This window comes from Muntiacus reevesi, chromosome 6 (genome assembly GCF_963930625.1).
Source record: "Muntiacus reevesi chromosome 6, mMunRee1.1, whole genome shotgun sequence".
NCBI lineage: Eukaryota > Metazoa > Chordata > Mammalia > Artiodactyla > Cervidae > Muntiacus > Muntiacus reevesi.
The window spans coordinates 5,932,362-6,220,719 of NC_089254.1; the positions used below are offsets into that span (position 1 = coordinate 5,932,362).

The window sequence follows — 288,358 nt, forward strand, 5'->3', positions numbered from 1 at the left end:
GTGGTCACAATTAATTTGTACTTAGTGGATGCTTAATTTAATTTCTGGAATAAATGTATGGGACAAAAAGCTTTAAAGATGTCAAAGAGTGACCATAATTCTGCCTTTTCTCCATAAACTTATTAATCTCTGACTACGTTTCTCATCAATGTGCCAAGTGTTGATGGGCTCAATAAGGGCAGAAGTATTCTCTATCACACACTGATCAGATCAGCGGGGACTGGCAGTGGCTTCTTTTAGCCACATGAAGAGAAGTGGAGTCAATTTGGAAGGACATGTAACTCCAGGAACATTGCACGTGACCGTCAGTGCTATTTTAGCATATTCAACTGCTTTCTCACTTGGCTCTTGCGGAGTCATGAACACAGGGCTCTCACTGAGGACTGGATGGTGCCAATCGTGGAGGAGAAAGGATCAGTCCCAAGAGACCCACGAGTCCATGGACAGCTGGGTTGTCTGTACTGCATGTAGATAGAAGGCATAGACTTGTTCCGGGGCTCGGTTTCCCTTACTGCTCCTCCGAGAAACAAGGGTCCCCCTATTTGCTTTCTTCAGCATGAGGCACCAATAACGCAAACTGTCCTATTCTGTTCCTCAGTTTATGGCATTATGTAAAGTCATGCTTAGAAGAAAAGTAAGTTATGTGAACGGACATATTTGTGTGCATCTACCCATGGCCCACGGTGTGAGAGCTTTGAATGAACAGAAAAATGTTGTATTAGTTACCTTTGTACCTGCATCTCCCAAATGACTGAGCATGGAGATAATAAAAGCAGAAAGTTACAAGAAGGAAGCATTACAATTTGTGTGAATTAGACCAGATCCTTTCCCTGATGGCTCAAGAGGTAAAACCTCTGCCTGCAATTTGGGAGACCCGGATTTGATCTCTGGGGCAGGAAGATCCCCTGGAGAAGATAATGGCAACCCACTCCAGTACTCTTGCCTGGAAAATTCCGTGGCTGCAATCCATGGGGTCACAGAGTCAGACACAACTGAGCGACTTCACTTTCACTTTCTAAGGATCAACACTACATACCTCTCTGTAATGAAACAGAATTTGGACAGTATTCCACCTGAAACCATCACGACATTGTTAATCAGCTATACTGATTACAGTGTAAAATATACAGTGTTAAATATATACAGTGTAAAATAAAAAGTTAAATAATTTGGACAGGATCTTAGAAAAAATCCATCCTCTTATCTCATGATCCATTCATGGGTGCGCTATTCTCAAGATTCGAAGGAGAATCAGTGACCACAAATAACCTCGCATGATGGAATCAAGACTGAAATAAAAAAGCAGGTACACAGCTCGGACAGTTGACAACACAGCATTTTTAATCTGTATCTATAGAAAACATGTATAGAAGCTCTCTAATAGAGGGATTATAGAAATACATTTCATATATAATAGTGGACTTCAGTGTACTTACTGTGAAAATAGCACATTTATTTAGAGACGGGTTTTTTTTTTTTTTTTTTGCCCTAAGTTCTTGTGGATGTTTTGAAATACGTCCAGTTCTTTCTCTTGCAGTCTTTGTGACCCAGAAAAGCAAAAGGACCGACGGTTTCTCACGGTTCCTCGTGGAAAGTGTCGCCCATTCGGCGGGCGTTTCTGAGTGGCGCAGCAGGTCCAGGCTGGGCAAGGCGTCTAGCAGACGCGAGGCGTGCGGGCCCTACATCTGGCGGCATTCGTGTCTGGTGCACATGGCCTGGCGCTCGATCCTCCAGGTGCCCTCCTCGTAGGTGCAGTGACAGATGGTACACTCGTCCGTCTTCACCTCTCTCCCAGCAGGGATGACCGCCGTCTCCGCAAAGCAATTCGGGCCTGCAAGGAAGAAACAGGCTGTACTGGTGTATGACACGTGTGCACAAGTGCACCACAGATTTAACTCGGGACTTGGCTCTCCCCCACAACTTGTACCCACTCTCTTTCAGGATGGACAGTGAAAAAGTTTACCGTTTCAGCCTGGGAACTGCTCCCACTTTTTTCCTGAAATGCAAGCCATGTTGTTGAAAAGTTTTATGAGTGACAATCCTGTGATTTTCATCGATAGACTGTTCTGTTCTGGGGCCAAATCTGCAATCGCTTGATTGAATTAATTCCAAGTCATCAAAGAAAAACTTGATTAATTGGGACTTTAAGAGAACCAGGCTTATTAGCAGAGAGTAGAAACAAGCAAATTGCTCAAAGCAAACTAAACTCAGTGTTACCCACCACACCTCTTAGAGCAGGTTTCAAAGGTCAGTGGATGGAACAGCCACCTGGAGGACTCCAGAAATCCTGATTGCCCGTCCCAACCCCAGGACTTCTGACTCCCAGGTTTGGGCTGGGGCCATGGAACCCGCTTGGATAACAAGTCCCAGGTGATGCTGTTGCTGGTCTGGGGCCACATTTTGAGAAGCCCCAGCTTTGCCGGGACCGAGGGTCCATTGTCAGTAGCCTTTCTTGAGAACCAAGGACCCTTCAATTCTCAGTCCAAGCCCCGTACCAGCTTCTCTACCAACAGAGGTGCCACGTGCATTTTACTCCATGTAAAATCCAGGACACAAAGAGATGGGTACTGGGGAGATTTCCAGTGTGAATTATTTCCAGTGGAGCAAATGGTTTCTATGTTACGGTTCACACCCCCAGCTCAGAGAGGAACAACTGTGCAGGCTCCAGACCCTCCTAAATGAAGACTCGGGCCCTCAGTGCAGCCTGAAGAGACGCCCCGACCCTGAATTTCAGGCCAGGCTCTCATGCTCATCCTCCCGTCCTTTGCTTCTAAAGTCTCTGACGTGTGCTCACACCAAAGCACGTTCAATGCCACTTTTCAAGTCATCAAAAAAACACTGCAAAATTAAAAAAGATAAACTACTCCACTAAACTCCAGGATAAAAACTGACCTTTTTATAATTCTGGTCAGAATAATTCTAAGCAGAATAACTCATGCTTCAGTGGCTGCGGTCACTGTAGGACTCTGGATCTTTCTTTGTCAATGATTTGCAACCACTGCCGTCTTTATATTCAATTGTCCCAAATTCAGCTGGTGAGAGAGGCCAGAACGTCAGGTTGCTCTGCTCCCATGTTCTTTGACTAACCCCATCAGCGGCTCTCAGCCTCCTCCATGTCTGCACCGACATGTTTCAGCTCACCTCAGCTCATCTGGAATCAGCCTCTTGTCTGAGGGGCCTGGAGTCCTTTGGTAGAAAGGAATATTGAGGATCCGAGACCTGGTTATTGCAAGCGCCTGATATTACTGTGGTGACACAGCTCCCAGCCCCTCTCAGTGGGCACAGGGGGGAAGGATCTCACACACACACACACACACACACAGGTTTTAAATTGTGAGTTTACATTGTTAGAGTTCAAAATCCTTTCTTCTTAGATTTTATATATGTATATCTTTTCTCTTACAATGAAACACTTCAAATTTAACATGTTTATTTGAGTGATTCCATTAACTCTTTGCTTAATTGTACTTAGATTTTAAATTATCTACCATCTCTTGCACTGAGACTCTTGTTTATTAAAACCATAAACATGTTGGGACTTCCCTGGCAGTCCAGTGGTTAAGACTCCCCACTTCCACTGCAGGGGACGCCGGTTCAATCGTTCAATCGTTCGATCGGTTCAATGGTCAGGGAACTAAGATCTCACACGCCGCATGGCCAAAATAATAATAATAATTATACATATTCATCTATTTTCTCTCACAGTTACATAAAAGTTTTAAAATGACACCATAAGTGTTATTCCTAGTAAACAAAAAAAATTTTTTATAGTTCTTACAGTCAATGTATTTTATTCAGAAGTTGCTCAGTCTTCGCTCTGTGTGGTCCCAGGGACAGTGATGTGTGGAGTGAGGTTCATCAGTTTCACTGTATCCTCCCTCCAATCCTCCTTCCTCCTCGGCCATCTGCCGCCCTGGCCACTGCAGTAACCACTTTTACTGGTTCTAATTTATCCCCTAGCGTAACTTGTTTTTTAAAAGAGTAAACAAATCATTCATCTTTCTTTCACAAAAGATAACATTCTCCTAACTACGTATTTGGCTTTTTCACTTCTAATTTGTCTCAGGGGGGTCACTGCGTCTGTACACAGAGCTCATGTGAAGCAGCGGCCCCGTGTCCCCCACACACATGGTCAGTGGGGACTTGGAAACTGCCCCCCACCCCGTCAAGTATAGAAAATGCTTCAATGTGGAGTGTGTTTGTTATTTGTTTCAGGCAAGGAAGAGATATGGTAAAGCCAGACTCACAAGAAACTGCCGATAGCCTCCTAGTAAAATCTGTATTCATGAGGAAAAGCAAAATCCCACATAAATAACCAAGTGTTCAAAAAGGAAGATTAGGGGAATTCCCTGGCAGTCTAGTGGTTAAGAGCCAGCTCTTTCACTGCCGTGCGCCTGAGTTCAATCCCTGGTCAGGGAACTGAGATCCCGTAAGCAAAACGGCGAGGCCAAAAAGCAGTACTTGAAACACATAATCTGAGAAGTGGGGTATAGCAGCTCACACTGTCTCACATAGGAAAGTCTTTGCTTGGAAGCTTTCAAAATACTTAAATATAAAGTCATCTCCCCACTGTTGATTGATGAATAGTGAGAAGAAACCCAGATTTTCAGCCGCACTGAGACTCAACTCTGGATAAAGTTCAGGGCAAAGGTGCTACAAGCATCTGAACCATCAGAGGCTTATCTCCCAGGCCTGCAATTAAAAAAGAGTAATTATTCCTGGTAAAATTTTATTATGACACAATTCATACATTTTTGACCATTGTTTCATGTGGATTATGTCCTATAACCCCTTCCCAACACCTTGCAGAACCATCCGTGTTGGTATGGACACCACGAGGGGATGGTTTTGTCCAACACGGCAAGATTGACAGGAGGGGAGAGGGATTTGTGTTCCAACTTGGTGCATTTTGTTCAAAAGTCACTTAACTCTTGTCTCTGTGTGGTCGTATCAGTGACACAGAGTTAGGCTGTATATATGTTGACCCCTGAAGAATTTACAAAATAAACTTTATATAATATATATATATATAATTTATTCTATATATAATTTATATACATATATTTTATATAGGTGTATATATATATATATTTTATGGGCTTCCCAGGTGGCTCAGATAGATTTATATAGATATATAAATATAGATTTATATAGAGAGCTATATAGATAGATTTATATATGTATATTTTTCTGTATATATCTCTATACGTCTATATAAAATATATATGTTTATATATGTATGTATGCATATATGGTGGCGCTTTAGTCAGTAACTCTTGCCCGACTCTTGCAGCCCTTGTTCTGTACCTGGCCAGACTCCTCTGTCCATGGGATTTCCCTGGTAGGAATACTGGAGTGGGTTTCCATTTCCTTCTCCAGGGAACTTCCAGACCAGAAGTTGGAATCCAGGTCTCCTGCACTGCCGGTAGATTCTTAACTGACTGAGCTATGAGGGGAGTCCCATATATGTATAGATAGATAGATGTACTCACACATATACCAAAGGAACGGACAAGTACAACGGGTGTGTACACATCTGTGTCATTTTATCACAGGTGTAGTTCTGTGTGACTACCACCAGAACCAAGACAGAACTGTTTCATCACCTTAAACTCAGAGTCGAAAACCCAGGTTAGGTTTTCATCAAATACACGTTTCGTTTTCCTACTGGGCACTGATTCCCACGGAGGTCTCTGCTCCGCTGAGTTGTGACATTGCATATCTGTCTCTATATGTCTGCAATTTTAGGGGGATTCAGTTTGCTTTGTGATCTTACTTTTCTGATGGATCTAAAAAATATTACTGATGTTTCAGTTTGTTGAGCTTCTCACTTGTGTTTAGGAAGAAAAGGTGACTGGAAATCCTATAGATTGATTTTTGAGCCCACTTTGCATTCCTGGAAAAAACAATCTCACGTGGTCATAGCATAAAATTCATTTTATATATTGTTGCATCTGACTGGCTAATATTTTGTTGAGAAATTGTGTTAGCACATATTTATTAAAGATACTGCTTTGTACTTTTTAAAAATATTGTTTGTGTTGAGTTTTGGTATCAGGATAATACTGACTTCATAGAATGAGATGGGATGTATTTCCTCCTCTTCTATTGATGGAAGGCATGATGGAAGTAATATTAATTCTTTAAATGTTTGGTATTTTTCTCCAGTGAAAACAGTAGGACCTGGAGTTTTGAGGGGAGTTTTAAAATTATGAATTCAATTTAATAGCTTTACACAGATTTAAAATATTAATTGCTCAATAGTGTTGCTCTTTGCAACCCCATGGACTGTAGCCCGCCAGGCTCCTCTGTCCATGGAATTCTCCAGGCAAGAAAGTGGAGTGGGTAGCCATTCCCTTCTCCAGGGGATCTTCCCGACCCAGAGATTGAATCTGGGTCTCCTGTGTTGCAGGCAGGTTCTTTACCGTCTGAGCCACCAGAGAATCACCCTTCATAGAGATTATCTGTGTCATATTCAGTATGTTGAGGGAGCTCATATTTTCCAAGGAGTTGGCTCATAACTTCTAAATTGTTAAATGTATGTGTGCAGAACTGTTGTCAGTGTTCCTTTATTATCCTTTTAATTTCTGTGAGAAACAGCTCCTGTTTTATTCCTAATCTTAGTCATTTGCATCTTCTCTAATTTTTTTCCCTATGTCTTGCTAGGTGTTTATCAGTTTTATTGATCTTAGAAAACCAGCTTTTTATTTCATTAATTTTCAAAACTGATGTTCGGTTTTGCTATTTTTTTGTTCTTATCTTTACTGTTTTATTCTTTCTATTACTTTTAGTTAGTTTACTTTTCTTTTTCTAGTTTCTTGAGTTGGTGGCTTATATTATCAATTTGAGAATTTTCCTCTTTTCAAGTGTAAGTTTTACTTCCATAAATTTCCCTTTCAATTCTACTATAGCTGTGGTCTCATAAGTTTTGATGTGTAGTTGTTGTCTTTTCATCTTCATGGAACACTTACTTTAATATTATAGACTTGTAGCCCGAGAACCACTAAGAGACTTGAGAAAAAATGCCACATATGAGAATTTGATGAACTAAAATATGAGTCACTGAAGAGAACCGTGACATACAAAAGCAGATTCTGGTCACCACAGTTATTCAGCGTCAAATAAACCTTCATTAGAAAGTAGGGAATAGAGAAAAATAGTTTTTAATCTTGACTAACTAATCTAACTATAATATCTAACTTTCTTATTTATATGGTACTTTAGAAGAAATATGAAGCATGCAGAGTTTTATAAATATGGAAATGAGATTTAGACCATTAGTCCAAGTCACATGACTCATAACTAATTACTAATACATTAAATTCTGTTGATCTGGCCTGGCTAGTATTCAAGGACCCTCAGGCTAAAAATGCCTAATGTCAGAATGAACACATCATATAATGTTTTCTTGCTGAAGAACAGTTGTGCAAGTAGGTAGCTGATGGGCACTGCTGATCTGAACTTTTCTGTGTCCTTCTGACTTCAGAGCAGGGAGGTCATGGTGGGGGGGCGGCTGTTGTTGACATCACTGGGACCCCGTTAATACGGGCACCCCTTCGCTGTGACTGACACACAGTGTCAGGGCCAGCGGAGGACTCGTCAGGTGCCAGTGGAGCACTGAAAGACAAGGCGGTCTCTCCCCCGTCATGGGCCCAAATCAGATCTCCCGCAAAGGAGTCTGTGTTGAGCCCCCAGCTCTGTCCTGGTTACCAGTGTGAGTAAAAAGGTGTGGCCCAATATCATTACACAAAGGATGCTGCAGCCATCCAGCCATCACATTACAACCACCCATACGTGAGCCCTGAGGGCGCCCAGCACGGACACAGCAAGCCCACCATCTAGCCCTCATCCAGGGCTAACCCGCAAGATGGACCCCGAGGAGACTCAGGCTGAGAAAGCCCAGGACACTGGCCCCAGGGAGCTCAGGTGTAGATCAAAGGAATGACTTCAGTGAGCCCAAACCCTGCATCTTCCCACAAACAGAAAAGTGCTGAATCCCTTAACTTGAGATGTCTGGTTTTCCTTAATTAACAGTAATCTTTTGATGTTCTGACCACCTTGTCTCTGTTGCAAAAATTCCTATATATTCTGGTTCCTCTCTTACTTCTGAGCAGTCCCTCAGATTACCCTGAGAGACGGATTCCTGGGCTTAAGTCTTCAGTTTTGTTCATGAAACAAAACATCATTCTCAACTTCTAGGTTGTCTTTTTTTTTTTTTTTCCAGTAAACACCAGTACAACCCAGCCCAAGATAGGTGCATTCACTGAACTAACAATAAACTAGGCTGAGATTCATGCATTTCAAACCCAGCCTGGGCGGCTGACACCTGTAATTAAGCGCTCCTCCTGGCTGCTCCTGTGTCTCCTGCAGAGCTGCCTGTCACATGCCCCCGCTCCCCATGCACCCCTTGCTCTCCCTGGTGGGGAGCTCCTGGGAGCCAGAGCCACGATCACCTTCGAGTTGCATCCCAGGGTCCAGCACGGCACCTACACAGAATCAGAGCTCGGGACAGGTACACCCGAGTGACAGCTTTAGAGTTAAATAATGACTTGACACAAGAAAAATAAAATTCCTGTGGCTATTGATGGCTAAGCTGCCAACATGGTGTAGATTTTACAAGGAGTGGAGAGTCACGGGAAGACAGGATGTTAATGAAGAAGGGCCCAAATGGGTACCTGGGGGCATCTCCTCCTCCTCAGAGACTGAACACTGAGGAAGAGAGACCCAGGCAGCTGGCCTTGTGTATATCTCAGGTGACTTTAGATATGTCAACTAAAACAACGCACAGTCTAAAAGTTGCAATTATGTTTCATCTGGCACCGCTTTGAGGACTGTAGCCCTGGAAGCAGCCTCTGAGTGAACTCCAACAGTCTGTTCTGAAGAGGTAAAGGAGCAGCCAGGAGACATGGGAATTTTTGCTGAAAAAAAATATATAGTTGGACATCAAAATATTATGCTAATCATAAAATCCAAACATCACAAGTTAGTGATTTTAGCACTTTTATGTGTATTGGAAGATGCAAGAGTCTGGGCTCATTGAAAGCATCCCTTTGATGTGCATCTTCGCTATCTAGGGCCATCATCCTGGTTTGCTCCATCCTGAATCCACCCAGAGGGCACATGTCAGGGGTTGGGGGGGCAGCTACAGTGGCCGATGCGTTGGTGGCCCCAAATTTGTTGTTTACTGGAATGGCAGGTGACTATTTTTTGTCCACAGATATGTTAATAGTATTTGGAAAAGGACTGGAGTTGCCATTTCTTCCATTCTTCATGATGCTACTGAGGCTTCTATTTTGAAGGTTAAACTTGATGATGTGCCATCGTATTGAATAAAGCTGGGCCTAACTACCAGAGTAAGATAATGAATCAATTAAACAGCCTGGCCACAGCACCTGTGTTTCCTCAAGTAGGTGAATGTTTGCACCTTGTGTGTGGGATCCAAGGGAAGCAAGAAAAGGCAAAGGATTCTGTCAGAATCTGGGACCTCAGCCAGTAGACTGGCCCTTGAAGGAGGAGGTCCCAGGACCTGGGGACCCAGAGCCATCACAGGAGAGGCAACCAGGAGGCAGCTGCAGGCTGGTGGCCTAGATGGAATCTGAGGATGCTCACGGGCATCCCTTTGGATCCTGCTTGCACCCCAAGAGTGGATAGTGAACCCCAGGAGCTCAAGGCCCCACTTGTCAGCTTTCCACAGTGACCACTAAAACTGTATTGGAAGAAATGGTGTAAATTGGAAATAAATGAAAACAATTAGCATAACCTCTAAATATTCTATCTGAAGTCAGTAAGTCTTAGAAGGCCTTTGGCAATGGCAAATGGGCATCTTGTGGTCATCACTCACATGTAGGATTCTGAACTAGGAGGGCCAGCTGGCATATTAGGTTATACCAGAAACTTTGCAGAGAAAGAGATGTTTTGCAAAAGAAAGTCAGATATGCAATCTGAATTCAAATCTCTTGATTTCTCTAAGTTTCAACTTTCCCATCTGTGTGTTGAGGGAGTCTGAACAAAAGATCTCCAGAATCTAATATTTATAGTGTGAACATTCTTCACCTCAATTTTTCCACCTTGCAGTTAATACTCAGGCATCTCTTGTAGAAAAAACAGAGAGTAAACAAATAAGAAATGGAATATTTCCTGTCATATCAGTAAACAAAGATGTCACAGTCACCAGGAATTCCAGCCACCACAGACGGTGGCTGGTGAGCCCTAAGGAAACTCAGGAAGGAAGGGATTCCTGCCCTCTAGCCACCAGCATAGGGAGACCGCAGCCACTCCCTATGGTGAGCCCTGAGGAAACTCAGTCTGTGGAAACACAGGATACTGGCCCCAGATAGCTGAGGTGCATACCAAGGGAATGATTTCAGTGAGCCCGGACTCTTGCATCTTCCCATACGTAGAAAAGTGCTAAATTCCTTTACTTGGGGTATCTGATTTTCTTTAATTCATAATAATCTTTTGATGTTCACACTACCTGTCCTTTGCTGCAAAACTTCTATATAACCTTGCTTCTCCCCTTGCCTCCTCAGAACAGTTCTCTCAGGGTCACTTGAGATGCTATCTCCCAGGCTTAAAGTCCTAAAAATTCTCACTGGATAGAACATCACTCAACTTTTAGGCTGTGTGTGCTTTTTCAGTCAACACTATCTTACAGAGCTCCTTATCGTCTTTTCCTTACTCATTTGGGAATTGTTAGTGTTGAATGAAAAAAAATGCACAACCTAAAAGTTGAGAATTATGTTGTATTTGGTGGACAACACTGAGGACGTCAGCCTAGGACACAGGCTCTCAGGTGACTGAGGCTCAGAAGAGGCAACGGGTGGTGGGGCAGGATATACAGGGGGTTTTGCAACAAGACCAGGGAGTTGGAACATCAAAAGATTACTATTAATTAAAGAAAACTGGATATCCCAGGTTAAGGAGTTCAGTGCTTTTCTGCCAAGGGAAAGATGCAAGAGTCTGGGCTTGCTGAAACCATCCCTTTGATCTGCACCTCAGCTCTCTGGGGCTGGCGTCCTGTGCTCTCTCATCCTGAGTCCCCACAGGATGCACCGAGGTGGGGGAGCAGCAGTGGCTGAGGGCTTGCCAGCAGGCAGGCAGCCTGTTTGTCTCCATCCCGAGTGCCCTCAGGCCTCACCTTCGGGGAGCTGGAATGTGATGATGGCTTGATGACTGCAGCATCCTTTGCTTGGCAGCGACATTTTTCATTCACACCATGACACAGTCTATGAAAAACTCTCCCACTGAGATCAACTCTAAGGTTTGGATAAAATATACATGCATTAAAAAAAAATGGTTTGAAGATATCAGACAGCAAAGGACTTGGAGGTCTAGCCATCAGAGAAAAGGCAGGTTCACTGAACTGAACTCCACACTCACAGCCCCAGTGCTCAGGGTGTTTACAGGATCTGGAGCAGAGACGCATGTCTGCTGAAAACGGAGCTCAAGCCTTCTGACTGAGCTGGGAGATGGGAGTTAGCATTGGAGCTGCCAGGACAGCTGGGATCTGAGAGGGAGGCTGTATCTGAGAAGGGGGAATCACAAAAAGTGAGGAATTTTCTTCCAGGCATTTACAGACTGCAGAGCTGCGATGTGCCAGGCAAGACAAGCAGAACCCAAGCAGAAAGCAGTGGCTGGGTGCCTGGAGCCTGTAGAGACCCACCAGGACTGCAGTGCTCAGGAGGGAGGGTGGAGGAGCCCTGACGAACAGCAGGGGTTTTCAACCAGGACTTCAGAAAGGCTGTGCCCTAGGATGGGGAGGGGGAGGTGCTGGGAAAGACATGCCTGCACAAAGCCTCACATCCAGCCACAGCCAGATCACTGCGCCCTCCTGTATCCTGAAGCCCAGAGGCTTCATGCAGAGCCTGTACAATGTCACTTTCACAGTATCTGTCATTTAATTAAAAATAGCCAGGTAAGCCAAGAAATAACCCCAAGCCAAGAGACACGCAAAATAGGAAATGAGACAGGTGACTATTACACAAGGTTTTTTTGAAGGCGGGGATTTTTGAGAGCTGCCATCATTTTTAAGTAATAGATTAACGTGATCCAGAAAACAGAAGAAAAGTTGGAGAATTTCACTGAGAACTGACTATACTGAAAAAGTTGAAACTGCAAGTTCAGTTCAGTTCAATCACTCAGTTGTGTCCAACCCTTTGTGACCCCATGAACCACAGCATACCAGGCCTCCCTGTCCATCACCAACTCCCAGAGTCCACCAAAACCCATGTCCATTGAGTTGGTGATGCCATCCAACCATCTCATCCTCTGTCTTCCCCTTCTCCTCCTGCCCCCAATCCCTCCCAGCATCAGGGTCTTTTCCAATGAGTCAGCTCTTTGCATCAGGTGGCCAATGTATTGAAGTTTCAGCTTCAACATCAGTCCTTCCAATGAACACCCAGGACTGATTTCCTTTAGGATGGACTGGTTGGATCTCCCTGCAGTCCAAGGGACTCTCAAGAGTCTTCTCCAACACCACAGTTCAAAAACATCAATCCTTCTGCTTTCTTTATAGTCTAAATCTCACATCCATACATGACCACTGGAAAAACCATAGCCTTAACCAGATGGACCTTTGCTGGCAAAGTAATGTCTTTGCTTTTTAATATGCTGTCTAGGTGCAATAACTAAGAATTCAGTAGAGGGTTTGCTAAAAAGATGAGGCAGAGCAGAAAAGTGTATCATTGACCTAGAAGACTGGGCTCCCAGCAATACCTATGAAGTGAATGTGGTGAGATCAGAAATGTGAGGACAGCCCCCTGGGATGCACCAGCAGCCACAAAAGATACCTGTACTGTGAAGGCCTGGTCTTGCAGTTCCACATGTGGACAGCAGTAGAGTTGGCTGGTCCATGCAGCCCATCCATCCAGGCATGATGAGATTCTGAGCCACCCCCAAGGTGGTTCCTGCATTGGGTGGACCCCCACCACCATCACCATATTGGGCTTCTCCAAAGGCCTGGAGGATCTCGATTTTGAATGGTAAGCTATGCAATCAGTAATAATGTTATGAATTAGAAAAAAATCTATACTCATAATGGTATAAAGTGTATTGGAACCAGAGTTTTCCTCACCCTGTTTTACACATAAATTGATATCTGAAAAAGAACTGGATTTCGGAAACCATTGAGCAGCTGAACAACAGCCACAGAACTAACTACATAGATCAAGACTAAGTTATTATGAACAAGGAAGGAAAAGGAAACCAAGGGCTGTCTCTGTGTCACATGAGCCAGGATTCAACCTAAGGAAGAAAAAGCTGAAAGCAGATCTAGTGATGGTCTCAAAGATATTTAGCAGGTGGCTCTCAGATACAAAAGGAGAAGGAAAGAAGACCCGGGAAATAGAAGCACCATTTATTTATATGTTCACCACGGCCACCCTGGAGCTGCAAACATGTGACTGTGGATGGAGCTGCAGACTTGGACACAGATGTGACTGACCATGTGGGCACAAAACCCAGGCTGTTCCGGTCAGAGAACAGTGCCATTAACATGACAAGTATTTGATAATTCTAGTCAGTTCTATGGAAAGACAGATCTTATGGCACACAGAACAGAAAATTACGAGACATTTTTAGGAAACCCAGACATATTCTACTTCATTGAGAGTTTAGTAAAAGTTACAGTTGTATAAAGCATTCTCCTATAACTTTAAATTCAGCCCTACAACTATTATATCCTCCTATATTCCCTAATTTTATCAAATTGTGTGCATGCATGACTATGTGTGTGCTCAGTTGTGTCAGGCTCTTTGCGACCCCGTGGACTGTAGCCCGCCAGGCTCCTCCGTCCACGGGATTCTCCAGGCAAGAATACTGGAGTGGGTTGCTGTACTTTCCTCCATGGATATTCCCTACCCAGGGATCGAAACCTGGTCTCCTGTATCTTTTGCATTGCAGGCAGATTCTTTACCACTGCTGCTGCTGCTGGCAAGTCCTAATTTTATCAAATTAATGTTTTTCATCTTTTTTAATTTGACATGTTACCAGTTATAATTTTATTTTTTGGTCACAAAGATAGTTCTTTTATCATTTCTATTTTTAAAAATTTTCTAATTCACTATTTTTCTATTTGTTTTATAAACTACTAACTTCTCTGTTATTTTTAGACTTTCTGTTTTTCCTCTCTGTTGGAAACTTTGCTTGATTTATTTTTATCCTTGTTTAGAAATGGAAATATTTAAGACAGTGAATTCCTTGAGGAATGGTACACATTCACAGCTGACTAGCTTGAGGGTCTGCTGTGTAGAATCTCTTCCTTCATTCTGCTCTGTTCTCTCTGTCCCTTCACTTCAAACTGGCCGTGTTCCTGCTGCTATAACCCGTCTCTATTCCTGGCTTTCACTGGGGTGGCTGGTTAAGTCCAAGAGTCACCAGCATCACTTTATCAAATGGTTTCAACTGCATCCTTAGTCTTCTCTTCAGAACTAGCTTTCTCATTTTTTGAAACAGGGATACACTGAGACTGTTACAAATTCCCAAGTTCTAACTCCCTTCTGCTTAACAGTTGTTGGACTCTTTCTTTCGTAATTCCAGAAATTCAAACATTAACTAGTTTATGTCTACATATTGGACTCTTTTCAGTGCTTCTCACTGATGCTCGGTGAGCCATTTCCATGAACAAACTCAAACATCTCTTCAACAGGAACCTTTTTGGGGTTAATTTGTGTTCATGAGTTCACTGTTCTAATGCCTCCTTTAGGAAGTGAGATTACATGTTCTTCCTGACTTTCCTGTCATCATGTCCCTTTTCATCTTTACACCATTTGCCCATCCACACCTCTGAGCTAGCTCACTTCACCAATCCTATGTGTTCACCACTGCAATTTTTAAACATTAGCAAATAAGATTTCAATTTTCTAATGGGTTTCCTAACCTCCCTGAGTTATTGTAAATCTAATTTCATAGATAGGTCATTCTTTTCATTTATTTTGAAAACTCAAATTACCTCTATTCCATTTTTTTTCCTGTTTTGTTTAGTACATTTATTTTATTTTACATTTACTTTTGCATGTGAGTTTCTGCTTTTGGATCCACAGGGCACCTGGCCACAAGTCCATCAGCCTGAGCTGCTTCTCCATGGCAGGGCCTTGCTCTAATGTCCAGTCACTGATCTGGGAGGAGTCTCCGTAGATCAGGTTTCTGCTTGCCAATTCAGGTGACCTCATCTCCTTTCTTCCCTCTATCCTCAAGGTCAGACGGCTCCAGGGCCTCCCTCTTCACTTCCTCAAAGATGATTCTTTCTGAAAATCTCCAGTCTGTCTAATCCTGTCTCGGTGTCTGCCTCAGTGGGTCCGGAGCAGCACAATGAGGAAGACAAAGTCCAGGTAACAAGGTTAGGGGTGGGATGGGCAGAGAGCAGGGGCATAAAACACTTTTAGACATGCTGAGAGGACAGAGTGGGAGTGGACTGCTGCTTCAGGGCAGGTGAGGGGCAGGAAAATGCAAACAAAAAAGAGATGTAGATGGAGCTTATGAATCATCTCAATTCCCTTTAAGAAAGTAAAGAATCTGATTCCTTTTAGTAATTTTTCGCTTGTGCTTCTGGAATGAGACTATTCTGATCTCACGGCTTTAAGAGACCCACATTAGTCTTCAATTCCAGTCTGGGGGCGGGGACACTACACGCTTTCAGGAATCTGGACACGGGGCTTGGTTCCTAAACCTTTTCTGTCTCTCCTTCCTCATCTACCTCTCCCTCCCTCTTCTCCCTCCTCTCTTCCCCTACAAAACTTGCAGAGTTGAATCCAAACTATTATATTGACACTCTAAATTACGGAGACCTATGGGGAAGAGACTGGAAGAGAACACAAAAATGAAAACAGCGGATGGTTTACAGACATGAAATAGTAGCATCTTATACTCTTTTTAAACTTGTGTTTTATTGCCATCATATACATGCCAATGGTTAATGCAAGAGGGGCAGGAGGATGGGGGTGGGGGAGGGAGCCAGGCTCTACAGAACAGAGAGAACATTCCAGGGATCTGTCCTCCTATTTCTCTTTGCAAAGTTTGGACAACTTCCCTGTAAGGGAAAAGTACTTCCCATTAGTTTTGTTTTCTGTTCAATTAATAAAAGAACAGAACAAATATTGATTGCATCACCAGTTTGTTCTTCAATTTTTTTTGGCATATGTAAATCTAGTCTTAAATATTTATATACATTCATTCTCCATGTTAAATAATTTCTAAAACAGAAAAAAAAAAAATCCGCGAGCAGCAGTTAAGCAGGCAGATGGTGCTTCAATGTTGATCTAGGGGCTGTTTTCTTTTTCTCTTGGGCACATAAAGTGATGTGAAAATAAATTTATTTTCAAGATAAATTTCAACAAGGAATAGAAAATCTTAATTGGAGAGTATACCAAATAATAAACTTTTAATTTTAGAAATTTTAGTATTTATTCTTCATTTCTAAATATATCTATAAACTCAACTCTGGATATAGATCTCTTTAATAGTACAAAAATAAATTTATAGTTATTTCAGTTAAAATTATTATTATGTCAAAATAATTTCAGTCATCATTAAAGAAAGAGAAACTTCCCTTCACAGCTTATTTATGGTTATGCTAATATAAATCTAACGGAATGAAAGACGTTTAGGGGAAATTGATACATCCTAGAACGTATCATGGTGGTATGTTTCATGGACACAAGCAAAGCGTTCTAGATGGAAACAGTAGGAATGTCTCAAGGAGACTGTTGGGAGACTCCCCTGGTGGTCCAGTGGCTAAGACTCCTGCCTCCCAGTGCAAGGGCCCAGGGTTGAATCCCTGGTTGGGGAACTAGATCCCACATGCTGCCACTCTGTCTAGTGAAACTATATAAATAAATTAAATATTTTAAAAACTGAAAAACAAACTGCTGGGAAGAACAATTTGTCCCCCTAAATGTGTTTCGTTGGCATGAGAGTTAATTTAGGCTGATTACTTTGAAGAAATAGAAGACTCAGAGGGTTTATATTTACCTCCTCTTTAGCTGCCTAAAGAATTGAGATAAAGGGGCTAGATCAGAGCATCACCAGGGAGGGATAAGTCTGCAAAGAACTGGGGTGAGGTGTGGGAGTGGGGTTAAACAGGCAGGGCTCAGACATCAGAGTTCACTGTGTCGCTCTGACCCAGCAGACACTTGTTCATCAGCATTTTCTTTCACCAGGCTTCCCCAGTGACTCAGTGGTAAAGATTCCACCTATAAGGTAGGAGGTGCACCTGGACACAGATTTGCTCCCTGGGTCAGGAAGATCCCCTGGAGGAGGGCATGGCAACCCACTCCAGTATTCTTGCCTGGAGAGTCCCTTGGACAGAGGAGCCTGGCGGGCTACCATCCATGGGGTCACAAAGAGTCGGACACGACTGAGCGCTCACTAGTTTTCTCTCCCTCTTTACGTGAACTGCCTTCTTCCACTGTGAAGTCCTAAATCACTACCCCCGACATCCCCTTCTGTCCTTACTTGAAGATGGTATTTAAGGTGCGGGACTTGACCATTTTAGTGAGTGACTCAGCCTTCCTGGGTCTCTCACATGTATGCAGGCTATTAGACTTTGTTTATTTCTTCCTGTTAATCTGTCTCATGCCTGTTTAACTCTTAGACCAGCCAGAAGAACTTAAGGAAACTTTCTTCCTCTGCAATAAAACTATGGCATACACTTTGTGGGTCTAGTAACACCTATCTTGAGTCTCCTAATTATTTCAAGACAACCCAAACAACTAAAGTCATGACAGAAGACAAGTGGACATCTTGCCCAAGGTTAGAGGTGGGATAGAGGTTTGGTCTAATGAGCTTTTATTTTTTAAACAAATAGTTCACTGTTATTCCAGGTTTCCTCTTACCCCCAAAACAATTTCTCCTCTGGTCTTACGCATTTCTCAAGTTGGGCAAACTGTATTGTCAGGTTAAGTGGAGTTGCTAGGTGGGCAACACTCTAAAGCTGTGAACTAGTAAAACAAAAAGAGAAAAAGACTTGGAGACTGGGGCCAAAGCTATTCTCGCATCCTCAAGCTCATGCATCTTCACTTCTTGAACCAGTAGCTTGTAAAGCCTGAGGACAACTGCATGCAAGTAAAACAAAACTGGCTCCCTTGGTCCAGAAGAACCAGGGTCAGGAATGAATACTTCCAGCAAGACCAAGGCACCCAGGCAATTGAAAATGAACCAAGAAAGGGTGAAACATTTGAATGGATCAATTACCAAAGAAAAGATGGATGAAAAGACTGCTATTCAAAAAAGATACCAAGGCTTGGTAAACTAACAGTTGATTTTAAAGTAACCTTTAACCATTCAGTTCAGTTCAGTCGTTCAGTCGTGTCCGACTCTTTGCGATACCATGAATCACAGCACGCCATGTCTTCCTGTCCATCACAAACTCCTGGAGTTTACTCAAACTCATGCCCATCGATTAGGTGATGCCATCCAGCCATCTCATCCTCTGTCATCCCCTTCTCCTCCTGCCCCCAATCCCTCCCAGCATCAGGGTCTTTTCCAGTGAGTCAACTCTTCGCATGAGGTAGTGTTGGAGTTTTAGCTTCAGCACCACTATTGGAGTTTTAGCTTCAGCACTAGTCCTTCCAATGAACACCCAGGACTGATCTCCTTTAGGATGGACTGGTTGGATCTCCTTGCAGTCCAAGGGACTCTCAAGAGTCTTCTCCAACACCCAAGTTCAAAAGCATCAATTTGTTTGGCACTCAGCTTTCTTCACAGTCCAACTATCACATCCATACATGACCACTGGAAAAACCATAACCTTGACCAGACGGACCTTTGTTGACAAAGTAATGTCTCTGCTTTTTAATATGCTGTCTAGGTTGGTCATAACTTTCCTTCCAAGGAGTAAGCGTCTTTTAATTTCATGGTTGCAGTCACCATCTGCAGTGATTTTGGAGCCCCCCAAAATAAAGTCTGACACTGTTTCCACTGTCTCCCCATCTATTTCCCATGAGGTGGTGGAACCAGATGCCATGATCTTAGTTTTCTGAGTGTTAAGCTTTAAGTCAACTTTTTCACTCTCCTCTTTCACTTTCATCAAGAGGCTTTTTAGTTCCTCTTCACTTTCTGCCATAAGGGTGGTGTCATCTGCATATCTGAGGTTATTGATATTTCTCCCGGCAATCTTGTGCTTCATCCAGCCCAGCATTTCTCATGATATACTCTGCATATAAGTTAAATAAGTAGGGTGACAATATACAGCCTTGACGTACTCCTTTTCCTATTTGGAACCAGTCTGTTTTTCCATGTCCAGTTCTAACTGTTGCTTCCTGACCTGCATACAGGTTTCTCAAGAGGCAGGTCAGGTGGTCTGGTATTCCCATCTCCTTCAGAATTTTCCACAGTTTATTGTGATCCACACAGTCGAAGGCCTTGGCGTAGTCAATAAAGCAGAAATAGATGTTTTTCTGGAACTCTCTTGCTTTTTCGATGATCCAGCGGATATTGGCAATTTGATCTCTTGTTCCTCTGCCTTTTCTAAAACCAGCTTGAACATCTGGAAGTTCTTGGTTCATGTATTCCTGAAGCTTGGCTTGGAGAATTTTGAGCATTACCTTACTATCGTGTGAGATGAGTGCAATTGTGTGGTAGTTTGAGCATTCTTTGGGATTGCCTTTCTTAGGGATGGGAATGAAAATTGACCATTTCCAGTCCTGTGGCCACTGCTGAGTTTTCCAAATTTGCTGGCATATTGAGTGCAGCACTTTCACAGCATCATCTTTCTGGATTTGAAACAGCTCAACTGGAATTCCATCTCATCCACTAGCTTTCTTCGTAGTGATGCTTTCTAAGGCCCACTTGACTCACATTCCAGGATGTCTGGCTCTAGGTGAGTGATCACACCATTGTGATTATCTGGGTTGTGAAGATCTTTTTTGTATAGTTCTTCTGTGTATTCTTGCCACTTCTTCTTAATATCTAATGCTTCTGTTAGGTCCATACCGTTTCTGTCCTATACTGAGCCCATTTTTGCATGAAATGTTCCCTCGGCATCTCTAATTTTTTTGAAGAGATCTCTGGTCTTTTCCATTCTGTTGTTTTCCTCTATTTGTTTGCATTGATTGCTGAGGAAGGCTTTCTTATCTCTCCTGGCTATTCTTTGGAACTCTGCATCCAAATGGGAATATCTTTCCTTTTCTCCTTTGCTTTTCGCTTCTCTTCATTTCACAGCTATTTGTAAGGCCTCCTCAGACAACCATTTTGCCTTTTTGCATTTCTTTTCCATGGGGATTGTCTTGATCCCTGTCTCCTGTACAATGTCACAAACCTCCGTCCATAGTTCATCAGGTTCTCTGTCTATCAGATCTAGTCCCTTAAATCTATTTCTCACTTCCACTGTATAGTCAGAAGGGATTTGATTTAGGTCATTCCTGAATGGTCTGGTGGTTTTCCCTACTTTTTTCAGTTTAAGTCTGAATTTGGCAATAAGGAGTTCATGATCTGAGCCACAATCAGCTCCCAGTCTTGTTTTTGCTGACTGTATAGAGCTTCTCCATCTTTGGCTGCAAAGAATATAATCAATCTGATTTCAGTGTTGACCATCTGGTGATGTCCATGTGTAGAGTCTTCTCTTGTGTTGTTGGAAGAGGGTGTTTGCTCTGACCAGTGCGTTCTCCTTGCAAAACTCTATTAGCCTTTGCCCTGCTTCATTCTGTACTCCAAGGCCAAATTGCCTGTTACTCCAGGTGTTTCTTGACTTCCTACTTTTGCATTCCAGCCCCCTATCATGAAAAGGACATTTTTTTGGGTGTTAGTTCTAAAAGGTCTTGTAGGTCTTCTTCATAGAACTGTTCAACTTCAGGTTCTTCAGCGTTACTGGTTGGGGCATAGGCTTGGATTACCATGATATTGAATGGTTTGCGTTGGAAACGACAGAGATCATTCTGTTGTTTTTGAGATTGCATCCAAGTACTGCATATCGGACTCTCTTGTTGACCATGATGGCTACTCCATTTCTTCTAAGGGATTCCTGCCCACAGTAATAGATATAATGGTCATCTGAGTTAAGTTCACCCATTCCAGTCCATTTTAGTTTGCTGATTCCTAGAATGTCGACATTCACTCTTGCCATCTCCTGTTTGACCACTTCCAATTTGCCCTGATTCATGGACCTAACAGTCCAGGTTTCTATGCAATATTGCTCTTTACAGCACCAGTCCTTGCTTCTATCACCAGTCCCATCCACAACTGGGTATTGTTTTTGCTTTGGCTCCATCCCTTCATTCTTTCTGGAGTTATTTCTCCACTGATCTCCAGTAGCATATTGGGCTCCTACCGACCTGGGGAGTTCCTCTCTCAGTATCCTATCATTTTGCCTTCTCATACTGTTCATGGGGTTCTCAAGGCAAGGATACTGAAGTGGTTTGCCATTCCCTTCTCCAGTGGACCACATTCTCTCAGACCTCTTTACTATGACCAGACCGTGTTGGGTGGCCCCAAATGGCATGGCTTAATTTCATTGAGTTAGAAACGACTGTGGTCTTGTGATCAGTTTGGCTAGTTTTCTGTAGTGTGTGTGTCTGCTTTAGTGTGTCTGCCCTCTGATGTCCTCTCGCAACACCTACCATCTTACTTGAGTTTCTCTTACCTCAGACGTGGGGTATGTCTTCACGGTTGCTCCAGCAAAGCGCAGCCACTGCTCCTTACCTTGGACGAGGGGTATCTTCTCACGTCTGCCCCTCCTGACCTGGAACATGGAGTGGTTCCTCTCGGCCCTCCTGCACCCACGCAGCAGCCGCTCCTTAGCGGTGGGGTAGCTCTTCTCGGGCCCCTGACCTCCGGGGTGGGGTAGCTCTTCTCGGCCGCCACCCCTGACTTGGGGCGTGGGGAAGCTCCTCTCGGCTGCCTCCACTTACCTGGACGCGGGGAAGCTCCTCTCTGCCACTGCTCCTGCGCTGTCGCAGTCTGGCGCTCTCCATTGCTATCCCTGACCTTGGGCGAGGGGTAACTCCTCACAGCCACGCTTCTGCACGGTCCGTCGCAGTAGGGCTATTTAAATTATCCCGTCACAGGAAAAATTGAATACCAGCTCCCAGTAATATCAGGAAGTCAGGAAAATTTACTACCGAAGCCTAATAAAGACAATACGATGTACTGAGAAATGCAAGTGTGGATCAAATTAGAAAATATATTAATATGTTTTATATTAATACCTCTAAATTTTATCATGAGATAATTTGATAAAATTTAGCAGATATACTTAGTAAAACATTGCAAAAGCAGAAAAGTTCTTAAATTAAAAAAAAAACAATTTCTACTAAAAATATCTAATTAGAATTATCTTCTTAAATGATGGGGCACGAAAATCATTTTGGTTTAAATCAAGGACTAAAACAAAGCCAAAAACAAGGACTAGAAAAGCATGTCCCCTCTCATAACTGTTTTATTTATACTTGAAGACTGTGGAAAATGAAAAGGGACAAAGAATGACATCACTCAACAAATACTGGGAAACCACCGAGGAGTCTAACATCCTGCTGCTGGTTAAGATGAGACACACAGAAAACCAACTAACTCCTTTTGAAAAAGGAAGTAAGGAAACTATTCCATTGACAACGGGATCACAGCGAAAGATTCTAAGAAATAATATTAACAAAGACAGGAAAAGCCTACTGAAAAAATAACTGTTGGAAGAAATGACAGAAGAACCACAGGAAGCACCCACTGTACCATGGCTCAGGGCCTGCCCACTGCGGCTGCCGCAGAGTTGTTTGCAAAGGCCACCATCTCTGATTCAGGGCGCTGACAGCTACCCCTGGGTAGTGAAAGTGAAACAGGAGTAGCTGGGCCCTCGTAGGACAGAAGCTCTCCTTGGTCAGCTCGATCACAGTATAGCAAGCTGGAATGTGCAAACAGAAACCCTCCCTAGGTAAGAAAACATCATCTTTAGTCTCAAATGATTTCTGCAATTTTGCCAAAAGTATGTAGCAAATAATAAAAATGAATAAACACATAAGGAGATCAGTCAACAAGAATAAAACACACAGAATAGAAACATAATTGCTTCAGATATTGGAATTACCTGACACAGAATTTTTTTTATACTCAAGTTTAAGGTACTATTAAGTAAAAGGGTAAGGTTACTATTATTGCGTTTTATAAAAGACTGCAGTTGAATCTGTATGGAGACAGAAAATACCATCTACTTTTCTATCTGTAGTCCCAGATCATGTTAGAGTGTTTCTGGAACATAATTGGCTATAGTTAGGTAACTGTACTTCCATCTTTCCATGTCCTGAGAGAGAAATTCTGCAAGACCAGAAAGGAATGAATGTAAACTCAATGCATTAGTATAGCCCCCCCCCCCCACATACACACAAAATGTCAATCATAAAGGAAACTGATCATCCATATCAGCAATGAATAAAACAGTCACAAAGATAAATGTCCAAGGAAGTCACAATAATTTGAATCTTATAAATAATCCCCCTGGTTCTAAGTCCAGGCTCACTATGCAGACATTTTTGATTAATGTTATACCATTCAGTTGTTTATGCATTATAAAAGTGACACAGAATTTAAATGCAGTTTGCTCATTATACTAAAGAAGGGAAAGAACAAAAATTGAGAATTTTGGCAGAGACTAGAAACTATACAGAAAAAATAAAATGAAAATCCTAGCACTATAAAAAGTAGTATTTGATATTATCGTGGCAGTGGAAAAAATAACACAGTAAGCATATCTGAAGACAGAGTGAATGAACTGGAAGATAGTTCAGAAGAAAATATGCAGAATGAATCACAAATAGACAAAAGATGAAAACCTATGGAGAGTATGTGACAGACAGAAAGGATATCGAGAGAAGATGAAATAAAACCAGGGGTCCACGGACCCTTTCTTAAAGGGCCACAAAGAGCAAATGTTCTTTGCATGTGAACCAAACAGTCTCCAGCAAACTCAGCTCTGCCGCTGGTAGCATGAAAGCAGCCAAGCACAACACAGGGATGAGTAAGTACAGCTGTGTTCCAATAAATGTTATTCACAGAAACAGGCAAAGGGTCAAATTCAGGCAGTCAGCCACACTGCTGAGTCCTGGTCTAACTGACCAGAAGTTAAAATACCAGCAGTCAAGGAGAAAAATATGCATGAGCAATTTTTGAAAGATTATGGCATAGAGACATGGGCAGACACAGAGAACTGACGTTGGGCACAGTGGGTGGGGGAAGGGTGGGAGGAATTGAGAGAGTACTGAAGCATACACATTCAGTTCAGTTCAGTTCAGTTCAGTCCAGTCGCTCAGGCGTGTCCGACTCTTTGTGACCCCATGGACTGCAGCACGCGAGGCCTCCCCGTCCATCACCAACTCCTGGAGTACTCAAACTCATGTCCATTGAGTCAGTGATGCCTCTGTCATCCCCTTCTCCCCCAACCTTCAATCTTTCCCAGCATCAGGGTCTTTTCAAATGAGTCAGCTCTTCGCATCAAGTGCCCCAAGTATTAGAGCTTCAGCTTCAGCATCAGTCCTTCCAATGAATCTTCAGGACTGATCTCCTTTAGGATGGACTGGTTCTATCTCCTTGCAGTCCAAGGGACTCTCAAGAGCCTTCTCCAACACCACAGTTCAAAAGTATCAATTCTTCCATGCTCAGCTTTGTTTATGGTCCAACTCTCACATCCATACATGACCACTGGAAAAACCATAGTCTTGACTAGATAGACCCTTGTTGGCAAAGTAATGTCTCTGCTTTTGAACATGCTGTCTAGGTTGGTCATAACTTTTCTTCCAAGGAGCAAGCATCTTTTAATTTCATGGCTCCAGTCACTATCTGCAGTTATTTTGGAGCCCAGAAAAATAAACTCTGTCACTATTTCCACTGTTTCCCCATCTATTTGCCATGAAGTGATGGGACCAGATGCCATGATCTTAGTTTTCTGAATATTGAGTTTTAAGCCAACTTTTCCACTCTCCTCTTTCACTTTCATCAAGAGGCTCTTTCTTAAGTTCTTCTTCACTCTCTGCCATAAGGGTGGTATCATCTGCATATCTGAGGTTATTGCTATTTCTCCTGGCAATCTTGATTCCAGCTTGTGCTTCATCCAGCCCAGCATTTCTCATGATGTACTCTGCATATAAATTAAATAAGCAGGGTGACAATATACAGCCTTGACGTACTCCTTTCCCAATTTGGAACCAGTCTGTTGTTCCATGTCCAGTTCTAACTGTTGCTTCCTGACCTGCATACAGATTTCTCAAGAGTCAAGTCAGGTGGTCTGGCATTCCCATCTCTTTCAGAATTTTCCAGAGTTTGTTGTGGTCCACATAGTCAAAGGTTTTGACATAGTCATAAAGCAGAAGTAGATGTTTTTCTGTAATTCTTTTGGTTTTTTGATAATCCAACAGATGTTGGCAATTTTATCTCTTGTTCCTCTGCCTTTTCTAAAACCAGCTTGAACATCTGGAAGTTCATGGTTCACATACTGTTGAAACCTGACTTGGAGAATTTTGAGCATTACTTTCTAGCATGTGACATGAGTGTAATTGTGCTGTAGTTTGAGCATTCTTTGGCATTGTCTTTCTTTGGGATTGGAATGAAAACTGACCTTTTCCAGTCCTGTGGCCAGTGCTGAGTTTTCCAAATTTGCTGGCATATTGAGTGCAGCACTTTCACAGCATCATCTTTTAGGATGTGAAATAACTCAACTTGAATTCCATCACTTCCACTAGCTTTGTTCATAGTGATGCTTCCTAAGGTCCACTTGACTTCACATTCCAGGATGTCTGGCTCTAGGTTGGTGATCTTACCATCATGATTACCTGAGTTGTGAAGATCTTATTTGTATAGTTCTGTGTATTCTTGCCACCTCTTCTGGATATCTTCTGCATCTGTTAGGTCTATATCATTTCTGTCCTTTATTGTGCCCATCTTTGCATGAAATTTGCCTTGGTATCTCTAATTTTCTTTAAGTGATCTCTAGACTTTCCCATTCAATTGTTTTCCTCTATTTCTTTGCACTGATCACTGAGGAAGGCTTTCTTATCTCTCCTGGCTATTCTCTGGAACTCTGCATTCAAATGGGTATATCTTTCCTTTTATCCTTTGCCTTTTGCTTCTCTTCTATTCACAGCTATTTGTAAGGACTCCTCAGACAGGTATGTTGCCTTTTTCCATTTCTTTCCCTTGGGAATGGTCTTGATCACTGCCTCCTGTACAATGTCACAAACCTCTGTCCATAGTTCTTCAGGCACTGAATCAGACCTCATCCTTTGAATCTATTTGCCACTTCCACTGTATAATTGTAAGCAATTTGATTTAGGTCATACATGAATGTTGTAGTGGTTTTCGCTACTTTCTTCAATTTACATCTGAGTTTTCCAATAACAAGTTCATGGTCTGAGCCACAGTCAGCTCCTGGTCTTCTTTTTGCTGACTTTATAGAGCTTCTCCATCTTTGGCTGCAAAGAATATAATCAATCTGGTTTTGGTGTTGACCATCTGGTTGATGTCCATGTGTAGAGTCTTCTCTTGTGTTGTTGGAAGAGGGTGTTTGCTATGACCAGAGCGTTCTGTTGGCAAAACTCTATTAGCCTTTGCCCTGCTTCATTCTGTACTCCAAGGCCAAATTTGTCTGTTACTCAGGTATTTCTGACTTCCTACTTTTGCATTCCAGCCCCCTATAATGAAAAGGACATCTTTTTTGGGTATTAGTTCCAATAGGTCTTGTAGATCTTTATAGAGCCGGTCAACTTCAGCCTCTTCAGCGTTACACATTACCATCTGTAAAATGGATAGCTAATAGGAGGTTGCTGTGTGACACAGGGAGCTCACCTGATGCTCTGAGACAACCTGAGTGTGTGGGGGGATCTAGAGGGAGGGACAGATGTATACTCACGGCTGACTCCCGTTGTTGTACGCAGAAACCAGTCCAACATTGTAAAGCAATTATCCTCCAATTAAAAAAAAAGATTACAGCAGAAAACCTCCAAAATTTATGAAAGACATGATGTCACTGATCAAAGGACTCTTATAAAACAAAGAGTATAAGCTTTAAGAAGTTAATAAACAGCTTGGAATAGCATTATAAAAATGCTCAGAAAAAACAAAAACAAACATGCAAAAAAAAAAAAAAATCAAATACAGCAACCAGAGAAAAACAGCAAAGAGCAGCCTGAATGTAAAGCTGAATGTTGGGAATTACATGATCGAAAACAATGAAAAAGATACGTTCAGAGTTTTGGGAGAAAATGACAGTTAAACTAGAGGACACATTGAGCAAACATTATTAAAAATTCTTTACATAAATTCCAGGAGACTTTTCGAGGTGTCACATTTGGGTGGGTTTCAAATGAACAAGTACCGAGGAAATTCATGACTACCACGACTTACTAGCGGGCAATCTTCAAGCAAGACAATTACTTTCCCAGAAGGAACTCAGATTGGCAGACACTCAAAAGAGCAGCAAAATCATAAATATGTGAGTGGATACAAATGAACATCGTCTGAGAAAATGACAGTATTAATGTATTGCTATATATATAACAAAGCTGGAGGCAGGTTACCTGATTTCAAATTATATTACAAAGTTATAGTAATAAAAACATAATGGTATTAGCATTAAAGAAGCAATGGAACAGATGAAGGAGCCCAGAAATAAACCCACACAAATAAACTCAACTACTCTTCCCAAGAAGCTCAAGAATATACAATGAAGAAGGGACAATTTCTTCAAAAATGACATTGGAAAAACTGGATTTACACATGCAAATGGATAAAACTGGACCTCTAACTTATACCATACAGAAAAATCAACACAAAATGAATTAAAGGCTTAAAAATAAGACTTAAACCCATAAAACTGCTAGAATAAAACTTAGGTAAAAACTCCTTTGACAGTGGTCTTGGCACTGATTTCTTGGATATGACACCAAAAGCACAGGGGAAAAGAGTAAGAATAAATAAATGAGACTATGTCAAATTGAAAAAAAAACAGCAAAAAACTTCTGTACAGTAAAGGCAACAATTAACAAAGTGAGAAGGCAACCTACAGAATGGAAGAAAATATCTGCAAGATTATATTTTCGATAGGGGTTAATATCCAAAATACATAAGGAATTTATATCACTCAATTACAAAATCAAATAAAAAACCCAATGAAAAAAATTGGCAGAGGACCAAACAGACACTTTTCTAAAGAGGGATGCAAATGACTGTGAAAAGATGCTCAACATCAGTAATCATCAGGGAATTGCAAACCAAAACCACAATGAAATATCATGTCACATCTGATAGAATAGCTATTCTTAAAAAAAAAAAAAAAAGTTAAGTCTTTGCAAAGATGTGGAAAAAAAGGAACCCTTGTGCACTGTTGGTGGGGATGTAAGTTAGTGCAACTACTGGGAAGACAGTATAGAGGTTCCCCTGATTTTTAAAACAGTAGTACCATAACTCCAGTAATCCCACTTCTGGGCACATATCCAAAGGAAATAAAATCACTATTGTAAAGAGATATCTGAGCTCTCACGTTCATATTCACAATATGCAAGATAAGAATCAACCTAAACAGTCATTGCTGGATAAAGAAAATGTCGTATATATACAATGGATTACTATTTAGCCTTAAAAGGAAATCCTACCATTTTACAACAGCATGGGAATAACTGGATGGCATTATGCGAAATCGAATAACCAGACATAGAAAGACAAATACAGCGTGATCTCATATGTGAAATTTCAAAACGTAGAAACTCATTGAAACAAAGAGAAGAACTGTGGTTCCCAGGGGTTGGGTGTGGGGAGATGTTGGTCAAAAAGTACAAACTCTCAGTTATAAGATAAGTAAGTTCTGGAGACCTAGTGGACAGCATGGTGACTACAATTAATCTTGCATGTTTGTGATATACCTCAACACAAGGTCACCATGTGAAGTGATAGACAGCTTGAGCTAATGGAGGGTGAAAGCAGTAAAAGACCCCCAAACAGACGAAATAAATCAAGGAAGGAGAAGCAAACTTAAGCCAAATGACACAGGATGCAGGAGGCTGACCCCTGTAACGCAGGAATACACACTCTCCAACAACATTCACAAAACTCAGCGCACCCTCCAGGGCAGGGAGAAGCAGACAGGGCAGCCACAGGTGCCCAGCAGGGGTGGTGGGGAATGGTGGCATCAGGAGACCACTCCCTGCTTCAAACAGTACTAATCAAGGCTTCCATACAAGCAGCCTTTGCCTGAAAAGTGACCATGACTCTCCAGAACAGGAGGTTCTCTGTGTCACAGCTACAGACTAGTATTTGTCCATCCACGAGTCTGGGCTTTGTTCACGGTAGGGTCCTAACGGAGGAAGGCAAAGGGTGGATGGATGAACGAGTGAGCTGGGGAGCATCTCTGAGCATCAGCTGTGCGCCAGGAAAGCACCGTGTTCTTTCTTCCAGTGTGTTCTCATTGGGTTTTCACACCACAGCGATGGATGCTAGCAGCGACATCTTTCCTCCCGCTTCCCTCTGGCAGCACCTCTCGTTCTGGCAGAGACTGACATTCAGATAGAAAGTTCTGCAGCTCCAGGGTGTTGTGAGGAATAAATGTGGCTAAATGCACTTGATCCCCCCCAAACCTGTCAGAAGGGATTGGGCAAAACTACCATGAAACGAGCACATCAAAAGCATCTTGCTGATAAATTTAGACTTTGTGTTTTAAGTTGACTTGGCAGGTCGTGTCATATTCCTTAGATATGAAGGCTGAGCAAATAAAGGAACTCTGCCACAGTAATTAAGAGAATAGTTTTCTAGCTAATTAAGTCGTATTTATGCATACCTAATGAAGCTGTGTTGACAGGTAATGATTGAATACAGATACAGGCTGTCAAGAGAAAGGCGGGGGAAGTGGGATCTGAAAATAGGATAAAATGTCAAGGATTATGAAAAGGAAACTCTTCCCCTGACCCTCACCCTGGAGCTGCTCTCCGTTAATGCTCATTTACTTTCTTCAAATAGGTATTTAATTGAAGTACTAAATTAAATATGAATTATATAAAAAGCATGGGCTTCCCAGGTGGCTCAGTGGTAAAGAATCTGTCTGCTAATAAAGGAGCTGCAGGAGATGAAAGTTTGATCCCTGGGTCAGGTAGATCCCCTGGAGGAGGGCATGGCAACCCACTCCAGTATTCTTACCTAGAGAATTCCATGGACAGAGGATCCTGGAGGGCTGCAGTCCATGGGGTCGCAAAGTCAGACATGACTGAGCATGTACATAATGATACATAAAAAGCAGATCTCCGAATACATCTTGAGAACTACCTTATATTTATCTATGAGTTTGTGGTCTTCAAAAGACTTGTACATATGTTTGATTATTTTTAGAACTCCATGAGGCAGGTGCTACTTTCACATTTTACAGATGTGAAAACCAAGACTCGAAGCTGTTAAGCTACTTGCCAATGTGTCAATCACAGGGTGACAAGGAGAAAAATAAAAATCAGAACTCTTAAATAAGAAGCATGTATATTTTCCATTGCAGCAACCATAACCGCTCCCCATGTGGCAGAGTCCCCTGTTTTGTCTGACTCTCTCAGACACTGCATCTTAGTGTCCTTCCATATGGATGTGACTTAGCCACTGACCCTGGACCCACTGGTCCTGGAGTCCGGGTGCTCAAGAGTGACTCCCACTCCTGAAACAGCTTCTGTGCAAGTCATGGCCTATGAAGCGGGTTATTTCCTGAGAATGAACTTACAGAAGTAGAATCCCTGGGTCACCCATTCTGAAAGTTTTTAATACTTTTTATATGTGATCAAGTCGCATTTCAGAAATGCTGTGTGATTTCACATTCCTGGTATAGAAGATGAGGCCTTGAGTGCAATACAGTATGGGGCCTTCTGCTCCTTCTTAGAGCTACTTGTTAGCTGTGGCAGCAAATGCCAAGGAGACAGTGGTGGAAACCATGGGCATGATTTCCATCCTGGTGCAACTGAGTCTGGGGTCCGGGCGGGGCAGACAGATGCTACGGACCGTGTAGAAACAGGACTACTGTCTGGGTGTACTGACTGTGGCCAGTTGTGTTCCAGGCACTAAATACATAGTAAGTGATGCCACCCTCATCCGACCTCATCAGACCACTAGTACACTCCCTCACTGTACAGAGGAGAAAAGTGGGTACCAGGGGTGAGGTGGTGACCCTGAGCCTCAGAGCTGAGAAGGAGAGGAGTGTGCTCCCCTGCCCTCTGACCCTCCTTCCATTAAGGGAGTACAGTAAGTCCTCTACATAAGAATGAGTTCTGTTCTAAGAGCACATTTGTAAGCCCAGTTTGTTCCTAAGTCCAACAAAGTGAGCTGAGGAACCCAACTAACAATCGGCTCTGTAGTACAGTACTGTAATAGGTGTATAGTACTTTGCACGCAAATAAGACTTTAAAAGAACACAAAAAATAAAGCATGTTTAATCTTACAGTACAGCACCTTGAAAAGCACAGCCTACAGTACAGCCGCTGGCCTACAGGGGCTGGCACGGACCAGAGGAGGTGGGATACGGCAGAGCCGAATGGTCGTCAGCAACAGGAGATGGAGGGCCGGCTGCAGTCTCACGCATGCCTGTGTTGACGGAATGCATGTTTGCATCTTTGAAAGTTCACAGCTTGAAGCTTTCTATGCAGGGGACTTACTGTAATCACTCAGACGGAGGCTCCCCCTTGCAGCATGCTCCCCAAGGACACAGCTTTCCTAGACCATTGCTAGCTCAGCACTGGGGCCCCACATGGTAAGTGTATTGGATCCAAATGCTTGTATTTTTCCACTGTATAAGTCCATTAAAAATTTATTCCCATAGAAACAATATCATAAACAGTTTCTAGCCTTGTCCCCCAAACTTATTTTACTCATTTGAAATGATATTAGAATGCTAAAATTATTTTAACTACATTTTTGTGCAATTTTAAAACTCATTTACAGAGAAGTTGGGAATTCCAGGAATCCGGTCCCTCCTACAAAGAGGGGCAGGTGGAGGGCAGGTTGGAAAAGAGGCCTCAGAAGACATAAAAGCCAGGACGGACTCATCACCCCACATCCCTTAGAAGGAAGGTGGCCTGCCTAGGGCTGCCAAGGGGGTGTACAGTGAATTTCAAATCCCAGGAAAGACAGCAGAGTAAGATAAATGCCCTAGGTCCTCTCACCCAGACTTGGCAACTCTAACTGTTTTATATGTTTGTGTGGTGTGTGCCGATCCTTGATTTTGCAAACTGTGGCTACAACACCTCAGGTGAGGGTCTCTTCTCCCCACTAATTCCAGTCCCATTCTTCCTCACCCCCAGAGAAAGCCTGTATCAATCTCTGCTGTGTGTGCTCTGGCTTCATCAATGAAACTCCACACATCACACAAACACACACACACACACACACACACTCCAATCATAATAAGCCACCAATTTTAATTTGTTCGGTTTTTACATTTTAACAAGCATATTATAAAATATGGGCTTCCTGGGAGGCTCAGTGGTAAAGAATCTGCCTGTAATGCAGGAGACACAGGAGATGCAAATTCAGTGTCTGGCTCTGGAAGATTGCTTGGAGGAGGGCATGGCAACCCACTCCAGTATCCTTGCCTGGAAATCCCATGGACAGAGGAGCCTGGTGGGCTACAGTCTATGGGGTCACAAAGAGTTGGATATGACTGGAGCCACTGACCATGACACAGCATGGCATAGCACGTTATAATATATAATATTAACATATCTTGCTTTTTAACTGCTTTGCTTGGTTATGCCTCTGACATTTCTCCATGTTGACATAAATTCAAATTCTGTAAAGCAGTACATTTCGTGTTTGTCCTGTATGGTAATGTACTGTTTGGTAATGAATGTACCATAATGAGCTCATCCACTCTTCTACTGATGAACACTCTGTAGACTGTTCCCATTTTCTGTATCAAAAACAATGATTCAACAAACATACATGTTCAAGTCTCCTTGTATTAACATGAATCCATGGGGGCTCTCTCTGTGTTCCCAGAATCAGAAATCCACGATCACTGCACATTGCCTTGCTCTGTGTGTGCTCAGCTGCTTCAGGTGTGTCCGACTCTGTGACCCCATGGACTGTAGCCCGCCAGGCTCCTCTGTCCACGGGATCCTCCAGGCAAGAATACCGGAGTGGGTTGCTATGCCCTCCTCTAGGGGATCTTCCCAACCCTGGGATCGAACCTGTGTCTCTTATGTCTCCTGCACTAGCAGGCAGGTTCTTTACCACTACCGCCACCTGAGAAGCCCGTTGCCTTGCCATACATACTTAAAATTTAAAAATCTTCTGCGGAGCTTTCCCCAAAGCAGCCCCTCCCTGCATGCTCGCCCCAGCTATGTGCAGCATCATTTCTCTACGGTGAGCCAAGAGCTGTTACTCTAATTTTCCAAAATACTGGATGAGAACTGGCTTTCTTCTGTATGGTTTGTAGTTCCCCCCAAAAACTACGAAGGCTGAATATTGTTCTGTATAATTTTTATTTCTAATATCTCCTTTCACCTCCTGCTCTTTTCCCAAATATTTCTTCTTATTAATTTATGATTTAATTCATTCGAGGTACCAAATCCTTATTCCCAGGGTATTTTTGTATTTTATTATAGAAAAATATTACATGCAGATGTATAGTTTTTAACTTTGAGAAAAATTTCACCATCCCATATGCTATAGATTCTTACAGGGTCAATGCCTGTTTTTCACAGATGGAATCCTAAACCATCTGGGTCTAGTGTTTTCATCCAGAGTGAGGCTCTGTGAGCACCAGAGATCAACTTGTCGGCCACTGACTCACAGGCCTTTCTTCTCGGGGTTCCAGTAGGAACACTACCCCTTCTCCAGGCTGGGATAGGCTGAACCAGGGTGTTTCTACATATACTGGGATATCCCGGCTGTTGAAAATCATGTTTTTCTTTTAAAAAATATTTACTTATTTATTTGGCTGTTCTAGGTCTTAATTGCAGCCTGCAGGGTCTGCAGGGTCTGCAACTCTGTTGCTGGATGTGACCAGGGATGGAGCCCGGTTCCCCTGCATTGGGAACATGGAGTCTTAGCCACTGGACCATCAGGGAAACCCTGTAAAACTTTTTCTTTTGGGACATTCTTGCAAATCCTTCCTGCAAGAGCTATGTTTTTCTGACTGAAGTACGTCTTCCCTACATTTTCCCACCACAATCCAAGGGGATCACCTGGACTTGGTTCTTGTAAATGAAAAAAATGCCTTCACTTCACCCTTATTCTCGAATGCGAGTTTTAATCACTACTGAATTCTAATTTACAATTCTTTCCTCTCCACACCTTCAAAAACTTAAAATGCGTGTTGCCTGTTCACATGCATTGTTGTTGAGGGATGAACTGATGTCACTTTGACCTCTGGTGTTTTATAGGAAGCTGCCTTTTCTCTCTGGGACCTTGCAGGAAACTCTCCTGCAGCAGGATTCCTGGGACACGGCTGGTGGTGAGCCCTTGTTCCCAGGCCATCCAACCAGAGACTTGGTGGACACATTAAAGTCAAGACCTGGCACCCATCAGCTTTTCTCAAGAGACACTAAACTGACATCTATAAGCTTTTCTGAAAGCGCCTTCCTCAGCTGCCTGTCTGCTGCTCCCCCTACCCATCCTCCCTGCACTAACTTGCTCTGTATGTGTGACTAATCAGCTGGAGTTTTTTTAAAAAAGAAAGTGGTTTTTATTTAATTTTATTTATTTTTAATTAAAGTATAGTTGATTTACAATGTTGCATTAGTTTTAGGTGTATGGCAAAGTTAATCAGTTATACATGCACTCTTTTTTAGACTCTTTTCCATTATACGTTACCACAAGATATTGAATATGGTTCCCCATGCTATAAAGTAAAGCCTTGCTGACTATCTATTTTATATACAATAGTGTATCTATGTGATTCCAAACGACTCCTTTTCATCCTCCCTACCCTCCTTTCCGCTTTGGTAACCGTATGTTTATTTTTTATGCCTGTAACTCTGTTTCTGTTTTATAAATAAGTTCATTTGGAAGGAAAAAGGTAAAATTGGCATTATATTCCAATGACATGCTGCTACATAAGAAAACCCTAACGACTCCACACAAAAACAACTAGAATTGATAAACAAATTAAATAAGGTAGCAGGATACAAGATTTAACATACAGATATCTGTTGCATTTCTCCACACTAGCAATGATACATCAGAAAGAGAAAGTTAAAAAAAAATCCCTTTTAAAAGTGCATCAAAAAATAAATAAATACTTAGGAATAAGCCTGACCAAGGAGGTGAAATACTTATATATTAAGAACTATAAAACATTGATGAAGGAAACTGAAGGTGATTCAAAGAAACGGAAAGATATCCCATGCTCTTGGATCAGAAGAATTGATATTGTTAAAATGGCCATACTACCCAAAACAATCAGATTTAATGCAATCCTTATCAAATTACCAATGACATTTTTCACAGAACTAGAACAATAATCCTAAGATTTATATGGATTTTTAGTTTCAATGACCATATATTTCACTTGTAGGATTTTTTTTTACTTCTTTCTATATCTTAACTACCTTTTTTTGTTTCATAATTTGCTGTTGTTTAAATGTTTTATTCTTCCATTAGTTTTAATTTTGTTTAGTTTTTAAAATTTGTTGTCCTCTTACTCTTTCTTTCTCTGCTCTTTTCCCTCTCTCTCTGTCTCTCTCTATGTATATGTGTGTGTATACACACACACACACACTCACACACACGCACACAGACTCATGTGTATATGTATGTGTTGAGGGGTGTAATTTCCCATAGCTTGATTATAAAATGTGTTCTGCTTTCTGTGGTCACTACTCTCTTTGAAGAAACCGTTTGCTTGTTTTAAGTTGTCTCCTACACCTCATCCAATCTCTTGCCCCACATCTGCACAAACCCAGGCACCACCCTGTGCTTCCTTCCACAACACTCCATTATCACATCATATGGTAACAAAATGAATGAAAGCACATAGAGGTTTTTGTTTTGTTTTCTGCAATGCTTCTCTTAGGAGAAACTACTTTTCTCTCTCTTATTTTTCTACCTAAGAACATATTATGGAACCTCCACCAAGCAGCTCATCTATAACAGAGTCCCCCTTCTAATTACTCTGTATCAGCTCATGCATGCACACACTGTATTTCCTTTGGTCTTTCCATTAACTGATGAATGTTCACCATAACTCTTTATTTTTTCTGATTATACCAAAACATATGAAAAAGAAACCCATGTCATGTCTGGAGGTTTCACTGCATGGTTGTCTCAGGGGTTAAACTGTTGGGTTGAAAGGCACACGAGATTTCACTTCTAGGTAATCACACTCTCCTTTTTACCCAGGAGGCAGTAAAAGTCTCATAAAGATACGAATGATTGGAACTTCTCTGGTAGCCCAGTGGTTAAGAATCTACCTTCCAATGCAGGGGATGTGGGTTTGATCCCAGGTTGGGGTACTAAGATTCTACATGCCATGGGGAAAGCCCATGTGCCAAAACTAAGACCTAACATAGCTAAATAAATAAAAACAATATTTTTCAAAAAGATATAAGTGATAGGTATCAGCACTCATTTTTATTTTCACTTCTCAAATCCTGCTATAAACTGATACTGTATTTCTTGATCACTTTATTTTAAAAATACTTTCTTCAAGTCCATTTGGGAATATTCCACTCTCTTGACATCCTTAGGGACAAATCTCCAGTTTGTTGGTTCTGTGGGATATTTTTCATGGCTTTGTATTTTTTTTTACTATGTTTTACTATTTTTGATAAAAACTCATATTCTAAAGCAGTTGGAGAGCCTAAGAGAGCCCAGCCCATACCCTGGAGCAGTTTCATAGTCACTTTGCCTGGGTGCTAAAGAGTTCACCTGCTATTAATCAGCTTTTTGATGGTTTCTTGAATTAAGGTTGCCCCACCAAAATCATTATGAAAGAAGTGGTGGATCTAACTCTCCCTCTTGAGGGTGACTCTGTTCCGGTCATGACTTACTATGCATACTGCATCTTCAGCTGTCTAGATGGATGCAGGACAGGGGGGAATTTCTGTTACTTACTCATAATACTGCCATGGTTTCCCAGCTCTTACTTTAAAAGGAGAGCCTTCTCTGACCTTCTTGATGCACATGGGCTTCAAGAGCCTCAGCTCACCTGTGCAGGTGTGAAGATTTCAACCTGCAAGGTACACCCCATCCTTTATTACCCAAGTAACTGTCAGCACTACCGTCTACTTATCGTTTAAAACGTTTAGTTATGTATATGCATGCATGCATGCTAAATTGCTTCAGTCATGTCTGACTCTTTGTGACCCCATGGACTGTAGCCTGCCAGGCTCTTCTGTCCATGGGATTCTCCAGGCAAGAATGCTGAAGTGGGTTGCCATGCCCTCCTCCAGGGGATCTTCCCCACCCAGGGATCAAGCTTGTGTCTCTTACATCTCCTGCATTGGCAGGTGAGTTCTTTACCATTAGCACCACCTGGGAAGCCCCAGTTTTCTGTATAGTAGAAGATATAAATGCTGCAGGTTGAAGAATGTTTACACATGTACATGCTTGTGAAGCTACCACCCTGATCATAAACTATGACGTCTTTATGTCCCCAGCAAAGTCCCCCTCGTGCCCCTCACACTGTGGCGTTCTTCTCTCACCACCCACTACTTATCTTGTTCTTGAACTTCAAATAAATAGAATCATAGGCTATGTCCTCTTTTTTAAGGCCTCTTTTATTCAGTGTAATATTTTTGAAACCCAACCCTGTCCTGCATGTAAGAAGCAGTTCATTCCTTATGACAGCCGAGTGGTTCTCTGCTGTAGGAATTTGTCATAGCTTGTTAATCCACTCGCCTCTTGATGGGCACCTAGGCTGTTTCTGGTTTGGGGCTGTTCTGACTGGAGCAGACATGTACATTTCTATAAACCTCCTTCAGTGGACCCGTGCACTGTTCTTGGGCACGTGTCTAGGAGGAGAACTGTGTGCATTGGGAGGCTTGGGGTTAAGTCTGCAGCATCACGTTAAGAGAAGAGCAGGTGCTTTTCCACAGCAATCAGGATGGTGTGGTATTGGCACAAAAACAGATGCATGGATCAATGGAACAGGAGAGAAAGCCCAGAAATAAACCCGAACCTGTGGTCAATTAATCTGTGCCAAAGGAGGCAAGAATATACAATGGGGAAAAGACATTCTCTTCAGAAAGTGGTGTTGGGAAAGCTGGCCAGCTGCATGTAAATCAGTGAAATCAGAACATTTCCTCATGCCACACACAAAAATAAACTAAAAATTTATTAAAGATTTAAACATAAGACACAATGCCATAAAACTCCTAGAAAAGAACATAGGCAACATATTCTCTGATATAAATTTTAGCAATGTTTTCTTAGGTCAATCTCCCAAGGCAATAAAAATAAAGCCAAAAATAAACAAATGGCATCTCATCAATCTTATAAACTTTTGCATAGCAAAGGAAACCATGAACAGATTGAAAAGACATCAAACCTATAGACTGGGAGAAAATACTTGCAAGTGATGTGACTGACAATGGCTTACTCTCCAAAATATACAAACAGCTCAGACAACAACAAAAAATGACAGACAATTCAATCAAAAAATGGACAGAAGAACTAAATATATATTTCTCCAAAGAAGACATACAGATGGCCAATAGGCACATGAAAAGATGCTCAACATTGCTAATTAAGAGAGAAATACAAATCAAAACCACAGTGAGGTACCACCTCATACCAGTCAGAATGGCCAGCATAAAAACGTTTACAAAGAATAAATGCTGGAGAGGGTGTGGAGAAAAGGGAAATCCGTTACACTCTTAGTGAGAGTATAAGTTGGTGTACCTACTATGGAGAACAGTACAGAGGTTCCTCAAAAAGCTAAAAATAGAACTGCCATCTGTAGCCGTCCAGCAATCTCATTCTTGGGCGTATTTCCAGACAGAAGTATAATTAAAAAGACACTTCACCCCAATGTTCACAGTAGCAATAGTCACAACAGTCAAGACATGGAAACAACCTACATGTCCATCTCAGAGGAATAAATAAAGAAGATGTGATCTATATGCAAGATGGAATACTACTTGGCCACCAAAAAGAAGGAAGTAATGCCATCTGCAACAACACAGATGACCCTCAAGACTGTCGTACTGAGCTAAGTAAATCCGAAAAAGAAGACAATCATCTGATATCACGTATATGTGGAGTCTGCAGACAGAGGAAACAGACTCACAGACAGAGAGGAGACTGTGGCTGCCAGTGGGGGTGGGCAGGGCAGGAGACGGAAGGGCTGGGAGTCTGGGCTTAGCAGATGTAAACTACTGTATACAGGATGGGTAAGCAACAAGGTTTATTGTATAGCACCGGAAGCCCTATTCAATATCCTGTGATAAGTCATAATGGAAAACAATATATAAAAATGTACATATGTGTGTAACTGAGTCACTTTGCTGCCCAGCAGAAATAAATACAACACTGTAATCAGCTACACGTCAATAAAAAAGATTTTTTTTAAGAACCAGCTGCTTTACATCCTTGAGATCACTTTCTATTGGCAGGCTTTTTAAAATTTTAACAATTATGGGGGAAAACATATCCTTTTTAAAGACTATCTTTTAACTCCTTTGATCAAAAGACAGCAAAATAAGGTTTTAAAATTTTGCAAAGGGATCAGTATAAAAATCTAAGCAATTTAAAACTCAGAAATAATCATGAGACAGAGGTTGCAACACCTATTTTGCAGTATCTGAAAGTCTCTCAGTTGTGTCTGAGTCTTCGCAACCTCATGGACTATATAGTCCGTGGAATTCTCCAGGCCAGAATACTGAAGTGGACAGCCTTTCCCTTCTCCAGGGGATCTTTCCAAGCCAGGGATCGAATCCAAGTCTTCCACATCGCAGGCAGATTCTTAACCAGCTGAGCCAAAAGGGAAGCCCAAGAATACTGGAGTGGGTAGCCTATCCCTTCTCGACCCAGGAATTGAACTGGGGTCTCCTGCATTGCCAGAAGATTCTCACCAAATTTGAAGTATCTGAGACCATTCTGTTTTCCTATCTGGAATCTTCCTACCCTACTGGAGGCTTTGATTTTCAGTCTTCCATCTATCTGAGTCGTCCTTCCCCCCTTCTCCACCTAGACAGGTTGACAGCCTTTCAGATGACTTGACCGTACCTCCCTGGGGTCCTGGGTGGCATGACTCCTCCACCCACTGTGTTATCTGAAAATGCCTAATGTAATTATCACATGGGATTACGGTCAATGTTGCCTCTTCTTCTAAACTTTTGGATGACATGTGTTACTTATATTTATAGCCACAACCTACTGCAGCATTTAAGCACCTACTGTTCCATGAATTTCATGGAAAAAATGAATGAAAAAGTAAATGATCCCTCACTTGTAGGGTTTTCAAAAATTCCTTGTCATTCAGAAAGATAAAAACTGATATTTTTCTAAGTTGTAGTTTATTCTTCTGAAAATTACATGCTAGGAAACCCTATATAAATTTGTGACCAAAAAATCCTTCCATATAACACGTTTCTTACCTCCCTACATGAGCCTGTTTAAATGATGCCTGTGAATGCTTATAAAAACCGGTCATAGGTGTATGGTCATCCATGCATAGGAATGTCTGTAGCCACTTTCTCTACTAGGTGATTCCGATGTTTTATAAAATATAAACATAATCTCTGTGAAATAAGTCAGAAAGAGAAAGACAAATACCATATGATGTAATTTGTATATGGAATCTAAAATATGACACAAATGAACAGAAACAGAATCATGGACATAGAGAGCAGACTGGTGTTTGCCAAGGTGGGGAGGAGGTGGAGGAGGGATGGGGTGGGACTTGAGCATGTAGATGCAAACTATTATGCAGAGAATGGATAAACAACAAGGTCCTATTGTATAGAACAGGGAGCTATATTCAGTATCTTGTGATAAACCATAATGGAAAAGAACATAAAAAAGAATGCATGTAGGTGTATAACTGAATCACTTTGCTCTACAGCAATAATTAACACAACACCTAATCAGCTACACTTCAATAAAAAATAAAAGCACACTATGTCCATGTAGACATGGTGGCCCTAAATTACATGTACATCATCTCACAATCACTAAGTGTCATCCTCAGCTGAATTGTGGTCAAGGAAATAAATCACCAATGGATATTTTGAAATGTATACAAAATTAATTTGGCAAAAGAGGCTGATGTCTGCTTTAAAACAAAGCATGCATGTCTCTTACTAATTAAACCGAATCGCTCCTTAAGCTCTAGAGAATTTATGTGCATTACTGCAAAAGATAAGAACACAGTTATTGTAAGGAAAATGGATTATTACCTGAGTCTTTATCCCTTTGATGGAATTTTCCTGACATAAAATCCATGCTGCTGTAGGCAGTGGGCAGCTGAATCTGTCTGGGCAGATCTTCTCGCTCCCTGCTTCTGTACATGGGGCCTTGGGAGCAGCCCCATGCCCTCAAGTTCATGTTTGACTGACAGGTGTACCTTAAGACCCGTCTCCTGTGTCCTCAGCCCAGAGCCCAGAGGAGCCGGTGCCTTAGGCTTTCCGGCCCTCAGGCATAGCCCAGGACCTGGATGTCTCTGTGAGCTTTCCATTCATTTTTTAAAATTTATTTTATTGAAGTATCGTTGATTTACAACATTGTGTTAATTTCTGCCGTAAGCAAAGGGACTCAGTTATACATGTATATTAATATATTCTTTTTCATATTCTTTCCCATTATGGTTTATCAAAGGATATTGAATAGAGTTCCCGCATGCTTTACATCCTTATTTTTAACAGCAAGTAGTAGGCGTCAGTGCATGGGGCATGTTTCATTTAGTGTGGAGCATCACTTCACTAACGTTTTTCTCAAAGTGGGCGTGCAACCCCACCCCTCCTGGTCCTGACATCTGGGCCATTACCACGCTCCCCCACCCCTCCAGTCTGTGCTGAGCAGAAAATTTTGACACGAAATAAATAAATGAGAACACAGCCTGTCTCGTTTTCTCCCAACTCTCCCTTCCCAGTGATCTCCAGGAGTGAAAAATCTTTGAACATGTATTTTAGTGAGATCTTGGTCAATATCACTTCCCTGTGGAATTGTTCAAGGATACGGACAAATACAGTCTTGATCTCCTTGCAGGAAGTTGCTACAATGAAAAGGCTTTCTTCCCCGCTCTTCTGTACCCAGTGGGCCCTGGAGAGACAGCCAGGGAGGTTTGCAGGACCCCTGGGTGTTGCCATTTAAATTTCATGAGCCATCTGCTCTCCGCTGTGAGTTACGAGGATAATGATGTCTTCAGTTCTGGATGATCCCCGCTCTGGGCTAACGTCTCAGTTGGGAATCTCTCAGAAAGAGGAGGACACAGACAGCTTCCAGATCTCTCTGTCCTGGGAGGAAAGGGGGCTCTGCCTCCCCACCCCTGCTCACTCTGGGCACGTTCCTGCCTCAGGATGTCCAGACTAAAAGGAAGCAAATGCAGAGCCAATCCAGCAACAGAGGAACCCACAGGTCCTAAAGCGGAGCTGGACACTGCCCAGAACCTCAGCCCCCAAGGTGGTGTTCACAACCATCCTGTGAAGCAGCATCTCATTTTATCCCCTCCTTCTAACAAATGAGGAAACACCAGCATCCCTGACATTGGCAGCGACTCGTAGGAACAAACCTACCTCTGCCTAAGAGTCCTTGGTCCCCCTGATGGGAGAGAGGTGAGCCAAAGAAGGAACCATTTAGCTTAAGGCAGAATTTAGAGCAAAACTGGAGCAGCTAGAACCTTCTGGATTGAAAAATAGTTTCACATTTCTAATATCACCAACTGGCAGAAAAGTCTCAAAGGAAGAAATGGCCTTGGAGAAAAACATAAAATCAAGGCATGGCCTGAAGGTCATCTTTCATAAGAAAGATTTCTGGTGGTGCCTTGCAGAGTTCCTGCTGGACAATGGGTGCTGAGAATCACAAGGACCTTGTGTCACAGTTGAGATGCTGCCACAGTAGGGGGATTCCTGTGTGCGGAGACCTATGTGGTCCAGGAGAACTGGGGGGAGCTGAGATGCAGCTCTTCACTTGAGTGTTTGAGATGGAGGGGGTGGATCGTTGGTGTTGAGGGTGGTTGGCGCTCGGCTGCTGCCATGACTGCCCCCTTGTGGACACTTCTCCGAACTGCACCCTGACATGAAAGTGAAAGTGTTAATCGCTCAGCTGTGTCCCACTCTGTGCGACCCCATGGACTGTAGCCCACCAGGCTCCTCTGTCCACGGGATTCTCTAGACAAGAATACTGGAGTGGGTTGCCATTTCCTTCTCCAATGCATGCTAAGTCGCTTCAGTCGTGCCCGTCTCTGTGCGACCCTATGGACAGCAGCCCACCAGGCTCCTCTGTCCACGGGGTTCTCCAGGCAAGAGTACTGGAGTGGGTTGCCATTTCCTTCCCCATATATACACTACTATGTATAAAATGGGCTTCCCTGGTGGCACAGTGATAAAGAATCCGCCTGGCAATGCAGGAGACGCATGTTCGATCCCCGGGTTGAGAAGATCCCCTGGAGAAGAAAATGGCAACCCACTTCAGTATTGCTGCCTGGGAAATCCCATGGGGGAGGGGCCTGGCGAGCTAGGCTAGACCACGGGGTCACAAAGAGCTGGACATGATTTAGTGACCGAACAAAAAGTGTATAAAATGGTAACTAGCGAGAACCGACTGTCCGGCACAGGGGGCTCTACTCAGCTCTACTCAGTATAAACTCTACTATATGCGTACGCATAGCTGATTCACGTTAGTGGGCAGTAGGACACCAACACGACTTCCTAAAGCAGCTCTACTCCGATAAAGAGTAATTAAAAAGAACAGAGAAGGGCGTCAGCGAGAAAGCAGAGGAGGCGGCTTTACACACCCACCCGCACAGAGATCAGGTCTGCTGGCCTCCTGGGCAGCTCCCAAAGGTTTTCAGGGGCCAGTGAAGCAGGGAAGAGGCAAGTACTGGCTGAAGAATAGCCCCGCGGGGCTTTCACTCGCGGGCTCGGGTTCAGCCCGGTGTGGAAGCCTGCCGCCTGCCTCCCCACCCTGCCCCCGCCTCCCCCGGTGGGAACGCAGCCCTTGGTTTCCGGGGCAGCAGAGCCGACTGCATCTGCAGTGTGGTGTGTGTCTGTTTGAAGCTGTCTGGGGCGCCCCGAAGGAGCCGCACGGGGTCCCGGCTTCTGCTCCCTCGTAACTCACTAGCGCAGAAGAGCAGCAGGCGCCGTAAAAGACAAGCAGCCTGCAGCCACGGAGGCGGCACGTGACTGCTGGCGCGGTTCCGCGGGATCAAAGGGCGACAGGCACCAGGCCACCGGAGGCGGGAGGACGGCCTGCCAAGATCTACGGGGTGTAGGTCACTGAAAAGCGCCCATGCTTAGGGGAGTTCTGGAAAACCATGCAGAAGCCCAGAGCAAGGCACATGGTCGGAAATTCCTAAAAGGGCTCTCAGCTTTCATTGCAGGCTGACCCCTATGCTTGCAGAAGCCTCACTAAGGACTGAGGTAGGGCCCAGCACAGACTGAGCCAGTCTGCAGAGGCTGTTTGTTTTTTTTTTTTCCTACCTCTGTTCTGACCCTGATGCTGGGAAAGACTGAAGGCGGGAGGAGAAGGGGACGACAGAGGATGACACGGTTGGATGGCATCACCGACTCAATGGACCTGGGTTTGAGTCAACTCCAGGAGATGGTGAAGGACACGGAGGCCTGGCGTGGTGCAGTCCATGGGGTCGCAAAGGGTCAGACACAACTGAGCGAAAGAACTCCAACAGCAACAAATTCTCATATAACAGGAAATCCTGGAGAATCCACAAGAAAACTGCTACAGTTAGTGACTGAACTCGGCAAAGCTGCAGGTTACAGGATGGACATGCAAAAATCATTTGTATTTCTATATACCAGCAAACAATCCAAAAGAAATGCAAGTTATCAATTCTCTTTAAAATAGCATCTAAAAGGAGAAAATATCTAGGAACACATTCAATGATGAGGTGAAAAACCTGTTGACTGAAAGCTATAAAACATTGCTGAAAGAAATTCAGGAGGATACAAATCAACAGAAAAAATCCCATGTTCATGGTTTGGAACACAAAATTGCTAAGGTAGCAATATTCTTCAAAATAACCCACAGATTCTATACCATCCCTTCAAAATTCCAACAACTTTTATATAAAAAAAGATAGAAATACAGAGCCAAACCTTAAATTCCTATTGAATTGTAAGAGGTCTCAGCTAGCCACAATAATCTTAAAAAAAAAAAAAAAAGTTATAGATCCACACTTCCCAATTTCAGAACTTAATACAAAGCTATAGTAGTCAAAACAGTGCAGAGAATGAAAAACAATGAAACAAAATTGAGAGTCCAAAAAGAAACTCAGACATCTATGGCTACTGATTTTTGAAAAAGTGAAAAGTGTTAGTCTCTTTGCATCCCCACAGACTGTAGCCCACCAGGCTCCTCTGTCCATGGAATTCTCCAGACAAGTATACTGGAGTGGGTAGCCATTCCCTTTTCCAGGGGATCTTCCCAACCCAGGGATCAAACCTGAATCTCTCGCATTGCCGGCAGAATCTTTTTCAGAAATCCACAATTCCCGCATTGTAGCAGATCTGAGCCACCAGGGAAATCCCTGATTTTTGACAAGGATGCCAAGTCTATTCAATAACATGAACAGTCTCTTCAACAAATAGCACTGGGAAAAGCAGGCAACCATATGCAAAAGAATGAAGTTGGAATCCTACCTCACACAATATACAAAAATGAACTGTAAATGGACTTTGACGTAAATATAACAGCAAAACCATAAAACTCATAGAAGAAAGCAAGTACATCTTCATGGCCCCAAATTTGGAAATGGATTCTGAGCTAGACCACAAAAACAAGAGCAACAACAACAACAAACAGATAAGCTGGATTTCATCAGAAGTAAGAACTTTCTGCATCAAAGGACATTTTATCAAGACAATGCAAAGTCAACCCACAGAATGGGAGAAAATATTTGAAAATTATATATCTGATAATGGCTTAATATCCAGAATATAAATAACTCCTATAATTCAGCTATAAAAGACAAATAGCCTAATTTTTAAAAATAGACATAGGACTTGAATGGCTTCACTGTGACTTATTTACTTGTTTATCAATCTCCCATCTCCTTTCTGCCTTCGCATCCTATCAAACACACTTCTCTGAATAGAAGCCCCAGGAGAGCAGGGAGCTCGTCTGCCTGGAAGTCATCATTGATCAATCTACCCCTGTGTCTAGACTGGGAGGCTTGGAAAAAATATTTGTTGAATGAACTGTATGAATGCATAAATAAAGTCTCCTTTTGTTCCCCAAAAACAACCACAACAAAAAAACCCTGCAAGTAAAACAAACAAACAAAAAAAAGCAAATCACACTATTTGGGCCAGATAGTTTTATTGATGGGGAAGGGCAGAATGTCTGTTGGTAATCAATTTCACTCTCATAAAAGAAATCAAGACCATGAACAGCAGCTGTCCCAGGCATGGACTGATCTGAGATAACAGGAGGACGATCTAGAAAGTTCTGAGAAGGGTGTTTGTGGGCATGCAAGGGGCGCCAGCCCCAAAAGGCAGCCTTACACACCTGTGCAAAGCAGAGGCCGGTTACCCGGTAGGGCCTGGCTCCTCACTGGCTTGAGTCTCCCCTTGCCCCGGCTCTGGCCCTCCCACCAGACCCCCGGCTCCAGCTGCACCCTGCCTGCCTGTGGGGAAGGCGGACCTGTCCGGGAGGCAGGGAGCCTGGAAGCCGAGGACTGAGCTGGCCCTAGGGGATGATTCTGGCTGAGTGACTGCTGACATCTGCTACCACAAGGCCCCCAGAAATGGTTCTGGGGAACTGCCCTGCCCTCCAGCTCAAGCACCAATCAATCCTGTCCTGACTTAAAGGAGCAGGATCTCCCTAAAGCCTACAGTTCCAGCTTTTCCCTCACACCATCCTGACAGACCCCCCATCGTCACCTCTCCTGGACCCCTACACCCTTTCATTCCTGGACCAATCACACCGACACCCTCATCCCATGAAAGGTGAACTCCCATTCAGACGCAGTAGCCGGGTTCCTGTCAAGTCAGGGTACCCCACACTAGCGATGCGATATCTAATTAACCTAAGCTGTCAGGGATGATGAGAAGGATCCTGATCTTAGGATCTCCTCAGAGAGAAAATGGACTGTCAGAAGACTGTTACCCAACCACTTTAACCAGTGATTGTGAAAAACCCCAACTTCAAAGACAGTAACATGCCAAAAAGAAAGCAGTGCCTTTTGGAACTATGAGAGACACTCTTTATTCTAGTAAGAACCAGATGTGAGCAAGCTTTTCACACCATCATCTCATTGATTTGTTTTCCCAGCTTTGCTGAGGACCACAGTCATTTCTGTTTTAAAATATGAAAGCTGACAACTCCTCATCTCTCCCAAACAGATAGAATATCGTACCTGGTCTTGCATCTCTACAATATTTCCTATTTCTCTTAAGACAATGAGTAATACTTCCTTCCCTGACCCTGAACCAGGCAGTCACCAAGGCCAGTCATTGGACAAACAAGCTTTCTGAGCTTCAGCTTCCTCATCTAAACGCGTGCGGATGACAACAGCTGTCTCATTCAGCGTTGTGACAAATGTGACCTAGTTAAAGCATTGGGCACACGCTTGGCTCATGCTAGAGATATAGTAAGCAGCGGGTAGAAAAGTAAACGTACTAAATGCCCTTTATGCCAGTCCTCTCATTGAGCCTTATCCTGAGGATCGGGTGCTACCGCCATCAGGAAATGTTCGCACCTGCTTTATCCCACTGCATCCTTGGAACGGCGGACACAAGACTCAAGAGTCTGGAGCCGCAACCTTCTCCCAACAGGCAGAGCAGGTCAGCCCCGGGCATCCACCCAGGCCAAGGCCCCTTCACGCAGATCCCCAGGGGCCCTGGGAAGGACAAGGTGGACACCTTCATGGTGGGGCTGGCGATCAGCCACTATCCTGCAGCCACCTGGGAGACTGCTCGTCAGAGCCTGGGCCCCCACCCAGCAGAGGGGCCCCGGTTTTCTGGGCTTGCTCCCTGCTTCTACGGGGATCCAGAGCATACAGACCAGCCAGTCCTGGTGACTGTCCTCACTCAGAGACTCCCCCCGCACCCCGCTTTGAATTCCTGTGGCTTTTGCTTTGGTCCTTTGTACTGCGGTTGTTTTCAGTGTGAAGAGGAATGGGAAGCGTGTTGGGTTGGAGGTGTGTGGTAATGTGGACTTGTATGGAAGTCGAATGGCCCCCTCTCGCCCACGGCCAGCTTGTTCACTGTCACCGGAGTCATCAGAGGGCCACCCTCTGCAGGCGGTTGTCTGCGCGTGCAGTTCAAGGATGCCGCCACCAGATGGCGTCGCTGTCCAGGTCGTCCCCTAGTGCTGGGTCTGTTTGGGCTCTGTTGACCGGCTCCTTGGGGCACGCCCTTGGGTGACCCTCCGGGACGGGTCCGGGTCGTGGATGGGTGGCCGTGCCATGCCCGCTGCATCCCCAAGAGGCTCGCACCACACGTAAGAGTATGGTGCACCACTGCAGGACCCTTTCACTTTCCGGCTTCCTCAGCCAACATGGTCCAAGGTGATGCAGGGCATACAGCATCGCAAACAGATGCCTGTGGGATTTCTCCCTAGAGGCTGGCCCAGGCTGGTACCCGCTCCGAGAAGAGGGCTGTGGAAAGGTCTGTTCCATCAGCCTGTCTTTATCTCTTGTGTTCTGAGGCTTTGACTTCTGGTTGCTGTTGTTCAGCTGCTAAGTCGTATCCCACTGTTTGTGACCCCATGGACTGCAGTGCACCAGGCTTCCCTGTCCTTCACCCTCTCCCAGAGCTTGCTCAAACTCCTGTCCATTGAGTCAGTGATGCCATCCAACCATCTCATCCTGTCGTCCCATTCTCCTCCTGCCTTCAATCTTTCCCAGCATCAGTTTTTGACATCTGACATGTGTGTGTGTGTGTGTGTGTGTGTGTATCAGTTTCCCTGGTTACTTACTCAGATACTCAGCTGGTAAAGAATCCACCTGCAACTGCAGGAGACATGAGTTTAATCCCTGGGTTAAGAAGATCCCTTGGATGAGGGCATGGCAACCCATTCCGGTAGCCTTGCCTGGAGAATCTCATGGACAGAGGAGCCCGTCCATAGAGTTGCTAAGAGTCAGACACGACTGAAGTGACTGAGCACGCAGGGATGTCCACACATACACAGACACCCGTTCGGAGCCCCGGTCCGCACCGCCTGCTCTGCGGGTCACCACTCAGGACAACCGGCCCCCTGCCCTAACTCCCCCAGGACTGGGCACCAGACAACCAGGGCCGCCCTGTGCCCCAGCTCTGAAATGGTTCGGAGGGTCAGTCCTCAGCCCCACGCCTCCCCGGGGAGCAGACAGGAGAGTCCGGCCCCCGGCCCACAGCTCCTGTCCCCTCGGGCCCCTGCGTGGTCCCGGCACCTCCCCTGTGGCGCGCATGCGCCTTCCTCCTGGGAATCTATGTTTCGGGCTCTCTTGTGACTACAGTCATCGGCTGATCTGCTGGCCTCACCATTCCAATAATCATGAAACCCCATGCTCCATGGGGTCACGGGTCTGGCACAGGGCTGGCATACATGGAACACCACCCAGGTCTCACTCACTGTGTGAACCTCTAAAACGCTACCACACAGGCAACGTTGTGATGCCAAGTTCAATAGGACGAACCAGGTCTGACAGTTACACTGTCAAAGCTCACGTCACTGATACTAATCAGAGATGGAACTTAGAGCCTAATCAGTCATTATGTTAGAAAATACTCTAACTTTTTTTTCTTTCTTAACACTACATCCCACAGAAGACTCTTATTTCCTGGCGGTGACTTCTACAATTCATCTACTCTTTTAACAAGGCCATCTCTACATCTTCCATTGTTTTGAAGCACTTTGTGAATAATAAGCCAACATTTTCAAAGACATCCAAGGTTTGTAACACAGACCTTCCGCTCCCTGAAAGCTAGAGACTTAAATTCTGCATGTAGGAAATTCACAGCCTCACACTGAATAATTCACGTATGCAATCTGTCAAACTGCTAATTATTCCTTCAAAGAAAAACAATCAGATATTTGTATCATAATATTTTACCTCATCTAGGCAAAACTGCCAAGGTGTCAGCATGATTAAGAAACCTACTTTCCTGCCTGTCAGGTGATGCTCAGGGAAATTTACATATGCGAGAAGGGGAAACATGCTCCTTCTTATGTTATGAAATTGTGGGTTCATTCGACACATGTGGTGGTGGAGGCTAATGTGTCAGGACCTCGGGGCTCCGTGGATACAAGACACAAGTCTGTCTGGCGCTCAGGGCCCAGTGTAGGACGTGAGTGAGGCAGTACTAGTAACAAGCCTGATCAGGATACAAGGAAAGGGTGCTCTATCATAGACTCCCAGGCCTTCTGCATTCTGCAGGACCACATCCAAATTAGGAAGGTGGGGGATGGCAGGTGCAGAGACAGAGGCAAGGGAGAATCTAGCTGTTTTCCAGATGTCAGAATATTCCCTGGGGAACAGGGGGCAGAGCTTGAGCACAGAAGCGAGAAGCCCCCATGTGTGACTGTCCATCCGAGGCTGCCCAAAGTAGGAAGGGCTTGTAATGGGCAGGGATGAGGTCACATCTCATCTTACGTGACGGCTAAGCTGTGGGTCTTGTGGCAAGTGAATGGGAAAAGGTGATAGAAGGTCAGAGTAATAGGGTTTGATGGTGGAGAAGAGAGGGGAGATGCAGAGACACGGAGGAGGCAGAAAATTCAACAGATGGGACTGACTGGATGAGAGGCAGCTGTGGGTACCAGAGAGAAAAGGGAGAGAGTCCATGAAGATTTCTGGGTTTGGGCCAGAGGAAGAGAGAGTTCCTGGTGCTCCCAGGGAAGCCCTGGCTGCGGAGGAGGATGGAGTGAGAGTCCTCTGAGGGCAGTCGTGCTGATCGCTCCACCTTTAAAGCAACTCAGAACCCCCAGTGTTCCATCTGGGGAGTCTTGCTTCATTCCTAAGGCCCAGTTCTCTCTGCACCAGGGAAGAAGCCCATTGGGTTGGTGGGCTTTGCTACAGTGGAGTCAGCAGACTCAGACATGCTTCTGAAACCTTCCTGTAAATCCTTCCCTGGGCCATCTCTATAGCACATGATTCAATGAATTGTATGCTCATTAATGAATATGAATGGCTAAAAGTATGTGCCTGGAATGCAGGAGACGCAGGTTTGATCCCTGGGTTGGGAAGATCCCCTGGAGAAGGAAATGGCAACCCACTCCAGCATTCTTGCCTGGAGAATCCCATGGACAGAGGAGCCTGGCGGGCTGCAGTCTATGGAGGTCACAAAGAGTTGGACATAACTTAGTGACTGAACAGCAACAGCAGGACTAAAACCCCTCAATAAATGGAAGATGTCAGCATTCCTCATTCCTGAGAAGATCAGAGTTCCATAACCTTGGGGAGCCAGGTTAAGGAGTGCGGGCCCTGCACACACCTTGATCCATATAAGCAACCCTGCCCTTGAACCATTGCTACCAAACTCCTCACCAAATCTCCCTGGGTTGGGACACACAGTTTATGAGGCAGGAGCCTGCTCTGTCCCCCTTTGTTTGGCAAAGCAACAAAGCTACTCTTTTCTATTTCACCCAAAACTCTAAGATTTGATTCGGCACCAGTGTCAAAGAAAAGGCTGAGATTTAGGCATCACTGCTACATGATTATTGGGTTATCTGTTTAAGGAAGGACCCTACAGGCAAGACTCACTGTCATGACATGGAGGTGGCCTTTTCCAACGTTAGTATCCTAACCCCTATTTTGTTCTCACATCAGCTCTAAATTTTTAGGGTTTTCCTTATATTGTTTAAACTACTGTATAGTTTAAATGGTCACACCTAGCAGGCATCCACTTAAAAATGAAAGTTACAGCATATTTGTTTTCTTTCTTATTCTAAGTGAGCTAGAGTGGATGGGTCATATATTTTTTGATATTTTTTGTTTCCTGAATGATCTATTCTCATATAAGCTGTGGTGTTGCAACAGCCACTTTTTTTCCATTCATGTCTGTACACTAAACTTTAGCATGCTTTTATTGAGTATAATGCTAACAACAGCACTTAAAAGTGGTTAAAAGTTTCTCCTCATGAGAGCTGCACATTGTCTATAAAGCACGTGACATAAAATTCATATTTTATAGCAAGACAAGAAAAATGTAAATACAAAAGCTTTTCTCCGCCCTTTGGCCCCTTGTGTCCCCAGCACTGTGCGCTGTGTGTCTGTCTGCACTCACGCATCCACCAAAGTTCCCCACCGGCAGGAACACCTGCGGGAATGACCACAGCAGCATTCTCCAAGTGTCGACGGGACAATTGCTTAGCATAACACTGCTTCTTGACCTTGTAAGGGGTCACGTGACCCGCCATGATGATGCTTAGATCTGGATCATGTAAACTGTCAATAATATGTAACTAGATGTTGAGCCCTCTGTCTCTGAAAGTTATATAACCGTGCCTTAACTTCTAGTTGGATGGAACAGCTCTCAGAACTTTCTGAGATGCTCTTCCTGGGTTATAATCCTCAAATTTGTCTCAAGTAAAATTTTGCATGTCTTAGATCAACTAATATATTTTCCTCGACAAGTAGAATGTGAAGTTTGTTTGGTGACCGCTCAGAACCGATGAGAGAAAAGGCCCTGCACACAGGCTCTCCCAGCTCAGAAACAGTAACAGGCGAACATGATTTCCTAAGGGGGCTCTATGAAACGTGTCTCCATAGACTGACACATCGTCAGACATATGGACAAAGACGGTGAATGGGAAGAGGGATTACAAGAAAAACAGACCTTTCCGAGTCAGTCTGCGCCACAGCCTTGTTAGGGAACCATCGACTAAAACTGCCCATCTTGGCCAGGCACAATGATAACAACTTGGCTGAGTGGTCTCACAACAGGAAGTCCCGACACAGGACACAGTGCTGATGGTAAGAACTAACTGGAAGTATTCGGGAGGGGCAGAAGGCAGGGAGGAGACACTCGCCCATAACGTGCCCTGCCAACCTCCCAGAATCCTTTGCACTGGAAGCCATCTTGGCTGAGAGAGGCAGGCCGCCAGCTACCAGGAAGAACCCTGAGTCGGACTAAATATGGGCCCAGGAAGACGACTGTCCGGAGACAGCCTGGAAACGAACCCCATCACCATATCACCTGAGACTGTTCTCCTGGGCTCCTTCGCCCTCCTACTCTCCACCCGGGCGCCCCTTCCCAATCAAGTCTGTCGTTTCTCATCACGCGTGTCTCCTCAGACAGTTCATTTATGCGTTAGACAGCGCCCACACTCGGGTCCTGGAGGGGATCCCCTTTCCTGTGGGCCCATAAACCCTCTCTCACCAGAACGTCTGAGGGAACCAGTCCCATATCCAAATCTGTTCCCAAAGTTGTGACCCGTTCTGCGGGCTCCAGTCACTGACTGGGCGCAGGCGTGAGCTTCCGAGGTAAAGACACCTGCAGCTGTGTCAAGGGCGGGCTTCACATCCGGATGTGAACAGTGAGCCCTTCCTTAAACTCACCAGCACGTTTAATTTCTGCTCCCCACTCTGAAACCTTTTACTTTTGCTCGCCTAGAGTTCTGTGCACTCTCAGTTCTGCTTCCTGCTTTTGCCAGATTCTCTTACTTAACAAAAATGATGTGTAAACATCTCAGACTGCCTCAACAAACACTAGTGTCCACCAGAAAGCCTCAGCCGTGGTTGTGTTCTCGGCCCAGTAGGGAGCTGCCCCTGCTCTTGCGCCCTGAGGCTGCCACGCAAAGGCCACTCTCTCTGGAACCCCTCCTGGGCCAGACAGACAGCTTTGCTCCTGTGTCTTATGTCTCATCACCGGGACAGAAAAACCAACCCACCCTCCTCCAGGCCCCCAAATCAAACCAAGTACCTCAACTCTCCTCTTTACAGGGGCTCCAATCAGGAAGAAAGTATTTCTTCTCCTTCTGCTGATGCCCTTTCTGTCTGCCCTTCCCCCCCTCTGGTGACATCAGCTCCATCCCAGTGATCAGGGGCACTCCTGCTTGGACTGGGTTACCACTGACTCAGGGTTAGAGAAAGGACAAGAGAAACCAACCCAGTATGAAAGGGGCTTGACTCACCATGAACTTGAGGGCCCCTGAAGCTGGAAATTCACGACAGTTTTCCAGAATGGCTCCCCAGTGTTCACCGCAGCACTGCTTATAGCAGCCAAGCCTTGGAAGCAGCCTCAGTTCACCGATAGGAGATGGATAAAGATGTGGTGCACTTATACAGTGGGTTATTACTCTGTCATTAAAAAGAATGGAACGATGCCTTTTTCAGCAACATGCATGGGCCTAGAGACTGTCATACAGAGTGAAGTCAGACAGACAGGGAAGGGGAAATAACATATGACATCCCTTACATGTGCAATCTATAAAGAAATGATACAGATGAACTTGCAGAACAGGAGGAGACTTACAGACTTACAGAACAAACTTATGGCTGCTGGGGAAAAGATGGGGTGAAGGGGTAGTTAGGGAGTTTGGGATGGACATGTACACACTGCTATAGTTAAAGTGGATAACCAACAGGACCTACTGTACAGCACATGGAATTCTGCTCAATGTTATCTGGCACCTTGGAAGAGAGTTTGAGGCAGAATGGATACATGTGTATTTATGGCTAAGTCCCTTTGCTGTTAATCTGAAACTATCACACTGTTAATTGGCTATACCTCATAGAAAATAAAAAAGTTTGAAAAAGAAAAGAAAAAAAAACAATGAAACAGTGAATAAGCAGCTTATTGTACGTAAACGTCTCAAACCGTCACTGAAGCAAGTTTCTTAGATATTTGGGAAGAAAAAATAATAATTTTGAAAGCAGGCAGACCCCGTGGTGCCCTCCTGGGTAAAAAAGCTCCTTTGTTCCCTTTGCTTGTTGGTTGAAAAAGGCTTCAGTCTCTGAGGCCTGCCCTGAGTTCCAAAGAGGAGATTCAAACAGTTGCTAATTAGGGAAGTTAGGGGATGTGGAAACAGGAAAAGCAGTCAAGCAAGCAAAGAAATGACAATAGTCCAACATAACAATATCTCTGAGTTCTTCTGCAGGAACCAAGGCCCCTGCCCCAGTGGAGGACGGTGACTTCAGGCTGAGGTCCCATACCCGGAGCACTGCCCTCTGACCTCACCCCCAACCCATCTGAAGAAAGTCACACTCCTTGCAGCCCTCACCTCAATCTGCCTTTAAAAGTTCTTCCCTGAGACTTCTGAGCGTGAGCCACCCACTTTTCTTGCTCAGCCTTGCATAAACCTTTCTTTGCTCCAAACTGATGTTTCCATTTGTTTAGCTTCATCGTGTGTCAGACACATGAACTTATGTTCCACAATGTTATCAATATACCTTCTCTTCCCAAAATAAATAAAAGCAGAGGAATTCCCCAAGCAATTATTTATTTGGGCGCCTGACATCACCCCTCCCATGCTGAACTGCATCATACAGCCAGGGACCTTGACTAAAGCAGCAGAACAGCCTGGGAAGAAATGGGTGGACACAGAGTCTGGTCCTGACAATATGACGTGTAGTCCCCACCAAGCAGAGGCTCCATGAGAGCTGTAACTTTGATGCCGCTGGTGTGTGTCCTCTACCTCGGTTAGGACATTGTGCTGGCTACCCCCTCACCATGTTCTCCAAAGCTCTAGAACATGATGAGGATTCTAACGGTTGGCATTTGGCATACAAAGAAATGTGTATTTATTTACATGCTGGCTTAGGAAATATGATAGCTTTCAAGATTGACTCTGCCTCAAACCAAGGACCCTGGCTCTTCTCAGGCAGCCTGTCCTCATGGGGAGAGGAAAGTGGCAGGAAGGAGGGACCAGACTTCAGGGCAAGCCCCGTGGGGTGAGTGGTCCCTTACCGTGAGAGAGAAACACCCTGGTGTCCGTCTCCCAAAGAAAAGCATGACGCCCACTCCAGGGGACTCACCACAGCCTTGACCTTAGGAAGACACAACTTGGAATCACGCATGTAGGAAAATCATCAGTAAAATCTTAGTTCAGAAGCCACTACACTACATCTGTTTTGAATACTTCTAATGTTAGGTTTTTGAAACATGGGCTCTCACAATCAGCAATGTGGTTCCAACCCCAGCATTCAACTTGGGGACCTGTCAGAAGACGCTTCCTTTGTCAAATGACTTCCTCTCTCTCTGTAGGCAGCTCTCCCAGCCTAAAGCAGCAGGGAAGGGGGCAGGGCACAGCCATCGAGGACACGACAGAAATTGGTTAGAACCAACTAGGTCCCACAATGACAGGAGTTTCGACTCTAGGGGGCCTGGAGCCTGCTGATGTGTCTGTTGTGATGCATCCACGGAATGCCACACCCATAGGCCCCGTGGCAGCTCCAGGGCCAACCGTAAAAGGTGGTGCCCAGCTCCTGAAAGTCTCTGCCCTTCTCCAAACCAGCTCATTAGCCAATGAAATTGCCAGATCATAAAAATGAATCACTCCATATTTCGGGGCCTCTCGCCTTCGGCAATGGCCCACACTCTGTCCGTGGAGTGGGTTTCTCTGTAAATAATTTCAGTTTTTACTTATCACTTTGTGTCTCACTGAATTTTTTCTGCAATGACACATTGAGAGCCTGAACTTTGTTAAGACCTGAGACCAGGTGTGTGATCTCAACAAAAAGACAGTGGGTTTAAGTCCCAGTCTGGGTTGTGTGGCTTGAACCTTAAAGTATTTTCAACCATTTTGGGGCTCCCGGCTGCACTGGTCCAACATACCTGGTCCTGAACCTTTCAGGCCTGAACATGGGGACTTTGATCTCAGGAAAGGAAAGCAGACTGAGTTTCCACACCCCAGCCCTGCCTTTACTGAAGGCGCCAGCCTCCCCAGTTCTCCTCTGTGATAAGCCCCAGGCTTCTTTTCACTCCAGTCAACAAGAATGTGAAACACAGTTCAGTGCAGGCAAGAATTCTGGAGGGACTCCAGACATTTTGGAACAAGCGAAGCCTGGATGCCCCTCAGTGCTGAAGGTATTAGACTGTGTGGGACAGAGCCTTGCAGGTGGCAGGGTGCTGCTGGGAGCAAGTGGTCACCACTGCCAAGCGGGATGCCAGCAGCAATGAGGATCTCAGGACACACACAGACTGCATCCATGTTCTGCCTTTGCATCCTGCCTCACTCAGCTCACGGGGCCATAACAAAACAACACAGGCTGGAAGCTTTAAACAACAGAAGGGTGTTCCTCAGAGTTCCAAGAGGTAAGAGGTCAGGGGCTGGTGATTCTGCTTCTGAAGGTGCCCTGGGCTGCAGGCACCCCCTCCTCCTTGTGTCCGCATGCGACACAAAGTGGGTGTTGGTATCCCTTCCTTTTCTGATAAGGACCCTGATTTGATTAGGGTCCTCTGCACGACCTATTTAAGCCTCACCACCCCTCACAGGCCATCTTCAACCAGTCATATTGGGGGTGAGGGCTTCAACACAGCATTGCAAAGGGAAATTGTTCAGTCCCTAGCAATCCTTAATAGTTGTGTGACATGGGGCACCTTATACATCACTGCTGAGCCTTGTTTTTTGATTTGTGAAATGTACATTATATTTATTTCGTAGACTCACTGTGAGGCTTAAAGGATAGATTAAAAACTCACAGACAATCCTGGAAAATTTTGGGTCTTGAAACATACATTACAGTTATTTTTATGACCATCCTAACTTGACGAGGATGTTGGCTATGTTGGTTAATCCCTCCTGCAGGACTTTGATCTCATCCTGCTGCCCTGTCCTCCAAAAGCAGACAGAAACCACAGGCAATTTCTAGGAGGAAGCCCCCGAGGGCTCTCCACTGCCACATGAATGGTAAGCGTCCCTGCTCCCCCAGCCTCTGCAAGGATCCCAGCTAGGAACATCTGCTTCTCCACGGATAAGACCTGGAGAGACAGGAGTCTGCTCAAATCCTGTCCTGGCTCACAAGCCTCTGCCAAGAGCCAGACCCCCTGAAAAGCCCAAGTAATCCTAGGAGTTGAAACCGAGGACTCATCTGCCAAAAGACATTCTTTAAAGAAGAGATGATAGGTAAATTTGATTGCAAGTCCCTTCAGGAGTCCTGGATGAAAATGTCTCACATCCATAGAGCAGTTCACCACTCCTGGTTCTGTGTTCCTGGCATCAGCCGGAGACACAGCCCCTGACTGCCTCCCAGCGCCCATCACCAGGCTTGTCCGCATGGAAGAGTGCTTTTGGGACCCCTGGCTGCAGCCCACCGCTACTGTAAAGTAATACTAGGATTGACCAGACCATCTGAGACTTGCTTATCTGCCTGGAGAGCCAGCTTCTCCTGGATCTGCTTCCACTGAGCTGTTCGGCACCTTCCCATCACAGACACAGAAGGTGAAAAGCAGATTTTCAAACTTTATGGTTGCATTTCCTGTAAGGAGTTCCAAGATGTTTTTTTATTATGTTATATCCCAAGAACTTAATGGGAAAATTTCTATAGGGTCTCAAAAAAAAAAAAAAAAAAAGAAATTGATATGACCCTCTTCCAGCAATGCATTTTATTTATATTATTAACACCATGAATCATGGAAGGTATTAGATTTCTCCCCGTTGGCTACTAGTGAATGCAAAACAAAATGTGTATTCTGTCTCCAATAAGTGTATATGACCTTCAGAAAGCATTGGGGGGGGGGGGTCCTGACTTTGTTATTGGATTTATTTTTTTTTCCTCCTTTCTTTCAAATTGCATCAGTTTTTAAATCTTAAACCGCTTCATGTTCTGTATCTTCCATGAGCCTTGGCAAGTACTTTTTCAAATGAAGTGGAATGAAGCAGATAAAACTCCTTTTTCCTGCAAGCTTCCCGACTTTGACCGAAGAACACACACAAGCCAGTGATTCCCCCACGGCTGGGCCAGGGCAGGTGGCCTATTCTGATGGGGTGTCAGGATCCACACCCTAAACTCCCGACTTCCACGCCCAGCCTTCAGGGTTCCAAGGCAACAGCTCACGTGAAGGATGACTCTTCCCTCTAAGCCAGTGAGAGGCTCCTCCAGGTCCTGCCTGCGCCCTGGGAATATCCATCATCCCCCTGGTATGGCGAGTCAAGACTGAGGTTATCTGTCATTGCTGGCCTCTTTGTATCTAACACTAGATTTTTTTTGTGTGTCTATCTTTCTGATAGAGATAATTTTCAACAATTATTCTAAGATGTCTGAGCTTAATTAAGTGTGATTACATAAGGTGGTATGAGAAACATTTGCACGGCTCATTGAGTTTCACAGAGCTCTGGTTATTTAAATATCCCTCATTGAACATTGCAGTTGTGATTCTTAATTTAAAGTCCTCACATCTCTATGGAATATGTTTAAAATATATTTGAAAAGAACTGGGTCATTTTTTTAAGGTTCTCCATTCACTTCAATAGCTGTCACATATTTTCATCTATAAAGCCAAATTTTTAATGTCACACAAACCAAGTAACTGAGACTTCAAAGACTAAAGTTTCAAGTTACTAGTGACTACATTCTTTAGCAACTAATTGTGCACCCATTCTTATGTCTTCTGAAATTTTGTTCACAGGCAGAACAAAGGTAGTGTGAACTTCTAACCTCGCTTCTGAGAAAGTTGATCTACAGATAGTTATATCTATAACTAAACAATGGCTTGTTTTCTTTTTCAGAATACACACATAGATAAAATTATTTTTTGTCACCCAAAATTCTGAAAAATGTTGCCTGACTCCAAGAAAAAAATTTATGCATTCTGTGCATGCCTCAGCACAGATTTTAAATATGGTTGGAAATAAAGCTATAGACAAGACATTACTTTCAGTGTAGAAGTATTAATGAATGCCATCAACCTACACATTTCCCTCTTAATTTATTTTTATTAAAAATTTTTTACCAGTTGAAAAGTCCTCCTTTAGCTACTGGGCTAAAATTGTCTGTCTAAATTAAATTTGATGACTTGATGCTATATTGGATAAATATGGGAACAGAATCCCAGACTTTGGTTAAACCCAGAAAGAATACGAAATACCTAATAGGTCCCTTTCTCTGGCTTCTATTCACGATTGTCTTCATGTTATCACTGAATGTCCAAGAATGGATAACCAAAGAGTTGTATTTTCTCCTTAACTATCTTCTATTGTCTTGTATAATGAACTTCATCATGACGTTATTTTAGAGGCTTTGTTTTTGTAAAAAAAAAAAAAGAAAAAGTAAACAGAAACCCCAAATAAATAGAGTTGGGAGGCCAGCAGGGGGAGCTCGCACACCCAGAGCCCACAGCCTGAAGCACAGAAAGACAGACCCCTCCTTTTTCCTGGCAAAGACTCAGCCAATGAGAAGCCAAGGATTCTGTTTACTAATCCCACCCACCTTCCTTTATCCTCTATTAAAAGCATCCTCCTCCCCATGAGGGAGCTTGCACTTGGCTCCCCAGGGTTGCAGACTCTTGTTTTGCAAGTCTCTGCTGATCCCAAATAAACCCACAGTCTATTTATTTCCGGTTAACAATTTCTTTTGGTTTAAAATACAATGGTCATTATAACAAATTGAAAGAAATCTGTAAATAAAAAACCAAAAGGTTTAATAACTTTCAGACAAATAGCCAATACCATTAGCTTGTATATGTCCTTTTGGTGAGAATAAACAAATCTCTAGTCTATTTTGTTACACTTTCTGATTAGTTGTTTTGGTTTACAGGAATACTACTGACTTATTTGTATCAACAATTTAGTGAACTCCTTTATTAGTTGCAATGGCTTATCAATAGATTCTTTGGATTTTCTACATTTTGTCTTCTGTGAATGAAATCTTTCTCTTCCCCTTGAAATTCTTACTCCCTTTATGTTTACTTGTTTCATTATATTTATTAGAATTCTCAATAAGGTTTTGAATTTTTTAAAAATGATGAGCGTGGTTATCCTTTTCTTTTCCTTGAAAATAATGCTTATGCACCTTTAAATATATTTGCTTTAGGATGCTTCACTACATCCAGATTGTTAAACTTTGTTCTTGAGATGATTTTTATTCTTAACACATGAATGGGGACAGAATTTTGTCATATTTTTCTATTGAATCTTTTGAAGCAGTCACACATTTTCTCACTTAATGTTTGAATGTGACTGATACCTCACTGACTTTCTTATGTTGACTATTTGTAAATCAGGAAACTCTACCAGATCATAATTTGGTTTTTTTTTTTTCATATTAATGGATTTGGTTGGACGGTATTTTATATAGTAATTGTTTTATATTTGTAAATAAGATTGAGTTACAGATACTGTCTTTTATCAAGGTTTTCTGGGCTCTCAATTCTTTATGAACAGGGAGAATTTCCTATCCCTTAGTCAAAGAAACACAAGGTCTGCCTCTTTCTGGGAAATTTGATGAAGCCTTCCTGTGAAACAAATGAGACCTTATTTTTGTGAACAGATTTTTAAAAACTAAATCACCAGTTCTATTCTTTTAAAGTTTACACTGCTATTTAGGGCGTTACATTTTTTCTTCAGCCACTTTTGGAAACTTATGTTTCTCAAAAATTCTTTTTTTACTTAAGTTTCAATATTTTCACATAAACTATTTACTGTATTCTTTTTCTAAAAGAAAAAGAACACTGTATTCTTTTTTTATTAAAAAAAGAATGTGTTGTAGTCTCTTTTATAACCTTAATTACAGTTGTAATTGAATCTCAGATCTTTTCTCCTAAATATCACCTGTCTTTTCTCTGTTTTCTGCTCAAGCTTGTGAGTATATTATTGTTTTGAATTGCAGTCTCACCTTCAGTGGAGTTTAATAATTTCTGGGATTGATTTCTTTATTTCTGACTTGTGAAAATGCCATCACATGGTCTGAGCTCTCTCCTGCCAGAATGCATCTCAGTGCTCATCTGAGATCTGGGAACAGCCAGGTAGCGCGCTGGACCAGCGAGCACTGTGCTGAGACTGACCCATCTGCAGCCCCGGGCCACCTGTACTGCTCAGGCCACCCCAAGCCCCTGAGTCTATGAGTCTTTGCTCAGGAAAATGCCGAGTTGCTAAAGGGCCCCTGGCCAGCCCCAGAGCCCAGGCACACAGAGCAGCTCCCCACCTCCCACCTTCTATCACCTTCCATTTCTCCAGGGTCCACATCCCCTTTCTGCTCTCTCTTCTCCCCTTAGAAATCTCCCTCCCCTCCTTCTCAACTGGACTTGAGCTCCTCTACATTGGTGTCTCCCCCACTGCCCTGGTCTGAAGATCAGTCTTGCTGTTTTTAATCGGTGCCTAGTGTTTTGCTCATGGACAATCTTCAACCCTGTTTTTTTCTGCTCCCCCGGCTCCTCACAGCAACATTTGCACCCCTGACCCATGTGTGTGAAGCGGAGCAGAACAGGCCTCTTTGGAATAAAGATTGTTGGGGACTGATTATTTTGACTAGCTGCCAACCCAGGAGAGCCTCAAAAAAGCACAAATTATGCTTTTGTGAAGGAAATGTATATTTATATGGGAAACCTACATTTTAGGGGTGTTTCCCTCTAGGTATCAGAAAGAGAAGGATAACTAATCAGAAGAAACTCTCTTCCACAGAGAAAGCTCTCAACTTAAAGTCTGCAGGACAACCTAACCCTTGTTTTCTGTGCTTTTCCTGGTCATGTTCTCACTGGACCCCTACTCATCACCCTCAACCTCATTTGCCTTAATAAATTTCTGCTTTTCTCTTGTTAATCTGTTACTATAGGGGGTCTCAGGCAAGAACTACAAGAGGTGGTGGAAAAATTTTTCCTTCCCTACACGTGTCACCTGTTGGTATATCTCCACCGTCTACTCACCACTGAACACAGTCTACATTAGAAAACTTTATCGAAAGGGTGTGTTCTAGGTCTTCTGAGTCACAACATCTGCAGCCAAATTTCCTGTCCACACAGGAGGTCACAAGCCAATCCTTGGTTCTCCACAGTGGCGTCACTCAGCTGGGTCCAACTCTGTGATCCCATGAACTGCAGCCCGCCAGGCTCCTCTGTTCATGGGATTTCCCAGGCAAGAATACTGGTGTGGATCACCATTTCCTACGCCAGGGGATCTTCCCAATCCAAGGATTGCACCAGCGTCTCTCATGCCTCCTGCCTTGGCAGGTGGAGTCTTTACCACTAGCACCACCTGGGAAGCCCCCAGCCAGTTTCAGACTGCCAGAGTCACTGTGGCATTGGTTGTCTGATATTCCTCTAGAGTTTTCTTCTTTCTTCACTTGTAACCCTTGTGGGATTTTACTTACATGTTTCCTTTCAAATGAAATTGTATTTTTCAAAAAGAAACAAAAAAAAATCTATATTTATTCAGCATTTTGAATCTGCAGTAGGAGAGGTTCCACCTGCTGTGTTGCCATAAATGCCTGCATTTTCCATGGATTTTTCAGCATATTTTACAGACACTTAGTGGGACTAACAAATCCGCTGAATAATCAGTTTGCTCATTAACTTGTTCCAGGCATTTCTATTCATATAATTGGACTCTGGAAGCTCTGAATCTTGTTGCCAGCCTGGGCTTCTTAATGTGTGAAGAAAGCTCTCTGCCCAGATTCATCCTCCATATAATAGAACTATTGGATTCCCACAGAGTCCCTCATGGAAATGAATTAACCTCTGGGGATAATGAATAGAGGACAAAGAACATACAAATGAACCACAAGTCAACCTTGAAGTCTGCCCCAAGGCCTGCATAACCCACAAAATGTTATTCAGTGGATCAGAGCAGTCCCGCTGCAGAATGAGGGAAGAGCTGAAAACTACAAGTGGACATCACTCCCAAATCCTGTGCACCAGCCTAGGACCTCTGCTGGTCTCGCCCTACCAAGGTACCAGCCCCCATGTACAGGTCAACCTTATAGACCCTGGCTGTGATGATCCAAAGGCCACGTCCACAGATACTCTCTGGCCTGAACTCCTCCTTTGAGCTCCAGAATAGAAATTCCTACTTGATAAAACCACTTGGATTTCTAAAAGGCTTATCAAACTTAACTCATCCAAAAGTGAACTCCTAGCCTACCCCAACCGCCACCTTGCTGTGCACACATCCTTCTCAGAATCAGCGCGACATCAATCTCGTTCATCTTGTTGCTCAGGCTCACGTCCCTTCAGTGAACCTGGACCTCTTCCTGTCTTGAATGTCCAGATTCAACTCATCAGCAAAGATGACTGGTCTGATCTTTGATCTCCAGCCCTCTCTCTGCTCATCCTAATTTCCTGGATTTTGCACATTTCCAACTCAAGATGTACAGGGTCCATAGTTGTGATTCTAGAAAACTTCTTCTCCCTGGGACATGTGTAGAGTGTGTCTCCTTGAGGACCACACTTCAACCCTGGGGCCTGATGAAGCCCCTGAGGGAAGCAAAATAACCCCTGGGAACAGTTCATTGTCAAGAAGTGAATAGAATCTGAGAAAGCCTTGCTAATGTTGAATGCCATCTGCAAGTCAAGAAACTCCCCCATTCTCTTGCGTTCTGGTAAACAGTGAACTGTAAAGCATCCCTCTTCCCCAAGAGACAGATGAAACTCACAGAGGACCCCTTGGTTACCCAGGAAAAGGTCATATCTAGACCGTCCCATTCTTGCCTCATAAATGATTAGCTCAACTGCTTTATTCCCAGGGATCAAGCAGAATGAAATGCATGTTAACCTTTCTCTCAGGTCTTGACATCATATTACATATTCTAATTTGATTTGCAAATGGTGAGAAAATGACCCATAAATAAATAGTGAATAAAATGAAAATTTTCATATTAACTGAAAACCCTAAGACTAGACTGACTACAAAGAATCTGGATGCATAAATGGAATCAAGCATTTATATTTTGTTGTGAGGAAAATGATCAATTAAAAATCATGGTTATGAGATCTTTAGTCAAATTATTAAAACACACACATTCATACAAATGTGGGCTAATAAAATAAAAAGGAATCCTTTCCAAAAATACTTTTTCTTACTCCCAAACTGTCTCTTAGTTCCTGATGGAGTGTGATAATTCATTATCTTTCAGCCTGAGTAGCAGATAGCCCCCTGGAGGAGAGCCTGGCCTCAGGGAGAATGTTCTCTGACCTTCTGTCCAATCATCCTCCTTTCACTGCCCCCCATATCCACACCCAGCTCCACTGTGATCACTCCTCTCCTCTCTATCAGAGCAAACCTACTTGGCTGGGCTGCAGACACTTGCAGGTGTGATGGTGTGATATTGCAAAGGTCCCTTTTCCCCCTTGCAATAATTTTTTCTGAATAAATGTCTCTTCTTCACTTGAAAGCTTACTGGTAGTCTGTTGCCTTGTTGATAGAACAAGATGGTATCATCGTTACCCTAGTTGGGACTTGCGCTCACTGTCACAAAGGCACGGCCACCCAGTCTTCACCCACCCCTTCAGTGCGGGAGGTCGTGGCCTCCCCAGTGTCTGTCTCAATGGGGAACAGCCCCCATTCCTAGGAGCATCTCTTTACACCGAGTCAAAATCTGCCACCTGTTTATTCCACACACGTAGGCCCTCAGAAGCTAAGCAAACAGATTTAGTCCCTTTCCCAGGAAATAAGTACTCAATTACCTCATTTCTTCCTTGAAACCTCAGCAGATTCTCTTCTCCAGGTTAAAAAATTAAGCTAAAGATGTACACTATTTGTCATACTGTTCCTAAATCCGGGTGCTGCAGCATGGCCTGATTCTCTTTAGGACTGCCACTGAAAAAAATTTTTAAATTAAGCTATCAATAATCTGAAGCACAGGAAATTATTTCACAGGCAGAACATCCACATCAAAATAAATTAGAATGGCTCTGAAGAGTGAGAAGAGATGAAAATCCAAACCACCCATGACGAACCAGTTTGATGGGATCAGAGGGGCAGAGTGGGCAGCAGGACAAGGACGCTCCACTCAGGACCCAGGAGAAGCTCCCAAAGCCAAAGAATGGCTGTTCCATGGAAAAAGCAGACAAGCAGATGCTATTGCTCTAGCCACGCTAAAGCAGTGAATTCCAGGGTACTCGGCAATTAATAAACCTTCCATGAGGTGAAAAATACTGAAAAGTGAAAAATAACGAAGGAGTGACGTCAAATAAACAGCAGCCCAGGAAAACTGTATCAGCAAATAGACGTGCGTGCACTTGGTCACTCGCTCATGTCCCACTCTGTGCAACCACATGGACTGTGACCCCCCAGGCTCCTCTATCCATAGAATTCTCCAAGAATACTGCAGTGGGTTGTTGTTTCCTTTTCCAGCAGATCTTCCTGACCCAGGGATCGAACTCATGTCTACTGCATTGCAGGCAGATTCTTTACCATCTGAGCCAACAGGGAAGCCCCCCAAATAGACACGAATCAAAGCAATAACAAGGTGGGCTTGCACGTTTGAAATTGCTTCCAGGAAACCCCACGTGGGTGAAATCAGAACATCAGCACAGTACCTAGCACCCTGAGGAGTGACTCTGAAAGAAACTGCTTCTCTCCTGTTCCAGGACTCATCAACTTGGAATATTTTTTTAAACTTTAAAGAAAGAAATGAAGATCCAACAACTTTCCAGGACAGAAAGAAGAAGGCCTCAGGTTTCTTCCTGGAGACTTTGAAGAAGGGGATGTGATGAGCATAGTGAGAAGAAAGGGAGTCCCCCTGCAAATACTCATCCCATGATGCTGACTCCTGCTTTGAAGACAGAAGAAAAATGTCTCAGTCGCTGGAGGACATGAGAAAAATCTGTAAACACAGTCCTGAGACTGTAAAAAAAATCACTGCACACAGCAATAGAGATCCAAGAGCAGATTAACCAGAGAAAAATAACACTAACTCAAAGGACAATGGATGAGATTCAAAGGAATCGCTATGAAGCTCTGCCTTCAGTTCAGTATAATATGTCTCAAGAGAGGACCATTCCCAGCCCATGAAGAAGTAGCTGGGGAAACTATAAAACCTAAGCTGGTTTTGTGTGGTTGTCATTTGTCTAATGTGTTAAGCATTAGAGAGCTGCATCTGCAGAAAGACCCAAGTGAACTCAATCCAGAAAGGGAGAGCCTTGTATGAGACAAGAGATGCCTTTACAGTGGCAGAGTGAGGAGGAGGCAGTCAATGTGGTCACCAACTTGAACGATCATGAGATCAAGGACCAGCCTGATACTCAGACCCCAGGAGAACACCTGCCTTGGAGGTGCGTGCCCACCGAGGCCTGCAGAGCAGAGAAGCTGCAGAAGATAAGGAAGCCAGCATCTCAGCTGGGGAGCAACATCCAGAGACCCAAAAAGTCAGTGACCAGATTGTAAATGGAGAGGGACTCAACATTTCAGAAAGTTGGTTGTTGGACTTTAACACTCAGCAAAACACAAACAAGAAACCTCCAGGCAAACTGTGTTCAAATCCCAAGCCTTGCGAAAGGGCAAGTACTGACCCCACCCTGAAAACATCCAGAGCCCTAGATGGCTTGAACCCACCTGGAGGACCACCACCTGCCAGTTGGAAGGGCTGCGTTTACAAAGATCAAGTGCTAGTGAAGGGCGGGTTGACAGAGGGAAACACGGCATAAACTCTCCTGTAACTTAAATACAAACCTAACCCACAGCCCACTTGATATATACCTGAGTCACGGAGGGCATGTGTATGTTTAGGACAAGACCAGCACGAAGTCCGTGGTACTGCGCTCAGCACAGCCCAGACTGGAGGGGCCCAGAGGTCCATCAGATTGTAGGATGTTTATACAATAGGTATTATTCTGCAAGAAAAAGAAGCTGAAAGACAAATAGCACCGTGAATGAAACTAAAAATGTTAGCCTGAGTAGAAGAAACCAGATACAAAACTTCTCTTCACTAATACGAAGTCTAGAAACACACAGAAATTATTGATAGAGATAGAAACAGGAAAATATGTCCCTCTGGTGAGTGGGGCAGTGTGGGGATTAAAACATAATGAACATGAAGAAATTTTCTTGAGTGAGGGTTGGGTGGATGGACATAATTATCAAAACTAAGACTGGGTGATTAAGACTGTGCATTGTATTATACCAAAACTGTGTCTCACTAATCAGAATAGAGAAGCAGACAAAATTCATTCTGAAAACATATGCACAGAAGAGCTTGGGCAAAGTGCTGCATTTCATGGTGGAAAACCACAGGACCACGAAGTGAAGAGCTGCCCAAGGGGCCCGTCCCCACACAGAAGTCTCGCAGTAGGACGGTGGGGCACCTGGGCCATTACGTGCCAAGACCTTAAGATAGTTCCTTGTACAAAGCAGACTTCCTAAGTGTGATTACTCTTAAAAATAGGATGCAGGAACTTCCCTGGTAGTCCACTGGTTAAGACTGCATTTCTACTTCAGGAGGCATGGATTCCATCCCTGGTTGGGAACTAAAGTCTTGTATGCTGTGAAGTGCAACTGAAAAAAAATTTTTAAATAAAAAGTAAAAACAGGATGTAATGGTAAGAATGGCAATTATGAAAGCAGCTTTTTCGAATGCAGTAAAATACAGCAGGTACATTTGGCACAACGTGCGTGTTCAGTTGTGTCTGACTTTTTTGAGACCCTAAGGACTGCAGCCCACCAGGCCCCTCTGTCCATAGGATTTCCCAGGCAAGGACACTGGAGTGGGTTGCCATTTCCTCCTCCAGGGGTTCTTTTCAGCCCAGGGATCGAACTCGTGTCTCCTGTGTCTCCTGCATGTCAGGGGCTTCCCCAGGTGGCACTAGTGTGAAGAACCTGCCCGCCAGTGCAGGAGGGCACGCCAGTTCACTCCCGTGTTCTTGGCTGGAGAAGCCTACAGACAGCGGAGCCTGGTGGGTACGGGCCACAGGGCCACACGGAGTCAGACACGGCTGAAGTGACTTAGCACCATCCCGTCACACGATAACCTCTGGTCTCTTACAAAGGAAGGAGGGCTACTGTTCCAATGATTAATAAATACAGAAACAAAAACAGACTACAAAGGCTGGCAACAAAGTTGAACACATCCGAAAATGGGTTCAGTGTTAGTAAAACACTCAAATGAGCTGGACTCTTCCACAAAAAGGAAGATACCGCTGCATTCAGATGAATAAAGCAAATTAAAGCTGGTCAAAACAACTTCACTGAGAATAAACACAAAATCAAAATAAATATTCTAAAGTTGTGGAATGGGCAAAGCTTCACTCTATTTGCATAAGTATAAAAGCTTCTGAATTGACTATCAAACTCCAAGATTATTAAAAACTACATAAAACCTAAATATAAAAAATTCAAGCCCTACTCAAAAATACAACTGCAAGCTGAGATATCTAATTGGGTTATCAGAATATGAAACACCAGGCTAAGCAAAGATAATAAAAAATATTTGAAAATTTAATAAACATATGAAAACATGTAAAAGTAATAAGGAGGAGATGCCATTGATGTGCAAGTGAATATAAGACAAGGAAAAAATAATTGTGCATAAATAGTTTTTCCTGAGTGACTAAGGATGAACGTTTTACCTAAGAAAATATATCAAATTCACATAATATTAGGTTTACCATAAATCAAATAATATTTACTACTTTCTGTGAAAAACCACACATCTTTATTTATATAATACACCTATTAAGTGTCAGCCTTCATTAAAGAACTTATGTCATCTTTTTTGATGTTTTCCAAAATTTTAAGCAAGTACTTTAAACAATCGATTCAGAGACCTAAGAAATCTGTTAAAGACTTTTTAAATGTAACTGCTGAAAACCTCACACCAGATCTGCAGTGTATAAAAACATTAATAATAAAAATATCACTGGTTTTGACATGTAATATTTCCATTCATTTCTAAACAGTGTACAATTTCAGTATGATTTCTTCTTTAAGCTAAAAATAAGTGAGAGAAGGATTTTTCTGTTTTTCATCTCAGACACAGCCTCCAGCCTGTGGATCTGCGGACTATACCCTTAGAATCACACCTGGGTTATCATGAGTCTTCAAATGAAGCTCGTTGAATCACTAACTATAAATTTCACACTTTAAAATCAGTGAATAATTCATTTGTACCCAGTATGTGATTTAAGTGTTCTAAGTTGTTTAGCCATTGATTTTCTTTTTTGACTATTAGATTTTTCTTTTTTTGTGTGTGAGAACATAGACTATAGCTTGTTAAAGAACCTTCTGAAAACTCAAAGTAGAAGATTTCGATAACGGTGGTGGTACAGTTGAAAAATCCTCTTACAGGTGGAAACTGGATGAAATACTAACAATTAGGAGGCACTGGAAAACAAAAGCAGGAAAAAGTCTGAGAGACTTTACTCTGAACAAATGCTGAGAACAAAGGGTGAGATACAAAGTCAGGACTTTGTATCTTTCTGCTGAGGGTGAGCCTAACACCCACCTTCTACTCCACTCATAGGAAAACCAGTGTCACTGCCTTCAGGAGACAGTCAGGGGCAGCTGGAAATTAGCAGGGAGGTCCCTGCAGTGCCAGAGTCATGCAAAGGTGCAAAATCTGAGCCCTGAACCTGCCTCCCTGATGACCAAGAAGGAGGGATCTGCAGGCGGGATCCGAGGAGCTGGCCTGAGGGAGGTGTGTGAGAAGGGCGTCCGTCCTGAAGGACAGAGCACCCTGAAACACCCTCCTGCAGCGTGTGGCTGGTGCAGGAAGAAGCTGAAGGCTTGCTGGCTGGAAGTATCTGAGGACGCAGTTGTGATGGGCCGGGGAGTGGGAACGTGTGGGGAGAAACCGGGAAGCAGGAAACAGAGACAGGCTGGGCGGAAACACGGGCGGGGACAGCACAGGTGCCTGGCCCCCGCTGGCACAGGCAGGCCCCGGTGTGGTGCTGGGGAGCAGGAGCGGAGGCGTGAAGGCCTGGGCAGAGCCCCTGCAGTGCGGGAGACACACACGTGAGGTGTGAGTCCAGGGAAGCCAGGGCCCGCTGGGGCAGGCAGCAGCAGTCCTCAGACACACAACAGACCTGGAGGCTTGAAGCATCCACCTACACTTTACAGTTTAAAACTTTTTAAATTGAAGTATTTATTTACAAAGTTAATTTCTGCTGTCCAGCAAAGTGGTTCACTCACACACATATACACACTCTTTTAATATCCTTTTCCACTCTAGTTTATCACAAGATCCTGAATATAGTTCCCTGTGCTATACAGGAGAATCCGGTTGTTTATCCATTTTTAAACAAAAGTAAGTAGCCATAAAAAGAAACAACCACAAATACATCTACCCGCCTGATGCTGGAGGAAAAAGGCTGTAGGAATCAACTCTGACAGGGTCTAAATGTTGGCTATGCAAAGACAATAAAGCAGCTGTTAAAATAAGCAGGAAGAATCTTTTTAAACATGGTCTTAATGAGTCAATGAGTGAACATACAAACTCAAACCGGAAAAATGAGAACTGTAAAAAATTTCTGTAGAATTTCCAGAGCTGAAAGGATAATAACTGAAATGAAAAACTCACTAGATGAACTCAATAGCAGATTGGAGGGAGAAGAAGAAAGAACCAGTGAACTTGAAGGTGCACCAGTAGAAATAATCTAAGCAAAAAGCAGAAAAGAAAAAGGTAAACGACTAATGAACAGGTTCGCAAAGCCCTATGAGACTGTTAAGACGTTTTCACATGTGTACTAGGAATCCAAGAAGGACAGAGGAGAGAAAAAGAAGCACAATAAATAACTCAATAAAAATTCTTACAAATTTGTGAACTTAGTAAGTTCATAATGTAAGACAATGATTAATAAACAGAAATAAAATGTATTTATATCTTGAAGCAGCAAGCACATGGAAAATGAAATATAATAGCATTTGCATTTAATATTAGGAAAAATAATGTAAGAAACTGAATGAACAAAAGTAATGCAAGACTTACACACAAAAAAAAACTATAAAACTCACTGAAAGAAATTAAAGACCTAAATAAATGGAGAGAGATGCTATATTGGTGAATGGGAAGACTAAATCAGGTCACAGTATCTATTCTCCACTATAACCTATAAACTCAATGCAATCTTATAAAAATCCAAATAGGTTTCTTGTAGAAACTAAAGTTGATTTAAATTTTTTATGACAATGCAAAGTCCAAAGCAATCTAAAACACAAGACTTATAATAATTCCATAGGAATGCAGAGTCCAACACTAGCAGAAATATCAATGGAACAGAATAGATGATCCAAAAATAGGCTGAACTTATATGGTGAATCGATTTTTGACAAAAATGTCAAGGTAATTTAATGGAAATAAGATAATCTTTTCACAAATGATTCTGGGACAACTTGGTATTAATATGGGGGGGAAAAATATTACCCCTTACCTCCCACCGTCTACACCAAGTATGAACTTCAGATGATGTGTCTGACACATGAAATAACAAACATTCTGAAATGCAAAACAAGAGAAACTTTAGCAATTTGAGTTAGTCAAGTGCGCCATCTATAAGATACAAAAAATAAAAACCACAGAAGGAAAACTGATAGTCCGTCAGTTCAGTCTCTCAGTAGTCAGACTCTGAACCACATGGGCTGTAGCACGCCAGGCCTCCCTGTCCATCACCAACTCCTGGAGTTTGTTCAAACTCATGTCCATCAAGTTGGTGATGCCATCCAACCATCTCATCCTCTGTTGTCCCCTTCTCCTCCTGCCTTCAATCTTTCCCAGCACCAGGGTCTTTTCCAATGAGTCAGTTCTTCGCATCAGGTAGCCAAAGTATTGAAGTTTCAGCTTCAGTATCAGTCCTTCCAATGAATATTCAGCTCTGATTTCCTTTAGATTGACTGGTTGGAGTCTCTTGCTGTCTAAGGCCACTCAAGAGTCTTTTCCAACACCACAGTGCAAAAGCATCAAATTTTTGGCTCTCAGCTTTCTTTATAGTCCAACTCTCACATCTGTACATGACTACTGGAAAAACCATAGATTTGACTAGATGGGTCTTTGTTGGCAAAGTAATATCTCTGCTTTTAAATATGCTGCCTCGGTTTGTCATAGATTTTCTTCCAAGGAGCAAGCATCTTTTAATTTCTTGACTGCAGTCACCATCTGCAGTGATTTTGGAGCCCAAAAAAATAAAGTCTGTCTCTGTTTTCATTGTCTCCCCATCTATTTGCCAAGAAGTGGTGGGACCGGATGCTATGATCTAGTTTTTTGAATGTTGAGTTTTAAGACAGTTTTTTCACATTCCTCTTTCACTTTCTTCAGTAGTCTCTTTAGATCCTCTTCACTCCCTGCCATAAGGGTGGTGTCATCTGCATATCTGAGGTTATTGATATTTCTCCAGGCAATCTTGATTCCAGCTTGTGCTTCTTCCAGCCCAGTGTTTCTCATGATGTACTCTGCATATAAGTTAAATAAGCAGGGTGACAATATAAACTCTTGATGTACTTCTTTCCCCACTTGGAACTAGTCCATTGTTCCAGGTCCAGTTCTAATTGTTGCTTCTTAACCTTCATACAGATTTCTCAGGAGGCAGGGCAGATGGTCTTGTATTCCCATCTCTTCAAGAATATTCCATAGTTGTTGTGATCCACACAGTCAAAGGCTTTGGCGTTACCAATAAAGAAGAAGTAGATGTTTTTCTGAAATTCTCTTGCTTTTTCTATGATGCAACAGATGCTGGCAATTTGATCTCTGATTCCTCTGCCTTTTCTAAATCCCGGTTTAAACATCTGGAAGTTCTTGGTTCATGTACTATTGAAACCTTGCTTGGAGAATTTTAAGCATTAATTTGCTAGTCTGTGAGATGAGTGCAATTGTGCGGTAGTTTGAATATTCTCTGACATTGCCTTTCTTTGGGATTGGGATGAAAATTGACCTTTTCCAGTCCTGTTGCCACTGGTGAACTTTCTAAATTTGCTGGTGTATTGAGTGCAGCACTTTAACAGCATCATCTTTTAGGATTTGAAATTTCTCAGCTGGAATTCCATCACTTGCACTAACTTTGTTCGTAGTGATGCTTCCTAAGGCCCACTTGACTTCACATTCCAGGATGCCTAGCTCTAGGTGAGTGATCACACCACTGTAGTTATCTGGGTCATTAAGATCTTTTTTGTAGTTCTTCTATGTTTTCTTGCCCCTCTTCTTAATATCCTCTGCTTCTGTTAGGTCCCTACCATTTCTGTCCTTTATTGAGCCCATCTTTGTATGAAATGTTCCCTTGGTATCTCTAATTTTCTTGAAGAGATCTCTAGTCTTTCCCATTCTATTGTTTTCCTCAATTTTTTTTTTTGCACTGATCATTGAGGAAGTTTTTCTTATCTCTCCTTGCTATTCTTTGGAACTCTGCATTCAGATGCATATATCTTTCCTTTTTTCCTTTGCCTTTCACTTCTCTTCTTTTCTCAGCTATTTAAAGATCTCCTCAGACAGCCAGTTTGAGTTTGACTTTTTCCATTTCTTTTTCCTGGGGATGGTTTTGATCACTGCCTCCTGCACCATGTCACAAGCCTCTGTCCATAGAGGATCTGAAGAACAGGTACTCTGTCTATCAGATCTAATCCCTTGAATCCATTTGTCACTTCCACTGTGTAATTGTAAGAGATGTGATTTAGGTCATAACTGAATGGCCTAGTGGTTTTGCCTACCTCCTTCAATTTAAGTCTGAGTTTTGCAATAAGGAGTTCATGATCTGAGCCACAGTCATCTCCTGGTCTTGTTTTTGCTGACTATATAGAGCTTCTCCATCTTAGGCTGCAAGGAAATCAATCTGATTTCTGTATTGCCATCTGGTGAAGTCCAAGTCTAGAGTCATCTCCTGTGCTGTTCGAACTGGGCATTTGCTATAACCAGTGCATTCTCTTGGCAAAACTCTGTTAGCCTTTGCCCTGCTTCATTTTGTTCAAGGCCAAACTTGCCTGTTACTCCAGGTATCTTTTGACTTCCTACTTTTGCATTCCCATCCTCTAAGATGAAAAGGACATCTTCTTTGTGTGTTAGTTCTAGAAGGTCTCGTAGGTCGTCATAGAACTGTTAGGTAGTTAGAATAGGGAAAAGGAGTCCAGAATGGTGGCGACTAACAGACCTGGCAGGGAAAAGCCCGTGAAAATAGAACAAAGGAAGGTCCGAGAACCGGAGTGAGAACCTCAGGTAAAACAAACAGCACTCCTGGCTGGCCCAATTTACATCGGACAGGCCCAGGGAGAGAGAAACATATAAAGAGAGGAGCCAAAGCTATCTCTCTCTCTCTCTCTCTCTCTCTCCCCCACGTGCTGGGGCACTCTTCTCTTGGCGTCTTTGGGTCGACATGCCCTCACACCTCGAAGATGGATTTTCCTGCTCTTACCTAAATAAAATAGAGCTGTAACACTGCGCTGTAACACTGATCTGTCTAAGAGCTATAACACGGTCCATTCGAGACCTGAGAGCTATAACACGGTCTGTCCAAGACCCAAGAGCTGTGACCCGCCGAGGGGGCTTTAATGTCCGTCACTCCAAACCTTTGTTGTGACAAGACAAAAACCGAGGAGCATATACTTGCCTGACAGAACCATTTGACTTCAGTTTTTTCAGCATTAGTGGTTGGACATAGACTTGAATTACTGTGATATTGAATGGTTTGCCTTGGAAATGAACAGAGATCATTCTGTCATTTTTGCAATTGCATCCAACGCATTTCAGACTCTTTTGTTGACTGTGAGGGCTACTCCATTTCTTCTGAGGGATTCTTGCCCACAGTAGTAGATATAATAGTCATCTGAATTATATTTGCCCATTCTGTCCATTTTAGTTCACTAATCCCTCAAATAGAAAAGGGAGTACATCAAGACTGTATATTGTCACCCTGCTTATTTAACTTATATGCAGAGTACATCATGAGAAACCCTGGGCTGGAAGAAGCACAAGCTGGAATCAAGATTGCTGGGAGAAATATCAATAACCTCAGATATTCAGATGACACTACCCTTATGGCAGAAAGTGAAGAGGAACTAAGAAGCCTCTTGATGAAAGTGAAAGAGGAGAGTGAAAAAGTTGGCTTAAAGCTTAACATTCAGAAAACTAAGATATGGCATCTGTTCCCATCACTTCATGGGAAATAGCTGGGGAAACAGTGGAAACAGTGTCAGACTTTATTTTTTTGGGCTCCAAAATCACGGCAGATGGTGATTGCAGCCATGAAATTAAAAGACACTTACTCCTTGGAAGGAAAGTTATGACCAACTTAGACAGCATATTAAAAAGCAGAGACATTACTTTGCCAACAAAAGTCCATCCAGTCAAGGCTATGGTTTTTCCAGTGGTTATGTATGGATGTGAGAGTTGGACTGTGAAGAAAGTTGAGCACCAAAGAATTGATGCTTTTGAACTGAGGTGTTGGAGAAGACTCTTGAGAGTCCCTTGGACTGCAAGGAGATCCAACCAGTTCATCCTAAAGGAGATCAGTCCTGGGTGTTCATTGGAAGGACTGATGCTGAAGCTGAAACTTCAATACTTCGGCCACCTGATGCGAAGAACTGACTCATTGGAACAGACCCTGATGCTGGCAGGGATTCGGGGCAGGAGAAGAGGGGAACAATAGAGGATGAGATGGCTGGATGGCATTACTGACTCGGTGGACATGAGTTTAAGTAAACTCTGGGAGTTGGTGATGGACAGGGAGGCCTGGTGTGCTGTGATTCATGGGGTCGCAAAGAGTTGGATATGACTGAGCGACTGAATTGAACTGAACTGAATCCCCCAAATGTCAATGTTTGCTCTTACCAGTTCCTGTTTGGCCACTTCCAATTTACCTTGATTCATGTAATGTTGTTTTTTACAGCATTTGACTTTACTTCCATCACCGGTCACATCTACAACTGGGCCTTGTTTTTGTTTTGGCTCAGCCTCTTCATTCTTTCTGGAGCTATTTCTCCACTCTTCTCCAGTAGCATATTGGGCACTTATCAATGTGGGGAGTTCATCTTTCACTGTCATCTCTTTTTGCCTTTTCATATTGTTCATTGGGTTCTCAAGGCAAGAACACTGAAGTGGTTTGCCATTCCCTTCTCCAGTGCACCATGTTTTTTCAGAGCTCTCCACCATATCCATCTGTCTTGGGTGGCCCTACATGGCATGGCTCATAGTTTCATTGAGTTAGAGAAGGCTGTGATTCATGTGATCAGTTTGGTTAGTTTTCTGTGATTGTGGTTTTTCAATCTGTCTGCCCTCTGATGGATAAGGATAAGAGGCTTGTGGAAGCTTCCTGATGGGAGGGACTGGCTGTGGCAGAATCTGGGTCTTGCTCTGATGAGTGGGGACATGTCCAGTAAAATTTTAACCCCATTTTCTGTTGTTGGGTGGGGCTGTGTTCCCTCCCTGATTCAGTAGATGCCACTAAAATTAAACTGCCACCAAAATTAAGTACCTCTGCTCTTTGAAAGATGCCATTAAGAAAATGAAAATGTAATCTACTGACTGAGAGAAATATTCACTGTATATCAAAAGATTTGTATTAATCTTTTAAAGTCAATAATAAGGATCAAATAACTCTATAAAAATTGGGCTAAAGGTTTGAAAAGGCTCTTCACAAAATGAGCTGTACAAATGATAATTGGCTACATGAAAAGATGCTCAGTAGTCAAAAGGAAAAAGCAAATTTACCTCTACTAGAACTACCAGAATTTCTAAAAGTAAACACTGCCAGACCAAATGCTGGTAAGTCTGTGGAGGTAATGGTGTAATACAGTGTGCGACAGGATTGTGTTGACCCTGTTGTGAAGTTGGGGCTGAAATCTCTCAAGTACCCTCCTTGTGCAGTAACTAAGCTCCCATCCTAACTTCTTCCCTTCTCAGGCTCTGACACTCCTAAGTCAGAATACACATGCTCCACCTGCCCCAACACTTCACACTCAGGAATGGCCTCTTCTTGTGGAGACCATGGAATTATTCAAAATCCCCAACTGCTAGGAAGCCAATTAGCTCACCTGCAGGCGAGCTCAGTTCAGTCGCTCAGTTGTGTCTGATTCTTTGCGACCCCACGGACTGCAGCACGCCAGGCCTCCCTGTCCATCACCACCTCCTAGAGCTTACTCAAACTCATGTCCACTGAGTCAGTGATGCCATCCAACCATCTCATCCTCTGTTGTCCCCTTCTCCTCCTTCCCTCAATTTTTCTCAGCATCAAGCAGGGTCTTTTCAAATGAGTCAGTTCTTTGCATCAGGCGGCCAAAGTATTGGAGTTTCATCTTCAACATCAGTCCTTCCAATGAATATTCAGGACTGATTTCCTTTAGGATGGACTGGTTGGATCTCCTTGCAGTCCAAGGGACTCTCAAGAGTCTTCTCCAACACCACTATTCAAGAGAAGCAATTCTTTGGTGCTCAGCTTTCTTTATAGTCCAACTCTCACATCCATACATGACTACTGGAAAAACCATAGCTTTGTTGGCAAAGTAATGTCTCTGCTTTTTAATATGCTGTCTAGGTTGGTCATAACTTTTCTTCCAAGGAGCAAGTATCTTTTAATTTCATGGCTGCAGTCACCATCTGCAGTGATTTTGGAGCCCAAGAAAATAAAGTCTCTCACTGTTTCTATTGTTTTCCCATCTAGTTCCCATGAAGAGATGGGACCAGATGCCATGATCTTAGTTTTCTGAATGTTGAGTTTTAAGCCAATTTTTTCACTCTTTTCTTTCATTTTCATCAAAGAGGCTCTCTAGTTCTTCTTTACTTTCTGCCATAAGGGTGGTGTCATCTGCTTTATCTGAGGTTATTGATATTTCTCCTGGCAATCTTGATTCTAGCTTGTGCTTCATCCAGCCTGGCATTTTGCATGATGTACTCAGCATATAAGTTAAATAAGCAGGGTGACAATATACAACCTTGATGTACTCTCTTCCCGATCTGGAACCAGTCTGTCGTTCCATGTCCAGTTCTAACTGTTGCTTCCTGACCTGCACACAGATTTCTCAGGAGGCAGGTCAGGTGGTTTGGTATTCCCATCCCTTTAAGAATTTTCCACAGTTTGTTGTGATTCACACAGTCAAAGGCTTTGGTGTAATCAATAAAGCAGAAGTAGATGTTTTTCTGGAACTCTCTTGCTTTTTGGATAATCCATCAGATGTTGGCAATTTGATCTCTGGTTCCTCTGCCTTTTCTAAGTCCAGCTTGAACATGTGGCCATCCAGAACGTGCTGGTCATCTCCATGTATAAGTTTCCCCAGGTTCCTGTCACCCTGCCCCTGGAGGCAGCCGCTCTGGAGTGGTAAGTGACAAAGAGTTCTGCCTTTCACCATTCCAATGTCTTTCTGCTGTGTTCTTCCATACCCCCTGAATGGGGTATCATTTAATTATGAAACAGAATGGAACATTCATATTTACTGAAGAGAAAGCAAAATGGAAAAGTCACTTTGGAAAACTGTTGGGCAGTTTCTGACAAAGTTAAACATGTGTATACATTCACACTTAGAAGTTTCAATTCCTAGGACTCAACCCAAGTTATCACATTTCTGCATAAAGGCTTATATGCCAATGTTCGTATCAACATTATTGGTATTTGTCAGAGACGGAAAACAACTCAAAAGTCCATCAAGTGGTAAATGGATAAATTGTGGTATCATAAATGGGATGTAACAGATATGTGGTTTATCCATACAATGGAATATAAAAACAATGTGGTGTATTTGCACAGTGTAATACAGTAAGATCTAGTTTATGCATACAACAGAGTATAATAAAATGTGGTATATCCCTACAAAGGAGTATAATAAAATGTGGTGAGCCCCTATAATGGAATATAATAAGATGTGGCATATCCATCCAATGAAATACAATAAGATATGGTGTGTTTATGTAGTGGAATGATATCCAACATGAAAAAGAATGTGACTGATACTGCAACAATAGTGTAGATGCATCTCAAAACATGATAGATGAAAGAAACCTGACAGAGATCCATCTCCGACTGCAGGCACATGAAATTCTACAAAAGGCAACTTAAAAACAGCATCACAACAGAAAGCAGGTCGGCAGTTGCTTGGGAACAGAGTGTATGGGTTGGGGGTTAGGGAGGAGAGCTGAGAATGGAACTGCAGAGCCAAAAAGAGGCCTCTTCTTACATGCAACTTAAAAATGCTAAACGAAACAAAAAACAAAAAACCACACATTAAAACTAAAGTAAAAACACCACATAATATATATGATGAAGCAAAGCTGACTGACCCATGAAGAAAAATCTATACAAACAAACTTGTTAAAGCCACCTTTATCTTTGTAGTTAATTTATCATCTATTACCCTTAGCCCCAAACTCTGTTTTGTCAGCTCTTCAAAAATGTATGGTTTATTTGTCCAAAAGTAGAAAAGCCTCCTCCTTGATCATTTCATCAGATCCTTAACTCTCTGGTGAAGGCTCCCATATATGTGTAAATTTTAATACAGTCTGTGTAATTTTCTCCTTTTAATCTGTCTTTGTCAGTTTTCTTTTCAGACACAGCCATGAACCATTAGAGGATCAAGAAAATTTTTTCCTCCCCTATACTAAGAGTAATTATTTTTGGTATAGTTAAAAAAAATCTATTCAATTTCTTAACTATATAATCTCAATTTGAGAGCTCTTTTTAAGTTGCCTATTATATTTTCACAGGTAACATCTTTACAACACTGTATAGGAACTTTCCTTAATAAATAGGTTTGAAGACAAAAATCATCAAGTAATTCATCTCTGTTTATGATTTTTTTTTTTTTTTTTGAGTGCTCACTGAATTCAAATGTTAGAAAAGTCATGGGCTTTCTCAGTACAGAATATCTAGAGATCCAACAAAACATATAAGCTCAATCAAAGCATTCTACCCACAAACTGATATAGCCAAACACACACTAAGAAAATTTGAAAATTAAACCTTAAACATACATGGGGGTCCCACTGTATGCTCAGCTCAGTTGCTCTGGAGACATCTCAGTATGGTCTGGTTCACAGGTTTCGTTGCAACAATGGTAATTTTTTCAGACTTCAAAAGCAGATTCTTTTCTACCTGTTGAATACTGATTATGGTTCTCCAGTTGATTTTGAAAGAAACATGCAGCCAAAATACAGAGAATTCATCTACAAAAATAAGTCAAAAATTGTTTTCAAGCACTTAGCTTGACTTCACAGTGGTTCTTCCCAGGTTCAAAAATTTCTAAAGAAAAAAATCCAGCTGGCAAAGAAGCACTACTTCCAAGCTGAGTTTTTATTCACAAATACATGCTTAGAAAATTATTTAATAATTTTGACAATTATAGCTTCTGTAGTTATTTCTAGCATATCAATTTGTTGGGACACAGTTATGAATAATATATGCACCACAATTAACTTCAAATCTACCCAACTGATTCCTTAAGTTAGGTAGGTCATGTTTTTATAATGATGCTCTTTTCTGCAAAATTGAATTCATAGTAGCAGTTAAAAATAATTTTACTTTCAACATCGAACTTCTCAAAATGCACCTAAAATAGAATCAGCAATCGCTCTAGATGTTTTGTCTTTGATGAAATTATTTTCCAAAAGCTTGGCTTTGATTCCTGAAACTGAATCGTAAAAAAACTCAACTGACTTTGTTTTTGAAAATAGCTGAATTGATCTGTCTGAAACACATGAAAAACTGATATAACACTGACATTATTTAATTTTTTTTTTTACTGTTTCTCTGTTTCTATTGGAGACAACTTATTGACAGTTGTTTTACTTTCTGTACAAATACATGCAACTCTGCAGTTGAAAAGGAGTAAAGTTAATCCCTATTAAGTGACTCTCAATGAGAACTCACAGTTCAGAGAATGATAGCTTTGTCATGCCTTCTACTGTCATGCCTGTTAAATCACTGTCTTTAGATGGTCTTCTTAAAATGACTGCCAACTAATGAACTAGAAGCTGATGCTTCTTAAATAGATGGATGTCTTCTAGTTTATTCCTATGTGTTCAGTGAGTTTACTAAAACCCTCCAAAATGACTAGACAAAGTTTGTGTGAATTGCAAGTTCATCACCCATAGCTTTGAGAAACAGAAAATCAACACTGAAGATTTTTTAAATGTTCACTTTCTTCCTAATTTCATTCCTTTAAAAAAAATTTGTTTAAGCCTGATGCTAAGAAAATCATTATTTACCGGCTGAGCCACAAGGGAAGACCAAGAATATTAGAGTGGGTAGCCTATTAGTTCTCCAGGGGATCTTCCCCACCCAGGAATCAAACCAGGGTCTCCTGCATTGCAAGCAAATTCTTTACCAGCCGAGTGATCAGGGAAGCCCTATTCGCTAAACTGTGAAGCGTTATTCAGACTTGCATGGCAGGGGTGGAGGAGTCAGGAGAGTAGGGGGCAAGGCTCAGCTGCTCATTCCCGTCCAATCAGCTGCTCAGGGAGTCCTGTCCTGCCAGACCACTATTCCCTTGTGCTAAGTCGCTTCAGTCATGTCCGACTTTGCGACCTCATGGACTGTAACCCACTAGGCTCCTCTGCTTGGAGAATCCCTTGAGCTGGCTTTTTTCATCTTTTTAGCAATTTTGAAAAATGTATTTGAAATTTTGGTTTTGCCCATTTAGTGAGGTGTTGTAAACCACTGGAAGTTTAAAGGATGGGGAAGAAGAGCCAATTTCAGCTTTTCTTTGCATTCCCAGTATATGAACATGCTATCAGAACACAGAACGAAAATTAGATTCTTGTCTGTTTGATTAGAATTTGTGAAGAAAATGTTACTAGTTAAGCATTTCCCCCACAGGTAAAAGACCACTTGGTGGGCACTAGATTTCATTTTTCTTTCTTTTTTTTTTAAAATAAATTTACATTCTTTCCAAATTTCCTCTAAAGTAAGACCAGACTGGATGAAAATAGCTTTCCTTAAAACAAATATCCTTTTATTCCCACCCCCCACCCCACCCCAGCTTATAAAATCTTAATGAATGAGCCCTTCCTGGAGGCTTTTCATTACTCAGGGGCCAGAGGGAACAGTCTTACATCTTCATTATTTCGATGCTGTATCTTACATAATGAACAGCAGGAGGCCTTGGTGATCATGATTTCCTGGAGCCTGGGGTTTGAAGCAGTTGGTGTGAGATGTTCCTGGCACTCAAGATGGGTCAGTGCCCGGAGAGACAGTGGGGCTGAGGGTCAGGAAGGTATTTACCAGAGCTGAAAAGACAAAATTTCCTTCCAGGGTTTCGGGAGCTTGGTATGGTCACTCTTTCAAGTCAGGGCAGGGAGACTTGTCTTATTTAGGAGGAAATAAGATCCTGGAAACATATAAAAAATACTGTAATTGACATTTTATTCTCAGCAGCTAAGAATGGACAATAAAACAAGCAATTCCCTGGCCTCAGGGCCGTTCACGGCTGCAGAGGCAGAAACCAGCCAACGAGGCCTCACTCCTGGGGGAGCCAATGTCCGGGGGTCGCAGGGTTTTCTGTGAAGGAAGGTGAGAAGCGTGTGTAATACAGGACACAGACGTTGGCACTGGCCCTGGAAAGCAGGTCTGTTCCAGATTTTCTGACGCATTCCAGGTGGACGGAGCAACTGCAGCAGAGCAGGTGAGTGATCTGGCCGACGCTCTGGGCAGGGTCAGCCCAAGCAGGCAGGGCCTGCGGGAAAGCCAGGGGCTGTGTGCTGGGCCTCTCCAGGGGTGGCGAGGGGCCTTCAAAAATCTAAATATTAGGAGACAACTGAATTTGGGACATTTAGGGGGAAATGTATGATACTTTTGAAAATATTAATCACTTATTTCCTAAGGCATAGCCCTCCTTTACATTTTATATATATTTTGCTGTTATTCAGTCGCTCAGTCCGACTGAATTCATGTCCGACTCTTTGTGACCTCATGGACTGCAGCATGCAGAGCTTCCCTGTCCTTCACCATCTCCTGGAGCTTGCTCAAACTCATGTCCATTGAGTCGGTGATGCCATTCAACCATCTCGTCCTCTGTCGTCCCCTTCTCCTCCTGCCTTCAGTCATTCCCAGCATCAGGGTCTTTTCTAATGAGCTGACTCTTTGCATCAGGTGACCAAAGTACTGGAGCTTTGGTTTCAGCATCAGTCCTTCTAATGAATATTCAGGTTTGATTTCCTTTGGGATTGCCTGGTTGGATCTCCTTATAGTCCAAGGGACTCTCAAGAGTCTTCTCCAACACCACAGCTCAAAAGCATCAATTCTTTGGTGCTCAGCCTTCTTTATGGTCCAATTCTCACATCCATACATGACTACTGGAAAAACCAAAGCTTTGACTACACGATTTCGATGTTCTCGCTGGAGAAGATGAGCACACATCCGTCTACTCCACCATCTTTAGTATACATACATACATACATTATATATATATATATATGGCTTATATATGACTTCCCAAGTGGTGCTAGTGGTAAAGAACCTGCCTGCCAATGCAGGAGACATAAGAGATGCAGGTTGGATCCCTGGGTTGCAAAGATCCCCTGGAGGAGGAAATGGCAACCCATTCCTGTATTCTTCCCTGGGAAAATCCCATGGACAGAAGAGGCTGGTCTGCTACAGTCCATGAGGCTGCCACCAAGAGTCAGACTCAACTGAGCAAATGAGCAGTATATATATATGTATAATTTACAAAGGCAACCTCATATATATTCTCCCCCATTTTGTTTATTCCCTTTGGCATAAATGAAAGTGAGGTCCAGGCAAGGCAGCACAGGAGGATGGGGGAACCCAGAGCCAGCAACCCTTCTGCCAGCTCCAGACCCCTGGGAAGGCTCCAGTGCCCCTGCCTGGATTTTACATGTCTCTCCACTCACTTTAGGGGAAGGAGATACAGGATCCTCTCTCTGTGGGTATTCAAAGAGCAAGTGTTTTAACTTTTATCTTGTTAATTTACGGAATGACTTACTGATATAAGGAAGATGGAGAAAAAAACAAGCAAACATCTGAATTAACCAAAGAAAGGAATCCTGTTCCTTCCATGTCCCCAAAGTGGATTGTTGAGTAAGGCTTCCTGGGACAGGTTTGTATTAGTGTCAAAGAATAATAGAGTTATTATTATTGTAAGACACTAAACATATAGTGTCAGTATATACATAGTGTCAAATAATAATAGAGTTTTAGCACTGAAGGGCTCTTCAAGTCCTCTGGTCCAATTTGGGAAGTATTTATTAATCTCTGAATCGGGCTCCTCAGCCTCTGAACACTGCTGAGGAGTAGTTCTAATGGTCAGAAAAGAGTGCTGGGCATTGCATCACTGTCTGCCTTCTTTCACAGTCAGTCCCCTCCAGACGACCTGGATGCAGGTGTACCAGCATCTCGTGCTCTTGAGGGATGAAGTCTGAAGTGTTCTTTGGTACCCACTGTGACCGCACGTCTTCAGGTGACCAAAGCATTGTTCAAACTACCGCATTTTTATCCAGCGTTATGAGAATCAGGGCATCACATACATTAAAATACAGACAGTCTATTCAGAGGCCTGCCTCTCTTATTATCTAAAACATGTGAGTGCTCCTGATTAAAGAACAGTGATGTTTCTCGCCCTACAGCAATGCTTTACTCAGCGATGGCTGACGTGTTTCCCATAGACACTCAGCGAATGTGTGATTAAAGATGAATTCAGTTCACAGCTGTCAGGATTACCAAATTGTAACTGCTCTTAAGTGAAGGCATTTGTCTGAGAAAAGATGAGATGCAATTTTCAGAACCAGTGGGTTATGGGTACCTCCCAGGGTAATGGGCTCTTTTATACCTGGAGTTTATCTTCCTGAAAGACAAATAAGAGCTTTGGGTTTTGCTGTTAGTGTAAGAGCAGAGTGTGTCTGCTGATCATCAAAGAGGGTATTTTACATCTCATGGAGAATATTCATTGGCTTGTTCTCTGCAAGATGGAGACAGATTGGATGAGCTGTCCATGGGGCCGTCTGTCTCTGTCAGCCACTGACAGCTCATTTCTACCAGAACACATCCCACGGAAGGGTTCTGAAGGCAATTCAACTTACCTCTGGTAATGGCACTATTGATCAGGCTGTGGATGGGGTGAAAGTACCTGCCCGCCTTGGATGAATGGCTTTACTGTATCTTGTGACAATTGATTTCCCTTTTGCTGAGGACACAGGCTGGAGATACGTGAGACAACTATATTAATGACCAAGCGGCTTTTAACAGATAAATGATGGCGAGGGAGTATGTATGGATAATCTTGCAGAGGATAAATAATCTTGCTTGTGAAATATAGCTGGAAACGTGACCTCTTTTACAGCTGAGGTCCTCACTCCTGGCTGAGGCTGGACAAGCTGCCAGAGCATTTGTGGTACAAGTTTAGGGGTTCCTTGAAAGAAAAACTGGTGACGTGGAATTTTTAAGAAGCACAATTTTTTTAAAGTATTTTTAAAACATAAATTCTTGTGACTGATTCATATTGATGTATGGCAAAAACCTTCATAATAAAGGAATTATCCTCTGATTAAAATAAATAAATTTTTTAAAATACCAAAAAAAACCCCACTATTTTTTAATTGGAATATAATTGATTTACAGTGTTGTGCTAGTTTCAGGGATAGAAGAGCCAAGCAATTTAGTTATATGTACATATATATATTTCTATTTTTCTCAGATTCTTTTCCCATATAGGTTATTACAGAGTATTGAGTAGAATTCCCTGTGTTCTACAGGAGGTCCTTGTTGATTACCTATTTTATAAGAAGCAGAGATTTAAATGGAGCCCCTAGAAGGTCAAGGATGGGAGAAAATGGCTCTGAGGCTTGACTGGGCAACAGGCACTTTGCATTTAATCCTCATGACAACTCTGGCGGGTGCCTAGGGATAAGAACCTTATTTGTAGGTGAAGACAATAAGCAAGTCCAATCAGGGGACAGGGCTTCAGCTGGAGACTCACATGTGTCCAGCTCCAAACCCAGGGTTTTACACGCTGCTTCTCCATGCTTAGTCTAAGTTGACAGCTGCACACGCTGGGCAAAGAGTATCCATGAGTCATGGTCTTTCTTCCAACAGAACCTTCAACCTTCCCTTCTGAGTACCCTGGGTCCACTAGCAGAATAACTGCTTCTGTTCAAAGACAAGTGCATCTCTTCCATCCCCAGGTCCTTCTCTGGTGCCTTGCTACCTTGGGATTAAATCTGATCCCCTAATACGGCATAATGATCATTCGAGAGCTAGTCTGTGCCATCCCCTGCCCCTGTCTCTCAGGACCCAGCCGTGCCTCCACTTCCAGGCCTGTGGGGCTATCCTATCCCACAAACAGGGGCATCTTCACCTCTCCATAGTCCCCACCCAGGACTGCAGTCCTCCCTGCCCCCATCACAGCCTCCTCCCCCCAGCGAGATCACTCCGGTCCCTCCTGTGATCTTCTCCATTTGCCATCTTATCTCCTGGCACACAGCAGAGGATCAAACAGTATCAGCTGATTGGATGAATGAAACTCATCTAAATCCACCTCCTTAACTTGACTGTCAAAAAATATCCACAGATGTAGCTACATTTAATATGTTCATTTTCCAGAAAGGATTACAGACAAATGAGGTTACTTGATCAAATTATTATTCTGAAGACCTCATTGTATTCCAGAGTAGTACAATAATTGTTTTTTTAATATGATTTTTAAATTTATTTATTTATTTATTTTATTTAGTTGCAGCACACTGGCTTAGTTGCCCCTCAGCACATGGGATCGCAGTTCCCAGACCAGGGATCGAACCCTAGTCCCCTGCATTGCAAGGCAAATTCTTAACCACTGGAGCACCAGGGAAGTCCCCCCAAATTGGATTTCATATCAATGACTTTCAACCATCAAGAACCACTCAACCTTCTCTTTAAAGTCATTTTGTTAAGCAGGTGGAGGAGTAGAACACATTGAAAGAAAAAATATCATCAAGCTATTGTCTAGTTTTTGGGCTTAATATTCAAACCATGGACACTGTTTTCTATAAATTAAATTAATACAAGGCTAGCAATTTTATCACAGAACCAGAGGTTTCACATTGTATACGACCTCCTATAAAACAACATGGCGATATTATCAGAGTGATAAAAATGTTCCAAGCCTTTGCCCTAATCATCTCACTCCTGGGAGGTTATCCTAAAGAAATAATTCAGAGCAAACAGAGGCCGTACACTTGGCGATGTTTCCTGCAGCATCACTCAGTTTTTCCCCTACTTTCCTCACCACTTTCATCATCATTCAAGGAAAGCAGCAGACAATATTTACAGACCACTAGTTTACCCCTCTAGCTGATGAACTCATTAAGGGCAGGAACCTGACTCACCCTTGCATGTGATGTAAAATATATAATAAGTGCCTCCATGTTTTATAAAAGCAATAAATATGCACACACACACACACACACACACACACAGACTCCTCTACAAAAGTCTAAAAAAAAAGTCAAATATTCAACAAAAGAGCAGTTTTAATGACCTGTCTCCACCTTTCCCACATAAGAAGACAATGTGATTCAAGCTCTGAGCTGTGAGAAGGACGCACAGGGGAATTAAGCTGCTTCAGGAAGCAGGATGGAGGTTTTCTGTGCGAGGACGTTTGTGCTCACGTCTTGGCTCCAGGCCTGGTCCTCTGCAAGTTCACAGAGCATGCTGTAAAGTGCAAGTGGCCGAGCCGCGTGGAGGCTGGTCTGGGACCTGAGTCCTAGCACCGTCTGAAATCCAAGGACAGATGCAGCTGAACTCCAGGAAACACTCAAATAAAGCCACAGTTGTGCATCTTCTGCCTAGAAGTTTCAACATGCACTTCACTCAGAAAAGCACTTCATTGTGATAATCAGGCAACGACTTGGTGGCAGTCTCTTAAAAACTGAGATTATGCCCAATGTTTGCAAACAAAAGTGTCATTTTAAGCTATCCAAAAATTTGCAATGAGGAGCTGATGATTCAAAGATCTCCAGAGGAGATGGAAACAAATTAAGCTCCTGAATTCAAGAGGTCAAACCCGACCCATCTCTTCTCTTTGTCTAACTTGTCAGAAGTGAAGAGATCCGAGAGCTGTCTGAGCTTGGGACACCGAGGGCTTGGCCCGGCGTGGAACTTAGTAAACCCAGAGCCGATCTTAGTTCACGAAGGATGAGGGACACTGTGGGGCAGGTGAATGCTTCTCTAAAACATAAATATGGGTGCCCACGGGTTTTGTGAGGATTCATGGAATAGCCTCTGAATCATCGCTCCCACAAAACCAAAGTGTAAGTAAACACATGGAATAGAAATATGCTAGCACTTTGGAGTTGAGCTCTTGGGAAATGCTAACAAGGCGGTGAATAAAGTTTTTACATTAAAAATACTTAGAAGGGAGTTAAAAAGTATAAACTTTGAGCTATAAATTTTAAAAGTCATAGGGATGTAACATACAGGATGGTGATTTCACTTAATAATGTGTTGTGTACGTGAAAGTTGCTGAGGTTAGATTTTAAAAGTTCTCATCAAAAGAAAAAAATTTGTAACTGTATGGTGATGGATGTTAACCAGACTTATTGTAAAAATTTTGCAAAATACACAAATATGCAATCATTAAAAAATATTTTAAAATGCCATTTGCAGCAACATGAATGGAACTAGAGATGATCTTACTAAGTCAGAAAGAAAAAGATAAATATCACATGATATCATTTATATGTGGAATCTAAAATATGACATAAATCAATATATCTACAAAATAAAAACAACCTTATAGACATATAGAAGAGACTTGGGGTTGCCAAGGAGTTGCAGGGGAGAGGGAAGGATTGGGAGTTTGGGATTAAGAGATGTAAGTTAGTATATACAGGATGGATAAACAAGATCCTACTGTATAGCACAGGGAACTATATTCAATATCCTATGACAAACCACAATGAAAAAAATATATATATGTGAGTACACCTGAGTCACTTTGGTGTATAGCAGAACTTAAAACAACACTGTAAATCAACTATACTTCAATAAAATTGAAAAACAAAAGCACACCAAACCAGGGAAAAATATACCACATGCCTCATATCAGCAAGTTACTAAATCACTGTGATCAGATTTAAACTGTCTTAATTTTAGTTTTTTGTTTAATATAAAAAATAAAAACAAGAGTAGACAATTCTACGTCCCCAGAGACTATAAATTGGAGTGAGAAAAAAGTTTAATTATGTATTATTTTTAGGAAAATTGTTCAGTAGGAACAGTAATTTTCTCTGGGGCATTCCTTTTTGTAGGTAATATTTATTAGGACCTTCTTTTCTGCTTCAGCTACTAGACTTATAGTCAACTCTGCAGCCTATCTCTAACAATGAGCTATTGAAACACAGGGTGCTGGGGAGCAGGGATCTGTACTAAACTATCCAACCATCTCATCTTCTGTCATCCCCTTCTCCTCCTGACCTCAATCTTTCCAAGCATCAGTCTTTTTCAATGAGTTGGCTCTTTACATCAGGTGCCCAAAGTATTGGAGCTTCAGCTTCAACAGCAGTCCTTCCAGTGAATATTCAGGGTTGATTTCCTTGAGGATGGACTGGCTTGATCCCTTTCATGGATCACAGTCTTGTCGTGGCAAAGGGGTTTGCACAACTCCATGACGCCTAGAGCCACATCGTGCAGGGCACCCCAGACAGAAGGGTCATAGTGCCAAGTTCTGACAAACTGTGGTCCACTGGGAGAGGCAATGGCAACTCACTCCAGGATTCTTGCTGTGAGTACCCCACAAACAGTACGAAAAGGTAAAATAAGACTACATGTTACAGATTTCTATGAACTCTGAAATCTCTAGAAAAACAACAGAATGCTTCACAATCTCAAAAAGATCTCATTCATGCCTAAAGCTGCACAGCTCCACAGTATGCTTCTTTTCTTAAATTTGGGAGGAAAAATCAAAGAGTAAGAAGATGAGTACCTCAAAGCAACAGTTTTCCAAGGATGGTCCCAGACCAAGGGCACCAGAAGCACCCAGGGAGGCACATATTAAAAATGCAAACTCTTTGGCCTGTTCTTGTGCTTAGTCGCTCAGTCATATTCAATTCTTTGCAACCCCAAGAACTGTAGCCCATCAGGCTCCTCTGTCCATGGGATTCTCCAAGAAAAAGTACTGGAGTGGGGTGCCATTCCCTCCTGCAGGGGATCTTCCCAACCCAGGGATTGAACCTGTGTCTCCTGCATTGCAGGTGGATTCTTTACTGTCTGAGCCACCATGGAAGCCCTCTCTGGCCCCAGCCCTGACCAGCTGGATCCAGAACTGTGCAGAGTGGGAGGGATCAGTGAGTCTGTGTTATAACAAGCCTTGCAGGTGATGCTCACCAGGCCTGAACGGGGTGAACACTGCATTCTGGGGTCTGGGATCCCCAAAGAGTACACTATTTGCATGAGATCTGGAGGCAGCCAACAACCTCCATTCTCAGGGGATCTGCAGCCCCATGTCCTAGGAAGCTGGATCATCAAGAAGAGTCTAGAATGCCATGGGGAAGTGAGGCACTGAAAGGGAGAGAGGTGTCTGCACTGTAAGTGAAGGGTACAGAACAGGAGGTTTGCACATCTACATCATGCATGGGGCTCCGAGCCCAGAAAGTCTAGCAAAAGCCACAAACCTTTAGGGGTTTGTACGTCTGCAACTTTCTACAACCTCCAAGCCCTTCAAGATACATAACAGGATATACTTAGGAGGGTCTCAGCTAAGGCACCAGCACAGGGTTTGAAACGCTTTAAGGAAAGATGAAAGGCTGTGTAGTCAAGGCTGGCCTTAGAAGTCAGCCAAAGGAAATTACAAAAACTGCACTGAGCCATCTTTTAAAGAGATCTGTCTATATTTCTAACAGCTTTATTGAGGCATACTTGAAATACTATAAAACTCACTCAGTGCAAGCGTACAATTTAATGATCTTAGTAACCAACCCAATTAATAAACATTCCATCACCTCAGTAAATTCCCACACACCCATCTGTGGTTAATCCTCTCTCTGATCCCAGGGGCTTTCTCCCTGTAAAAAATCTGTCTTGTCTACACATTCCAAATAAGTAGAATCATACAATATGTGGTCTTTGCAACTTGCTTCTTTCATCCAGGATGTTTTTGAGGTACAACCATTTTGTAGCATGCATCGTTTGCTGATTTCTTTTTTAAGTTTTTTTTTTTAATGTTGGCCATTTTAAAGTCTTTATTGAATTAATTACAATATTGCCTCTGCTTTATATTTTGGTTTTGGGGCCACAAGGCATGTGGCATCTTCGCTCCCACACCAAGGATCAAACCAGCAGCCCCTGCACGGGAAGGCACAGTCTTCACCACTGGACAGCCAAGTCCCTGATTTAATAGACCCTGATTGGGAAAGATTGAAGGTGGGAGAAGGGGACGACAGAGGACGAGATGGTTGGATAGCATCACCGACTCAATCAACATTAGTTTGAGTAAACTCCAGGAGTTAGTGATGGGCAGAGAGGCCTGGCATGCTGCAGTCCATGGGGTTGCAAAGAGTCGGACATGACTGAGCGACTGAACTGAATATCCCACTGCATGGAAATAAACATACGCTGTTTATCCATTCATCACTGCTGGATATTTGGATTATTTTCATTTTTTCAGCTATGAAGGATAATCCTGTCATGAATATTTATCTAACACCTTTGCATAAACATATGCTTAGTTTTCTTGGATTGAATTCCAGGATGCAACTGCTAGGACAGATAGTAAGTTTTCTCTTCACTTTTTTTTTTTTTTTTTATTTTGGCCACATCACAAGGCCTATGGGATCTTAGTTCCCTGACCAGGGATTGAACCTGGGCCCTGGCAGTGAAAGCTCTGAGTGCTAACAACTGGACTGTCAAGGAATTCACTTGCTTCACTTTTTAAGAAAATGCCAAACTGTTTTCCAAAGTGTATGGACTATTCCCACCAGCAGTGGGTTCTAGATGCGGAGTCTGGTTTCTCCACATCTTCCACATCTTTGCCAATGCCTGGTATCGTCTTTATTATTATTATTATTACTATTAAAACTGTTCTAGTGGGGTACACTGGTATCTCACTGTGACTTTAATTTTTATTTCCCTAAGGACTAAGGAGGTTGAGAATATTTTTATGTGCTTACTTACATTCATTTATCTTCTTTGCTGAACTATCTGTTCAAATACTCTGCCCAATTTTTATTGGGTTGTTGATGTTCTCATTGTGTTATATGAGTTCTTTATATATACTGGACAAAAGACTTTCATCAGATATATAATTTGCAAACATTTTCTCACAGTCTGTACCTTATATTTTCACTTTTGTAATCATATGTTCTGAAATACGGAAACTTCTCATTTCTATGGCAATGTATCAGTTTTTCCCCTTTTATGAGTTATGATTTTGGTGTTGAATCTAAGAACTCTTTGCCCAACTAAAGGTCATGACAATGCTTTATTTGTTATTATATAAAAATTACATAGTTTAAAGCCTTACATTTAATTCTGTGATTCATTTTGAGTTAACGCTTGTATGTGAACTGATCTAAGCAAGGATCTAAGTTATTTTTTTTTCTTTTTACACAAGGGTATGTAATAGCCCCAGCCCCATTTGTTGAAAAGACTGTTCTTTCATTTTTTCCCCATTGAAAATGCCTTTGTATGTTGGTGAAAAATAAATATGTAAGGATTTACATTCTGGACTTAACTTCTAGACTTTCAATTCTGTTCCATTACTGCATGTCTATCCTTGTACTAACATTACAGTTTTCGATTATTAAGACTTTATAGTATGTTATGAAATTAGAGAGCACCAATTCTTCAGTTTTGTTATTTTCCAAATTGTTTTGTCTATTCTTTATGATCCATGGGAATTTTAAGATCAGCTTTTCAATTTTTAACTCAAAAAGCATGCTGGGATTTGTACAGAATTTCATTGAATTTATAGATCAATTTTGGAAGAACTGCAATTTTGATGATATTGAGACTTCTATTCATAAAATGTCTCTCCATTTATTTATATCTCCTTTCTTTCAGTAATAATGTGTAGCTTTCAGTGTACAAATCTTTCACATTTGTTGTTAAATTTATTCCTTAGTGTTCTACCCTTTTTGATGCTATTGCAAATGGAACTATTTTCCGTTTCATTTTTACTGTCTATTGCTAGTGGTTCACTGCTTGCTACCCCAAAATAGACTTTTTATACATTAATCTGACGTTATTCTTCATTAGTTCTAATGGATGTGTGTGTGTGTGTGTGTGTGTGTGTGTGTGTACTTTGGAATTTTTCAAATGTAGAATCATGACATGTCAGAGTAAAGGCAACTTTACCCCTTAATTTGCTTTATCATTTTCTTCTTCTTTTTTCCCCCATCATGTAGAATATCCACTACAGTAATGGATAAAAGTGGCAAAAGTGGATAATCTTGCCTTTTCCCTGACCTTACTGAGACAACATCCAGTGTTTCACTATTATGTATGATGTTACCTATGGCTACGGATTATTCTCTGGTGGCTCAGACAGTAGAGAATCTGCCTACAATGCAGGAGACCTGGGTTCGATCCCTGGGTTGGGAAGATCCCCTGGAGAAGGGAATGGCTACCCACTCCAGTACTGCTACCTGGAGAATTCCATGGACAGAGGAGCCTGGTGGGCTACAGTCTATGGAGTCTCAAAGAGCCAGACACAACTGGGCAGCTAACACTTTCACTTTACTTTGCACAGATTATTCTAAGCTGCACTTTATCAGGGTGAGAAATTTCACTTTTGCTATTTTGTTGGGAGCTTTAATCATCAGTGAGTGATGAATATTGTCAAATACTTTTCCTTCATTTTTGAGGTCATTTTTAAAATTCTTCATCTTTTTGATAATACATACATTACCTTGCAATCCTGGGATAAATTTCACTTGGTTATACTGTATCATCCTTTTTACGGTGCTGAATTCAGATTGTCAATATTTTGTCAAGGAGTTTTCCATCTATAATCACAGAAAAAATTGATCTGTAGTTGTGTTTTCTGTGTGATGTCTTTGCTTTGCTTTAGTACCTGGGCCATAATAATTCTCATTTTAAAAATTCATTTGTTTGTTTTTCACCATGCTGCATCTTCATCGCTGCGCAAGGGCCTTCTCTAGTTGCAGTGAGCGGGCGCTGCTCTCGAGCTGCAGCATGGGAGCTTCTTCGGTGAAGCACCGGCCCTGCAGCGCGCAGGATCAGCAGTCGTGGCACATGGGCTCTGTTGCCCCACAGCATGTGGGACCTTCCCAGATCAGGGTGCAAACCCATGTCCCCTGCACTGGCAGGCGGATTCTCAACCACCGGACCACCAGGGTCAACCACCTTGTCGATTTTCTTAGTGATTTTTCTAAGCAGTAAAATATGCCTCTTAATTTATCATTATCTACTCCAGATTAATACTAGTTTAATTTCACTAAAATAGGAAATTCAACTTACTTTTCTCTTGGGACTCCGTGCACCAAGAACATACCCTGTCACAGAATGTTATGAAAATAGTGGTGAGTAGCAGCATCCTAGTATGCAAAACTCAGTGAGACAACTTGTTTGTATGATTCGTGGAACTAGAAAAAGGACACTGAGGTTCACAGAGTGCGAATTCCTTTAGATTTTTTTCTCTCTACTCTTCATCCCTACTTTTCCATCTCTCTGTTTTGATGTGTTAGAATGGTTTACTCACTTGTCAGATACAGGCACTGCATATTTTTTCCAACATGTGGGTTGCTTGCATTGGTTTAACAGTGTTGTTTGATTAATAGAGGTTCTTAATTTTAATAAAATTCAACTTATCAATTCTTTCCATACGGTAAGTCTTCTAAGTATCTTTTAAAATTCAACTTTGCAGAATCAAAATTATAAATATATTCTCTGTTTTCCTCTGAAAGCATTATTTTAACTTTCATATTTAAATCTGTAATATATTTGAAATTGATTTTTTGGTACTATGTGAGGAAGGAGTAAGATACCTTTATTGTCAGACTGCTATCCAACTCACCTAGTACCATTTACTGGAAAGATCACCCCCCCTTCCCCCCATGCCACAGGATCACCGTCATCACGCATCTAGTGATCTTTTATGCCTGAGTCTTTTCTGACTCTATTCTGTTCCATTTGCCAGTTTTTTGATCTTTGAGACAATACCACAGTGTGTTCATCACTTTTATAGTGCAGATTTTATAGCTTCATTATTCTTCTTCTGTATTTCACTGGTCAGCTTTTATCTTCTGTATTTCCATGTAGATTTTAAAACCAACTTGGTAATTTGCACATAAAAGTCATTGTATTTATTTTTTATTGGAATTATGCTGAATACATAGATTTTGTTTATTTAACAGAATAATTTGAGGCTGCCAGCATCTTTACATTACTGAGTTTTCTGATCATAACATTGTCTATCCTTCCATTTACTGAGGATTTCTTTAATTTCTCTCAATAAAGCTTTAAGATTTTTAAGTGTGGCAATCTTGTACAACTTTGTTATATTTACTTCTAATTATTTGATATATATGATGTTATTTGAGAGAGTACTTTTTAATTTATTTCTATTTGTTTGTTGCTGGTATCTAGACATACAGCTGATTTTTACATACCAATTTTATAAAACAAACAGTATAATCAAGTATTAATTCTGATACTCATAGTTTCCTTTATTTTTTATGGACAAAATTGTAGTATCTTAAACAATAACCAAGTGTTTCCATGAGATAGGTATTGTGTCTTTGGTAAAAATTTTAGAAAAGTATAACATTGAAGCCATGTGGGAATGGTCTTTTCCTTATGAGAAGGATATCTTGCACACACACACACACACACACACACATCATTCCACACTGTCCAACTCACTACATGTGGTTTAATTATGATCTTATCCTGCTGTCTGAAATACACAAGAGAAAAAGCAAAATCCAACTGTGTCTAATTCTTAGTGCTTTTCACATATTTTCCAAGAGAGTGCTTCTAATAATGTGAAATCTCTGTATTTATCTTAAAAGTTTCATAAAAACTGTCCTTTTCCTCTAAAAAATAGCCATCCTCATTCTCTGGTGGAAATAAAGCTGCAAATAGCTAACATCAAGCAGCACAGAATACTTCAGGGAGATACACAATCCCTGTAAGTCGTGCTTTTGGTGGACATACCCCCTCAGGTATAACACTCCACATGGGAGAGCCAGAGTTAATCCCAACAAGACTCTCACATTTCAATGCCGACGTCTCACATTTGTCAGCCTTCTTCCTCTGAATGCTCAAAGTAAGAAAATGTGCCCACATGCAGGATGCGGTCTTCTGACCCCCAGCTTGAAGGGAATGTGTACATGAATGCCAGCCTCATGTGAGAAGCACAAGCACCAGGGAGAACCCAAAATCCTGAAAGTCAGCAGAACACTCACTGTATCGTTGAAAAAAATCCTGAAAACCAGTTCCACACAAACAACCACTTTATCAAAGAAAATCCTTGGGAAATTGATCTATACAAGTCAACAAAGTGAATATTTTAAGTCGCATGTGATTTGTGATCATTTATTTATATTCCAGGCATTCTTGATTTCAAACTTCTGCACCTTTAATGCAAGTGATTTTGGCAGCTTGCAACTGAACTGTTATTATTCTTCTGTTGGGAGAAGGAGTTAGTTAATGCCACAGGTTAAAACATTAGAGTGTGAAAGTGAAGACTGATTTCCCAAGATCAGGAGTTAAAACCTTCATGTTCCACCCAAGCTAAGTCTATCCAAGCATTTAATTTTATATAAGGCATCACTTCTGATGTCCTGTAATCTGTAATCTATCAGATGTGTAACTTTTTGTTATGAAGACACTGACTTTTGTGTGCAGTTATAGGGACAGACCACCATAAATTATTCACTGATCTCAACTAGCTATCATAGGACTTTCATTTCTGGGAGAAACTGTTCTCATTCTTCAAGCAAAATTTTCACTAAGAATTCCAAACACTATCTGCCCTGTCAAGGTCAAAATACCCTATACCTAGAGACAGATGAAAGCTAGATTATGTCTAGTGAATATGTTATAACAAAACTTAAGAGAGAACTTGCATGATTGGACACATTTAAATTTATTTCTGGGTCCATTTCTGAAAATAAAAAGTTGTTGTTTTGATATAATTGATCTAACCTATGAATACAAATCCTTTTGTATTAATCCTTCTTAATCTAACTTTTGAAAAACATATTCGTCCTCCTTCTAAGAGTCTCTAAGATAATACTCACCAAATCCTGCCTTATTTCATCTTATGCTATCTCTCAAGGTTACAGGCAGAACATTTAGAAGTTTGATTTCAGAGCAACCATCTCCTCTCCCCTCAAACCATCAGTGCAATATTAAAACATCCCATGAGTCTCTGACCAGACCTTATTTATACAGATCATACTTTTGAACATTGTTTGCTTATCCAAAAAATAAAGTTATATCTTAATAATAAAAAGTGAACCAAACAGAAATAAGTGACTTTAAATCTTCATTAGAGTTCAATATGTCCACACAAGAGAAAGAATTAATTCAAATAAATTATAACTCTATACCCTAACTGGGATATATCTTAAGGGCAAAAAGAACTGCAAAAATTCATGAATTTTGCCCAGTAGGTTTCATGTTGATTGTGGTATAAATAGAAGATACCCGCGTACTTTATGGAAAAGAACAACTAAGCAAATATATTGATAATATTGAGTTATATACAGAAGTGGGGACACACATAGAGATCAAAAGACATAAAGCAAATGAAACAGGAAAATGTGAGCAATGGGTATATATAGTGAAGGGTATATCTCTGGTCCTTGTGCTATTTATCAATATTCTGTAGCTTTGAAATTTTTATAAAGCTTTGGGGGTTGGAAAAATCCTCGAGGATGCAAGCCACGTTTTCCTATCTTTTGTAAACATTGAGATGAGGACTCCCTGACTGTCTAAGGCCAAAACTTTGTTTTTTATCATAACTGACAAGTGAGACACAGTATCTTGGATACTTAGGACGCCAACTATTTGAGCCACTTGTATTGAAGCTATTCACTAAATGCTGTTGACTTGGGGAAAGGCGGAACCAGGCCGCCAAGCACGGGGTACTGCAGCCTGGACCTCAGAGGTCCTGGTCCCAAACCTAGGCAGAAGCCAGCTCCCCCTTCTCCAGGCTCCCTTCTCTTCACAGCCCACTGAGATGCTGCCACCATCCTGCTTCCGCAGAAACATCACTTCCTCTTCTATTGACTTCTTTCAGGAGTCTAAAATCTCCCGTGTGACATCTGGATGTCTGTGTGTCCCTGGAGGTGTCTGAAGCACCTCGCAGCTATACAATGTCGATGGGCATGATGGGAGAATCTCAGAATTGCCTCAGACACTAATAACAGCCTGGGCTAACCATCCGCCACTGACAAGGCCCACATCTCCTGGCTCGATGTCCAGCAACTCCACAGCTGATAAGCTGGTAACCGCGTAAGTAAGCTCATCTCTTCTTTGACACACTCTGGCCGTGGGGGAGTTGCTTTCATCTTTCTGAGACATCCTGCTCTGGCCTCATCTTGCTTCATGGCCGTGGGACCACACAGAGGCGGCCCAGCCCCCTCCCAAGGCAGGACCCCTCTGTACCTGAAGATGCACTTGCATGACCAGAGTCAACTCTCTTCGAAGCACTTCATCTACCCACCCACCTGGGTCACAGTTCACCCCACCCTCCTGAAGAACCCACTCTCATCAACACCCTCGTAGGTGGACCCCAGACAGGCTCAGAGCTCAGGTACAAAGCAGCTTCCATCCTGCAGGCTGAGGAGACACTCTCCCCTGCTAACCATGGCCATCCTGCCATTTCCCTTTGACAAAGCACAGGAGGCATCCGATCTCTCCTGGCCTCTCACACGGAAGAAGAGAGGCTTCCTTCTCTTCCTGCCTAATTTGCTTACGAAAAATATTCATCGATGTTCCACGTTTAATTCACTTAGTAATGAAAAGTAAATGAGCCCAACCGGCATGTTTGATTTGTGGTGAAAAGACAGAAACTGCTTTGCAAGAACAAACAAAGTTAAATTAAAGCGGCTTGCCCCGAGAGTGGAAATTAAATTTTTCTCCAAAGACCTTAACGCCTTTAAAACATGGGACTGATACCGATGAGAGAGCAGGCCTTACTGGAACCCAGCGCCCATGGGTTCCCCGGGCCCAGAGGGCAAGGACACGCGTGCTAGGGCGTGGATGCAAGCATCGAAACTCACAAGCATCCCAGCCTGCATCCTGTTCTTTATCCCGTCCTGCATCCCATCGTGCCTCTCTTCCTGCATCCACGGAAGGCGCTCGGGAAGCCGCGCGGCATGGTGGCGCGCAGGGCCAACCGCGCAGGCACCTACCGTTTTTGCAGATGGGGCAGCACTGGTCCGGCTCGTACACGGGGTCCACGCACTCGGTCTGCGGACACGCGGACACCGCACACAGCACTTCCCCGCTGGCCTCGCAGCGGCACCGCTCGCACGGGGACACCTGCAACACAGGCCACGGTCAGGGGCAGCGTCTCCATCCTCGGCTGAAACCTCACACACGTCCCCAGCCCGTGAGGACAGGGACTCAAGTTGGGGAGGCTCCCTTGGGCGTGAGTACACCGACCTGACGGGGACCCGAGGTTGCTCTCTCCCTCCCAGCTCCACACCCGGGAGCCTCTGTATTTTTATTAACCCACACAGTGGGCTTCTTTACAAGCTTTCTGTTGAAGAAAGATTTTTGTTTCTCTAAAAATTACACAGCAGGTTGTACTGGATTCTTGCCCACCCAGGCGTCCTGTAGATGCTGCATAGCCCCGCCCAGAGCCAGCCGGCCTTCAGGGCCCACTCTTAGCATCTCTGCCCAGTGAAGACAGCAGAGCAGGACAGGAAGGGGAGGCGCTGGGAAGGAGGAACCTAGGGCTTCTCAGAGCTGGGCACCTGGCCAGGGGCTGTCCCAATGGGACCTCATTTAACTCTCAGGGAAGCAATAACCACACCTACTCCAGTGATGGCCCTGTTTCTGGCAAGGAAACAGACTCAGGTGTCAGGCAACTGGCCACAGGTGGGGCAGACATTCATCAGGGGCAGGGCTTTGGCTCCAGAGTCCAAGGCCACGCATGGGCCATCGCTTCCATCACCCAGTATCACCCGTCCTTCACATCCTGGCTCCAACTGGCCTTGCTGAATTTGCCAGCCGTTGGCCCCAATGCTACCTTTTTGGATCTCTCCAATCAAGCACAATAAGGGGCTTCCCAGCTGGCACTAGTGGTAAGGAACCTGCCTGCCCAAGCAGGAGATGTAAGAGACACGGGTTCGATACCTGGGTTGGGAAGATCCCCGGAGGGGGGCATGGCAACCCACTCCAGTATTCTTGCCTGGGAAATCCCATGGACAGAAGAGCCTGGGGGGTGGGGGGTGGTTGCAATCAATAGGGTCGCACAGAGTCGGACATGACTGAAGCGACTTAGCACGCAATCAAGCATTATGGCCATTCCTGGCAAGGCTGGACACTGCCAACAAATCCCCTTGTAGTAACTCAGTGGTGGTGGTGGGGATGATATTTATTTTCCTGGAAACCCCCAGTGGAGTGATTTTTCATCTGGGTTGACCCATGACAAAGTGAAACAGGACATGCAGACCCAGCAATCAGACACTGTGATGTGGGATGCATGCTTTAAAGGACAGTGCAGACGCGGGGAGGGTTGTCAAACCGAGTTTTCTGGACAGGGAGGCCCTGCTTCACTTTTGCTGTTAATACCTGTGGCTCAACCAGCACACACAAATGACTCTCCTGGCTGCTGCCTTGGACTAAACAGTGCAAATGCCCCAAACTGACATCTCCACTCAATGAACTGACATCTCCACCGAGTGGCCTGGTTCCTGCATGAAGCAAAAGCTCTATTTGTACTTAAAGGCATGGTTTTCAGGCACTAGACCACCATGTGGCTGAGAGTCAGGGGTGACAGGGGTGTGTGTGTGTGTCTTCACACTTAGAAAATAAGAGAAATAAAACACTGAAAAAAACACTTTAGAGTTGCCCAGGACAAAATCTTGACTGGTTTGCATTACAACCGTAGAAGTTAAACTCAATCTGCCAGCAATGTAAAGGCGCATGTTTGAGAAGCAGCGCCGGCAGGAGGAGGTCCCCTGGCTTCCATAACAAGCATGGCTGCGCTGCTCCCCGCCTGTCCTCTGTCTCCCACCAGCTCCCCGCTCAGCCTGTAGCATCCTCGTGTCCAGGGTGGGTTTACTCAGTTAGCAGGATACGAAAAGAACTGCGGAATTTTCAAAAGCAGGGATCCTGAGTTGCAAGGGCTACAGCTCACTACAGCTCAGAGGTTCCAGAGGGGAGGCATAAAGTGCAGAGTGGGTGGGTTAGACAGAGGGGAGGCACTTCCCACCCCAGAAGTGAGGATGGCCCCATTGGGAGGGCTGGAGACTCAGGAAGGAGAAAGAGGGCCGGGACTCACTGCAGTCTGTCCTCAAGAAACGGGCATAGGGAGCTCCCTCGTGGGCCAGCGGCGAAGACTCCATGCTCCCAATGCAGGGGCACAGGTTCAACCCCCGGCTGGTCAGCTAAGATCCTGCATGCCTCCTGGCGTGGCCAAGAAAAGGGCAACAGCCAGGCACCACGCCACACCCTGGCTGTCATGCAGGAAGCAGGAAAAAGCCCCATTTGGGTTTGGGAATTTGAAAGGAGAGAAGGGCCCTCCTGTCCTGCCCCCAGGACAGGGCCAGAAAGGCTTTGTCACAGGTCCGAAGCAGCCCCTCCTGAAAACCAGTCTTCCTCCTGCTCTGGGCCTGAGACAGCGCCCTGCCCTGCACGGAGCCATACTCAAATCACACAAGCAGCTTGGGCTGCTGTTTTCTTTAGGGACACAACTTGGGGCTTCCCTGGTTGTCCGTGTTGAGTCCTGCCTCAAGTGCACAGGTGTGAAACCTTTTACTAAGGCCACTGAGCAGAGCCAAGAACCAAAGTCACCTCTGAAGCTGACTGACCCCCTTTGTAACTGTTGTCAAAAGCCCCCGTGATCTTCACGAACAGACTGCTGCTGCTGCTGCTAAGTCGCTTCAGTTGTGTCCGACTCTGTGCGACCCCATAGACAGCAGCCCTCCAGGCTCCACCACCCCTGGGATTCTCCAGGCAACAACACTGGAGTGGGTTGTCATTTCCTTCTCCAATGCATGAAAGTGAAGTCACTCAGTCATGTCCGACTCTTCGCGACCCCAAGGACTGCAGCCTACCAGGCTCCTCCATCCATGGGATTTTCCAGGCAAGAGTACTGGAGTGGGGTGCCGTTGTCTTCTCTGTCACGAACAGACTAGGTGACTCTAAATTAGGCAAACATGCCCAACAGGTGGTGCCAGTAGTAAAAAACCCGCCTGCCAATCCAGGAAACATAAGATATGCGGGTTTGATCCCTGGGTTAGGAAGATCCCCTGGAGGAGGGCATGGCAACGCACTCCAGTATTCTAGCCTGGAGAATCCCATGGACAGAGGAGCCTGGAGGACTACAGTTCATAGGGTCGCAAAAAGTTGCACACACCTGAAGTGACTTAGCACGCACACATAGTACCGTACACTGCCCTAACCAATCACCTAGTGCCAACCTCCCAGCAGGAATTTTCTTTGTTTGGAGGCTATAAAAATCAGCTACTAACCTACGAAAGCTGTTGACTCTGCCTGGGCTGTCAGGAAGTCTGGTTGCTGCGCTCACAGTCACATTGTCTCTGCTCTTTGTTCTTAATAAACGCACTCCCTTCTGAAATGCTCTGTGTCTGGAAATTATTTTCCAACCCATGCTTGAACTGCCTCAACAGTCCAGGGGTTAAGGCTCTGCACTCTCAGTGCAGAAGGCCCGCGTTCAATCTCTGGTCAGGGAGCTGGATTCCACATACTGCAAGCCACAACAAAGATAGACGATCCCATGCTGACTTGGCACAGCAAGTTAATTCATGAATAAATTAAGTAACTTAAACTAATAAATAAGTTTTCTAACAAAAGGTTTGCAACTTGATCAAAGATTGGATTGTGGGTTTTACTATCACTAAATATTTGGAAATCCTGGTTCAACTATGTGGAGGTTTGTTTACTTCTCAAAAATCAGAGTTTAGGCTTACAGTCAAGATCACAAGGGTGTCCCTCCCAGACTTCAGCCCCTGCTCTGCCTTCCCCAACCACATGTGTGGCTGAAAACCCCCTTGCCCAATGGTAGCAGGTGGGGGCAGAGACTCTGGCCTCTATGACCCTGGTGGGAGGTCCGCCTGCCCAGGGCCTGACTGGATTCCACACGGCTGCTCCGACTCCAGGCACCAGATCTGAGCACGGCCGAGCCAAAGAATCCTCAGCTACCAGCTCAAGCACCAAAAGGCTTGCTGCCATCCCACGTTCTCTGTCCTTCAGTGCAAACTGAAGCTAAGGATGCCTAGTGCATTCCTGAATCTGTGAGCAGCAACGTAAGCTTCTAAGGTGCATTTCTGCAGTCTCTCCTGTTAGCAACAGCTACCTACACTGTCTGTAACGCATCCAATGACTGCAATATCACCCCCTGCAATCCTCCAGTTACAAATCCAAGTTTTGCACAGATAACAGAGCCTGGACGAACACTGGGTCATTTGAGGAAGAGGAGTCCACTCTCAAGGAACCCACCATGGACTGGAGTAGTCAACTGTTGTGTTGAAGGAGAACACAATTTTTCAGAACAAGAGTAAAGATAAGCTCTAGGTCGTTCATTCATTTATCCCAGTCCTGAGGCCAGATGATGAGCCCCCACTGTGCTATTTCCCAAAAGGTGGGAACATGGGTCATGGCTGGGAGAGGGGTGATGGCTAGGAAGGCCGGCGAGGGGCCAGCAATTGACCGGCCTGGGATCCAAGTCTGGATGCCAAGGGCCGCTCTGTCTCACAGGCCTCCTCTGCTTTCAGAGTCACCCCAGTGACCGTGAATTTTGAACAACTTCAAAGTGGATCTCATCTGAAGGGCTTCCCTGGTGGCCCAGATGGTAAAGAATCTGCCTGCAATGCAAGAGACCCCCGGTTCTACCCCTGGGTCAGGAAAATCCCTTGGAGAAGGAAGTGGCAAGCCAATCCAGTATCCTTGCCTGGAGAATCCCATGGACGGAGGAGCCTGGTGGGCTATAGTCCATGGGGTTGCATAGTTGGATACTACTGAGCAACTAGCACTTTCATTTTCAACCTGAAGCAAAACCATGAAGAACAGACTTGCCGGAACCTGTTTTCACTGAACCATCTATGAACAGATGAAAGAAAGATATTAACTTGACAGTGACTAACGTGTTCATAGTTAGAACCTTAGAATGCTCAGTAATGACGGACACGTCCACATCACATGTGCACAGGCAGTAAGACTCTGAATTAAACACTGAGTTTATTTCTAAACAATTAAGTAGGAAAAGCAATATAATTTACACATGAAATGATTTACACATGAAATGTAAAATGAGGCTTTCATGATGGATACTGCTTACACCAGTCACCTCATACATAAATGATCTATATAAATAAGTAGTGATTTGGGAAGAACTTCTGTACAGTCATCTATTAGCAGCTGTATTTTATCCTGTATATTTCACATTCATGAATTCAGGTGCAGTTAGATCTCTGTCTGTAAGGAGCTTTGCCTTGTGTCATTTCATAACCATGGTTATAATCATTACAACCATGAGAAGGACCAGGCTCTGAAATACAGCAGGAAACTACTGTGTTCAAAGGCTGAATTTGAATCCCACTCTTGTCTGTGTCCTAAACATCTTTCTACTCTCAAGACAGCAACTTATTTTGTACAACATGTATTTTTCCACATTTTTTACTTCTTTTACTCAGCATTGTGACCTTGAGATGTATCTGTGCTGTAGCATACCATTCCTTTTTGGTCGTATTCCATTGGATAGACATGCTACAGTTTGTGCATCCATTTACTTGCTTATGGACATTTGGGTTGTTTCTGGTTTGGGTCTGTTACCTATAAAGCTGCAATGAAAACTCAGGCACACAAAAAAGAAACTAATTTCCAGACACTTTCTGCTGCTCCATCCTGCCTACACAGCACCTTCTCCTCACCATCCGGCAGAATGTCCACCTACTTGGGAATGCCAATATACTTTTCTTAAATCCGATTTCTACACACCTTTCTGTCCCGTGCCACCAGAAAAGGCCGGTGGCCCAGATGAGAAGTCAAAGATGCCTTGTGTCACCTGAATTCTGCTGTCTGGCTAACAACCAGAATTATATTTCCAATCTGGAACTTTGTCCTGGGGTTGCTGGTGTGGAAGCCATGAAATCCCACTAATTCCATGCTGACTGCAGATGCCTCTGCCAGAACAGACAAATGAGAGACCATGAAAATTTAAGTAAAAGGTCTCAAGAAATTGTAACATTTTCACAGATGGAATTAATTTATGCATGAAGAGATGTCAGCCCAGACCTTTCTCAACTAAAATCATTCAACCTGAAACAAACCCTTCTCTTTATTTCGTCCATCAGCAGAGAGATCCTCTTTATTTTTCTAACCCTTGTACTGTTGGATTCTGCAAAGTAAGATTAACATGAAAACAAAGAGAAACACTGAAGTCTGGGGCTTCCCTCTCCCTTCCCCTTTCCTGCTCCCCCATTCTCTCCTTTCTTCAAATCTCTGTAAGCCCCAGGGCCCCTTGAATTCCTCCAGGAGCGCTGACCGACAGGACAGTCCTACTCTCAGCCTGCGGTCAGCTGCGAACTAAATCCAGCACAACTCAAGAGCCAGGGCTGAGTCCCTGTCACATCGGGATAGTTACAGCAACTGAGCCGCTGCAAAATGCTGCACAGGTTCAATAAATATTGACTGAGTCAAGGGAAAAACGGTTGGAAAGACACAAGAGCTGAAATTAACTTGCGCAGCACAGGAGAAACAGAAAAAAGTGAAATCTACAGCTTTGCTGCAGAAAGGGCTGGTCGCCAGCTGGTAAGGAGCTGCTGGAGGATTAGACACCCTCACACAAGGCAAAGGGACGACAGGTCCTTCTATTATGAGGGATCAAGATTTGGATTACATGCTTAATCCACAAACGGAAGGGAAGATACAGACATTAGAATGACATAAACACAGAAATGGAGGCTTACAGAAAGGATCCGACAGTGCATAGAGGGCTGTATGGAAATGAGGCCCCTAAACCCACAGCCTGGCATCAGTAGGCAAATCTTGGAGCTTCTGGAGTAATCCAGCCTTGCACGTGGGAAGCAGGTGAGCCACCATGCTCTGCCTGTTACATCTCTCCTAACTGTCCTACTCTGCACGTCACGATTTCCTATAAACAGCTAAATCTTACGTGGAATAGCTGAGGACTCATACTCTGACAAGCTGGAACCAAGACTGCTGGGAGAAATACCAATGATTTCAGATATACAGATGATACCACTCATTGGTAGAAAGTGAAGAAGAACTAAAGAGCCTCTTGATGACGATGAAAGAGAGAGTGAAAAAGCTGGCTTGAAACTCAACATTCCAAAAAGTAAGGTCATGGCATCTAGTCCCACCACTGCATGGCAAATGGAAGGGGAAAAAGTGGAAACAGTGACAGACTATTTTCTTGGGTTCCAAAATCACCGTGGACAGTGACTGCAGCCATGAAATTAAAAGATGCTTGCTCTTTGGAAGGGAATCTATGACAAACCTAGATAGTGTATTCAAACTGACAAAGGTCCATATAGTCCAAGTTAGGGCTTTTCCAACAGTCATATATGGATGTGAGAGTTGGACCATAAGAAAGGCTGAAGACTGAAGAATTGATACTTTCGAATTGTGGTGCAGGAGAAGACTCTAGAGAGTCTCTTGGACTGCACGGACATCAAACCAGTCCATCCTAAAGGAAATCAACCCTGAATATTCATTGGAAGGACTGATGCTGAAGTTACAATATTTTGGCTACATGATGCTGAAAGCTGACTCATTGGAAAAGACCCTGATGCTGGGAAAGACTGAAGGTAAGAGGAGAAGAGGGAGGCAAAGGATTAGATGGTTAGACAGCATCACTGACTCAGTGGATGTGAATTTGAGCAAACTCTGGGAGACAGTGGAGGACAGAGGAGTCTGGAGTGCTGCAGTCCATGGGAATGCAGACTCAGACACAATTTAGCAACCAAACAACAACATGTTCTCTTACTTACCCAATGGACCACCAACTTCAAATCCAAATATGGAAGTTACCAGATGTGGACACACGCACGCTGCAGACTGGGGATTATGCAGGCATGTGTCCTGGGACAGAAAGACAGAAACAGGCTGCCCAGGACCTACCACCAGATCCTCCAACCTCCACTGGCCAATCCCATAGGCTCCCTACCTAAAGAATCCTGTATCCCACAGAGACATACAAAGACATGCCTAAGTCATTCACCTCAGTGCCCAGTCTGGCTGGGGAGCTGAGAAACTAACAGAAAAGCAAACAATGGCAGATGCCAACTGAGCTGTACGCATATTACAACTCCTAAAGGCAAAGCTGTCACTAGGGGTTGGGGGGAGAGGAAAGCGTATAGACTGGAATGTGGGTAAGTCAGCTGCAGAAAAGGCGCCAGGCAGAGAAGGCAAGGAGGATGTCTCACTGCTCCTCAGTTCTCTCCCGGGGCCAAGAACCTACCCTAAAGAGATTCAGAAATCTAACCTGGTGAGAACAAACATTTCCTACCATCAGCAGAACTAAAAGACTTGTTCTAAAACTAAAGAACAAGAACTCAGTGTTGGTACACCTGAGTTTTATGTATATATTAGTCATTCAGTCGTGTCCGACTCCCCATGGACTGTAGACCATCAGAGTCCTCTGTCCATCGGATTTTCCAAGCAAGGATACTGGAGTGGGTTGCCATTGCCTTCTGCAGGGGATCTTCCCAACCCAGGGATATACTATGACTTTGTTTGGATAATTATTCTGATAATCTTCAATTAAGGAACAAGCTGCCATGCAGAGATACGTACAAATTTTAACTTTTTTTCTCAGGAGCAGTTTTTCAATAGATTTTAAATAAAAACTAAAGTGTTTTCAAGTTGGGATACTATATCACTTTCTCATTTCATTTTTTTTAATCTGCAAAACAACAATCTAAATTAAAGTTTTGAAATCAGAAAATTTTCTTAAAAGAAGAGAATTCCTCTGTTCACATAATATCTTTTCTCTCCCCTCGAATGAACAGTAAGTTCTTTAATAACCACTCTTTACTTTTCTGATGTTATATTTTCATAAGATAAAGTTATTTTAAGAAAAAATGTGATAAAAGTAAATGTTATCAAAACTAACAAAAAAGAGAGAGATGGAAAGAGAGAAAGAAACAAGAGGCCTGAACTAAAACTGCCCTTCCCTAAAAGCAGTCTAGGCTTGGCCCTGGATGACAGCATCCTCCCAAAGCCACTGTCACACTTTTGTCACCAGATGGCGAGAGTGTCCTTTCTAGCTGCGAAGTGTCTTCCCAAAAGTGCCCAGAGTCACACTCGTGAGCAGGATGCACTTAAGGGGAATCAAAAAGTCCCTTCTACTTAAACCACAGGTCTGATCAGCTTCTGATGACTGGGAGCTGGATTATTTTGGAGGTGGAGGAAAAGGCAGGAGCAATGCTTTTCAACGCTGCTTTTGTATGGAGTGAACACACACCCGCATGGCTGATGAACGGCCAAGAAACCTGCTTAGCACGTCAGGGCAGAGGCTGGAACTAGCGTCTGGTCAGGGCACTGGGTCCTTGAGGTACCATCTTCATGAGTATGTCCTGGGCCACACTTCCTACTCTGACCAGTATCTCCTGACTCCTAGCAAGAAGCCTGAAAGATGCTATGTGGGCCCCAGCTTTGTATTCAACAATTGCTTTGGACTAAACCCTTCCCCGACCTTAATACAGGTTCCACACCTGAAGCTGTCTTAAATGAGAGCAAGGCCTCACTAAGCCCCTAGGCAGCAGAGGCATGCCTGGGCCACGGGGGCACAACCAGCAGCCTGCGTCTTCCAGGCTCCGAGCGCTCTGAGCTCCACCCCGTCCGTCGGGGCCAGCGGGGGCCACTCCCTGCAAGGCTCTGTGCCCTCCCCCACCAGAAGGACGGCAGCTCTGGAGTGAAGTGACTCTGATCCACAGCCAGCTTCCAGCCGCCACGCTAGCCAAAGGCCTCGTAGCTTCAGCAAGCGGCTGCTTCCTCTGCCTTTGGAGACTTTTGTTTTGTTCTTTTTGTCTTTCCCCTGGCTGTCAGAGAATGGATTCGCACATAAAGGGACTTAATTAAGAACTGTCCCCAGGACCTGTCAGTTTCCAGGCTCAGGAAGAACACACCTTCACCCACCACACACACACACACACACACACACACACACACACACACCTTCACCCACCACACACACACACCTTCACCCACCACACACACACACACACACACACACCTTCACCCACCACACACACACACACACACACACCTTCACCCACCACACACACACACACACACACACACCTTCACCCACCACACACACACACACACACACACACCTTCACCCACCACACACACACACACACACACACACCTTCACCCACCACACACACACACACACACACACACCTTCACCCACCACACACACACACCTTCACCCACCACACACACACACACACACACACACACACACCTTCACCCACCACTCACACACACACACACACACATACCTTCACCCACCACTCACACACACACACACACACACACACACCTTCACCCACCACACACACACACCTTCACCCACCACACACACACACACACACACACACACCTTCACCCACCACTCACACACACACACACCTTCACCCACCACACACACACACACACACCCCTTCACCCACCACACACACACACCTTCACCCACCACACACACACACACACACACCCCTTCACCCCCCCCACACACCCCTTCACTCACCACACACACACCTTCACCCACCACACACACACACAGACACACACACACACACCTTCACTCACCACACACACACACCTTCACCCACCACACACACACACAGACACACACACACACACCTTCACTCACCACACACACACACCTTCACCCACCACACACACACACAGACACACACACACACACACCTTCACCCACCACACACACACACCTTCACCCACCACACACACACACAGACACACACACACACACCTTCACTCACCACACACACACACCTTCACCCACCACACACACACACAGACACACACACACACACCTTCACTCACCACACACACACACCTTCACCCACCACACACACACACACACACACACACACACACCTTCACCCACCACACACACACACCTTCACCCACCACACACACACACACACACACACACACCTTCACCCACCACACACACACACCTTCACCCACCACACACACACACACACACACACACACACACCCCTTCACCCCCCCACACACCCCTTCACTCACCACACACACACCTTCACCCACCACACACACACCCCTTCACCCACCACACACACACACACACACACACACACACACACACACACCCCTTCACACACACACACAGCAGGTGAACAACAGTCTGACAACCCGACAAGGCCCTGCTTTCTTCTCAGGCACCAAAGACTGACTTTTTCTCCTTTACAGTTTAGCTTGAAGCAGGACCCTCTGTCTAACACTTTTCAAAACTTCTTGTGAATAATTCCTTTGGATAAATACGGATCATGGGGGAGCGCACTCACGCGGGGGAAGAACATGGACAGTGTTTACATGGTGTATGCTTGCGGCAAGCAGTCAAACAGCTGGGATGAGAATGAAGAAGGCTGCTTCTTCTGAGATGAAGATCCCGACCTGGTGAATGTCCTGGAAGGGTCCCGATCTGACAGACCTCACAGTCAAATAAGATGCAGCAAAAAACCTGCTGGCCTCCCGTTAAGAGCTGAACATCTGTAAATTCGTATGGTTAAAGTTCATGTGGCGAAGCTGTCACCCACAGCGTGATGGTCTCTGAGGGAGAGCCTGTGGGAGGTCATAAGGGTAAGATGAGGCCGAGTTCATGAGGGTGAGGCCCTCAGGGTGGGCTGTCCTCCTGTGAGAGGAAGAAGGCCCTCTCTCTACCGTGTGAGGACACGCTGAGAAGGTGGCCGTGTACAAGACAGAGCAAGCAGAGTCAGACCCTGCAGGCACCTCAGTCTTGGACTTCGAGTCTCCAGAACCAGGAGAAGCCAATTTCTGTTGTTTCAGGCACCCAGTCTCACGATCTTCACTCTGGCAGCCTGAGCTAAGACACCACCTGTGCCCCCATTTCTGCAGTGGAGAGCAGGTGTGTCCACGTGGACCCAGCCCGGGCCTCCAGCTCTTGGCTTGCTGCAAACAGAGCTGGCAGAGGGGAGGCGGGGCCAAGAAGGTCTGGTAGGACCCCAGGGCCACAGGCAGCCAGGCTCAGAGCCCCAGCCTGGACCCCACTCCCAGTAGGGAGGGCCTCTCTCCTCCCACTTGGGGATCACGGGTGATGGTGAGATTTGGATGGAGCAGCTTTCATACTTTACCTATTCACAGATTTCTAAAATTAAGAACTTAATTGATGGGACATGAGGCCAACTGAGCATGATCACCCACTCAGGCCAAATGGGGATCACCCACTTGGGCCAAATGGGGGGAAAAGGCCAGAAGAGCAGTTCTGTTAAAGCCAAACTCCTTCTGGGACCTCCCTGGTTGTCCAGTGGTTAGGACTCAATGCTTCCACTGCCAGGGCCCAGGTTCAGTCCCTGCTCGGGAACTAAGAGACCACAAGTTGAGTGGTACAGCCAAAAAAAATTGAAAAGCCCAACACCTTTTAAATAACGAGAGGATCTAAACTCTTTTGTTTTGGAATTAGCATAAAGGTTAAAGATAAGTAATCCTAAGGAGAAAGAAGCAATAAAATGAATGGGCTTCCCTGGTGGCTCAGTAGTAAAGAATCTGCCGACAATATATGAGACCCAAGAGACGTTGGTTTGATCCCCAGGTCAGGAAGATCTCCTGGAAAAAGAAATGGCAACCCACTCTGGTATCCTTGCCAGGAAAAATCTCATGGACAGAGGAGCCTGGTGGGCTACAGTCCATGGGGTCACAAACAGTTGGATATGACTGAAGCAACTGAGCATGCACATCCTTCCTTTAATATACAAAAACTAAGTGTCTTCTAAGAGCAGGCTTTTAAAAGGTGGGTGTGAGGAATGATGAGAGGATTGGTTTCCTTGGGGATACAAGTTCAGAAATGAGGCAGTGAAGTGATGATAATAGGGGACCTGGCAAGCGGAGAAAGTACTTAACATACTGAAACCCATATGTGTATCTTGTCCTAACACACATACACGTACACAGACGCAAACAGAACCATGCTGCTTTCTTTCGGCATTCTTCACTTGAGATGGAAGTGATAACGCTTAAACACTAGACAGGGAGAGATGAAGACCTCCAGAGGCGAGCTGACTCAGTAGAGCCGGAGGGAACAAGGGTCACAATCACCAACGAGAAATTGGCCACATGGACACATCCGAGGTTGAAGCCTGGCTCCCAGCAGCCTACTCAGCTGTCAATCACCCAGCAAGTGCTGGACCACAGGCTGTGCCTGGAGCGCGGGCATCCTCAGCTCACATCTTTGGCCCCTGCCCTTCCCCTTGAAGCTCAGCCTCTTCCACAGCATCCTGCAGTTACAACAGGCCAGCCCAGCGGTTTCTCCAGTTAATGAGGTCCCTTTCCACGGAGGTTGAGAACACCATGGGGCTCACTCACAAGAAAGGGACCATCTTTGCGCTCAGACACATCCCTGAGGGCCGACCATTCAATTGTGGCCCCTCACTGTTACCCCCCGGGCAAGATGAGCTTACTTCCTAGGCTCCCTGGAGGGTACAGGAAGCCTGAGGGGAACTCTGTTGCCAGCAGGACGTGACCTGAGCTGAGTGGCTGACATCACAGCACAGTTTATCCCTCAGGCCACTGGCGTCCCCTGCTCCTCACAGGCCCAGGCAAAGGCAGCAGGCTTGTCAGAATTCTTTCTCTTCCTGCCTCCCAGCCCCTGACATTTCTGCAAGCATGACATGACTGACCTGCTGGCCAGTGGAGACAAAGGTGCTCCGGGCAGCCCTGCTCCCCTTGGGAATGGACGGCCAGCATCCTGGCCCCCTGGCTTCCCTGCGCTGGGGTCTGGGGGACAGAGATACCCCTACGACAGCGTCCATCGGCCAGGGGCCCTGTGTCCCCTGAACATAATTGTCAGCAATTCAAGAGTGTGACCAGGCTTAAAACTATGGCTCCTGACATCTTAACAGGGATGAATAAATACAAGTCCTGGCTTGTTGAGATGAACTTCATTTGTTTCAAGCCTTTTGAAACAAAACTATGGAGATAGATTTGGGGGACAAAAAACTCACAGAATTTAAAAGTAAAATGCAAGTAACAATTTTTTTTTTTAAGATTTTGTGACATGGGCCATTATTAAAGTCTTTTTTGAATTTGTTAAAACATTGCTACTGTTTCATGTTTTGGTTTTGGGGCCACAAGGCATGTGCAATCTTAGATCCCCAACCAGGAATCAAACAGGTGCTCCCTGAGTTGAAAGGCGAAGTGTTAACCACTGGACCACCAGGGAAGTCTCCAGGGAATTTTTAAAGTTGGACCAGGGAAATGTAAACGACTGTGCCATGTCAACCTCCAACAAAGGCAAAGGCCCAAGACAGAAGGTCCAACCTGTCTGGTAGAGTGTGTGTTACTGTCTATTTCTGAGCTGCCTCAGGAGCAGAAGGGCCATATCACTAAGAAGTGGAATCACTAGCTGTGGTTTTATACATGTGTATGTATATATATATATACACCTATATACGTATATATATACTTAAATACATTATGTATGTGTGTGAGTGTTAGTCGCTCAGTTGCGTCTGACCCTTTGCCACCTCACGGACTATAGCCCACCAGGCTACTCTGTCCATGGAATTGTCCAGGCAAGAAGACTGGAGTGGGTAGCCATTCCCTTCTCCAGGATATACTCCCAACCCGAGATCAAACACATGTCTCCTGCATTGCAGGTAGATTCTTTACCATCTGAGCCACCAGTTTTTGTCATTCAGTTGCTCAGTCATGTCTGACTCTTTGTGACCCCATGGACTGCAGCACACCAGGCTTCCCTGTCCCTCACTATTTCCCAGAGCTTGCTCAAACTCATATCCATTGAGTTGGTGATGCCATCCAACCGTCTCATCCTCTGTTGTCCCCTTTTCCTCCTGCCTTCAATCTTTCCCAGGGTCAGGGTATTTTTCAATGAGTTAGCTCTTTGCATCTGTTGGCCAAAGTATTGGAGTTTTAGCTTCAGTATCAGTCCTTCCAATGAATATTCAGGCTTGATTTCCTTTTGATCGACTGGTTTGATCTCCTTGCTGTCCAGAGACTCTCAAGAATCTTCTCCAGTACCACAGTTCAAAAGTATCAATTCTTTGGTGAAACTCATGTAATATTATGCACACTTAATATATAAATGTGTGTATAAACATATACACACACATATATCTTTCTTTAGATTTACTGGGACTCCTAAATCAGAAAACAGGGGTCTTTCAATGAGGAAGTCTCCAGCACTATCTCTTCCTTTCCCCACATTCTCTGCTACCTCTTTTAAAATTCTAACTGCACATATGTTACTTTCTCTCTCAATCCTCAATGTACCCAAGCATGTCTTTCCTACATTCCATCTGTGCACCTGTGTTTCATTCTGGGCCACTTCTTCAAGTCTACCCCCAGGCTCACTGGATTATCTCAGAATCTGCATCTATCATCCTGCCAAATTCTCCCCTTGAAATAGAGGTTCTATCTGATTCCTTCCCCAAACTGATGAGTACTTTGGATATAGTGATATTGTTTACCCATCCATTTTATTCCCACATTTATTTCTCTAGGCATAAAAAATAATTCTCATTTATATCCTGACACCTGAGTCTGATCTGACTGCTTTTTGTCTCAGCTGCTCTTTCTCCTTATGTGTTATTGTTATTTTGACATTATATTCCTTGGAACTGTATTTGCGGGGAGTCTCTGAAGCCAGAGTGTTTGCCTCTGCCCGATACCTGTGGGCACTGCCAGTCTGGGGCCCCTTTAAATGAAAATATTCCATGTGGATTATCCAGAGCACTCGGGGAAGCATGACCATCCATGTCCATAGGAGGGCACATGCAACAGCTGACCATGAGCCCAGCTCTGCCCACACTGAGGCCATCCAGGGACTGTGTCTGCACTGCCCTCCTGCAAGACAGACTCTTCTGGAGAGCCTGCTTTTATGAGACATATTCTGATCTGACTCTCTCCACCTGTGGTCCTGGACTTGCCACGTGCCCCAGCCTGGCCATAAGTACCAAGCGTCCAGGTCCCAGGCATCAGTGATGACCCTCAGCCAGCCACCCCTCTGGCTGACTTTCCTCTCTGGATTCAGTTGTCCACCTCCAGAAACTAATTCCTCTTTTTGCCATTTCTGCTGTGCTTTTAAGAAGATGTGCTTTACTGTATGAAATCCAAGATTTCATGACTTTTGTAAAAACAGTGGGTTTTCAGGCTATGAGTCTTCCATATTCTCAAGCAAAATCACTTCTGCCATGATCGGAAATGCACAGAGCCTTAATTTTCCATTGCTCTGTTTTTCCACGGGCCTAGGGCCTCCCCGAGAACTCACAAGGCCATGGGCAGATGCCTGACATCATCGCTTTCTGCATCCATCCGAAAGGCACTCTGTGTCCTGGCCGCACCCCAGTGCCCGGCAGAAATAGAAAGAGAAGTGAAATCCAGCTGGCAGGATCTCAGCCTTGGAACAGATAAGCAGCAAGAAGGATTTCCGGCTACGTGGTCAGAACCATGCCATGAAGGATGGCTACAGGGGCTGCAGACTTAGTGGAAAACTGGATCCTTGACTCAAGCTCACAACTGTTCTAAGTGAAACAGGCTTGGTCTTTCCTCCCGAAATCGGCCCCAGGATTCCTCTGCCATTTAAAGGCAAACCATCAACAACCATGGGGTCTGAATGAGTGGCCTCCACCTACCTAGCCGGCAGACACCCCTTGCCCCATGACCAACCTCTGGGCACATCTCTCTCTACAAGGTCCCTGCTCCGAAAGGACCCAGCAGTTTGTCACCGTATCACCGGGATCTAGGTCAATGACTGCAAAGATTTATTCAAAAAAGTATTTTTGAATAAATAAATGCAAGAATGAATTTTCTGTTGGGATGTATCAGATCTGAGAAGGAACTATGTATGGGAACACACAGCCCCCTAGAGTCACCTCCTAACAATGAGGACCTTCTTCATGGGCCATCCTCCCGGAGACCAAGTGCCTCACTGGAGGCAGGACCACTCCTGAGACGCTCACCCCCCAGGCCACAGGGGCAGCAGGCTTTTGCACTGCTGTTTGTACGGAGCTCTGTGGGTTCTCACATCTCTCACCTCCTTCCTATAACATGAGAGACAAGCAGGATCCTCTCTACAATTTCCTACCAGCTCATGAGGAGGCTCTGTTGCCTGGACTTCCCCGTTGGCACAGTGGTAAAGAATCTGCCTGCCAATGCAGAAGTCACGGGTTCGATCCCTGGGTTCGGAAGATCCCCTGGAGGAGGAAATGGTAACCAAATGCAGTATTCCTGCCTGGAAAATTGCATGGACAGAGGAGCCTGGCGGGCTGCAGTCCATGGGGTTGCAGAGTTGGTCATGACTGAGTGACAGCATGCACGACTAACATCCTTGGGCACAGAACAGGGCTCACAGCGACTTCAGGGACTCTCTCCCTGAAGTTCTAGAAACTGCCTATGCGTGCCAACTGAAGGGCAAGGCTGAAGGCGGTGGCTCGGGGCCCTGAGCCTCCTCTGATGCAGGCTGGCCTGTTTGATCTTGGAGAAGTTACTGCTTTTATATGGTGACACCTCTTCACTTGTGAACAGAGAGCATCGCAAAGCCACACGACTGCAGGACCACGGGAAAGCCAGGGCAGCGGGGAGACGGTCTCCTGGGGAGCCCGTGCGCTTCTCAAGGAGCAGCTTGGCCCTGGCAGATGGCTACCATCTGGGACTCCCCCTGTTCTCATGACAAGCTGGCAACTGAAGTATCTGTATGAACCTCTCACTTGCTAAATGTCTGCTCCAGTGACACAAACAGCTGATGTTCTGCGAGCCAAGCAGAGCACCTCCCTGGGCCAGGGCTGGTTGTCAGGTCATCCGTCTGTCCCCCCTGGCCTGACAACCTTTCAGGTCCTCCCCCCCGGTCAAGATCTGGAACCCACTGGAACCTTCCTCCTTGCCCTCAGGGTGCTCCTGGGGCTCAGAGCTCATGCTCTCCTTACAACTCAAGGTTTCATACTTTGAAGCCCACAGATGCTCATTTTGTTCCCTATGGCTGTGTCCCCTGTGTTATAAGAGAAACATAACATACACCCACACAAACACAACCAAATGCATTCACTGTTTACCAGGCCAGTATAAGCCTTTCCTTCTCCAGGTACCAGAAATTCTCCCAGCCACACACAAAATGCCCCTCCCTCCCCTGGCATCAGGAAGATAAGGAGGCAAGACTGGAAGGAAAGGTCTAACAGACCAGGACTCAGATCCTGACCCGCCCCCCGCAAGCCCGGTTACTGGCTTGATGACTTTCATCAAGTTACTTAACTGTTTTGAAACTTAGTTTTCTTTCCTTAAAAAAAAAAACAAAAAACAAAAAACCCAACTCATCAGCCTGTTGTGTAAACCACACCCTCAACATATAAAACATATAAGCCCTGGATAAAGGTTGGTTTTCTCCTTCTTGTCGTAAAAGACTAAACTTCTAGGTTAGCAGATGTTGGTCCTGTCTAAAACGTCTGTGAGACAATTGGGCCCCGTCAAAAGGTCCTTAAAATTTGGTCCTGTCCGAGGAATCCGTGCCAAATGATTTGGGGCAGGACCAAGCAGCAGTTACTCTTTCCTTTTCTAATGAACATAGCTGATTTACAGTTCTGCGTCAGTTTCTGGTATACAGCAAAGTGCTTCTGTTTTATATATATATAAATATCAATATATATGTATATATAACTTTTTCAGATTCTTTTCCATCATTGGTTATTACAAGACAGTGAATATAGTTCCCTGGGCTATACAGTAAAGTTCTTGTTAAATTACTACTTTATATATAGTAGTGTGCATTTGTTAATCCAAAACTCGTAAATTATCCCTTCCCCAGCCTTCCCCTTTGGTTGCCATAAGCTTATTTTCTATGTCTGTGAGTCTATTTCTCTTTTGTAAATAAGTTCATTTGTATCATCATTCTGGGGATTCTACATATAAATGATATCAATATCATATGATATTTGTATTTCTCTGTCTGACCTTCGCTTAGTGTGATAATCTCTAGGTCCATGCATGTTGCTTCAAAGACCTCTTGGCATGGAGCAAATATCTTTTGAAAGTTTTGGACTGGACCAAGTGATCATGCAAATATCAAGGACATTTTGACATAGATTGAACATCTTATGGACCAGAGTTTTTAGGAAAGATTTGGATACGAACAACTGTCCTGCAGGAACTTTTATAGCGTTTATCTCATATGTGCATACAAAGTGCCATGTGGAACAGGTAAAAAAAGCAGTCATTCACATTAAGTTTCTCCCACTGAGTTAGGGACACATCCGAAAGGTCTAGAGAAACCACATGGGCTCTCCTTGCTTTCCAAATAGAATCGTTACCACCTAAATGGCTTTAGACAGAAAAGCAGAAACTAAGAAGTCCAGAATTCATCAAATCTTACTAGGAACCAAAGCAAACTCAGTGGTAGCAACAGCACACACATGAAACGAACTTCCAGAAAAGAACGTCCACTTTACACAGCTCAGTTCACTTTCCTCTGCAAAGGAAAACAATAATGGTATCATTTTGATTTAAGTAGCATCAGTAGAAAGAATATAAATCCTATTTGACTAAAAAACATGGAGAATAGTGTCTTTGTCCTTCTTGGCACTTTCTCATAATTGCATTACAGATCTGTTGAGATGGTGCTTTTGATTCCAAATTTCATGTAGGTTGTTTTTCCATTAATAAACTCCTAGAAAGGAGACTTTGTAACAAGTCAGATGCTGAGGCCCCAGGAAAGGCATGTAACTCAGCGGTCCCCAATCATCTCACCCGTGACTCCGTCATTCACTGATTTCCTGTCCAACTTTCCGCAAGCTTTGAAAGACAGCCTAGCAAGGAGCACGTATTAATAATTCATTTTCTCTTTTCTTCAAAGGCTTATACAATTGCCAATCAGAGCTCCTGATCTGCCATAATAACCAGTGTGGACACACAGAACTGATGTCATTCCAACAAAAGGCAAGTGGAAGTTCAGTTCTCCTAAGTGGTATTATCTAGGGGAGTCACACATTCCATGAGATTCTATGAAACAGGGAAACACACTTGCAGACCCCAATTCTCTCTTCACAGTCCCCCAGAAATCAGGATTCCCAAGGGAACAGGTTCTGCTGTTGCTCAAAATGGAGTCATTTTTTAACGAAAGAATTTCACGTTAGACTTGCTGTTGGTCTGCATGGAAGTTCTCAGGGGCAGATTTAAAAGCGAGGCCCTCACGTGACACAAGCACCCACTGACTTAAGTAGCACGATAATTCCTAAAATGGGCTCAGAACGGAACAGACACCGAATCACCATGACCTGTGTGGGCAGCTTCATCATGTTTCATTTATGTTAATCCAGCATTTCGTGTACTACCCGTCACTCTGCCTTTGCTATGAAATCATTCTTGCAATCACTCTCGCTGATGCATCCTTGTCCCACCACACTCTATACCTCCCTGGACCCAAGCCTATGAGGTCAACTCTGATCACTGACACCCGATGTTACAGGCTGGACTGGGTACCCTCCGAGATTCAGATGTTGAAATCCTAAACCCAAGAGCTCAGAATATGACTGTACTTAGAAACAAGGTCTCAACAGAGGCAGTCAAGGTGAAATAAGGTCATACGAGTGGGCTCGAATCCAGGATGAGTGGTGTCCTTATAGGAAGAGGAGATCAGGACAAGTTACACACAGAGGGATGAGTACGCAAGGACACAAGAAGACAGCCATCTACATGCCCAGGAGAGAGGCCTCGGGAGAAGCAGCCCCACCCATACCTTGATCTTGGACTCCCAGCCTTCAGGGCTGGGAGACAATAAACTTCTACTGTCGAAGCCACCGCGTCTGTGGCATGTTGTTAAGCAAACAGAACAGTGTTCATGTATAAAAAATATAAACCAAGAGACAGGCTTCCTTACTCAAAGTTGGAGACTTGTTGGTGTAAGAACAGGATACTAGGAATGATTTGAGAGGCAATGGAAGACATTCTAGTAGTAACTATGTTTTTATCTGGATATACAAATGAAATTGCGAACATCCCTGGATGAGGGTATTACTCTAAGTATTATTAGCAGCTCAATGGTATTTCATTGAAGAGTAGGTCTTCAGCCAACATCTGCCCAAGATCAACTAGGCTGTAAGGAAGGAGGGTTTTAAAGGGGTAAAGAGCCTGGAGAGAAGCAAGAGACAGACAAGTACAGAGAAAACTGGGCAGAGAGTGCAAGTGAGGACTCTGTGGGGCCCTCCCTAGTACAAAAACCCTTCTGTGCTTTCTATTTCTCCTTGGTAGGACACAGATTTCAGCCTCCAAGACATTCCCTGAGTTCCAAAGAGCAGATTCAAACACCAATAATTAGGGGCATGAGGAATGCAAAAAGGAACAGTAGTGCAGATGGAGGAGAGTCCTGGTTCCTCCTGGGGCATGGACACAGACCTTAGATATATATCTTTGAATTCCTTTGCAGGAACTAAGGCACCCGCCCTCCTGGACAATGGTAACTTCAGGCTGAACACAAAATTCCTGGAGCAGCGCCCTGTGATCTCACTACCAACCAATCAGAGGAGGGTTACACACCCAGCAGCCTGCCTCCCAATTTTGTCAATAAAATCTTGTCCGAAACCCTTCTCCCTCCCTGTTCTCCTTGCATTGTTGTTCAGTCACTCAGCTGAGTCCGACTCTTTGCGACCCCATGGACTGCAGCATGCCGGCCTTCCCTGTCCATCACCAACTCTCGGCGCTTGCTCAAACTCACGTCCATCAAGTCGGTGATGCCATCCAGCCATCTCATCCTCTGTGGCCCCCTTCTCCTCCTGCCTTCAACCTTTCCCAGCATCAGGATCTTTTCTAATGAGTTAGCTCTTAGCATCAGGTGGCCAAAGTATTGGAGCTTCAGCTTCAGCATCAGTCCTTCCAATGAACACCCAGGACTGATCTCCTTTAGGATGGACTGGTTGGATCTCCTTGCAGTCCAAGGGACTCTTAAGAGTCTTCTCCAACACCACAGTTCAAAAGCATCAATTCTTTGGTACTCAGCCTTCTTTATGGTCCAACTCTCACATCCATATATGACAACTGGATGCATGGCCCTGTCATAAATACACCTTTATCTGCTCCAAACTCTGAGGTTTCAGTTGGTCTGGCTCCAGTGTGTGCCTGGCACAGTGACTGCAGACAGGCCCCCAGGACAGAGACCCACAGGAGGACAGGGAGGAGCGATGTTCTGCCTGGGGCTGCCTGCACATCACAGGCACAAGGATCACTTCTGTCAGGCTCCCAGTCTCCACCAGTAATCTCCTCTCTCTCAGAAAGTAGAATACAGACTGCCAAAGCGTCTGCGTGCCTCAGGGAAAGCGGACCAGAACCAGCCTCCCTTTCACCTCCAATTTTGCCGTGGTCAGCAGTGTTTCATGCATGACCCTTGAGACCACAACCTCCACTGAACTGCATTTTTTTTTCAGAGAAGCCCCCAAAACTTCAGATATAAAATGCTTTCCTTTTCTGTTTTCTCTACTATGCAACCTGCAAGCCCTGATGGATCTCCTGGAAGCCCAGCGGACCCAGACAAGGCACAGGAACAAACCCCACAGACTCACAGCTGACCCTGCGTGCTTAGTTGCTCACTTGTGTCTGATTCTTTGCGACCCCATGGACTGTGCAGCCTGCTGGGCTCCTCTCTTCATGGGATTCTCCAGGCAAGAATACTGGGGTGGGTAACCATTCCCTTCTCCACTGCATCTTCCTGACCCAGGGACTGAACTCAGGTCCCCTGCATTGCAGGTGGATTCTTTACCAGTGAGCCACCACTGCTGACCCTAAACCCTTCTAAGCTCAACCTCCCAACACCCCTGACAGAGCCCTGCATCCTTTTGGTCTTGGAAAGAAATGTGCACAAAGCCACACTAAATCAGGGAAATACCTAGAAATGTTCCTGATACTAACAGAAATGAACAAGCACGATGTATACAGTGAAATCTTTATGCAATTGTACATGTCATAGGAGCAGGAATATAGTGGAAATTTTGCAGCAGCTGCTCAACCCTCATGCATGTGTCATCCTAGCAGCTGGTAATGATTGGATGAAAGTTAAGAATGAAGTATCACTTGAAGATGAAAGATGCACTTAATACTCTAAAAATAGCTTTATTAATATTTTGATTCTTCCCGAGATAATCATCTCTCCAAACTCCCTTCTCTTGCTAAAATCTCCCATCTCCAGAGTGGGAAACACATTCCACTTTCATTTGTTCATTCTCATGCTTAGCCGTGTCTGACTCTTTGCGACCCTATGGACTGGAGCCCTCCAGGCTCCTCTGTCCATGGGATTTCCCAGGCAAGAATTCTGGAGTGGGTTGCCATTTCCTCCTCCAGGGGATCTTCCAGACCCAGGGATCGAACTTGAGTCTCCTGCAGTGCAGGCAGATTCTTTACCAGCTGATCTATCAGGGTAGGCTCTAATTTTTGGAAATAGGAATCCAACAGGAGATTCCCCCACCAACCATATACACAGACAGTCCATGGCATCCAGCTTTTAGCAATGAATAACTCAAATAGATTTGAATTCTTCCTTCTGTCTGTGATGGCTGCTCTGTGATGTGTTTGGGCTTCTGAGATCAAAATGTTAGTAATTCCTCAGCCCACCTCATGGGATACATAAGAAATGATTATGTTACTATGCACAGTGCAGACAATAAACACTATTAATTAAAAACTAACTCCTTGTCTTTGATCTTATAACACTTTCTTATGAACCTGAAACTCCAGGGAATTGTTTGGCTACAGCACCATTCTGGCCAACACAGAAGGTAGCTCCTATGGGTCCCATCAGCTCCCAGGGCCAGCTTTGCTTCTGCACTTCCGGGCTGCACCCAAAACATCTGGAAAGGCATCTGCCTGGCTCTTCAATCCTCTAGGAGAATTTGAGGGCAGAGTTCCTGACTTCTGTTGTATGGCCAAGGGCCTGGTTCCTATAAAGTTCTCATCAAAGTTGTCTGGTTCTCTAAAGGGCTGAAACCAAGAATTGTCTTCAGCATGTTTGCCTGGAGTTAGACCCTGAATGTCAGGTGGTTAGAACTCCAGGGAGCCTTAAGGAATGGCTAGCCTTACTTTGCAGATGAGGGGAAAGAGAGTCTTTCTACAGCACTCAGGAATTCATTCCTGAAACTCACTACCTGCTGTCACACTCTGGCCACATTCTCAATCTGTAGATCTCAGGCTCTGCTCTGGAGACCCTGGAGGAGATTCCTCCCCATCTGCCTCCTCGCTCAGCTTTGGGGGCTGGAGGTCCCAGGACACCCTTTGCTGCCCAGGAAAACTCCGGCATGCCAAGTTAATCGGCCAAGTCCAGGAAGGCCAGCGGCTGAGCCAACCCTGGGGGGCTGGAAAGGCTGCTCAGTGGTGTGGGTGGTCTTCCAGGGCCTCGAGTGAAGAAGCAAGGCTCTGGGGGGAGTTAGCCCCTGGCCAGTACCACCACTGGGCAGTATCTCCATCCAGCACCCCGTGGAGCTAGGCTTTCGGTTTAAATAGAACCTAGAGTATAAAAGCAGGCTTGAGGCACGGAATCTGCTTCTTACCAGCTGCTTAGCCCTGGACACCTTATTTAAATATTCTGTGTCTCAGTTTCCTCTTCTCCATCAGCTGGAGATAACAGATCATAATCGACTTTATAGCCTGGCTTGAGGTCTAACTAAGTTAGTATAGGTAGAAATGTAGCCCGGGGGTGTGACATCACTGTAGGCACTCAGTAAACAGCACTGCTAATATTACGACCAGTACTCACCTAAAATAAAACCATTTTAAAACCACAACCTGGACTTCTTTTTGCCATGGACCATGTTTTGGCATCCAATCAGCAAGCGTTTTGTTTTGTTTTAATTTCTAGAACATCTGCCTGATACCCAGCACAGAATCCAGGGAAACCACTTATTTATATGAATAGTCTCCCTTAATGAACTATTAACTGAAGAATACATCCCAAACAGCAAGGTAAATTGCCCTGTGTTTGAAAACAGGGTGAACATTTCAGCAGCAACACGTTTAACTCCGGAGCAGCCAATTCAGGTTAAAAGCGCAGCCAGTACTTTTGCTTGGGCTTTGGTGCCACGGGCTTTACTCTAAGGAAACCCTTTTGGAGCAAACGCATGTCAGCTGGGCACGTGGCTTTCAAAAATTACCTCTGCACTGAACAAGAGAGGGGACACGGGCACACTGCCGTCCACCTCTGAGAACCACAGGGCGCCTCTTCTCCAAAGTGGGGGCGAGGAGCCAGCTCACCCGCTCCTGGGACGTGCAAAGTCGGCCGGGCGCTGGCCTCTTACCACGAACTCCTCCAGGGTCTGGTAGGTCTTGCCCCGGAACTCGCAGTAGTTCTTCCTCTCCTTGCACTGCGGGCAGCACTGGCTCGTGTCGACGTGGATGCAGCGCGGGTGCAGCCGCGGGCACTCGGGCTGGGCACACAGCGGTCCCTCCTCGGTGCACAGGCACGGGCAGGCCGAGGGCCCCGGAGCAAACTTCTCCCCGATCGCGTACACGAAGCCGCTCTCGTCCACGCAGCCCTTGCCCCGGTAATCCGGGTACGCGTACTCCTCCGGCGGCTCGGGCGTGGGCTCCGACTCCGGACCCGCCACGTCCTGGGCGGCGGCGGCCGGGGGCTCTTCGTGCGGGGTGTCCCCGCGGGGCCGCCCCTGCAGGTCCCCGGCCCCGGCGCCCCCGCCCTGGGCGGCCCAGGCCTGCTTCTGCCTGCTCCACGCCTCCCGGCCGGCCAGCCCGCGGCCGCTCTTGCCCTTCCAGTCCCGGCCGCCGCCGCCGCCCTCGTCCCTCGCCGGGCGCCCCAGCTCGCTCACCCGCCCCGGGCCGTCCCGAGACGCGTGCTCGCGCTTCTCCTGGCCCGGCCGCTCCGGCGCCTGGGCCAGCTTCTCCAGCGGGATCCTCGGGCTGCACAGGGCCACCATCAGGCAGCAGGTGAGCAGGAGGGAGCTGGACAGCGCGCCAACTGCCATCGCAGTTGAGCTGGGCATTCCCTACCGCGTCCCGGCGGGCGGGCGGGCGCGGAGCGCGGCCGAGGGGCGAGTCGCATTCACAGCCCGGGGGCGCGCCGCCGCCAGCCGGGAGCCGCCGTCCCTGCGGAGAGAACAGCAGCACAGCTGAGCCCCGCGGCCCGCGCGCACCCGGCCCCCGCCCGGCCCCGAGCCGCCCGACCCCGAGGCTCCCTAGCTGGACTCGCCGGACCACGAGGGCAGGGGCTGCATTCCCGGCGCCCGGGCGCCGCCGGGGGTCCTACAGATCCCAGACTGCGGGCCTGGACAAGGAGGCGAGTCCCAGAAAAACACCGCCCCGCAGTGTGCCCCCTGTGGTCGTTATTAGCGGGTGGTGGAGCGGTGGGGCTGCAGCGAGCTGGGCCCGCGCCCCCTGCAAGGCTCGGATGGAGCCACATAACTCCAGCGCCTGGCGCCCCTCTTCAGGTCCCGGCCACACTTCCCCAAAGGTCGCGCAGTGGAGAATTCCGCAGTGGAGTGGACGGTGAAGACTGTGCAGAAAAATAAGAGGGAAACCCTTCCTCGCTTGCCTGAGGGCGTTTGGGGAAGAGAGGAGGGAAGGAAGAGAAGAAACCTGGCCGGGCCCTGCGATTCATCTGAACAACTTTTCAAACGCCGCCAGTGCGGGGCGCAGACGCCCCTTCCCCGCCCTCCAGCTCAGACCCGGCTGGCTGCCGGGGGAAGAAGGTCCCCGACTATCCCCCAGCCCACCCCCAGTTCCCGGCTGCGGGTCGGGGATTCGCAGGCTTCTCTTCCTCCGCCAGCCACCGGGCAGCGGCTCAGCGACTCAGGGCGCAGACCAGAGACCCCCAGCGCTCAGTCTCCTAATTTCTTGGACCCTGGAGGGGGTCGTGGCGGTGGAGCAGGAGGGCCCGGTAGATTGAAGGTGTGCAGTGGCGGAGGCTGGAGATGCAGGGCGGGGGCGAACGCCCCTCAGTCTCCCGGTCTCCGGAAACCTCTCTGGTTCCCAAACTTTCTGTGGCCCAAAGGGGCCGACTGAACCCTAGACTACACGCTGCAGGGGACTGGCCGCCCAGCCTCTCTCCACCTAGCCGTCCAACTCTGTGCGCCCCGGAGTGTCTTCCTCCGCCTCCCCACCCTCTTCCAGTAAGCAGGGTTCGTCTGTGCCCTCTGCTCATTTCCAGTCCCAGCCGGGTGGACCTCAGCCCGGGCGATCACCCATATTTGCAAACTTGGGGCCTGGGGTGAGGGGACTCCTCCTGAGCAGCAGGGAGGCGGAAGGGCGCCCGGGGCGCGGACACCCAACATGCATCCTCATCCCCGAGGGCGGGCGCCCAGCCTACATACATGAGCGCAGGGCGCCGGCCGGACGCGGGGCTCGCGGCGGGCTCAGGGGCAGCAGCGGCGGGCACGGACCCTGGGCGCCGGCGCCCATCCTCCGGCCGGCGAGGGCCCGGAGCGGAGCGCACGGCGGAGAGCTCAGCCCCACCTGCGCGCGCTCCGCCCGGCGCGTGCACTCGGCTAGGGCGTCTCCGCGGTCTGGCTCGTGGCGCCGGCGGCCGGGAACCGTGGCCCCAACTCGCGTCAGTTTCTGCGCCGCCTTCCGCCGCTCATCCTCCGATCTGGTCCCAGCGTCTCCGCCACGAATCGCGCCCCGGGGCGCCCCAACTCGTTCTTGCTCTTCTCGGGCAGGCGCGGAGAGCTCCCCGGACCAGGCAGCCGGCAGGCTGGGGTGTCCGCGGCGCGTAGGAGGCAGAAGAGACGCCCGGAGCGCGGCGGACGGGCGGGCGACGGGCCCCGAGGCCGGAGTGGGAGCCCTCGCTCCCGCCTCCCCTGCCGCAGCCGCCTCCCGCCGCGCGCGCTCCCCGCCCTCCTCTGCGGCCGGGGTTTGGGAGGCGTCGCCGTGGCGGCCGGCGCTACCCGGGGTTGGAAGACCTCCCGCCCCGCCGCCCCCCTCGCGGCAGAGACCCACCTGTCAGTCTCCCGCGCAGCCGCCTCCCCACCTCCGCCGCCGGCTGCCATCCTCCAGCCCTGTCATTCACCCTCCGCTGGACCTTCCATCTGGGCTTTTTCCTCTCCTTTATTCTTGCCTTTAATTCCTTCCTTCCTAATTGGCCCCCTCTGGCTTTCCTCCCCGCGGACAGCCTGTTCTTGCGACTGTTGAAAATCCAGAACCAAACTGTGTTCAGTTTGGAATTCGAAGGCCGTGTTAGCTTAGCTTAGCAGCTTATGGGGAGTTTTTCCCGCCCCCCCTCCTCTCTTCACATTCAGAAACCCAGAAGTATAGGCGTGTAAGAGTCAGAAACCCATAACAATGCGTGCAGTGTCCTTTCGGACTCTCTGCCCATCGCTCTTCTCCTCCACTCCCCACCCCCACCCCGTCCCGCTGGTCCCCTTTCCTGGGTGACAGACTCCTGTCACCGAATAGAAACGTCTGCCAGGTTAACTTCGCTGGAATGCTAAGCTATCCAGCAGAAGCCTGTGTGGTTCAGACTTGTTTTTACTCTTTGATCGGATAGGAAAAGGAAAGAGAAAAGGAACCTGTTCAAATTAACCCCTAAAATGAAATTGTAGAGAGGTGTGTTCCCAGGCAGTGGTTCCTACTGTGTCATCTTAAAATCACTGACAATACTCAGCTGTATAAACACACCTTTATCCTACAAGATCAGGCCTTGGCCTGGGGCTGGGTGTTTGAGAGCAGTTGCCTTCCTCCCCCACAGGAGATGTGGCTGGATCCCTGAGTGGGGAAGATCCCCTGGAGGAGGGCAATGGCAACCCTCTCCAGTATTCTTGCCTGGAGAATCCCACGGACAGAGGAGCCTGGTGGGCTACAGTCCATGGGGTCCCAAAGAATTGGATATGCCTGAGCAGCTAAGCACTCACAGCACCCGCCTCTTGACAGTGAACAAAGCATCTGAATGAACTGCAGAAAGGCCCTCCCCCAGCCACAGAAAGGCTGGGCAGAAGGCGTTTCTCCTGGTTCACCAAGCCAACCTCTGGCCACCACGGCCACCACCCCCCAGCCCTGCACCAAAAAAAAAAAGAAAACCAGTTGGGTGGAGCATTTCAACATCCAGAAAGATTTAAGCCCTTCTGCCTTTGCATCCTGTCACTTCAAAAGACTGGTCATGCTGGCCTGTGGGACTGAGCAGCCTGGCCACCCAATCATGTCACATCATGTTTGTTTTTGTTTTAACACCAAGGACTCTCAGATGGTTACATTGGTGCAACCCCTAGTAGATGTGACTAAGAATAAAACTTTAATGGTATGTGCGAAAGATTCTACTTCTAGCTAACAAGTTGGTTGGGGGTCCGATGGAGGGAATCACGAAGCCTCGTCTGATCTCACCCCAGTCACAGAGCACTTGAATCAGAAGCCTTTGTGCCTCCGTGTGTGAGCACAGTGGAGCACTGTGGTGAGACATGATGGCCCTCACAGGGGCCTGACAAAATGAGGGGTTAATTATACTGCCCAGTGTCCCGACTCTACCTCAGGGCAGGAACTAACTCTCAGGGGTGCTGTGAGAGGGCAGATGAGATGAGGGGAGAAGCAGTTTTAGAAGGATCTCTGTCCTTAGTGGAGAACAATATTCATGCCATCTTGATTAGCTGAGAAATTCAAGGAAATATCCGAGAAATAAAGGGGAATCTGATCCCCTTTCTCTGTCTCTCTGTCTCTCTCTTTCTTCATTTCTCCTCCCTCCCCCTTCCTCCTTCCCTCTCTCTCCCTCCCTCTCTTTCTTCCTTCCTTTCTCATTATTTTTTCTTCCTTCCTTCCATCCTTTCTCTTACCTGAGTTCTCCTCAGGCTGCAGAGTAGAAGGGAGCGGCAGAGGGATTTCTGGCTGTGGAGTAAGGTGATGAGGTCTCATCAGGTCCCACTTGGGGCAGCTTTGTGACCTCAGACGATTCACCTGCTGTCTCAGGGTCACCATGTGTAGTCTTTAAAAGGAAGAAGAAAAAAAAAAAAAAGGAAGAAGAAGAAAAAAAAAGGGTCTCTGGAAGAAGAAAAAAAAAGACGTCTCTGAGTAGGTAGCATCCCCAAAGAGCTTTGGGACCATGGCATGTTTCTGCCCCCCTGAACCTGTAGTAACTGACTTTTTTGTCTTAAACCAACCAACAGAAGTCCTGAGTCTGTGAGTCTGTCCACAGCCCCCGGGCCCATCCTGAGCAGCAGGCAAGGCGGACGGGTTCCAGTCCAAGTTCAGAGTTGCCGCGTCCTCAGCGTTTGTGTCTCCTGAGGTTTAACTCGTTTACTTTCCTTTTCATCAAGGCTTGTTTCTGTCTCTGTCACAGGCCTTGTAGCAGCAGACTGTGTCTTAGCTCCGGGGTGTCTGCACACACCTTTGAAAAGGTGTGTTATTAAACCAGGGGCTCTTGCTGGCCTTGATTCATCTTGTCATGCTTTCAGCCCCAGAAGCAGATGAGGACGGAGGGGTAGGAAAAGCTGGGAGAACCGTGCTTACGACTCACACAATCCTGGGTATGTTCACAGCTGTCTCATTCATTTCCTGCGGCATGCCCAGTGTAAGGGGCACCATTTCTGCTCGCTGTTTTGCCAGTGGGGAGCCACGCCTCGAGGAAGCTGTGAGCTGGCTAAGGTCCCAACTCACAGGGCAGAAGCCGGGTGACCCTGGAACCTCAGACTCTAACTCCAGGGCTCCTGGGCCAGCCCCACAGCTGCCTTGGTGGTGCTCTGTGACTTAACTGTCCGTGTCACGGGGTGCTCCTCAACCTCCCAATCCAGCCGATCCCTCGTGACTTCACATCCCGGGTCCGACTCTCCCAAGGGCACACGGTGGCAGAGGGGGTGGGAGGGTCAGAGCGGGCTGTGTGCCCTGTGGTCCGCTCCAGGGACATCCTCGTGGTCACGTGTGTATACCAACCCAAACTAACCTACCCTAGGGGCGCAGTCTGTTTCTGCCGAGGAATCAGGGACAGAGTGATACCTGCATAACTGAAGGAAGGTATCTCCTTCGAGGAAAGAATTAGACCAGATGCACTGGAAGGGAGGGGTATCAGGAGATAAAGTGGCAAGTGATGTCATAAAGCTTGGGTCTGCTCCCAGCTCCCCTAGAGGGATGAGACAGGGTCGATGCGGGACTCCAGGGGAAGACGTGGTGTTTGCGGCTTGAGAGTAGAAAAGAGACTATGGGATGAGGTTCCATGCCTACGTGCCAGTCACTGCAGTTGAGTCCAACTTTTTCCTAGGCTATGGGCTATAGCCCGCCAGGCTCCTCTCTCTGTGGGACTCTCCAGGCAAGAATACTGGAGTGGGTTGCCATGCCCTCCTCCAGGGGATCTTCCCAACCCAAGGATGGAACCCTCATCTCTTATGTCTCTTTCATTGGTAAGTGGGTTCTTTACCCTAGTGCACGTGGGAAGCCCATGGGATGAGGTTAGGATGAACAGATAAACAGCCATGGTACAGAGGGTCTGATGGAGACTAGAAAGTGGATGGATGCCTGCGGGCCTAGCATCTTGTGCATTTTCTCCACAAGCAAAGAGCTGATTGGGATGAAGGGAGAGCTTCTCCAGAGGTGGCCGTGGATGGGAGGGTGCTGCCAACACTACCAACCCTACTGGGAGGGGATGCAGAGTCATTTCTGTGGAAAGGAGAGCCTTCTGGAAACTCCTCTTCCAGTAGAGACAGGGCGGAAAATGCAGAGCTTTGAACCTCTCACTACATCCTGCTGGCTCCTGCCTGTCTGGGTCCTACACCTAAGGGTTGCCTTTATTGAGTTCACACCTTTGCTAAATTTGCATTTATCCTGAATTCTGGTCTTGGGCCAGGGAAAAGCCATAAAATCTCCGATTGTCCGAGCTGGAGGGGCTGAAAGCCACTTGCAGCTGAAATCAGGGGCAGCCAGATGTTTGTGGTCGGGCAGAAGGCTGAGCACTAACTCAACCTAATGAATGAGAGAAGCCACCTTGGACACTCAGATGCCTTTTAATAGTTGTGCCCCGAGCAAGCCTGGCTGTTATGGAGCCACCAGTTAGAGTTCTCTGGATCCGGCTACACGGGCAGCAGCTCCATTCCACTCAGCCTCTGATCCTCGGCCAGAGCCTAGAGTTACTGCTCCCGGGCCAGCCCGCTGCCAGATTACCCCACACCTCGGGGACTCATCCCTCCCGCTGTTCTGCCCAAAGTCAGCAGCATCTGCTCAGATAATCAAATGGATGACTTACTGGCATTCTTCTGAAGTCAGTGGCAAAGCATGTTTCTTGAAAGGTGGCCGGGGATCCATTTCAAATACACTGTAAAGACCTGCACCGCATTTACACCCCAGACCCCCCAGACCACAAACACGTGGACCCATATAGAAGTTTCCAAAACAATCCTAATAGAACCAGGTTCCCTCAGAATTGATTGGCCTGAGAAGGACAAAATGGGGTCATGGACTTCTGCTGGTGCAGGCAGTGCTCTCGGAGGAAGGGCCTGGGTGGAACAGAGGTGAAAAGCCTCGAGCGCCACTCTATAAGGTTTTCCTCCTCCTTTTGGACAGTTCTGAAGGAGGCAGCCTGTCAGATGGTGGGCTCCATGCCCATTCTGGGCAGGGTTTTCCTTGCAATTGATGAAGGGAGTCTGGGGTCCACTCTGGAGCACTTCTGAGATGGAGTGTGTTTTCACATGACTGCAATTTTGGCACCTGGTCTTCCCAGGAGTCGGGCACCAGACGGGGCCATGGCACATCCAGAGACCTAGCTCTGTTTATACTCTGCTCCTAGGTCCCCCGGAGTGGGGTGAGAGCCCAGCATAGCAGTAAGCAGAAGACCTAAATAGACATTTCTCCAAAGAAGACATGCAGATGGCCAAGAGGCACATGAAGAGATGTTCAACAGTGCCATAACTGTTATAAAAATGTAAATAAAAACTATGAGCCATCGTAACACTCCAGTCAGAATGGCCATCATCAAAAAATCCACAGACAATAAGTGCTCGAGAGGGTGTGGAGAAAAAGGAACCTCCTGTGCTGTTTGTGGGAATGTAAATTGGCGCAGCCACATTGGAGAACAGTATGGAGGTCCCTTAAAAACTAAAAATAGAGGAACCACGTGATCCATCAATCCCACTCCTGGGCACTTTTCTAGAGAAAAACATGGTCCAAAAGGATGCATGCTTCCCAGTGTTCACTGCAGCACTGTTTAGCCAAGACACGGACACAAACTGAGTATCCGCCAACCAAGGAATGGATAAAGATGGTGTGGTGTGTATATACACTGGAATATTACTCAGCCATAAAATATTACTCAGCAACATGGATGAACCTAGAGATCTTCATACTGAGTGAAGTAGGTCAGGAAGAGAAAGACAGACACCATATGATATCACCTATATGTGAAATCTAAAAAAGTAAGGGGGATACGAAAGAGAGATTCACAGAGAATGCACTTATGGTTACTGGGGTTGGGGGGAGGGCGGGGAAAGGAATAGTTAAGAGAGTTTGGGATTGACATGTTCATACTGCTATATTGAAAACAGAAAAAGAAAGCAGAGTCCAGAGCAGACGGTATCCCCGAGGATCAGTCCCACCATTGGGTCAGCACCACAGATACCATGTGTCTTTGGTAGAGCCAGGCACCTGTCTTCCTTGGATGACTTCTTCCCTGGACTCCAGGCTGAGTGGCCTTTTGATCCTTCCATGGTATGCCAATCTCCGGGGGATCTCAGCACTCTCCAGATGTCACGAGCTACTGGAGGCACGGGCAGGAGGGGGATAGACCCCCAAGAGAATCGTTTTGGAAATAGTGGCCCAGAACAATACTAGGGCTCAGACCTTGGGCTTCTGATGTGAGCATGTATGTCACAACGATCATAAGGAAGTGCTTCCTCACCCCAAACTGCTTACAAATAGACCCCAAACATGGGAACATCCAGACATCTGGGACTTAGGGGTACAAGGGCAGTGACTGAGTCATAAATCTGAGATAAAAGCAGAAGGAGATGGTTTAAGCACTAAACCATCTCCTTAAACCAGGAGGAATCAAGGACCCAGGGAGACTGTGAGAAGCCTGTGATGGGCAGGATGTCAGTCAATGTCATCCATCATGTATCTCATGCTAACAGTCCACGACATCCTGCTTCACAGACAGCTTTCCCTGGAGTCCACTTCTGCTGGTCCTCCTGGGCTAGGGGGTGGTGATTTGGACCTGCAAACCAGAAAAAGGCTGACATCATATGATGGCCCCCGCAGGGCCGAGAGCTTTTTATTTTCAAATCTCCATTCCTGAGCATTTGCAGAACAATGTCGCTTATACTTGTTTAATGAGGCTCTTCACCTTCCACAGCCCAGCCCCCTTACCATAAGTCACTTCTGTATCTCTGGCTCCTGTGGCCTCTGCAGTATGTAGCCGGTTTGTGACAAACGTTGGTCAGATGAATTAGGGAAGAATCCAGACAGTGTGAGCTTTGAGGGTCGTGCCTTGCCTGAATCTCTTGCGACTCCCCAAGCTCCACACTTGGCTGAGTCACTCATCACAGTCCTACAGGTGCACTTGGGTTTCCAGACTTGCTTGTGCCCTCACTAGAGAATGTACAAGTTAGGTTTTTCTCCAGCTATGAGAGAAACTCCTTTCTTCCAGCACCAGCAAAAGGAAGAGTGGAACTTCTCTGTAGTCTTGAGCCGAGAAGAAGCCTTGTCCACTGCTCAGTTGTCACCCTCTGTGTCCTTTTCCTTCCACTTTCCCACGAGATTCAAGAAAGAAATCCTTTAAGGAGTCAACTAAGAGTTGAGGGGTGCAAAACCTGGTCCCCACCACTGGTCAGTAAAGAGTCAGTCAGGTATCCACCAAAGTTTGGTCCTTGGTCCTGGATTCCTCCTGGGGTAAGTGCCAATCCCTGATCATTTCCTTCTGCTTTTCACTGACTGGTCAGTGAAGAGTCACTGAGGTGTCCACTGAAGTTGGATAGCCTGCAAGGGTTCTCCACAGTATACTTGTGGAGTTGGTCCTCTGTACATCTGTACTCCATCTTATTCTTTACATCAATATATTCAACTGGGTCCATTATTCTCAACAGCCTCATTCTAGCTTCCTGTAAATTGGTTCACCAGCGGCTATTTGTTCCATCTGGAGATGTGAGGGGCACAGATTTGCCTTTCTATGGCCCAAAGTGGGCCATCTCAGGGCACACCTGCTTGCAGGTGGAAACCAATTCACTAATTGGTATTCTTGGAATAAATATTTTCAAGCAATTCCAAAGCTACCATCTACTCAGTTCAGTTTAGTTCAGTCACTCAGTCATTCTTTGTGACCTCATGGACTACAGCACACCAGGCCTCCCTGTCCAGCACCAATTCCCAGTGCTTACTCAAACTCATGTCCATCGAGTCGGTGATGCTATCCAACCACCTCATCCTCTGTTGACCCCCTTCTCCTCCCACCTTCAATCTTTCCCAGCATCAGGGTCTTTTCCAATGAGTCAGTTCTTTGCATCAGGTGGCCAAAGTATTGGAGCTTCAGCTTCAGCATGAGTCCTTCCAATGAATATTCAGGACTGATTTCCTTTAGGATGGGCTGGTTGGATCTCCTTGCTGTTCAAGGGACTCTCAAGAGTCTTCTCCAACACCACAGTTCAAAAGCATCAATTCTTTGATGCTCAGCTTTCTTTGTAGTCCAACTCTCACATCCATACATGACTACTGGAAAAACCATAGCTTTGACTAGATGGACCTTTGTTGGCAAAGTAATGTCTCTGCTTTTTCATATGCTGTCTAGGTTGGCCATAACTTTTCTTCCAGGGAGCAAGCATCTTTTAATTTCATGGCTGAAGTCACCATCTGCTTTTGGATCTCCCCCAAAATAGTCACTTTTCCACTGTTTCCCCTACTATTTGCTATGAAGTGATGTGACCAGATGCCATGATCTTAGCTTTTTGAATGTTGAGTTTTAAGCCAACTTTTTCACTCTCCTCTTTCACTTTCATCAAGAGGCTCTTTAGTTCTTCTTTGCTTTCTGCCATAAGGGTGGTGTCATCTGTATATCTGAGGATATTGATATTTCTCCCGGCAATCTTGATTCCATTTTGTGCTTCATTCAGCCCAGTGTTTCTCATGATGTTCTCTGCATGTAAGTTAAATAAGCAGGGTGATAATATACAACCTTGATATACTCCTTTTCCTATTTGGAGCCAGTCTGTTGTTCCATGTCCAGTTCTAACTGTTGCTTCTTGACCCACATACAGATTTCTCAGGGGGCAGGGTAGTCTGGTATTCCCATCTCTTGAAGAATTTTCCATAGCTTGTTGTGGTCCACCCTGTCAAAGGCTTTGGCATAGCCAATAAAGCAGAAGTAAATGTTTTTCTGGAACTCTCTTGCTTTTTCGATGATTCAAAAGATTTTGGCAGTTTGACCTCTGGTTCCTCTGCCTTTTCTAAATCCAGCTTGGACATCTGGAAGTTCACAGTTCATGTACTGCTGAAGCCTGGCTTGGAGAATTTTGAGCATTACTTTACTCGCCTGTGAGATGAGTGTGGTTGTTTGAGCATTCTTTGGAATTGCCTTTCTTCGGGATTGGAATGAAAACTGACCTTTTCCAGTCCTGTGGCCACTGCTGAGTTTTTTAAATTTGCTGGCATATTGAGTGCAACACTTTCACAACATCATCTTTTAGGATTTGAAATAGCTCAACTGGAATCCCATTACCTCCACTAGCTTTGTTCATAGTGATGCTTCCTAAGGTCCACTTGACTTCCCATTCCAGGATGTCTGGCTCTAGGTTGGTGATCACACCTTGATTATCTGGGTCATTTTGAAGGAGGTCATCATCTTCATTACCTTCACCATTGTTTGGCCTCAGGTCAAATAACAGGGAAGGAACACAGCCCCGCCCATCAACAGAAAATTGGATTAAAGATTTACTAGGCATGGCCCCACCCATCAGAACAAGACCTAGTTTCCCCCTCAGTCAGTCTCTCCCATCAGGAAGTTTCCATAAGCCTCTTATCCTTCTCCATCAGAGGGCAGACTGACTGAAAGCCACAGTCACAGAAAACTAACCAATCTGATCTCATGGACCACAGCCTTGTCTAACTCAATGAAACTATGAGCCATCCCATGGAGGGCCACCCAAGATGGACAGGTCATTGTGGAGAGCTCTGAAAAAACATGGTCCACTGGAGAAGGGAATGGCAAACCACTTCTGTAGTCTTGCCTTGAGAACCCCTGAACAGTATGAACAGTATGAAAAGGCCACTGCCTATACTTACATTCAAATCATCTTTCTCCCTTGTGTCTCAAAGTTACTATTATTATTTCATCCATTAAAGGCTTGTTTACTAGTTTATTCTGATACTGATTTTACTAGAGATTGCATGCAGTCAAAGAGATATATGGATATATCAAAGTTTGCTACCAAATATCCATTCCCTTTCTTTCTAATAACAAACATTAACCTGTTTTCCTCTAGAGAAGAACCAAGCCCTACTCCATCCTCAACCACCTGCTTCTCAGACAGAACTGTCAAATGGGGCAAGGGGCCATGTCTGGCCGGTGTCATGGTCCTCTGACCACAGAGGATGCTTCAGGGATGTTCATGCGGTCTTTCCAAAGCCGTGAGAGTCACGTCTACCTCTTCTGCTTGAATCATCTGAGCATTAAAGTTTTTTTCTCTTTCTCATTGACTTGAGTCTTGTGAAAATCCAGCCTGGACCTGCCAGGGTTCTTACCTGAAATGGAGACAATACAGAGGAAAATTGAAGCAAGAAAAGAACACAAATTCAGTCTTGAAAATATTACGTGAGATCCTCGCAGCCTTAGAGAAGGCTGGTATCTTCCATGGTCAAAGCCAATGCACCTTTTTTTTTTTTTGCCCAAGTCTATTTGAATTTGAGTTTCCCATCCCTTGCAAATTAGAAAGACTTGGCAAATATAATGGCTCATTGATGGAATTCAGTAATGTCATAATTCTAATAGCAGCCCCCATATATCTGCAGACACCAAAATCCCACCATAATGGTTAGACTGTCAATGGTTTTAGTCCTTTCCTCAGCATTAGAAAAAGTGCCCTCTCACTTAGAAATGAAGCCACTGCTTTTTCTACACAAGAATTCCTTTCATGCCATCCCAGCAAATCCTCCTCTGTGTGCTCAGAGGCAGAGCTGTGTCTGAATTGCACAAAGACTCACCATTGCCAGCGCTGCTACATTTTTTTTCTGGCAGCCCCGGCATCCAATCAAGATTTCTGGGTCTCTTCCAATTATAACACCATTTAGAAATACTGAGCATCTCCCAACCTTGAATAATGTATTGATCCCTTTAAAAGAAGAAATACTCTCACAGACCCCCAATGTTTGCTTCAGTTCTTTTCATTGTAAAAAATGTATGCAAATAGAAAACACTACAAACTCTTAGGCCTTTCGCTTGTAAGTACTTATTTAAAAAAGCACCTATAAATTTACGGATAGGATATAAAATAAACTACAAAACCAATGGAACTGAAACAAACCACATTTGTTTGAGGAGACCGAGGAGGAATGCTCCTGAAGATCTGTGGGCAGGGTTTGGGGCCATGTCGTCACTTCTGCAGGTTCTGAGCCCAGCGTGGTGAGAAGGCTCATGCCTGGCAGGGTGTGAATCCTCCAGCATTTTTCTGTATTCAGATTACTTCAGTGAGCATGGCTTCCTATAAAGTCATTGGCCTCTACCTATCATACCTACAACATTCATTTATGAAAGCTCACTACTATTTCTTTTTTTTAATAGCCACTTTTTAAAATTAAAATATAGTGATTTGCAATGTTGTGTTAGCCTCAGGTATAGTAAAATTATTCAGTTTTGTATTTCAGATTCTCTTTCGCTATAGGTTATTACAAGACATTGAGTATAGTTCCCTGGTATACAGTAGGTCCTTGTTGTTTATGTATTATGTATATGTAGTAATGTCTATTTGTTAACCCCTAAGTTCTAATATATTACCCCCCCATCTCACTAATTTATCTTTCCTCCCTGCTTCCCCTTTGGTAACCAGAAGTTGTTTTCCATGTCTGTGAGTCTGTTTCTGTTTTGTCGTAAGTTCATTCCTTGCTATTTCTTACTGGGCCTGTGAGCATTAAAATTGTACCAATTTTATGTATCAGCATACTGATGATCATCACAGAGCTGTGGGATATGAAAAATGTCACCGTCCTCCCTGAGGTGATCCTCTGGGGGTCTAGATCACCAGCGTTTCTGAGGAACAATCTACAAACAATAACTCACAGATTTTATATGTATTGTGCTACATTTTGACCAATGTGCACACTTGTGTCAGCAGACACCAGTCAAGACAGACATGATCACACCTGACAAAGTGCCTTATTAAACCCTTCAGTCAGTCCCTCATCTGACGGCCAGCACCAGCCCTCACTTCCCTCCCAGCAAACTTCTTTCATTCTGCTGCTTCAAGGCTTCCTTCGCCTGGACTCATGCCGCCCCTTAGAGCCTTCCATGTCTGGCCTCTTTCAGTAACTCTAACATGTCTGTGATCCCTGCATATATTATAGGGGCCAGGAGCACGGTTGTTCTCATTGCTGAGTAATATTCCTTGGTATGGCTCTGCAGTAGCTTGTTTTTATGCTTACGTGCTAATGGACATTTAGCATGTTGGCTGGCTTTTAGAATAAAAGCTGACATGAGCATTTTTATACAAGTCTTTTTGTGGATATATGTTTCCATTTCTTCCCCCAGTAGAATTGCTGTGTCTATAAGGGTGTATATAGCTTTATAAGAAATTACCAAATTTCTTTAACAAATGATTATAAATATTGTACATTTCTACCAGTAGTAAGAGTGTTCTCACTGTCCCATATCCTTGTCAACATTGACGTGATCCATTTTTAAAGTTTTAGCCACTCTAGTGGTGGTGATCAGTGTGGTTTTCATTTGCTTTTGCAATGTTAGCTGTTACTATTAACTAAGTTGGAGTCTTTTCATGTGCTTTCTTGACTTTTGGTGGTATATCTTATGTTTTGAGAATTGCTTGAAATCGCCCTTTTTAAGTTGGTTATCTATCTCATTGAATTTCTAGAGTTTATACATTTTCGATAGAATTCCCTACAGAAAAACATAGTGAATGTTTTCTCCCATTTTCATTGTTTTAAATTTTTTTTTAAAGCTTGTATTTCAACAGTTTTTAACAATGACATGAAGGATAAACTTTTAAAAGTTCGTAGTCTCATTTTTTGAACCGAAGTCTCTTGAAGAACAGTAATTTTTATAAATTCTGGCTTATCAAATTTATTCATTAGTGCTCTTTTTTCGTGTATGTGCTTTGTAAGACGTCTTTGTCTACTCTGTGATTGAGAATAGTTTCTTCCATATTTTTTCCCAGATGCTTTACAGTTTCAGTTTTTATGTTCAGGTCAATATCATTTTGTGGTTTATCCAAGGTTGAGGTCAAGGTTTATTGATTTACTTTTCACATGGATATCTATTTTTTCCAGCACTGTTGTTAAGACAACTTTTCTTTTAGAATTATTGATAGAATTGTCAAAATTCTATCAACCATTGTATTTCTGAACCTCTGTTTTGCTGAATTATTAATACAAACATCCTTATAGCAACACCTATCTTGTCCTATTTAAATAACTTCATTCAATTTCAGTTAAGTTGCTCAGTTGTGTCTGACTCTATGTAACCCCATGAACCACAGTACGCCAGGCCTCCCTGTCCATCACCAACTTCCAGAGTCCACCCAAACTCATGTCCATTGAGTCGGTGATGCCATCTAACCATCTCATCCTCTTTCGTCCCCTTCTCCTCCTGCCTTCAATCTTTCCCAACATCAGGGTCTTTTCTAATGAGTCAGCTCTTCACATCAGGTGGCCAAAATATTGGAGTTTCAGCTTCAGCATCAGTCCTTCCAATGAACACCCAGGACTGATCTCCTTTAGGATGAACTGGCTGGATCTCCTTGTAGTCCAAGGGACTCTCAAGAGTCTTCTCCAACACCACAGTTCAAAAGCATCAATTATTTTGTGCTCAGCTTTCTTTATAGTCCAACTCTCATGTCCATACATGACTACTGGAAAAACCATAGCTTTGACTAGGTGGACCTTTGGTGGCAAAGTAATGTCTCTGCTTTTTAATATGCTATCTAGGTTGGTCATAACTTTCCTTCCAAGGAGTAAGTAAGTGTCTTTTAATTTCATGGCTGCAATCACCATCTGCAGTGATTTTGGAGCCCCCAAAAATAAAGTCAGCCACTGTTTCCACTGTTTCCCCATCTATTTGCCATGAAGTGATGGGACCAAATGCTATGATCTTAGTTTTCTGAATGTTGAGCTTTAAGCCAACCTTTTCACCCTCCTCTTTCACTTTCATCAAGAGGCTCTTTAGTTCTTCTTCACTTTCTGCCATCAGTCAGGGTGGTGTCATCTGCATATCTGAGGTTATTGATATTTCTCCCGGCAATCTTGATTCCATCTTGTGCTTCTTCCAGCCCAGTGTTTCTCATGATAACTTCATAGTAAGCCTTGAATTCAATTAATGTATTTCCAACCTTTAAAATTTTTTCTTAGCTTTAATAAGTCTGGAATTTTCATGTGAGTAGTTGAATCAATGTGTCAATTTCTATAGAAATGCTTGCTGGAGTGGTGCTGAGACTATAGATGCATTTGAGAAAAACTGACATCTTAGTAACATTGAGTAGCCTAATCCATGAACATAATATAGTTCTGAATGTTTAGCTCTCTTTTCTCTGTGGAATTTTAATGTAAAAATCCTGCACATACTTTCTTAAATTTATTAGAAAAATATTTTCTGTTTTTAGATGCTATCATAAATGATACTTTAAAATTTTATTTTCCACTTGTCTATTGCTAGTATATATAGCAATGCAATTGGTTTTTGTATATTGACCTTATATCTTATGACCTAGTTGTCATATTAGAATAATAATTCTAATAATTATTCTAATATTATTTTTTATTTTCCTAAGAAATTTTAGTCAAAAATTATATTGAATTCAAACAAAGACAGTTTTAATTATTTTTCAATTATTACGTTTTATTTTTTAATGTTTCTTTAGGGACCTCCAACAACATGTGGGAAAAACATTCAGAGCCTTGTCTCCAGTTCTACATAGAAGGCATTCAAATTACATGATTGAATATAATTTTGACTTTAGATTTTATTTATGGTTCATCTTTATTAGGTTGAAGAAATTTCTATTTTTTTTTTTTACTGACTGTTTTTATGATGAACAAGTGTTGAATTTTGTGTCGATTTTATGTGTCTGTTAACCTTCATATATGATTTTCCCCTAATGTGAGAATAACATTGCTTGATTTTTGAATGTTGGACAAATATTACATTTCTGGGATAAACCCAACAAGGTTAGAATGCTCAATTCAATTTTATAATGTTTAATGAGGACTTTTATGTACATGTTCAAGAGAAATATTGATTTACATTTTTTCTTCTAAGATCTCTATCACGTTTTGCTCTTGGGCAATGGTGGCTTCACAGAAGAAATTGGGAAGCATTTTCTCAATCTCGCTTTCCTGAAAGCATTTAAGATTCATACAGTTTCTTCATTTAATGCTTAATAGAACTCACCAGTGAAGCCATCGTACTTGAGGGTTCCTTACTGTTAGAGGAAGTCTTCGAGAGGACATGACTGCTGGACCAGAGTGACTGACGGTTCCTCAACTCCACCTTCCTCCTTGTTCTTAGAAGGTATGATCTGCTTGTCTTCCCCAGGATAGAAGCTGCCGGAGGACACAGCCTTGAGATAGTAGAGTGTTGTTGAGACCACTCGGATGATACATGTGACTGAATCCAGGTAAGTCCTCTCTATAAACTATCAAGATTCTGGCGGGCAGGTGCTGAGAGTTACTCATCTTGAGGTGCCCAAGAGAAGCCTCATCTGTAAGGTCCCTGCTTACTGAACCTGCTACCTTCCCATCTGGGGAGTCTGCCTCTTCCTTTGGTTTCTCCCTGCCCTCTGAGTGTGAAGACCAGGTGCAGATCTCACCTGGGAAGGTTCTGAGGTTACAAACCAACACTTGTCAGTAGAATTTCAATGATAAATTCTACCTGAAAAGTAAATATATCGCAGCCAAGGTCTCTAGTTTGTGCCTTTTTGGTAAGGTATTTTCAAGAAATTTGGACATTTTATCTAAGTTGTCAAATTTTGGCATAATGTTATTCATGCTATGCCTCTGTCATCCTGTTAATGCTGAAGCCAGTCAATCTTACTTGTCTCTCCAGTTTCATTCTTATAGCTTGTGTTTTCTTTCTGTTTCCTTGAAATTTTAATCTTTTCAAAAAAACAATGTTGGGATCCGTTGATGTGCTCTGTAGCTTACTTTCTGTTTCACTGGCTATGCTGTATTCTGTTTTCTTTTCCCTCATGTTTGAATATTAGAAGCTTAGGTAATTAATTTCATATTCTTCTAGTAAAATATAACCATTTAAAGCTACTAATTTTACTCTGAAGAACACTATATCTTATATATGTTGATATGTTGTCTTCTTACTGGTAAGTTCAAAATATTTTAAAATTTTTCTAGAGATTTTTTTTCTTTGATCTAGTTCTTATTTGAAATCTTCCACAATACACCAAATATCTGGAAAATTTCTAGTTATTTTGTTATTACTGACCTTGGATTTTAATATAATTTGCATGTCAGAGAACATAATACTTAGGATTTCAGTGTTGTGAAATGTACTGAGATTTGTTTCATGGCCCAGTATGTTATCTGCCTTGATCAATAGTCTTAGAGCTCTAGAAAGCACTGTGTATTCTGAAGTTATTAGGTGTAGTGTTTTACAAATGTCAATTATGTCAAGTTGGTTGATAATATTATTCATATCTCTATATTCTTAGTGATTTTTTGTTTGTTTGTTTATATTGCCTATCATTTACTGAGAGTTAGGTATTAAGACCTTTAACTATGACCATGTATTTGCTTTTAATATCTTTAGTTCTGTCCATTTTTGCTTTCCATATTTTAAAAATATTATACATTTTCATATACATTTAGGCTTGCTATGATTTCTTGATTACTTTATCTTTTTATTATCATGAAATGGTTCTCTCCCTGGCTGGCTATATTTCTGTTTGAAATTCTGTTTTGTTTGATATTAATATAGTCACATCTGTTTTTAAGTTCTTAGGCATGGGTCAACAATGGCCTGCCACTGGCGTCAGCAGTCCTGGGAGGCACAGAGTACTGGCCTCAGTCCTTTTGGAGGAGGTTGCCATTACCCCTACCATAGAGGTGACCAAAGGCCAAACTACAGGGAGGGAGCACAGCCCCACCAATCAGCAGAAAATCAGATTAAAGATTTACTGAGCAGGGCCCTGCCCACTAGAGCAAGACTCAATTTCAGCCCCCCAACCCCAACCAGTCCCTCCCATCAGGAAGCTTGCACAAGCTGTTTATCATCATCCATCAAAGCACAGACATAATGAAACCTACAATCCCAGAAAACTAACCAAACTGATCACATGGACCACAACCTTGCCTAACTCAATGAAACTATGAGCCATGCCATGTAGGGCCACCCAAGATGGAAGGGTCGTTGCAGCGAGTTCTGACAAAACGTGGTCCTCTGGAGAAGGGAATGGCAAACCACTTCAACATTCTTGCCTTGAGAACTCCATGAACAGATGAAAAGGCAAAAAGATAGGACACTGGAGGATGATCCCCACTGGTTGGTACATGTACAGTATGCTACTGGAAAGGAGCCAAGCACTGGCTCCATGAGGAATGCAGAGGCTGAGCCAAAGTGGAAATGACGCCCAGCTGTGGTTGTGTCTAGCGGTGAATGTAAAGTCTGATGCTTTGAAGAATAATGCATAGGAATCTGGAATGTTAGGTCTATGAATCAAGGTAAATGGGGATCAAACTGGGGGGATGGCAAGAGTAAACATCACCATTTTAGGAATTGGTGAACTAACATGGTCTGAAATGTGTGAACTTATCTACCACTGTGGGTAAGAAGAAATGGAATAGACCTCATAGTCAACAAAAGAGTCTGAAATGCAGTTCTTGGGTGCAGTCTCAAAAACGACAGAACGATCTTGGTTCATTTCCAAGGCAAACCATTCAACATTACAGTAGTCCAAATCTATGCCCCAACCATTAATGCCGAAGAAGCTGAAGTTGAACGGTTTTATGAAGACCTAAAAGATCTAGAACTAATACCAAAAAAAGTGTCCTTTTCATCATAGGGGGCTGAAATGCAAAAGTAGGAAGTCAAGAGATACCTGGAGTAACAGGCAAGTTTGGCCTTGGAGTACAGAATGAAGCAGGGCAAAGGCTAACGGAGTTTTGCTAGGAGAGCACACTGGTCATAGTAAACACCAGATGGACATGGACGTCACCAGATTGTCAACACTGAAATCAGATTGATTATATTCTTTGCAACTGAAGATGGAGAAGCTCTATGCAGTCAGCAAAAACAAGACCTGGAGCTGACTGTAGCTCAGATCATGAGCTCCTTATTGCAAAATTCAGACTTAAATTGAAGAAAATAGGGAAAACCACTAGGCCATTCAGGTATGGCCTTAGTTCAATACCTTATGATTATACAGTGGAAGTGACAAATAAATTCAAGGGATTAGATCTGATAGAGTGCCTGAAGAACTATGGATGGAGTTCTGTTACACTGTCCAGGAGGTGGTAATCAATACCATCCCCTAGGGAAAAAAATGCAACAAGGGAGAATGGTCATCTGTGGAGGCCTTATAAAGAACTGAGAAAAGAAGAGAAGTGAAAGACAAAGGAGAAAAGGAAAGATACACCCATGTGAATGCAGAGTTCCAAAGAACAGCAAAGAGAGACAAGAAAGTCTTCTTAACTGAACGATGCAAAGAAATAGAGGAAAACAGTAGAATGGGAAAAACTAGACATCTCTTCAAGAAAAGTACAGATACCAAGGGAACATTTCATGCAGTGATGGGAACAATAAAGGACAGAAACAGTATGGACCTAACAGAAGAAGAAGATATTAATAAGAGGTGGCAAAATACACAGAAGAACTGTACAGAAAAGGTCTCAGTGAACTGTATAACCACAGTGCTGTGGTCACCCACCTAGAGCCAGACATCCTGGAATGTGAAGTCAAGTGGACCTTAGGAAACATTACTATGAACAAAGCTAGTGGAGGTGATGGAATTCCAGCTGAGTTATTTCAAATCCTAAAAGATGATGCTGTTAAAGTGCTGCACTCAATATGCCAGCAAATTTGGAAAACTCAGCAATAGCCTCAGGACTGGAAAAGATCAGTTTTCATTCCAATTCCAAAGAATGGCAATGCCAAAGAAAGTTCAAGCTATCATACAATTGTGCTCATTTCACATTTTAGCAAGATAATGCTCAAAACTCTTTAAGCTAGACTTCAGCAGTACATGAACTGAGAACTTCCAGATGTATAAGCTGAATGTAGAAAAGGCAAAGGATCCAGAAGTAAAATTGCCAACATCCACTGGGTCATAAAAATAGCAAGGGAATTCCAGAGAAACATCTGCTTCTTCTTCTTCATTGATCACTAAAGTCTTTGACTGTGTGGATCACAACACACTGTGGAAAATTCCTAAAGAGATGGGAATACAAGATCACCTTACCTGCCTCCTGAGAAATATGTTTGTAGGTCAAGAAGCAACAGTTAGAACCAGACATGGAACAATGGACTGGTTCAAAACTGGAAAGGAGTAGGTCAAGGCTATGTATTGTCACCCTGCCTATTTAAATTATATGCAGAGTACATCATGTGAAATGCCAGGCTGGATGAAGCTGAAATCAAGATTGCTGGGAGAAATATCAACAACCTTAGGTATGCACATGATGCCACCCTTATGGCAGAAAGTGAAGAGGAACTGAAGAGCCTTATGATGAAAGTGAAAGAGGAGAGTGAAAAAGCTGGCTTTAAACTCAGCATTCAAAAAACTAAGATCATGGCATCCGGTCCCATCACTTCACGGCAAATAGATGGGGCATGAATGGAAACAGTGTCAGACTTTATTTTCTTGGGCTCGACTATCACCTCAGATGGTGACCACAGTCCTGAAAATAAAAGATGCTTGCTTCTTGGTAGAAAAACTATGACAGAAACAACACTTTTCTGACAAAGGTTCATATAGTCGAAGCTGTGGGTTTTCCAGGAGTCATGTAGAATGTGAGAGCTGGACCATTAAGAAGGCTGAGTGCTGAAGAACTGATACTTTTAAACTGCGGCACTGAAGAAGACACTTGAGAGTTCTTTGGACAGCAAGGAGATCAATCAGTCAATCTTAAAGCAAATCAACCCTGAACATACTTTGGAAGGAATGATGCTGAAGCTGAAGCTCCCATACTTGGGCCTCATGGAAAGAACTGACTCATTGGAAGAAACCCTGATGCTGGGAAAGATTGAAGGCAGGAGGAGAATGGGTAGACAGAGGATGAGATGGTTGGATGCCATCACTGACTCAGTTGACGTGAGTTTGCTCAAACTGTGGGAGATAGTGAAGGACAGGGAAGCATGGTGTGCTGCAGTCCATGGGGCTGCAAAGAGTCAGACACAACTGAACGACTGAACAATAGCAACCATTTGTATGGTGTATATTCTTCTGTTTTTGCAGTCTTTCTATACACTTTACTATTTAACATTCATCTCTTGGGACCAGCATAAAAATGGATAGACCAACCTTGCCATTCTGAGGCATGAACAACTGTGTCCCTTCTTTATGGCCTTTTAAATGAAAAATTCTGCCTTTTATTTGAAGAAAGTGAAAATCACTCAGTCATGTCTGACTCTTTGCAACCCCATGGACTATACAGTCCATGGAATTCTCTAGGCCAGAATACTGGAGTGGATAGTCTTTCCCTTAAATTTATTGCAATTATTCACGTGATCAGCTTTATGTTTGCTATCTGTGTGTCCTTTATTTTCATTGCTCCTTTGTTCCCCCTTTGTTGTTTTCTTGAGGGTTCATTAGGTGTTTTGCATCATTTCATTGTGTCCCTTTTATTGACTATTAGATACATATTTTTGTATTACTTTTGTCATGGTTGCTATATGATTATCCTTAACTTGAAATTCCAACTTTATTAATATTGCAGTACTTTATGTGTAAGGTAAGAATTTACAACAATATAATTCTATTTGCACCCTATCCTATTTTTCATGTTATCACTATTAGACATTTTGCTTCTCCATATGATACAAACCCCAATATAATTAATTAATATATATAAAATATGTGTGTGTGTATATATATATATATATTGCTTTGCACAGTCACAGACTTTTTTAATGAGAAAAGAAACAAAACAATATTTCTATTTGCTCACATTCTCATTCTTTCTAGTGCTCTTCTTTCCTTCTAAACATAGAATTTTCCATCTGGTATCCTTTTTTGATTTCTTTCTAACTTGAAAAACTTCCTTTAGCTTGTCTTATAGTACAGGTCTGCTGGCAATAAAAATCCCTCAGCTTTCATTTATCTGAACATTTCGTCTTTATTTTAGAAAATTCTTATCACTAGATATTAAATGCTAAACTGATAGATTTTTATTTTCCCTGGAAATTTTAAAGATGTTGTTTCACTATATTTGATCTTCCATTGTTTTGAATGCAAAGTCTATTATTTCTCAAACATTGTTAACCTGTATCTAATATGGCTTTTTCTTTGGCTTCTTTAAAGTTTTTCTATATGTACTTTTAAGTCATTTAACTCTGCTGTTGCTAGGTGTCATTTCATTTATACTTCTGCTTAAAGATTCCAGAGCTTTCTATATCTCTGAGTTGCTGTTTTTGATGAAGTTTTTTTAAAAAAAATTGGTCAAGATCAGAAAACCAATTTTCTTTCCTCTTCCTCTCCTCTTCTTTTCTCCTCCTGTGAAATGATGCCTTAGCCCTTGATCTCTAGGACAATCTGCAGTCTTGTCCTTTTAGATTTCTTTGCATCCACAGCACCTCAGTGATTCATTAAAACACTTTCTTATGACTTTTGATTGATATAATAGGTCTGATTTTTTTAAACATCCTTCTAAATACTAACTGAAGTGGAACCTACTCATCTGATTTTAAAAATTATTTGATGAATGAAAATTAACTGAAAACCAATGAAACACATACAATAACCTCAACGTCTATCTGCAAAGTTTTCAGGATCCTTAGGTGTCACATTGGAAAAAATATTATTTTAATCAAGCACATCTCCCTGGGAAGCGAGGTTAGTAAGGAACTTTTCCTCGCCTTGGAAGCCTTTGCATAGAATATTGGAAGAGTCAGTGGAGAGCCCTCTTATTTAACCCATAAAACTGAGAGCCAGATCATCCTCAGAGCCAGGGCAAGAGTCTGAGCTAAAGAGTCAAGCTTCTTATTCCTGGATTCTTTCCTCTTGGGATTGCCAGACAAACATGTAAAATACCTTATGAGATATATTGTATCAAAAATATTGTATACTGTTTATCAGAAATTCAAATTTAGCTCAGAATCCTGCATTTTTGTTTGCTAAACCTGACAACCCCATTTCCATTGATTGCATAATGCTGACTTTTTGTGTTAAGAGTTTCTATAAGAAGACATGATAATGACAGCTTTCCCTGTTTTCCAAGTCAAAAGGTAAAAATAAATGCCTATTTTAACATTCTGCTCCTCTCTGTGATCAGAGCTTTGCTGGTAGAGATTTTTGACATTTAGTGAAATCACTTTATGGTCCTGACTTCTGGGGAAAGGATCCAAGCAAATGTTTTTGGAACTGAAGTTTCTTTTGTTATACTGTAACCTCCTTGAAGACAAGGACACAGTCTTCTTACTGCTATTTGAAAAGCATTTAATAAAAAATTAAACTTGCTCATTTAAGAACATTTGGAGAATTAAAACAATGCCTAGGAAAGCAATAAACACTGATTAGACCACTCGAGAAAAGCTGCTTCACATCTTGACCCATTCCTTTCACTCTTTATATAGACAGAAGAAGGGTGTGTGTATCATAATTTTAGAATCACTATGTCTCAGACTCCAGCAGTCAGCCTGTGAGCAAAGTTATATGCCTATATTCAGAAACAGTTTCCTGTCATTGCCTACAAGGAAACTTTTAAATGCTGACTGCATACCTATTTACACACAGATGCAATTCTTAAGGCTTAAGATTACTCTGCCTTTTGTGTCTTAGTAACTGTTGTTTTTTCTTTCATTTTTCAAAACTTGGAGGTGGTTCGTTTCTGCATATTTTTTATATTTATTTTTTATTGAAGTATGGTTGACATAATGTGTTAGTTTCAGGTGTATGGCAAAGTGATTCAGTTTTATATGTATATATTTATATATATATTCCTTTTCAAATTGTTTTTCCATATAGGTTATTGCAACATATTGAACATAGTTCCTTGTGCTACACATAGGTCCCTGTTGGTCATCCGTCTGATACACACTAGTGAGTGTCTGTTGATACCGACCTCCTAATTTACCCCGGCCCCCTTTCCTCTTTGGTAACCAGACGTTTGTTTTCCATGTCTGTAAGTCTGTTTCTATTTTTCTAAGTGCTGGCTTTTTATTAAATATTTTTGACATTTTAAAATGCATTAAATATTTATTTTATTATTATTTTTTTGTCAGAACCCTGAAGCATGATCCCTGACCAGGGATCGAACTCTTGCCCCTGCTATGGAAGTGTGGAGTCTTAGCCACTGCAGTGCAAGAGAAGTCCTTGTTTCTGTTTTGTGAAAGTGAAAGTGTTAGTCCCTCAGTTGTGTCCAATTCTTTGTGACCCCAGGGACTGTAGCCACTAGCCTTCTCTGACCATGGGATTCTCCAGGTAAGACTACTGGAGTGGATGGCCATTCCCTTCTTCAGGGGATCTTCCCAGCCCAGGGACTGAACCCAGGTCTCCTGCATTGCAGGCAGATTCTTTACCACTGTGCCACCAACGAAGCCACGTATTTCTGTTTTGTAAATAAATTCATATGTATCAGTTTTTTAGATTCCTCATATAAGCTATGTGATGTGATAATTGTCTTTTCTGTTACCTTAGATCCCTTGCTTCTCCAAATAATACAGGGAGCCTCGAACCTCCCAGTTAGAATCTCCCTGATCCTCCCTTGCAGACACCCATCTGGTCCCATTGTAGCAGCTACTTGCTTGCTTGTTTGTGGCTTTGACTCCGGCCGTTAGTTCGCTTTCCCATCCCCTTGAACTCGTTCTTGGCTGTGTCCATTCAATGCCAAAGCGGGCTGGAGTCATCTTGAGTGGCAGCCACCCATCACTGAAGAAGCCTTAAAACTGACCCAAAGGAGGAAGATATTGGAAATCTTAGAGGCAGGCTTAGGTCATCTCAACAGTCTAACTTTTGATTCGCTTTATTAGAGATGAATGTTGTCTACAGATATGTTGCTACAGTGACAAATAGTAACTGCAGGGCCCATATGGTCCTCTGTATGGTTAGTATGTGCATAGAGCATTTCTATTATAACATGATGCTTCAGATTAATATCTTTATTTGATAGGTGGACATGGATATGTCTTTGCTTTGAAAAAACCCATCCTGAAAAAGCTAATCTCTCCACAGATCATGGACGTTGGGGAACCATAGCACAGAAACTAAAGAGGCCCTTGCTTTCAAAAATAGGTGCTTCTGTGGGCTGGAAATAGAGCTTAAATGTCAGGAGTCTTGATTACCAGGGAGGCCTGTTTGATATTCCCCCAATTTTTTCTTCAAATATAAATTCTCAAGAAGGCTTCCAAGTCTCACAAATCCACCTGCTTTGGGGAACTGAGCAAAGTCATTTCCATACTTGGTCCCTAACTCACTGAATAAATATTTCTCCACCTGCCAAGTGTCTGGAGCTTGGCCATCTTCCTCTCCTGCTGCAAATCTCCCCCAGCCTTCAAAAATGTCTTGTCCCCGAATGCCTAGCTCTTTCAGAGGCTCACAGCAGAGCTCTTGGGGCTGTGGGTGACACGCAGATTTCAGCAGTGCCTTTTCTTTCCTAAAACAAAAAGTCCCCATGGATGGTGAGAAGATCAGGCCCTGGAATGGTCAATACAAGTCTGCATGCTCCCTGCTCAGGTGCTTGGGGTTCAGCTGCAGACTTTCCCAAGTCCAGCTTTCCTGGATCGATCTGGACTGATGTAAGTCAAGGATTTGAGCAGGGTCCCCCTTCTTCCCTGGGTGGGGCTTCCTGGGTAGCTTAGCTGGTAAATAACCCACCTGTAATACAGGAGACCTCGGTTGATTCCTGGGTAGGGAAGTTCTGCTGGAGAAGGGATAGGCTACCCACTCTAGTATTCTTGGGCTTCCCTGGTGGGTCAGATGGTAAAGAATCCACCTGCAATGCGGGAGACCTGAGTTCGATCCTCGGTTGGGAAGATCCCCTGGAGGAGGGCGTGGCAACCCACTCTAGTATTCTTGCCTGGAGAATCCCCATGGACCGAGGAGTCTAGCAGTCTGCAGTCCATGGGTTTGCAGAGTCAGACACGACTGAGTGACTAAGCGAAGCACAGTACAGCCCCTGCTTCCCTGGATTCCGTGTACCCATGAGACTCCGGGCCTCTCTCAGACTGCTGCTTGAAGTGTGGCTGACGTAATGGGAAAGAGGTTCTGCTAGTATTTTGTGGCTTATAAGAGGGTCTCTTACAAGTGGCGTTGAGAAGAAGCATCAGTTAGTGGCCCAAGCCTGTCAGCTGGACTGGGTCTTCCTGCTGCTTCTTTTTCTTCCTCTTTTCATCTTTATCTTCAGATATCCTCTGGGACTCCTCCATCAACTTGGACCTTCCTTTCATTGAAAAGCTCATTTCAGGTGACTGCCTGCACTTAAATCACTTTCAGGGTAGCTAGCAGTGATGGGATTGAAATAGTCTTTGGAAGCTAATGAACATGACTTTTCATGGACTTCTATAACTTCTTATCTGGAGGTTGGAGGACAAATTTGATAATCTTCAGTGTTTACAAAACTCACACAGGGGAGTATGAGGTTATATGATGTGTGCATGCATGCTAAGTCACTTCAGTCATGTCCGACTCTTTGCGACCCTATGGACTGGAGCCCATCAAGCTCCTCTGTCCATGGGATTCTCCAGGCAAGAATACTGCAGTGGGTTGCCATGCCTTCCTCTAGGGGATCTTTCTGACCCAGGGATGGAACTCAGGTCTCCGATATCTCATGCATTGGCAGCTGGGCTCTTTACCACTAACGCCACCTGGGAAGACTTTTCCCACAAAAGGAAGTCATTTGCAAGGGCCCTAAGCTACTCCTCCTTTTCTATTCTGTCCAGTAAATCTCTTAGGCAATTGCGAGTTTTGTTTGTGGAACTTCTGATGATTTCATTGCCAGCTCTGATCTGGTGACCACCCAGCCCTTCCTTCCCACTCAGCCTGAAGCTAGTGCTGCCCTCGGAGCCCCAGGCGTTGGCCTCTGTCTTCTGCCCTGCCTTCTGCACAGGCTGTTCTCTCATTGGGAACTTTCCTAGTTAGTTTGGGCCTGAGAATCTTCACTGTGAAGCACCCATAAAATGCCATCTTTTCCAGAACACTTCCCTCCAGTCTCCCAGTGGGACATAGCTGAAGTGTCTGTACAATCATGCCACTTCTCTACACCCATCTCAGCCACCATAAAGGTTTACTCTGGCTCAGATGGTAAAGAATCTGCCTGCAAGGAAAGAGACCTGGGTTCGATCCCTCGGTGGGGAAGATGCCCTGGAGAAGGGAACTGCAACCCACTCCAGTATTCTTGCCTGGAGAATTCCATGGACAGAGGAGCCTAGTGGGCTACAGTTCATGGGTTCCCAAGAATCAGACACGACTCAGTGACTAACACTTTTGCATTTCACCTGTTATGTAGCTTGTTGAATAAATGTTTCTTTGAAGAACTTGTCTCTGTAGCTCTTGCATAGTAAACACTGTGAGATCAGAATCCCCTTCTGTTTCATCTTTATTTCTTTATTTCACAGAGGTTCACCATGCATGCAGAAAACTCACTGCAAAGAGTTTTTAATAAATTGATTCATTTATTAAAATATGAAGTACTTGCCCACATGGTCTCCCAAGATCTTTTGCTATTTTATATCCTTAAAAGTCCATCTTCACTGATAAAGCTTCTCTCGCCTCGAGCTAACCATTTTAAAACAAATTATGGGATCCTCAAAGCAGTAGTTATTTAAAATGATAAAGCTATTTTATTTATTACAAGGAAAGCTTTGTGTTTGAAGAGAGAAAGGGGATTAGTAAAGACAGAGAATTATCATGCACGCACACACATATTCACCCAGATTGACACATCAGTGGTGGTTCTTTCTAGACAATGGAATTCTATGTTACTTTTCCCCCATGTTTGCTTACCTGCACTTTCTCTTCTCTAACAATGACTATACTACTTGAGCTAATTGAAAAAAAAAAAAAAAGGAAAGAAAACAATGAAATGCACAGCTTAAAGTTAAAAACAAAACAAAACAGGAAAGCCATAATTTGGGGGCATTTATCTGTTTCTCAAAGTGTAAGGAGTTGTCATGCAGAGCTTGGTGAGTCTCCCTTCTCATCCTTTGCATTCCTGTCATTCTTCTTCTCCAGTCTGATGATGGGGACATTCTAATGCCCTTTGTTCTATGCCTGTCTCACACAGGAGCAGGAGCTGCAGTGTGGCGGGTCCTGCTCACAAGAACCCCCATCACTCTGCTCACATCAGGGAGCTGCTCACGGAGGCTTTCCACCCCACCTGGGTTTTCACCTGCCGCGACCCTGGCAGTAGGTCTCCCCTTAAATTTCCCAATGACCTATTACTCTTGAACTGTCACACTATTTTTCTTTAATATTTTATTTCATTGTACTGTAGTAAAAATACTTAACAGGAGACACATGATGAATGACCCTGATTGACTTTGAAACGTTGAACCAGCATGTGTTCTAGAGATAAAACACACTTGGTTGGGATATATGACAGTCTTTACATGGTGCAGGATTTTATTTGTGAGGATTGACTAAGTATGTGTGCGCTCATGTTCCTGTGATATTGTTCTGTGATTTTCTTTGTTTGTTCCATCTTTGCCTAATTTGGGTATCGGAGTAAGGCTTGCATCACAAAACACATTCTCTCTTTTTGTATTCTGGATGAGTCTGTATAGTTTGGGTATCATTTCTTTCTTAAATGTTTCTTAAAAATTGAACAGTGAAGCCACCTTCAGCAGTTTTGGTGCTAGAAGATGATTAACTGTCAATTTAACTTCTTTCATAGATATAGGATAATTCAGATGATCATATTTTAAGCACAATACCCACTAGGCCTATCCATGTTGTTACAAATAGCAGGACTTTTAAAAAATGAAAATCTAATATTTCATCATATATGTATTTCTTTATCCATTCACCTATTCATGGGCACCTATTTGCTTTTGTATCGTGACTTTTGTAAATAATGCTGTAATGAATGTAGAAGTGTGTATATCTTTTTCATTTAGTGTCTTTTTTTTTTTAGAAAATTACCCAGAATGAGAATTGCTGGGTCATATTGGGGTTCTAATTTTAATTTTTTGAGGCACCTTCAAACTGTTTCCCATAGTGGGTGCAGCAATTTACATTCCCACCAGTAGTGAATGCGGGTTCCCTTTTCTCCAAATCCTGGCCAAAATTTGTTGTTTTCGATAATAGCAATTCTGACAGGTGTCGAGTGATATCTCCTTGTAGTTTTGATTTGCATTTCCCTGATGATCAGTGATGTTGAGCATCTTTTCATGTACCTGTTGACCATCTGTATGTCTTCTTTGAAAAAATGGCTTTTCAGGCTCCCTGCCCACTTTTTAAATCAGTGTTATTTGTCCTAATTTTGCCAGTCTCTCTGTGCTTGTTGCTTTGTATCAGATATATCAGCTACATGTCCTAGTCTTGAAGGGGTGGCCTGGTATGGAAGATGTCCTGTTGGATCCACTGGTGCAGTGCCCACTTGTCACCAGAACTGGTTTCCCCAGGGTTACCCCAGGGTTGGGCTCCTGTTGTGGTTTGCTGTGACTGCTGCAGGCATCCTGGTGGTGGAGGCTGATCCCCCCGGTGGGAGCACTTTGGAGGGCCACCCTGGGGTGTGTGGGTTGGGCAGGACAGCTCATCAGAGGAACGACCAACAGGGCACACATGATGAGCTAGTATGACGGAGAGTGACAGAAATAGGACCCACCAGAGACGGGTCAGCAGGTGGAAGGAGAGTGAGAAAAAAAAGGGACCATCCAATGCTTCCATCCTCAAGGAGTTTTCAGGAGGTCCCGTTCTCCCTGGCACCCTCTTTAAAATTAGTCAAAGTATCTCCTGCTTCTGAGGTCCAGGTGCCTTTCAAGCTGCTGCCTCTGCTCTGGAACTCAGAAGGAGGGAGTCTGTGTGGGAGCCTTCATGTCTCAGCCTCGCTCAGCCCTCAGGCGCTCCACGATGGAGCCTTGCCGGTTTCTAAACTCAGAGGCATGGGGAGGAGTGGTTCATTCCTCTGCAGAGTTGCCCCGGCAGAGGATCCCCATGTGGGGCTCTGACTCCTGGTTCCCTGGGGGTGGGGGTCTCTGTGGTGGTGATATTCCCCTGACTTGTAAGTCTGCTCTTGTGGAGCTGGTTCTGACTGGACCGTGTCTCTGCCCCTCCTCTCCATCCCCATGTGGCCTTTTCTTTATATCTCTAGTTGTAGACAACGTGTGCTGCTGGGCTTCAGGGCATTCTCAGAGGCTGTTGTCTGTGTAGTTGTAGTGTGGATGTGTCCCTGAACTCAGGGTCTTGCTACTCTGCAGTCTTAACTAGACCTTACCTGGAAATTCTTCTCTTCTGTTTTGTAGTCATCCTATCATGCCATCCATTATTAGGGTCTCTTTACTCTTTGCTGAATGTAATATGTGTAACAGAAATGTATGCCATGTACAGACGCTTCCCAGGTGGTGCCAGTGGTAACCAGCTTATCAATACAGGTAGACCTAAGAGATGCAGGTTCGATCCCTGGGTTGGGAAAATCCCCTGGAGGGCATGGCAACCTACTCCAGTATTCTTGCCTGGAGAATCCCATGGACAGAGGAGCCTGGTGGGCTGTGGTCTACGGGGTGGCCCAGCACACATGCCATGTATATGTGAAATATATATGTATATTTTCTGTGCATAGAGTTATTATAAAAATTATCTATAATTATGCAATTAATTATATATATTATATATACAAGGTAGATGTCATATATGTACCATATATATCTCTTAATTATATATAATTACTGACTTCATTTATAGGCTAGTTCTTTTCTTCCTCTGAGGATGTTAGTTTTTGTTATGTTTTAGTTTTTCTTCTCCCAGCATGGTCCCTGTTGCCTCCAAGTTGTTTTTATTGTTTGTTTGTTTATTTATAGCTATTATTTCAGGAAGTGTTTCTTTTCTGTGATGGGAGCTTTCTTCAGATAAGTGATAATACATGGCTGTTGTCTGACGGTTGAAAGGGCTGAAAAGCTGATCAGAGGCTCTGTTGTGGGTGAGACTTGTTAGTTTTGATCTCAGGTGTAGTGGAGCTGTTGTGGGGTAACCACTGACACTTCATCTCTAGGTCCTTCCTGTTGGGCTCTCAGAATTCGCCAGAGAAGAGCCTCTCCATCATGGGGTAAGGCCTTCCTCCGTCATCCCTGGGGAGCCTGGTGTGGGGATTGGGAGGGGGCTCTGTTCCCATCAGGACCCTCTCAGTCACTGAACTCTCCTTCGGTGGTGAGTAGCTACCTGTATTCTCAGGAGAGCTTCGAGTCCCCAAAGGCATTTTCAGGCTTCTGGCTGCTGCATGACCGCATAGAGCGGAAGGCATCTCAGGGCGGAATGACTTCTCTTCTTGCTGTGACTCAGTCCTCTTTTAAAAAACATTTCCAAAGGTTGCTTTTTATCCTAAATAAAACATCTTTTATAAGTTTGAAGGACACGCTAAGAGATGTAGCTCTGTCCCTGGGTCCATTAAAAAAGGGACCGGAGCTCTGGGTGTCCCAGTGAGCACGTGAGGGAGATTCACGGCCTCTGAACACACACAGGGCTTGTGCTTCCACTCTCGAGTGAAGCGAACACACACTCGAACACAGCAAAGCTGCGTGCAAGGTTAGAGGCTCACAGAAAGGGAGTTTTAGAACAATGTATTTTGTTCAAGTGCAGTCGATTTACAATGTTGTGTTAATTTATACTGCACAGCGAGGTGACTGAGTTGTACACATATACATGGTATTGCAGGCAGCTTCTTTCCTGCTTGAGCTGCTGGGAAAGCCCCCCCATACATTGCTTTTACTGTTCTTGTCCATTGTGTTTTATCATAGGGTATTGAATATGGTAGGACGCTGTTTGTCCCTCCTACAAATCCTAGTTTGCACCTGCTCTTCCCATCTCCCGTTCCAGCTCTCTGCCGCTACCCCTCCCACTTGGCAACCACAAGTCTCTTCTCTATGTCTGCGAGTTTGTTTCTGTTTTGAAGTACATTTGTGCTAAATTTTAGATTCCACATACATGCACATGACATTTGTCTTTCTCTGTCTGACTTACTTCACTCGATAAAAAGATCTCTAAGTCCATCCATGTTTCTGCAAATGGCATTATTTCATTCTTTGTTATGGCTGAGTAGTATTGCATTGTATATGTGTACCATATCTTCATTATCCATTCATCTATCAATGGACATTTAGGTTGCTCGCATGTCCTGGCTACTGCAAATGGTGCTGCTATGAACACTGGGGTGCTTGTATCCTTTTGAATTATGATTTTCTCAGAGTATATGACCAGGAGTGAGGTTACTAGATCATATGGTAGTTCTATTTTTAGTTTTTGAGGAATATTCATGCCATTTCCACAGTGGCTGTACCAATTCACCTCTCCACTAACCAAGTAAGAGGGTTCTCAGAGGAAGGGGTTTTGGACAGAAGTCATTAGGTTCAGGAGTTTGTCTAGATTACTTTCCCTATATATTCTCCTATTTGTTAACTCATTTATACATTATGTGAATATTTTGGGGCTTTATTTAGTCCATCCATCTTTACGTCCATAAATGGGATGTTGTTTTAAATTGATGAAAAATACTGAAGTTCTATATGAAGTGAAGGAGGGAAAAGGCCTAAAATGTGAAAAGAAAAACTTTGTCTGTTATAGAATACTAACCAGTAACCAGTGGTTCACTTTGATTATATAAATGCTGAAGTATTTTGAAATCTGAAATAAAATATTCATCTACGTTTAGTGTTAAAAATGTCAGGCATTCATTCGTGTCCGACTATTTGTGACCCCATGAACTATAGCCTGCCAGGCTCTTCTGTTCATGGGAGGCAAGTATTCCAGGCAAGAATACTGGAGTGCATAACCATTCCCTTCTTCAGGCGACCTTCCCTACTGAGGGGTCTAACTCAGGTCTCCTGCATTGCAGGCAGATTCTTTACTGTCTGAGCCACCAAGAAAGCCCCGTGTTCATTATTAGTAATGGTTATAAATCCTATAACTCACCTTAATTTTATGTTAGCACCAGTATTGATCAGTATTTCATAAAACACATAAGCTCATTAGTTTTATACATATTACAATACATTTTTGAGAAATATTTCAAAAATGCAGGTTAACTTCACTTTTGCTTCATTTTTATAAATAAGCTAATGAAGTGGACATGTGATTGGAAATTGCTAAAAGTATTCCAAGAAATGTATTCATCTTAGTTTTTCCTAAGAAATACTGAAATTTCCTGAGAAACACTTCAAATATACTTTGAAGTAAGAGTATATCTGGTCTCAGAAAAATTCCTTTAAAAAATACCTCTAGGGACTTTCCCAGTAACTCAACAGTGAAGAATCCACCTGCAGCGCAGGACACCCAGGCTTGGTCCCCGGGTCAGAAGTTCTCCTTGAAGGAGGGCTGGCAACCCACTCCAGCATCCTTGCCTGGAGAATCCCATGGACAGGGGCGCCTGGTGGGCCGCAGTCCATGGGGTCACAGAGAGACGGACAGGACTGAAGGGACTGGGTATGTGCAGGCACCCTGGGCAGTCCCAGATCCTCCTGTCATCTGCACGAGTGATGAATAAAGTGCGGACACAGCTGAAGAAGGGCTGGACAAAGCTGACTTTGCTCCCCAGCATAAGAAGTCCTCAAGGAAGCCTGTCAGGCTGCCTGGCTTAGGCGAGCCCCTCGTATCGCTGCTCCATGCCGTGAAGAGTTCTTTGCAGTGAAGATCCCTGATGCTGTGGGGCCATGCTCCTACCTGGCCTTGGGATGAGGGAGCTCTGAAATCTGTTTCTTTTTCGGGGCAGAGGGGGCCCCACTCTGGTTTGACACTGAGGGGTTCTCTGGTAGGATTGGAGGTCTGCCAGGAGTGACTGACTGTAACTGTTGGGAGGAGGGTCCATGTGAAAGATGGAGAGAGGGCCTGCCTCCCTCCTCTCTATCCAGCCTCATCTCAGCAGCAACTCTGATCACAGAGACTGGAGTCATCAGTCACTATACACACACTCAGGATGTTGCTCCGTCAATCATTCAGCTTCCAGCTGCCTCCTGCTCTGGATTCTCTTTGCCCAGGTCTCTGAGGTTAGCCCCCACCCCATCCATCTGATTTGAAGCCTTCAGGAATTTCTGTTCTTATCTCCTTACCTGGTATCACTTTTTCTGTTGCTTTGTGTGGTCTTTCAAATGAACCTTTATTTTTAAAGTGTATCTGGAAGGAGCATGTTTCAATACCTGTGTTTAATCTTCCATTTAAATCCAGAAACTGAGTGCACTCTGCCTGAATTCCAACCCCCACCCCCCCACCGCCGCACCATCTCCATGGTTAGCAAAGTGTATTTTAAAAATGAAGACAATAGGAGGTGACCTGTCTCATCCTTTATTAAAGCATATATTGTGTGGCTTGCCTGTTGTATCTAATGATAGATATAATGAGAGGAAAGACCCCTAAAAGAAATAAGGATATCATTTTTTTTTGTCATTGAAAGTTATTTTATTTTTTATAATTGGATGATAATTGCTTTACAATGTTACATTGATTTCTGCCATACAACAATGTGAATCAGCCCTACGTATACATACATCCCTAACCTTTTAAACTTCCCAGCGCTCCCCCGCGCCCCCCCGGCTCCATCCCAGTCCTCCAGGTTGCATAGAGCAGTGGGTTGAGCTTCCTGTGTTATATAGCGACTTCCCACAGCTGTTTTACATGTGTGATGCGCACGTTTCAATGCCTCTCTCTCCTTTGTCCCACCCTCTCCTTCCCCTGCTGTGTCCACAAGGCTGATCTCTATGTCTGCATCCCTATTCCCGCCCTGCAGATAGTTCATCAGTACCATTTTTCTGTGTTAGTATATGATATTTGCTTTTCTCTTTCTGACTTACTTCACTCTGTATAATGGGTTCTAGGTTCATCCACCTCACTAGAACTGACTAGAAATTCATTCCTTTATATGGCTGAGTAGTAATCCATTGTATATATGTACCACAACTTCTTTATCTGTTCATCTGTTGATGCACATCTAGGTTGCTTAAGATCTCATTTTTAAAACTAAACACACACACACACACAAGCCCAACAAAACATATACATGGATAGCAATTAAGAAATCCCAGATGACCAATGAAATAGAAGCTCTTTAGAATGAATTTTAGTATGCATTCTCAGTCATTTTGATCATATCTGACTCCCTGAGACCCCATGGACTGTAGCCCACCAGAATCCTCTGTCCATGGGATTCTCCAGGAAAGAATACTGGAATAGGTTGCCATTTCATCCTCCAAGGGATCTTCCTGACCTAGAGATTGAAGCCATGTCTCCTGTGGCTGCTGCATTGCAGGCAGATTCTTTACCACTGAGTCACAGGGAAGACGTTTAGTATAAATAAGGCCTTAATGCATTAACAAAGAATAATTGCAAATCAACAAAGGAGAGAAGAAAAAATTGGAAATAAGATGTTAATAAGTGAAACAGTTATGTATGTTTAAAAAATAATATTATTAATATATGTTTGTAGAACAGTTTTAGGTTCATAGCAAAACTGAGGGGGACAGAAAGGTTTGTAGTATACACTCTTCCTGAACAACAAACACAGCCTGCCCCATGGTCATGATCCACTACCAAGGGAGGGTACATTTGTTGAAATAAATAAACATACACAGACACATCATTATCACCCAGAATCTCTAGCTTGCATTGCTGTTAACTGTTGATGCTGTATATTCTATGGGTTTGAACAAATGAAAAACTGCACGAACATATCATTATGGTATTGTGTAGTATGTTCCCTGCCCCAGATTCCTCTGTGCTCCACCTGTCCATCCTTCCCTTCCTCCAACCCTAGGCACTCGCTGATCATTTTGCAGTTTTCATGGTTTTACCTTTTCCAGAATGTCATATCGTTGGAATCATTTAGTGTAGCCTTTTCAAATTAACTACTGGCACTTAGTAATGTGCATTTAAGATTCCTTTCTGGCTTTCTGTGACTTGATTACTCCTTTATCATGGAGTAATATTCCATTGTCTAAATGGACCACAGTGTACCTATCTACTACCCTACTGAAGGACGTGCAGGTTGCTTCCAAGTTTTGGCAATTATGAATGATGCTATTATAAAAACCCATGTGCAGGTTTTTGTGTGGACCTAAGTTTTTTACTCCTTTGGACAAATACCAAGTAGTATGACTGTGGTATCATAGTAAGATAATGTTTAGTGCTGTGAGAAGCCACCAAACTGTCACACAGAGTGGCTGGACCATTTTGCTCTCCCAGCAGCAATGAATGAGCGGTCCTGTCAGTCCACGTTCCTGTCAGCATTGGGTGCTTTCAGTGTCCCAGACTATGGTTATTCTAATATATGTACAGTGGTACCTCGACGCAGTTTTCACGTGCATTTCCCTGGTGACATGATAGGGATCATCTTTTCATATGCATGCTTTCCACCTACATGTCTTTGGTGGAATGCCTGTGAAGTCTTGGCCCATTTTTTGATTGAATTGCTTTCTTATTGTTGAAAGTGAAAGTGAAGTCGCTCAGAGGTGGCCGACTCTTTGCGACCCCATGGACTATAGCCTACCAGGCTCCTCAGTCCATGGAATTTTCCAGGCAAGAGTTCTGGAGTGGGTTGCCATTTCCTTCTCCAGGGGATCTTCCCAACCCGAACCTGGGTCTCCTGCATTGCAAGCAGATGCTTTACCGTCTGAGCCACCGAGGTTCATGCATTCTTTGTACATTTGGATAATAGTCTTTTATCAGATGTGTCTATTGCAAGTATTTTCTCCCAGTCTGTGTTTTATCTTCTCATTCTCTTGATATTGTCTTTCATAGAGCAAAAGTGTGAAAGTGTAATGAAGTCCAGCTTGTCAATTATTATTTTCTTCATATCTAAGTCATTATTGTACCCTAGGTCATGTAAGCTTTCTCCTGTGTTATTTTCTAGTTTTTGTTTTGTTTGCTTTATATTTCTGTCTATGATCAATTTTGAGTTACTTTTTGTAAAGGATATAAGGTCTGTGTCTAAATTTGTTTCTCTTGCATATGGATGTAGCTTATTTCAACACCATTTATTGAAGAAACAGTCTTTGCTCCATTGTGTGGCCTATGTTCATTCCTCAGAAACCAGTTGACTGTATTTCTGTAGGTCTGTTTCTGGATTCTTTATTCTGTTCCACTGATCTATTTATGCCTATTTATCTTCTATTTTGCCAAAATCATACTGTCCTGATGGCTGTAGCTTTATATTAAGTCTTAAAATCAGGTAGGGTCAGTTCTCCAATTTTGACTTTTTCCTTCAATATTGTATTCAATCTCTGTGTCTTTTGACTCTCCATTGAAACGTTAGAATTATTTTTTCAAGATCTACAAGATAACTTGCTAGGATTTTTACTGAGACTGCCTTAAATCTATAGATCAAATTGGGAAGAACTAGCACCTTGATGATGGTTATTGGGAAGTTGACAGTCTTCGCATCAGTGAACATGGCAATTGTTATATTTTTAATATAAAATAATTATATATTAGAACAAGTAAATGAGCAATTAACTGATGTTTGTGTTACTTTTCTTTCAGAGAAAAATCAATAGATAAAGTCAAGAAAAATGTGTAACTGATTATAAACATTTTACATTTTCTGTAGTCCCAGGTATTCTCATTGTAACATTATTTATTATTTTTTCTACTTTTCTATAAGCTCAAATATTCTACATGGCATGAATTATATATTAATACAAATTGCCACAACAGTTTGCAAACAACTTAGAGACTTTAATTGCCTGAACTTCTAAATCACAAAAAGAATGTAAGCTAGGGTTTCCCAGTTTGAAACCTTAAGTTTCTTATTAATTCATACACTTTCTATATGAATGTCCTGGTTTTTCCACTAAATATTATCTGACAAGCACCCTTTTATAGACAGACTGACATGAACTGTAAATTGTTTTCCTTCCAAAGTGAAGATGAGCAATGTCTACACAACTGCCACTTTAGCAGCTCTATAAAATGTCCCTTCTCTCTTGTTTTCCTGTCAAGAAAAAGAAAAAAGGAAGACATCAAACACAGATCATCCTTAAATACCTTAAGTGCTTACGGAGACTAAAAGTTTTATACTCATCTTGAACAGTGAGACTGCAATGTTTATTGGTAATTCACATTTATTCTAGTAATTACAATTGGTAGTAGGAATGAAGAGAAGAAAGACTGTCCTGGATGATTTATATATGGAGGTGGGTTGAAATGACAGAAGGGGTCTCTAGTGCCGTGAATACTGAATAGTGTGATTTGTGTGGTGTCAGGGGTATGGTCTCAGAGGATGGTGTTGGGGTGGAAGCGGGTTAGGGTGAGATTAGGGTTTACTCCACTGCAGCAGGTGAAAACACAAGGACCCTGCAGTCTGCTGGCAGGCTGCACCCCTTTGCAAGCGGAGTGATTTGCTTCCACTTGCCTCAACTGGGCGAACCATTTGGGATCATAACTCAGCCAAACTGCAAGTGTTTACAGGACGCCACAAAGAGTGTACGTGGATGTCTATGGTCTACATTGTTGAGTAGATTTGCTTTGAACTAGGGCCAAGCTGCAGCTAGTTCAGTCTGAGAGGCGATCATAGTTGCTGTGTAATCATCATTTACATTCTGACTGACCTCCAAGTCCATTATAATTGATCGGTATCTGTTCTACAGCAGTGTTAAATGTTTTGAACGTTGCTAGGTTTATGCTGCATGCATGCTAAGTCACTCAGTCATGCCCGACTCTGTGTGACCCTATGGACTGTACACCGTCAGGCTCCTCTGTCCATGGGATTCTCCAGGCAAGGACACTGGGCTGGGTTGTCACACCTTTCCCCAGGGCATCTTCCGGACCCGGGGATCAAACCCGTGTCTCTTATGTCTCCTGCATTGGCAGGTGGATTCTTTACCACTAGCAACACCTGGGGAACCCAGGTTTATACTGCAGGGAATTTGAATATCCACAGATGAGCTTTGAGGTGAGTTTGCCATTGGAAATTGCAGAAAGTTGCTCACTGCTTTGCATAATAAGGTAAAAGGAAGCTAAGGAGGGGAGACAGAAGGGAAAAGAGGTGGGAAGTCAGTCACGGTCTGAGCTTGGGATACATATGGAATGAAATGTCCACCCCCTTGAGTGGGCAGATGGCTAAATGACCATTTAAGTTAACTTTATTTCACTTAAATTCATTTTTTTTTTTTTTTTAGTATTATCCAGTAGGTTCAGAGGAAATCTAAATGCTGTAACATACACAACAGTATAAACACCTAGGTCTTCATCACCTGCTTTAAAGGCAGGACCAGAAGTGGTTCCCTCGGACCTTTTACTTTCATCTTCTACCTTCCCTCCAACTCCAGTGAGAAAACCACCATCCTGGATGCTGGGTAGCTCATTATTTTATTGATGGTTTTATCTAAGTCATCTAAATTTCACTTACTTTAGCCTGTTTGAAACTTTACATACATGTACTATTCAGTATTTTTTTATCCAATATCTTTCTCATGAGAAATATATTTTGCCATAGTGACAAAACGTAACCATGGTTCTTGAATTTTAGTTCTACACTCCCTGATGACCAGGAGGGATGGGATGTGGGGAGGAGGGTAGGCTGGGGAGGGAGGAGATGTATGTATAATTATGGCTAATTTATGTTGCTATATGGCAAAAACCAACCCAATATTAAAAAAAATTTTTTTTTAATTAAATTTAAAAAACGGAAAGAAATACAACCTTCCTCATCCTGATTCTCCTGTTCTTAGACGTTTTTTTCCATTTGTTTGTTTCTTAACAGTGTTGTCTTAGCTTGTGGTGCACACCTGCCAGAGATTCTCTAAGATGTGTGATTTGGAAGGAATGTGCTGGATTGTGTGATGTACACGTCTGTGACTTCACTCAAGTTCATCAAATTGTTTTTGGAATTGATTGTAGCCGTTACACAGCAACCAACAGTGGGTGTCAGCGCTTGGTGCTCTGTGCCTCTCCCCACACTACAGGCTATAAAACAGTCGATAATGGTTTGATGGATACTTGTTTCAAATGGAGATGAGTATATATTTGTGTATTTACTTGTCATTCATGTTTTCTCTTCCCAGAAATAGCTGTTTAGGTAGTTTGCTTGTTTTCTCTTAGATTGATTTCCAGATTGCTGCTGAATTGTAAACGTTCTTGGCGTGTTTTTTATATTGTTTTTTGTTGGCTATATATATGGCAATATCTTTACCAAATTCATGGTTTCACTTTTCATTCTCTTTTTTTCTTGTAAATTAATTTATTTGTTTTAATTGGAGGCTAATTACTTTACAATATTGTAGTGTTTTTTGCCATACATTGACATGAATCAGCCATGAGTGCACATGTGTTCCCCATCCCGATCCCCCCTTCCACCTCCCTCCCCATCCCATCCCTTTGCGTCATCCCAGTGCTCCAGCCCTGAGCACCCTGTCTCATGCATCCAACCTGGACTGGTGATCTGTTTCACATACGATAATATACATGTTTCAATGCTTTTCTGTCAGATCATCCCACCCTCGCCTTCTCCCACAGAGCCCCAAAGTCTGTTCTTTACATGTGTGTCTCTTTTGCTGTCTCACATATAGGGTCATCATTACCATCTTTCTAAATTCCATACATATGTGTTACTATACTGTATTGGTGTTTTTCTTTCTGACTTACTTCACTCTGTATAATAGGCTCCAGTTTCATCCATCTCATTAGAACTGATTCAAATGAGTTCTTTTTAATGGCTGAGTAATATTCCATGGTGTATTTGTACCACAGCTTTCTTATGCATTCATCTTCTGATGGACATCTAGGTTGCTTCCATGTCCTGGCTATTTTAACAGTGCTGCAGTGAACATTGGGGACACACATCTCTTTCAATTCTGGTTTCCTTGGTGTGTATGCCCAGCAGTGGGATTGCTGGGTCATATGGCAGTTATATTTCCAGTTTTTTAAGGAATCTCCACACTGTTCTCCATAGTAGCTGTACTAGTCTGCATTCCCACCAACAGTGTAAGAGGGTTCCCTTTTCTCCACACCCTCTCCAGCATTTATTGCTTGTAGACTTTTGGATAGCAGCCATCCTGACTGGCGTGTAATGGTACCTCATTGTGGTTTTGATTTGCATTTCTCTGATGATGAGTGATGTTGAGCATCTTTTCATGTGTTTGTTAGCCACCTGTATGTCTTCTTTGGAGAAATGTTTATGTTTGTTTATTTGTTTAGCAGAAGTCCTTAATTTTAATGTGGTTAATGTAGGAACAAATCTTTTTTCTAGCTCTTTAAAATCATTATAGATTCATAGGAAGTTGTAAGTATAGTATGAGTAGGTTACATGAACCTTTCACACAGTTCTTCTGATGGTTGCATTTTACATTACTATAGTGAAATATCAAACAGGAGCTAATGCTGGTGCAATGTGTGTGTGTGGCTGTCTGCCGTTCTGTCGCATGAGTACGTTTAACACCGTGGTCAAGATACAGAACTGACCCATAACCACATGGGTATTCCTCCTGCTCCCCTGTTAGTGTCACACAATACCCACTTTTCTGCCGCTAACCCTAACCTTGACAATGTAACCACAAAGGCCCAAATGGGCCCTCTTCTGTGTCTAATGTTGCTGAGTTGTTTTTTAAATATTTCAGAGACAGCACAACAAAAGCACAAGTCACATAGCTCATGAAGCATGAGCAAATAATAATATTACTAATAGTGGGATGATCATTTTTGGAATCACTGTTTGGGGTATATATGCTTGTATTTCTGCTTGGATACATGCCTAAGTTTGGAATTTCTATATCACATAATATATGTATATTTAATTATAGAAGATTTTTATCTTTAAAAAAATATTTTCTACCATGTTGATGCTATGTGGCTATGATAGCATTTGTAGGTTAATTGTATATCTAGCATTCTTGCTATACTCATGACTTTTTTCATAAGCAAGTGTATTATCTGTATGCTATTTTATTTTTATTGTCTCCAATCTTGATAGTTTTTATTTTATTTTCTTGTCTTACTGCATTGACTAACATTACTAGTTTGCAGTATAAAGTTAATGATTAGTGTCCTTGCACTTTTTCTTCACTTATAATGCAAGTATTTATGGCTGGATTTTCTTTTAAAACTCATTGGATATGTATTAGTGTTAACTATCATTAAAAATAAATACTTTCAAATTGTGTTTCTTCTCTGACTCTGAGTGTTTAAAACAGTTTTTAAAATTTTTGAACGTATGGACTTCTTATTTGTGTCTGTTATTGATTTCTACATAATTGTATTTTCATGAGAAAAGAAATTGTCTCTGAGTCAAAGCCTTGAAATGTGTTGAGGTGGCTGAAAAGGAATGAAACAAATCTATGGTTTGATTTGTTCATTAGGTCAAGGTGGTTATTATAACTCAAATCTTCTATAGTCTTACATATTTCCTATGTGCACTCAACCTATCAACCACAAATAGGGTAGGTTTGCTAAAATGTTCTATGAAGATTGTCCTTATTTTTTGTGTGTGTCTTATTTGAAGGTCAGCCTACTTCTTAACCTATAATGTTAGTATAAATATTTTCAAATATACAACAAGGTTGAAAGCATTTTACAGTGCAGTCCTATAACACTACCACCTAAATATTACAGTTAACATTGCACTATGCTTGGTTTTTCACACATATGTTCCTTTCTTTCTCCACTTTTCAATCCAGTTTATTCTTTTGACACATTTCAAAGTAAACTTCAGTACACTTTTGCTTCTGCTGCTAAATCGCTTCAGTCGTCTGACTCTGCGACCCTATGGACTGTGGCCCACCAGGCTCCTCTGTCCACGGGATTCTCCAGGCAAGAATGCTGGAATGGGCTGCCGTGCCCTCCTCCAGGGGATCTTCCCGACCCAGGGATTGAACCTGAGTCTCTTCTGTGTCCTGCATTGACAGGCGGGTTCTTCATCACTAGCGCCATCTGGGAAGCCCAATATTTCAGCATGCATCATGTACGCTCATTGAGAAGAGCTCCATATTTACTTGCTTTGAAAGAATTGAGATAAAATTTACTTGCTTAAGTGTATCTTTGATAAGTGCCCGTGACTGTGTACACATGTGCAAATAAAACCTTTATCATATGTAGGGCATGGTCTTTGCCCTGATGTCTCCTCCTGATCAATCCTTGCTTAACCCAGGCAAATATTCCTCTGGTTTTTTTCTACCCCAGATTAGTTTTACCTGTTTTTGACATTCATATATGTAATAATACAACATCTTTTATAAGGCTTTTTTTCACATAGTATTGTGATTTCGAGATTTATCCATGTTGTTTTGTTTCATCCTTTTTTCTATATCTGGAAAAATAGATTCCATTTTTCCTATATCTGTACCACTGTTGTTTTATTGATTTTTCTATGGATGGACACCTGGGTTGTTTCTAGTTTGGGGACATATGTATATACAAATTCACATCTGTGTATTTTATTACTCTTGATGAATTGTACCTTTTAATTAGAATGCTGAAACTTTGTCTCTGGAAGTGTTCTTTACCAAAAGACTATTTTCCTATTAATAATATAACAGCACCATTTTACCTTTGGTTATTATACCTGGCAATCATTCTCCACACCTAAATGTTGATCTCTCTGAATTTTGATCTCTCTTTGCAAGAGCATCTGTCATTTATTAAGAATCTCTGATTCTTTTATGTTTATTTTAATTTTTATAGTTTTGAATTTGTTTTTCATCTTTTTATTGTGCTGTTTGTCTTTTAGACCGGATCTCTATCTTTTTTTGGATTGATTATATAATAATAACCGATCTTTTTATAATCTTCATGAACAAGATAGAACTTCTGAGTGCTCTAACTTAGATTATTTTTCAACTTTTATAATATTTTTGTGTAGTATATCAGTTTTATCCTATTTTGTTTAATCTGTAAATTGAACAGTAATATTAATTTTAGGCCTAAATAGTAAACTATGTTACTAAGTATTAAACTGGTTACTTATCCTATTTGCTTGCTTCTTTGACTTTTCAGCTTGGATTATTAATCTCTACTGAAAATATAGTCTGTAGAAGTTACTAAAGTATTTACTAGTGGAAAAAGACTCTCACTACTTTTTCAGTAAAATATCATTATTTCTGTAATTGATTTTATGTTTCACTGATTCTGGTGCAGAATCTGAAGAGTTCTCAGTCATCATCTGAACTAATATTGCCTTCTTGTTTAATCCTTCTACAATCTCTTCCCTGAATTTTTATTGATATTCTTCTATGTGTGTTAACCTCTTCTTTATATTTAAAAAATATTTTATGGTTTTCTTTTCTCTGTGTTGTACTCTGAATAATTTTTCATAATCCATACTCATGTTTCTTTATAGTCCAACCCTCACATCCATACATGACTACTGGAAAAATCATAGCTTTGACTAGACAGACCTTTTAATGTAGAATTTCTAGGCAATTTCTAGGCATCTTGTAGAACTTCTAGGCAATTGACTGGTTAATCACTTCAGTGGAAACAGTAGTTCAGAACTAGAGATTACCTTACCAGTGTAAGATCTCAGAGAAATTGTTGCATATATTGTGAAGTTTTAACTTCCATAGGCTGTGGATTATATACAACAAAACTGTCTTTTTCAAGATATGAAGGCACTGTTAGATTTCTGACCAGAAGCAAATCCTTTCTTAATATAGATCTTAATTTTTTCTCTTTTATTTGAAAGCTGAGCATCAAAGAATTGATGCTTTTGAACTGTGGTGTTGGAGAAGACTCTTGAGAGTCCCTTGGACTGCAAGGAGATACAACCAGTACATCCAAAAGGAAATGAGTCCTGAATATTCACTGGAAGGACTGAGGCTGAAGTTAAAACTCCAGTACTTTGGCCACCTGATGCAAAGAATTGATTCATTGGAAAAGACCCTGATGCTGGGAAAGATTGAAGGTGGGAGGAGAAGGGGACGACAGAGGATGAGATGGTTGGAGGCATCACCAATTCGATGGACATGAGTTTGAGTAAGCTCTGGGAGTTGGTGATAGTCAGGGAAGTCTGGCATGCTGCAGTCCATAGGGTCACGAAGAGTTGGACATGACTGAGTGACTGAACTGAACTCATGTTTACTAATTTTATTTTTATCTGTATCTAGTATTCTCTTTAATTTATCCAATGAATCTACAATATTAATATTTTATTCCTAATTTTTGAGAAATTCACGTATTTTCCCCAAATTTGCTTGGTCTCTTGCTCATGGCTTATATTTCAAAGTGCCACTTTTATTTTGGAGACATATGTCAAACAGTTTGTATTCTGTCTCCATTCTGATAACCATATTGTCTATTTTTTTCTTGTTTCGTTGCTTTTATCCAAAACGCCTCACTTCCTTGATTGTTCTATGGTTTTTTTTCTCTTAATGCCTTATATTTGGAACCACACTTGCAGAAATTTATCTGTGAGTTGAAATGATATTCCTTCAGGGATTTGTTTCTGTCAGTCACCTCTAATACCATCAACCCAAGGCTATATTGTGTTAAATGCTTCATCTGAGGTTTTTCAGACAACTCTGGTACCATAGATTATGTCTACAAGTTCTGGGTAGGTTTGGTGAGGCAGATTAAAAAAAAAAAATTCTCACTCATGCTTTTGGTTCAGTTCAGTCACTCAGTTGTGTCTGACTCTTCGCAACCCCATGGACTGCAGCACGCCAGGTCTCCTTGCCCATTGCCAACTCCCGGAGCTTGCTCAAACTCATGTCCATTGAGTCAATGATGCCATCCAACCATCTCATCCTCTGTCGTCCCCTTCTCCTCCCGCCTTCAATCTTTCCCAGCATCAGGGCCTTTTCTTTTTTTTTTTTTTTTTAGGGCCTTTTCAAATGAGTTAGTTCTTCACATCAGGTGGCCAAAGTATTGGAGTTTCAGCTTCAGCATCAGTCCTTCCAATGAATATTCAGGACTGATCTCCTTTAGGATGGACTGGTTGTATCTCCTTGCAGTCCAAGGGACTCTCAAGAGTCTTCTCCAACACCACAGTTCAAAAGCATCAATTTTTTTGTGCTCAGCTTTCTTTATAGTCCAACTCTCACATTCGTACATGCCTACTGGAAAAACCATAGCTTTGACTAGGTGGACCTTTGGTGGCAAAGTAATGTCTCTGCTTTTTAATATGCTGTCTAGGTTGGTCATAACTTTTCTTCCAAGGATCAAGTGTCTTTTAATTTCATGGTTGCAGTCACCACCTGCAGTGATATTGGAGCCCAAGAAAATAAAGTCTTTCACTATTTCCACTGTTTCCCCATCTCTTTGCCATGAAGTGGTGAGACCAGATGCCATGATCTTAGTTTTTTGAATGTTGAGCTTTAAGCCAGCTTTTTCATGTTCCTCTTTCACTTTCATCAAGAAGCTCTTTAGTTCTTCTTCATTTTCTGCCATAAAGGTGGTATAATCTGCATATCTGAGGTTATTAATATTTCTCCCGGCAATCTTAATTCCAGCTCGTGCTTCCTCCAGCCCAGCATTTCTCATGGTGTACCCTGAATAGAAGTTAAATAAGCAGGGTGACAATATACAGCCTTGACGCACTCCTTTCCCTATTTGGAACCAGTCTGTTGTTTCATGTCCAGTTCTAATTGTTGCTTCTTGACCTCCATACAGATTTCTCAAGAGGCAAGTCAGGTGGTCTGATATTCCCATCTCTTTAAGAATTTTCCAGAATGTTGTGATCCACACAGTCAAAGGCTTTGGTATAGTCAATAAAGCAGAAATAGATGTTTTTCTGGAACTCGCTTGCTTTGTCCATGATCCAATGGATGTTGGCAATTTGATCTCTGGTTCCTCTGCCTTTTCTAAATCCAGCTTGAGCATCTGGAAGTTCACGGTTCTTGTACTGTTGAAGCCTGGCTTGGAGAATTTTAGACATTACTTTACTAGAGTGTGAGATGAATGCAATTGTGTGGTAGTTTGAGCATTCTTTGGCATTGCCTTTCTTTGGGATTGGAATGAAAACTGACCTTTTCCAGTCCTGTGGCCACTGCTGAGTTTTCCAAATTTGCTGGCATACTGAGTGCAGCACTTTCATTGCATCAACTTTCAGGGTTTGAAATAGCTCAACTGGAATTCCATCACCTCCACTAGCTTTGTTTGTAATGATGTTTTCTAAAGCCTATTAACTTTGGATTCCAGGATGTCTGGCTCTGACTTGGTGATCACGCCTTTGTGATTATCTGGGTTGTGAAGATCTTTTTTGTATAGCTCTTCTGTGTATTCTTGCCACCTGTTCTTCATATCTTCTGCTTCTGTTAGGTCCTTACCATTTCTGTCCTTTATTGTGCCCATCTTTGCATGAAATGTTCCCTTGGTATCTCTAATTAAGCCTATGCTTTAGCTGTAAATAACTATGTTTCCTGTTGTTCCCTTCGGGTTTTCAGGATTGTTGTTTTTATCCACACTTGAAGGTGTGATGTTCATATCTCACCCCTAAATACAGATCACCATTTAGATTCCCAATGCTAGGTCTGCTCAAGCTTTCAATACCTGTTTCTTACGGAAGTACTTTTAAGAATAATACTATGAATTTCTTAGTGTTGCTAAAATATAAACTTTTCTACCCTTCCTAAGAAATTTTCAGTAAAGTTGGTTCTGTAGCTATGTTAATTTGTTTTGTGCCTATGATTCTTTTTATCAGTATAAGACAGATGGAGAGGATTCTTGTAGAATTTCTAGGCAATTGAATGATTAATCATTTCAGTAGAAACAGTAGTTCAGAACCAGAGATTTTCTTACCAGTGTAAGGTCTCAGAGAAATTGTTGCATATGTTGTAAAGTTTTAATTGCTATAGACTGTGGGTTATATACCATGAAACTGTTTTTTTTCTTTTTTTTCAAATATGGGGACACCATCAGATTTCTGACCAGAAGCAAATCATTTCTTAATGTAGATCTTAATTTTCTCTCTTTTATTTGAATTTGTTTCACAATAAAAAATCTACAGCGAATTTTACAGACGCTACAGTTTCTGCTTTCTCCTCCTCTATTGAAGTCAACTGCAATACTTTGACGACAGTTGTTCTTCAGGCCCTTATTTTCATTATCTAGTGGCTATTGCATTTTGTGATGATAGTCCGCACATGGAAAACACAAGCAATGATTGCTGGATTGATTGAAACGGATTTGAATCATATATGTTATCTTTTGGTTTACTGTGAACTTAAACTCTTTACACAATTCAGCATAATCATACTTCAAAGTCATTTTTTGAACATGAGCATATAAAATGGACAATTTTTATGCTAAATAATAGTTAAAGGAAACAACTACTTTTAAGAATGAAAAAGTAATTCATTGTTAAATAGTTCATGTTTTAATGTTTAGATCTGCAAATAGTTAACTGTTACATAAATATTTGATTTTATTTAACTCAGATACTAATTTGGCCTTGTTGCCAAGCCTGCGTTTACTGCTTTAGAATTACCAAATGCCTGCCATCGAAGAGAAAATACAAGTAATCAGACCCTCTGTGAGCACAGCAGGTGCAGGAAACAGAAAGTAGAGGATGGTGCCCATCCACAAATTCCTCTCCTAGAAAGAGATTTCAGAGTTCAGTTTGGGATTGTGCAAACAGCATATGGATTTACTTCAACTCTGAGGATCTAGTCCAAGAGCTGATTTGCTTAATTGAGATCCTGCATCTATTGTCTTAAAATACCCATCTAGAGAAAATGCTAATTCTACAGGCAAATAATATAATGCATGTGAAAATGATTTTAAAACCAGTAAGTCATGATACAAATGTGAGTTATTATTATAACTATGATCTATAATGTTTTATTTGGCTCCTGAAGATGTTTTTTCTTAATATTCAAACTTAAAACTCAACTACTGAAATTGAGTGCTTTAACCTTGTTATAGTTTCTGAGAAATGGACACACCCACAATTTTTTTGGTTCAAGTTTTCATGGTAGTAAAATGATGATGGGTAGCAATGATAGGTTTTTAATTTAAGTATAAATAACATATATTAGTTTCCAGTGTACAGTGTAATGATTGAATATTTATATATATTATGAAATGATCACAGTGTGTCTAGTTAACATCCATCATCACACATACATAGTTGTAAAATTGCCTTTGGTTCAAATTTCATGCTAATAGAATGGTCACAGATAGCAATAATAATTGTTTTTAATTGCAGAAAATCTCTCTCATTCCTTTCTGCTCTCTCCTAAAAGCCAGGCTATGGGTAATATTGAAAATTAGCCCTTCTTTTGATTTGTTTTTGTGCTCCAAGGTACAAACTGTTTCTCCCCTCAGTTTCTACTTGAATAGGAGATTATGGGAAAATAGTAAGACACATGGAGAAATGTTTGTGTATCAAAGGTTTGTGAGTAAACAGATTTGTTGCTTAACATAAATTTCTGTGTGACAAGACTTTATAACAGTAGAACATTAAAAGCAACTTTTCATCCAGTTTATATGGATTAAATAAAAGTTGATCTATCCATATGGTAGAATAATATATGGGGTTTCCCAGGCGGCACTAGTGGTAAAGAACCCACCTGTCAATTCAGGAGATGTAAGAGATACAGGTTTGATCCCTTTGTTGGGAAGATCCCCTGGAGGAGGGCATGGCAACCCACTCCAGAATATTTATGAGGAATTTATGAAATTATGTGTATATATGCATGATGTAATTTTCTGTGAAAAAGCAGTAGTCAGGGTCAGTCACACATTAGGATTTAAATTTTGTGTAAAAGGTGACAGAAATACTGGATGGAATACATTCAATGATGTTTCTATTTTGCCTATAATATGGTGCAAGTTGTGGGATCTTCATTCCCCAATCAGGTACTGGACTCTGTACCGTGGCAATGAAAGCTCAGAGTCCTAATCACTGGACTGCCAGGGGATTCCCTATTTTGCCTAAATTATGAACAATAAGCACATTTGTTGTTCTTGTTGTCAGGACAAAGAAATAAAATATTACTTAAAAATGTAAAGCCTCTTCACTAAGATACTCATTGGCCATCTACAACCAAACCCAGCCAGCAACCTGAATTTATAAGTGAAATTGATTGAAACACAGCTTCGCCCACCTGCTTATGTATTGTCTGATCCTCTGTGTTCAACAACTGCAGAGGTGAATAGTTGAATAGAATCCACATGGCCTGCAAAGCCTGAAGTATTTATTATCGGGAACTTTACTGGGAAAAGTTTGCTGATGGCAATTGTAGGCTCTTATCCTGCTATTAGTCTCTTCCTGGCAAATTTTTTTTAGAAAAGTTATTTCCTTTTTATTGACGTATGTGCGTGCATGTACACTCAGTTGCTTCAGTCGTTTCCGAGTCTTTGTGACTCTATGGACTGTAGCCCTCCAGGCTCCTCTGTCCATGGGATTGTTCAGGCAAGAATGCTGGAGTGGGTTGCCGTGCCCTCCTCTAAGGGGATCTTCCTGACCCATGGATCGAACCCATGTCTCCTGCTTTGCAGGCAGATTCTTTACTGCTGAGCCACTGGGGAAGCTCATACTTTTTTTTGCTTGTTCTTTTATTTTTAAAATAGAGATATAGTTGATTTACAAAGTTGTGTTTATTTCAGGTGTACGGCAAAGTGATTCAGTTATATATATATATATATATATATTACTTATATATTCTTTCTCAGATTTTTTTCCCCTTGTAGGTTATTATGAAATGTTGAGTGTAGTTCCCTGTGCTATACAGTAGGTCCTTGTTGATGATCAATTTTATAGTGTGTCTGTTAATCCCCAATTCCTAATTTACCCCTCTTTAGCTTTCCTCCCTGGTAACTGGAAGTCTGTGTTCTATGTCGGTGAGTCTACTTCTCTGTCTAGCTTACTTTCTCTAGGCCCATCCATGTTCTGCAAACGGCATCGTTTCTGATGACTGAGCAGTATTCCAAGTGTGACTCTACTACAGTTCTGATCCTGCATCTGAGCAATGCTCAGCTGGCTCTGCTCCCCCGATCCCTTCCTTACCCACAGCAGAATGTCTCCCTGGAACTCCTCACTGTCCATTTTTTGGACCTCAAATCTCATGGTGCACCGTCAGCTCCATCTGGGAGGTGCTGGGGGCATGGGCACCAGCAGGGCCCTGCTTGGAGCCAGCACCCCCCGAGATGCCCCTTTAGCCACGTCCTGATGGATGTTGCGCCCAGAAGCCCCATCACTGCTCTGCTCTTTTGGAGGCTGAGGCTGACCCAGGACCTCCCCCCGGTGTCCACCTCCAGAGAGGCAGCCCCCGCGCTGACTGCCCTGTGTCCTGACTGGCTCTGTGAGCCTCTTCAGTTCTCTCCAAATCCTTCCTCACACTTTCTGGAGCCCAGTGGACCTGAGACAGCCCCACGTAAGAGCCCTTGGCTGCCTGTTTCGGTCTCTAATAAGGTCTCAGTGCTACAGGCTCAACCCTGTCCAGGCAGCAGGCCAGAAGAAGACAGGCCCGGTCAGACACTTGGCACCCCCAGCTCACTGGCAACAGGAAAGAAAATTGATTTTCCCATTCACGAGGAATGCAATAGGCATTGACCGTTTGATTTTCCCATTCACGAGGAATGCAATAGGCATTGACCGTCCTTCAAGTGAAACAAGCTAACAAACAAACAAATGCACATGTCCGGACATGTAGGTTAGTTCACGTCCGGTGTATATAGGCCTGTGCGTGCATCCTCTGCCTTTATGTACTTTAGTGCACAGTATTGTTGCCGTGCAACATGAGGAGCTTACTAATGAAAACCGGATGGCATCGGAGGCCTAGAGAAAGGACAAAGAGAGACAAGAGGGTGAAGAAGGAACTGAAGAACTGAAGAGGTTCATAATGCAGGAAATGGCAAGTGGATTCTCTTTAAGGAGGTACTGTTAGTTTTGGGAGCTTCCCTGGTGGCTGAGGTGAGGTATAGGACCCAAATGTAGAACAAACAGTACCTGAAAGTTGCAGCAGCCATTCAGAATGCAATTCAGTACAGTTGTGTCATCTATGATAAACAAAGAAGAGTTATGACCCAAACATCACTGGATCATGTTTTCAAGAGGGTAGATAAGATTGAATTCAGCAAGGAAGTAAAGCCTGTGCCAGCAACGGCAGTTGTGAGTGAGGTCGCAGCTTGCCCTTCATCTCCTAATGCTGACCATCCTTCAGCGCCACCATCTCCCACCTTCTTTCTCCTCCAGTCAATAGCTCTCCTAGACTGTTCACTTGATGTCAGTCCCTGTATGTCAGCTGTTGTACTGTACTACTGTACTATTCAAGGTACTGTACTGTAAGATTAAACATGTTTTATTTTTTTGCTTGTTTGTTATGTATTATTTGTGTGAAAGCATTATAAACCTATTAGAGTACAGTACTATACAGCCAATTGTGCGAGTTGGCCACCTTGGCTAAGTTTGTTGGACTTACGAACAAATTGGACTTACTGAACATGCTCTCAGAATGGAACTCGTTCATATTTGTAGGGGACCTACTGTGTATTGTGATTTTCTGGGATTGTGATTTTTCATGTTATGATTTTTTCTGGAATTTTCCGAGTTGCTAGTAGTAAGTCAAATTTTTGAATGTTGATGTCATGAAGTCAAGCCTAGCAGGTCTGCTGATGTGAAGGTTCACGTCTACACACATGGGCTTCGAGTCATAGCTGCTCTCTAAGGAGCCCTTCTCTCATAACTTCCTGACCAACAGACTGCCCAAATCGCATCTCTGGAGCAAAGATCTCCAGGTTTTCTGCGTAGCCCTGACTCAGTCCTGTCCATCTGGGAACCTTGACTTTTCTCCTTTGAGTTATGCAATCTTGTATATTGTTTGAGTAGTTCTCTTTTCCTTTGAGTAGAACTTGGGTCTGTTGTGGCCATGAGTCCCCATTATTCAATCTTTCCTACATCACATTTTAATAATCTCCTTCCAGTTGAATATTTTGGATATAAACCCACTAGTTAGTGTCTGATGAGGTTGCCATTCTTTTTACACTTGATTTTGGAAGATCATGTGTGCCCCTTAGTCTCATAAGCCTGGGAAGAGGTGATTGCTTTGGTCTTCACTTTCCTTCGTGGGCATCAGTTCTCAAGGGTTAATGTTTTAAAAGCTCCTCCCACCAGCACACAATTCAATTAGAATTTTGCTCATGTCTTCGAGGTTCTATATGACATTGCTATTCAGTCTCTCAGTCATGTCCAACTCTTTGCAATCCCATGGGCTGCAGTACGCTAGGCTTCCTTGCCCTTCACCATCTCTAGGGGTTTGCTCAAACTCAAGTCGGTTGAGTCAGCGATGCCCTTCCAATCATCTCATCCTGTGTTGTCCCCTTTTCCTCCTGCCTTTGATCTTTCCCACCATCAGAGTCTTTTCCAGTTATACTTATTTCGAACAGATAAAATGAATCTGAGCAAACACTTTGAACTTTGTCAATATTATCAGAAGGAAGCTCAGACAAAAGTAAAAAACGTTCAGAGATGCCCCATGTCACCCTAGTAGACATCCTAAAAAATGGCCATGCTCAAAGAAGTTCTCTGTGCAGTTGTAATGCTGAGCCTCAAGGCACTTTGTGGTGGCTGGTTCTTTCACACAGGCTGTTAGGGATCAGGCATGCTTCTTTTACAAGAAGAGGAGACTTTCCCAGTCTGATCACAGATCTCCCTTGGGAAGGAGAATACAAATACTGCTGAATATGTATTTTATTAACTACAATTCACTCACTGACACTCCTAGTCCATTAATCACCTTTATGTGATTTTATTTTTGCAAGAAGGGATGTGGTGGCTACATCCATCATTTGCAGTCATCCTCATAACCTTCATCAATCTGAATGTGGACGTGATGTCAAAGACAACTAATAAGTAGCGTATAGGCATCATATACCTGGAGTTGGGGAATAGGATTCCCGGATGTTTGCGGCTCCTGCAGTGGATAAAACTGGAATAGATGCCCTTCTCTAGCCTTGAGTTTAAGTTGTGTTTTTGTCACATCAGTCACTACTATTTAGGCCTTTTTCTAACCACACCCTGATGGGCATTGCGCTCTTTAAGAAAGAACTCAGCTGTGCACTCACTTCTACTGCAGTGAGTACTAACCAAGGGTCCTTTAGAGATTAAGGCTAAGAGATGCTTGAGTGGTTCCCTCAACCTCAGAAGGCAAAGATGCTGGATCATAACCCCCGGCAAAGACCTGGGAATTCCACGAGGTAAGGCCCCTTCCCCAGGATGAGGAGGTCTCCAGCGAACTTCACTACCTCTTACTTTACCATTTTAAGCTTTTCGTGAGAGAAATACTGTCAGTGAGACTATTGACTTTTTAAGGAAGGTGGTGCGGCTGGCCCCCCGCGAGGAAGGCTGGCTGAAATGGTGTATTGTGTACAAGATATGATGTCATACTGAGTCCAGGGGTTGGACTTGGAGTTCTGCCCACTGATCTCTCAATATTGTCAGAATTGTAGAACTGACTGAGCTTGAAAGATGTTGACTAGTGTTACCTAAACACCTAAGGAAAAGAACTGTACACAGCAGATATTCAGGTTCTTGGTGGTGGTTTAGTTGCTAAGTCATGTCTGACTCCTGTGACCCCATGGACTGTAGCCCTCCAGGCTCCTCTGTTCATGGGATTTTCTAGGTAAGAGTACTGGAGTGGGTTGCCATTTCCTTCTCCAGGGCGTCTTCCTGACCCGGGATTGAACCTACGTCTCCTGCTATGCAGGCAGATTCTTTACTGACTGAGCTACCAGGGAATTCCTCATCTCCAGTTCCCAGGGGGTTGACTTTCCCTTGGGATGCACTGTCAGTTCCTTCACCATGGAGAGAGTGGGCAGTCTGCAGGGACTGTGTCACTGGGGAGTCACTTCTGGAACTTAGCGCTGACTGAGCTGCTTTATTGTCTGAGGTTGAATCCATCACCGATAGCCAATGATTTAATCTATTGTGTATATGTAATGATGGGCTTCCCAAGTGGCGCTAGTAGTAAAGAAACTGGCTGCCAGTTCAGGAGACATAAGTGACACGGGTTCGATCCCTGGATCAGGAGGAAATGGCAACCCACGCCAGTATTCTTGCTGGAGAATCCCGCAGACAGAGAAGCCTAGTGGGCTAGTCTATAGGGTTGCAAAAAGCCAGACATGATTGAAGTGACTCAGCATGCACACATGTAATGCTACTGCTGCTGTGTCACTTCAGTCGTGTCCGACTCTGTGCGACCCCATAGATGGCAGTCTACCAGGCTCCGTCGTCCCTGGGATTCTCCAGGCAAGAACACTGGAGTGGGTTGCCATTTCCTTCTCCAATGCATGAAAGTGAAAAGTGAAGGTGAAGTCGCTCAGTCATGTCCAACTCTGAAGCCTCTATAAAAACCCAACAAGGATAGGGATGTTCAGAGAGCTTCTGGGTTGAGGAACCAGAACATGTTCACTTGGCACAATGTGGGACTTCAAACTCCATGAAGACAGAGGCTCTTTGGGATTCATCCTCTGTATCTCTTCACCTCTCTCTTCTCTATCCTTCGGTGCCCTGGGCAGTAAATGGGTCATCTAGTAAGTACATCCATTTCCTGAGTTCTACAAGCTTCTCTGGAACATTAATCAAACCTCAGGAGGAGTTGTGGGAAGCTGTTGTATAGCCAGGCAGAAGTACAGAAAACTGCCTGGTCTTCTGATGGCTGTCTGTCTGAAGTGGAGGGAGGCTTTATGGGACTGGCTTCCTTGGTGGTTCAGCTGGTAAAGAACCCACTTGCCAATGCAGAAGACACAAAAGACTTGGGCTCCATCTCTGGTTTGGGAAGATCCCTGGAGAAAGAAATGGAAACCAGTATTCTTGCTTGAAAAATTCCATGGACAGAGGAGCTGGTGGGCTACAGTCCATGGGTCACAAAGAGTCAGACCCGGCTGAGCACACATACCCATGCCCCATATTTAGGGCATCTCATGTTGTCTCGGGGCAGATAGTGTCAGAACTGAGTTGAATTGTGGGACCGCCTCCCCCAAAGCTGGAGTCTGGAGCATTGCTTGGTGGTTTGGGGGAATACCCCTTGCACCCGCCCAAGCAATGGAATTGGGTACTGGACCCTAAACAGTGCACTATGCAGATGCCCTCAGGGAGGGACCCATGCATGCTTGGTCTAGAATGCCACTCTCACCTTATTGAGTAAGAGGCCCTGCCATTTGTTCGCACTGGGCCCCATAGATTTTGTGGCCAGATGCTCATGGGAACACACCTAATTGCTTGCTGTGAAACACAAAGAAGGCTTTGCCCTTGAGGATTGCCTGCCAAGGGCTCTCTCTGGATGTGGAGTGGGATTTTCTCTCAAGCATATAGATGGAGGGCAGTCTGGAGCATCACCAAGGGGAGGAGCTGTCCTTGTGATGGGAGGTACTGGACAGCATCATCACAGAGGTGTGAGGTATGATTATAAATGAGATGGCCCAGAACAAAGTCAGAAGCTGGGAAAAGTGGCATTCCTTGTTGAGAAGTCAGTGGTTTGCTCCTAGGCCATGATGAGTGTAGGATATTGGAGCCCTGATGTTGGCGTGCCTGAAAGCCTTAAACGGCACATCCAGGCACTCACATTTTGTGCTGGGCTATTTTTCCTTACTGGATAGTGTAGAAGACCTGGTTTCCTTTTCTATATAGTAAAGTTACTGGCTCATCCCAGTAACTGAAAACTTTTTTTCATTTTGTAGCCCAGTCATCCTAGATACCCTGAAAGAATGTCAACAATATTTAATTTTTTAAAAAATTAATCTTTTGCAACTGACCCTTGGATAGCAGGTAAAAGTCAGCACTGCTACTTCGAGAGAGAGGGTTCATGTCATCTTGATCCATTGGCTCTTTGATAAAGGTTTATATCCAGAAGATAATAAGGCTTATAAACTCTCAATGGGGAACAAAATATAAATTAGTCTTTGTTTCTAATTTACAATGAAAATAATTGCCAACATTTATATGAGGCATGCCTGGGCTCCAAAATCACTGCAGATGGTGACTGCAGCATGAAATTAAAAGATGCTTGCTCTTTGGAAGAAAACCTATTACAAACCTAGAGAGCATATTATAAAGCAGAGACATCACTTTGTTGACAAAGGTCTGTCTAATCAAAGCTCTGGCTTTTCCAGTAGTCATGTATGGATGTGATAATTGGAACATAAAGAAGGCTGAGCACTGAAGAAGTGATATTTTGAACTATAGTGTTGGAGAATGCCGGGATCCAGCCCCGGCGGAGTCCAGGGGTTCTCTTCGGATGAGTGGCCCCGGCGAAGAAAAGAAAGCAAGTCTTGGTTGAATGCAGGATCAAGACTACTTTATTTTTTTACATCAGTGCTTATATACCCTAAAACCAATAATCCTTTAAAGAGGTTTAAGAAAGGGGGAATGATAAGATTGTACCAGGTGCATAATCATGGGTTACATCATAAATAACTTTCCAGAACAGTCAATACTTACACATCACTTTTAAACAATTCAGTGGCAGCAGCTAGTCAACTGTGAAAAGCCATTTACAAACCTTATCTTGGGAAGCTCAGCCCGGGCGGACTTAGCTCTGGTATGTAATCCTAGGGGTCAGAGATCTCATGAATTCCCTCTTGATCACACCCTAAGGAATCTTCTCAATCTCATAATGGACTCTATCTACTTTTGCTTATGGGATAGATAGGCCTGTTTATTGGGACCCATGTGCCCCCAGAGACTGTGTTGCTGCCATGCAAAGGTTTTAAGGAGGGATTTTAGGTAAGAGCCAGACTAGTTTTTTGGGAATGTAGAAGAATGCCAAGCATCAGAAGATGAAAGGACGAAGGCCTGGGAGTGGATGGTGGGGCGGTCCGGAGAAACCCCTGGAGGTCCGGATGCCTTTGCGTGTGGAGTGGTTCCAGAGGTCCGGACACCTTTGCGTGCCAGCACCTTGAACCCAGACCTTGTCACGGGCGGGGTTTCTCTCACTGGCTCCTGACAGGAGAAGACTCTTTCGAGTCCCTTGGATGGCAAGGAGAACAAACCAGTCAATCCTAAAGGAAATCAGTCCTGAATATTCATTGTGAAGGACTGATGCTGAAGCTGAAGCTCCAATACTTTGGCCACCTGATGCAAAGGGTCGACTCATTGGAAAAGATCCTGATGCTGGGAAAGATTGAGGGTAGGAGAAGGGGACGACAGAGGATGAGATGGTTGGATGGAATCACTGACTCAATGGACATGAGTTTGAACAAACTCTGGGAAATAGTGAAAAATAGTGTGCTGGTGTGCTGCAGTCCATGGGGTCACAAAAAAGAGTCATACATGACTTAGCAACTGAATAACAACAAATGTTTTAAGTACTATGCTAACCATAGATAACTCTGCTTATTGTTATAAAAATACCACAAGTTGGGACCTATCAGTACACTCATTACACTGTTGAAAAACTGGAACTTAGAACATAGAGAGCAGACTTGTGGTTGCCAAGAGAGAGGAGAGGTGGGGAAAGAAGGTTTGGGAGTTGGGCTAGCAGATGCAAACTGTTATATATAGGATGGGTAAACAACAAGTTCTTATTGTATAGCACAGGGGCTGGTAGTCAGTATCCTGTGATAAACCATAATGGGAAAGAATGTTAAAAAAGAACATATATGCGTGTGTGTGTATATATATATATATATGACTGAATCACTTTGCTCTACAGCAGAAATCAACACAACATTGTAAATTAGTTATATAAAATAATTAAAAAAAAACTGGGGCTTAGAGAGTGAATAATTTTTGAAGGTTATATAGATAGTAAATGTTGGAGCTCAGCAATCTGACTTCAGAGAAGTCCCCTAACTTCTGTATTCAATGAGAAACATAAACATAATTCTGACTCCTCTAATGTACTTATTTATACTGAACTAGCCTAAGAAGGCTGATACTATCGCGTTAATTGCTTGGTTGACATCAGCTCCTTTGTTTAAGCCCTGACCCAACTCAAGGGGAACTCAGACCCTCCTTCTCCTCCTCTCTGCATCACGTTGATCTGGAAAGCACACCACTAGCATAGTACTTAGAATGTTAGGTTTGATCACTGGCTGGCTGACCCCACCCTCCCTACGAGTCCTGGGTCCCTCCAAAGATATGATGCTATGTGTCTGAAATCAGCATTTAGAACAGTATTCAACATGTAAGATCTCCTCTCTCTCTCTCTAGTCGCTAACTCATGTCTGACTCTTGCAATCCCATGGACTGTAGCCCGCCAGGCTCATCTATCCATGGGATTCTCCAGGCAAGGATACTGGAGTGGGTTGCCATTTCCTTCTTCAGGGGATTTTCTCGACCTAGGAATCAAACCCGGTCTCCTGCATTGCAGGCAGATTCTTTACCAACTGATCTATGAGGGAAACCCCACCCATATCAAATGAAGGGGTGGGTGAAGGGCTGTGGATAATTCCAGACTGGAGTTTGGGAGATTTGAGGGGGTCATAATGTCACACTGCCCTTGTGAAGGTTGACTTATGCCCACCTCATCTTCCATGTTCTCTCTGCGTCTTCAGTCATGATGAGCAACCTTCTCTTAAAGCTCTCCCCTTTCCAAATGGCTGGCTATTTTTGCTTTTATGAACAAGGCTAAAGGGAGATCCTTCTTCTTTGTTTTTCTGTTCTTGACAACTTTTCCAGAAATTGAGGATTCCACAGGGAGGTTTTAAGGAATATGGTGACTCAGAAGGTAAACAGTCTTCCTGCAATGCAGTAGACCAGGGTTCGATCCCTGAGTCAGGAAGATCCCCTGGAGAAGGGAATCTCTGGTATTCTTGCTAGAAAACTTCATGGACAGAGGAGCCTTGTGGGACACAGGTCATAGGGTCACAAAGAATCAGACACAACTGAGCAACTAACAGTTCACTTTCGCAAAGACTTTCCAGCCAGCAGAGCCATCCCATTCTACTCAAGACATTTTAATTTCTGTCTTCAAGGAAGCCCTGGGATTTGGAAAGTTGAGTAGAGAGTCTTTGTTGATTCTGGGTGAACCTAAAAGTTTGGTAATTCTTCTGTGTTCCTGTCCTACTATAAAGGAAAGCTTTAGGATTTTTGCATTTTTCCCCCTAACGCCTGCCAAGTTAACATTTTTTTGACTTCAGGATAGTTGGGAGCCAAGAAAAGGAACTTCTTTTATTTAAGGAGTATAACATTTTATTTCTTTCCCCAAAGTATTTTTTTTTTAAACAACTTTTGCTTTTCTCATTTCCCTCCAGTCAAGTTACTGGGAGGAGATTATGCCACAGAAACTGCTACCTTATTTGCTTTTCTTTCTGACTCACAGGGTAATGTCCTTAGTCAGTAATGAAAAAGGCCAAGCTCCATCAAATTCACCTTCTGATTGCACATGATCATTAGTCATGTGCGAGGCTTATCAGGTAGTTTTGGGAGGTGAAGCAAAGCAAACTGATCCTGCCATGAAATAAAATAAAAGCTTGACTGGCTCTGGTTAAATCCCAGTTCTGAAATTCTCTAGATACAAAATCTTGCATAAGATCCTTTTTCTCTCTGGATCATATCTCTTTTTTCTATAAAAATAGAGTTGCTCTGGAGGTGTGTCATTATTTAATTTAAAAACAAGTCTCTATAAACCTTCCATAATAGCGTCTGGCAAATAGTAGCTGTGCAACTCATGTGAATGTCCTTTCAGATTTTCTGTTTAAAAAAAATTTTGGCCACCCCCCATAGCATGTGTGACCATAGTTTCCTAAACAAGGGTCAAACTTGCATCCCCTGCATTGGAAGGCAGAGTCTTAACCATGCACTCCATGGGAAGTCCATGTCTTTTCTAGTTTTCTATGTTAGAAGTTGGATATCAAACATCTGTGTAGTAAGCAGGTTGCAGGTATCCGGATTGATCAGTTGCACTGCCTCTGCTTGGAAACTCTGGTGGTAACTCACGACCCTCTGACCCTCCATGGAGTCTCTTCTAAGTCCTATTTGTAGAGAGATCTCTCTGAGAATGAGTTGAAGGGACGTAGTGGAATTGGGCAGGGGTTTCATGCAATTTTGGATTTTGCTTAACTGTCTGTTGTAACATTTCCTTTCCCACCCCCAGGTAAGAGGCCAGGTGACTGCAGACTCTGGGATAAGCGCCCAAGGAGCCCACCTCCTGGCTCTCACATCCTTTCCTGTCCTTCTCCACTTTTGTGTGGGCAGGGTCTGTCTCCAACAGAAGGTGGCAGAGGTGACGTCACTTCTATGATTACATTTGGCAAGACCATAATGTGTGTCTTTCAAGAAAATTCTAGGGGACTCACATGAGGGGCCTCCTCATACTCATTCCACAGCACAGAGTGATCCTTACCATCTCCGCTCAGTGTTGGAGGAACGTGTTTGAGCATGTCTCAAACATGGGATGCTGTGTTCACAAAACTGCCCCTGAACCAACTGTGCCTCCCTGCCGCCTGCCCTGAGCTCTGGGTTGAAGATCCCGCTTCCCGTATTATTTTTGTCCCTGTTCTCCTGCTTTGGTTGGAGAAGGAAATGACAACCCACTCCAGTATTCTTGCCTGGGAAATCCCATGAACAGAGAAGCCTAGCAGGCTACAGTCCATGGGGTCGCAAAAGAGTCAGACATGACTGAGCGCCTAAACCCCCACCAGAAGCAGCTTTGGCATCCCAGCTCACTGATGCTCTTGGAGCTGCCTTGGCTTTACCTGACTACTTCAGGTGTGCTTCCTGACTTGTAGCTGAGCATTTTTTGGACAGAGGGACAGATTTTCAAGGAGAAAAACAAACAAACAAACAAACAGTTCCTTCTCTCTTACCCAAACTAGTGCAGGGAATTTCATCCTCGTTAATTTTCATCACGTTGGCTTTGCCACTGCTATTAGAATCATTTGAGATGCTGGCATTCAATAAATTTTCTAATTACCCTGGCTTTTGTCCACTCCAAAGAAACAATGAGTGCACTCTCCAAATATTCAACTATGTCTATGATACATTTGTAGGACAAATCTAGACAAAGCATAGAGTCTTTTTCTCCAATGTAATGTTTAAAAACCCAGATATTTCCTTCCTATTGGATAAAGCAGATATAACCAGAAGAGTTGCTCAGACATTGTTGGGAGATCTTGAGAAGAACTTAACACTCTTGTGTTTAAGGGATTAAATCCAAATACATTGTCTCCTTTCCTTTATGGTTCACAGTGATTAAGTGTTTTATGCTTTGGTGTTGTTGTTGTTTGTGTTTGGAAGGGATGGACCTGACCTTCAAATGTGTGATAGAGACTTTGTCAAATGTGGGCCACATCATTACTATGGACTTGCTTTTCACACTGTAAGAACGCAATGTCCAGAGTTTACTGAACTGCTGACGCTACATAAGAAATGCTTATCAAAAGAGAGTGAAAGAGAGAAGTCCATGTGTGAGTTTCTCTCTGCTCCTCCTGCCAGAGAGGCTGTGCTCCAGACAACATGCTCAGTGGATCCTTCATCCATCTCAGGATCTCTGAGCATGCCCTGAAGTTACAGACATTCATTTACTGGACCAGACACATGTCTCCACAGCCCTAGATGGAGAGTCCCATGTTCTTTATTGCAGGCCAATAGGAGGTAATAGCTTTTAGTCTTCAAAGTGAAGATCTAGATTCAAACTAAGAAAAGAAAAATACCAAAGCTTGTTTTTGCAAACCTATTGCTTGCCTGATGGATACTTAAGCAACAAAACAAACTTCCTCCTGATTGTTGTTACTCTGAAAGTATTGGCAGTGGCTCATCCTCATCTAGAGAAGTCTTTGAAGTGTTGTAACTGTGTGTTCACTTTAACTGAGTGGTACCACTGTCAGCATCATCATTGTCCCCTTTGCTGGAGGCCCTGTGCCAGGCTTGATGCTGGCTATGCATCTTTTGTAACACCCATAATTTCCTTAAAATATAGGTTTCAGTATTTTTCTTTTGAAAATGAGGAAACTGAGGCTCAGAAAAGTTAAGTGCTCAGGTATGTGACTTCAAAGTCCAAAAACGTGAAGATGATGTTCGTTTCAAGCATGCTTGCTCACACATTTGGGTGAAAGAGTCATGTTCAAGTGATGGGTAAAGCTGGAAGTGGATTGTAAAAATAATTATGCCAATTTAAAGACAGAACCACACACATTGAATGGAAATGTACATACTGAATAAAAATTAGTCAGTTGGTAACTGTCTATTGAATAAAAGTATAAAACTACATTTAAAGGTATTAAGTATGTTGCTTAATTTCAAACAGGTTTGAAATCTCATCCCAGTTCCTTTTTGACTTCTTTGTCTTTGAACAAGTGGCTATAAAAACTCCAGGAAAAATGCTTCCAATCACATATTTACAAGAATCAGATGGGACAAATGTGCATTATCAGATCACAGAAGCAATCTGAGTGCATCAGGCACATGTATTCCATCCATCATACTCAGCCGGAGTAGAATCTCTCTTTCTAGTACCACACATTTTTTAGGAAAGGGAAAAAGTTATTCCCTTAACCAAGCATCCCCAAAACTGATTTCTTCTTCTAAAGTTCTTTTTTCTCCCTAAAACAAATCTGTTTCAAACTGGTGAGTAAAAGCTGGAGTGCTTCCCCAGAAGCTTGTCATGAAGTCAAATTTCTTTAAATGCTGGGATGTGATGTGTGGTTTCTCATACCTCACTGTCTTTACATCCCATGATTTTTTACTCTGATATTCTTCCCGCAAAGACAAAGTCTACTTCCCTACCCTTCTGCTGTGGACTGTGCCTTGTGGTGGGTTCTGACCATTAGGTCACAGCTGACCTCAGGCAGGGGCTCCTGCTGTCAGCTCCACAGCTGGGAGGGCTCTCCGAGAATCTTCCAGGAGCTGAAAGAGAACACAGTCTGGCTCTGCGTGGAGGATGAAAGACACATGGACCAGAGTTACCCCAGCTGATGCACTGACATGTGAGTAAGAAATAAAGGCTTCCATGCATATGTCTGTGAGATGCTGAGCTTGTCTGCTACCCAGTGAGAGCTGGCCATTGTAAACCTTTCAGTACTTCCTCGGACCTGCTCCCTCCTAATTCTTTTGCTTCATCTCCCTGCTTTTCCCTGGAAATCTTTCCCCAGGGGCTTCATAGGCTGGCATCTCCTTGAGCACGTAGTGTTGGTTTACATCATTTCCCTACTGGCCTGCATGCCTGGAATGATTTTCTTTAGACTTTTGTCTGCCCATTCTTCCAAGAGAAGATGATAACCACAAGCATTAGCAGAATGGTTTGGGGAGTCAAATGGCCCTGCATGGTAGAGATGGACCAGGTCACTTAAGCTTGAATGCATGTACCTGCCCTAACCTCAGTTTTCCCATCTGGAAAACTTGGGCCACAACATCTCATAAGGCCTTTACAAATAGTACAAAGGAATAAATCATTTGTCATGCAAATTTAACCTGCTCAGCGAGATTTGCTCATGGTATTAATGGTTAGCTAATGTACTTAACTCATTTGCTTTTATTTTGTGCTTACTTTCCTCTATGGTTATTTTTCTAACTTTCATTTTGAGAGTCCTCACTTTGGGTAAAAATGGAGAAGGAAATGGCAACCCCCTCCAGTATTCTTGCTTAGAAAGCTCCATGGACAGAGGAACCTGGCAGGCTACAGTCCATGGACTCAGACAGCGTCAGAGCATGCATGCACGCATGCACACATGAACATGACTAAAAGGCTGTAGGTGTTCCCTGGATCCACAAGAAAGCTCAATCCCCATCTTTCTTAGCGTCTCGAGGCAGATAGTGCAGAAGCACAACAGAGAAAATACATTTTGAGGGGCATGATGCAGATCATCAAGTTTCTGTCATAGTATGTCCTTAGTGGTTGGAAAGAGATTGAGAGATGGTTAAGGATTCTAGAAATATCTTTGCCTACTCATGTTTACACTTTTTTGGTTAAACCTTTAAATTGAATGCATTCTACACTCAATTCCCGCTCAATGACTCAGTTTTCTTTTAGATGTTTCTTTTCACCGAGCTCAAGTTGACAGTAAACAGGCAAATTTTCACTTATGATTGCACTGCTAGCCATTACAGAATAATAGCATTTGTTGTTCTGTTCTAGCCATGAGGAATGAGGAAAGACACATTTGTTGTTCTGTTCTAGCCATGAGGAATGAGGAAAGACACATACGAAGGTTGCTTCTTTTATACGGCTTGCTTTGTGGAATTTCTTAAAAATTATTATTTCTTGCAAATTTATAACCTTGTAATTCCTATTCAATATTTGAAAATAATTTAAAACATTTTAAAACTGCAAATTGAGTAAATTCTAAATAGCTGTATAAATATAGGGTAATTTTATTACAATTAAAAAAAATCTATATATAGGTCATTTTATTTGGGGAATTGTTTATGCCCATCTCTCTGTGATCTGTCTCCCCGTTCCCCATAAATGAAACTCACTCCACTGAATCGGAATTGAGGAAACCAAAAGCTTTCTGCAGGGTGGGGCGAGGGGAGACAGTTCTCATCCGTGCTGGTTGGTACATGGTAGGGGCACATCTTTCCTGTCTTCCTGAAGTATAGCTTCTTACTCTCTCCATCTATACACACAAACTTCCTGGGGCAAACTCCATTATCTCTGTTCCATTTCAGACCCTCCCTCCTTGTTCTGACTGAGCATTCTGTTTACTTCTTAGAACCAGGAACATTGATCATTCTAGCGTGTTTTCTTCCCTTGGAACACTATGGACATGATTATTCATATGTAGGAGTAAACAAATTCAGCTTGTTTTCTTCTGGGAACCAATAAACCTAGAAGCTATTAATTTAGACCAGAGAAGAGGAGTTTAAAAAGCACTTCCCTTTTTAGTGATGCTTTCCTTGTAATTTTATTGTGTTACATTTGGGAAATAACACGAGAGTCCTCTTGTGGCTAATTTAACACCTGTTCTAGAATGGAAAGGTGTTTTTTTGTAGTCATTTGTGTATTAATTATGTCGCTTTCCTAAAGAAGAAAAAAATAGATTATTTTGCAACAATTAACAAAAACAAAATTCAATATGAGTTCTAGGTAGTACTGCACTATACAAACATTTTCAGAAATATTAGAGTCAGTAGATGGTGAATCATCATTCCCACACAGTGTGTTTCTTCCGGACAATTTTCACAATGTCCTTTGGTGCATTTTTTTTTGTATAAATTATGAGAAGCTTGCAACTTTGCTTTCCATAAGGTTCAATAGCTTTGAAGCAAAAAGTTTAGGATTTGAATGACTAAAGGACAAAGCGTCATGTGTATAGGAGAAAAGAGTTACTGTTTTGAAGCCAAAGAAATATGAATTTGGACAACTTATTAATAAACTACGCAAAATTGAAAATATCCTCTCTGCATCTTAGTTTCTTCAACCCTAAGATGGAAATAATATTAAAGACAGGACTAACCTATTGTGGGGTTAAATGTACAGTCTCCAAAATATATTGGGTCCTTTCATTTGAAGATGATATTTGGTTAAGAACACGGCGGGGCTCGCTGCTCCATCACTGTAAGAGGGAATGACGATGAGTTTCGGATCCAGCCTTCATCAGCTACATCACCCTGAGAAGGTTACCTGCCCCTGACGCGGCAGCTTCACATTCCTCCACCACAGAGGGAGCAACCTTTAAACCAGTTTTGTGAGGTTATTTGAATAGGAGAACATGTCAGAGGGTATGATTATCAATTGAAAATGGCATTTTTTTTCTTTCTTTTCTTTTTTGTGGAAAGAGTCAGTGAGATATAATTTACATACCACAAATCTCACTACTTAGAGTATGCTTTGCACACTTTTTATTACACTTATTCAGAAATCAGCCACAATCTAATTTTAGAAAATTGTCATTAACCCTCAAAGAAACTTTGATCTACTTGTGGGGAGGCAGGGAGGAGCAATATAGGGGGGAAGGGGAGGTACAAACTCTTTGATGTCAAATGGTTCAAGGATGTATTGTACAATAGGAGAAATCTAGTCAATATTTTGTAATAACTGTAAATGAAAAGTAACCTTTAAAATTGTATAAAAATAAGTATTTGAAAAGTATAAGGCTTTCCAGAGTTACATTACAGTAATAAATTTAAAATTAGCTTAAAAAATGTGAATAAGATAGAAAATGAACCTGCTTTTTAGTGACAATATTCCATTTCTGGCACACATCTATTGAAATATAATATTAGTTTTGATATTAAGTTCTGATTAAAAATCCAAAAATTACAAATATGGATTTGATATAATCTTTGTCAAAGGTAAAAAATGCAGCTTTGGTTAGTGCAGGTCTAGGTTGTTTTTAAAGGTACTCAAATGGGAGAAGTATCAATAACCTCAGATATGCAGATGACACCACCCTTATGGCAGAAAGTGAAGAGGAACTAAAGAGCCTCTTGATGAAAGTGAAAGATGAGAGTGAAAAAGTTGGCTTAAAGCTCAACATTCAGAAAACTAAGATCATGGCATCTGGTCCCATCACTTCATGGGACATAGATTGGGAGACAGTGGAAACAATGTTGGATTTTATTTTTGGGGGGAGCTCCAAAATTACTTCAGATGGTGACTGCAGCCATGAAATTAAAAGACGCTTACTCCTTGGAAGGAAAGTTATGACAAACCTAGATAGCATATTAAAAAGCAGAGACATTACTTTGCCAACAAAGGTCTGTCTAGTCAAGGCTATGGTTTTTCCAGTGGTCATGTATGGATGTGAGAGTTGGACTGTGAAGAAAGCTGAGCACCGAAAAATTGATGCTTTTGAACTATGGTGTTGGAAAAGACTTTTGAGAGTCCCTTGGACTGCAAGGAGATCCAACCAGTCCATATCTAAAGGAGATCAGTCCTGGGTGTTCATTGGACGGACCGATGCTGAAGCTGAAACTCCAGTACTTTGGCCACCTCATGTGAAGAGTTGACTTATTGGAAAAGACCCTGATGCTGGGAGGGATTGGGGGCAGGAGGAGAAGGGGACAACAGAGGATGAGATGGCTGGATGGCATCACCGACTCGATGGGCATGGGTTTGGGTAAACTCCGGGAGTTGGTGATGGACAGGGAGGCCTGGCGTGCTGCGATTCATGGGGTAGCAAAGAGTCGGACACGACTGAGTGACTGAACTGAACTGAACTGAACTGACTGGCAATTGAAACTAGGAACCTCATGCTACAACTTATTTAAATGAAATAAAAGATACAATAAAAATGCCTTTGACCATCAATCACTCCTCATTTCTACCCATGATTGCCCCCATCTCATTGACCCAAAGCTTTAGGCAGCACTAATCAGCCTTTATCTCTAAATTTCATCCATCACAGATGTTTCCTATGATGCAATCATAAATATGTACCTTGTTTGAGACCAGCTTCTTTCACTTGGCATAATATTTTTGAGGCTTAGTCATGCTATTACAGGTATCTTGCATCTCCATCAGCAAGTAGCAAAGTTTTAATTTCTCTGTATCTTTGCCAACGTTTACTATTCCTTTGTGTTTTTTATTTCAGCCATTCCAGCGGGTGTGAGGTGATCTCATTGTGCTTTTGAGTCGAATTTCCCCTAATGACTAATGATGTTGAGCATCTTTTCATGTGCTTTTTAGCCATGTGTATATCTTGACTGGAGAAGTTTCTGTTCAAATCTTTGCCCACTTTAAAGAGTTATTTATATATTGTGGGTACATGTTATTGGATATATTTTTTTCTTTGTATGTATGAATGATACTGGAGGGATAAAAGCAAGACAGCTTCTATTTCTGCAGAATAATAGCTGTCCTCCCTGCTGTCCCCCACCAGCACAGATCCCCACACCTACCTGTCTCAGGTGCATGGTGGTTTGGTGAGACAGCAAGAACGTGGCTCACAAGTCCAGCACACCTGTATTTTTTCTGTGTTGTTTGCAAATCACCTCTCTTTTCTGAGTCTCAGCTTCTGTCAACAGGGACAATAACACTGTTCCACATAAACAATAAGATTAGATGAGATGGTCTGTGTTAAAGCACGAGACCAACACGGAGTGGGTATAAATACACGGTTGCCTGTCCCCTGTTACGTGGATTGAGGGGTGTGGATAGAGAGGAAGCAGATTTGCTGCTAGGCAGCTTCCATCCCCTCTGACTGCTCAATCTTGTGTGCCCACCGGGCGGGCACCCAACAGAGCCTCAGGCAGTGCTGGACAGAGAGGTGCCCCCATGCTCCTCCATAGGGTGGGGCTTATTCAGTGCAGTCAGCATGCTTGTTTGTAAGTTCGAACAGAAACCAAACAAAAACCCACACAAGGGTTATTGGGGAAAGCATGGTGGTCCCGGCTGGGAAGGGGCCGAGGCTGGAACTGGAGACGTCAGGGAGGCTCTGGCTGGGGCGCCAGTACCGCCGTGACGATCATCACACACATGCTTTCTGGCTAAGCCTGGTCCCTGCACAGCCCGGGCAGGGCCATAGTGCTGGAGCCCAGAGGGCGGCCCTGCCCCACTCACCCTCCCTGCTCCAGGCGTGGCCTCCCCAGAGCGAGGAGCCTGCCGTCCCCAGGAGCGAACACCCAGAGTTCCCTTAAACATGAGGAAGCCACGGTTTATACTTGTTTACCCATTAGCTGACTTAGTTATTAAATGGAAATTGCTTTGTAGATAGGTGAAACCGAGTGTACTGGATATTAGTCCAGCATGCATAGCCAGCACAGATTCAGGTTTAGCAGGGTCTGTTGTGTGACAGGTGGGCAGGTGAAGACATGAGTAAGGGATTATGATCCTGTATAGTATCATGGCAGAAGTGAGTATCCATAATATCAAGGCCGTTGATGTCTGTAGGTTTGTAAATTTAGTAGCATAAACCTAACATTTTTACATCTTCTAATTGTCATGGGTTACACTCTTGGAACTCGTGGTAAAGGCAGATTTTAGTGACTGAAGGAAGAGATCCCTTTGTAGACCTGAAATCTGTCCTTGGCACAGAATCTGGTGTTCTAGGTGATGGTGTACTAAAGACCTAGCCTTAGATGCTCCCTAGGTGACATTGTTTCCTCTCTGTCATCTGCTATCCTGATCATCTCTCTCTCTCTCTTTTTTTTTTTGTTTCCTGATCATCTCTTACCTGCACTGGCTTTCCCCGGGCCTTCTGTGTCCACTTTCTATACAGTGGTTGGAGTGGCGTGCGTATCCCATTGACCCCTTCCTCATTTCTTCCTGGTTAATTCCCACTTAATGACCAGAACCCTGTTCAAATGTCACCTCCTCCTGAAGCCCCTCCTGACTGCTCTTACCAGCCTGTTGACTGTAGCTCTTCATTCACCTGCCTGTGTGCCCTTCTTGATCATGGGTGTTTCAAAGGTTGAAAGTTACTCATTATTAATTCTTGTCTCTTACAGTCACACCAGTTCACCCAACAGTTTGCATTTCCTAATCCGTAGTCAGTTCAGGGATGTTGTATCTAATAGTTAATTACTCCCAAGGGAAGCATTCCTAACTGCTGGGCACCTCGCCTCCTCCCAGGGCCAGTTGTTGAGATTTCCACCCGCCCTCTCTGAAGGTTTGAGGCTGTCCCACGCTCCCATCTGCTCTCTTTTAGATTTTAGACTCCAGAAGCAACAGATGATTTTGGCAACTCAAGGACAATCTCCCACCAAAGAGTCCTGTCATTCCTCCTTTCTGCTTTCTTGTAAACATTTGTACTCACCAACTTGAGTTCTACTTAGTGTTTATTTCTCTTTTTACCAAATGAGGTAGTTACTGCCTCATTTGCATACAAGATGCAGGACTTGAGAAGTGTCCACAAATCACGATAATTAACACTTCTGCACACTCAGTTTCACCTATCTACAAAGCAATTTAAATTTATTAACTAAGTCAGCTAATGGGTAAACAAGTATAAACCGTGGGTACCGTTCTCAAGAACAGGAATTGAGATGCAGAGGCTCTAAGTGATTTGTCTGAACTATTCAGCAAATGCAGGGCAGAGAGAGAGTCTGCACCAGGCTGGCTGGCTCTCAGCCCCTCATCACACTGCTGGCACAGGCCAGGCTGCAGGGCGGGGAAGGAGGATGATCAGCTATGCAAATCAGGCCATTACATCCTACAGAAGCATCGCCTGCGCCACGTCTGGTGGCTGGGCACAGCTCAGGGAGAGCCAGGTCCTCAAGGGCTGTTTAACCAGCTCAGCAGGACACTGCTGTCTTGGTGAGATCCACAGCATCTCCTCTGCTACTCAGTTGTGTAAAGAACCTCTGAGTCCTCACATTTAAGATTGTCAGAATTGACTTTTGTAAATGAAAGTCTTTGTCCCTTTGAGAAAAGTCAGTTAATAATTTAATAGATACTTAAAAACAAAATATTGGTTAAGCTATTCCATGGTGGGTATTTGGAAGAAAAGGTTTAAAAAAAGGCAGTCTCTTTCTTTCTTTCTTTCTTTACTTTTTATTTTTTTTTTCATTTATTTTTATTAGTTGGAGGTTAATTACTTTACAATATTGTAGTGGTTTTTGCCATACATTCTTTATGAGAATGCTGTTGAGTTCCAGATGCCTTTGTATGTGTGGGGTACTTTCACTTTCCCAGGGAAACTCTAGGAAGTGTGATTATTTGTGATAGATTGAGAAACTTGCCCAGAATCAAAGGTAGAAGTGAACAGCATCTGGCGATTTAAACTCAGGTCCATGTGGTTTTGAATCACATGCATTTTTAGTGAATCAACAGAAAATAGTACAGATCAAAATTGATACATTTTTTTAAAAGAATCTGAAATAGAATATATTTATGTACATAGGTACATAGATACGTATATGTATATACATGGATTCATCTTGATGTGCACCTGAAGCTAACACAGCATTGCAAATTAAATAAACACTTCAATAAAAATTGTTATTGAAAAAAGCTGAAAAAAAAGATACACCTTTGCAAAGTGAAAACACCTAAGCTTCCAGCATGAATAAAAGTCATGCATCAACAGTCAGAGTGTTTTCAGGCAGTTGTACAAGATATTCACTGTTCTGGAGCCCATATCCATTTTAAAAATTTGATTTTTGTTGGAATAGAGCTGTGTTACAATGTTGTATTCGTTTCTGCTGTAGAGCAAAGTGAGCCCGCCATGCACACACATATATTCCTCTTCCTTGAGTTTCTTTCCCATTTCTCCACAGAGCGCTGAGTAGAGTTCCCTGTGCTATACCGCAGGTTCTCATTAGTTTTCTGTTTTATACATAGCATCAGTAGTGTATCTGTCAATTCCAATCTTCTAATTCATCCCATCCCCTCTTTTCCCCCTTGGGGTCCATATTTTTTTTCCACATCTGTGTCTCTATTTCTGCTTTGCAAATAAGTTCATCTGCATCATATTTCCAGATTCCACAAATAAGTGGTATTGTTACTTTTTAAAAAATTATTTTTAATTGGAGGATAATTGCTTTACAATATTGTGTTGGGTATGATGAACCCCCAAGCAAATAACTACTTTTAAGTGGAGGGAGACAGCCTGGTGAATGAAGATGCATCCTTTCACCTGATCTCTTAGTAATCCTGCTTGTGCTCTAGTCTCCTCATCGCAAAGAGCTAGATAAGATGATCTCCACCTTGACTTGCAGCCATAAAGAGGCTGTAATCTTGTCTTGTTTTGAGACGGTGACTGGTGAGCGTGGCAAGGACCATGAGTGCCGCCAGCGTGGTCAGAACACAGATTTGGGCCATTCCTACCTGTTCATGGATCCTTCTCTGCAACTTGTTGGCCCTCTGTTTTGGGACCAGTTATTTAGACACTTTGTTTTATGTTACTTCATCTGTAAAAATAGAGACAATGAAAGTAATTTCTGTACAGTATTTTCTGTGGATTAAAAGGGTGAATATATGGGAAACATGGAGAGCAATGCCAGGCACATGTTACCATGTCCTCCAGGTCCCCTGCGGACAGGGCTGTGACCTCCTGGTTCTCAGCTGTCTCTCCAGGGCAGGGCGTGTGGTTGGTACTTGCTGGATGCTGAATGGTGGGCCCGAGGTGTGGTGGAAGGAATGTTACAGAGACCTGACTTCATCTCAGGGCTCTGTCATTGCTTCTATCATGACCTTGTCATCTCCTTTGTTTATTCTTTTGAGCATAGTTCATAGAAGGACTTGTCTTTTTCTGCATCTTTCCTTAACCTGGGAATAATCCTAACTGGGTTTCCCAGGTGGTAAGGAACCTGCCTGCCAATGCATCAAACATAAAAGACATGGATTCAGTCCTTGGGTCAGAAAGATCCCTTGGAGGAGGGCATGGAGACCCACCCCAGTATCTTGCCTGTAGAATCCAATGGACAGAGGATCCTGGTGGGCTACAATCCATAGCGTCGCACAGAGTTGGACATGACTGAAGTGACTTATCGTGCACAACCCTAGACTGCTGTTCTTCCTCAAAGCACAGGCTGGACTTCTTGGTAAGTAGAGTTCTGAGCAGAATTAGAATGGGAGCTACTTTTTAGGCTTCTGAGGACGTGTTCCTGGTCCCCCCTGGCATTTCCTGCATCACCCTGTGGAATGGGAAGGTGAAGGGGGTGGGGACGATAGTTCTGGGAAGCAATAAATGCAGAGATGTTAGGAAGGAATTGCACTGACCAGACAGGACAGAGGCGTGTTTTGTAGACCTGAGCATCCCTTTGTAATATTTACTTTTGCTGTGGATGTTACATCTGTGGTCCCAAAAAGGGATGTAAGGGTGTTGGCCTGAAAGAGAAAGTTAGAAGGTGCTTTTCAGCATTCCTGGCAGCAGCTGCTCCATCTTGATGAGACCTGGAGTGAACCTGATGGGTGTTCTGGGAATAATGATAAAATATAAAGTCCAGAAAGCAATCACATTGAAACAAAATAATGGCTACCCAGGAATAACTCTAAGAAGGCAAATGTTACCCTCGGTGAGAGTATCAGAGCATTTCATCTCTCACCGTGGAGAACAGACCATCCTCTTAGATCTTTGCTTTGCAGATTAATTTTTTGTTATTAAGAAGATAAATAGTACACAATCAACACTTCAATCTGGATGATGCTGAAAGCAGCCGATTAATTTAAAATGAAAGGACCATACTCAAATGAACTTACCCTGCAAGGAGAGGCTCATGTATCATGAAGAAAAAATCAGATTAAAATGGGCAAGCTTTGTAATAAAACTAAAGCACCAAGCATCTGGGAATTCAGCCAGGGAAATGCTTGTGGCTCCAGGTTTTCAAGAGAAAAAAAATACAATTTTAGGGTGTCCTGTAACAGGTGTTCTGTAAGGTAGGGTTCTATTGACTGATGGCAATGCCACTTTTTGAAGAAAGAGACATATTTGTATTTATCTGAGAAGTGTATTGTGTTGTATTTATGTGGAGCTTGTTTGTTAAGTTTTCTGCAGGACTGAATATTGATGGGATGGATACTTAATAGAACTGAGTAGCACAGTCTAAAAATTTGAGAGATGATAAATAAGTCTATATTAATGACAGAACCAATATTATGGGTGCCATCTTGAATATATTAAGTATTGGATTGTTTTTCATTTCTCTTTCACTAAATATAGCATATATTACTCATTTAAAGCAGTCACTTGAAAGGCTGTAATATAGCAAGCTTTCTTTGGAGTCTGTAATTTAAAAACTAATATGTATTCTCCTTTCCATCATTAAAAATACATCCATAATGCCACACATGGACACTCCTAATATTTTCATGATTTTTTAAAATTTTTACCACCATTGGTTTGTAAAGTTTATTTCATGTAAATATAATCATACCACAAACAGACTTTTACTTCAAAACATCAATTTGATATGAGTTAGTACTTTTCATGATTATTCAGTAACTGAGTGAGTAATAAACCATCTTTTAATTAATGATTCCTCTGCTGTTGGACTTTCCCCCCTAATTTTCTCTCCCATAAATCAGTGTCTCCTCACCAGTGTTCAAGTTTATTTTTGTAGATGAGTTTTACTTGGAACCAGCCAGGAGACTTTCATACTCATGTGTAGTTTATAAAGAGTCTTTATAATTTTAGCAAATCCTTTCCATATTACCGGGCATTCAACTAGATGTCCTTCTCCCACAGATGCATCACTACACAGTTCTCTGGCCATAGCCTCTCCCACTGAACCTTCTAGAGTCGGCTGCTAGAATCGGGTTGGATTTAGAACAACATAACATAGAAGCAAAAATGTCAGGGCTGGGAAACTTCAGATAATGTGGAGTCTTGGTGGTGGTGAGGGAATGTGGGAGTTCTATTTGCCTTCTTTGAATCTATGCTACCCTTCTTGTACGTGGCAGTCATGTGTCCTTAGCTGGGTAGACTCTACCTCTGACTCAGGAGGGTCAATCAGGGTAATACAGTGATTGGTTGGGAAGTGGGCTTGTGGCTCGAGATGCTCCCCATATAGTGAAGCTGAGACATTTTATAATCTGTATGGAAGAGACATAGTGCTTCCCCAGATGGGCAGGATGGCACTCTGGTAATACTAACAGCCATGTTTTGGGGGCAAAGGCAACACATTTAAGAATCTAAACCTCACGTCCTCACAGAGAAATAGCTGTTGCACCAATAGTACCAAAAAGAAACCTATGAACCTCCAAACTTTCTAATCGCGGAGCTGCTAAGGCTCCTTCCTGACTTAGGACATGTGAGGGGGCTTTTTGTTCCTTCCCCTGACAAGATGGTAATGAAACAGGGTGCTGGTTTAGCTTGGAATGAGGAGATGGAGAGGCTATCTGAAGATAAATCCTGGTAAGGACGGGCAGCCACCAAGACAGAACAGGACCAGGAGTAGAGTCACATTAAGGCAGACAGGACCCACGTGTGGCAGGGAGGTGGGAGGACGAAGAGCATCCTGTGAAACTGAAGCTTACTAAACCATCCCTCGTAAGAAACTGAGGCTTAAAATTTTCAAATCGGGTAGAGCATTGATTAAGTAATGCAGCCAGGAATTGAGCCCCAATCTGGTTGATGCCCTGCTTCTTTGCTTTCTCTACTCCATTTTCAGCTCATCGCCTTTCACAGGAAGCCCACAAGCCTGACTATAAGGGATGGTATAGAAGATATCTCTGCAATAGGTGGGTTTACAAAGAAAAATTCTTTCAAGACTGTCGCTTCCACTGATGGCACTGGAGGTTTGTAACCAGAAACACGCGCACGTTGAACTTGACCCGTTCAGAGGTCTGATTCAGCCGGACACGCAGGGCTATGTACCCGGAGGAGCTGGCACATCCATTTGCACAGATCCAGCTTGTCCTTTGAGTTGTGATAATATAAACAGCCACCCAGGGGTGAACACAGTAGACGGTGTTACATCTAATGCAGGGCAAAGCTGGCAAATACTTTATGCGGAGAATACTCATGATTTTATGTTCTTCTTTCATGAACACACTGGAAACTCTAGGATGAACTCTGTCGCACTGACATCAGTGTGGTAGAAGATTTTGAATGCAGGTTTAATTCTGGAAATAGATGATCACTTGTCATCTGCCTCCCCGGAATTTTGGTAGCAGGTGTTCTATAAAGTGCTCAGTGAGCCAGGAAGCAAGGGAATTCTTAGGAGAAAAACTTCCCTTGCTCTACCGACTTCTACCTGTCTCAGCCTTCACTCTAGGGGCTGAAACTCAGATGTGGTTTTTTGGAGGAAAAAGCCCTGATGACACTTCTCTGTTCTATTATTGTTCCTGACATACAATCATTAAGTTGGATTGATTTGTTAGGGAGAATTGAAATGTTTTTGATGCTGTAAACTTCAACCCCTCCTTAAGCAATCAGTTACACAAGAGTCAGGGGGCCACAAAGACATATGGATGGAGACTCTGAATAGCACAAGGGTTTGGCTACATAAGCTTGAAATATTTGTGTGGATGATTAACAGACAAGAAAGGGAACCGTGAGTAATTCAGCTTTTATTATGTGCCAGTCACAGTGCAATAGTATTTATAGGCATTACTTCATTGTGTCCCCACAATAATCTCACAAAGAAAGTCATTTAACCACCATTTTCCAGATGCGGAAAATGAGCTTCTAGAAGGACCAAGCATACAGCTAACGAGAGGCTGCACGCAATTGAAACCCTGACCTCTGAATCCAAAGCCACTGCTCATATCTCCTACATCAGGAAGACCCAGGACATAAGTCTAGTTCATGAGATTTCAAAGCTTATACTCGTCTATTAACAAATATAAATTTTAAAAAAATGCAATAGAAGAGAGTGATGGATTAATGCGGTAGAGTTTGGGAAAGCAGAGTTTATGTTCACATTAAAATAATTATGCTATTAAACAGATAACCCTTTGAAAATTGATTCCTGATTTAGACTAGACTAGATTTAAAAAAAGGCCATACTATTGAGTACAAAACATACTTACCAATCCATTATAAAACATTCAGAATGAAGGTGGAAATTTGGGCATGTGAGTACAAATGTTTGAGTGTTTTAATTTTTCATTTGTAAAGTATGAACAATTTATCTTTTAAACAGATTTAACATCAAGAACCTACTACATTCCTGTCCCATTGTATGTTTTCAGAAATACTGAGCATTTTAATATCTGAGCTGCAATGTGGCTTAATTTAAGCAAGACATCAATCTAAAGCAAAAGTTGAAGATAGTTTCTACTAAATTAACTTGCACAAATGTCAAAAACCAATTACAAAACTACTATTTTATTTTAGTAATATATATTAATTCTTGTTCTTTTTCAATAAGCAATAAGTCCTCAGACTTCAGATTAGAAAATTCAGCTAAGGAAAACAATAAAATAAAAATCATTATTGGCCAGAACCTTTAGAAATAAAATGATTTTACTATTAACCTGAATGTAATCATACTTATTCTTGAACCCTACATTTTATCAGCAGCTATACAAAGAGGAGTGAGGGGAGAAACCCAGGCTGCTTCCCCTCACCAAGCATGCTCTCAGTGGGAGGTGAGGTGGTCTCCTGATGACCCCAGAGCAATGTATGCCTGAGGGATGCTGTTCCCTCCCATCACTACTGAGGAGCTGTGCTTGGTTCCAGGCAGAAGTGGGAGCATCCTTCTTCCTCCACTTGATGTTGGTGCTGGGCGAGGTGCCTGCGGACGCCTGGAGCATGCACACTGCTTCCCATCAGAGGCAGCCACTCTGCCTCTCTGCGTGGGGTCCTTAGTTCCATAAAGCTCAGCCATGGTGCAAGCTGTGCAGATTTATAATTCATTTTTTATAATTATATAATTATATTATATGCTTTATATAATTATATATATTAATTATATTTAATTATATATATTAATATGTGTTAACTACATATCATATAATTCATTCCTTCTCCCTGCTGCATAGATCCTAAACAAATTGATAAATGGTCTCAGAGGCAGGTGAGAATTAAAATATCAGAGTGACTAGTCCTGCTGTGTTGTTGAAGATGGCAAGGTTTGGAGGTACAGACGAAAGTTTCCTGAGTTCCTTGCAATGCCAGCCGTAGCCCTGCTGGGCGCCCTCCACTGGACCGGTCCGCTCGCTGCTTGTTCACTGCAGAGACAGGGAGTGTGGGGCTGGGCAGCTCGTGCCTCGAGGGAGCTTCCGCGGCAGAGCCAGGTGCCCCATCACAGGGGAACACGATTAGAGGGGCAGGTGGAGGGCACGCACACGCGAATTTAGCACAGTGTTGCTTAGAGAGAAAAACACTATAGTGCCACTCAAGGAGAATGGACTAGAAAAGCCCGCAGGACGCATTCAGAACCCTTGTCTCCTCGATGTTGCCAGACTCCCATATCGCACCTGGCAGCTCTCGGCACTTAGCTGCTGCTGGAACTGCCTGAACAGTGCTGGACACAAATGGTGCCTTGGCCCTGCTCCAGGCAGTCCGAATGAATTTACCTGGACGTGGATGGCATTTCAGCATTTTCAAAATTCTCCCCCAGGTAATTTTAATAAGAAGCCAAGGTTGAAAAATCCAACAGGACCCTCAAAATGATTCCATTTCTATTTGATGTATTCAAATTCTACCTAATTAGACCAAACCATCTGGACCAAAGGCACAAGGCCCTGGATAGATACACAGAAAGGAAATGACCTGCTCTGAGGCTGACGGTGATGGTCAAGTTCAACACTGAACAGGTCACCAGGAATGTCATTCTGTCCCATGGAAAAGGTAATCTACAGTGTGAGTTTGAATCAGAAAATGGTTGCCAATGAGAGTAAAACACATCTATGAGGGGAGTAGTCATAGAAGGATAATTGCTGACTGTGACATTTACTAAACAGTATCAAACACATGTTATAAATGTGACTCAAGTGCTGAAGAAAAGGGAAGGAAACCACTTCCCAGTGTTAGATGTATTTAGTAGCAGATATTTCATTTGCTTAACAGCAGAGGGAAGCCTCCCTCACAGGACTTTTGATCAGGAAAGAATCAGATAGAGTTTGAACGTGTCAATAAACAGAGCTGAAGACCAGCACTGTCATCTAAGTGTGGTTCAATAGAGGATGAACTCACAGTTATATCATGTGGAATCAGAAAAGGATGGGGTTAAAAAAAGAAAATTCAAGAAGAATTCAGGCCTGGCAATAACTGAAACTGTTTAAAAAGCTTCATAAACTACGTGGTACCAATAATTTCAGATAGAAATTGTATTACATCTGTAGATTGCTTTGAGTAGTATGGGCGTTTTAATATCCATTCTTCTAATCAAAGAGAATGAGAGTTTAAACTTTGCATCCTTCCAGGGGGGAAAGGCTATTTTATTCAATTTTTCTCATTATGTGCCAGTGTTCTGTGCTTCCCAGGTGGTGCTAGTGGTAAAGAACTCACCCGCCGATGCAGGAGCTGCAGGAGACATGGGTCTGATCCCTGGGTCGGAAAGATCCCCTGGAGGAGGGCACTATTCTTTCCTGGAGAATCCCATGGACAGAGGAGCCTGGCGGGCTATAGTCCGCAGGGTTGCAAAGAGTGAAGGATGACGGAAGGGACGAGCACAGGTGTCAATGTTCTAGGAAGCTCTTGAGTTTACTGGAAAGTAGTGAAATAGCTTCCCTGGCGGCTCAGACAGTAAAGTCTGCCTGCAATGCAGGAGACCTGTTCGATCCCTGGCTTAGGAAGATTTCCTGGAGAAGGGAATGGCTACCCACTCCGGTATTCTTGCCAGCAGAATCCCATGAATAGAGGAGACAATCCATGGGGCCATAGAGTCGGACACGACTGAGTTACATGCAGCAGCTCTGTTTTGCATTTTGCCCTATTCAACATACCAGGGTTTTGAATCAGATTTTTCATTTTTTTTTAAGGGAAAAAAATGTTTAGTGCTTTAGGAAAGCAGCCAAGAAGGCTCCATCTTAATGCTAAATGTACATTGTTATCATTCCAAAGAGTGAACCCAAACATTCTAAACAAATTCTTTACTTGTCACCGTCTATTGAATTATCAGGAACTTTCACTCCCAGGGTTATTGCTCTAGATGGAGAAGCAGGCTGGCTGGAGCCCACCCTGATTGCAGGGCTCCAAAGGCAAAGCAAGTCATAGAGAGAGACTCTAGATACAGTTCTTTTTGGACAAGCATGCTTCCGGCTACACATCAGTGTGTTTTTTAAGCTAATCGTCTTTTATTAAAGTACTGTTGTTTAGTCACAAGTCATGTCCGACTCTTGTGACTCCATGGACTGTAGCCTGCCAGGCTCCTCTGTCCATGGGATTTTCCAGGCAAGCATATAGAAATCGGTTCCCATTTCCTTCCCCATATTAAAGTGTTGCTGATTTACAATGTTGTGTTAGTTTTTGGTGTACAGAAAAGTGATTCTGTTTTACATATATATATATTTTCAGATTCTTTTCCATTACACAAGGTTATTACAAGATATTGAATATAGTTCCTTGTGCTATACACTAAGATCTTATTGTTTATTTTTTAAATTAATTTTTATTGGCATACATTTGCTTTACAAAGTTCTGTTGGTTCCTCCTGTAGAGCAAGGTGAATAAACTGAACATGTATCCCATACCTTTTGGATTTCCTTCCCATTTCAGCCATCACAGAGCATTGAGGAGATTTCTCTCTGCTGTACATCAGGTTCTCATTAGTTATCTATGTTATAGATAACTATATCTATCTATCTATATATGGTCAGTCCCAATCTTCTAATCTATCTCAAATCCCGCCCCCATCCCCCCTTTTGGTGTCCATGTTTGTTCTCTACCTCTATGAATCTATTTCTATTTTACAAATAAGATCATCTATACCATTTTTCTAGATTCTACACATTGAATCTGCATTCAAATGTTGTTTAGTACTCTAAACATTTGGGCAATAAAATAAAAGAAAGAAACATTAACATACATTACATAAGCCTCTTCATTCCTGTTTATGAATAAAAACAGAATACACACACTCAGCTCTCCAGTCCCATAGGAAGACTTGTGAGTTAAGTGAATATGTTTATACACTCAATCAGAGACAGATGATTGCAGCTCTGTTTGAATAAAGAGTAAAGTGATCCAATTTCTTCTTGTTCTGCATCAACTTTTCTAAATTCATAGGTAGTCTGCACTTAGGCAGAGAAAACATGACTGGAAACTCCTAGGCAAATGCTGATGGGTTTAATAGCATGGAGCATGGGAATGAAATCGTGGGTAGGGGAGACAGAAAGCACGTATGAAGAAGCACGCCCCTGCTTGTGACTGGCTCACACGTGCATGTGTACACACCTGGATTCCCTGGTTTGACAACGGGAGACATTTCTTGTGAAAGTTGGATCATGAGCCCTAGGTGGACATTTCTTGTGAAAGTTGGATCATGAGCCCTAGGTGGACAGGCATCGGACATCCAATGCATCTCTTCCATGACTGGGATTTAGTAGCTCATCTAACATAATATGTCATTCACTCTCTCACCAAAGCCTGAGGTTGGGAGACCTGCCTTATGTCTGGGATCTGAGCTCCAGCAGAGCTACAGGTGGGGCCACTGCCTTCACCCTCCTGTTATGCCCACTGTTTGTGCTAGTCTCTGTTGTTGTTGTTTTTTTTTTTTTTAATACTGTTTATGCCTAAACAATAACTGTTTTATCCCCTAGAGAGGTTATCCAGTTGCCTAAAGAAGAATCATTCTCATCCCACGTCTGTGAATCCGGATTAATTCATCTGAAGTGGTCTCAAGGATATGATTAACATTTTTGGTGTGTGAGCAGGTTTGGAAGCATAGCTTTCTGATTTTTGTAGCAGGATTGAAAATTTTGGAGGTTGTGATATTTTATTTTAATTTTATTCTACATAATATGTTCCACTGAGGATTCTTTGAAGCCTAATAAGCCGGCACAAACAAGTCATTTCCCATAGGTCAGGGCTGCAAATGGTCCAGCATGGCTCCTCCTCCTAACCTTTAATTTGAATCTCTGCTGTTATCCTAGTAATTCAAATATTATGTGGCGTTTTTCTTCTATTTTTTAATGATGGAAAATTGCTTTACAACGTTGTGTTGGTTTCTGCTGCACGACAATGAAAATCAGTCAAGAGGAAAATCCTCTTCCTCCGGAGCCTCCCTTCCCTCCTCCCACCCCACCGCTCTAGATCACCAGAGCGCCAGGCTGGGGTCCCTGCATTTTATGGCAGCTCCCCACCATTTCACAAGATATGCACACATGTCAGTGCTACTTTCTCAGTTCGTCCTACCCTCACCAGCCCCTGCTGTGTCCACAAGTCCATTCTCTACTAGGTGTGCCTGTTTCAATAAATGTCTTCATGTTGTCTTATGTTAAAAAATTGTTGCTGTTTAGTCACTAAGTCATGTCTAACTCTTTTATGACCCCATGGACTATAGCCCACCAGGCTCCTCTGTCCATGGGATTTCCCAGGCAAGAATACTGGAGTGGGTTGCCATTTCCTTCTCCAGGGGATCTTCCCAACCCAGGGATTGAACCTTGGTTTCCTGCTTTGCAGGTGGATTCTTTACCTCTGAGCCACTGGGGAAGTCCTTATGGAATAATTGTTTCACAAAGAATTGGTTTAGTGAAACCAGGGTAAGCAAAAAAGGAAATCCGAAAAGATCATTGGCAAACTAGCAGATCCCAGCATCAAAAAGCTGGGCTTGGGCTCAGGGGGTCTGACAGCTCAGCCCACGTAACTGTCACCCCACCCCCCTTGGAGCCCACACTTTCCCGTCTGCCCTTCCCCTTTCATACCAATCCCTCACCTCCTCTCCCCTTTCTATCACACTGTATTCTTTCTCTCAATTTTTTCTTGTCTTCATAAACTTGGCTTCCTCGGCCTTAGATTTAGGGAGCCTCAGTTTAAATAGTTATTGGACAAACTTTAGTTTTAATATCCTGATTCCAAATGGCTGGAGGAAGAAATGGACTTTGCCAGCTTGCACTCAAGTTCTGTCGCTGTTGTGGTCATCAGCACGTTTAGGGGAGTGTGTCCATTTGTAACCATGGGCTGGTTTCTAACTGGAGACATGAGCAGAACCATGGTGAGAGATTGTGCCTGTGAAACAGACGCTGAAAGCAAACTCTACACAACCTTTCAGAGTCAAGTTTCAAACAGCATTTGTTTGTAATAAAAAGGAAACATGGTAAAAGAAGACTTAAAGTGTAAACCTTTGAGTAGGAAAGTAAAAATTACTGAGGAAAAATAAGAAACAAGGTGTAACAATGGAAAAATAAGACTAATATCTTTGTAACATGAGAGATACTTCACCAAGAAGATATTTTTTTATCCCCCAAATATTATATAGAAACACTGTGGCTATCTACCTATCTATCAATCATCTATCTATCTGGACAATCAGAGAGCTAAAAACAGACCCCTCCCACCCACACAGATGCGACTTCCAGGGATGCAACTTCCAGGGAGTTGAAAGAACCTGAGAAAAGGAGAGAATTTTCTTCATCACCAACTACCTCAAGAGATTGAAACAGAAACAGATGAATGTAAGAAATGGGAAATGCTGTTTGACAAGTTCTTTTATGAATCTTGGACCTACTGTTACATTTTAAGAATGTATAACTAGCATTAGTGAAATGCATCTGTGAGCCACACTATTCCAAGTGGTACCTATTCACTATTTGGCTGTGCGTACACTCTTGTCAGGTCCACACTCAGTCATGTGTTTGCACTCTGCCGTGTCTGACTCTTTGCGACCCCATAGTTTCTCTGTCTGTGGAATTTTCCAGGCAAGAATACTGGTGTGGGTTGCCATTTCCTTCTCCAGAGCATCTTCCTGAACCAGGGATCGAACTTGTGTCGCTTGCAACTCCTGCATTGGTAGGCAAGTTCTTTAACCTCTGAGCCGCAGGGGAAGCCCATAATTTGGCTGTATTCAGTCTTAATTGCAGCTTGCTGGCTTCTCTGGTTGTGAAGTGTGGGTTTCTCTCTGGTTGTGGCGGATGGAATCTTAGTTCCCTGATCATCAGTCTAACCCACATCCCCCGCATTGGAAGGCAGATTCTTCACTACTGAACCACCAAGGAAGTCCCACAAGTGATTTATATGATGCAAACTCTTAAGTTAAAACTATAAATGTAAAAAACATTCTAACTGTTCTCTACCTGATATGCAAACCTGGATTTACACAAATATCTAAGTTCTCTCTTCTAAGACTCATATAATCATAAAAGATTTTTGCCCTCATGTATATGTTTTGCTTCAAAGTGAAATGTTATATTTTAAAGTACATGGCTTAGTGTCAAGTTCATAACTGAAATTTATTTTCTGATAAACATTTTAATTGTGAAGAATTCATGTACCTTTTATTTCAATTTTAGAAAAAATAGCCAATAAGTTTCAATAACTTACTCAAGAGGAGTTTTATCTTGAACATGGCAACAAAAGTCTGCATTTTTCTTCTTCTGGAAATTATTTAAAAGTAAAATAAAAAGAAGCAAAATTTTTTTTTTAAATCAGGTTTTAGTAAAATAGAAAATAGATATAATTAATAGGTTCCAAAAACAATCAGGAGACTAACCAGGAGTGGAGAAAAAAAAAAATACTAGGCTGGAATGAATAAAGGAAGAGACCAGTAGTGTCAGGTAGAAGAAATACATACTAAGAAACACTAGTGTTGAAAGAGAAAATCATAGACCTGAGTGTAAAAATCTACCAGTTGAAACATTGTGGATGAGCTTCAGTCAAAGGAGCAGAGAAGGTGGCAGGAAGAGCCATGGGTACATGAAAAGCCCCTCTGTCCTCCTCAGCCAGTATGAACCAAATTCCAGGAAAGTTGAGTTATTACATGATGAGGGATGAAAGAAATATAGTATTTGTATAAGGAAAGTGTAAGAAAAAAAATGAAAAGAGCAGTAAAGATTACTAGTAGATAAAAAAACATCACGTTGCTGACAAAGTGTGTATAGTTAAAGCTATGGTTTTTCCAATAATCATGTACAGCTGTGAAAGTCAGGCCATAAAGAAGAGTGAGAGCCAAAGAACTGAGGCTTTAGAACTGTGGTGTGGAGAAGACTCTTGAGAGTCCTTTGGACTGCAAGGAGATCAAACCAGTCAATCCTAAAGGAAATCAACCCTGAATATTCATTGGAAGGACTGATCCTGAAGCTGAAGCTCCAATACTTTGTCCACCTGATGCAGAGAGCCAACTCATTGGAAAAGACTCTGATGGTGGGAAAGATTGAAGGCAGGGCAGGAGGAAAAGGGGACGACAGAGGATGAGATAGTTGGATGGCACCAGTGACTCAATGAAGATGAGTTTGAGTCCCCTGGAGGAGGACACGGCAACACACTCCAGTATTCTTGCTTGGAAAATCCGCATGGATAGAGGATCCTGGAGGGCTACAGTCCATAGGGTCGCAAAGGATCAGACATGACTGGGAGATAGGGAAAGCTGGCTTGCTATAACCCATGGGGTCGCAAATGGGTATATCTTTCCTTTTCTCCTTTGCTTTTCGCTTCTCTTCTTTTCTCAGCTATCTGTAAGGCCTCCTCAGACAACCATTTTGCCTTTTTGCATCTCTTTCTCTTGGGAATGGTCTTGATCACTGCCTCCTGTACAATATCACAAACCTCTGTCCATAGTTCTTCAGGTACTCTGTCCATCAGATCTAATCCATTGAATCTATTTGTCTCTTTTACTGTTATAATTGTAAGGGATTTGCTTTAGGTCATACCTGAATGGTCTGGTGGTTTTCCCTACTTTCTTCAATTTAAGTGTGAATTTGGCAATAAGGAGTTCATGAGCTGAGCCACAGTCTGCTCCCAGTCTTGTTTTTTGCTGACTGTATAGAGCTTCTCCTTCTTTGCCTGCAAAGAATATAATCAATCTGATTTTGGTATTGACCATCTGGTGATGTCCATTTGTAGAGTCTTCTCTTGTGTTGTTGGAAGAGGGTTACTATGACCAGTGAGCTCTTTTGGCAAAACTCTGTTAGCTTTTGCCCTGCTTCATTCTGTACTCCTAGACCAAATTTGCCTGTGACTCCAGGTATTTCTTGACATCCTACTTTTGCATTCTAGTCCTCTATAATGAAAAGGACATCTTTTTTGGGTGCTTGTTAGTTCTAGAAGGTCTTGTAGGTCTTCGTAGAACCGTTCAATTTCAGCTTCGTCAGAGTTACTGGTCAGGGCATAGACTTGGATTACTGTGATATTGAATAGTTTGCCTTGGAAATGAGCAGAGATCATTCTGTCATTTTTGAGATGGCATGAGTACTGCATTTTGAACTCTTTTGTTGACTATGATGGCTACTCCATTTCTTCTAAGGGATTCTTGCCCACAGTAATAGATATAATGGTTATTTGAGTTAAATTCACCCATTCCAGTCCATTTTAGTTCACTGATTCCTAAAATGTCAGTGTTCACTCTTGCCATCTCCTGTTTGACCACTTCCAATTTACCTTGATTCATGGACCTAACATTCCAGATTCCTATGCAGTATTGTTATTTACAGCATTGGACTTTACCTCCATCACCAGTCACATCCAAAACTGGGTGTTGTTTTTGCTTTGGCTCCATCTCTTCGTTCTTTCTGGAGTTATTTCTCCACTGTTATCTGGTAGCATATTAGGTGCCTACCGACCTGGGGACTTCATCTTTCAGTAGTCTATCTTCTTGCCTTTTCATACTGTTCATGGGGTTCTCAAGGAAAGAACACTGAAGTTGTTTGCCATTCCTTCTCCAGTGGGCCACGTTTTGTCAGACCTCTACCATGACACGTTTGCTTGGGTGGCCCTACACATGGCACGACTCATAATTTCTTTGAGTCAGACAAGGCTGTGAATTAAGAAGAGGTGGTAAGAATACACAGAACTATGCAAAAGAGATCATCAAGGCCCAGATAACCACGATGGTGTGATCACTCACCTAGAGCCATACATCCTGGAATGTGAAGGCAAGTGGGCCTTAGGAAGCAGCACTATGAACAAAGCTAGTGAAGGTGGTGGAATTGCAGTTGAGCTATTTCAAATCATAAAAGATGAGGCTGTGAAAGTGCTTCACTCAATATTCCAGCAAATTTGGAAAACTCAGCAGTGACCAATCTCAAAGAAAGGCAATGCCAAAGAATGTTCAAACTACTGCACAATTGCACTTATCTCACATGCTAGCAAAGAAATGCTCAAAACTCTGCAAGCCAGGCTTTAACAGTATATGAGCTGTGAACTGCCAGATGTTCAAGCTGGATTTAGAAAAGGTAGAGGAACCAGAGATCAAATTGCCAACATCAGTTGGATCATACAAAAAGAAAGAGAATTCCAGAAAAACATCTATATATGCTTTATTGACTATGCCAAAACCTTGACTGTGTGGATCACAACAAACTGGAAAATTCTGAAAGAGATAGGAATACCAGACCACCTGACCTGCCTCTTGAGAAATCTGTTTGCAGGTCAGGAGGCAACAGTTAGAACTGGACATGGAACAACAGGCTGGTTCCAAGTAGGAAAAGGAGTACGTCAAGGCTATATATTGTCACCCTGCTTATTTAACTTAAATGCAGAGTACATCATGAGAAATGCTGGGCTGAATGAAGCAGAAGCTGGAGTCAAGATTGCCAGGAGAAATATCAATAACCTCAGACATGCAGATGACACCACCCTTATGGCAGAAAGTGAAGAGGAACTAAAGAGCCTCTTGATGAAATTGAAAGAGGAGAGTGAAAATGTTGGCTTAAAACTCAACATTTAGAAAACTAAGATCATTGCATACGGTCCAATCTCTTCATGGCAAATAGATGGGGAAACAGTGGAAAGAGTCACAGACTTTATTTTTTGGGGCTCCAAAATCACTGCAGTTGGTGACTGCAGCCATAAAATTAAAAGAAGGAAATTAGATTTCCTTCCTCCTTGAAAGGAAAGCTAAGATCAACCTAGACAGCATATTAAAAAGCAGAGACATTACTTTTTCAACAAAGATCCACCTAGTCAAAGCTATGCTTTTTCCTATAGTCATGTATGTGTATGAAAGTTGGACTACCTAGAAATTTGAGTGCTGAAGATTTGATGCTTTTGAATAGTGGTGTTGGAGAAGACTCTTGTGAGTCACTTGGATTGCAAGGAGATCCAACTAGTCCATCCTAAAGGAAATCAGTCCTGAATATTCATTGGAAGAGCTGATGCTGAAGCTGAAACTCTAATACTTGGGCCACCTGATGTGAAGAACTGACTGGCTAGAAAAGACCCTAATCCTGGGAAAGATTGAAGGTGGGAGGAGAAGGTAACAACAGAGGATGAAATGGTTGAATGGCATCACTGACTCAATGGACATGAGTTTGAGTAAGCTCTGGGAGTTGCTGATGGACAGGGAAGCCTGAACTGCTGCAGTCCCTGGGGTTGCAAAGAATCAGACGTGACTGAGCCACTGAACTGGACTTAACTGATGGGGTTGCAAAATGTTGGACATGGCTTTGCGACTGAACAACAATGAACATTCATTGGAGAAATATTGCCCTGGAGAAGATAAAAATTGTAATTGAAACATTGGCTTAAGTTAAAAACAATACACCAAAATGTAGTGAATAGTTGCCTATGAGAAAAGACCACAAAACAAGAATAATTCAAAACAATCAAGGACAATACATGACAAAGGAGGAAATGAGGAATGATCTGAGAGAAATGTAATTGTTATAGAAATAAATCCAAGTAAAAGGCAGAGGGATACTGTGGGAAGCATAGTAGAGGACAGAGAGGCGATAAAATGAAAAAAGTAAGCAAAATAAGTGAAAAATAAAAATTTATTAAAAGTGAAAAAGAGAGAATTCAAACTGAACTGTGAAACACAAGGAAAGGTAATCCAACACATGCAAAATTGGTGTTTGCATAGAACAGAGCAGTAAGATGGAAAAATATTTAAAGATATACTTGAAGAAATAAAATTAAGATTCCAGTTTATATCTAGAAAGATTATGCTGAGCCAGACTTTTCCTAAAATGGTTAGCTGTGAGGCACAAAATGAGAAAGCTGTTGGAGCCCAGACACAAGTGCCAGGCACAACTTATTTTACTGTCTTTTACTTTATTGTACCTTAAGGATATTGCTTTTTTTTTTTTTTGGTCACAAGTTGCCCATTTGTTGCATCCTGGTTCCAGTAAATCTCTGAGCACCATTTTCCAACAGCATTTGCTGCCTTCATGTCTCTGTGTCACGTTTTGGTAATTCTTGTATTATTTCAAGCTTTTTCATTGCTATTACGTTTGTTATGGTGATCTATAGTCTCTGATGTTACTACTACAACTCACTGACGACTCAGATAATACTTAGCATTTTTTAGCAAAAAGTTTTTTTCCTTTGAGCATTTTTAAGATTTATTAACTTCAGAACTATAAATACTATAAGCTTACAAAGTAATTTGAAAGTTTATTTATATTTTTATATACCTACTTACTGTTGTAAATTTTATTTATTTAGTATTTTTAACTTAAGTATAGTTGCTGTACAATTTTACATAAGTTATAAGTATACAGCATAGTCATTCACAATTTTTAAAGGTTATACTCCATTTATAGATATTATAAAATATTGGCTATATTCTCTGTTGTGTTATATATCTTTGTAGCTTATTTTATAACTAATAATTTATACCGCTTACTTACTCCCCTACTTCCCTTCTCCCCTTCCTTCTCCACAGTGGCAACAATAGTTTATTCTCAACATCTATGAGTCTGCTTTTTTTTGCTAAATTAGCTAGTTTGCTGTATTTTTTAGATTCCACATACAAGTGATACCATACAGTGTTTGTCTTTTTCTGTGTGACTTATGCTTATTTCATTTAGCACAATGTCCTCCAAGTTCACCTATGTTCCTGCAAATGGCAAAATATTGTTCTTTTTAATGGTTAGATGTATTGCATTCTGTGTGTGTGTGTGTACATGCACGCGAGCATGTGTATCCTTCACCCATTCATCTGCTGATGAACACTTAGATTGCTTCCATATCTTGGCGGTTGTAAATAGTGCTGCTCTGAATATTTCTAATTAATGTCTTTTTTTTTTCCTTTTGATATATACCCAGGAATGGAATTGCTGAGTCATATACTAACTCTATTTTTAGTTTTTTGAGAAACTTCCATACTGTCTTCCATAGTGACTGCACCACTTTGCATTTGCACCAACACTATAGGTTTTTCTCCACACCCTCTCCAGCATTTATTATTTGTAGATTCTTTTTTGATTGTCATTCTGACAGGAGTGAGATGACATCTCACTGTGGTTTTGATTTGTATTTCCCTGGTGATTAGTGTTGTTGATCATCTTTTCATGTGCCTGTTGGCCATCAAAAAAATGTCTACTCATTTCTTCTGCCCATTTTTAAACTGGATTATCTGTTTTTCTGATGTTGAGTTGTATAAGCTGTTTGTATAGGTTGACTATTAACCCCTTATCAGGCAGGTCACATCATTTGCAAACATTTTTGTCCATGCCTTAGGCTGTCTTTTCATTGTGTTGATGGCTTCCTTTGTCGTGCAAAAGCTTTTAAGTTTAATTAGGTCCCATTTGTTTATTTTTCCTTTTATTTCCTTTGCATTAAGAGACAGATCCCAAAAAATATTTCTATGATTTATATCAAAGAGTTTTCTGTCTGTTTTCCTCTAGGAGTTTTATGTTATTTGATCTTACACAAAACGTTCAAGGTGATATCAAAAAAGAAATAATAACAAAAACACTATACAGGAACAGATAAATGCAGGTAGATTAGTTCTAACAGATATGGAACACTTTTTTAGAACTTTTATAATTAAAATAGCTTGGTACTTTTCTTCTAATATCATGTAGACTAATGGAAATATATTTTAAAAAACCTCTATACTTACAGATATTCAGTATAAACGAAATATTTCCCTGGTGGCTCAGTCGGTAAAGAGTCTGCCTGCAATGCAGTAGACCTGGGTTCGATCCCTGGGTCAGGAAGATCCCCTGGAGAAGGAATTGGCACCCAACTCTAGTATTCCTGCCTGGAAAATTCCACAGACAGAGGAGCCTGGTGGGCTTCTGTAGTCCACGGGGTCTCAAAATTTGGACATGAATGGGTGACTAAACCCACCTACCTTGTGCCTTTCTTCTATTAACATCATGTAGACTAATAGAAATTCATTTGAAAAAAACCCTATACTTACAGATATTTAGTATAAACTAAAGTTGGTGTCTCAAATCAGTGAGGGAAAATATGGACTATGCAATAAATATTATTGAGAAAATGAGGCTAGCCATCTGGAAAGAAGTTAATTTGGATCTCTACCTCCCAGTGAACAGCTGGAACAACTCTATGTGGGTCAAAGATTTAAACGTAATTAATGAAAATCAGAATTTATTTATAACCTAACCATGGTGAAGAACTTTCTAACTATAACTTACAATCCAAAAGCCATAAAAAAAAATCAGTCTGATGAGTTCACTACTTTAGAGACAGTAATCAAACCACAAAACATATACTTGATCAAAAACAAACAAACAAACTGAGCATAGTCACAATTTTAATGATTAGATTTTCTTGCTAAATAAAAAGATGCAGTAGGCTATGTGATTGAGTTTCCTCAACTCTATCAAATTTGGCAAAAATTTGTCAATATCCTCTACTAGTAAGGCTGTGGAATCAAGTAATCACATATATTGGAAATGTGGAAATGTAATTGTTCTATAGGAGAGAAATTTATTAGTATTGATCAAATTATCAATGCATACCCTTTGGTCTATCAATTCTACTTTCAAGGATATGTCCCATGAATATATTCACATGGTAAAAATGGCATATATACTATATAATTTGTTGTAACATTATTTTTGATAGCAAAATGTTCTAAATTTTCATTAATACAGGATGGTAAGATGAATACAGGTTTTTTTTTTGTCTATAAACTGCCACTATGAAACAATTAAAAAAATAAAAGAACCCACTCTGTTGTATAATAAAAATATCTCTGGTGTCTCTCATATATTAAATAAACCAAGATTCAGCCCACTTTGGGTCTTATGCTACCACCTCTTTTAAGAAGTTGGAAGATGAGACAGCATTATAGTTTTTGCTTATGTGATCCTGAAAGTATGTCTAGAAGGATATACAAGAAAATAATAATAGTAGTTACCTGGTTAGAGGTGAGATGGATGTTAACTGGGCAGAGGGAGAGGACAAGTGCTAGGGTTGTTCTTTTGTTATATCTAGAAAGGTTATACCATATGCCAAGCAAGAATTAGTCACTTTCTTCTTTTACTTCTTATTTTGAATCATATGAATGTATTATCTTTTCAGCAATGTAGTAACTACTGTGAATATAAGAGTTATAATACTTTCATATATGTGTATGGGCGTAATAATGCTGAATGAACTTGAGTGAGATTCATTGACACCTTTGTAATATATTCTAGATTTTTTGGCTTTTTTGGTACAGACATTTCCAGTTGATTCATTCTAAATGTTTATGTAAAGGAAACTATTACTTTTACACACAAACATTTTGACAATTTTTGCCTGAAGTGTCAATTATTCCTGGGATGTACATTTTTTCCTTTGCACATTAACTTCTAATTTACTAATGATGTTTGAGAGTTTGACATCAATGGGTTTAATAGTTCTAATGGCAATGGGAATTGCTCTTTTTAGTCATATGACAAGAAATGTATTACAACTGCATATTATTTGTACTATTTATAAGTGGAATAGAATGTGTGGTGAACACAGTCATAGGTTGACTATAGATGTATGAAATTTGAGAGACGAATTTGAATCCATTGCTGGGTTGGCATTATTTGGAGTGATCCCTAACCTAATAGAAAGTCTTTTTATGGCTGAACTGAGGCTTTGTAGCAGCCTCTGGAGTAATGAGATAGGAAATGGACAAATACACAGTCACTTAGCTGGCCAACTGCTGGTCCAGGGAAGACACAGGTGTGGCGAATCAGTCACCATTTCATCAGCCTGTGTGGAATTACCACTTTCAGTTCAGTTCAGTTCAGTTGCTCAGTCATGTTTGACTCTTTGTGATCCCATGAACTGCAGCACGCCAGGCCTCCCTGTCCATCACCAACTCCTGGAGTCCATCCAAACCCATGTCCATTGAGTCGGTGAGGCCATCCACTTTAGTCTAAGAAATATTTTCTAATTTCTCTGTGTTTATTTTTTGATCAATTGGTTATTTAAGATGTGTTATTTAGTATACACATTTGAGAATGCCCCAAATTTCCTGTTACAGAACATACTTTGTATGATTTCAGTCCCTTCAAATTCACTGAGCCTTACTTTGTAGACACTGAGTGAAATTTGTAATTTATTACTGCTAAGTATATGTGTCAAGAAATAATGACAACTAAGAATCTAGCATTTCAAAGATATTTCTAAAATAAGCAGCTATATACAACTGAATCTTATCACATTGTAAATAATTTAAAGACCAGGCTGAAAATACAGAGTCTGGAAATATGGTACAAAATGAAAATCACATCATCTAAATTTAGGAGCATCTGAGAACATGGATGTAAGCCAGTTTCCATCCTTGTTGGATGGATGTCTTCACAGGTTGTTCATTTCCCTGTTGGGTGATATGATAAAAACACCATAGCTTCACATGCTCTTTTGCTTTATTCTTACCCATGAGTCTTTTCTGCATGAAATAGCCCAGATCGACTACTTTTGATTGACATATTCTCTTATCACAGATGATTGCGGTTGTCTTTCCTCAGGTGTAAGGGATTTTCATGACAGAGGACTCTACACGGAAAGATGAATTCTGCAGTGTTTGTAGCAGAGACGTGATGTATCACAAATCCCACTTTCGTTTCTTCCTGGACTGACTTCTAGACCTCTAAGTTTTGTTCTCAGAGTCCCTTGGAAAACTTGTTGATGACTCTAAAAATGCTTTTATTGGTGTGTATTCTGTGTATTTATATTTGCTATATAGGAAATTAAACTGAAAACTTTGAAAATCTTAATTTATGTAAAAAATAATAAATTTAGCCCATGTTAACATAAATAATATTTATCATGAAATATAACTATATTTTCTATAACAGAAATAGAAAAATGGCATTTTGTATGTATCTACAAAGCAGAAACAGACTCACAGACATAGAGAACAAACTTGTAGTTGCCAAGGGGGAAGGAGGTAGGGAGTGATGGATGGGAGTTTAGGATTAGTAGGTGCAAACTATTATATACAGGATGGATAAACAACAAGGCCCTGCCATATAGCACAAGGAACTATATTCAATATCCTATGATAAACCATAATGGAAAAGAATATATATATATATTCTCATATATATATATTTTAAATCACTTTGCTGTACAGCAGAAATTAACAGAACATTATAAATCAACTATCCTTCAATAAAAAAGGAAACAATACTATAGATATAAATCTAGAAAAGTAGAAAAATGGTATTGTTTATTTGCAAATCTCTTTTATGTCTAGATTAGCAGGACAATGCTGTATTCACCCACCTGTTTCTAAATTCAATCTGTTGCAATATATTGTTTTGGTTGAAGTAAATACAAAGGAAACATGACCTCAAACAGACCTGCATGTAGCTTGAAAATGGACTAGCATTTTAAAAGTATTCTCATTGTAGATATTAATTGTAGTTATAATTATAGACATCTTCTTTGATTTTCTACCAAAATTGGGCATGGAGTAATTTCTTTCTTTCTTTTTTCTTTTCTTTTCTTTCTTTTTTTTTTAGCTGGAGCATGGGGAGCCATTCACATTGCTTGCTGGGTCTCAGTTCCCTGACCAGGGATTGAACCTGGGCAGTGGCCTTGAAAGCTCAGAATCCTAACCACTAGACCACCAAGGAATTCCTGAGACATATTGTCTTTTTCTTAAAGGTTAGTTGCCAAGAACTTTACATACACTGCTGCATCTATCTAGCTTGTTCTCTGGATCTATTTTTTTTAATGTATTGAATATCATGCATAATTTTTGTAACAATAAGTATCATTCACTTGGAAAATACCAGTTCACTGGCTTGTGCAAATCTGCCTTCAACTGTTAGAAATGTAAAAGTATGAGTCACTTACATTCCCACTAACTATGAGTCAATTCTAGAAACTGGGCAGCCAGGAAAGAAAGCAAAATCTAGAATGAACAGTCTGATGTGGCCCTACAGGGTGAAAACAAGTGGAAACTTCTAAATTGGTGGAGCCATAGAATGTGAAGAAGAAAGGACTGTGGAGATCTTTCCCCCAAACAAATGTGGAGATAATCAGGAGATAATCACCTATCAAGACCTGGGAAAGCTCTGGATCTAGGAGAGCAGTTTGTCCAAGACTCTGAGGGAGAGTGAGCAGAGGTTGTCCTGTCCCCCACCTCCCAGTACTCAGAGTATAGGTGTGTTATGATCACACAGCCACCTTGGTTGACAGGTCAGCAACCCACAAACAGCCCATCTGTACTTGAAGCTGAATATCCTGTATAACCCAGAAGCTTTGGAATTTCAACTGATTTTGGAATTTAGGTAAGAAGTGAAGTACATTCCTTGGGGTAGGAGCGAGTATCCCTTTGTTTGAGAGGAAGAAGGAAATGGATGTTTGGGCACAAGAAGAGAGGACTAGGGCAGGGACTGCCAGGGTTTCCTCGCCATTTCCTTTCCCCTGAATACAGAACTGGGCTTGATTGCTGAGCACTCCCTGGGGTTGAGTGTGGCTAAACTGGTGACCACATGGCAGTGTTGTCATGCAAATAGAGATACTGATGCTGGCTTAACTAAGCGAAAATGACACTGTGGTGTTAAATAATAGATTTATTTAGTGCTACCATTGTTGTAATACTAATCTTATTTAGCCAGTGCTGCTAACACAATGGATTGCACTTTCAAAGTTTATCCCTGGGTTGGGAAGATCCCCTGGAGAAGGAGATGGCAATCCACTCCAATATTCTTGCCTGGAGAATCCCATGGATGGAGGAGCCTGGTGGGCTACAGTCCACAGGATTGCAGAGTCGGACACCACTGAGCGACTTCACTTTAGTGTGTCATATATGAAATAATTTCTGTGAGCCATTCAGTGACTGAGTTGAGTAGTTCAATGAAAAATACCATGTGGAGGTGGTATTTTACATCCATTTAATAATTAATGTATAGTCATACATCTGAAAAAATTCAATTGATGTTTAGGGTTGTTAGGAAAATCGTCCATTTGAAAATGTTTCAAAAATGAAGTTATAGTAGAGCCTGAAGTCAGGCAGTTTGATTCCTCCATTTCCATCCTTCTTTCTCAAGATTTCTTTGGCTATTCGAGGTTTTTTTTATTTCCATACAAATTGTGAAATTATTTGTTCTAGTTCTGTGAAAAATACCGTTGGTAACTTGATAGGGATTGCATTGAATCTATAGATTGCTTTGGGCAGTATAGTCATTTTCACAATATTGATTCTTCCAATCCATGAACACGGTATATTTCTCCATCTATTTGTGTCCTCTTTGATTTCTTTCATCAGTGTTTTATAGTTTTCTATATATAGGTCTTTCATTTCTTTAGGTAGATACACTCCTAAGTATTTTATTCTTTTTATTGCAATGGTGAATGGTATTGTTTCCTTAATTTCTCTTTCTGTTTTCTCATTGTTAGTGTATAGGAATGCAAGGGATTTCTGTGTGTTAATTTTATACCCTGCAACATTACTGTATTCATTGATTAGCTGTAGGAATTTTCTGGTAGAGTCTTTAGGGTTTTCTATGTAGAGGATCTTGTCATCTGCAAACAGTGAGAGTTTTACTTCTTTTCCTATCTGGATTCCTTTTACTTCTTTTTCTGCTCTGATTGCTGTGGCTAACACTTCCAAAACTATGTTGAATTGTAATGGTGAGAGTGGGCACCCTTGTCTTGTCCCTGACTTTAAGGGAAATGCTTTCAATTTTTCACCATTGAGGATAATGTTTGTTGTGGGTTTGTCATATATAGCTTTTATTATGTTGAGGTATGTTTCTTTTATTCCTGCCTTCTGGAGAGTTTTTTTTTTTTTTTAATCATAAATGGATGTTGAATTTTATCAAAGGCTTTTTCTGCAACTATTGAGATAATCATAAGGTTTTTATCTTTCAATTTGTTAATGTGGTGTATTACATTGATTGATTTGTGGATATTAAAGAATCCTTGCATTCCCGGGATAAAGCCCACTTGGTCATGATGTATGATCAGTCTCTACTACAAAGCCACAGTCATCAAGACAGTATGGTACTGACACAAAGACAGAAATATAGATCAGTGGAACAAAATAGAAAGCCCAGAGATAAATCCATGTACCAATGGACACCTTATTTTCAACAAAGGAGGCAAGGATATACAATGGAAAAAAGACAACCGCTTTAACAAGTGGTGCTGGGAAAACTGGTCAACCACTTGTAAAACAATGAAACTAGAACACTTTCAAACACCATACACAAAAATAAACTCAAAATGGATTAAAGATCTAAATGTAAGACCAGAAACTATAAAATTCCTAGAGGAGAACATAAACAAAACACTCTCCGACATAAATCACAGCAGGATCTTCTATGACCCACCTCCCAGAATATTGGAAATAAAAGCAAAAATAAACAAATGGGACCTAATTAAACTTAAAAGCTTTTGCACAACAAAGGAAACTATATACAAAGTGAAAAGACAGCCTTCCTAATGGGAGAAAATAATAGCAAACAAAGCAACAAAGGATTAATCTCAAAAATATACAAGCAACTCCTGCAGCTCAATTCCAGAAAAATAAATGACCCAATCAAAAAATGGGCCAAAGAACTAAACAGACATTTCTCCAAAGAAGACATACAGATGGCTAACAAACACATGAAAAGATGCTCAACATCACTCATTATCAGAGAAATGCAAATCAAAACCACAATGAGGTACCATTACACCCCAGTCAGGATGGCTGCTATCCAAAAGTCTACAAGCAATAAATGCTGGAGAGGGTGTGGAGAAAAGGGAACCCTCTTACACTGTTGGTGGGAATGCAAACTAGTACAGCCACTATGGAAAACAGTGTGGAGATTTCTTAAAAAACTGGAAATAGAACTGCCATATGACCCAGCAATACCACTTCTGGGCATACACACTGAGGAATCCAGATCTGAAAGAGACACGTGCACCCCAATGTTCATCACAGCACTGTTTACAATAGCCAGGAAGCAACCTAGATGCCCATTAGCAGATGAATGGATAAGGAAGCTGTGGTACATATACACCATGGAATATTACTCAGCCATAAAAAAGAATTCATTTGAGTCAGTTCTAATGAGATGGATGAAACTGGAGCCCATTATACAGAATGAAGTAAGCCAGAAAGATAAAGATCAATACAGTATACTAATGCATATATATGGAATTTAGAAAGATGGTAATGATAACCCTATATGCAAAACAGAAAAAGAGACACAGATGCATAGAACAGAATTTCGGACTCTGTGGGAGAAGGCGAGGGTGGGATGTTCTGAGAGAATAGCATTGAAACAAGTATATTATCAAGGGTGAAACAGATCACCAACCCAGGTTGGATGTATGAGACAAGTGCTCAGGACTGGTGCACTGGGATGACCCAGAGGGATGGGATGGGGAGGGAGGCGGGAGGAGGGATCAGGATGGGGAACACTTGTAAATCCATGGCTGATTCATGTCAATGTATGACAAAAACCACTACAATATTGTAAAGTAATTAGCCTCCACCTAATAAAAATAAATGAAAAAAATAGAATAAAGTTATAGAGTGCTTTTTATCTGCTCTCAATTTGATTGGAAGAATATTTATACATAAAAAATAGGCAGAAACAAAGATTATATTGAAAAGATGGCTTTAATTAACTAAAGAAATTGGATTTGGTGGCAATTAAAGAGTAGAACTAAGCTTGGAGGAAAGTTAATCAGTGATAATTAAGATAAAATTAAGAAACACTGTGGATCAACGCAAGTTTAGAGAATACAATGAAATAGAGAATAGCTTAATGTCACTTCATCTAAGAAAGAAAGGAACTCCTGATGAAAACAGAGAAAACAAATGAAAATATATTATGAAAAGTAAACTAGAAAAAGACATTTATTTATCCATAAATAGATCAATAAGCAAACCTTTAAAGTTATCTAGGAGAAGGAATTGACATTTTTAACAAATGCAAAAAAAGTATAATTAAAAAGCATGATGATTCAACAATAGAATGGATAAAGGAACTGTGATATGTCCATGGAACAGAAAATCATAAAGTGATAAACAAGGAATGACTCGTTTTCCAAGTGTAATTGAGGGAAAGAAGCCACACAGAAAGAAACAGGTACTTTATAATTTTATTTACATGAAGACATTATATTCAGGATCACAGGATTTTTAAATTTCTTTCATTTTTATATGTGAATACATTTGACCACTTCTAATACTAATGCCCTCAGTCAATGGCCTGTGCTAATATTATTTGCTTATTACCAATATATCATCACAGGTTTGATTTTTTTTTTCTCTGTCTGAATCTCGAAAGAGATGTAGCATAATGAAAGCTCTGGATCTTTCAGGACAATTTAAGTTCTAGACCTCCCTGTGCTACACTAGCAACATACAATCTTGGGGAAAATCACATTGTTTCTTTGGAGATCAATTTCCTCATTTGACTGGTTTATGGAATAGAACCAAGGGCATCAATCCGACTCTAGTGCCAACATAATTGCAACTATATAATTTGACTTAACAATGACAGTGACACCATTTTCTTTCCTAATTAGAAAGACAATAACCTCATCCTTCGCTACCTGAGTATAACTACTTTAAAATTTGTACTCTCCTGAGTACATTGTGATATAACCAATACTCTATTGATAACAAACATATGTAAACATCAAGCAGATAATTCCAATAGCACACATCTGTAAATAGAAACCAGAGTTAACTCTATGCCTGCTGGTCTTTTCCATAGTAAAATGTACATATTACTAAAGCAAATAGGAACTGTAACAGCTGCAAATTCAGGACTTACCAATTTGGCAGTTCTGTGAAGACTGTGCAAACTATTAGCACTTGTACTGTGCTTGGAAGCCACTTTGCAAAAGAAAAAAAGTAGGAAGCAATTTTATCCTAACATGGATTTTAAAACAAGTGTATTGTCTTGGAGGTCACACAGTGTGGAGATTCACATCAAACTAACACTTTGGACAAATATCTTGGGAAAATTGGGTGTCACTTGACTTTTGTACCTGCGACCAGGCTTTGACCTTGAAGAGGCAAAATAAAATTTTCTCTTCAAACAAAATTGGGTGTGCAAGTGTGTGGATTGGATAAGCAAAAACTCAAAAAGAGAGAATTCCTATAGCGATGGATGAATGATTCTTGTATGCAATTTTAAAACTATGGATGTTACAAAGAAAAGAAATGCAAATCAAATTCCACCTCTTTAAGAGATAAAGTTATGATATACTTTTATAAAACTGAAATCATTTAGCATATTAATTCTCCATCCTTATTTTTCACTTAACATTCTATCATATGAATTATCTACATCATTTACTTGCTTTTAAAAGTAAAGTTAATTTCATTTTGTGACTGCAATTTATGGGTAAACTATACTGTATTTAACCATTATTTTATGTTGGATATTCTCCTTGTTTGTTCTTATTTACAAAAGTGTATTCACTACACAAATATCTGCGTGTATTTCTGATAACAGTAAACATTTTTTTTTTCCTAGAAGCAAATGAAACTACTGGGCCACAGGATGTCTTAATTTTAAGGCCTTAAAGCAGATTTTGGATTTAATTTCCAGAAAATATTTTATCAATTTTGTGTTCACAGCCGATGTGAATTTTTAACTTTGTTCAGTATTAAACTAGTATGGATTCATACAAATGGTTGACTGTAAGGTTCTTTGATACTCTGGCCTTGACACAGGCTGGAGGGAGTTCTTTCTTGTGGTCCCCTACATACAAATGAGTTTCATTCTGAGAGTACATTAAGTTCAATTTACTTGTAAGTCCAACAAGGTTAGTCTAAGTACCTAAATAACACAATCAACCATAGACTACTATACTGTAATAAGTTTACAATACTTTTCACACAAATAATACATAAAAAACAAACACAAAAAATAAAATATTTATAATCTTACAGTACAGTGTCTTGAAAAGTACAACTGGCATACATTGCCTGGCATGCACATTCACATCTTTGAAAGTCTGCAACTTGAAGCTTTTCTGTAGGGGACTTGAGACTTCCCAGGTGGCTCAGTGGGTAAAGAATTTGCCTTCAATTTGCCTGCAGGAGATGCAGGAAACACGGGTTTGATCCCTGGGTTGGGAAGATCCCCTGGAGGAGGGCATGGCAACTTACTCCAGTATTCTTAGCTGGAGAATCCCATGGACAGAGCAGCTTCTTGAGGTAAAGTCCATAGGGTCGCAGGGGTCAGACACAACCAAAGTGGCAGAGCATGCATGCCATGCACGTAGAGGGCTTACTGTATTCCTATTCCCCTGACGACACTCCCCTAGGACCAGGCACTCATGGGTGTGTCTGAGGATAAACAGGGTTTACTGGTCAGAGCAGCTTTGAGAACAGGGATTCACTGGAAGTAATGGAAACTCTGTTTCTTGGGAGAGCTGATAATTAGAATCTATTTGTCTCCGTGGTAAAATATTTATTTCTCCAGAGATATTTCAAAGAAAGTAAAGGATATCTTTTTCTGGTAAGTTCATGATGTGTGCTCCTCATGGTAGAGGCATATGCCGTGTAATGCTTAAAATATCAAGAATGTAATTTCATAACAATAAGAGAGAAATCCTTTACTTCCACTTGCAGTCTTTCCTCTGTGTTAGTTGTATGACCTGGTTTCTGTTTTATTTCTGTAACGATTTTTGTCTTCTCTAATTGAAAGAAGGAATGAATATATCAGCTGAATGCTTTTAAGAATTTTACTGGTGAGAATGTAACTACCAGATTTAGTTCCAGAACGGTTAAGAAGTTCTCTTAATTGTCCTAGGTTTTCTTCTTTAGAACTATTTGAAGAGTTGAGCATTATCTAATTCATATTCCATTTTTTCCCAACCATATTTGGTGTCGAGTTGATGAAGGTGGCAATTTATAAATCTATAAAGTGGTTTCAAGGCTTGGGATTCAAAGACCGATGCAATCTAAACAAATAAAGTAGAAACATAGTCATAAGGTTGATAGCTTAAATTTTACAAAAATATAATTAAATATAGCAAATTAATATATGTTATCACTTTATATCATAGAAATCACTTTAGCATTCCCAAATAGGAAGAGTTTATCTCTTACTCCTCATGTACTTTCTATCTACCTCACAGCCATCACTTTGAAGTAAGTTTACTTCATATTCTTGGAGATGATTGTCTTTATATCTGACAAGTATTTATTTGTTTATTGTTTGATTGACTTTTTTGTTCCTTTGTTTTAAAAAATGTTTGCTTTTTTAGTAGTAGCAGCCAGTTGGAAGCCTCTTTATTCTTTAATTCCCATTGAAGCCTCTTTATATTCTTTAACTCCCGTTTTGTTTTCTTTAAATTCAGAAGTAACTTAGTAATTTGCTACTTCAAACACCCCATCCACCTCCTCCTCTAAATATCTTCCAATGACATGTGCTGAATCTTGCCAAGGAGATGCTTACAATGTGTATCTCCAGGCCATGGTTTTATTCCTTTTACTGAAAAATGAAAACTCAATTCCACTGTGCATCCTAAGGGCTCATTCCAATTTTCAAAAACAGGAAGGAAAGTCTTTAGGATAGCTAGCTAAGCTGAATTTTAAAAAAATTCATGCAAACACAGCTTGTTTGGGACAGGATTCCACTCCCATGGCCCATGAATCCTTGTAATTAATCCTCCCTCTCAACTTCACATTATGATTTTATTAAAGAACATTTATTCTAACTGAAAAAAAGTAATATGATAAAATGGCCCTTGTTCTCATTGTACTGAGGACCATCCATGCATCACTTTAGGTTGACTTTTGGGGACTGGTGAGAGGAATAGGTACTTTTCAAGCTGTTGTTGTTCAGTTACTAAGTCATGTCTGACTCTTTCCACCCCTGTGGGCTGCAGCATGCCAGGCATCCCTGTCCTTCACTATCTCCTGGAGCTTGCTCAAACTTATATCCATTGATTTGATGATGTCATCCAACCATCTCATCTTCTATCAGACCCATCTCCTCCTGCTCTCAATCTTTCCCAACATCAGGGTCTTTTCCAATGAGTTGACTCTTTGAATCAGGTGGCCCAAGTATTGGAGCTTCAACCCAATACTTCAGCTTCAGCATCAGTCCTTCCGTTGAATATTCAGAGTTGATTTCCTTTAGGATTGACTGGTTTGATCTCCTTGTAGTCCAAGGGATTCTCAAGAGTCTTCTCCAGCACCACAGTTTGAAAACATCAATTATTTGGCACTCAGCCTTCTCTCTGGTCCAACTGTCACACCTGTAACGACTACTAGAAAAATCATATAAAATAAACAGTATATAAGAATTTATAATACAAAATCAAGATCTGTTGCTCTCTTCTGCTCAAATGCTTTCTTTCAGTGAAAGAGTCATAATTTTGAAACCATTTAAAAAAATTCTTTGGGAAATTGATTCTTTTTCTGATAAATAATTATTTGTTAATTTTTGATTGATTGCTTGAGTGACTTTGCACATATACAGTGGCTTAGTAAAGGCACACCTTCCTACCTAGTGAGTAGGCTGGCGCCAGAGTACAGAGCTTAATAATGGGAGGTGGGCTGGAATTCAGTCCCTCTGGGTGATCCTCTGTACAGTTCACAACCGCAGCGACTGCAGCTTCAGAGAGCAATAGACAAGAAAATGGCCTTCCTCTCATCAGCCTTCTGGTCCTTGCCTTAGCTTATTTCTGACTGTCCCTCCCAGGCATGGGTCTGCTAAGCCTTGGTGATACTTGTCCACCCAACTTCTTTGCAAGTCTTCCCATCAGGGATAGGAGACCCCAGTCATTTGAGAGCATTTCAACATAATGTTCCCCTTATTTTTCATCTGGAGACTTCCAAGCCCATGCTGACAACTCAAAGAAAAACTAACACATGGAGAGAAGTAATTTCAAAAGCCTCCTGGCTTATGACTTCCCAAATTTGCTGGTATATTGAGTGCAGCACATTCAGAGCATCATCTTTTAGGGCTTGAAATAGCTCAACTGGAATTTCATCACCTCCACTAGCTTTGTTCATAGTGATGCTTCCTAAGGTCCCCTTGACTCCACATTCTAGGATGTCTTCCTCTAGGTGAGTGATCACACCATTGTGGTTGTCTGGGTCCTGAAGATCTTTTTGTATAGTTCTTCTGTGTGTTCTTGCCACCTCTTCTTAATATCTTCTGCTGTTAAGTCCATACTATTTCTGTCCTTTAATGTGCCCTTCTTTCCCTGAAATATTCCCTTGGTATCTCTGATTTTCTTAATGAGATCTCTAGTCTTTCCCATTATATTGTTTGCCTCCTTTTCTTTGCATTGATCCCTGAGGAAGGCTTTCTTATCTCTTCTTGCTATTCTTTGGAACTCTGCATTCAAAGGGGGATATCTTTCCTTTTCTCCTTTGTCTTTGGCTTCTCTTCTTTTCACAGCTACTTGTAAGGCCTCCTCAGACAACCATTTTGCCTCTTTGCATTTCTTTCTCTGCCTCCTGTACAATGTCATGAACTTCTGTCCATAGTTCTTCAGGCACTCTATCAGACATAATACCTAGAGTCTGTTTGTCACTTTCACTGTATAATCGTAAGGGATTTGATTAAGGTCATACCTGAATGGTCTGGTGGTTTTCCCTACTTTCTTCAATTTAAGTCTGAATTTGGCAATAAGGAGTTCACGAGCTGAGCCACAGTCAGCTCTCGGTCTTGTTTTTGCTGACTGTACAGAGCTTCTCCTTCTTTGGTTGCAAAGAATATAATCAATCTGATTTTGGTATTGACCATCTGGTGAAGTCTACGTGTAGAGTCTTCTCTTGTGTTGTTGGAAGAGGGTATTTGCTATGACCTCTCTTGGCAAAACTCTGTTAGCCTTTGCCCTGCTTCATTCTGTACTCCTAGGCAAAATTTGCCTGTGACTCCAGGTATCTCTTGACTTCCTACTTTTGTATTCCAGTCCCCTTTAATGAAAAGGACATCCTTTTTGGGTGTTAGTTCTAGAAGACCTCGTAGGTCTTCATAGAACCATTCAACTTCAGCTACATCAGCATTACTGGTTGGGCATAGACTTGGATTACCGTGATATTGAATGGTTTGCCTTGGAAATGAACAGAGATCATTCTGTCATTTTTGAGATTGCATCTGAGTAATGCATTTTGGACTATTTTGTTGAATATGATGGCTACTCCATTTCTTCTAAGGTTCTAGCTAAGGTTCTTCTAAGATTCTAGCATATTGTGTACCTACCAACCTGGGGAGTTTGTCTTTCAGTGTTCTATCTTTTTGCCTTTTCATACTGTTCATGGCGTTCTCAAGGTAAGAATACTGAAGTGGTTTGCCACTACCTTCTCCAGTGGACCACATTTTGTCAGAACCCTCCACCATGACCCGTCTGTCTTGGGTGGCCCTACATGGCGTGACTCATAGTTTCATTGAGTTAAACAAAGCTGTGGTCCATGTGATCAGTTTGATTAGTTCTCTGTGATTGCGATTTTCATTCTGTCTGCCCTCTGATGAATAAGGATACAAGGCTTATGGAGGGTATAGCACAAGCCCTCTTGGAGGAGGTCACCATTAACCCCACCACAGAGCCTCCATAACTTACACAGGACTGGGGAAACAGACTCTTGGAGAGCACAAACAAACTTTGTATGCACCAGGACCCAGGAGGAAGGAGCAGTGTCCCCACAAGAGACTGACCCAGACTTGCCCGAGTTGCTCTTGAGAGTCCCTTGGACTGCAAGGAGACCCAACCAGTCAATCCTTTAGGAAATCAGTCTTGAATATTCATTGGAAGGACTGATTATTGAAGCTGAAACTCCTACACTTTGGGCCACCTGATATGAAGAACTTACTCATTTGAAAGACCCTGATGCTGAGAAAGATTGAAGGTGGGAGGAGAAGGGAATGACAGAGGATGAGATGGTTGGATGGCTTCACCAACTGTATGGACATGAGCTTGAATTGGTGATGGATAGGGAAGCCTGGCATGCTGCAGTCCATGGGGTTGCAAAGAGCCACTGAACTGATATGACTTCAAGAAAGTCCTTTGTATTGAATTGAACTCTGCCTTATGTCAGCTTAGCCATCTGAGTCATAGATTTTGTCAGGCTTATGGTTCTGAGTATTAGAATTAAACTCTTTTTTGTTGTTGCTCAGGCTTAATTTATGACTCATGACAGGGTGAGTGTCATGCACTGCTTGAGTGTTTATTAGCCAGAGACCCTAAGGCTTAAAAATAAGCCATCATTATAAAGTGTGAAACATTCTCTGTTCTGGGCCCAAACCTAACTATGCAGAGTTATATGATTAATAAGTAAGAAGTGAAACACCGAAACTGGCTTGTATTTGGATATCAGTGGATCCTGAAAACAACCTTTACGTGCATCTGATTAGTTTGAAAAGTAAGAGGCCTACCATCCACAATTCTGTAAGTTTCAGAAAGTGAGGAAACACAATGTTCCATGTAAATTTCCAGAGTCTTTGCTGAGGTGGACTCAAAATATTTATTACATTTTCCAACCTTACAGCAATCTCATGAAAGCCACAAGTAATAGTGGCCAATTTACCATGCACTGACTTCACCATTTCATATGTATTGGTTCACTGAAGAAATTCAGTTTAGCGAGGACACTGGAAAATTAGGATCTGAAGCCCCCTTTTCTTATCTTTCAGGCTCTTCATGATACTTCTAACCTCTGCATCTCCCTATTCCCCAAAGCTGAAAAGTAAAAATCTGAAGCCCCTCTTCTGTAAGTTTCTGGGGTTGTGTCTGTGTCTCTAGTAACCGTTCTCCTGCCCCCTTTCCTCTGCGTGTGCTCAGGATGACCTGCCCAGACTTGACCTCTAGGACATCTCAGCTCATCTGACCTGAAGCAGCAGTCTGGCTGACTCAGCTTTGTCTGTGGCTTGGCCTTTCTGGGTCAGTCTCTGTCAGAAATCTGGGAGGCCATGACAATACAGACTGAGTCATGAGTACAGACATTACCAGGCACCATCCCACAGTGATTTCAGGCTTTGGGAATGGGTGCCAGGGGTCCCAAACCACGGCATGACCTACTGAGGAGTGGGAGCCCTGAAACGGAGGTGGGCCTGGCTTGCTGTCCAGGTTCACTCAATACTTTGTCAGTTTCAGCTCTGATAGAACCGAGGAAACCTGTCATTCCCAGGCAAACGTGAACTTCTCATCACCCTCAGTTACTGTGTAGGTTTTCCATCGTGGAGGTCTATCGCCTTCATCGTGAATGTCTCTAAGGAGCAGGGCACTGGGGCAGAGGAGGTGCTCAATAAACATTTCCTGATTAAGGAATGAATGGATTAATTGCAAAAGGATGAACATCAGCCAGGAAAAAACAAACGCAAACAAGATTCAAGCTGCTGATTATAGTGGGAGTTTCCCTGAAGCCCCTGAAATAACTGGAGCTGAAGCTTTAACCTAAAAGCTTGCATCCCAGTGCTAATGACTAGATGGCGGTACCCAATTCCCTGGGAAGACAGAAGTGATAGTGAGTAAGCTGCCCACTTTTGTATCTATTGCATTTTAAGTAGGCAGTAGAGACGAGAGCAGGATGCTCCGAGGACCCAGTTAAACCTGCTTCTAGCTCTGAGCAGCCTCTATTACTCACTTCTTGCCTTGCTATTGATTTCATTTATTTCACTCCCAGATTTGTGGCAGTATAATTTTCACAGAGAGTTTACTATTTGGCAGTGGTCCTTATAACGGTAAAAGTCTCTCTTTCATCATTGGTCTTCCCAGAGTTCCAGCCTGGTAGTGGATCTGGCGATGGAGTAGCAGGGGAGGGGCTTGAGAGGGAGATGCGTGGGCCCATCTGTACAGCAGTTGCTTCATTTCAACCATTTGCCAGATGAACAAACATCCACTTGGCTCTCTTCTGTGCAAGGCACTGTCTTTGACTGTGGCTCCCTCCCTGAAAAATCCAAGTTTTGGGGGCCTAATTGGAAGGCTGAGCCCCTAGACCAGCTGTGGGAGAAGCTTGATGCCTTGAGCAAGGATCCTGGGGACAATTCGCAGCAGGAAACTGTCCAGTGAAGTTGGGCATCCAAGAGGGCTTGGCAGAGAATCTTGGTACCAGGAGACAGGAGAGAAACTGGGGAGGTGTTGTTTGTGTAAGTGAGCAGTTTCAGGATGGAGAGCTGAAAGCAGAACCTGGAGAAACTTCTGGATCTGAAAGATAAAATCTAGACAGAGCAGGCTTTTTAATTCCTGGACAGGGAAGGCCACTTTAGACCAGTGAAGATTGGCAATCGTGGGATCCAAGCTTGCGTCCTGCCTCAGACCCTTCAGCACGTTATTTAAAGTCACTGAGTCTAGTTTCCTTGTCTATAAAATGAGGCTGAGACTCAAGGTCTCCTGGCAGTTTGGGGTAGTTAAAAGAAATAATTTATGTATACTGTAAAGCACAGACTTGGTGATGGTTGTTTGTTACTGCTCATTCAAGAATCTCTTTCGATGATGCTGTAGTTGGGTGCATAGTGAAATATGGGCCTGAGGGCCTTGTAACATCTGCTTGTGCTGGTAGGAACTCTTCCTGCAGACCAGTACCCTGCTGGTGGGTAAGAAATACACAACAAAAGCTAAAACCTGTTAAGGTTGACAGCCAGAAGTACAGCTAAAGTGACATTCAATTTCAAAGGAGGGAGAGAACTTTTCTGGCTTAGGAAGTCTTCACAGAACAGTGGGGTCCATTGAAAGGTAATAAAGGGACCAGTGGTTTCCCAGTTGGCTGGCATGTGCGGCACTTTCAGATATTAAAGATGTCTGTCTCCGCCTGACAACTACTGATCCTGGGGGCCAGTATGTCATCACGTGCTGTGAAGTAGGGGTGGGGCAGTGCTCAGATGCCTTGCTCCAACACAGTTGGGAACCCAAGGAGAAGAGGGCAGAGGAACCCAGACGGAGGGCTCCAGTGGGAATTCGTAGGGCCTCCATGGCTGAGGACTAGCACTTTGGTTTGGATACACACAGCCAGAAGTTATAGAGAAGGTAGCGTAGTTAGGGTCACACATTGCTACTCAGAAAAGACTGTGAGCGATGGACCATTCACAGACTTTGAGCAGGAAGATAAGACACTAATTAGATCTCAACTTCAGAAAGTCTCACCTGAAGATGGAGAGCCTGTATCTAGAGGCTACAGAAACATTCCAGGTGAGGCATGCAGAAGGCATTGGTTAGTGGGCTCACTGTGGGATTCAAGGCAGGGTAAAAGCACCTTTCTGCAGAGGCAGTTTGAGGCTCTTACTTGGTCATTTCTGTGGCTCAGTTCTCTAGGCTGGGGACTGAGATGTATGCATCAATTGGCCTGCGTGTGCTGACTTAAGACACAGACACGTCTGATCTTGTAGTTCGGAAGCCTAGGAGTCTGAAATAGCTCCTGCCTGGCTAACATCTAGGTGTTGTGGGCTGCTTTCCTTCTGGGAAGCATCTGTAATCTGGCTTCTTCTCCTTGAGAGGATGACTGCATCCTCAAGCTAGCGATGGTGGGGTCAGTCCTTCTCATCCAGCACCACTTTAGCACTGACTCGGATTCCATCTCTCCCCTTCCCATTTCAGGGATCCTTGAGATTACACTGGTCCTGCCAGGAAAATAATGGGTCATATCTTCATTCTAAAGTCAGCTGATAGGCAATATTAACTCCATTTGTAACCTTACTTCTTCCTTGCAGGTAATGTCATAATGTTCACAGATTCCTGGGCCTTTCCTAGTGGCTCAGATGGTAAAGAATTTGTGTGTGATACAGGAGACCCAGTTTGATCCCTGGGTCAGGAAGATCCCCTGGAGAAGGGAATGACAACCACTTCAGTATTCTTGCCTGGAAAATCCCTTGAACAGAGGTGCCTGGTGGACTACAGTCCATGGGGTTGCAAAGAGTCAGACATGACTGAGTGACTGACACACTTCAGGCATTAGGACCTGGCCATCTTTGTCAGGGGGACATGATTCTGCCTCCTCAGTACTGGACTGGATGGAGCTGGATGGAGCAACAAGTGCTTACATTTCTGTGTTTATATGCATCTGCACACATACATGGTTTCACGTCGAGGAAGGTTACAACTGACAGTAGCAGAGAATATGCTGTGATGGAGAGAAAGATGGGAAATGCAGAAAGAAGTCTCTTGGAACAGGTGACATCTACTCCCAGTTCTGGTGGTGGAGGCAGGACCTTCTGCCTCAAGTCAGCACAGGAGCACAGCTTGGTGACCAGCCCTTTCTGGGTAAGATCTTTAGGAAAGCAACTTAGACTCTTTGCTCCTCCAGTTTTTCATTGCTAGGGAAAGATAATAATGCTTTATCTTGAATAATTGTTTTAAAGATTGAATGATGTAGCAATTTTTATAAAACATCTAGTGTCACTGCTGATTCTCCAAGCCTAGAACTTCTGCATAGAGAAATTCCTCAATATATTCTTGTTAAATGAAAGAATTCATAAAGATTTTTGTCCTGGTGCAGCAGGGCTATTATTTTGGGAATTCTTTTTAAATAGATTGTCATATCCTGCCTTTTAAAAATTTTTTTGGCCCTGGAGACTTAATGCCCATTAAAACAATGTTTCAGAGAGAAAGAAGACACATCTGTTCATCAATATAATTCCTGACCCAGGGATTGAACCTGAATCTCCTGCATTGGCAGGCAGATTCTTTACCACTGAGCCACCAGGAATGCCTATAAAGAAACAGTACACAGACATTAAGTTATTTTCCAATACACTCAAAGTTTAATAGATATTTTTATATTTTAATGTTAATGGTGAAACTCAGAATTTGATGTTTCCGATATGCAAAGGAACTACTCTGAGAAGGAGGTTCATGAGTGAAGTTTATTTTCTTCTTTGTGCTTCTCTGCTTTTACTAAATTCACCTATTTAGTGTTGGCACAGGCTCTGGAATGAAGAAAACACTATGCAAGTTAAGTGTACATGAATATTGGCCAACATCCCCCTATTAAAGAAACATTATTGTAAATGAAAGTTATTGCTTTAAAGAATGTGGCCATGAGAGCTGCAACGATCAGAGAATGAGAAAATAACTGAAAGGACCTAGCAAACCATGGCTGCATAATACAATCAAATGCCAGTGCTGGGAAATAAGAGCTCCAAGCCCTGTTCTTGTCACCTGAAAAGCCCTGTGAGCTGCAGCCCTGGCCTGGCAGGATGGAGGAAACTGACAATAAGGTGGATGTCAGGGTACTAGGGAAAGATGGCCTCACCAGAGGTCGTGATGCTTCCACTTCAAACACAGCAGAGGTGCTCTGTGTATAGCTGGTACAGAGGATAATGAAAATGGAAATACTTAGGAACATTACCTTGTTTAGCTTCCCTCTCTTTTATCTTGTGGGCCATGGGCACTTGGGGACACAGAAATAGATGTAGACACAGACATAGATGTACAGGAGACGCTGATGTAGATACAGAGCTGGGGGTGGAGATGGGGAAGGAAATGTAGACTTCGATGTTGATGTGGATGTAGGTGTGGAAACAGACACATATGTAGGTGTGGATACTGAGGCAGATGTGCTGTAAGTAGGTACAGAGATTGATACCTCATGATCTGCTTGTACATGCCTGTCCAGTCCACTCTCCCTCCTCATCGTCTATGTCTGTATATTTTTTTTTTTCTGATTTGTACATACATTTACACTTCTTCATGTTGCCTTGCCTTTTCTCACACTGTTTCCTTCACCTGGAGAGCTCTTCTCTCCCTCTCCAGGCAACTTCTTCAAGAGATAGCCCAGAGGGAGACTTCAGAAAACCTTGCATATACGCTTACTGCAGATGGGTTGGTGTTCTGTACCTTCTACTGATCCCTGCATTTTGCTTTGTCTTGATATTTATTACACAGTGGGGATTAGTGCCTTTCTGCTTAGGATTAGAATTGGTGGGAGGCGGGTGAGCATAATAAAATGGTTTTCAAATTGGGTCCAGATTTCTCCAGGAGATTGCTAGCTGACACCTGATCACAGCCAGGAGCGTTTAGTGCCCACATATGGGTTTGTGCTCATAACTGCGTTGGTGCCAAGGAATGTTTCTTTCACTGTCACTGGCTAATGGGAAAGTACTAGGGTGAATTAACTTATAAGAGATGTGCTTTCATCTAGAGCAGGCCAGATGGCACCGCGGCACACTCACTAATCAAGTTTCACAGTCGTTCCAATACAGGGAAGTGAGGGGAGGTGTGAATCATTGCAGACACAGGGCAGTAGACACAGCAATGCAATTCAAGACGGCATTCTCTGCCGCTTCCAAGTACGATTCAACTCAAATTACACTGGTTTTGTGTTTGGTATGCTATTTGTAGGTGTTTTCCATATCACATTTGCATGAGAGCGAAAGGAATTTATACTTGGCCTTAATATCTTATGAGAAGGCTATGTGAGCCCTTCCCCTCCCCATAAAAGAATTTTGAGAAACACAACCCAAATGCCTCCTTTTCTAACTGCTGTACAGGTGACCTTGGGAAAATTTCTTAAACTTTTTAAACCTTAGTGTTCTTCTTGGAAAACAGGGGTAATATTGGTTCCTACTTTTAGTATAGTTCTATATAGTATATAGTATATATAAAGTATAGTATAGTTTTATAGAATAGTTTTAAAAATAAAATTAAATGAGATAGCTGGTGATAATTAAATGATAAAAAAATAAATGACAAAACTAAAAAATGTTTAGTGCTGTGAGTTATATGGTTATAAACTAAAAGCATATTATTATTAATATTACTAGGCAAAGTGAAAGCAAGTGAGTGATATGTATTAGGCAACTCTGTCCCTGAAGAAATTCGTATGCTTAGAATATATCTACAGTGTAAAACTGTTCATTAAAATAAATTATTTTTCCCTGGAGTTTTGCAAAACCAGGCTTCTTGCAGAAAGGTTTAGTGCTTCAGTCCTGAAAGAATCAGAATATGTGTTGATGGCTCTGTCTTTCAACTATCAGCCTTTTAATGGAGCTACCAGCCCTGCCTGGAATAGGTGGCCCATGACTCCTGGAACTCCCAGTGGATTCCAGAATAGCCTTTGCTGTCAGGCAGACCAGAGTGCTTCTGCTTTAGAAAGTGATTCTTTCGTTTTATTTTTTATGGCTTTGTATTTTTTATTTAATTTTCAAAATTTCATATTGAAATATAGTTGATTTACAATGCTGTGTTAATTTCAGGTGTACAACCAGATGAGCGAGTTATATTATATATATATATTATATATATATATATAATATATATATATACTGGGGTGCCTATATATATTTATATAAATATATAGCTATTTAATATATAGATATATGAGTTATTTATATAGCTCAGCTGGTATAATATATATATAATACATATTATATATATATAGTATAAATATATGAGCTATTTATATAGCTCAGCGGGTAAAGAATCTACTTTCAAATCAGGAGATCCTGGTTTGATTTCTGGGTCAGGAAGATCACCTGGAGAAGGGATAGGCTACCCACTCCCCCAGTATTCTTGGGCTTCACTGGTGGCTCAGCTGGTAAAGAATATGCCTGCAATGCTGGAGACCTGGGTTCAATCCCTGGGTTGGGAAGATCCCCTGGAGAAGGGAAAGGCTACCCATTCCAGTATTCTGACCTGGAGAATTCCATGGACAGTATAGTTCATGGGGTCGCAAAGAGTCGGACATGACTGAGTGACTTTCACTTTCGCGTCCCAGGTGGTACTACTGATAAAGAATATACCTGCCTGCCAACGAAGGAAACATAAGAGATGCTGGTTAGATCTCTGGGTCAGAAAGATCCCCTGGAGTGGGAAATGGCAACCCACTCCAGTATTCTTGCCTGGAGAATTCCATGGACAGAGGAGCCTGGTGGGTTACAGTCCATTGGGTTGTAGAGTCAGACATGACTGAAGTGACTGAGCACACATGCATATATATATATGCGTGTATATATATACATATATATATATGTATATATGTGTGTATATATACATATATATATATATTCTTTTTCATATTCTTTTCCCTTATTGGTTATTGCAAAACATTTAATACAGTTTTCTGTGCTATACAGTAGGTCCTTGTGGTTTATTTTATGTATGTGTATATTATTTTAGTATGCAAATATGTTAATCCAAACTCCTAATTTGTACCTCCCCCAGTTTCACCTTTGGTAACCATAAATTTATTTCCTCTCTATGTGAGTCTGTTTCTGTTTTGTAGATTAGTACATTTGTATCATTTTTTAATAAAGATTCCACACATAAGTGATATCATATGATGTTTTTGTATGACATTTCACTTAGCATGACGATCTTTCCATCCATGTTGTTGCAAATGGCTTAGAAATTTAGAGATGCACCCAGTGCATCTCTAAATCCTGACCTGACTTACACCCATCCCTACCCTCCTTCTTTTTGTTGACTCAGGGGTTTTTGATTGTAGGGACACTTGTATTACCCCCCAACGTCCATCCCCTGGGACTGCAGCTCCTACATACAGAGGGCCCTCCTCCAGAGACGTTTTTCCAACTTCATCCTGGTTTAGTGGACAGATCCAGGAGAGGAACATGTTCCCACAGGACTCTTTGTTATGTTCTCAAGCTTGGATTCCCTCCACCATGTCCTCTTGTTGCCTGAATGACACCTGGAGGGTTCAGACTTGAAGGTACTGCTAGATCTACCAACTGCATGTTTCTGAAGGCCATCATTAGACTCCAATCAGACATCTAAAATATATCCTCATTCCAAAAGGCATGTCTTGGGCCAGGCTCTAATTTCCCATCTCTTCAGCTGCCTGAAGTTGCCTTTAGTGTGACAATGACTTGCCCTAAAGTTGTAAAAGAGTAAGCTTCCTTGCAGATGAGGACAGCGTGGGGACTCACACATGGTTAGGGGCCTGGAAGAGGTTGCATTCTTTAAGCAGGAGATGCGAAGGCAGGTCTCTGTGACAGGCTCATTACCAGCATGGATGATTGACAGAAAGGAGATACAGACTTGAACAGATACCTTAAAAAATGAAAATGTGTATGTAGTAAACCCATGCACAGGTGTGTAACAGCATGATCAAAGAGAGAGATGAAAGCAAAGACCTGGTGAGGTTGTATTGCACACTCATTCTATAGGCACAGAAGAGTGAATTCTGGAGATGTGCAACCACAGGGCTCTTATCTACTCTGCTGGATGGGATCTTGGTGCAATGTCTCTGGGAAACAGGTAGGCTTGAACTCCTAAAGTAAAATATTTGCATTGCTTGTGACCTTTGCAATTTTACCTGTTGAAACATACCTGAGAGGAATATTCACAGAAGAAAGCCATAATGTTCATAGCATCCTGGCCCATGATGGCAAAACTTGGATCACTCTGGGGGACCTTAGCTGGAGAATGGACTGGTCAGTTTTGTCTATTCCCAAGTGGAAAAACTTCTGCCATTCTAACAAGCAAATGCCGGAAACATGTGAAACTAAGGAGGAATCCCACAACATCAGATTAACTGAAAAATTTCCCCAAATTATATATGGCTTGATAACAGATATACAAAATTTGAAATAATATAAGTTAATATTATTTGTGCATACATATGCATGCATACTCAAGCTTTGAGTTATGTCTCTTTGTGACTCTAAAGACTATAGCCTGCCAGACTTCCTTGTCTGTGGATCCAGGCAAGAACACTAGCGTGGGTTGCCATTTCTTACCCCAGGGGATCTTTCTGACCCAGGGATTGAACCCACATCTCTTGCATTTCCTGCGTTGCAGGTGGATTATTTATCACTGTGTACCTTTACCAATGTCCACACTGGACCTCCCAATGGCACACTGGTAAATATATATATAAATATATATGTACATATATATTACATATAATATGTATCACATTTATATAATATTATATACAATATTATACTATTTATATCTTAAATATTATATTTATATATGCTTATATATTTTATATATTTATATATCTATATAATATAGCATATTATATTATTACATATTATATAATATATATGTATAATATATGTACATAACATATATAAATATATAAATACATATACATACATATATTATGAATATTATATTTATTTATATATTTATATTCATCTATTTTATATTTATATTTTATATATTTTATATATTTATATATCTATTCATATATATTTATATAATCTGTATATTTATATATTTATGTAATCTGTATATTTTTATATTTATATTATATTTATATTGATCTATAATGTATTATATATTATATATATGGTATATGATATACTATATATATTATATTTATATATCTATATTTACATATATACATTTACATATTATATGTATATTATGTTTTTATATAATATATAATTAAAATATATAATATAATTATAAAATTAATTTATAATATAGAATATAAATTATAAACATAATTATAATTGTAATTATAAGTATGATTGTAATATATATATAACTGTAATTATAATATATAATTATATATATTTATTATGTATAATATATTATATATGTTTATATATTATTATATATATGAAATATATTTATATGATATAAATATATATAAGATGTATAATATATTTATATATTAAAATATATATTAAATATAAAATATTTGTATTATATAAATATATATTTCACATATATAAGATAAATATAAAATATATAAAAATATATTTTATAAATATATTTTATATGTAAATATATATATGATATATTTATAACATATATATATTTATATATTATATTAATTTAATTAATTATAATATATATAAGTATAATATGTGTATTTACCACTGTGCCATCAGGAAGTTATATATGTGTTATGTGCACACTGGTACACATAAATATAAGTATATAAATATTTATATATATATTTAATATAATTTATATTATATATAATATATTGATATATTTTTATATTTATATGTATATTTACCACTGTGCTATTGGGAAGTCCAGTGTATGCAGAAATATAAGTATATAAATATTTATACATATAGAATATATATAATAATTATATGTATTATATAAGAATATAATATTATAATCTTATATAACATACATAATTATATAGTAATATATAATATATAATTTGATTACATATTATATATTATGTATATCATATAATATAATAATACATAACATAAATATTTTATATTATATATTATATAATTATAATATATATTATATTTATATATATTCATATTTATATGTATATTTACCACTGTGCCATTGGGAAGTCCAGTGTACACATAAATATAAGTATATAATATTTTTATATGTATATAATATATATGTAATATATATTATATAGTCTATAATATTCATACTATATATTAGCTATATATAAATATATATAAACAAATATATATATATATACACACACACACACATACACAGATGTTCCTTAACTTACAAGTGCATATCTGATAAATCCATCATAAATCACAAATATTATAAGTTGAAATACCTTTAATATGCCTACCCTGCCAAACATCTAAGCTTAGCCTAACCTGGTCTTGGACAAAATAAATATCACTGATACTCCAGGGATCCTGTCTGGAGAGGAGTGGAGCATCAGCAGATGTTATGACTTTATGGCCATCCTAGAGTGGTTTGCTGAGTGGGTGGACCCTGTCTTCCTGCTCTTTGATCTCCACAAGTTTGACATCTCCAAAGGGTTCTCTGAAGTCATCAAGGCCCTCAAGAATCACCAGGACAAGACCCGCGTGGTGCTGAACGAGGCTGACCAGATCAAGATCTCACGAGCTGTTGGGTTCATGGGGGCCTCATGTGGTCTCTGGGGAAGATCATCAACACCCGCCTAGGTGGTCAGGGTGTTCCTTGGCTCCATCTGGTCCCACCCGCTTCTCATCCCAGACAACCACAAACTCTTCAGGGCCGAGGAACAGGACCTCTTCAAAGACATCCAGTGTCTGCCTCCAAACGCTGCTGTCAGGAAACTCACTGACTTGATCAAGAGGCCATGGCTCGCCGCGGTCCATGCCTACCTCATCAGCATCCTCAAGAGGGAGATGCCCAATGTCTTTGATAAGGAGAACAAGAAGAAACAGCTGATGAACAACTTGAGCAAGATTTGCCAAAAGACTGAATAAAAGCATCAGATTTCTCCCCTGCCCATGACGTCGTAGCCTCCACAAGATGCAGGAACTCCTGCAGACCCAGAGCTTCAGCAAGTTCTAGGCCCTGAAGCCCAAGCTTCTGGACACAGTGGAGGACATGATGGCCAATGACAGCACCTGGCTGATGGCGACGGTGCACCAGGAGGGGTCCCTGATGCCGGCCCAGGCTGTGAAGGGTGGAACCTTCCCCAGCACCATGAACAGGCCCTTTGGGGTCAGCTATGGCGACAGGGCCTGCTAGGGCATCGGCAATGTCGAATGGGTGGTGAGCAAGGACAAGCCCACCTACGAGGAAATCTTCCACACGCTGTACCCAGTCAGTGCTAAGAAGGAGATGGTGAGGTCCCAGCTGCCCCACACAGTGCTGGGGAAGATCTGGAAGCCAGCCAACACGGACCAGGATGGGCCGCTGCGTGGCGAGGAGTTTACCCTGGACAACCACCTCATCAAAGCCAAGCTGGTGGGCCGCGAACTGTCCCCGCACCTGATCCTGCCCCCTAAGTGGAGGTGCGAGTGAGCACCCTGCCGGCTGCGTCTGCCACCTCAGTGCCCTCCAGGCAGAGGCTGGGAAGGGGAGTCTGCAGTTCCCAAGACCAGAAGGACTGAGTGCTGTTTCCTCAGCTCGCAGACCACCATCTTTCTGTTAAGGCTACTCCTGGTGAGGCGGGGGTGATACTTGTATGCGAATGATGGAGTTTTGTGCATGAGAACTATAGATATTTTTAATATGCAGTGTTAAAAATATGCTCAGAGTACTTACAGTAGCCTGCAGTTAGGCAAAATCATCTAACACAAGCCTGCTTTTACAATGAAGTGTTTATTGAACACTGTACTGGAAGAGGAAATAGCATGGTGATCTGGGTCCAGTGTGGTTCTGACTGTGTGGTTTGTTGACTTTGTGATTGTGGAGCTGATGGGCACTGTGGCTGTAGCCTCTGCCAGCAGTAGGGGAGGGGATCATAGCACCACATAGAGCCAGCCCAGGAAAAGATCACAATTCAAAACTTGAAGCATGGTTTGTGTTGAATACATATTGCTTTTACACATCACAAAGTCAGAAGAATTTAAGTCAAGCCATTGTAAGTCAGGGACCATCTGTATATATATCCATACAAGTATTCATTTGTAGAAATACATAAGAATGGTATACAAGGTATAAAAAGGAAGATGCCAAAGGGAAAGACAGAAATGGAGTAAGAAGGATGGTTACTTTGTGTAGAAAGATAAAGGGAAGTGGGAGTAGCTGTGATAAGATGTTATATGTTCCCTTGAATAGAAGACTGTTGTATGACAATTGTATAAATCTTTGGATGTTGAATTGGTTCATAGTGCCTTTAAGGTTTACTATATCCTTCTACTTTTCTGTATAGACATCCTATTAATTTTTGAGATTTTGACATTGAACTTCAACTAAAATCTTAATTTATATACTAAAAAATAATTGTAATATATAGTGGATGGCACTAGTGGTAAAGAACCTGCCTGCCAGTGCAAGAGATGTAAGAGATGTGAGTTTCATCCCTAGGTCAGGAAGATTCCCTGGAGCAGGAAATGGCAACCCACTCAAGTGTTCTTGCCTAGAGAATCCCATGGACAGAGGAGTCTGGTGGACTATGGTCCATAGGGTTGCAGAGAGTCAGACACCACTGAAGTGACTTCACACACACACTCATAGTGAAACTGTATGTAAGTTTGTTCTGTACTTTCTAAGTCTCCTGTAAATGTATTATCATACTTTGATAATTTAAAAAATAAAAATTAAAGAGGTAAAAAAAGATGTCATTGGTTTCCATCAAGATGTCAAGGTCCTGACCTTTGGGGTAGTTGATACACTGGTGCTTCATGCACGAAATTACTAACTAGGTGGTCAGTGTCATTGAACTAAGGATTATGTTTAATCCTCTTATGGGCTTTTGTGCCATAAAGAAAAACCAACAATAAACTAAAAATAAAAAAAAGAACAGTGAACAAACAAAAGCCAAAGTTAATTCTTGTTGCTGAGAAGATGATATTGGATGATATATGTAAACTGTGTTCATAGTGTGAGGTGCCCCAGTTTCAGCTCCTGGAGTCGGAATCTTGTTTCTGAAGACTGTCTGGAGGTTAACAGAGCTCTGATGGGCAGACCAAGCACAGTCAAGGGGGCCAAGGACCAGTAAGGGCATCTGGCTTCGAGGAGGAGGGCATGGGCTTGGGGACAGGACTGTTTCAAGGGACTGAAGGAAATGGGTCTGTAGGGGGCAGCCCAGGACCCAGCAGTGGGTCTAGGCAGTTGTTAAGGAGTGCCGAGGGCAAGAGCAGTGGTCAGGCTACACGTGGACTCATGAGAAACAAGGGAAGGTTGGAGGTCCACTCATGCTGGTGAGGGGAAGTGGGGGACAGATGGGGTGTGAGAGGGTGTGAGCAGGGAACAGGAGCCTGTCTGGAGGTGGACGCACTGCCTGAGTCTAACGCCTGTTCTGTGAGTTACCTATGAGACCTGCACTGAATTAACCTACCTCTGTGTTCTGCCGTTTGCTTCCTGCAAGACATATAACATAAAGTAGCATAAGTATATAATATATAATTGGACTTCCCTGGTGGCTCAGATTGGTAAAGAATCCACCTGCAATGTGGGATATTTGGGTTTGATCCCTGGTTTGGGAAGATTCCCTGGAGGAGGGCATGGCAACCCACTCTAGTATTCTTGCCTGGAGAATCCCATGGACAGAGGAGCCTGGCAGGCTGCACAGCACGTAATATATGATTATCCACAGGGAGTCAGACCTTCCTTCTCACTCCCTCAGTCCCTGGTTCCACAGAACGGTGGGACCGTTTTGTGTGGGGTTCTCACAACAGTGAGATGACCTGCGTCTATGCCGATCTCCTAGACTTCTCCATGTAGAAATGGGAACAGGGAAAGTCAGCCCTTTGTGGGGTTGGTCTCTTAAACCATTGCCATGACTGGAGGCTTCGTTACTAGTTCCATCTGCTTTGTTTGGCTGCGCTGACACTAGACAGCCCAGTTGCCTCTGCAGGAGTCTGACTCCTGACCTGTGTGGGTCAAACACAGATGCACAGGGGCTGGTCCCCGGCAGACTCTGCAGGATGTGACATGGAGGTCATGGGTCATGCTCTGTGTCTCTTATCTATGGGTGACTCATGGACTGTTGAGCTGCAGTCATGTTTGAACTTCCTGCAACTACTCACACTTAATACACTGTGATCCTTAATATGCCGTGAATATAGCTGAAATGAAAATTGTGTTATTGAAGGGATGAGTATTTTTTAAATTAATTCAGATTAAATTATGCATTTGTACAAGCCATGATTGTACACAAGGACTGCCTTTCACTGTAATTTGTTGCGTGTTATTATCCAGCACATGGAAGATAATCAGTGCAGCCCAGCCCCCCACTCCCCAGGCCCAGGGCACTCCCTGCCCTTTCCACAGTGAGGCTTCACGTGGGCTGCTTGCTGGGGGGACAGTGTGGCTGTCCTCGATGCAGGGCAGAGCTCCAGACATCTTCTCACAGTCATCTCTGCTCCTAGTATCTCTCCACTCTCATGTCCAGGCATCAGTTTTAACTAGTTTAGTCCAGCTCCAGACTTTTGACTCTCAGATGCGGATCTCCACAGGTATGATACGATCCCAGCAACCCCCGACCAAACACCCGGGTGAATGGACACCTTGGTGAATAGCTGTTCTCTCAACTCACCACTGTCTCCTTTCATCTTCCTTCTCCCTACTGAAGTTTCAAGCATGGTTCTATTGATAAAGTGAACTGAGTAATTGTTCGGTTTACTCATGCTTTCATTTCCAAATATTTATTAAGGGCACAATATGTCTCTTCCATGTGCTAAAACAGACTGTGGGAAGTCTCTTTGTCTTCCCCTGAATGCTGTGAGCTGGGAGCTACAGGCAGAGACCCCAGCACTGCAGACCCCCTGACCCACATCTTCCTCCAGGGACCCACATCCTTCCGTTCCTCCGGGAGGTCCATTTAGGATTCGTAAGACATATTGTGTTTAAGGTGAGCAGAACTGATCAAAAACCTTGGCTTTGAAGGAGGTATTTTAAAATTGCTACTGAAATCATCACTGCTGTTTCACTCTGAAAAGCACTTGAGGCATTTTCCTTCTGTTTCTCTTGATCCTTCTGGGCCTCTGTGTTCCCTGTGGATCAATCTCCGAGGCTAGGGAGGTACAAATTATTTGCTCCAATTAAGACAGAGTGTGGGCTGTGGAGGGGTCCCGAGAGCTTTTTAAAGGGCTCATTTTGGGAGCTGCTTGGTGCAGGCTGTCCAGCATCTAGGGGCATCTGTCTCCAGAGGAGGCCCAGGAGGAGCCACCCTCTGGGAGTGGGTGGATCCCATGGTGATGTTGAAGGATCGGGGAAATAAGCCTGCAAATCCTCTGATTGTGACCACCACACAAGTCACTTCAGAAGCCAAATCGAGTCAGTATGTGTCTCCTAGGAGTTTCCTGAAGGTGGACCATGAGGGCTGCCCAGGAACCTACCCAGGACCCTGACCTGGGATGTGGCCAGTGAGCAGAGGACCCTGGAGCCCACTGTTTGGGAAAGAGACAGACTCCTACAGATTCCTAGTGCCTTGGAATATTCTCCCTACACATTCAAGCTATTCAACAAAGAAGAACACTGTCCAGAAAAAACGCAGCATTGGGAGAAGAGGGAGAGGGCACAGGCTCTTCGATGTGTCAGATATGTCTTTGACATTTCAGAACAGAAGGAAAGCAAAGAAAACATTCATCTTAGTGTCTCCATTTTATAGGCGAGAAAATTGTGGGCAGAAAGATGATGTGTGTCTAAGAACCAGCACAGGGCCTGAAATGGCTTCAGATGAAGTTTTTCACAGACATTTTTCATCACAGATGTTTATTTGCTGATGGTGTCCTATAGAGGCGAATTATCTTGGAGGCAAAATTAAAATCTGATGCCTGAAACCTGGGGAGTCCTGTGCTGCATACACAGGCTTCTTTTCTGCCAGTAGATGTGCTCTGATCTTACAGAAAAGATCAGATAGGAATGATTACATGTGATTTCATAAACTTACCAGAGAATTTCCTCCAAAATCTCCCATTTGGAAAAACTCTCAGGAAAAGTCCCAGGGCTCAAACATGCAACTGAATCCTGGTTCTATGTTTACTGGTTGACCACTAAGACAAATGCCTTCACTCTCTTGCTCTTGATTTTCCTTTTCTCTCTTTAGAAAATGAACATAAAACAGCTAATTCTATGATTGTTTGGATGAAAATTAATTTTTAAAAAGCATTTTTAAAAAGGGGATTCAATATCGAAAGGGTAAGTCTTTCCAACAAATGATGCCAAAACACAAAACAGCAAATCTAAAGACCTTACATTTCTCACAAAATTAACTCAACATAGACTATAGACCTAATATAAATTGCAAGACTCTCAAACTCTCAGAAAATAACAAGAAAAATCCAGGACACATTAGATTTGGTCATAACTTCCTATAGACAATGGGCTTCCCTTATGGCTCAGCTGGTAAAGAATCCGCCTGCAATGCAGGAGACCTGGGTTTGATCGTTGGGTTGGGAAGATCCCCTGGAGAAGGGAACAGCTACCCACTCCAGTATTCTGGTCTGGAGAATTCCATGGACTGTACAGTCCATGAGTTTGCAAAGAGTCAGACATGACTGAATGACTTTCACTTTCCTACAGACAACAACAAAAGCATAATCCATGAAATAAAAAATTGACAAGTTGGATTTCATCAATATTAAAATGTCTGTTCTGTGAAAGACACTGTTAAAAAAATGAAAATACAAGCCACAGGATGGGAGATAATATTTGAAGAAACAAGTCTCTGATAGAGGGTTGGTGCCCAAAATATATTTTAAAAATTTCTTAAAACTCAAAAATTGGAAAATGACAATAGCAAAAATTTTAAAAAGGGGGAAAAGTTTGAACAGACGTCTCACAAGGAGGATATGCAAATGGAAAATGCACATATGGAGAGCTATTCCACATCATTTGTCATCAGGGAAATTCAAAGTAGAACAACAGGGAGATCCCTCTACACAGCTGTCAGAATGACCAAAATTCAGTACACTGACATCATCAAATGCTGGTGAGGAGGTGGAGCCACAGAAATTCTCACCATTGCTGGGGGGACTGCAAAATGGTGCAGTCAGTTGAAGATGGTTTTGCAACTGCTCACAAAACTAAGCGTCCTTTTACCATTTTATCCAACAATCACTCTCCATGTTATTCATCAAAGGAACTGAAAACTATGTGCACACAAAAACCTGCACACAGATGTCTGCAGCAGTTTTATTCCTAGTTGCCAAAACTTGGAAGCAACCACAGTTTCCTTCAGTGGGTGATGGATAAATAAAATATGGTGCATCCAGACAATAGACTATTATTCAGTGATAAAAAAATATATGATTTATCAAGCCACAGAATTACAGAATGAGGAAACTTAAATACATATGACTATATGAAGGAAGTCAATCTTAAAATGCTACACACTGTTTGATTCCAATAATATGACATCCAAAAAAGGCAAAGCTATGGGGACAATAAAAATATTAGTGGTTGCCAGGGGTTGGGGACACCTGGCCGACAGAGGATGAGATGGTTGGATGGCATCACTGACTTGATGGACATGAGTTCGAGTAAGTGATGGACAGGGAAGTCTGGCATGCTGCAGTCCATGGGGTTGCAAAGATTCGGACATGACTGAATGACTGAACTGACTGAGGGGTTAGGGGAGGGATAAACAGGCAGATCACAGAGGAGTACCATTATTCTGTACAGTATAATGGTGGATACACGTTATTATCTGTTTGTAAAAATTGTAATGTAAGTGAACCGTACATTATGTACATTATGAAACAGTGAACAGTAATGTAAACTGTGGGATTTAGCTAATGTTAATGTACATATTGACTCATCACTCCTAGCAAATATGCCACAGGATGCAAGATGTTGCTGGAGGAAATTGTGTGTGGGGGGTGAGTGTAAGGTACCTGCAAGCTCTCTGGACTTTCTATATTTTCCCCTAAATTTTTCTGCAAACCTAAACTTGTCCTAAAAATAAAGTTTATTAGTTAAGACCTTGAAGAAAAAAATGTGTGTAAAGCACTCACATGTTGACAATATCCAGTAATTTGGCTCCTTCAGGTGAATCGAATGTCTCCCTCACTGACCTCTGATGCTCTCACCTGGCATGGATGAGTTCTCCATATCCTGCTTGGAGAACTCACCCATGTGAGTTCTGTCTGCTTGGCCAGTTCTGCCTCAGGACCCCTTGGAGAGAAATATGCTGAGAGTGACAGGAGATGTCAGTCACTTGTAGGAAGTCCTGAAACGTGTAGGCACAGCACGGTCACGTGTGAATCACCTTGTGACTGTTTACTGATTTGTCTTTCTGATTCCCCTGGAGCGCACACAGCCTGTCTACACAGGGAACTTCACTGTTTAGTGTTTCAGTATGAAAAGTTGCTTTGAGCCCTGGCTCACAGGGTGCCATCATTCTGACTCGTATCACTGGTTTCTGTCCAATAAAAATGGTGCAGATAAAGGTGACAAATTCTGCTTTCATCTGAAATGCTCTATTTTGTCACCCAGCAGAAGAAAAGATAAGGACATTATTAAAGGCAATGAAGAGGATTTAGCTTCAACCCATTCAACCCACAGATCAACAGCTCCCACCTCCAGGAAATGGGAAAAAAGAAGACCTAAGAAAAATAAATGGTATTAAGTCACCTTCAGCAGTGCTATGGAACAGAAAAGGGTCCCATCTGTAGGCTATACATTTTACAAGTTTCTATTATTTTTTATTCTGTTGGGGAGTTGGCATGAGATCTGGTTTTCAGATTAGGTTCCTACTCACCAGAGCTTCAGGGTGCCAAGATATGGGGGTAATTGGACAGATGAGGACACTCTCAAGGCTCAGCTCAAAGCAGTCTGGGCTGCAGAGAATGGCTTCCATGCTCTCTTTCTTTTTTAACACATGCACACCTACATCAGAACAGCAGAGGAGGCTGGAGGTCAGATACACAGCAGGAGGGGGAGTCACAAAGCCCTTCAAGAAAATTGTGTGCCTATGAGGCATTCCCCATAGCCAGGTCTCAAGACTCTGGGCTTATTTATTTACTCTGTGTCATCATTTACTGGGCAATGCGAGTATCCACTGTGGACATGATTGTCAAAGAGACTGAACTAGACAAGTTGCTCCCATCTCTTCCTTTCACAGGGGTCTTTGTGCCCAAAAGCTTGAATGAATCACAGGCCAGTGCTTTAATACCTCACTGCCTGGTGGGACATGTTGATGGAAAAACAGCTCAGAGCTGAGCTCACAGAATAAGCTAACAAGGCTGCCTGCTAACCTGCCCTGGAAAAGTGAAGGCTAGACCAGTTTCTTTGATGGTAGCCAGAAACACCCTCAAAATCAGGGCACTGAGAATGCTCTTCATGTGTAATAGAGACACAGATGTAGAGAACAAACTTCATTTCAGTTCCGTTCACTTGCCCAGTCGTGTCTGACTCTTTGCGACCACATGGACTGCAGCATGCTGGGTTTCCCTGTCCATCACCTACTCCCCGAGCTCACTTAAACTCATGTCCACTGAGTCAGTGATGCCATCCAACCTGTCATCCCCTTTTCCTCCAGCCTTCAATCTTTCCCAGCATCAAGGTCTTTTTTAAATGAGTCAGTTCTTCGCATGAGGTGGCCAAAGTATTGGAGTTTCAACTTCAGCATCAGCCCTTCCAATGAATATTCAGGACTGACTTCCTTTAGGATGGACTGGTTTGATCTCCTTGAAGTCCAAGGGACTCTCAAGAGTCTTCTCAAACACCACAGTTCAAAAGCATCAATTCTTCAGCACTCAACTTTCTTTATAGTCTAATTCTAAAAAGCAGAGACATTACTTGGCCAACAAAGGTCCATCTAGTCAAGGCTATGGTCTTTCCAGCAGTCATGTATGGACTATAAAGAAAGAGAACAAACTTTTGGATACCTGAGGGGGAGAGAGGGGTTGGCTGTTAAGAATACAGTAATGGATACTGTGATGGACTGAATTGGGTCCCCTCTAAATTCAGCTGAATGTTAGAACCATAACCTCCTGTGAGATGATATTTGGAGATGAGACCTCTGGGAGTTAATCCAGGTTAGGTGAGGTTACGAGGGTGGGGCCCTCATGGTGGATTCAGTAGGCTTATGTGAAGGACACTGAAGACCCTAGCTTCCTCTCCTTTTCTCTCCATTTTATGAGGACACAACTGAACTGTGGCTCTTAGCTTCCCAGAAGGCTAACTCTCACCAGGAGCCCAACTGGAAGGCACCTTGATATTGGACTCCAGCCTCCAGAACTGTAAGCAATGGATTTCTACTGCTTCCTGCACCCTTTCTGTGGTATTGTAGCCTGAGCAGACAAACACGGGGATGAGTTGGCAGCTTCAGGAGCAGCTCTCACATCCATATTTCATTTTTTCGCTAAATACTGTGGGTTAGAGGCATGAGCCAGACAGCCATGCAGAAGGATCTACCTCCTGGCTAAGTTCAGGCCAGTGGTTGGAAAATCAGCTCAGGGGCTGAATAGTCTAAACAGTTCCCCTCCCACGGCAAAGCCTTCCCTATGTTCCAAGGGGTACAGCCCTCTCGCCCTTTCCTGATAGTACTGAGAGTTCCCAGGTGGGACTGGACATGGGGCCCAGACCAGTGACCAGGGAGCCGCGTGCAGCCTCTGCATGGCACTCATGCCCTGAACATGGAGATGGCGTTGGCTCCCCAGGATCTCTGGGTGAGGCTGAAGGCTGCCTGCATGGATGGGGGCTCTGGTGTCAGAGGATGTGAAGAAGGGGCCCAAAGGTGGCCACCGGTGGAGGGCTGCAACCAAGTCAGAGCTCAGCCCTCCATTCATTTACCTGGATAAGGAATCCACCATCCCTTGAGGAGAATCACCATCTCAGCGGAAGCAGACCAGGCTCATGAGGCAGAAAGGATCTGACCCAGGAAACAGTAAAGAACATAGAAAACCATTGCCTTCAATGAGATTCAGACAAGATGATATCTAGAGAATAAGAATAAAAAGTTCTTAAGAATGAAAAAAAAAAAACTAGAAAATTGAAAACAAGAGGGAATTCTTGGTCTTCTGAGTGAAGATTAGGGCTGAGTGAACATTGCAGAAATAATGATTTAGAAAAATGTTCATTAGATGACAGCTTGGGGGCCAAATTCAGAGTCAATTTTTGTGAATGCCTCAAGCACATGTGGCTGAAATTCAGAAGCATGGTGATATTTGGGGACTGGTATCCGAATACTGCTCAGAAATGAGAGAACAGGGCAAATGAAAGAGAAATGGTGACTAAAAATATGGAGACAGCTTCCCATCAGAAGGGCTCATTTAAGGCCACTTAAGGCCATTCAAAACACTGGAGAGAGATATACATGGACAGATCTTAAATCAGGTTCAATTTTAGAATTTAAAAATAGAGAAAAAACCCACAAGCTTCTGACTGAAAAAAAATTTCAACAAGTCAACAGGTTAGGGCATGAAAACAAGTCAGAATATCACCAGTCATGCCACTCAGCACGAAATGCTTGAAGACACCAGATCAATACTCTCACTTTTCTAAGAGGAGGCAGATTAAAATTCTTACATTCCATATTCACTCAAATTCACCAGGGAGGTCAAAAGATGATATTTTAGGAGTAGCAAAGACTCAAAACTATCAGAGTCCATTTACTATTTCTGACATCATTAAGCAAATGTTTCAGATAAGGATGAAACAATCAGAATAAAATGTTCAAGAAAGGTGGGAAGTGCACTCAGAACATATTGGTCATTGAGGAAGAAATAGCAAAGCATAAGGGATTCAAGTAATTGTGATGCCTGTTTATAAGGTGACAGAATAGAGGCAGTGTGGACACAGGCATGATTTAGCTGTAGATTAAACTGTCTTCTAAGGAGCTCTGTGGAATGGCCTTGCTCTGCTGACATCTGCCACATGCATCTTCTCTGGTGGAAAGTCCTGGCAAAGCTGAGGGAAGTGTTATCTGAGAGCTCCTATAAAGTTCATCTACTTTACTCTCTCCAGTAAATGGCCCACATTCTGTCTTTTGTCCTTGGTGTGTGACACCATTTGTCACTGGTGTATGACTACTTTTTGGGGCTTTACTTTCACTTTTATATGGTTCACAGATGCTGACCCATCACTCTGATGCCACGAGGTTGTTGATTCCAGTTATTCTTCTCAACTGATCTCCTGTCCACAGCTTCTTTAATGATCACTTTTATTAGGTAAGGTTCACAAAAGCAAATGAAAGCAGTTTGCACCTGTACTGGTAAATGTTATGTTGATAGAGATGATTCATTACAAAAATTTCCAATGGGCATGTCCCCTGTCTGGGAAATGCATCACCCAATTCTGGCCAATTAAACTCTTCAGTTAAAACTAATTAGCTATAAGAGTCGCCCTGGCTCTCTATGTATAAATGGCAGGCTCCAGTGCTTGGATGGTAAGATGGAGCATGGATGATGTCAACAAACATTTATCTGTGGAAGGTTTGGTGTGTGTCATTAATTAGCTATACGCATTTACTTACATTGTCTTATTTAGACTTTAAAACATTTTACTACTTGAATTTTCTCAATCAGAACATAAAGACAAGACAAATGAACTTATTTACAAAGCAGAAATAGACTTACAGACATAGAAAATAAACATGGTTACCAAAGGGAAAACTAGGGGGGGGGGATTAATAAGGAGTTTGGGACTAACTTATATACACTACTATATATAAACTGGGTAATCAACAGGGATCTACTATAAAGAGCAGGGAACTATACCTAGAATTTTATTATAACTGGTAAGCGAAAAACATTACTTTGAACAAAGCTAGTAAGAGGTGATGGAATTCCAGTTGAGCTATTTCAAATCCTAAATGTTGATTCTGTTAAAGGGCTGCACTCAATATGCCAACAAATTTGGAAAACTCAGCAGTGGCCACAGGACTGGAAAAGGTCAATCTTCATTCCAACCCTAAAGAAGGGCAGTGTCAAAGAATGTTCAAACTACTGCACAATTGCACTCATTTCACATGCTAGAAAGGTAAAGCTCAAAATGGCTCAAGCTAGGCTTCAACAGTATGTGAATGGATAAATTCAAAATGTACAAGCTGCATATAGAAAAGGCAGAGGAACCAGAGATCAAATTACCAACATCTGTTGGATCATAGAAAAAGCAAGAGAATTCCAGAAAATATCTGCTTCTGCTACACTGACTACACTGAAGTCTTTGACTGTGTGGATCACAACAAACTGAAAAATTCTCAGAGATGGGAATACCAGACCACCTTACCTGGCTCCTGAGAAACCTGTATGCAGGTCAAGAAACAACAGTTAGAACCAGACATGGAACAATGGACTGGTTCCAAATTTGGAAAGGAGTACATCAAATCTGTTTATTGTCACCCTGCTTATTTAACTTATATGCAGAGTACATCATGCAAAATGCCAGGCTGGATGAAGCACAAACTGGAATCAAGATTGCTGGAAGAAATATCAATAACCTTAGATAAGCAGATGACACCACCTTAATGACAGAAATTTAAGAGGAACTATAGAGTCTCTTGATGAAGATGAAAGAGCAGAGTGAAAAAGTTGGCTTAAAACCAGCTCTCCAACAAATGCTAAAGAATCTTCTCTAGACAGGAAACACAGAAATGGTGTATAAACTTGAACCCGAAACAATAAAGTAAGTGGCAAAAGGATCATGCTTATCAATAATTACCTTAAATGTAAATAGGTTGAATGCTCCAACCAAAAGACAAACACTGGCTGAATGAATGCAAAAACAAGACCCCTATATATGTTGTCTACAAGAGACCCATCTCAAACAAGGGACACATACAGACTGAAAGTGAAGGACTGGGAAAAGATATTTCATGCAGATAGAGACCAAAAGAAAGCAGGAGTAGCAATACTCATATCAGATAAAATAGGCTTTAAAAGATAAGCAGTGAAAAGAGGCAAAGAAGGACACTACATAATGATCAAAGGATCAATCCAAGAAGAAGATATAACAATCATAAATATACATGCACTCAACATAGGAGCACCACAATACATAAGACAAATGCTAACAAGTATGAAAGGGGAAATTAACAATAGCACAATAATAATGGGAAACTTTAATACTCCACTCACACCTATGGATAGATCAACTAAACATAAAATTAACAAGGAAACAGAAACTTTAAATGATACAATAGACCAGTTAGACCTAATTGATATCTATAGGACATTTCACCCCAAAACAATGAATTTCACCTTTTTCTCAAGTGCACATGGAAACTTCTACAGGATAGATCACATCTTGGGCCATAAATCTAGCCTTGGTAAATTCAAAAAAACTGATATCATTCCAAGCATCTTTTCTGACCACAATGCAGTAAGATTAGATGTCAATTACAGAAGAAAAGCTATTAAAAATTCCAATATATAAAGGCTGAACAACACGCTGCTGAATAACCAACAAATCATAGAATAAATCAAAAAAGAAATCAAAATATGCATAGAAATAAATGAAAATGAAAACACAACAACCCAAAACCTATGGGACACTGTAAAAGCAGTGCTAAGGGGAAAGTTCATAGCAATACAGGCTTACCTCAAGAAACAAGAAAAAAGTCAAATAAATAACCTAATTCTACACCCAAAGCAACTAGAAAAGGAAGAAATATAAACCCCAGGGTTAGTAGAAGGAAAGAAATCTTTAAAATTAAGGCAGAAATAAATGCAGAAGAAACAAAAGAGACCATAGCAAAAATCAACAAAACCAAAAGCTTGTTTTTTGAGAAGACAAATAAAACTGACAAACCATTAGCCAGACTCATCAAGAAACAAAGGGAGAAAAAAATCAAATCAACAAAATTAGAAATGAAAATGGAGAGATCACGACAGACAACAAACAGAAATACAAAGAGACTATTATCAGCAACTGTATGCAAATAAAGTAGACAACTTGGAAGAAACGGACAAATTCTTAGAAAAGTGCAACTCTCCAAAACTGAACCAGGAAGAAATAGAAAATCGTAACAGACCCATCACAAACACGGAAATTGAAACTGTAATCAGAAATCTTCCAACAAACAAAAGCCCAGGACCAGATGGCTTCACAGGTGAATTCTACCAAAAATTTAGAGAAGAGCTGACACTTATCCTACTCAAACTCTTCCAGAAAATTGCAGAGGAAGGTAAACTTCCAAACTCATTATATGAGGCCACCATCACCCTAATACCAAAACCTAACAAAGATGCCACAAAAAAAGAAAACTACAGGCCAATATCACTGATGAACATAGATGAAAAAATCTTTAACAAAATTCTAGCAAACAGAATCCAACAACATATTAAAAAAGATCATACATCATGACCAAGTGGGCTTTATCCCAGGGATGCAAGGATTCTTCAATATCCACAAATCAATCAATGTAATACACTACATTAACAAATTGAGAAATAAAAATCATATGATTATCTCAATAGATGCAGAGAAAGCCTTTGACAAAATTCAACATCTATTTATGATAAAAATCCTCCAGAAAGCAGGAATAGAAGGAACATACTTCAACATAATAAAAGCTATATATGACAAACCCGCAACAAACACTATCCTCAATGGTGAAAAATTGAAACATTTCCCTTAAAGTCAGGAACAAGGGAAGGGTGCTCACTCTCACCACTACTATTCAGCATCGTTTTGGAAGGTTTGGCCACAACAATCAGAACATAAAAAGAAATAAAAGGAATCCAGATTGGAAAAGCAGAAGTAAAACTCTCACTGTTTGCAGATGACATGATCCTCTACATAGAAAACCCTAAAGACTCCACCAGAAAATTACAAGAGCTAATCAATGAATATAGTAAAGTTGCAGGATATAAAATTAACACACAGAAATCCCTTGCATTCCTATACACTAACAATGAGAAAACAGAAAGTGATATTAAGGAAACAATTCCATTCACCATTGCAACGAAAAGAATAAAATACTTAAGAATATATCTACCTAGAGAAACAAAAGACCTATATATAGAAAACTATAAAACACTGGTGAAAGAAATCAAAAAGGACACAAATAGATGGAGAAGTATACCATGTTCATGGATTGGAAGAATCAATATTGTGAAAATGACTATACTATGCAAAGCAATCTATAGATTCAATGCAATCCCTATCAAGCTACCGATGGTATTTTTCGGAGAACTAGAACAAATAGTTTCACAATTTGTATAGAAATACAAAAAACCTTGAATATCCAAAGCAATCTTGAGAAAGAAGAATGGAACTGGAGGAATCAACCAGCCTGACTTCAGTCTCTACTACAAAGCCACAGTCATCAAGATAGTATGGTACTGGCACAAAGACAGAACTATAGATCAAGGGAACAGAATAGAAAGCCCAGAGATAAATCCAAACACTTATGGACACCTCACGTTTGACAAAGGAGGCAAGAATATACAATGGAGAAAAGACAATGTCTTTAACAAGTGGTGCTAGGAAAACTGGTCAACCACTTGTAAAAGAATGAAACTAGAACCCTTTCTAATACCATACACAAAAGCAAACTCAAAATGGATTAAAGATCTAAATGTAAGACCAGAAACTATTAAACTCCTAGAGGAAAACATAGGCAAAACACTCTCTGACATAAACCACAGCAGGATCCTCTATGACCTACCTCATAAATAAGCAATATTTGCTTATTGAAAATAAAAGCAAAAATAAACAAATGGGACCTAATTAAAATTAAAAACTTATGCACAACAAAGGAAACTATAAGCAAGGTGAAAAGACAGTCTTCAGAATGGGAGAAAATAATAGCAAATGAAGCAACAGACAAAGAATTAATCTCAAAAACATACAAGCAACTCCTGAAGCTCAATTCCAGAAAAATAAAAGACCCAATCAAAAAGTGGGCCAAAGGCCTAAACAGACATTTCTCCAAAGAAGACATATAGATGGCTAACAAACACAAGAAAAGATGCTCAACATCACTCAGTATCAGAGAAATGCAAATCAAAACCACAATGAGGTACCATTTCACACCAGTCAGAATGGCTGCTCTCCAAGTCTACAAGCAATAAATTCTGGAGAGGGTGTGGAGAAAAGGGAACCCTCTTACACTGTTGGTGGGAATGCAAACTAGTACAGTCAGTATGGAGAACAGTGTGGATATTGCTTAAAAAAAAATGGAAATAGAACTGCCACATGACCCAGCAATCCCACTCCTGGGCATACACATTGAGGAAACCAGAACTGAAAGAGTGCACACCAATATTCATCACAGCACTGTTTATAATAGCCAGGACATGTAAGCAACCTAGATGTCCATCAGCAGATGAAAGGATAAGAAAGCTGTGGTACATATACACAATGGAGTATTACTCAGCCATTAAAAATAATGCATTTGAATCAGTTCTAATGAGGTGGATGACACTGGAGCCTATTATACAGGGTGAAGTAAGCCAGAAAGACAAACACCGACACAGTATACTAACACATATATATGGAATTTAGAAAGATGACAATGATAACCCTGCATGCAAGACAGCAAAATAGACACAGATGTATTGAACAGTCTTTTGCATTCTGTGGGAGAGAGCAAGGGCAGGATGATGTGGGAGAACGGCATTGAAACATGTAAATTATCATATGTGAAATGAATCACCAGTCCAGGTTTGATGCATGATACAGGGTGCTCAGGGCTGGTGCACTGGGATGACCCAGAGGGATGGGATGCAGAGGGAGGTGGGAGGGGGGTTCAGGATGGGGAACACATGTACGCCCATGGCGGATTCAAGTCAATGTATGTCAAAACCAATACAATATTGTAAAGTAAAATAAATAAATAAATTAATTAAAAAAAAACACTCAGCATTCAAAAAACTAAGATCATAGCATCCAGGTGCATCACTTCATGGCAAATAGATGGAGAAAAAATGGAAACAGTGACAGGTTTTATTTTCTTGGGCTCCAAAAATCACTGCAGATGGTGACTGCAGCTTTGAAATACAAAGATGCTTGTTCTTGGAAGAAAAGCTATGACGAACCTAGATAGTGTGTTAAAAAGCAGAGACAGCACTTTGCTGACAAAAATCTGTATAGTCAAAACTATGGTCTTTCCGGTAGTCATGTATGGATGAGTCATGTATGGCCCATCTCTCAAGATGGACCATAAAGAAGACTGAGCGCTAGAGAACTGATGCTTTTAAACTGGTGCTGAAGACTCTTGAAAGTCCCTTGGATTGCAAGGAGATCAAGCCAATCAATCCTAAAGGAAATAAACCCTGAATACTCATTGGAAGGACTAATGCTGAATCTGACGCTCCAATACTTTGGCCACCTGATGTGAAGAGCAGAGTTATTGGAAAAGGTTCTAATGCTGGGAAAGATTGAGGGCAAAAGCAGAAGAGGGCAGCAGAGGATGAGATGGTTGGATAACATCACCGACTCAGTGGACATGCACTTAGGCAAACTCTGGGAGATAGTGACGGACAGGGAGGCCTGGTGTGCTGCAGTTCATGGGGTGGCAAAGAGTTGAGTTAGTGACTGAACATCAACAAATATACAAATGTGCTGTGCTTAGTTGCTGTGTCGTATCTGACTCCTTGCAACCCATGGACTGTAGCCCACCAGGCTCCTCTGTCCATGTGGATTTTCTAGGCAAGAACCCTGTAGTGGGTTGTTATTTCCTCCTCCAGGGGATCTTCCCAACCCAGGGATCAAATCCAGGTCTCCCAAATTGCAGATCAATTCTCTACCATCTGAGTCACCAGGGAAGTCCCAAATATACATAGACTCATAAATGTCTCTATATATAATTAAATCATTTTTCTGTAAACCTGAAGCTAACACAATATTGTAAAGCAACTCTCTTCAGTAGAAAGAAAGAAAAAAGAGAATCTGAGCTGATGAGATTCCTCCCTCAGCCCCGCATCCCCGGAATTTTCCACATACTTTCAAGCATTAGAGAAGAAAACATCTGTACACTGACCTTGATTCTATTCCAACATGTGGGTACAGTCTTGAATGGCAACATAGTATTTCTCTTCTCCAAGTTCTTTTCAGGGATTATAGCCTGAAACTCCCTACCAGGTATTTGCAATCTCACAAGTGAGTATAAGCATCCATATTCAGGATGGACTAGAATATTCAATATGGTCTAGAATATTCCATACATCTGTTTCTCCAGGTGCTCCAAGCTGACTCTTGGCTTCAGTCAGAGCAGCAGCAGATTCATGAGACTCACCAGCTGCACCCTCTGCCAACCTGCACTGTCCTACCTGCAGGCTTGCTTGTATTATATGATGGTCTCTGGCTGCTGTGAGTGAGGAGCTGTCTGGAACTTCCTGCCACTTTCATAACTGTGGTTTTGTTGAGGTCTCTGTTTACTACATCACATAGGTGCCACAATGGAGCTGCAAGCAGGTAAGTGGAGGTCAATGTCTAGAAGCCAGTGGTATGCAGAGATGAGGAAGCATGGAGACCTGCAGGGAAGAGGTGGTGGTAAGCGGAGGTGGGGCCATGACCCTGAAGAAAGATGGTTGCTGGAGAGAAATCAAGGTGTGGAATTGGTCACTGAGGGCAGTCGGAAGGCTTGGGTCCTGAAATTGGAACCAGATTGAAGTGGTAAGAAATGCATGAGTTTTTACATCGAAAAGCCTGCCTTCAACCCAAGGTCCTTGAATTTTCTGAGCTTCAGCTTTCCTCTATCATATGAGGATAAAATTCTAACACACATGATTGTCTTGAGGATTAAATAAGATGATGCAGGGGAGGCAGCTAGGATGACCATAAAGCTCAAAAATAAGATAAAAACCTACAAGCTTTGCCACCTGATAGTGTGGGTACCAGAGCAGAAACTCTGAACACATGCCTGCCTGCACAGAGTCTACTGATACCATTTTCTCTTGGCATGTGAGGGTGTATATAGAGCCTGACAAGTGTAGCAGGATCTGAAAGTGATTCCAGTGGTGAGAAATGACCTGTAGGACCAGCCCTTCCACATCCCTCCCCCAGTGCTTTATCCTCCTGGGTATACTCTTACACGGGCTCAGTTTGGAACAGCAGTTGTACGGCCCATCTCTCAGATGGCAAAGCAGGCAAGTTCTCAGAGAAATGTCTGTGTCGAGTGAAATAACTTCCATGGGGAAAATGAACAAACAAAAAAAATGTTTGGAGATAATGAGATAAAGTCTGATGCCAGTAACGTTTCATTGGGGTTCTTTTATTTATTAAAAGTCTTCCTCTCCTTGGCTTCTCACTACATTTATGCTTTACCTAAATCTTCTTTCATAAGCTGCTGTCTGGAAAGAGACATCCCTTTAAATAATTGAATTCTTTTGCTGTAGCCCAGTTTCCATTTATTGCTTTGGAAACCTGACTCTACTAATTCTCCTCCAGAATGAAAATAATTAGTTGGTCTGATTTTCTTTAATTTTGTGAGCTCTAGTTCTAAAAAGAGACCACGTACTAAAGAACATCATACTTGAGGAATGTGATCTTAACTTTATGTTCTGAAGGAAGGAAAGGAGATTTAGTTTAGTATTTGCTTTCTATGTAAGAAGAACTGTGTAGGTAATTTCACACACATGATCTTAAATTTTGGGTCACAGTCTCTCCGAAGCAATGATTACTGTTTTCCTTCTCTAGGTGAAGAAACAGGTTCATAAAAGTCAAAATATTAGGATATTGGAAGAGCCAAGGTTTGAGGATCAATCTATTTGATTTTCAGACATGTTCATGTCTGTTTAGAGCTGTCAAAACCAAATGAATACAAGGTCCTGTGATGTTATGAAAAATTTACACACATTTCTAGGAAGCATGTTTTCATTGTTGGGCTCTATGGGCTTTGCAAAAACTGAAAACTTGACTCGCTGCCTTCCAGATACTGTTTGTTTTTTTTTTTTATTTTTTATTGATTGCATTCATTTTCACATGGTCAGCAGAATAGAAGGCTCAATGAAAGGTTTTATGAAATGCCATAATCACTTCGGGGATCTAAGATACTGGGACTTGAATTCCCATCTTCCTAGATGCCCAAGTGAGGTGGAAGGAGGTCAGGGGCTGAGCAGAGTTGGGGAGGGGCAGTCTCCATTGGGAGAGCTTGCCCATTCTGACTACACTGCAAGTAAGGAAAGAGGTCTGTATATATGCAAGTACATATGTATATACAAGGGCTTCCAAGGTACCACTAGTGGTAAAGAACCTGGCTGCCAACGCAGGGGACATGAGAAACCAGGGCTTGATCTCTGGGTCAGGAACATCCCCTGGAGGAGGACATGGCAACCCACTCCAGTATTCTTGCCTGGAGAATCCCCATGGACAGAGGAGCCTGGCAGACTATAGTCCACAGAGTCACAAAAAGTTGGACATGACTGACATGACTTGGCACAGCACACAGGTATATATGAAAAATCCACTCTGTTGGTGCGATGACCACAAACTTTCAAAAGCAAAAGTTTGTGTGGGGAGGATCTAAATGAAACTTTTGGAAAATGGACTGAAAATAAGTGTTTTCATTACATGTCAAGAGACAGTTCCCCCAGTTAGCTACCCTGCTCCTTTCTGCCTGGAGGGTCAGAGAGGATTTTTATCTTCAAACCCAAGGATGTTTAACTCAAAACTCACTTGGCTTCATGGTCCACTGAGCCAAGCACTTTGTCTTTGGAGACTTTTCCAACCTTAGAAACAGAGCTGAGGGTGGTTAATAAAGTAGTTGAAGCCCAGCCCTCTCGCGGCTTCCTGTGGTTCGTGGAGACTCAATTGCTGTGCTGTGTAACTTTTCTATCCAGGAAGAGGTGGGCAAGGGAGGAGGCTGGAGGGTGAGTCATGATCCTACTGCTCTGGGTTGTGACATGAGGTCCTTCTCCGGTGCATCTCATTACTACTTGTTGCTATTCATTCGCTCAGTCTTGTCTGGCTCTTTTAGACCCCGTGAACTGCAGCACACCAGGCTTCCCTGTCCTTCACTATCTTCTAGAGTTTGCTCAAACTCATGTCTATTGAGTCAGTGATGCCATTCAACCATCTTATTCTCTGTCACACCCTTGTCCTCCTGCCCTCAATCTTTCCCAGCATCAGGATCTTTTCCAATGAGTTGACTCTTCACATTAGGTGGCCAAAGTATTGGAGATTTAGCTTCAGCATCAGTCCTTCTAATGAATGTTCAGGGTTGACTTCCTTTAGGATTGACTGGTTTGATCTCCTTACTGTCCAAGGGACTCTCAAGAGTCTTCTCCAGCACCACAGTTTGAAGGCATAAATTCTTTGGTGCTCAGTCATTTTTATTTCCAGCTCTTACATCCACACATGACTACTGGAAAAACCATAGCTTTGACTAGATGGACAAAGTAATGTCTCTGCTTTTTAATATGCTTTCTAGGTTTGTCATTGCTTTTCTTCCAAGGAGCAAGCATCTTTTAATTTCATGGCTGTAGTCACCATTGGCAGTGATTTTGGAGCCCAAGAAAATAAAAGCTCTCACTGTTTCCATTGTTTCCCGTCTATTTGCTATGAAGTGATGGGACTGGATGCCATGATCTTAATTTTCTGAATGTTGAATTTGAAGTCAGTTTTTTCACTTTCCTCTTTCACCTTCATCAAGAGGCTCTTTAATTCCTTTTTGCTTTCTGCCATAGGGTGGTATCATCTGCATATCTGAGGTTATTGATATTTCTCCTAGCAATCTTGATTCCAGCTTGTGCTTCATTCAGCCCAGCATTTTGCATGATTACTCTACATATAAGTGAAATAAGTGTTGAGGTACTTCTTTCCCAGTTTGTTGTTCATGTCTGGTTCTAACTGTTGCTTCTTGAGCTGCATACAGTTTTATCAGGAGGCAGGTAAGGTGGTCTGGTATTTCCCTCTCTTGGAGAATCACAGTTTGTTGTGATCCACACAGTAAAGGACTTTAGCGTATTCAATGAAGCAGAAATAGGTGTTTTTCTGGAATTCTCTTGCTTTTTCTATGATCCAGTGGATGTTGGCAATTTGATCTCTGCTTCCTCTGTCTTTTCTAAATCCTATTTGTACATCTGAAAGTTCTTGGTTAACATAGGACTTGAAAGATTTTGAGCATTACTTTGCTAGCATGTGAAATGAGTGCAACTGTGTGGTAATTTGAACATTCTTTGGCATTGCACTTCTTTAGGATTGGAATGAAACTTACCTTTTCCAGTTCTTTGACCACTGCTGAGTTTTCCAAATTTGCTGGCATATTGAGTGTAGAACATTAACAGCAAATCTTTTAGGATTTGAAATAGCTCAGCTGGAATTCCGTCATCTCCACTAGCCTTTTTTGTAGTGTTGCTTCCTAAGGCCCACTTGACTTCACACTCCAGGAGGTCTGACTCTAGGTGAATGATCATTATGGTTTGTGGTTATCCAGGTCATTAAGATCTTTTTTTTTTTTTTTTTTTGGTATAGTTTTTCCGTGTATTCTTGCCACCTGTTTTAATATCTTCTGCTTCTGTTAGGTCCGTACTTTTTGTGTTCTTTATTGTGCCTATCTTTGTATGAAATGTTCCCTTGGTATCTCTAATTTTCTTGAAGAGATCTGTAGTTTTTCCCATTCTATTGCTTTCCTCTATTTCTTTGCGTTATTCACATTAAAAGGCTTTCTTAAAAAGGGAACCAGAGCCCTTGTCATTGGATGTGGGATTAACTCAAGAACCATGCCTGGCTCAGGCCCTGGGCATGGGGACTTACCAGTGGTAGGCACATTTGGCCTTTCTCTGAGATGGCATCAGACTGTTGATAAATTTTGGAAAAGTCTCATTAAGTTCAAGGATGTGCTTACTGTTGGAACACCTGGAGGAGCTGAGCTCTGACACCCTTCCTTCCTTCCAGGAGAAAGCTGGCATTCTTTGGGGTGGAATTCTCTGCCTCCAGCCCTCCATCTGTCTCACTGGTCCCTAGTCATCTTCCTGACTTCTGCTCTCTCTCCCTGACTATTTTCTCTGACTCTGGATTTTCTGCATTTATCCAGGCTGTCCCATCTAGTCTCCCGCCTGCTGCCCGCAGCTTCCTTCCGACTGGATTGATCCTCATTTCCCTTCCCTAGTCTCAACCCCAGACAAGCTTGGTTGAGTGCAAGTTTTTAGCTTTTTTTCTTTTTAATTCTGGTGAGGGAAGAAGAACACATATGTGCACAACTAAATTATTCCCTGCAAACTTGTGCAATTAGAAAACAGCTGCAAGGATGATCCTGGGATTTGTAATAATCTCTAGCATTTGGAGGGATATGGAGATACCATTCTGATATGAGTCCTGAGTGCCAGCTGGGGGTCCCATTGCTAATTAGAGCCCTACCACTTCCTAGGGACAGTTGAGATCATTTAACCCTTCTTTCTTCAGGCAGCTTTCCTTTCTAGTGAGGGAGGCCCGCAGTTCCCTCCAGTGGTATGTTGGGAAAAGCATTATTTTCCTTTTCTTTTGGTGGGTTGCATTATTTTAGCTGCTGTGTCTGATGTCTTGCTTTCCCCAAACCCTCTTAACTCGTCCTCTGGTCAATGGACAGAGATTGTCAAAACAGGTGCCCCTCGGCCTGTTTCTGCTCCCTTTACCTGTGCCTTTGTTGGGAATCCTGAGGAAGTACTGGGAGTCTTTCTTCCTCTGACCTTCCTTACTCTGGCATCACAATGGATGGGCTCCTAGGTCACCATGTACTTGAGAACATGATTTTGCAGGTCACTCGTCTTCATCTTTCTGGTTAGACTGAGGGCTCAGTCTTCAGACCTCTAGCAAGTTCTCAGCCACAAAGCACAGAGGGTTTTCCTGTAACTAAGTGTGGATCCTGATCCTGTTACTCTGACTTCTAATCCAGAAGCACGTGGCTGCTTTCCCTTTCCCTGTCGCCTGCAGGTCCAGGACAGGTGGTCAACTCTGGGTTTGACGGGGCTCCCTGTCCGTCTATCTTAGCTTCTATATATGTGTTCTGAGGCATTCTGTCCTCACATGTGGGTCTGTGAGGACCCCTCACACACACTCCCAGTCTTATACTAAGACAAATGTCACTCTTTCATCCTCTAAAATTAATTTCTTCCCTACTCAAGGAAGCCTCAACAACAAATCTCACTTAATTCAGTATACACGTGTTAGGATGTAGGGTTCCTACTCTCTAATGTTAAAAGCAGTGGAGTCCATGGAGCTCAAGAAGCTCTGTAACATAACAAGTTGAATTTTACTCAGCTGTGTCAGGGAAGAAACTAAAACAATAAAAATAGGATGAAACCCTAACTTCTAATGGGAGTGTGTTTGGAGATGGGGCATTTAAAGAGGTTATTAAGGTTAAGTTAGGTTATCAGGGCTCCTTATCCTGTAAGACTGGTATCCTTATAAGAAAAGGAAGTGATCAGAGGCGTTAACAGTGAGAAAAGGCCAGATGAGGACAAGTGAGAAGGTGGCTACCAAGGAATTTAAGAGCTCTGTGTGAAGAAATAGGGCCAATGACCAAATATTATTAATAGAACCAAAGGATACTCCTAATGTTCTTACCACTCAGGAAATGACAAGTGTTTTAGGAGGTCTGTGCCAGGAACCAGGAACAAATGGGATGACAATGATGGTGATGATGATGATGATGGTGATGATGGCATGATGTTGAAGGTGATGACGATGGTCACTCAGGAAATGACAAGTGTTTTAGGAGCTCTGTGCCAAGAACCAGGAACAAATGGGATGACAATGATGGTGATGATGATGATGATGGTGATGATGACATGATGTTGAAGGTGATGACGATGGTCACTCAGGAAATGACAAGTGTTTTAGGAGCTCTGTGCCAAGAACCAGGAACAAATGGGATGACAGTGACGGTGATGATGATGATGATGATGGTGATGATGACATGATGTTGAAGGTGATGACGATGGTCACTCAGGAAATGACAAGTGTTTTAGGAACTCTGTGCCAAGAACCAGGAACAAATGGGATGACAATGTTGGTGATGATGCTAATGGTGATGCTGTGTATTTACAAAATAGTATTTCACATTTTTTATTCTTTTAATATTTTTACTCAAATTTTACTGACTCTTTCAATGATTTAAGCTATTGAAATTTTAATTAGTCCTTAAAAAGACACCACAAGCAAACATGCAGTGTCTGCTAGCTTAGATAAGCCCCTCAATGTATGGTGGGGCATATGGTACTGGGGAGCAAGGAGTAACATGTGTAAGGTGGGTACCTGGAATGGAGATGCGGCTCCTTTGTACCTTAGGACTTGTACACTGGATTGACATGGGGTCAATCCCTCAATCTCTCCATGTTTTAGTTTGTCATTTATAAAATAAATATATTGCACTGTCCACCTCAAAGACTTCTATAAAGACTAAATTTAAATATTATTGTATTAATTGATTATTATAGCATTAGCAATTATTCTATTACTAATGTATTATTATTAATAATATATGAAAAATACTTGGAATACTATGTACCTCTGGAGATTTTGAAACTGAAAAAGTTCCCCAAGGGAGTGTGCTTTTCAGAGATTAAGGGAAAAGTTCACATAGAGTGTGTCTGAAGCTGAGGTCAGTAACTGATATGGAGCTAACGCTGAGGATGGACCATGGTCGGATGAGCCCTCCCTCCTCATGCACAGGCTCCCCATTCATCCTCAAGTTCCCAGCTGCAACGGTGGGGCTGTCAGCCCATCACTACAGTGTAACGGGGACTTTTGCGCCTGCTCATCCTCTCACACCTGGATTGGGGATGAATGGTGATAGAGTGGTGAAGTCCTTCCTCTGGGTAAAAGCAGCAGCGCAGGAAACGCTCAGCGCCTTGGACAGCAGAGCAGAGGGTGCTCCCGGTGTTTCGGTAAGTGCTGCTCCCCAGGGACTGTGCCCCTTCTGTTTTCACAGTCTGCTCTTTATCTCATCGCTCACGTAAAGAAAACCGAATGAAATGAGAAGGAGAGAAGAGAAGAGAATTAAAGAAAGGGAAGCTAAAGACCCCTTGGTGCTTTCCAGAACAACCAACACAGCCAGGGGCAGCGGGTCTGAGCAGGACTTCGCTCTGGGGTCAGTCTCCTCCCGGGAGCCTCGGGGAGGATGTGCTTACTTCTCTGGCAGTCTGTGGGGGTGCAGAGGAAAGGCCGCCATAGGAACTCTGCTTCCACCTTCCTCCTCAAGGTTCTTCTCTGAATTCCATTAAACAACACTCAGAAGTATCACTGAAAGTGAGTGAATTCTTCCTCTGTGTGCGAAGCCAGCCTGTCTCGGCTGAATCCTACATCCAGGAGTGTCTGAAACGATTAAAGCACCCCAAGATGTGGAGCGTTCTACTCCTCCCTGGGGAAATGGAATAGGGCACATGTGATCTGCAGGGTCCATGGCTAGCACTGGGGCTCAGCCGCTTCTGTGAAAGCACTCAGAAGAAAGAAATTTTCAGGAGGTGTAGGAGATCTTGCCCAAATCAAAGGTAGGAGGCTTGACATTTTACAAATAACTGAATCCCTCTAAAGTGTTCTGTGAGTTTCCTTTCTGAAGTTTCCAATTGGCTATCTACTGTTCCTAAATTAACCCCCTAAAGGTAGTCTCCCTGGGTTGCAGAAGGCATCCAATCTCGTATGTCTAATTATAACAATATAAAGTCTATCTGTGAATGAGATTAATCATATAAAATGTATCAAAGTCATGTCCAAGGACTGCAGGGCATATTAATTTGCTTCCATGCATTTTAACTTGGCAGTTCACGTTAACATTAATGGGATTATTAGGTTAAATTCAGTGCCACGAACAAAGAACAGTCATCAAACAGGAACAAACAATTCATATAAGAAAAAAGTTTCCATAATAATACCCATTAACTGTGTGTATTAAACTAGAATTGCAGTGAAGAGAAATCATGTTATTCAAGAACTTGTTCATAAATCTAAATGCTTGCAGTCCACTGCTAGTCACCTAAGCATGTGATTGTAACAAAGTGAGTCTGTGACCCTTGCTGGTGATTATTGCTCAGGGGAAGACACTTTCTGTTCCAAGGATAGATCGTTAACAATAACATCTGTTATTCCTATATTATCAAGATGAAACCTTTGTTTTCGGAAGATGAAATTCCAAGCAAGATGATACTACAATAGGTGCAATTTGTCTGCAAGCTTAATTATTTCCAGAGAAATCAACTTCTGACAAAAATCATCTTGGCAATCTATCAGGAAGAATTATTTGTGCATTTAGGAGCAAAACACAAAAATAGCTTCTAAAAATACACTCTTCCCTGAGTGCTTACCTCATATTATTTTTTCAAAACATAATGGGAACTGCAAAATGAGGGTCCAGAGGAATGGAAATGCCTCTCTGAAGTGCATGAGCTCTTCCCCATGCCCCTACACAACACCACCGTTTGGTTGGCTTAAATCACAATCCTTTATTTTCTCAGGATTCTGAAAGCCAGAGGTCCAAGATCAAGGGCAGATTTGGCTTCTCCTGAGGCCTTTCTCCTTGTTTTGCAGGTGGCAGCCTTTTTGCTGTGTCCTTACCTGATCTTTCTGTACGTCTGCTCACCCTTTGGTGGGCAGATGGTGTGTCCAGCATCTTCTTAGAAGGACACAAATCAGATTGGATTAGGAACTCGTTTCAACCTGATCGTTTCTTTAAAGGCCCTGTCTTCAATACAGGGGCATTCTGAGGTGGTGGGGGTTAGGACTTCCACTTGTTAATTTTGGGAGTGTGCAATTCAGCCCAGAACTTTATTGGTCATCCATGTATCTCTCCCTGCTATCTACCAATCACCTAGCTATTATGCTTCCTATTTTTAAACCTATCATTTTTGAAGTTCTGTGTGCTTAGTCGCTCAGTCATATCCCACCTGTCAGGCTCTTCTGCCCATGGAATTTTCCAGGCAAGAACACTGGAGCGGGGTGCCATTTCCTACTCCAGAGGCTCTTCCTGACCCAGGGATCAAACCTTTGCTATAACATTGAGAATTCTTTGAAAAATAAAATGATCATATATATGTGTTTTTATCAGAGTATAATTGCTCTGCAATGTCGTGTTAGTTTCTGCTGTGTGGTGAAGTGAATCAGCTATGTCTATATACATATATCCCCTTCCCTGAGCCTCCCTCCCCACTACTCCCTACCCAGCTCCTTTAGGTCATCTCACAGCACTGAGTGGAGCTCCTCGTGCTATCCAGACGCTTCCTACTGGTCACCTATTTACACATGGTATTCTATAATGTCAGAGCTACTCTCCAGATTTATCTCACCCTCCTGTTCCCCCTGCTGCCATGCCCACATGCCTGTTCTCTACATCTGCATTTATATTCCTTCCTTGCTAATAGGTTCATCTGTACCATTTTTCTGGATTCCACATATGCATGTTAATATATATTGATTTTTCTCTTTCTGACTTACTTCACTCTGTATGACACACTCTAGGTCCTTCCACATCTGTATGTTTTTGTTTCAAGATGAGGTGGTCCTGAGTTTTCACTTTGACCCTCTTCCTTCTGGGAGTGATCATTTTCTATTGAAATAGGGAGTCGTCAGTTTCTACTTCAGGAGATTATTGTATTTACTAATTTAATGCACGTGAAAACACCTAGCCCTAGTCAGACAGTCATCAATACTTGCTACTTCTTTTACTTTTTTTTTTCTTTTTTTTTTTTCTCTCTCTTTTTTTTTTCCTCTTTTTTTTTCTTTTTTTTTTCTCTTTTACTTTTGTATGTACTATTTCTTTAGATTAAAACAAATGAGAAAAAAAAAAATCGCCATTGTCAAATACAAGTTTAAATGTACATTGTGTTATCAAATTTACCAGACAAGACAAAGGACTTGAACTTTGATAGGCCCTAATTTGTCCATTTTTCTTAAGTGAAATTTTAAGTCATTATGAATGAACTAATAATTCTTTTCCTTCTAAAAAATAGATAAATAAATATTAAAATATAAATTCATTTCAAAAATTTTAAATTTTACTAAAATATGAAGAATAGAGAAATCTACCATAAATTCTATAACTCAACAGTAATCACTGTTAGTATTCTTGAGACTCTCTCCTATTTTACTTATTTGTACATATGTGAAAAACACACACTTCAAATAAATGGGATCACTGAATCAGATTATCTAATGATTTTAGATGTTTAGGTTATTTTACTAATAGAGTTGTTATAATGGATCCTCTTCATGAGTTCCAAGATTGAGATTCTGCACTGGCATTACCTTTAAAAAGAAATGCACACAAGTTTACTCAAGTAATAAAGCATCAGTAACAAACACTTGTAGAAGGCCTAAGAGAGGTGGGTTTGATCCCTGGATTGGGAAGATCCCCTGGAGGAGGGCATGGCAACCTACTCCAGTTTCTTGCTTGAAGAGTCCCATGGACAGAAGAGCCCAGTGGTCTATATAATCCATAGGGTCACAAAGAGTCAGACATGACTGAAGCAACTTAGCACACAATCAGTAAACAGTTATTGAGCATGAGTGTAAGTTAGGAGCCAAAGATAAAAAAACACATGAATAGGATGTGGTGTCATGGGGGCCTGCGGAAGTGCTGGCCCTAACCTAGGAGCTGACCTTCAAAAGCTGGAAGGGGGCACTGGGAAGAGCAAAGAGCCTGGAACAGTGCAGTGAGCTTCAGCAGCAATGCCCAGGGCTGAGTCTGTAGAGGCGGCCAGGGTGGTCAAGCCTCCCCACAGCACAGAGTTAGCAGGTTTGGTGTCACGTGAGCAGGCAGCTCAGACAGGTGAGAGACGCCTAGTCAATGCACATTTACTTGGAGAGGAAAGAAAGGAAAAAGCTGGGGATGGCTCACAGGTTTTGAGTTATGGAGTCTGGGTAAACCAGCAGTGCCATCACTGAGATGAAGATGTGTGGAACTTCTGGAATATGTAGATCTTTCTTCCCATCACACAGAATGGAGGCTTAAAGAGACACACGTTGTCATAATGAAGACATAGGCCCAGTAGAGAAAGAGACTGGGGTTTCTTTTTTAAATTTTTTGTTGGAAACTGGACCTTTCAGATAAAATCTGGCAGTGAGTCTGGGTACTGCCCCTTATGATTATGCATTTGATGTCCACTGGCGGAGTTGCTCTCATTAAGTCCATTTCTCCCTTGGTGGGGACTTCTGTTGCTACCTCTGTGAAGGTTCACCTTTGGGCTTATACACAGTCACCTGGGCTGACACTGCAGTTAGCAGGTTCCCTCATCTTTTTCCTGACCCCCTGTCTTCTTGGGTTGCATGTCCACCCTATGGATGAGTCAGGGTGAGGGTAATGGAAACCCTGAGTCTCAAGTCTGCCTGCATAAGGTAAAGCCTCAGCCTACTAGTCAGGTGGGCCTACAAGTCAGGTGGGAAATAAGCTTCTTATTTCTCAGGTGCAGTTGCCCAAACTGTAACCTCTGTGACAAGTAGCTGGGAGACAGAGATGCTGATGTCCTGCCCTTTCTGAGAGGATATCTTGGCCCTTGAATTGCAACCAGAAGTAGGAGCCAGCAGTTCTTGGCTGTACCTATCTTCAAGGGACCTCTTTCACAATGAGTCCAGAGGGCAAGGGAGGCAGGGCAGCCATGGTTTGAATGCAAGACTTACTCTTGGGCTTACACAGTCACCTGAGGTGACACTGGATTTAGCAGTTTCTCTCTGTCTTTTACTGTGACTCCCTGTCTTCCTACCAAGTTTTCGTAGATTTTCTCAAACACTTGTTTCTTCAATCACTATATAATATGTCCTCTGGGCCATTTCTAGAAACATTAAATGGTTTTACTTTTTAAAAATATTTTTACAAGTTTTACTGGGGATTTGGTTTGTCAAGGGCCTATGTTGTCATTCTGAAAGTATAACTCCTTAAAAAAAAAATCTCTATTTTTAAAAACTTTGCTAAAGATTGCCTGAACTTTCCCCCCCTTCACTTCATATGCATTTGCCATGGCTGAAGCTGTCTTGAACATGAGGGCCATTGGATTGAGGTGGCCATTAGACCCTTGTATCACTACCAGCTGGATTTGGTTCATGGCTGCTGGATTTGTTATGTATTGCTAGATACCAAATAGCACAGACTTGGTGACTTAAAATATACATTTATTATCACAGTTTCTGGGTGTCAGCTGTCCAAGAATGACTTAGCTGGATCCTTTGCTTACTTCTCTCTCACAAGACTGAAAGCAACATGTTGGTGAAGGCCATGGATTCATCTCAAAGTTCAAACACAAGATTCACTTCAGGGCTCATGTAGAGTTAACTCTGGAGAGTTCTGTATCAGTTGTAAGCCTAAGCCTTGAGTTTCTTGCTGGCTGTTGGCTTGTCCATCCCCTGTTCCTTGTTACATCAACCCCTCCATTGGGAATCTTTATGAAATAGTTTTTCAGTGTATTGAGATGACCGAAAACATTGAGACTTTACTCTGTTAGAGTTGGTTGAAAATATTAACTGATTTTTTAAAAATGTCAAATCCCTATTATATTTCTGGAACACATCTGATTTGATCATGATGCATCTCCCTTTTTATACCTTGTTCTGTTTGGTTTAATGTCAAGTAGAGCATTTTGCATTGTCAGTTGAAAAAATACATGGAACATAAAAATTGAGAGTTATGTATTATTTGTTGGAAATTTTTATGACTTAAGCCTGAGAGGCAGCATCTCAAGTGAACCTGAGGGGTTTTATAGGAGTTTTGCAACAAAGGGCAGGTAGCATGAACATCAAAATGTTTTTGTATACATGTTTCGATGCTGTTCTCTCAGATCATCCCACTCTCGCCTTCTCCCATAGAGTCCAAAAGTCTGTTCTATACATCTGTGTCTCTTTTTCTGTCTTGCATATAGGGTTACCGTTACCATCTTTCTAAATTCCATATATATGCATTAGTATTCATATTAGTATGCATATGCATTGTATTGGTGTTTATCTTTCTGGCTGGCTTCACTCTGTATAATGGGCTCCAGTTTTATGATCGCTAGTCCAGGTTGGATGCATGAGACAAGTGCTCAGGCCTGGTGCACTGGGATGACCCAGAGGGATGGGATGGGGAGGGAGGTGGGGGGGGGGGTCAGGATGGGGAACACATGTAAATCCATGGCTGATTCATGTCAATGTATGGCAAAAACCACTACAATACTGTAAAATAATTAACCTCCAACTAATAAAAACAAATGGAAAAAAATGTTTTTGTAGTTAAAGACAACCAAATATACCAAGTTGATGAATTTAGCACTTTTCTATGTATGGGAAGTTGCAAGAGCCTGGGCTCACTGAAATAATGTCTTTGGTATGCACCTCAACTATCTGGGGCCAGAATCCTGTTTTCACATCTTGAGCCTTCTCAGGGCTGACCATGTGGAGTGACGGCAGTCTGATGGTTGCTAGATGGCAGGTATTTTTTCCTTCTTGAGTTCCTTCAGGGCTCACCAACTCACTTTCTGTGGTGGCTGCAATCTGTGATAACTGTGACATCATTTGTTAGCTGGTATGTCAGGAAATATTCCATTTCTTATCATTCATCAGTGATACTGTCCTTTCTTGGGGAGTCCTGTGTTTAGCTTATTTACCTGCCCTGACTTACAACTTAGACTTCTGAAAATGAGTCCAATACAGATAAATGTAAATTACTAAAAAAGTACTTTTGACTTTTATTAGAGAGATGTATAGACACAAGAGGAGTATTTTAGTACTATCTGCATTAAATAAGCAGTGACGATGCTGGCATAAGTATTAGCATATTTCCTTAAGTAGTGAGTATAATTCTATTTGTGATTTTATGGCCTGAAAAACTAGCCACTCTTATTGAAATCATCATTGATTTCTGCTTTTATAGGAGAAGTTTGTGAGAAGTGGATTATTTCCTGCCGTATCAGTAAACAAGGATGTCACAGTCATCAGCCATTTTTGTTCTTGTTCAGTCACTCAGTTGTGTCCAACTCTTTGTGACCCCATGGACTGCAGAACACCAGGCTTCCCTGTCCTTCACAATATCCCAGAGCTTGCTCAAACTCATGTCCATTGAGTCAGTGATGCCATCCAACATCTCATCTTCTGTTGTCCCCTTCTCTTCCTGCCTTCAATCTTTCCCAGCACCAGGGTCTTTTCTAATGAGTCAGCTCTTTGCATCAGGTAGCCAAAGTATTGGAGCTTTAGCTTCAGGATCAGTCCTTCTAATGAATATTCAGGGTTGATTTTCTTTAGGATGGACTGGTTTGATCTCCTTACTGTCCAAGGACTCTCAAGAGTTCTCCAACACCACAGTTCAAAAGCATCAATTCTTTGATAGAGTTGGACACGACTGAGCATCTTTCATTTTTGATGTTCAGACTACCTACCTTTTGTTGCAAAAGTTTCCGTATAACCTGGTTCTTCCACTCACCTCCTCAGAGCAGTTCTCTCAGGGTTACTTGAGACGTTGTCTCTAGGGCTTGAAGTCTCCAAATTTTCCACTGAATAAAACATAACTCTCAACTTTAGGTTGCTTGTAGTTTTTTAGTTGACACTTGGATGCTGGTGTCTCACTAATGGTCAGCCTAAGGGAGTTAGTTGGCGAGTCCCCACACCTCTGCTGCAGCAAGACACACAAGACAGTCAAGGTGTCGAAGGGATGACACAGTTTCGTACCAGTGAAAAGGAAGTTGTGTATTTTCTTTCATCCCATGTTTGGTATATTCCCTCTGTGTTGATATTTTCCTCCAATTAGCAAACTTTTGGATTGATTTTTCTTCCTAGGAAAATATTAGGCAAATTGTACAATCTCAAAGGCATGAAGCTGTAAGTATTCAGAAGTCAACTGGTTAAATCACTCACTTATTCATTCGGCTGTTTCTTACTCTGTTCACTGCGTACCTAAGGCACCACTGCATGTATAACATCTGAGTATGTACACTTGCGTTCAATCCCCTCTTTTCACTGTGTACCTCATTCTTGCCTTCAGCTCTGACCAGTGTCAGCTTCCTAAATTGCTCTGATTTAATCTCTTTAGGGAGTCACATTTATTCCAGGTTTGTTTTTACTCTCTAGGTCAGGGTGACTATAATGTGGAGTATATCTTAGAATGTGGGATATATCTGAGTGTCCAGGTTCCCCTTAGGTAGACTTTACCCATCCTCCCATGTTCATCGCCGCTTGGGTATCCTGGCATCATTCCCCAGAGGACCTGGGCCTCCCACTTGTCAAGCCACTCCAGCATTCTGAAAAGTCAGCAGTGCCCTTGTACTTGTTCATCCAGAAGCACCACACCCAAGGAACCCCCCATCCTCAAACTCAGCAGTCAACCTTCTCTGCTTCTCTCACACCTTGCTCCTGCATCCATCTGTTTTCTATCTTCCCTTTTATAACATCCCTAATCATGTTCCTCTCTCTAAATCTCTTTGTTTTTTTCTACAAGACCATGCATTTCTTAGCTATTACCTCATCATATTTTGTTTGTATGAAATCTAAGAAGTTTATGCAGAAGAGCCTTCCCTTCAATTTCCATTGCCACTGTCAAGGAGCTTTAAGCAGATAATTTTAAACAGATAACTGACTTAAATTGCAATTTTATATACTTATCCAAGTTGTACAGAGAATGTGTTGGAGCTGGGGTGAAAGTGTAGCAGTGTGGACATCAGTTAGGGGATTGTTACAATATTCCATGAAAGACAAGGTGCTGGCTTTTTCTTTTTCATAGGATTATTGAAAGGAGATGAGGGAAAATGGGTCAGTTCATTTGGGAATTATTTGAGATTTGAAAGGAAGTTTAGAGAATTTTTGGCTTCACCTTCCACACCTAAAGATTTTGGAAACAGTCATTCTGAGGTAGAAGATAGATGGGCCCCTAGGCTGGACAGCTGGTATTTATCAAGTAGAGTAAAATTCAAGCTTTGTTCTCACCCAGACACTCCAAGGATGAAGCTAGTGACAAAAGCTGATCTCTGCTGAAGGAAAGCGATGAGGTGCCCACTCCTGAGGTCAAAGAAGATTTACCTATGTGCACATGCATGAAAAGACCTTTTGAGGGTCAAAAAATGGGGGGCCCACCCCATAATAAGCATGGACATGTACCCACAGACCTCTGTGGTAGGATCCACCTTAGCAAAGATTTGCACGGGCATCTTGAGGAGGGTCTAAGAACCAGTCAGAGTTGAAGAAAGACATGAGATAATTGGCCAAATGTCCACAAAGACCCAGAAAGACTGTTCTAGATGAGTGATTTACATCACCTCTTTATTACACTGCACATTCAGGACGCCCACGCCCCTCTCTGGGTGTGTGTCTCTGCCTTGCTTCTGGCTTACTGCACTCCTTCTCATTAGGAAGGATGCCTGTGCCCTTTCTCTCTGGGTATGTATTTCTGTCTTGCTTCAGTCTTAAATAAACAGTTTCCCTGTGTGCTTTCCCACATGATATGCTGTGTCTCTAATAATAAACTTTGTACCATTTTTTTTTTTCCAGTTTTGCCTCCTTGAAATTTTTTTGATTTCAAATCAGGGAAGAGACAGGGCCGCTTTCCTTCTAACCTAGCCCCTGGTGGTCTGGTGGTTAGGATTTCTGATTTTCATCCAGGCTACCCAGGTTCAGTTCCTGGACAGGGAACTAAGATCTCTCTCCAGGATCACTGCTGTCCCTCTGAGATCAATTCTTCTCCACATAACAAGAGGAAGTTAATCAGGCTAAAAATCAAAGATTTTTCTTGAACTCACAAAAGAACAAGTCACAGGGGAAAACCCAACCCTAAATCTCAGGAGACAAGTAAATCCAGAGAGTCACAGTTGACATGCTGCTGGGAGCCATAAACCCACAGGAATGCTAAACAGTTATTTTGACAAGCTAATGGATGCTGGGTGTGGACTCACAGGAAAGTGAGGAACTCCTGGGGCCCTACTATGATATCATGGGCTCAACCTCAAGGAACCCCACAGCTAAGACTCAGAAATATCCACTGTGGCTCGGCAGGGGGAGGGCCAGAGAAATACCCTCAGAGAACCTTCTCAACAGAGGCTCAGGCTTTAGGGAAAAAGACTGGAGGAAGGGCATTGCTACGACTCCAGCCTGGCCCCTTCCCTCTCACTTAAGAAGGTAAGCAGAAAACCAGGAAGGCTTGTGGTGGTCAGAGCCCAGGGACGCAGGCACACGGGGGTACTGAGATGTCATCCTAAGATCATAGAACTTCCTCCCCGCCCCCAATCCCCTCGCCCCAGTCCTTACTCCCAAACCAAGGTTCCAGCATCACAGCATAGATTACAAAGGAAAGAGCTGAAACAAACACATGGTACCTGAGCAGGAGTTCTTAGGTAGAGTCAAAGCCAATGGAGGAGACGCAAACCAAGCAAGCTTCACAAGAATGTGAATTGTCAGTCTAAATGTGTATGCACCTGAAACAACAGAGAATGAGGCGCTATTTGGTGGAACTACAAGGAAAAATAGACAAATCCAGTATTACCATCACAAACCCTTTTTTGAGTAATTGGTTGATCAAATGGAGAGAAAAATCAGTAAGGAAAGAGTTGACCTGAGCAGTATAACAATTAACTACATTGGTTGGTATTTAAAGAACACTCCATTCAACCACAGCTGATATATACTTTTTCAAGCTTGCATGACTTAGTTGCAAAAATAGCTAACATTCTGGGCCATAAAACATGTCCTAACAACTCTAAAGGGATGGAAATCAGAAATGTTCTCAGACTACAATGGAAAGAAACTTGAAATCAACAACATAATGGCTGGAATATCTCCAATTAATAGGAAATTAAACAACACACTTCTAAATAACATGGGTCAAAGAAGAAGACTGAAGAGAAATTAAAGATACTTTGAGCTAAATGAAATTGAATATGTAACTTGTCAGAACTTATGGGATACAATGAAAGCATGATTTGATTAGAGAGAAATTTATAACACTAAATGAATGATTTATAGAAAAGAAGAAATACGTAAAATCAATAATTTGAGCTTTCATTTTAGGGAACTAGAGCATAAGAAGAGCAATTTACAGTAAAAAAAAAAAAGAAAAAGAAAATATAAATTAAAACAGAAGTCAAGGACACTAAAGAAAAAGGAAAGTATTAGAGAATATTAGTGAAAGTAAAAGCTGTTTCTTTGAAGAAATCAATAAAAATTGATAAACTTCTAGTCAATCCAACCAAGAAAGAGTGAGAAATTACACAATTTCTTACTGTCAGAACTGAAAGAGATTTCATCACCACTGATACTGTGAACATTAAAATGATAATAAAGAAATACTGGATGATCTGAAAGAACAGCATCGAAACATGTATATTATCAAGGGTGAAACAGATTGCCAGCCCAGGCTGGATGCATGAAACAAGTGCTCAGGGCTGGTGCACTGAGATGACCCAGAGGGATGGGATGGGGAGGGAGGTGGGAGGGGGGTTCACGATGGGGAACACATGTAAATCCATGGCTGATTCATATCAATGTATGGCAAAAACCACTACAATACTATAAAGTAATTAACCTCCAACTAATAAAAATAAATGGAAAAAAATAAATAAATAAAAAAATTGAAATTTAAGAAAAGAAATAAGGCAAACAATCCTGTGTTAACAAATTTGATTGCTTAGGTGAAATGAGACTGCTCCTTGTAATATAAAAATTTCCAAAACTCACAGGAAGAGAAACAGGGAATCAGAATAGAGTTAAATCTATTAAAGAATTTAAGTCAGTAATGACTAACCTTCCAAAAGAGAAATGTCCAGGTCCAGATGGTTTCACTGGTGAATTCTACAAAACTTAAAAAGAAATAGTGCAGTCAGCTTCCCACAGGCTCGCCCAGAAGGCAGTGGCTGTGGGTCACTCCCTAACTCCGTGAAAGGCCAGCGTTGCTGCTGCTGCTTCGTTGCTCAGTGGAGTCCAATTCTGGGCGACCCCATGGACTGCAGCCTGCCAGACTCTTCTGTCCATGGGATTCTCCAGGCAGGAATACTGGAGTGGGTTGCCATGCCCTCCTCCCAGCCATCTTCCTAACCCTTGAACCCAGGTCTTCTGCATTGCTGGCGGATTCTTTACCATCTGAGCCACCAGGGACGCCCGAAAGGCCAGCATTTCACTAAGCCAAGGAAAGACATTATAAAAAATCCACAGATGAACGTGTTTAGTTGCTCAGTCGTGTCCAACTCCTTGCGACCCTTCATATTGTAGCCCACCAGATTCCTCTCCCCGTGGGATTTTTCAGGTAAAAATACTGGAGTGGGTTGCTGTTTCCTTCTCCAGGGATTTTCCTGGCCTAGAGATCAAACCTCATCTCTGAGACTCCTGTGTGCAGATGAATTCTTTACCTGCTGAGCCAGCAGGGAAGCCCGGTGAGTATGCCTCATGAAAATCAATCTAAGATTCCTTGGCCAATCAAGTCTAATAATGTACAAATTGAATCAAACATTAATTATACCAAGTAGGATTTATTCCAGTTATGGAAGGTTGGTTAAATATTTGAAATTCAATTAATTTCATCCACCATGTCAATAGGCTAAAGAAAAAAAATCATGATTATACCAACAGATGAAGAAAAAGCATTTGACAAATCCAATACCCAATTATCATAAAAACTGTCAGCCAAGCAGGGATTGAGAAGAAACTTTCTCACTTGATAAAGAATACCTACAAAAATATATATCTAACACTAGAGTGAGTAGAGATAAATTAGACATTTCCTCACTAAGATAAGGAAAATGGCAAGGATGATACCTCACAGCTCCAATTTAAGATTGTACTGGAAGCCCTAGCCAGTGTAAAAAGACAAGAAAAATAACTAATCAGTACATAAACTGTAAAGGAATAAATAAAACTGCCTTTGTTTAGATGACAAAATTGTCTACATAGAAAATTCCAAACCTTAGAGACAAAACTTCTTGGAACCAAAGACTGATGATAAAAAAAAAAAATCACGCAACACAATTTTTTTATACAAATGTCAGTTGCTTGCTCATATATCAACAATGAACAATGGGAATTTGAAATTTAAAAAGCAACATCACTTATACTAGCACCCAAAAGTGAAATAGTTATAAATATCACAAATTATGTTTGGGCTCTACATGGGGAAAACTACAAACAGCTTTTCTTTTTAGATATTAAAGTAAACTTGTTAAAAAAAATAAGAGATTTTTCTGTGAAAAGCTGTTTTTAATAGTTAACCCATATTTGTTGGGTTGCTACATTGTTGTTTTGATCTTGAAAAACTACAAAATTCTGATGAATGAATTAAACAAGATCTAAATAAACATATCCTAAACACATATCTGTTAAGCTTCTTGTGTCCAAAATATGTAAAAATTTCTGAAAATTCAACAATAAGAAAACAATTCAGTTGATAAATGAATAAAAATGATGCTGGATCAGGACCTCCTAGCCTCCAAGTCTCTTCCCCTTCTGCACAAACAAAACCAGCTCTGGAAGAGGGCTAAAGTCCACTCAAGAGGTTGTAGCAACACAGTGGAGCTAAAAGCCCAGAAAGACCCACATGAAAAGGGTAGGAAGAATAGTCCCACTTTGCCTGCATCATCTCAGGCTCCTGAGAGGCACTGACAAGAGCCCAGAGTGGATTCCCTGGTCCAGGAGGGAAAAGGAGAGCAAGGTATCAACCAGCATTTTGGGCCACTTGGTTTCTCCTACCTGGGTGGCTGGGGAGGTGAACATGGCTGAGATGTCAGGACATAGCTAAGAAAGAAGAGGGGGGGGGGGGGTTACCAGCGTCAGCCAAGCAGCAGGGGCCCCCACGGTCCTCGGCCTGCTCTGCAGAGGAGCCCAGGAGCCTTCAGTACCGAGGACCTCAGCCTTGCGGATCCCAACAGTTTTTGCTGTCGAGTGCCCTGCAGTGCTCACCACCACCCCAGGGGCCTGCTGCACAGGGACTCTGGCAGTTGAAACCAGCAGCCAGCACAACCACTGTGGACTGCGCCTCCCCACCCCTGCCTCAGAGGTCCCGCAGGAATTTTCCTTTGCAGACTTGAGTTGTCCAGATCCATCTTCCACCGGGGTGACAACTGTGTCCTGCCCCGGAAGCTGCCTGTGTGTTCAGAGTTGACCCCGCCCCTGCCGCTCATCTCAGTACGCACCATGGTGCACGCGCCTGCAGTCGGCTGTGTACACACCACCGGCCCTGGCCACCACTGCTGCCTCCCCTGGCCTCTTGTTACTGGATACAGAGGCATCACTGGGCTCCCCAACAGTCCTCGTGGACTCCATAGCTCTCATGGCTGAGGATCACCCAGCTGTGATCCAACTGTCTGAGCCCATGGGACACTGTACCCCAACCCCAATTCAGGAGCCACTACATGCCAGCACACCCAGTGCCCTGAGCTGTTAGAAAACGCCGCGGGAACAAAGAGCCGCCTCTAAGGACCGGTGGTAAAAGGCCTTTAATGGGCGGGCGCTCTGGGGCAGATCTCCCGGGGAGGGGCGGGTGAGCGAGGAGACAAAGGGAGTCTGTGAGGAAGGAGAGGTGAGGAGAGGTTTTATAGCCCGGGCCGGCGCCCAGGCCAGGTCTTTCTATATAAGGAAGAAAGCGCGGGCTACAGCGGCGGTGGGTGTCCAAGGGCTCTGTGTTGGTTCCTGATCGGACCAGGCTGCAGAGGGGGGGGTCGGTCCCCGGAAGTTTAGCCAGCCTCCGGAACTTGTCTGCGGCACTTTTTCCGGGGCATGCCTCAACATACCCGACCTTTCATGAGCCACTAGAATTAGGGCCACAGTTTCTTTTCCTCCAAAATTCTGTCTCCATATTTTTTTTTCAGCATTGGTGCACAGAGAGCCAAGCTTTCAGGCATCACCAACCACAGGGGGATATCTTTACTTATTGATGCCAAACCATACAGTCTAGGAGAGGCGACTTCTTCTTCAAACAGAAACAATCAACAGAATGCAAAGGCAACTTAGGGAATGAGAGAAATAATTACAACCTACGTATCTGAAATACATAGGGGACATATAGAACTCAATAGCAAAGAAACAAACTACATATTTATTTTAAAAAATGGGCAAAAGACCTGAATAGACATTTTTCCAAGAAAGACAAACCAACAGCCAATAGGTACATGGAAAGGTGATCAACATCACTCATCATCAGGAAAATAGGAATCAAAGGCACATAACATATGACCTCTGTTGAAATGGCTATTATCAAAAAGACAAGAGTTGACAAGTGGAGGTGAGGATGTGGAGAGAAGGGAACCTTTTCTGAACACTGTTGGAAAGAATGTAAAATGGTGCAACCACCTTGGAGAATAGTAAGGAGGTTCATGAAAAAATGAAAAATGAAATTATTCTATCACCCAGTAATCCCACTTCTGAGTATATATATCCGGAGGTCACATCCACGCATTCAGTAGTTCAAGTCTTGACTCAGCTTCAGGAATCTGAAGGTCACAGCACGTCTTCTGAAAGCTATACAGAGGGCTTTTGGAATGCATTTTAGGGTCTATTATTTTACTTTTTTAAGATTTTTTTTATGTGGACCATTTTTAAAGACTCTAGAATTTGCTACAATATTGCTTTTATGTTTTGGCTTTTTGGCTGTAAGGCATGTGGGATTTTAGCTCCCTGACCAGGGATCGAACTTGCACCCCCGGCATTGAAAGGAAAAGTCTTAACCACTGGACTATCAGGGAAGTCTCTGGGTCCATTATTGATTATGAAAGAAATGTTGAAATCTGCTGAAAAAATGGAAATTACCACTTCTGTCACTGTGGTCTGAGAAGTGCAAACTGAGATTCTTGGTCACTGTCATAAAGCACAAACACACTTCACCAGACTTCAGTTGCCAATGGCTGACATTTTTCAAGCTGGGATCCGAAAATTCTTCTGCCTTCAATTGTGGTTCAGTGGTAAAAGAATTCATCTGCAATGCAGGAGACACGAGTTCAATTCCTGGGGCAGAAAATCTTCTGGAGAAGGAAATGGCAACCCACTCCAGTGTTCTTACCTGGGAAATCCCCTGGACAGAGGAGTCTCACAGGCTACAGTCCATGGGGTCAGAAAAAGTGCAGCATGACTTAACAACAAAACAACAACAGCAACAGCAAAGATAAATCCAGTCTTGATGTCTACTTATAATTCTGTCTTGAAGGATTCTCTAAATTTGAAATTTTTGGTTTGAAATCTAACTGATAATTTCTGAAACTTATAAATGAAGGACTACCTTTGTTTTTTCTATATGGTCAACTTTTATTTATAAAAAGAAAATTCACTCAGTATTGTACTCCATACGCACCTGAGGTCTCTTGACCTGCAGTCCCTGGATAGGAGGCTCTGTTGTTTTCTTTGGGCCAGTTACTGCTGCATGCATTGCTTGAAATCATTCTTCCTGTCTCCCATCTTAAGCTCTGTCTGGTTCATTTTTCATCTTTCAGCCAGAGAGAGCATTTTAAAATGAACCTAATTGTGTCACTTCCATTTGTAAAATCTTTCCATGCCTTTCCAGTGCCTACAGGCTAAAGTCCAAATGTGTTACTGTGAACTGCGACTGTGACACACACTTGCTCACCTTGCCAGTTTTGTCTGGGGCTGCTCTGTATGATGTGCGTGCATGTAAATGTACCTGCCTCTGCATAGGCTTGTGCAGACAGTCATTGTGTATCATGCCATCCAACCCTAAAATTTGTGTGTAAGATCTTAGCGTGCACTCTCTCTTGACACTGTCACCAAACTTACTTCTGCTTCCTCAACTAAGAGTTCTGACGCATTCTTGGATGTTCCTTCCTCCAGGAAGCCTTCCCTGATAGCAAGGTTGAGACTAGACATAGCTGCAGTATTATAGCATTTGATTTTTCCTGCCAAACAACTCATGCCCCTGGTACAAGAGTTGTTTTTTAAGAGCTCATTGCCTCTAGCACTAACGATTCTGATTAGGTACATTTATTCATTCACTTATATTCAAATATTTAGAAAGTATCTACCAGGCGCTGTTATTCAAAGCTTCAGAGAGCAGCAGCCAAGCACTTAGGATACAAAACAATTGCTGCTCTCATGACGTTTTCCTTTTTTTCCCTATTGGGAGCAGGCAAGAAAAGTTCAGCAAACATAAGAAATACATGAATTCAATAGCACTTCAAAAGATGATGTGTGCTGAATAGGGAGATTGATAGAGAAGGGGTAGATAATTTTTGAGATTTCCAAGCCAAGACTTGAAGGCAAATAATTAGAGAGTTAGTCATTGGGAGTATGGCGAAAGCCCATTCCAGCCAAGGTCTGAATTCTGGCGGTGCAGAAGTACCTGGAGTATCTGAGGAAGTACGGTGAGGCCAAGCAGCTGGTGCAGGGTGGCTGTGGGAAGCAGTGGAAGATGATGTCACAGAGTGAATAGAGGACATGATATAAGAGTTTGCCTTGCCTATTGAGGGGTCCTACCTCCTTTCCCACAAGCTGGGGGAATGGAAGTCATCTAGCCAACCCATTTACCTCCTTCTTCCCTTGGAGGCAATGACCAGGGTGGGACCACTCAGAACCTTCGGTGAGTTTAACATAAACACTCTCCAGTATGTAGGGGATACAAAAGGGATGGGTTACTTTATTTATTGTGAGTATTTTACTGGCAGAAAAAAATTGTAAGGCCAGAGCAACCCA

General features: G+C 42.4%; 1 protein-coding gene and 1 pseudogene across 2 annotated transcripts; one reads left to right on the plus strand and one right to left on the minus strand.

Moving 5' to 3' along the window:
* Positions 1 to 1,428: 1,428 nt before the first annotated feature.
* On the minus strand, positions 1,429 to 127,657 carry VWC2 (von Willebrand factor C domain containing 2). 2 transcript variants are annotated; one of them, XM_065939271.1, is made up of 4 exons: positions 127,379 to 127,657; positions 125,354 to 126,155; positions 100,040 to 100,169; positions 1,429 to 1,831 (listed from the first exon to the last, which is right to left on the minus strand). In XM_065939271.1, the coding sequence occupies exons 2-4, from the start codon at positions 126,050 to 126,052 to the stop codon at positions 1,680 to 1,682; spliced, it is 981 nt and encodes a 326-aa protein (XP_065795343.1). In that variant the 5' UTR covers positions 126,053 to 126,155; positions 127,379 to 127,657; the 3' UTR covers positions 1,429 to 1,679. The 2 variants fall into 2 exon arrangements, with proteins under 2 accessions (XP_065795343.1, XP_065795344.1); XM_065939272.1 differs by having other exon boundaries at positions 127,521 to 127,651.
* Positions 127,658 to 236,824: 109,167 nt separating this feature from the next.
* On the plus strand, positions 236,825 to 247,671 carry LOC136171085 (EH domain-containing protein 1 pseudogene; annotated as a pseudogene).
* The last annotated feature ends 40,687 nt before the right edge of the window (positions 247,672 to 288,358 follow it).

Coding starts and splice junctions, on each gene's coding strand:
- VWC2 (XM_065939271.1), bottom strand. CDS start 126,052: ATGCCCAGCTCAACTGCGATGGCAGTTGGCGCGCTGTCCAGCTCCCTC. Junction 100,170..125,353: donor AGACCCTGGAGGAGTTCGTG/GTAAGAGGCCAG, acceptor CCTGTGTTGCAG/GTGTCCCCGTGCGAGCGGTG. Junction 1,832..100,039: donor CTGCCCCATCTGCAAAAACG/GTAGGTGCCTGC, acceptor TCTTCCTTGCAG/GCCCGAATTGCTTTGCGGAG.